At 35.3% G+C, this 280,483-nt stretch overlaps 29 protein-coding genes, 4 long non-coding RNA genes, 1 other non-coding gene and 3 pseudogenes across 58 annotated transcripts; 18 read left to right on the top strand and 19 right to left on the bottom strand.

The window, feature by feature from the left end:
• Positions 1 to 4,187: 4,187 nt before the first annotated feature.
• LOC100242743 (uncharacterized) lies at positions 4,188 to 7,499 on the bottom strand. The gene is made up of 7 exons (XM_002281215.5): positions 7,069 to 7,499; positions 6,418 to 6,463; positions 6,208 to 6,322; positions 5,984 to 6,051; positions 5,312 to 5,878; positions 5,098 to 5,202; positions 4,188 to 4,987 (listed from the first exon to the last, which is right to left on the bottom strand). Exons 1-7 carry the CDS (start codon positions 7,137 to 7,139, stop codon positions 4,625 to 4,627), a joined length of 1,335 nt encoding a protein of 444 aa, XP_002281251.1. The 5' UTR covers positions 7,140 to 7,499; the 3' UTR covers positions 4,188 to 4,624.
• Positions 7,500 to 16,296: 8,797 nt separating this feature from the next.
• Positions 16,297 to 20,496, top strand: LOC104881905 (uncharacterized). Its single transcript, XR_002029140.2, has 3 exons — positions 16,297 to 16,476; positions 17,684 to 17,850; positions 18,956 to 20,496. It is a non-coding gene; the product is annotated as an uncharacterized LOC104881905 (long non-coding RNA).
• Positions 20,497 to 24,241: 3,745 nt separating this feature from the next.
• LOC100251249 (protein DETOXIFICATION 56) lies at positions 24,242 to 27,135 on the bottom strand. Its single transcript, XM_002274834.5, has one exon. The coding sequence runs from the start codon at positions 26,490 to 26,492 to the stop codon at positions 25,038 to 25,040; it is 1,455 nt and encodes a 484-aa protein (XP_002274870.3). The 5' UTR covers positions 26,493 to 27,135; the 3' UTR covers positions 24,242 to 25,037.
• Positions 27,136 to 38,866: 11,731 nt separating this feature from the next.
• Positions 38,867 to 40,654, top strand: LOC100265031 (AT-hook motif nuclear-localized protein 26). The gene has a single exon (XM_002281260.5). It carries the CDS (start codon positions 39,466 to 39,468, stop codon positions 40,372 to 40,374), a length of 909 nt encoding a protein of 302 aa, XP_002281296.1. The 5' UTR covers positions 38,867 to 39,465; the 3' UTR covers positions 40,375 to 40,654.
• A 2,813-nt stretch (positions 40,655 to 43,467) lies between these two features.
• LOC100852786 (kinesin-like protein KIN-UA) lies at positions 43,468 to 63,305 on the bottom strand. Its single transcript, XM_059743322.1, has 19 exons — positions 62,899 to 63,305; positions 60,538 to 60,638; positions 60,306 to 60,428; positions 59,181 to 59,366; positions 58,753 to 58,974; positions 58,492 to 58,648; positions 57,653 to 57,802; positions 56,090 to 56,178; positions 54,457 to 54,660; positions 53,628 to 53,774; positions 49,320 to 49,454; positions 49,088 to 49,219; positions 47,426 to 47,564; positions 47,223 to 47,315; positions 45,150 to 45,275; positions 44,891 to 45,016; positions 44,486 to 44,629; positions 44,070 to 44,198; positions 43,468 to 43,991 (listed from the first exon to the last, which is right to left on the bottom strand). Exons 1-19 carry the CDS (start codon positions 63,086 to 63,088, stop codon positions 43,831 to 43,833), a joined length of 2,754 nt encoding a protein of 917 aa, XP_059599305.1. The 5' UTR covers positions 63,089 to 63,305; the 3' UTR covers positions 43,468 to 43,830.
• A 4,767-nt stretch (positions 63,306 to 68,072) lies between these two features.
• LOC100259845 (zinc finger A20 and AN1 domain-containing stress-associated protein 1) lies at positions 68,073 to 70,046 on the bottom strand. 3 transcript variants are annotated; one of them, XM_059743318.1, is made up of 2 exons: positions 69,486 to 70,046; positions 68,073 to 68,833 (listed from the first exon to the last, which is right to left on the bottom strand). In XM_059743318.1, exon 2 carries the CDS (start codon positions 68,808 to 68,810, stop codon positions 68,292 to 68,294), a length of 519 nt encoding a protein of 172 aa, XP_059599301.1. In that variant the 5' UTR covers positions 68,811 to 68,833; positions 69,486 to 70,046; the 3' UTR covers positions 68,073 to 68,291. The 3 variants fall into 3 exon arrangements, with proteins under 3 accessions (XP_059599301.1, XP_010661707.1, XP_010661702.1); XM_010663405.3 differs by having other exon boundaries at positions 68,073 to 68,826; positions 69,486 to 69,881; XM_010663400.3 differs by having other exon boundaries at positions 69,055 to 69,756.
• A 5,732-nt stretch (positions 70,047 to 75,778) lies between these two features.
• LOC100241009 (protein LITTLE ZIPPER 1) lies at positions 75,779 to 76,714 on the top strand. Of its 2 annotated transcripts, none has more exons than XM_010663373.3 (2): positions 75,779 to 76,225; positions 76,309 to 76,714. In XM_010663373.3, the coding sequence occupies exons 1-2, from the start codon at positions 76,146 to 76,148 to the stop codon at positions 76,529 to 76,531; spliced, it is 303 nt and encodes a 100-aa protein (XP_010661675.1). In that variant the 5' UTR covers positions 75,779 to 76,145; the 3' UTR covers positions 76,532 to 76,714. The 2 variants fall into 2 exon arrangements, with proteins under 2 accessions (XP_010661675.1, XP_002281385.1); XM_002281349.4 differs by having other exon boundaries at positions 75,788 to 76,225; positions 76,312 to 76,714.
• A 1,665-nt stretch (positions 76,715 to 78,379) lies between these two features.
• LOC100263268 (probable sodium/metabolite cotransporter BASS5, chloroplastic) lies at positions 78,380 to 90,685 on the bottom strand. 2 transcript variants are annotated; one of them, XM_059743312.1, is made up of 13 exons: positions 90,358 to 90,654; positions 90,184 to 90,231; positions 89,979 to 90,088; positions 89,698 to 89,852; positions 88,530 to 88,723; positions 88,197 to 88,449; positions 87,860 to 88,113; positions 87,697 to 87,779; positions 86,972 to 87,039; positions 84,548 to 84,626; positions 83,446 to 83,514; positions 78,919 to 79,096; positions 78,380 to 78,823 (listed from the first exon to the last, which is right to left on the bottom strand). In XM_059743312.1, the coding sequence occupies exons 1-12, from the start codon at positions 90,482 to 90,484 to the stop codon at positions 78,989 to 78,991; spliced, it is 1,548 nt and encodes a 515-aa protein (XP_059599295.1). In that variant the 5' UTR covers positions 90,485 to 90,654; the 3' UTR covers positions 78,380 to 78,823; positions 78,919 to 78,988. The 2 variants fall into 2 exon arrangements, with proteins under 2 accessions (XP_059599295.1, XP_059599294.1); XM_059743311.1 differs by lacking the exons at positions 78,380 to 78,823; positions 78,919 to 79,096; positions 83,446 to 83,514; positions 84,548 to 84,626 and having other exon boundaries at positions 86,387 to 87,039; positions 89,698 to 89,828; positions 90,358 to 90,685.
• An 8,886-nt stretch (positions 90,686 to 99,571) lies between these two features.
• LOC100258130 (uncharacterized) lies at positions 99,572 to 108,588 on the top strand. Its single transcript, XM_002274961.5, has 4 exons — positions 99,572 to 100,547; positions 103,538 to 103,774; positions 103,882 to 104,099; positions 107,996 to 108,588. Exons 1-4 carry the CDS (start codon positions 100,302 to 100,304, stop codon positions 108,174 to 108,176), a joined length of 882 nt encoding a protein of 293 aa, XP_002274997.2. The 5' UTR covers positions 99,572 to 100,301; the 3' UTR covers positions 108,177 to 108,588.
• Positions 108,589 to 111,041: 2,453 nt separating this feature from the next.
• LOC100253000 (probable LRR receptor-like serine/threonine-protein kinase At1g12460) lies at positions 111,042 to 114,801 on the top strand. The gene is made up of 2 exons (XM_059743310.1): positions 111,042 to 112,980; positions 113,074 to 114,801. The coding sequence occupies exons 1-2, from the start codon at positions 111,812 to 111,814 to the stop codon at positions 114,548 to 114,550; spliced, it is 2,646 nt and encodes an 881-aa protein (XP_059599293.1). The 5' UTR covers positions 111,042 to 111,811; the 3' UTR covers positions 114,551 to 114,801.
• Positions 114,802 to 115,744: 943 nt separating this feature from the next.
• Positions 115,745 to 118,435, bottom strand: LOC100244464 (probable aminotransferase ACS10). Its single transcript, XM_002281480.5, has 4 exons — positions 117,821 to 118,435; positions 117,587 to 117,727; positions 116,721 to 116,881; positions 115,745 to 116,626 (listed from the first exon to the last, which is right to left on the bottom strand). The coding sequence occupies exons 1-4, from the start codon at positions 118,262 to 118,264 to the stop codon at positions 115,771 to 115,773; spliced, it is 1,602 nt and encodes a 533-aa protein (XP_002281516.4). The 5' UTR covers positions 118,265 to 118,435; the 3' UTR covers positions 115,745 to 115,770.
• A 4,743-nt stretch (positions 118,436 to 123,178) lies between these two features.
• Positions 123,179 to 125,442, top strand: LOC109124262 (subtilisin-like protease 4; annotated as a pseudogene).
• A 2,973-nt stretch (positions 125,443 to 128,415) lies between these two features.
• LOC100242735 (protein TPX2) lies at positions 128,416 to 135,335 on the top strand. Its single transcript, XM_002275059.5, has 18 exons — positions 128,416 to 128,830; positions 129,213 to 129,368; positions 129,692 to 129,769; positions 130,287 to 130,440; positions 130,825 to 130,933; positions 131,496 to 131,546; positions 132,245 to 132,342; positions 132,448 to 132,523; positions 132,608 to 132,670; positions 132,803 to 132,886; positions 133,059 to 133,117; positions 133,824 to 133,902; positions 133,988 to 134,053; positions 134,137 to 134,199; positions 134,355 to 134,432; positions 134,521 to 134,565; positions 134,653 to 134,759; positions 134,861 to 135,335. The coding sequence occupies exons 1-18, from the start codon at positions 128,650 to 128,652 to the stop codon at positions 134,877 to 134,879; spliced, it is 1,566 nt and encodes a 521-aa protein (XP_002275095.2). The 5' UTR covers positions 128,416 to 128,649; the 3' UTR covers positions 134,880 to 135,335.
• Positions 135,336 to 138,426: 3,091 nt separating this feature from the next.
• Positions 138,427 to 139,521, bottom strand: LOC104881867 (uncharacterized). Its single transcript, XR_787779.3, has 2 exons — positions 139,228 to 139,521; positions 138,427 to 138,806 (listed from the first exon to the last, which is right to left on the bottom strand). It is a non-coding gene; the product is annotated as an uncharacterized LOC104881867 (long non-coding RNA).
• Positions 139,522 to 140,104: 583 nt separating this feature from the next.
• Positions 140,105 to 141,647, bottom strand: LOC100259839 (uncharacterized). Its single transcript, XR_787780.3, has 2 exons — positions 141,049 to 141,647; positions 140,105 to 140,595 (listed from the first exon to the last, which is right to left on the bottom strand). It is a non-coding gene; the product is annotated as an uncharacterized LOC100259839 (long non-coding RNA).
• Positions 141,648 to 143,877: 2,230 nt separating this feature from the next.
• On the top strand, positions 143,878 to 145,761 carry LOC109124261 (protein neprosin-like; annotated as a pseudogene).
• Positions 145,762 to 145,866: 105 nt separating this feature from the next.
• Positions 145,867 to 148,693, bottom strand: LOC100244459 (guard cell S-type anion channel SLAC1). The gene is made up of 3 exons (XM_002275179.3): positions 148,173 to 148,693; positions 146,811 to 147,616; positions 145,867 to 146,407 (listed from the first exon to the last, which is right to left on the bottom strand). Exons 1-3 carry the CDS (start codon positions 148,653 to 148,655, stop codon positions 146,035 to 146,037), a joined length of 1,662 nt encoding a protein of 553 aa, XP_002275215.1. The 5' UTR covers positions 148,656 to 148,693; the 3' UTR covers positions 145,867 to 146,034.
• A 2,066-nt stretch (positions 148,694 to 150,759) lies between these two features.
• Positions 150,760 to 151,304, top strand: LOC109124259 (blue copper protein 1a-like). The gene is made up of 2 exons (XM_019226224.1): positions 150,760 to 150,922; positions 151,003 to 151,304. The coding sequence occupies exons 1-2, from the start codon at positions 150,760 to 150,762 to the stop codon at positions 151,302 to 151,304; spliced, it is 465 nt and encodes a 154-aa protein (XP_019081769.1).
• Positions 151,305 to 154,165: 2,861 nt separating this feature from the next.
• On the bottom strand, positions 154,166 to 156,186 carry LOC100266779 (probable sugar phosphate/phosphate translocator At1g12500). The gene has a single exon (XM_002281587.4). The coding sequence runs from the start codon at positions 155,573 to 155,575 to the stop codon at positions 154,517 to 154,519; it is 1,059 nt and encodes a 352-aa protein (XP_002281623.1). The 5' UTR covers positions 155,576 to 156,186; the 3' UTR covers positions 154,166 to 154,516.
• Positions 156,187 to 157,410: 1,224 nt separating this feature from the next.
• LOC100261588 (growth-regulating factor 10) lies at positions 157,411 to 158,712 on the bottom strand. Its single transcript, XM_002281603.4, has 3 exons — positions 158,489 to 158,712; positions 158,151 to 158,390; positions 157,411 to 158,031 (listed from the first exon to the last, which is right to left on the bottom strand). Exons 1-3 carry the CDS (start codon positions 158,535 to 158,537, stop codon positions 157,685 to 157,687), a joined length of 636 nt encoding a protein of 211 aa, XP_002281639.1. The 5' UTR covers positions 158,538 to 158,712; the 3' UTR covers positions 157,411 to 157,684.
• Positions 158,713 to 161,862: 3,150 nt separating this feature from the next.
• LOC100256489 (uncharacterized) lies at positions 161,863 to 169,228 on the top strand. 4 transcript variants are annotated; one of them, XM_010663299.3, is made up of 7 exons: positions 161,971 to 162,148; positions 162,838 to 164,526; positions 164,678 to 164,828; positions 164,918 to 165,065; positions 165,155 to 165,400; positions 165,744 to 166,031; positions 168,485 to 169,228. In XM_010663299.3, exons 2-6 carry the CDS (start codon positions 162,861 to 162,863, stop codon positions 166,020 to 166,022), a joined length of 2,490 nt encoding a protein of 829 aa, XP_010661601.1. In that variant the 5' UTR covers positions 161,971 to 162,148; positions 162,838 to 162,860; the 3' UTR covers positions 166,023 to 166,031; positions 168,485 to 169,228. The 4 variants fall into 4 exon arrangements, with proteins under 4 accessions (XP_010661592.1, XP_010661601.1, XP_010661608.1 ...); XM_010663306.3 differs by lacking the exon at positions 168,485 to 169,228 and adding an exon at positions 166,280 to 166,608; XM_010663290.3 differs by lacking the exon at positions 168,485 to 169,228 and having other exon boundaries at positions 161,863 to 162,148; positions 165,744 to 166,249.
• On the bottom strand, positions 161,920 to 161,993 carry TRNAV-AAC (transfer RNA valine (anticodon AAC)). Its single transcript has one exon. It is a non-coding gene; the product is annotated as a tRNA-Val (tRNA).
• Positions 169,229 to 174,914: 5,686 nt separating the features above from the next.
• On the bottom strand, positions 174,915 to 176,849 carry LOC100251344 (geraniol 8-hydroxylase-like; annotated as a pseudogene).
• A 277-nt stretch (positions 176,850 to 177,126) lies between these two features.
• Positions 177,127 to 177,852, bottom strand: LOC109121852 (uncharacterized). The gene is made up of 2 exons (XR_002029127.2): positions 177,542 to 177,852; positions 177,127 to 177,431 (listed from the first exon to the last, which is right to left on the bottom strand). It is a non-coding gene; the product is annotated as an uncharacterized LOC109121852 (long non-coding RNA).
• Positions 177,853 to 178,832: 980 nt separating this feature from the next.
• GFH2 (ripening-related P-450 enzyme-like) lies at positions 178,833 to 181,662 on the bottom strand. Of its 4 annotated transcripts, none has more exons than XM_010659734.3 (4): positions 181,411 to 181,662; positions 181,112 to 181,300; positions 179,762 to 180,774; positions 178,833 to 179,607 (listed from the first exon to the last, which is right to left on the bottom strand). In XM_010659734.3, exons 3-4 carry the CDS (start codon positions 180,653 to 180,655, stop codon positions 179,002 to 179,004), a joined length of 1,500 nt encoding a protein of 499 aa, XP_010658036.1. In that variant the 5' UTR covers positions 180,656 to 180,774; positions 181,112 to 181,300; positions 181,411 to 181,662; the 3' UTR covers positions 178,833 to 179,001.
• A 2,120-nt stretch (positions 181,663 to 183,782) lies between these two features.
• Positions 183,783 to 186,026, bottom strand: LOC109124258 (geraniol 8-hydroxylase-like). Its single transcript, XM_019226219.1, has 4 exons — positions 186,013 to 186,026; positions 185,474 to 185,927; positions 185,261 to 185,320; positions 183,783 to 184,498 (listed from the first exon to the last, which is right to left on the bottom strand). The coding sequence occupies exons 1-4, from the start codon at positions 186,024 to 186,026 to the stop codon at positions 183,953 to 183,955; spliced, it is 1,074 nt and encodes a 357-aa protein (XP_019081764.1). The 3' UTR covers positions 183,783 to 183,952.
• A 4,934-nt stretch (positions 186,027 to 190,960) lies between these two features.
• On the top strand, positions 190,961 to 200,589 carry LOC100855232 (geraniol 8-hydroxylase). Of its 5 annotated transcripts, none has more exons than XM_010663319.3 (4): positions 190,961 to 191,351; positions 197,955 to 198,226; positions 198,694 to 199,681; positions 199,808 to 200,589. In XM_010663319.3, exons 3-4 carry the CDS (start codon positions 198,788 to 198,790, stop codon positions 200,411 to 200,413), a joined length of 1,500 nt encoding a protein of 499 aa, XP_010661621.1. In that variant the 5' UTR covers positions 190,961 to 191,351; positions 197,955 to 198,226; positions 198,694 to 198,787; the 3' UTR covers positions 200,414 to 200,589. The 5 variants fall into 5 exon arrangements, with proteins under 5 accessions (XP_010661621.1, XP_059599271.1, XP_010661630.1 ...); XM_059743288.1 differs by having other exon boundaries at positions 190,990 to 191,351; positions 198,072 to 198,226; positions 198,691 to 199,681; XM_010663328.3 differs by having other exon boundaries at positions 190,994 to 191,351; positions 198,691 to 199,681.
• Positions 200,590 to 210,309: 9,720 nt separating this feature from the next.
• Positions 210,310 to 215,022, top strand: LOC100241091 (nudix hydrolase 14, chloroplastic-like). Its single transcript, XM_059743280.1, has 8 exons — positions 210,310 to 210,412; positions 210,508 to 210,795; positions 211,717 to 211,822; positions 212,895 to 212,972; positions 213,255 to 213,347; positions 213,514 to 213,606; positions 213,802 to 213,900; positions 214,455 to 215,022. The coding sequence occupies exons 2-8, from the start codon at positions 210,578 to 210,580 to the stop codon at positions 214,686 to 214,688; spliced, it is 921 nt and encodes a 306-aa protein (XP_059599263.1). The 5' UTR covers positions 210,310 to 210,412; positions 210,508 to 210,577; the 3' UTR covers positions 214,689 to 215,022.
• A 685-nt stretch (positions 215,023 to 215,707) lies between these two features.
• On the bottom strand, positions 215,708 to 222,761 carry LOC100263358 (copper chaperone for superoxide dismutase, chloroplastic/cytosolic). Its single transcript, XM_002281814.5, has 6 exons — positions 222,441 to 222,761; positions 222,322 to 222,348; positions 220,473 to 220,545; positions 220,227 to 220,361; positions 217,433 to 217,656; positions 215,708 to 216,191 (listed from the first exon to the last, which is right to left on the bottom strand). Exons 1-6 carry the CDS (start codon positions 222,684 to 222,686, stop codon positions 215,928 to 215,930), a joined length of 969 nt encoding a protein of 322 aa, XP_002281850.1. The 5' UTR covers positions 222,687 to 222,761; the 3' UTR covers positions 215,708 to 215,927.
• A 1,038-nt stretch (positions 222,762 to 223,799) lies between these two features.
• LOC100263349 (subtilisin-like protease 4) lies at positions 223,800 to 226,013 on the top strand. Its single transcript, XM_019226213.1, has one exon. The coding sequence runs from the start codon at positions 223,800 to 223,802 to the stop codon at positions 226,011 to 226,013; it is 2,214 nt and encodes a 737-aa protein (XP_019081758.1).
• Positions 226,014 to 236,613: 10,600 nt separating this feature from the next.
• LOC100258212 (subtilisin-like protease) lies at positions 236,614 to 238,999 on the top strand. Its single transcript, XM_002275374.4, has one exon. It carries the CDS (start codon positions 236,646 to 236,648, stop codon positions 238,911 to 238,913), a length of 2,268 nt encoding a protein of 755 aa, XP_002275410.2. The 5' UTR covers positions 236,614 to 236,645; the 3' UTR covers positions 238,914 to 238,999.
• A 1,767-nt stretch (positions 239,000 to 240,766) lies between these two features.
• On the top strand, positions 240,767 to 243,056 carry LOC100253079 (subtilisin-like protease). The gene has a single exon (XM_002275393.4). It carries the CDS (start codon positions 240,767 to 240,769, stop codon positions 242,987 to 242,989), a length of 2,223 nt encoding a protein of 740 aa, XP_002275429.1. The 3' UTR covers positions 242,990 to 243,056.
• Positions 243,057 to 244,969: 1,913 nt separating this feature from the next.
• LOC100265102 (uncharacterized) lies at positions 244,970 to 256,706 on the bottom strand. Of its 4 annotated transcripts, none has more exons than XR_787765.3 (5): positions 256,346 to 256,665; positions 255,054 to 255,172; positions 252,604 to 253,281; positions 248,709 to 250,971; positions 244,970 to 247,788 (listed from the first exon to the last, which is right to left on the bottom strand). XR_787765.3 is itself a non-coding variant. In XM_002275459.5 (3 exons), exons 1-3 carry the CDS (start codon positions 256,454 to 256,456, stop codon positions 252,777 to 252,779), a joined length of 732 nt encoding a protein of 243 aa, XP_002275495.1. In that variant the 5' UTR covers positions 256,457 to 256,706; the 3' UTR covers positions 252,273 to 252,776. The 4 variants fall into 4 exon arrangements, 2 of the variants coding, with proteins under 2 accessions (XP_002275495.1, XP_010661520.1); XR_009467895.1 differs by lacking the exon at positions 244,970 to 247,788 and adding an exon at positions 247,881 to 248,637; XM_002275459.5 differs by lacking the exons at positions 244,970 to 247,788; positions 248,709 to 250,971 and having other exon boundaries at positions 252,273 to 253,281; positions 255,054 to 255,169; positions 256,346 to 256,706.
• Positions 245,140 to 247,458, top strand: LOC100242816 (subtilisin-like protease 4). Its single transcript, XM_019217396.2, has one exon. The coding sequence runs from the start codon at positions 245,140 to 245,142 to the stop codon at positions 247,456 to 247,458; it is 2,319 nt and encodes a 772-aa protein (XP_019072941.1).
• On the top strand, positions 248,365 to 250,856 carry LOC109121849 (subtilisin-like protease 4). The gene has a single exon (XM_019217401.2). It carries the CDS (start codon positions 248,565 to 248,567, stop codon positions 250,854 to 250,856), a length of 2,292 nt encoding a protein of 763 aa, XP_019072946.1. The 5' UTR covers positions 248,365 to 248,564.
• A 237-nt stretch (positions 256,707 to 256,943) lies between the features above and the next one.
• LOC100254803 (uncharacterized) lies at positions 256,944 to 272,172 on the bottom strand. 8 transcript variants are annotated; one of them, XM_010663183.3, is made up of 10 exons: positions 272,024 to 272,171; positions 270,093 to 270,198; positions 269,424 to 269,653; positions 269,032 to 269,283; positions 268,869 to 268,945; positions 268,398 to 268,782; positions 265,325 to 265,387; positions 265,140 to 265,196; positions 257,490 to 257,545; positions 256,944 to 257,401 (listed from the first exon to the last, which is right to left on the bottom strand). In XM_010663183.3, exons 2-10 carry the CDS (start codon positions 270,181 to 270,183, stop codon positions 257,335 to 257,337), a joined length of 1,278 nt encoding a protein of 425 aa, XP_010661485.1. In that variant the 5' UTR covers positions 270,184 to 270,198; positions 272,024 to 272,171; the 3' UTR covers positions 256,944 to 257,334. The 8 variants fall into 8 exon arrangements, 5 of the variants coding, with proteins under 5 accessions (XP_010661485.1, XP_019072956.1, XP_002275532.2 ...); XM_019217411.2 differs by lacking the exon at positions 269,424 to 269,653 and having other exon boundaries at positions 272,024 to 272,172; XM_002275496.5 differs by lacking the exon at positions 265,325 to 265,387 and having other exon boundaries at positions 272,024 to 272,169.
• A 3,775-nt stretch (positions 272,173 to 275,947) lies between these two features.
• Positions 275,948 to 276,664, top strand: LOC109124256 (transcription factor bHLH36). The gene is made up of 3 exons (XM_059741877.1): positions 275,948 to 276,100; positions 276,190 to 276,528; positions 276,614 to 276,664. The coding sequence occupies exons 1-3, from the start codon at positions 276,008 to 276,010 to the stop codon at positions 276,662 to 276,664; spliced, it is 483 nt and encodes a 160-aa protein (XP_059597860.1). The 5' UTR covers positions 275,948 to 276,007.
• The last annotated feature ends 3,819 nt before the right edge of the window (positions 276,665 to 280,483 follow it).

The following is a 280,483-nucleotide window of genomic DNA, read 5'->3' as shown; positions in this document are numbered from 1 at the left end:
CGCTTTTTGCGGATGGATAGGGTAGTGGGGCAGGTGGAGTTGCATCATTTTCACAAGGAGGAGTCATCTAGGCCCAAACATGACATAAGAGGGAATACAATGTGGCATATGACAACTAGGGTGATGCCGATTTTGTAGCATATATCATGCATGCTAACATTTTTTTTTTCTTTTTTAAAGAAATGGGTCCTTAGAATCTCCCTCCCAAAGTCCTCAGTGCATGACCAAACCACCTTTTGGAACCTTGTATTAAACAAATACCTTCCAGGTTGCCCCAGACTTCAACCATACATGAACGACACTGATGAAAAAAGTCAAATGCAGGCATCTAAGAGATTCTAGCAACAAGAAGAACAGGACTAACTGTTTGCAGCCAGAGCAGGCTTCTTAGTTTGGTCAAACTCTGGTCACTTTCATATCACATTAGAATCAACAAACTCTGGATTTCACCAGCTCTAATCCTAAGGGTGATATGCAACATATGATGGACGAGGTTTAACGTGAAAAACAATATTATTATTTCCAATTCTTACATTGTTTTCTTCCCCTTAATTTGTTCTTTTCTTGGCTTTTTCTTAGAAGAATGCTCACAAACAAGGGAAGTGATTTCTCTGTCAAATATGTATATATAAATTGGGGTTGTTCCAAAGTCCAGGGGACTTGCTGGCAGGGAGAATCTAAGGTGCTTGATGACAACAAGAAGAGAGGGGGAGAAAAAGGAAAGACAAGAAAATGGGGAGAGGATAAGATTAACATTGTTTCTAACTTTTTCACCACTCTCTTCAGATTATGAATTGCAGCATTGAAGTGTCTACTTGTATTTGGAGGCCACAATTAAGAATGTGGTTGATTGAGGCAGCAAAGCCAGAGATTGTAAGTAGGAGGGTTGGTGGGAGTCCACTTGGGGGTAGTGGTGGTGGGTGTTGGAACATTTAACAATTGGATGACAACTTGAAGAAAAACATTACAATAAAAAAAAAAAGCATACATGAGGGGGGCATCAACAGGCTTGAGGTGAGCTAGGGAACTGGATGCCATGAACTTTCCTGCTATCCCCATTCAGAAGAGAATCTCCATTTTAACACATGGAAAACTCAAACTGGTGTCAACAGGATTGAAATAGACTCTTGTTATAAGACACTATGCATAAATATTCTTAATAGCGCTTATCATATTAAAAACCGCAACCACCCAAATTCTGGGTTAAGTAAGAGGGTATTTCTAATCAAGATGATTTTGATGTCCACTCAAGAGGATGATATAAGATGCATACGTGTATATGCATGTGTATGCACCTTTTTTGGCCATTTAATAAGGAAAAAGGAGGCCACTGCAGAACCTTGTCCTAGACAAGTGGCATAGACACAGAATTAATTTGAGATGCATTGAGGGAATGATAACTTTATGCCACCAATAACAATTCGGTGTTTGTTGATAAAGGGCAGCATTATATGAGTTTTAACTAAAGTTGGGAGAGAATCTCCTTTACAGAAAGCCCTAGATTAGATAATTAGAGCGTGCTTTGTAAGAGATCCAAACCAATAGATACCTCCCATGCCTTCAAAAAGGCCCAAGTTTTAAAGCCATATGAACACAAGAAACAGAAAAGGCCACACACAAGCATAAAAGAGGTTCTGCAAACACAAAGAAACTGCCCATAGTAAACAAACAGGTGCCATTACTAAGCGGTAGTACTCTGCTTTGTCGGTTTCTTCATTCATACTCTTCAATTTTGTGCCAATCCGCGCCAAACAACAGGAGGATTAACTTACAATTTTCATTAAATATTACATTGTCTTTTTCGTATTAGTATGCAAATTCTCTTGGCTTATTTTGTGTCCTTGCTTGGTGGGTCAAGGGGATATATAATTTCCACTTGTTTTTTGAAAGGAAAAGTAAGTGATTGAGCTGGAGGGTTTGGCTGGAATGCTGGATCCTTATCATTGAATTATTTAACAAGGGAAAGCCCAACAACCACATTAGAACAAGCACAAAAGCCAGACTTGAGCTAGCAAAATCTAAGTACGGTTATGGTACCAGGCTTGTGAAGCTTAGCAGTTAGCACTAGCCAATCACACTAGCTTGGACCTTGAAGCCAAGTTTTTATTTTATTTTTTTCTTTAATGAATAAACAAAAGGGTAGGCAGAAGGCATGATGCATGTTGGTTCAAGGTTTTAATCCGAGGGGCATAAGCATCAAAGGCCATTATTTTTCAACTGTGTAATATGAATGCGAATGGGGGGAGATAAGGTTCATGAATGTAAACCCACCTTCCCCAATAATGGTGTAAATTAATTGGTGCCTAGCTATAAACTTTTCTATTATACTCAATCAATGTTGAATGGGTGAAAAAATCAAATCCAGAAGTGTGAAAACATAAGGGGTTGGGAGGCAACTTAGTGGGAAAGTGAGAGGAGGCATCTAGTTATAGATATGGATGTCTAGGTGGGGTGGGGGGGCTGAGGAAGGCAGGTCGCAGGCACAGTGATGAAGGGCCAGAGACAATGGGTTTGGGAACAGATGCTGAAAAGCAGAGGCCAGCATTATTCTCCACATAATTGATAATTGAGCACTGCACCAGTGGGTTTGGTTTGGAGTACATGCGGCTCTAGTCATTGGTCCTGATCAACTTGCATTGAACCCACAAAGCCACACTATTATTATCTTCTTTTTTCGACCCGTCAAATGGGGTTTGTTTGGGAGCTTGGTTGGTCTTTGATTAAACCCCATCGAAAGATGTGACTTGAGGTGTGGAATTTTCAAAAAGGTTATTGGGGAGAAAGAGCAAGGCTTTAACAATATGTTTGAGCCCCAAACATGTGCAGTTTCATTACTAATAACAAGAGTAACCAAACAAAGTGTCAAAAGACATGAAAAGCAGAGCCCCTAATGAGAGAAACAGCAACGGAGTCTCACAAAAAACCCACTGACTGCACGTGAACCACTCTCTTTGTTTCTGCCCTAAACCCCCAGCCTCCAGCTCAGAAACCCGTCTCACACGCCGCACTTGCCGCCACGTTACTCACTCCTCTTCTCACGCCTCCCATTTTGCCCCCACCACCTTCCTCCTCTCCCCGTCAACTTCGATATACCAATTTGACTTCCGTGGTTAAAAAGAAGATTCTGAACAGTGATTTTTCGTAAAATTAGAGACACTTAACAAGGATTTTTTATTTTTATTTATTTTTTGGTGATTGTATCATCATTCTAAAAAGAAGAACCAGGGGAAGCAAATTCACTTTAGGGGTGAATTGATGTCGGAGGGTGGAGTCATCTCTCCATATTTCTCTGTTTTTTGACTGCTTTTGTCAGAACTTTAATTTATTAACTAGTATTATTATATGGGGGCTTAGACTATCCCCTCCCTATCCCTATCCATTCATTCATTCTCCCACAAAATCCCAGCCACTAGCCTACAAAGTGGAAAATGAGAATCCAAACAAGATGCCGGAAGCAGGGGGAAAAAATTAATGGAAAATTCAAGTGACTATAGCCATGACATCTCGTGTTAGGCAAAATAGATGACATTCAACATTATTTTTTTAAGAATTTATATAAAGTATATCTAATTTGCAAGACTTACATGCTATTGGTGACCCCATTTCCTACTTGCAATTCAAAACATTTGAATTTCTCTTCTTTCAATTCATAGTTGTTATTTTTTTAAGAATTTATATAAAGTATATCTAATTTGCAAGACTTACATGCTATTGGTGACCCCATTTCCTACTTGCAATTCAAAACATTTGAATTTCTCTTCTTTCAATTCATAGTTTTAGTAATAATGGGTCCCAATTATATAAATTAGGTACAACAATCATCTAATTTGTGCGGACCATCCCTTCTGTATTTTGACTAGAATTTTTTTTTTCCTCTTTCCTTAAAGACTTAAGACCAGGACAGCTGCATGACCCCTCCTATGCTTTGACTATAATTTTTACTCTTCAAATAGGAAATTTTCAAGGTTGCTTTATTGGAAAGAATATGCAAACGGAATCCAATATAAGAGAAATACAACTGTTAGTTGGACAATGTTGAATGTTGTCACATTGGGTGAATTTTGAATGGTTGTTGCCCTAATAGAAGGTTCTTAAAAGCCTATTAATAGGTAATCGTGAAGTTGAATTAATTAAAGCAGCAATAAAATCAAAGAGACAAAAGAGAGAATGAGGAGGAGATACTGAGATTGTGGGGGCTAAAAATCAAGAACTAATACTTAGAGAGAAGTTTATATGTACAAATGTATGCTGTGTAAAACCATTTTCTTTCTTCTACCTACTCTTCTTTCTCTCCTGCCTGCCAGCAAACAACCAACCTGTATTCATAATCTCATGATCCTCCACCACCGACATCTTTCAACTTTTTCCTCTGTTTTCCCCTCCTCATTCAAATCTCTTTTAAAAACCATTTTAAAATGGTGGATTGGCCCTTTCCACCCCCATCTGCTGCATCTATCGGTTCAACCAACCAAACCCAACTATAATAACAACTACTATCACCAAACTTTTTTTTTTTGTTTTTTTTTCCTCCTTTTGTGTTAAATGTACAAAATCCCAACCCCGAAGCAAGGTATATGCCAGATGAGTGGGCAAATCTCCTACCAACTTGGCTCTGTGTCTGTCTCTAAGAATGTGATCTAATCAATCCCAAATTGTACAGATTCCTTCTAACTAGGCTCCCAAGGGATAACAGCACGGCCCCACCAACCCCAACTGTTGGCTCATCCCTTTCTGCTTCTTGATGATTGATCAATGGCAGTTCCTTCACTTTTAAATTACTCAATCCAATTTTCTGTCTTACAGCCTCGATGATCTTTGGATCTGCTGGGTTTCCCATTGCATCCGTTACGTAGAAAACATTCAGAGCAATCTCGGAAGTTGTGGATATCTCAGCTCTGGTCACATTAAGACCATTCTCTCGGAATGTTCGGGTCACATCAGCTAAAAGCCCCCTCCGATCCTCTGTGCATAATTCTAGCCTCACACCCTGTCATCACAAAAACAAGCCTTTGAGATTTGCAACCCCATGGAAACAGAATGGATGAATAATTGAATAATCCAATAATCCAAGTCAGTAATAGGGGAAAAGAAAAGTACCTCAGAAGCCCTTCTTTCAATGGCAGCTTGCAAGCATTGAATCACACGTTGCCTCTCAGCCTCTGAACTAATCGGGGATCCATCAGTGTGTCTGATATAGAACTCCTGTAGCCAAAATTAACAAATCAAGTCAACATAAATGAGATTACACTAGGAGGGTTCATGTAAAGAAAATAAATGCAAACAAATTTTTGTTTAGAAAAAAAAAAATTACCAAATATGCTTTATCCCCTGCGGTGTTAATGGTTGCATGAAAAACAACATACTGCATGTCTGTCAATGTACAAACAACATCAAACAGAAGCTTCCTTCGATCCTTGCACTGAACATTCACAACAGAATAACCCCTTTCCACCCAATTCTGGACAGTGACAGCCGGTGATTCAGAAGCAGACCTTATTATAGGCTCTCGTTCATAATCACGGTCTGCAAACATCATTTGATGCAGTCTTCTCTCAGTGTGAGTGACAGCAAGGGAAACCGAAGTTTTTGCGCTTCGAATATCATTATCTCCCTTCAGAACATTCCTTAACCGTCCTTCAATTCTATCAATCTTTTGAGAGTCCTCAATCGGGTTCCCTGAATCGCAGTCCTTCACATAAATGAGAGAAGCAATTCTTCCATTGTGAGTCCACATTTTGGACTCTACCACATTACATTCCAGGTCTGCCAGTACTGCAAACACCTCTGATAAAAGACCAAGGCGATCAGTCCCTGTTAGCTCCAATGCCGTCAGACCATTAAAACTGTTGGATCTTACATGATGAATGCAACCAAGAGACTGTACCATACAGAATTAAAGGTTGTCAGTTCAATTAGATAGGATTCAGTTCTATGGGTTTAAACTGTACAAACATTAATAATCAGATTTGAATTAAATTCTTACCTGTTCAATGTAGTTGATAACACTCTCATCCGTCAGTTTGTTTCCGTTTAGATCAGTCACATGGAAAACTGAATACAGATTAAGAAAACATATGTTAGGGAAGTTTCAGGAAAAATTTATGTTTACATTCAATTACTGAAACTTACTAACATGAGCTCGTTTCCAAGCGCATGTTAACAAGAGCACCCATGAAAACGGAGAGGGATACGCTCAATTTTTCTTACCGTCCATGAACCATCTTCCATCAGAGGAGATGTAAGCTTTCTTTATAGAGAGGTTCAGATCCGTGAGAACCTGTACGGCTTCCAAAAGTATTCCGTGTTTTCTAGCGCTATCCACCTGCATATTGCAACCAAGAAAGAGGGAGAGAATATTATTTCTCCGATTCTGCACGCAATTGATCTTTGCATTTTTGGGGTTTCGATGAGGCTTACCTTGACCAGAGTCGTCGTGGCGCAAACCGCATTATCAACCACGACCCTGCGGGGAAGTGAGAAGGCAAGTCAGCCAAAGACTTTTCGAAATAGAAATTTGAAACGGAGAAAGAATAAGGTGGGAATCCTTGAAAAGTATTGATAGAATGAGAATGACCTTCCCGAAAGAAGAGAATAGATCAAAAGAAGAGCAAGAAATTGTTGAAAAATCTAAATATTTTATTTGCTTCTTTTTTGAATATTTGGAAACTGTAGTTGAATTAAGAGGAAAATTTCCATAAATTAAATGCGATCTAAGATGTGAATGAACACCAAATCGGCACCGCCTTTATATTTTAAGAAAGAAATACTCGTAAAAAAAGGAAGAGGTCCGAGGACTGGGAACAAGGAGAAATATACCAAAACGGACCTTGCAAACCTAAAATTCATGCACCGAGAAAATGCTGGAAAATAAGAGAAAATTTAAAAGCTTAACCGAAAACAGGACAAGAGCCTGAAAACATGTTGGAAAACCGAAAACAGTTTTGAGAATCATATCTTCTGGTCTTTCCATGAGATTTGTCAGAAAGTCTCAAAAAAAAAAATCGTAAAATTTGCATCCGGACCAAAGGAAGAAACTCAATAAAAGTGGAAAAAGAGAGAGAGACTGACCTGGGAGTGTTCATACGGATGACAAGCTTTTCGTATTCATCCAAACACGGCCACTCCATCAATTCTGCCATGTTGCTCCTTTGAAATTTCTCCGCAGACAAACACAAAGAAGATTTCTAAAACGGATCCCCTTTATGGCACTCTGTATTTCCCCTGAAAATATCTCCAGGGACGAGATATACTAAGAACCAGAAGAGAAGGAGCAGCAATATAACGCCCTTGTGCGTCAGTACAGAGGGAGTATGCCAGCAAGCACCCTCGTCCTTCACTTTATTGCCTCTCCACCATCGACCAAATCGCCATTAACAGCCCTCACCAAACCACGCGTATCCGTTTCTCTCTCTAAAAGGGAGTCCCTGTTTTCTCTTTTTCTCTTGCCTAAAGCCCTCCTTGTTCTAAACACATTCCAACTCTTGGGCCATATATATATTTATTTATTTTGTTATTATTATTATTTTTTTTTAAATATTTTAATTTGGAAACCACGCCTGTACGCAAAGAGAGGGGGGTCACATGCCTCCGGCTGACCTACTCTCCAATTTCTATGTCTATACTCTCATTGGTCAACAACCAAACGACACGTGTCTTTCGATCGCGTCGGATGGAGGGTGGTAAGTTTTTCCAGCTAGGATGCCACATAGGCAATAGTGGTTTGTCCCTTGCGTGCTTTCGACTCAATGGAAAAGAGTATTAGGGCGGTGAGTGGGAGTGAAGAGTGAAAGATTCTTGATCCAACGAGAGGGGTCAATCCACTTGGCAGTTGATGTGGGACCCTCGTCTCTCCTCTCTCTCTCTCTCAAGATGGCTTGCCCTTCAAGTTGAGATCTGCCGACCGGCATTATGACGTCCACACGTGACAATACCGCTTGTATCGGCCTTTCCTCTGTCTTTGTTTCGGCCGCTTTCCTCCCTTTTGTATTGTTCTCTGTACGTACCATCGTTGATCCTGCTTATAACCAACTTTTTTTCATGCATAAGTGCATAATCTCCTCTTACTTTCCTCTAATTAATTACTTTTCTGGGTTAATTAGTGAAAGTTAATTATGTCCGCGTTCTAGGTTGTTTTTGTCTAGGGCAGGGCACTTGAAGGGTAACTTCGTCATTTTGGAACAAACGAAATGGTTTCAACGTGGTTTCATTTAATTGGTCGGCAACGCGCATGACTCACACCTAGTGGCGGAAGCATGCTTTCGGACTTATTATGTTTGCATTCTCTTTTTTTATTTATTTGAATAGTCGTTTCAATGGTTAAATTTTAAAAAGAGAAGTCGATGACACGTGTCAATCCTAGAATTCCTGTTATGAGTCCACAGGGATAGGGGACCCAGCGGTCTGACGATCACGTGCAGGCCGTCAGAAAACACGTTCTCTGATTGGCCGCTGTCTCCGCCACCGACGCTTCTTGCAATGTACGGCACGACCATCTGCCGTCTCAAGTGTAACCGCCCCTGCAACTCCCACACTCCGACACGATCAGAACTGAATTTGCCGCACGATCCCCCTCATCTCCCTTCAGATACCGACACGTGGCGAACGCCTATTAAATAGCCTCTCGACGTGCGCTGCAAAAGCATAAAGACGTGAGCCGTAACGGCCGTCATGTCTTAGCCGGGTCAGGTAAAACGACAGTTGTGACGGTTGAAACAGCACCTCGTTTGACCGTTCTATCGCTCGAATGTTTGGCGGGAAACCCCTCATCCTCGCGCCAAATCGGCCGGTGGGTCCGTGTCATCATCCGATATATCCACATCGATGATCTACCGTATTGAAAAAAAGAGAACACGGGTCCCACGTCGGTTTGACGTGGAAACTACGTCGGGGCGAATAATTCGAGAAACAATTGCAATGGCTTTTGGCGGTCGCGATGGGTCACGTACGAGGAGCGGGAAGGGGAGACTGGTTCGTGACACGTGGAAGACAGCTCAGACGTCTGTCACGCATCACTTTTCTTATTTTTATTTTTGAAAACCCCGCCTTTCTTCTTTCTATTTTTTTTTTTTACCCCTCTCTCCTTGCCATTCTTTTTGACCCGTTTAAGCTTTGGCGCCAAATTCAAAAAGGGAAAGGAAATCGTTTCACACCAGTCCAAGGACACCGAAACCGGGATTTTGGGTATGTGACATTCAATACAACGGCGCCGCACATCTCTCCGTGAGACACTGGGGGCATGTTTTCCTCCATCATCCATAAATAAACAAGTTTTCAACAAGGAAAGTAAATTAATTAGTCTGATCACAATCCCAGTTGATTTTAATTTCCAATTATTAGCTAATTAAATTATAATTAGCTATGTAAGAATCTCATGAAGGATCCCAAGATTAGCTACGCCCCTAAGATCTTGGCCGCCCATGACCGGGGGTTTTAGAATATTTGACGGAGGAATTGAATGGGTGATACTGTGGGAGGGTGTAATTGTAAACCTCAAAGTTAATAAGATGGAAGAGCATGAAAACGTAGGAATGAGGGAAGGTGTAGTGGGACATGCCTTGCCTTGCAAGTAGGGTTTCTAACTCCTTTATTTTAATGACAACAAAACCTGTCACTACCCACTGATGAAATTGACTTTTATGACTCAGACTCACTTCCCCAAATTCTTAATTTTATACCAAAATTCTCAATTTCTTCAATGCTGAGGGTACTGTTCCTCCCCTCATTTATTACCTTTCACGCTCTTCCCCCCGCCCCAAATGTACAGTCTTAGAGAATCAGGATGTGATGTTATTTAGGACGAATTGGCAGTGAACTGAGGACGGTGAGTCTGAAGAAGCCTCTCCAAATTTGACAAAAGGGGGAGGCTGCTTTTGGGAAAGACTGTTCTCGTGTGTGAACCCATTATCAACATCTGAAAGGAAAATGGAAGTTCCTCCCATTTCTCACATACAAATGGTATTATCATTGGGTCAAGGCCCCGTCTTCTGTACCCAAAAGAAAAACGTGAAGAAGAAACCCATAATTTCAATTAAATTTTGGCCCATGAAAGAATTCTGACAAGGAAAACCATCCATCAGTGAGTGAGAGGGAGCCCCACACCCATCAAAGCAATGGAAATTTGGTATATCGAACAACTGAACTTGACCCTGGTGCATGTTTATTTCGGGTTGATGGGGACTGTTTCATTATTCCCTCATCGCCTATCCTCAAGTGGATTTGCAGAGTTGACTCTTCATCTATCGTTGCGCTTGTAAGGTAGATTTCTTTATGGTCATGGACTCATGGCAGCTCTGTGTGTGGATTTTTTTATATTTTTTTTTTTACCCTCAGCTTCCTTCTTTTCAACAATTGGAAAGGCGTGTTTGGTTCCCCAGGTCTAATTTTAAAAATGAAGACCATAACTTTTGCGAAAAAATTTGGATATAACATGTATGTTTATCCATGAGTCCATATCTAAAAACATCTAGCCTTTCGTTATGCTTAACCATCTTAAAAATTAATTAGAAATTAATGTACATTTATACGATCCTTTATTCATATTTACAAATTATAAGTGGCTATAGATAAATAAATAAATAAAAATAAGTTGTCTACCTTCTTGTTAGAATGGGAATAGAAAATGTGGGTAATATAAATTTTAAATTCAAGGAAAGTTTTATGCAATCACATATTACAATCTTTTGCATTTTGCTTTTATTTTCGTTTCCTTCTCTCCATGTGAGATTTTATTAAATGTTATACACTTTCATATATAAAAACATTAAAGGTATATTTGGTAATTATTTTTAAAATAATTATGAAAAATAATTTTTTAAAATTTGTTTTTTGTCAAATGTATTTTTTTTTTTTAATAATAAAAAACAGTTTTTAAGAACAATTTCCAAACAAACCCTAAAATTTTCCGAGTTATACACAATGAAACATTATAATGTTAAATTTGAATGTAACAAACTTATTTTCTAATGAAGCGATACATAAATTACACCCTAGTCAAAGAGTCAATGTATTTGGCGAAATTTTAAATTTAAAATAATTTTACAACACTAAATCATGCAAGTGAAATTTGAGAAAAATAAAATCATTAAGGCATCTTATTTTATTGAGATAAAAAAATGGAATTAAAAAAAAAACTTTATAAATTAGTATGAATTCCCTATTTCACTTTAGCTTGATATATGTTCAAAATCCATGTGAATTTACAAATCAAAGAAAAGTTAACTTAAACTCGATTTGAGGGTAATTCTAGTTAAAGTGATTTTATTTATAATGCTTTTATTTTCAGTGTTTTAAAATACAACTCTTTAGTGTTTTTAATAATGTATAAATGATGAAGTACTTTCATAATATTTTTGATAATATATTATACAACAAAAAAAAAAGATTTTTTTTAAATCTATTAAAAATTTGTTTAATAGTAATTATACAAAGTATTTATAAACTTTTTAGAAAATTTTTATTAAAATAATTATTTTAAATATTATAAAATTTTAAAAAAAATTAGAATCACTATCAAATGACTTTTCATAATTAAGAGGTGGATGAGAAATCACTTCAAATGATTATTCAAATTATAAAAATGATTTAAAAATAAATAAATACCTAATTTATATATATAAAAATATCTTCAAGTATCAAAAATCACTTTTGTAGCTTCCTTTGAAGATCAATCCAAAGGAACTAGAAATCACAAAAGTCAAAGGGAATTTTGCAAAATAGGGTACTGATTAAGCATTCCTTATAGGGTGGCAACACTATGATTAGGTAACTAGGGACATGTTTTTACATTCTAAAAAGCAGTTGTGTAGCTTTGCTACATATGAAAGGACCCTTTCATCACCATCTTGCAGTAATTGAGGACTCCTTTTTTGATTTGTCTAACCCTTTTCAATTCTCAGACATTATCATAATTAAGTCAATAGTTTTTCTCTAATCATGCTATTACTAAAGTCAACTTCCATGCTTCTCCATATTAGTTTCTAAATTCAATCCAAATACGGCAAAGCCAAATTGCACATGTTTTCCTTGGTCTTTAGCTTTATTTATGCTTTTACACTTGAAGCTCCAACACTAGAGATATTTTTTTTTGATACTTTTAAGAATATAAGGATTAAATTTGTGTTTGATTCCTTAGAAATTTTGGAGTAAATGTTGTTTCAAGTAAAGTTTTAATGCAAATAATATTAGTTTAAGAACATAAAAATAAAATAATCATACACAATACACAAGATTTTAATGTGATTCGACTAGGGGTGACAATAGGATGAGTTTTTTCGAGTTCCAACCCCGTTTCGCTTCTAATGAAACATATTTCAATTTTAACTGAATGAGTTTGGGACGGGTTTGACAATTTTTTTAAAACCCGATGTAGATTCAGGTATTACCTTGTCCCGCCTCGCCTTGCCCCCTATTATATATAAATTAAATTTAACTTAATTTTTATTTTACTAATTTTTAATAAATAGATAATAATAAAAATATTTTTGAATAAAATAAGTTATAAAAATATAATAATTTAATTATTTATAAAATATATTTATTTAATGTAATTAAAAATTTTAAAAGTAATTTTTTTAAAAATTAAAAATTCAATTCTCATATCTGCCCTGATTATATATAAAATTAATTTAATTTAATTTAATTTTTATTTTACTATTTTTAATATATAGATAATAAAAAAATATTTTTTAATAAAATAAGTTATAAAAAGATATAATAATTTAATTATTAACAAAATATATTTATTTTAATGTAATTAAGAACTTTAAAAGTAATTTTAAAAAAATTCAAAAAAATTTAAACAGGGTGGGTATGAGAAATTACTCACACCAGTCCCTCCCCGTTTAATTTTTTAAATGGGACGAAGATGTGAAATATTTTGAATAAATGGACCATAGATAATAGTATAGAGAAAAAAATTAGTTACAATTATTGAGTTTTTGATACGTTTCATATTTTTTCATTCCTTATATTCATACCTTAAAAAAATGATCATGTATACTATACACGAGATTTCAACGTGATTCGATTAATTATATATGGATGAGAGAGAATTGTCCATTATACCATAGATAATATTATAAAGAAGGAAATTGGATACAATTATTGGGTTTTCGAAACATCTCATGTTTTCTCACTTCTTGTATCCTTCATATCTTGAACCATGAGCTCTCTTGCTTTATCATATCTCACTTTCTTCCTCACATCTATATCTACCTTGTATATTCTCTATAAGCTTATTTGAGACACATAAAATATGATATAAAAAATATAAAAATAAAATAAAATTTTAATTTAAAATTAATAAGTTATTTTTATATAACTTTTAAACTCATTTCACTTATTTTAAAATTTTAATATAAAAATACATCAGTTTTTAACAAATTATAATTCTAATTAATTTTTTTTCAAATTTTTCTATAAAATTTAATATATAAAAAAATTCTTTAATATTTTTTCTATTTTTTCTTTCTATTTTTAATATTTTCTTAAAATCAAACATAACATAATAGTTTGGTTCTAAAAAAAAGGCTAAAAGATGACTTAAAATAATTTTTAGATAATCGTTTAATAGGTAATATTTTGATTTGAATCTAAAAGCTATACGATTCTCTTTAAAAACGTTTCTAATTAAATACGGCAAAACAAAAACGCTACAAACTAAAAATATTTTAATGATTAAATAACAAAAGCTATCATTAACTTTTTTTTTTCTTTAAAAATGAAAATGATTAAAAAACTACCATTTCACTTCCTTTATTATTATTTTTACCATTTTATTTCTCAATAATAAAAAGAAAGGGGGAATGCCACCACCGTCACAATCATGACAACCATCTCAACCATGACTGCTAGCATGGTGAACCTCCCTTTCATTTTCACCTTTTTTTTTCCTTTCTTATTACAAAATGACCAATAAAGACGTTGACTTTTGTAGCACTCACTTCTTATTTTTTTTAATTTAAATTAATTACAGGCTTTAAAAGAAAATTGAAAAAAATTATTTTTCTTAATTTTTTTTCCATAAATTCTCAGTAACCAAACATAAAAGGGAAATAAAAAAGTCCCTGAGATCCCACATATGTTTGGTGGTGGAGACGCAGAGATTTTTCATGTCCCACCCCCACCTCCTTTCCATATTTTGAAGAGAAGTTTCACCCACCAAACCCACCATTCACTCCCCCACATAAGACCCCGGCAAATCCCATGTTCCTAATCTCTCAGTGGGGTGCCAACGGCCCACCACCTCTCTCTTTTATTACAAACAGTAAGAGGTCTCGTGAAAATGTCAAAGCTTTAGAATGCGTCTTGTGAAGAGATTGACACAATCATGGAGGAGTGTTTCCTAGTGTTGTTAAGGAATAATAATGAAGGATTTGAGCAGAAGGGCCAGGTGGTGCCCCCTCTTGTCACGTGGCTCAACATCATCCATGCTCCACACGGTTTTCTTCCCAAACAAGTTTCACTGGTTCGGTTAAGGTTATGAATGAGTTAAACTGATATCTGTATTGTATAAATATTCTTAATTTTATTAAAAATAATATTTGATTTTGAGGAGATAACGATTTTAAGTTTGATAAAAAGTGGGGTCAATTGCTTTATTTTGGTAACGTGAGTAGCCGGTTAGGTATGATTGCTTCATCTGGGTTTTGTTTGGAACTCATATGTTGTCTTCCTCGTAAAGGAAATGAAAAAGTGGGAGTTCATGCATTAAGGGATTGGTATGATAAGCTATCCATCTGTCCCATTTACATTGATAGCTTATTCAAAATTTTGGAACCAACCAATTTTGGGCTTTATGTATATGGGTCTGGCCCATTTTGAACGGGCCTGGATCCAGACTTCCAGGGATCTTCCTTCGTGAAGAAATTGGCCACTACAAAATTGGGCTTTGGCACAATCCACAATAAAAAGGAGATGATGCATGCTCAAAGCTTCAAAGCCATGTGGCTTTTAAGGATTTAAAAATGTGTGATTCAATTGATTTTTGAAAAAAAAAAAATTAATTGAATCAATATGATTGGTTTATGTTTAAATCAAAACCAAACCAACTTTTTACCAACCTTTTTAATGATGGAAAAAACTGGTTGGTTTAGTTCTATTTAAATGATTGATTAGAAAGAAGTTAATTTAGACATTTGATCCAATTAATTTTTAGAAGTAAAACCTATTTGAAGTTTAAAATATTTACCACAAAAGATAGTAAGTGTATTTAAAAATTTATTTAATTATAGTATAATAATAATGAATTATTTTAATATAATTAATAAAATATTAGGTTAAATATATTTTATCATCTCAATTTTTAGTATATTTTACGCTTTACCTTCTCATTTTCAAAATTTAACACTTTACTCTTTAAACCTATTAAGTAGTAAGGTGATGTTTGTTTTTTTTGACTAAATAAAAAAGTTAAAATTATTAACTTTTTTTATTTGGTTAAAAGAACATGTTGAATCAAGCGACTTGTTATTAATAAGATCGATTTAGTTACATTGGTTAATATCAACAAGTTACTTTTAATTGAATAAAAAAAAATAAGTTTTAGTTTTTTTTTATTTAGTAAAAAGACAAATATCAGCAAATACTTTGCTCTAAATACAAATTTTATTATAAAATTATAAAAATGATTTGCTCTTTTTAATATTTTGATTCGAACATTTGTTTGAATTTAAGTAAAACCAACTTTAAGGTGAGGTTTTTCAAATACTTTCTAAGTTTTGATTTATTTTTATTTTAAAAAGACACTCACACAACAATTTATAATTTTTGTATGTAATTATGAAGTATAATAACTTTGAATTTAAATAATATACATTTTTTTTATATTTATTTATTTTTCCGAATTTCTTATTGATTTTTTAACAAATCTGAAGTTCAAGTATGGTTTATTAACAAGTTTGAGAGGCAAAGTGATAATTTTTGAATGTGGGCAAATAAACAAAGATTAAGAAAATAATGGGCATTTTATCCCTAAAATATTTATAATTAAAAATATTAAAAAACTCATGGAACATCGAGTGATTATAAAAAATAAAAAAGGGAAGTTTTGAAATATAGATTTAGTTTAGTTTTTATTAGTTAGGAATTCAAAAGCGGATTATTTGATTAAAAGAGCCGTTAGAAACCCAATTTTAAAAATCTAACTTTTTTTTTTTTTTTTTTTTATCATATTTTAATTAAAATACGAATCTTTGTAATTAGAAACCCAATTACACCTTTTAACGAATTAATTCAAAAGCAAAGATATTTGATTTAAAAAAAAGAAAGAAAAAAATAGAACTGGTAAAAAGTTTTCAAAATTCAGAGACCCAACTTAAAACCGAAGTCATCGTCTTTGGCTCGGTCTCTCCGACAGCCACACCCATGGTTTGGCCCTTCTTACCAACAATTTCTCTCAAGGCCTCAAATCTCAAACAGCACAGGCCAAAGCTCCAGCTCTGTCACTGTTTCACTTTCTTCCACGACAAAATGCCCAAAGTGAGTGAAACGCCATCTATTCTGTGTTGTATTTCTCTGTTTAGCATTTTGGCACTTTGGGTTTGTTGGAACTGAGAGTTTATTGGGTTACTGAAAACAGATGGGCTGTGATTTCTCTGTTGAAATTATAATCTTACTTATAAGTCGAATTAGAATAATTTTAGGAATTTGATAAATATTAGGAATTGTTATTTATTTGGGTTTTCTTTGTTAATTAGGATTCTTAGTCTAATAGGAATTGGAGTTTAGTATAAGTATGATTAGTTTATTATAAATAGGTTCATTATTATGTTGAAAAGTAGAACGCAATAAATTTTTATTTTAACAAAATATTATCAAGACCCAATTGTGTGGTTCCGACATTCTCTTCATTGATTATTGGCTGGTGGTTCTAAGGAAAAACAACTCAAATTAAGGATAATTTAAATGAAACATTACAAAATAGTGCCATTTACTGTTGTTCTTCACTTTTCAAGAAGAAGGTAGGAACCGCTGAAATGTAGGACAAGAAGCAGCAGAGGGATGTTTCATGAAGTGATATGGCCAAAATCTTCATGGGACTCACACCAATAAACCATATTAAATAGTTATGTCATCTTGGTTATAACATTGGGTAATAAATATTAGAGCAAGATGTGAATCTTGTGCAAGTCCAATGAAGATATGGATCCATCTGATTACCAATCAAACAAGGTAAAAGGACCAAAAAAGGAAAAATGGTTTTGTCTGAGAGTGCTGAAATCTGCATTTCTCTGTTTCTGCTATTTTTTCTGAGTTGATCTTGGGCTCAATACTCCATTGGTGTGGGTGTAACTCCTGCAAGGGAATCCCTTTGCAAGGTCCAACTTCATGTTCATGCTGCACTAGCATGACGCCTCGAATAAAATGTCATTATTTCATTCTATCATGTTCGTTTCAGAACAAATAAGTACAGGAGAATCTTGGACCTTTGTGTGTAGAAATAATGGAAAGAAAAATGGTGAATCGAACTATGTAAATTTTCTTATTTAAACCATTCATACTAACTGGGTCCTGTAGTAATTTTCAGAATGTTTAGAGGCTTGTATTTATTTCCCATGAATAAATCTTAATCATTGGCAACTAAAAAATTTATTTCTCAGTTTTCCCTTTGGCACAGATGATTAGATAATTTTGTAGCAATTATGCATAGAATACCTTATTCAAATTTCTTCTCCTTTGTTTGCAGGAACTAGTCTCATTAGTTAAGAAATGAAATTCCAGGGTCTGGCTTTATAAAGAAACTGTCAAATTACATAGAAAAGTTGGTATGTGTCTTATAGTCCTGACCTTCCTCCAATGATGGCAACAGCTTGAAGGGCCATTGATAGGATGTTGATGGGAAACTAAAATCTGGTTAGTTCCTTGTGAATTTGGTTATCTGTAGTGCTTTTGATCAAACATGAAATATGTTAACAAATTTCTAAGAAACTTTGATGCTCCTTATGAAAATATTTTGAACATAAATGCAGTTTCACGAGTGCATATTTATTTGACAATGGCTAGATGAACACAACATGTAATATAATAGCTAGATTTGGAAAAGAAAAGAAAAAAGAATATATGATATCCTTCAACTGATCTGACACATCATTATGTTATAATTTATGCTGTTTGGTTCTCAATAAGCTAGTGGGAATGGGCTTAGTGAAAAGATTTTGTGCAGAGTCATATGCATTGTACAGTTGTTTTTTAACTTGTGTTGAAGACAGCTTGGAATAATATGATCCACATAAAATAGCTGCATAACCCAATTCCATCCATATTTAAGTTCATCATTTACCACTGGGATTGTTGAATTGGATACTCATATGTTAGAGTATGAGTGACCAAGAATCAAGTCATTTTATTAAGAATGGTGGTGTATGAATCAGAATATTTGATTTTGACCGCCATAAAGTCAAAAGCTTTTATTTTGGTTCCATCAGATATCAAATGCAGTTTCTCTCCTCGGGGTCTAAGATACATAATTTGGATGAGTTTCAAGGCAGCTATAGTTGAAAGATGAATTAGGTGTCAATCTATGACCGATTCCTAATGTTGGTATGAATTCTTTTTGAACTCATGCATTCTTGTAGAACTTTAGTTTCATGTATGAGAAAGTGTGTGGAATTTGTATGCCCATGTGATTTGAGTGGCGTCGATTATTTTAAATAGAGTTTGAAGGTGAAGATTATTTGCTTAAAATGGGATTATAGGGAAATGGGAGTCATAAGCACATCTAACAGTATGGGGTCAGGTTTCGATTTAATTGGAACTACACTAACAATTTCTTACAATCATTTGTGAGGAGGCTTAACTTTCCAATAATGATGTCTTTTACTCTAATGAATTTCTACCTTTTGTTGCTATATAGAAACAAAATCGATCCACTTAATTCCTTGGGGACGCCCTGTTGTTTCCCATATATACGCTTTCTTGATTGTAGTGTGTATTCATTAACTACTTCAATATTTGATAGATGGGAGTTCTACTTCGATGCCGATTACGCTCTTGATGCATTTCTTGTACCTGTTGAATACAATTCTTATTATTGGAGAGTTTTCTTCCATTTAAGCAGTATTCCTCCACTCTTTGAATTGCTGGATAGAGATGAATATAGTAAGAATTGATACTTCTTTCATTCAAATTGCTGTTCTTTGAATGCTTTGTAGTGAATTGTAGAAGAGAAATTGAAGAATAAAAGGTAGAAAATTCTTCTTCTTAATTAATTTTTTGTACATAGACTCGTACATATATATATATATATACAAAAATCCTAGGACCCAAATTCAGGACTTTCCTAACTCAATTACAATAAAATCCTTTTGATCACGAGATTGCCTAATTCTCTCTTCAGAATCACAACTTTCTTTATTTCATTCTTCCACACTCCCCCTCAAGTTGGTGGATAGATGTTTTTCATTCCCAGCTTGGATATGTTTGCTTGAAACTTTGTACTGCTTAAACCTTTTATGAGTGTATGTGCAAGTTGGTGGTCAGTAGATATATAAGGGGTATAGATCAATCCACTATCTAGTTTCTCTTTGATAAAATGTCTATCAATTTCTTTGTGTTTTGTTCGATCGTGTTGCACTGGATTATGTGTAATATTGATTGTAGATTTATTGTCATAGTAAAGTATCTTTGGCCCATCCCATTTGATCTTCAAATTTTCCAAAATAATCTTTAACCATAGTAGTTCATAAACTTCTTGGGCCATTGCTCGGAATTCTTCTTCTGCACTGAACCTTGCTACCAAACTTTGTTTCTTGCTTCTCCATATCACCAGATTCCCGCCAAGATAGGTGCAATATCCTGTAGTTGATTTTCTATCAACCACAGATCCAACATAATCTGCATCTGTGTATGCTTTAAGTGCTAGTCTTGAACTTTATTTAAATAGGATGCCCTTTCTTGGAAACCCCTTAAGGTATTGTAGTACTCGATTATCAGCTTGTAGATGGACCTTTTTTGGACTGTGCATGAACCGACTAATCACACTCACAACATATGCTATATCTAGTCTTGTGTGAGAGAGATAAATGAGTCTTCCTACTAGATGTTGATTTACCATAGTGTCTTTCTCAGCCTCTCCGAGCTTATGATTAAGATCTATTGGTGTGCTTGTTGGTTTATACGCCAACTTTCTTGTTTCTTTGAGAAAGTCTATTGCGTATTTCTATTGAGAAATAAAAATTCTTTGCTTAGAGTGTGTAATCTCAATTCCTAGGAAGTATTTCAACCTTCCTAACTCTTTGATTTCAAATTCCTTGGTCAAACATTGTCTCAAAGTCTGCTTCTCTAGTTCATCATTTCCTGTCATGATGATGTTGTCTACATATACCAAAAGAGTTGTAAGTTCCCTTGAATCTGAATGCTTGACGAATAATGTATGATCTCCTTGACTTTGTTTGTATCCTATGTTTTTCATTACATTTGCAAATCTTCCAAACCATACCCTTAGAGATTATTTTAGCATGTATAGAGATTTCTTCAGTTTACACACCTTTTTAGTGGCTAGGTCACTGCCAAATCTAGGAGGAATTTCCATGAAAATTTCCTTTTCCAAGTCTCCATGCAAAAATGCATTTTTGACGTCAAACTGTTGTAGATCCTAGTTGTAGTTAGCTGCCAATGATAACAAAATTCTTATAGCATTCATCTTTGTAATCGGGGCAAAGGTCTATAGATAATCCACACCATATGTCTGAGTGTATCCCTTAGCCACCAATCTCACCTTATACCTCTTTAATGATCCATCTGCTTCATATTTAATAGTATAAACCCATTTGCATCCCACTGGTTTTTTTCCTGCAAGCAAATCTACTAACTCCTAAGTTTGATTTTTCTCCAAGGCCTTTATTTCTGAATTCATGGTTTGTTTCCAATTTTCATTAGATAAAGCCTCAGAAAGAGTGGTAGGAATATGAATATTGTTCAAATTTGTAAGAAAACTCTCATAAGACCAAGATAACTTTTTGAATGACACAACATAAGAAAGTGGATACAAGGGATGTTTAGTACATTGCCTCATTCCTTTCCCGATGACAATAGGAAGTTCAGACCCAATTTGTAAGGGAAGAGGAGAAACTATTACCTCATTTCCAGAAACCGGTTCAGGTTCTTGGACTTGTATAAGTCTAGGGACTGTAGCTTTCTTACTTGAGTATACTTTGCCAGTCATTCGATTCTTAGCAGACTTAGTGGGTGACGAGTTAGGTTTAGGGACAGACTTAGGTTCAGGGATAGGATCTATGGGTGAGGGTACAGGTACTGGACCAGTGACTTTAAGGGGGGTCAATGGGAAAGAAATCAATGAAATAGGAATCCTGATCCTTGTTTTCCTTGAAGTTTTCCCCCTGAAGATAAGGAATAGGAAAATAAAACTCTCTTTCATTGGAGGTAACATTTGCTAAGACAAAAAAAATTTTGGATGGAGGATGGTAACACTTGTATCCCTTTTGAGTTGAGAAATATCCCACAAAAATACATTTGACTGCTCTTGGGTTCAATTTTCCCCTATTTGGACTGTGAGCATGCACGAAGCACACACATCCAAATATCTTAGGAATGAGATGGTTTGTGGGTCTCATATTAGGATAGAAGGATGAAGGTACTTCCATGGGACTTTTGAAATCGAGGACTCTAGAAGGTAATTGGTTTATGAGATGTGTGGCAGTGAGGACTACTTTCTCCCAACAAGATTCAAGCACATGATTTTGGAACAAAAAAGCTCGAGTTGTATCAAGTAGGTGACCATTTTTCCTCTTAACAACTCCATTTTGTTGAGGGGTGTTGATACATGATGATTCATGAATTATACCCTCATATTGAAAGTATGGAGTTAAGACTTGATTGAAATAGTCTATGGCATTATTGGACTGAAACTTCTTGATAGTGACACTGAATTGGTTTTTTACCATGTTATGAAAATTTGGAAGAATAAAACTCACATCAAATTTGTGTTTAAGTAAGAAAATCTAAGAGACCCTAGTGCAATCATCGATGAAAGACACGAACCAATGCACCCTAGATATATTAGGGACAAGGGAAGAGCCCCAAATATTACTATGAATTAAATGAAAAGGTTCTGAACTTCTTTTATTTTGATGAGAAATGGTGAACGCTTGTGTTTAACAAGTTCACATGCATCACAATGAAAACTCTCAATATCTAATTTACTAAATAGGGAAAGGAACAAAAATTTAAGAGTTTGAAATGATGGATATCCAAGACTACGATGATGAAACCAAAATTTTTCTTTATTTAAAAGATGATGCTTTGAAAGGAAAGATACAAATGACTTGCTTGTTGTCTCAAGGTAGTATAGCCCATTTCGTTCCTTAGTAACTCCAATCATATTCCCCAAGTCTTGGTCCTGAAATGCATAATAAATAGGGAAAAATGTCATAAAACAACCCAAATCTTGTGTAAGCTTTTGTATACAAACAAGATTAGTGGACAACTTTGGAACATGGAGCACATTTCTTTAAGTATAGGACTAATCTGGACATCTCCTATACCTGCAATAGTGGTTAAGGAACCATCTATTATGCCGATTTTCCTACTGCTTGGACAAGGGTTATAGTTTTTAAATTGGTGTAACGAATGAGTCATGTGATTTGTAGCGCCCAAATCTATAACCCATGATTTGAAAAAGGTTTCATCTGAGACTTTTAATCCAATGGAAATAGGAAACTTACCTGAAAGCGCCAATGAGCAGGTACCTGAAGGTTTCTCTAGAGTTCCCAACAGAGCTCTTATTTTTTCAATCTCTTCCTGATTGAATTCATCCTATTCCAATGATTTTTCATGATTTGGTTGAGCAACGAACAAGTTTTCTTGCCCATTATTCCTCTATTATCCTCCTTTGTAACCCTACTTTTTGCTAGATGTAGTTGGCTTACCATGAAGTTTCTAACATTTTTCCTGTGTATGTCTAGATTTCTGACAGTGAGTGCACCATAAGTTATCGTTGTTATCACGATTTGAAGCCTTTGACCGATCAGTCATTTTGTTATCAACAGTGCTAGCCTTTTGTTAGCAACCATAGCCGAGCCTTCCATATTCTGAGGTTCAAGCATGACACTTCTCTTGCTTTCTTTTGCTTGAATAATGGAGATAGTCTCATGCAAAGTTGAAAGCTCTTTGCTAAGTATTTGAACTTGAACTTGGTCAAACTTAGCATTGAGACCAACTAAGAAATCATAGACTTGATCCTTTTCAATGCAGTTCTTTAGGATTGCTGCATCCTCAGGGCATTTTGTCTCAATACAACAATAGTGATTAAGTTCTTGCTATAGGTTTTTCAACATATTGACATACTCCGTGACTGTCTTGTTTCCATGTTTAGTTGCTTTGGTCTTAGCTTTTATTTCGTACACCTGGGCTGCATCTAATGCCCTTGAGTTTGTCTGATGAACCGCATCCCAAATGTCTTTAGCAGTTGTCAAGAACATACAAGTGTTCCTTTAGAAAGGTACAAACAAGTTGTGACCATTTTAGATAATTCTTCTCATTGAGTTTGTATGTCTCTTGAATATTCTGCAATTCTCGTGTTATAAGTGCTAATCACTTCTTTAGGAGGATTGGTGAAGCTAGTAGTTTGTGATACCTCAGAATTTTTTTTTGTGTGAAAAGTATAAAAGAGTTCTTTTGGTTAAAAGAACTCACCAATTGGCATTAGAGACCCGAGTAGCTCCAACTGATGTCGACGTGGAACAGCGATGGCTACAGTGATGGCATTGGAGGTTCGACACTCTTGACGATGATGGAGGTATGTCAGAGATCAGGTATTCTTGATTTCCAATTATGTCTACAGTGCAAGGAACGCTTGTAGAAGGAAAGATCTTTGGTTGCAGCAACGGCGATGGTGTGATTCCTCTTGTGCGATGAGTTCTTGATGGCACCAGGGTGGGATTATGAGGGAAAGTGGAAGCCGACAGTGAGGAAGTGACAACGACGACAATGCAGTGCGACAATGATGGTGGCGAGAAGAAGACAACTTCGGCACATAGAGAAGACGACAGCAGCGGTGCATACTTACAGCAATGGCAACAGCAACAATGAGAACTTATGGCAATGGCAACAGCGAGGAAAGTGGATGGCAGCGTGAGGCAGCAGTGCGACCTTAGTGGCGCGACGGCAGGAAGTTCCCTTTTCCAACAACACAATGGTCATTTGCGATCCACTTTTGCAACAACCGAGAGATGGATATGACACCAGGGAGACAAAGATGGCAGTGCGAGGACAATGGTTGTTGTGTCAGTGTGAAGCTATGTTTGCAGCACAAAGAGGGACACCTTAGGGTCGACGATGAAGGTCGGCTACGATTTTCAACTCGGCAATGAAGGCCAAAAAGCTTCTCTTCCCAAATTTATGAGCCTAGAGCTTTGATACCATGTAGAAGAGAGATTGAAGAATAAAAGGTATAAAATTCTTCTTTTTAATTAATTTTCTGTACATAGACTCATACATACATATATACATGTATATACAAAAATCCTAGGACCTAAATTAGGGACTTCACTCAATTACAACAAAATCCCTTGATCACAGGATTGCCTAATTCTCTTTTCAAAATCACAACTTTCCTTATTTCATTCTTCAACATAAACAAAAACCGTTTGTGTTTGATTAATGGACATGCAAGTAAAATTAGAGAAGGTAAGACAAATCATTTGCTCCTTGGAATCTGGTCTAGAAAGGAAGATGCAGTGACTTCCAAGATAATAGCTGCCCATGGTTCAACCATGAGAAAGCCTAGGAGCTGGAGTTTCAAGTTCTGAACCTGGATTTTTTAGATGGTTAATAGCTCCAATTAACACATTCATTTTGGATACTGATGTGTTTTTTTAATCAGATGGATTGATTATGCTGTTCTAAGCTTTCTGATGAAATTTTTTCAGAATTTGACAGTACCAGGTCTGTCGAGCATGAATCATGAAGTTTATATACAATCTCTGTTCCTGTTTGATTTATGCAAGGTCTCCATATGAGTACATATCCTGTTTGTGGCATGCTGGCTTCAACAGTACTCAATTTCCCCTGAGAAATTATGTTCATGGATTTTCGAGGGTCTTCAAAATTCTGTGATTTTCATCTTCCTTGGCAATTTCCTGTTCCCTACAGGCAAGTATTTGTGCCTTGCCAGCTGCTTCAGCCCAATCAATCCTAAAAATGAACACCAACAACAAAGCCAAGCACACAACCACACCGACCAAGAGCCCTATTAGTAGTCCCCCAAGTCCAAGCCCTGCCTTGAAAGCGAAAACCATGCCCAAGGGCAGGGCCACCAAGTAGAACCCACCAAGATTGGCATACATTGCCAACGACATCCTAGCTGTTCCCCGGACTATTCCTCCACAAACTGCTAAAGGGAAGTTCACCACCTCCACCGGAGCCATTAGCAGCAGCATCTTCTTTACACCTCTGATAGTCCTTGCATCGTGGCTATATAAATACCCCCAAATACCTCTGGCAGAGACCATCATTGCGGCACCTATGCAACCCGAGGCGAAGCTCACCAGAAAGGAAATATATGCTGACTGATAAGCAAGGTCTGGTTGGTTTGCGCCAAGTTCATTCGAGACACGGGTGGATGCACATGTAGCAAGCGATTGCATGACAGAGTAGAGCAGGTAATCAAAGTTTAGCACTATGGCTAACTCCCCCACTGCCTGCTTGGCATTCGGGAGCCGCCCCGTGAGCAACACCAAAATCTCATAGCACCACCACTCAAGGCAGGTGGTGAGGCAACTTGGACCACATAGTTTTAGCATTTTGATCCAGTCGCCTACTCCTTGATCCCACCACCCTCCTTCCTTCCATCTTCTTTCCTTGCTACTCTCTATCCTCAACACATAAAATGCAAGCAGGATCACAATAAGGAGATCAGTTACCCAGCCTGCCATGGAAACTCCCTTCAGACCCTTGGCTCTGGAGAGTAAGATGTTGATAGGTGCATGAAAAGCCAGTGCAACAGACGTGCTGAACATTATAGGAAAGACCATGCTTTGTGCGCTCAAGTAGGTTTTCAGAGGACAAAGCAATGAAATGACGAACAAATCGGGCAGGAGATACAAGAGATAGGTCTTGGCAACCATAGAAATATCTTCTTGTTGGCCAAAATAAATGAGGATCTTGTCAACGTTGAGCCACAAGAAGGATATAGGCACTGCAGTAGTCAGCAATAAGATGGTTACCATGACAAGGGTCTTGTGTAGAAGCCTAACATTTTTAGCCCCACAAGCCTGACCACATATAGGTTCCATGGCACAACAGAGCCCATTCAACACAGAGTAGCCAGTCACATTTGCAAAGGTGAACCCGAGCACACCACCGGCCAACTGCAGCTCTCCAAGCTGGCCCAGAAACACAGTAGTGATGACACACTTGCCCAGCCAAGCCAAGTTCATGACCATGAGGGGAACCACAATTCCTCTCTGCTTCCTCAGCTCGGATAGCATCGTATGTGTAGGAGGGGGAGGTGAGGGCAGGTGAGGGAGCTTCTCCATCTGTGTTGCAAAATGGAATGGTGGGGTGGTCTCCAAGACTAGGAAAGATAAGAAATTTAGGTATTTAGATAGACATTGAACATGAAGAAGTGCATGGGTTTCGTGAAGGAGTTTGTCTGTAAAGGAGAACAGGAAAGCTGGCTTTTTGTAACCGCCAATTATGGAAGAGAGAGCTGGTGGTGGATTTTATAGTGGGTGATGAGAATGATATTACGCTAACACAGATTTCATTCCCCCCACGTTTCTCTGTTGAGGATATTAGCATTCAGTGGCATTTACGAAGTAGTATAGTTTAAAAGAGGAAATCACACACCTGAAAAACTCATCCATATCACCATTAACGAAGAAGCTTAAAGACGTAACCATCCACCTCTTGGCATTAATATGGGAAACTCCATTTACTTAAAACAGAGGGGAAAACATGTCTATGCATATTTTTCAATTATCTTTTTTTCTAACTAGTTATTTTATTTTAATGTTTTTCGCTTTAGAAAATGGGGTGTAGAGTGGTGAAATTAATTAATTTAGAATTTTGTTATGATTGTAGTGTAATACTATGACATATTATAATGCAGGCCATATTATAATATATAGAAAGGTGCTTTTTTGGTACAATACCGAAAAGGCTCCATCAATTGGGTAGTGCTAATATTTTCAAATTACATTATTTGTATTCTGAATTTCATTTGTTTGTATCTTAGCATTTTCAGGTGCTCAAATTTGGTATTTGATAGGTACGAAAAAGAGACGTAACTAACAACTCATAGGATGCCAATAAAATTCCCACCAAAGCCTAAATTAGCTTTGCTTTGTAAGATTCGGATTTGGTTAGGTAGATTTCAACTGGGTTAATTTTAAAAAACCTTGGCCGTATAATGGCTCCAAGGGGTAACATATGTGGAGAAAAGATTTAGAGGGATTTGTTGTTAAAAGGGAGTGGGCAATAATGCAGTGTGGTCCTCCATGGCGTCTCAAGCTATTAGGTGGCTGAATGGGGAGCAAAGGTACTCAGCTCTCAAAGTATTAAAAGAGCCATCATATCTGAGCTTTCACTTTCCTAATGTAAAGTCACTTATAATTTTATTTGTTTGCTTTAACTTTTCATTCATCATAGTAATATAGGATGAAAAAACAAACAAAGATTTTACAAATGGTATCAAAGTCAATCATCGACTCGAGCGTGGGGATTTATTTGGCTTTGTGAGGGGTGTTTGTTTGTTTGGTCCTGTAATCTCATGGGACATAATGAGGACATGATGTCACATGATAGGGGTGGGGATAAGGGAGAAAGTTCTTACCACTATATAAGTATGAGTTCCTCTTAATTATCTAGACACGTTTTAAAGTTGTGAAGACTTCTTTGGATCCAAAACGAATAATATCTACATGTTTGGGTGTGGGTCATTACAAATGGTATCAGAGTCGATCATTGACTTTGGATTGGGGGTTTGTTTTACCCTGCAGGGTATTTGTTTGTTTGGCCCCGCAATCCCATGGGACACAACGAAGACGTTTTGTCTGCATGGAGGGGTGTTTGTAATATCCCACATCGAATGGGGGAGAAAATTTTTGATACTATATAATTATGAGCTTCTCTTAACTATGTAAACACGTTTTAAAGCCGTGAGAGCCCTTTGGACCCAGAGCGATCAATATCTACATGGTTGGGAGTGGGTACTTACATAAGTATAAAATGAAATATGAAAAAGTTTACCATCAAGGGATCTCCACTTACAAATGTCAATATCAACCATTAACCTAGTGATGCCCATTTGATATTGTTTCTGAAATGAAAAAACCAACTGTAAAACAAAATGGTCTGTGATTTTTTGAGCTTAAGTTTTTAGGGAACTTGTGAATCGAAATAGTTGTTTGTGGACACCACATTTGGAGCCTTTTGGGCACCATAAAACACTGCTAGTACAGAAATATTAGGATTTAGGGGGACAGAGAGACTAAATGGTTATATGGGTTCATCATCATTCATTTTCCTTTCCCCCTTTTTTTATAATGGCCACTTTGTTTTCCACTTGTTCCCCATTGATAAAGCTTGCGTATCCGCCTCAATTCTAGTGACTGCTATCTAATTATTTGATGCCTTTATGATTTAGCATTGCCCCATGAACATCATGGTTGTCACACATATCACCAACTCCCTTAATCTACTGGGCACTTGTAGTGGAGTATGCCTTTATTTTGACTGAAGTTTTGGTCATCCTAGAGATTCTGCAGTTCATGATCTTTGCAAATGATGTAAGGTTAATCGGCAGGAATATAGAGCACTCAAAATGATGTTAAAGGATGAGGAAAAGATGATGGAATTTAATATAAAGTTCAACTTTGATAAGAATATACCCTCAGCAAATAAAGAAGAATGCACCTTATTTCTCTATATTTGAGAATCTGAGATAAAGGCAAGGCCAAACCAATTGAAAATAGAAAGCATTAAGTTATTGACGAGACTAATAGCAACGACAGAAGGTCTACAAACACAGTCGTTTGGTCACCAATAATTTTCAGAAAGCAATCTCCATCAATCACTCTGCACCCACATCACAGGCCTCTAGCTTTCTTATCATAGAAAAAGTTGGAGCATGATCGGTCTCGTTGGTTTCCTTTATACTTTCAAAGATGGCACGACTCTATGCATGATGCAGCAGTTGCATTCAATGGTGTTGAAGTTAGCCAGTGAGGTGCCACCAGTCCGTGAACTCAGGTTTCACTTTGTCCAGGTTAATGTCAAGCAGAAGAGTCTTCTTCCAAGAAAGGGTGCAACAATGAATGTGAATTTTCTATTGAATTATGAGTCAATAGGTTTGATTATTTGAAGACTTGAACCATAATCAGATTACAGAAAGATATGATGGATTGGGTCAAGCCAATTGTATTTGGGAGCCATAAGAGGCATAAAACAAAGCATTTTACATATTAAATTGTAAACAAGGACACTGTCTGACTGTGTAAGCACTGGCAGCACCGAGAGTAGCGCACTCCCCTCAGCAGCTTCTGGGGCAATCAAATGTGAGCTCTAACAATTAAGTACTGAAATTTTTTGGATTTGAAGCTGAGCACCAAGCCACAATTAACGCCATGATTACCAAACATCACACATTTGAAAAAATGCTGCTGAAGAAAATAGTGGTAAATATGAATATATTGATACTTAAATTTGATGGAGATGTATAAAAAAATATTGATCATATTTTGAAATAAAATATAAGTGGATGAAAATTGATAAAAACATCCAAAAAAGTTCAAAAAGTAATTAAAAAAACATATATTGAAGTTATTTTAATATATATATATATATATTTTGAAGGGTATAAGGCATTTTGAATATATTAAAGAATATAAAAGAAATGTTCATATATATATATATATATAAAGTATTTTTATTTAAAAATGTTAATAATTTTATTTATAAATATATATATATATATATATATATTTAATTACTATAATTAAATTTTATTTATTTACAATAAATTTATTTTAATTATTTTATAATATATATATACTAGTAAATTTTATTTTATGAACTAATATATATATATATGTACATCTTAAGAAACCAAAACCAACACAGCTTTACTAGCAAGTGACTTAAATTTCATGTAGAATGCCAGGTTCAAGTCCTGGTGGTGTGCTTTGGGTTTATAATTTCTAATGTCTGAAAGTGAATCCCACATCAGAAATGCGGAGCAAAATGAAGCTGTATTTAAGAAAGGATGCTCCCATCTGGTGCACTGTTGAGGTGCGGATTGGGCTTCAGCAAGGGTGCATGCGCCAAAATATCGCGGGAAATCGAAAAATCGGATGGCCAATATTCCGACATTTCCATCCTATATATGTGTATACTAGATACCTGTACCCAGGTCTGCAAAACACAAGAAAATGACTGTCTGCATCAGTCTCTCTCTCACTCCACACATGGCAGGGAGAGTACAGCCACCAAGTCTTTGGTCCTCTGTAGGGCCTTCTTACCTACGTATAAATCATTGTAAAATGAGAAGCTTCTAAAAACACAGCCACTCCACATACACTATTCTTATTGGAAGCTCCCAATCATCTTGGGTTCTGTTTCCTTTTTTATTCACTCTGCCATCCCAACTCTCCTAGTGTTTCTTTACCTAAGCCTGTTCAGACAAGTGGGTGGAAACTGTCTTCATCTTTCAAAGCCTCCAGAGATGTTAAAGGATGGAAAAAAGAAGAGAGCCCAGGATTATACCTACTAGTTTAATTTGGAGTTGTAATTGCTCATCGTTTGCTGCCATGGAAGGTCTAACCGGCTGATCAAGCAAGAGTTTAAGCTCATTGATACTACTGGTGATGGGAAAATTTACTAGAGCTCAGGGAAGTGTTCTGCTTGGGGTGTGACAAGTTGACAGCTAAAAAGGAACCAGAAAGAAAATAAGGACAGATTTGGATTGTAATAGTGATGGCTAATATTGAATTGAAGAGGTTCATGGGTGCTAGGGAGACAGTTTCATGGATTCTTATTATTGATTCAGGCTCAAATGCGCTCTTATCAGCTATGGAGCTGCAACTTGAATAATTAGTATGCCTCAGTTTCGATAATTAGGATGCTTCCCAAAATGAAATTTAAGGGCTATGTTGAGTAATTTGTGCAAGAATACCATTTAGAACCTTAGCAGGCCAAGGGGTGGCATGGATCTCAATCAGGTTATCAAATAGAACACAACCAGCAAGGCTTTTTTCTTCCCAAAATGAAAAATCTGTGTCCATCTGGAAAAATAAGGGGGAAACTACAGAAGCAGTCCTATAATGTTTATGCAACATAAGCCATACTCATATCTTAGGATTAAAATATGATGTTTGTGCGAAATGGCCTCAGCATAGATATGGAAAAAAACAAATAAAAAGAAAGAAACTTTTGGAAATAGTGGAGAGATTTCCTTTGTCCTTTCATAATTATATCGGATTGTAGTGGGATCAGAGGTGGACCTCTTTGCTTTGTCTGGATGATAAAGATGGGTGCTTGGTGACAATCAAACATGAAAGCTTGAGCTAGTCTTAGAAAACTCCAACAAGGCTATACAAATAATATATGGCATAAAAACAAGGAAATTTTGTACCATTCAGGGGTTTCTGTTTTTAGTTCCACTGAATTCTAAGTCATTGAATCCAGCCTGAGTTTCTTCCCTCATTGATGGCTTTTCATTGCCGCTAGATCTACCAAAAGGTCTGCACTAAAATTTTCACTATATGTCATCATAACATAGTGACCCTTAAATAGGGTTTGATTCCAATGATCAACACCTTGTCATATCTAGCCCACCATTTGAGGGTTAGGACAGTGAAATATCATGTTGGTTTCAGGACTTTTCCAAGAATGGATTTTCATATTACTATTTATAGTACAGCTTCCATGAAAATTTGTGAAATATTTAATCAACTGTACAAAGAAATAGGTTGAAATCATTCAAGCCCATTCTTGGTATCAAATGGGGCTGTGTCCAATCCTTTGATTCCAACAAATACAAAGCCACTAAGCCCTTTAAAAAAGCATCCATAATTCTAGTCTTAAAGATGATGACGACAAAGATGATGTGTTCTTGATGGATACAACTTGGTTAAAGCAATGTTCTCGGGCATGCCTCCAATAATTCAGCGAGATTCCGTGCAGAAAACATGTACTCCAGGCACAAAATATTGAGAAGACTACATATTTTTCTTCTTATAAGCTCCATAGACTAGTAGTCAGGTAGGAGAGGAGACCCAAGTAAAAAAAACCCTAGCAGAAGTTGAATTTATATCTACTCTATCCAACTAGCTACTTGCCTGCTGTTGAAGGACGGTTCAATATATTCTTGTGCCTAGAGATGATGATTCTCTTTTTTATATATATGCATAACTGAGACTTACCAACCAACTTGTACCATGCTCTTAGACTAAACAATCAGCATAGTGAAATGTAATAGGTAAGATTGGACTCCAATCAAAATGGGCTGGGCCTTGGGGCAGGCATTGTGGGACAAACCCAGGCTTTAGGCCAGGCCCAACAGACACCATTATCAGGTTCCACCTGGCTGTCTGTTAGCTTAGCTATAAGCCCATAACTTGTGATTAAGAATCTAAATTTGTATTGAATCCCCACATATGTTACTATAGAAGAACAAACAGTCTTGTCCTTGGACCTCGCACACAACAAACAACTCTTTCAGCATGTAGTACTATAATATAATTACCTATCTTTCATGTGATTACAACAATTACTTTTGTTTTTCCTTCCCATAGATTGCTATCTTGTTAAAATATTGATCAGATTCATGAAGAAATCAACATTTTTGAAGCTTGTTGAGTACGGTTAATAATTAAATGAAGGGCAGTTTGTATTTTAACACCATGCATATATAGACTCATATATATATATATATATATATATATATATATGTTATCTTCATAGTTTAGCCGGTCCGTACACCTTTGAAATACTTTAGGTTTATATTAAACTTTGAGCACCTTTGTCTAGTACTCCTTGCTAAGAACTATTAATAAAGCCCATTTCCGTTATTAGTTTCTTCTATTCAAATCATGAAGCAAATTCCTCATTGCATTGGAACTGCTTTATATATGGTTGCTACTTTTCAATAAGGAACTGAATTCTAGAGTTTTTAAGTTAAAAGTTGCATAAAAATATTCCTTATAACCCTAGGTTGCACTTTTAGCCAACAGTCATGTTTTCCAGGATCCCTTTTATTGGGATGAATGCAGTTTCTAATTCTATTAAATGATACTTCCATTTCTGCTGTGTATTAATACACATGTTTAATACAGATAAGAAAAATTAGCAGACAACGCAAACAAAGATCTAAAAGAAGTACAAGGGTTTCAAGTCATTGATTCAAGGTCAAATTCCATGATTATTAACCATGGGGCATAGCAGTGTGGGAGAAGACTTGTTGCAATGCTGGTGCATTGAGTACAGGTTTGATCAAGCACAGGGTGAAGCTATTACCAACGTGATTCCAAATCTGTCGCCATGGATCACATGGGGGCCTCAATTTTGTCGTTTCCTAAGTCTATAAGATAATCGCCATACTCTACGCATTAGAGTTAATTATTATAAACCCAGGTTTGAAAGCTTTGTGTTTGTCCTCCCTGGATCACAAGTAGATGATAAGATGTAACAGCCTTGAACCGGAAAGAAAGGGCTTGTGAGCAAGCAGAAACATGCAACATTGTGCCAGATTCGAGGAGATAGGTGCCTCTCACATGGGACTTATTTTAATTCTTTTTTCATTTCCCCCGCTTTCTACCGAATGGTTCCTCCATCCACCATATATTTGCTTTCTTAAATATAGTTGTTTATAGGAAGATGGTAAAGGATTGATTTGTTTAATCAAAGGACTTGATTAAGATAACATTCTAAAATATTATCAAGTCTCTGGAATCAAAGCTGTGACAGTTTCTAAGCTCTCACCTCTTTCATCATCATCTTCTACTGCTCTCTCTAGGCAAGAGCCTGCCTTTCTTGAAGACCCCCACACTTCCCATGCCCATGGACTAACATGGGGTATAATAGTTGGCTCTGATTTTAACTTCCCACAGCTAAGCCAAGACCATGAATTGTGTCCAAATGCACATGGGGATCAATTTTATCAGAGGGCTGATAATTCCTTACCCTGAAAACAGGCTGTCATGGTTACATCTTCCCATAGAGCCCGTGAACTTGACGCTAATACAACTCTAATACACGAAAGGCAGGCTTCTTGCAGAAAAAGGATCAAAATAAATCCATATATATCCATTATTGTGAACTTGAAAATCATGGTATTGGGAGCCCACTTGATTATTAAGATGACATTGAGGGCGTGGTTTATATAGAAGAACAAAATAAATACAAGGGCACAAGGGCTTCATATCCCCACCTATCCATATGGGATAGTGAAGAAAATAAAATAATGACAATGCTAACAGTACTTCAAAAAGAATTTCTAAAAAATAATAATAATAACAGATGGTTTTGTGTAGCCGTTTTGCTGCAGCACTTTTGTAACGGTAACCTAGTTATTCACATGAGTATGAGACATGTTCTCAGGAACTTTTCATGTCCATCAGGTCTATTCTCTTGTGGATGAGCCCCATGAAGTTCTTCTTCTTTCTTTTCTAGTTGAAATTAGGGTTCTTAAGCACATGACATGTGAAGTACTGTAGAATTCCTTTTAATTGATAACAGTACCGGCTTTAATCTATCAATAATTTCTAAAGAATCACATGTGATGCATATGTTCAATTCTTATCCAGCAAATACCTTGATCCTGTAAAACATGATGGATGACAAGACTTTATGTCCATCTCTACTAATCAATCAGCCCATTTTCAATCTAAATAATTTACGAATATGAACTCAGTTAATCTTATTTATTAATTATCTTTTTGAAACTCCAATAAGTTACATTAAGTTTTTGAAAATGGAAAGGGACACCCTTGGAGAAATGAAAGGATCAAGTTACTGACTTCCCATTATATTTATAATGTTCTGGATAATTAATGCAATCAGTAGCAGTATAAAATATGAAGCAGGTAAGCAAAACGACAGAGGTGTGAACAAAGCAATGGCTTAAACCTCTGTTGGGATGATGTTGACCCGGTGAGTTCTCCATTGACTGGTCTTTAACATGGCTGGGTTGTAGTTTTATGACTTTGTTTCTTCTTCATATTTTTTTTAGTGGTTGAGAAGAGAGCGCAGACCCATCCAACGAGAAAGACAAAAGAGTAGAGTGGCATCAACTTGAGATTAATTAATTAATTAATTAATTTCAGGGCCATATAACTACTTCAGATTCCTGTTCATCCATTCAACCACCTCTCTCTTGGATGGGTTTTCCTTTGTTAATGGTCAAGTCATCACTTCCCATTCAATAAAGGGAAACTGTTTTCGTACAGACCTGCATTCTTACAGGATCAACCTTTTTCATGGAAATTTAGGTTAGATTTTTTGGCATTAATGAGACAAAAAGAGGAAACATTTGAATACTGCTATACCCTTTCAAATGGTACCGTATTAATAATCTTTGTATCCTCAGAAAATGAGGGGGCCGGGATGCAAGGGAATTAACGAAGTACAAGTAAACATGGGAAAAAAAAAGAAGAAAAAAAGGCTAGTCACAGATCCATCATGAGAATCACAAAGGTGGTACCATGGAATCCTCCTAGTAAAAGAAAAAGAGAGGAAAATAGAAATCCTATGTAACTAGAAAAGGACATGGTGTGGCCAGAAATGGAAGATAATGATATAAGTAATAAGACTCCCCACATGGTGCAATTGAATTGGGTGTGTGGGACTGAATGCCATTATGAAGTGATTGAGGGATGGGGATAAGATTAAAAGAGAGGGGGAGGAGGGTTGAAGAAGTTGGAAGTTGGAAGTGAATGAGGATCTAAAAAAGGGGAAGCTGGGGGCCACAGCAATGAGGTTAGCAAAGAGGGGCATAAGAGAGAGCCCGACAAAGAGCATCTTTATTCATGGGTTTGCGCCCGAGGGTCATGCGACCTTTTCTGAGTTGTTACAGTGCCAAATGAATGGAAAAAGAATATTAAAAGAAAGAGAATCCCAAAGTTTTCAACTCTTTCTCACACTCTCAAGTCTCAACTCAACTCTGTTATTGAGAAAGCGAAGTGAGCCGTCTCCCACGGCGCTCGTGCTCTGCCCTGCTCTGGACACCTCCCTGTCAGCGCCACCCACGCGTCTTTACTCTCTCCCACCTCCACACCCTTGGTCTTCCAACACTCTGGATTATGCGGTCAAACCATGTCCACCTTCCACATTACACCCTCTTATCCTCTCTTCTATACATGTCTTGTTTCTCTTCTTTTCTCAAGGCATGTAGGGCTTCAAAATTTCAAATTTGCGTGCTTCCATCCATGGACATGTATCAACTTATTTTGTAAAAAATTATTAAATAAATAGGTTGACCTAATCAAGTGGACGAGCTCAACTTGATTAACCAAGGGATGGCCTCTTGCAAAGGTATATACATATACCTTTCCTTTCTTTTTATTTTTTTTCCATTTTTCACGAGTCTACTTGCAAGGTAACCATGTATATGTTCCTCTTACTTGGCATTCCACATAACATGGCCAATCCATCTAAATAAAGTTGGCCTAGAGTTGGCGCACGTAATCATCAATTCTTAAGTCTACTTCTCTATCCTTACAACTCATCCATTCTTCAAGTCAATGATCCATTCTCATTCTTTTTCTTCCCATGATGATTGAAAATACAACTAAGTTGTACACTTATAGATCTCCTCTGTCATGGTTAGGGTTGTCAGGCCCCCTTTTCTTTTCCTTTAATAATCTAAATGCATCTATTTCAAATTAAAAGGTTATTGATGTTGTGACATGTTAATGGAACACCGGCTACATTGCTTCCTTAGTTCAAGGAATTTAGTTCACAACTAGTATGTTTGATGTTTTTATCTATCTACAAATTTTCATCTATCTACATATTTTCATCAAAACTAATAGACACATAGATTACATTATCTATCCTAAATATGATACAATGATGAATGCAAGGTTTTGGGACCGATTATGTGGGATGATTGTAGATGAATTTCGATTCACAAACATGAATGATGGCAATGATTTATACAAGAATTATTATTGTTAACAACCGATTTCATGCTAAAAACACGAGAGTAGGGCGCCATGCCCAAGATTAATTTCTTGATGTTAGGATCAAGTTCATGATCTGCAATCTTAATAACATAACATTTTACCCCAAGGGTGGTTACTAGCATCAACAGTCAGATGTGCTCTCCACTAAAATTGCTTTTAAGCTCAACAAGAAGAGTTTTCCTACCAATTTGTCTAATTTTGTTAAAAAATATATTGACTTAAAAAAGAGTTTATAATGCATAAGTAAGATTTAATGTTTTCTTTCTAGAAAAGCCTTGCTTTAACTTGTGAAATGATCTGACTTAATTAGGATCAGATTTAACTTCAACTAATGCTAAAAATGAAAAAGTAGACATCAATGCTGGGCTAGGCTGTCCCATTATGGTGCATGTGATATGGTTCCAAAATGGCCATTGATAATTAACCTAATTTTGGCTTAATTAAGGCACAACCCAATCATTGTTGACAAGACATATGTTGCTCTCATCACATTTTTGGAAACGAAAGAGAAAGAAAAGACGGAAAAAAGAAAAATTCATGGCTTTAGGGTAGTTGATACCCACTAGCGAATGGTTCGTGGTCTTAAACTCACACATATATCTCAAGTAGTTTAAGAGATTTTAGCTTTTCTCCGGAGAATATTCATATATGGATATATTTTCATATTATTTTTGAAATAATATTTGTGTGGCCATTAATTGATACAAAGATAATGGAAGGCTCAATTCAGTGGGATTACACACATAAATAATTGGCCAGGAATAAATATTTCTTCCGTTGTTGTGGGGGGTAGGTGATGTGAAGCTAGGACAGCAGAGCCAAAAATTATGCAACAAAGCAAGAAAACCAGGAAATGAAGTTCACAGAATAGACCCCAAAGGAGCGGGGGAAGAGACACGTGTCGCATTTTCAAAGGCATATGGACCCCCAACGTTAACATCGATTGATGAATAGATAGAATTTCTTTTCAGACCCTACTACCCGTTGGTGCATGTGGATCATGGAAAATTGAACCGGACGGACCCAAATCTCTCTCTTTCTAGATCTCTCTCTGTGTGTGTCTCTCTCCTGTTATTACTTGACAGTTCAATTTAAATGTGCCAGCTACGGCTTCGTTTGGTTTGAAACTACAAAACTGCCACTGTGCTCCTCTGCAGTGATGATGATGGTTCCACGAAAGACCTCCACCCCACAAAAGCCATTTCTTCATAGCAAAAGTTCAAAACGTTGGAGCGCTAAAAAACATGCCCTAGAGAGTGAATACGATCTAGTCAGTTACGGACTTCCAGTTGAGAGTTCAGAGAACATTACAGCTGCGCATGAAGGTCAAGTGTATTGAGAACTACAATTGGGTGCGGTTGATTTGGAAGTTGGTATTTAATTAAGCATTTCTTGATCATAGGTTACTGAATGGTCAAGGATTTTGGTGGTGAATATCATGAAAGGAAAATAACCCATAAAAGAGGAGCAGTACTGCATGAGAGGGGTAAGTAAGAGATGGTTGTAAATGAAGATTTGCAGGAAAGAGAAACTCTTGAAAAGATCATGTAAAGTGGGTGTCAGTATCAAACCTTGTACATCAAGCAGCGGACGATGAGGAGGAAGAGGAAAGAATGGCTTGGGCTGAGAGGAGAATGGGGGGTTGAATGGGGAGAAAAGGACTTGGGGACTATGTAAAACTAATATTTAATAATAGTTTCTCAGGTTTATTTGAGAGAGAGAGAGAGAGAGAGAGAGAGAGAACATGGAGTGCTGGAGGAGACAAAAGAGAGAGATGGAGAGAGAAAGGTGGGGACCCATCCACCGCCCATACGCACGCAGTCTTACCGAAACCAAACCCATCACCGATCTATTTTCCTCCATCTAACCCTAACCCAACTCTCTAACCCTCCTCTCCGCAGCTCAGAAGAACCTATTCTCCCTTCTCTCTTCCCTCCCAAATCCTCAACCACAATACCATCGATTACTAACTAAAACCCTCCACTATCACCTTATATCCCACAATTTAGCATGTTTAATTCAGCTCAGAGTTTGGTGGGTGACACCAAAAACCCACTCCTTTTCTCCTCTCTCTTTTGAACCCCTATGCTTACAGTACTTTGATTTCATTAAACTAGGAAAGCAGCAAAGCAAGACCTTCAAATCCTACTGTTTTTCTCTTTTTTTCTTCCACTATCTGCCTTTTCTTTTTGAACCAATACGACCTTTACTCCTTTCTATTTCATTCCTTGGTCTCTCTCACTGTTCAGCTTCTGTGTATGTGAAGAGGTGAGAGGGTTAATTTTGATAGATAAAAAGAGAACAAGATTGAGAAGACAAGAGAAAAATGGATCCAGTAACAGCACATGGCCATTCTCTCCCACCTCCTTTCCATACTAGAGATCTCCATCTTCATCACCAGCAGCAGCATCAATTTCACCCTCAACAGCAGAATTCAGAAGATGAACAAAGCGGCAGCAGCGGCCTCAACCGAGGGCAGAAGCGAGATCGAGACGACAACAATGAGAATACAAACGGAGGCAGCGAGGGGAATGAAATGGTAGGACTCTCTGGGGATGGAGAGATCAGTAGAAGACCCCGGGGAAGACCCGCTGGATCCAAGAACAAGCCCAAGCCTCCGATCATCATTACTCGCGATAGCGCCAATGCTTTGCGCACCCATGTGATGGAGATTGCTGACGGGTGCGACATCGTGGAGAGCGTCGCCACCTTTGCCCGACGTCGTCAGAGAGGGGTTTGCATTATGAGTGGAACTGGCACTGTAACGAACGTTACTCTTCGGCAACCGGCCTCACCTGGTGCAATTGTCACCCTACACGGCCGTTTCGAGATCTTATCCTTATCCGGATCCTTTTTACCTCCTCCAGCTCCGCCTGCTGCCACGGGGTTGACCATTTACTTAGCTGGCGGCCAAGGGCAGGTGGTGGGTGGAAGCGTTGTGGGGCAACTACTGGCTTCGGGTCCAGTTGTGATTATGGCAGCGTCATTCAGCAACGCCGCCTATGAGCGGCTTCCCCTTGAAGAGGAAGACCCTGCTCTACCAATGCCAGGAGGTTCCCTAGGCTCTCCCGGAGGGGTTGGTCAGCATCAGCCACCACAGCAGCAACCGCAGCAGCCACAGCAACTTTTAGCAGATCCAAACGCACCTCTTTTTCATGGGTTACCACCCAACCTTCTCAACTCCATCCAATTACCAGCGGAGGCCTACTGGGCTACAGGCCGCCCTCCATACTAACACAACTCAATTCAAGGCCACACCTCTTAATTTACTTCCCCGCCTCTACTTTTGACTTACCAGGATGTCCTAGCAATATTTGTAGGTACAAGAATTTGGGTTGTTGAGCATTTCAGGTTTTTTCTTTTCCATTTTTTTTCCCTTTCTTTTTAGCTAGCTACTTCTTGTTTTGCATTTTATGATAAGATTATATGCCTGCATGTTGATGGAAAAACTGTGTAAATTCATGGATTGTTCGTGAGTTTGATTTTATGGGAATAACTGCTACCACAATTTGTTCCGTTGATTAAGGGCAGAAGAAAGAAGGTAGGAGAAGGGACAATAAAGACTCCAACAAAAGGAAAAACAACATAGAAGCACTAGAATAAGAATGACTGTCTTTCTCATCCATGTTTGATCTTTCAGCTCTAAGAATTTTCTCATGTGATATCTCTCCAATTGGAGAAACGCAACCATATATTAGTCTTCTGTTGTGTGCTCTAATCAGTTGAATCCACATTGGGTTATGAAAGTCCCCCACCTCACCAATTCATAGTCTCCCTCTCACACGCCCACATACCCGCACATATATATCAAACAAAACTTGATTTGTACTCCATTGTTTCTTTACATTCCCGTGTGTGTGTGTATATCTATAACCCACATTCATCTCTTTCTGTGAAATTCCTCTCTATATGTTGATATATCCTCAGCATCACAGAAATCTCAAGAAAGACATTGTGATCATATATGAGCAGCAGTGTTGTTGGTGTTGTAGTTCATCAGTTGATAAGCTGAGGAGATGAGAGGATGAGGGTTCACTAAAGGCAGCGACGGTTTCGATGGGAGGCAAGGAGGTGGCAAACTATTTACGAGAAGAAAAAGGGGTATGGGCTTAGAGTTTGCACATTTTTTTGGCTTTCTTTAGTGAGTTTAAGAGTCTTTTCCTGGAGACATGAATAATATGTGCCTTCTGGTTTACACGTGCACTGCTCTGAACAAGTTCCTTTTCGAGGCAAACAACACTTCCATAAAAAGGCAACAGCCAGGACAAAGTGGGATGAGCTTTATATTCTCTCTCTCTCTCTCTCCCTCTCTCAGAAGTCGGGATTCAGGAAATAGGGGATTGGTCAACTGTTCAAAGTTCAGGAAATATCGTTTGCTTTTCTCCATTACAGCTATTACTACTTCTCCACTCTTAGTAAAGCTGTATCCTATCCATTCTTCTATGGGGAAAACTTCATATATAGTCAACTTTTTTCAATTTTTTTTATTTTTATTTTTTGCTTTTCTTTTGCACCATCATTTCTCTTCTTTGTTGATCAATTCATTCTATGGGATAGGATTCTTGAAGCCAACTGTCTTATTCTACTAATGATAAGCTGGGATTTTCTTTTGTTTGGTAGGTTTACCATCCACCTCAACATTGCTGTTCTTGTCGAGATACATCTTCCTCTTCTTCTTCACTTAATGCATCAACAGTTTCCTAGTTTTTTCTCTTATTTATTTATTTATTTAAATTAGTGTTTCACTTAGGAATCTCCAATATCATCATTTCTCTTAGTTTCCTTTTTCCTGGCCCATCAAGAAAATAAAATATCAGCTCCAAGCTAGCTTTGGCACCCACTAATTCCCCCCTAATGATTGGTTTTTAGTCAGTCTCAAAAGTATGTAGACTAGCTTTCATGGTGCAAACTTCGTGCCCATATATAAGGCCTGTAAATATATATATATATAGACAGATAGAATGGGGCTCTCCACTTTCGAGATAATCATAATTTGGTTGTGGATAGTGGCATTTGGTTCTACACACTGAAGTTTTGTTGTGCCCCAGTTGATGGAGGTAGGCAGCAGTACTCTTGCTTCTTCCTCTTTCATTCACCTGTTTAACCCTCCCTTGCGAAGCCTTTATCGATCATCTCTCTCGCTTCATATGACTATATCTTATGTGCTCATCTTATCATATGATGCCGGTAATTGTCTTGCTGAATGATGCCTGTTATGATATTGCTTCTTAAAAATCCTCTAAGATGTACATCTTAGGTGCCAAATTTGTTTATATAGGAGTTTTACTTTTGAAGAAGTACTCAATGACATAACTAGGTAATGTTCGTTAGGGATCCAGATGAATTTGGGATGAAATATTATTATTATTACTATTTGTAATATGAATGTAGATTGGGTGCATGTGGGAGTCCATGGAGTTTGTTCTTTTGCTTTTTGGGCTTATGATAGGGACATTCTTTTCTTTGGAATATCAAATGTGAAGACTTGGGAAAAATGTGAAGAATCGTATACTGTTTTGAGTCAAATTTATTAGTCATGTTTGCAAAACAAACTCCTGTGTAGTGATAAAAATTTTATTTCTGGGTTTTCTTTTTGCCCAATTAGGCTTATGGGAACAATTGTCACTGCCTTAAAAAAGAAGGGAACAGAAAGGAATGGAAGGAATTTGGGTTTGTTGTGGAGCTGCCAGGAAATATCAATGTCAGGTATTTGTAATTTCAGAGTGAAGATTTGACCAGTGGGCTAGCTCTGGGGCTATGACAGCTCCAAGAAAGTCCACAAAATGCGCTCTTAGTTTCCAGAGAAAGTTGAATTTCATGGCCATATGGAGATTGCATAACAAGTGATGCATCATTAGATGTCCATAGACATCATTGGAATTCTGTTACGCAAAAAGGAAAGAAGTAAACAACTTCAATGAAAATCGAAAATAATTGGATGGGTGGGTCTATCATTATGTCTCTGATATTGAGGAGCCATGCAGAGAATGTGGGGCTGGAAAAGTGGCATCCCAGTAATGAAAAGGGACCAGCAGCATAGCACTTTCCTGCACGTGAAAAACTATGACATTTAAGCAGTTCCACCCATAAAACACAGAAGAAATTGCCCAAGCAAGGGATCCATATCCATTTCTGTGATTGCTGAGCCATTGGTATCATTGATCTTGCTTTCTGGGCGGTTCATACCACTCGGCATCTAAAAAAATTATTATCAATTACATCACAATCTTACCATGCAATATAGATGAGGAGATTCACATTGAATTTTGGAAATATGATGGAAAGTAAAAGATTTTAACAAACTACTCTGTAACATGAGTGTTCTATATACCACAACATTACATATTTATTTTATTTTTTTTCCTTTTTTTCTCTTCTTTTCATTTCATATACAAACTAATTTATACAATAGTTAGAAGCTTAGTTTGGAGTGGTCTCACTAAGGCGAACCTATCCATACAAGAAATGAAATTACATGGTAATAAATTGACTAACAGATAAGGGTCCATTTGTAATCAGCTAAAAATAAAGGCTACAAACACCAACCTACCCACCCACTCTTAACAAAACTTGAACAGGGGCACTGATGACAGCATTCCTGTTTGTTTGTCCCACACTAACTTGAGTTTAAAAGCTCCTTCTCCAATCTTCCACACTTGCATTCCAACCTCAAATATTCCACAAATATCCATCAACACTCTATACGGAGTCGCCTCAATTCAGTTTGGAAGGTGGGGCTAGAATTTAGTGTCCTATGCGCAAGAGTCCTTATGTCCTCGCGTGAACAGTCTCGTGAGATTCGGACCAACTCCCAGAGGGCACCTCCACTAATCATGTCCTTTGCATTCACTTCTGAAATGTGGAAATTCAAGCCTTCTCAGGGGGGATGCATGAAGAGATTTGCAGGTTTCCAAAGAAAGGTCAACTTACCATGTTGTGCTAAATGGCAGAGTGCAAGCTCAATATGGCGCCTGATTGGTGAGGCCTCATTGTTAGCATTTTGTACAATCCATGGAAGTGCACCATCTTCAATAAGTAGCGATCTTCCACTCTTGGTTCCTGATGCAGTAGGAGCAGAAATGCCATGTGTCAACACAAAACAATAAAAGGCAACAATTATTTTTTACATTTGAGAAGTTCTTTGGATTGCACTATAACTTAGAAATGACGGTGACTTCAGCATGCTCCATGAAAATAGACTTTCTAGAAAATTTAGAGTATTTTGTCAACATGGCATAAACACATCTAGGGGGTTCGAAAGTTATGCTTAAGAACCAAGATAGCAGTTCTGTTTGTGCCCTACAACAATTAAAGACTTCAGAAATGCCTCCTTCTAAGCATATTACCTTGACTTGATGCCCTGGACTCACATTTTGCAAAGTTTGCAATTCCACGAGCAACTTGTGCAAGAACATCAGGATGTCCACATCTGACCATTCCTAGCAATGCCTTAATACCACCTTCGCCTCTTAGCTTTATCTGTAACTTATCTGGACAATGCAATACAGTAGCAGTTAGAGCAGTAGGAATCATATCTAAATAGTTGGATTTTTATTTTCATTGGAACTACCATTCCCTTAGGAGCATTGGCTGTGTCTGCATCCCACAGCTACCCAATCATCTCCCTCAATGAGGTATGGCTTTACCAGTGTTCCCGGATGCAGAACCCAGTTTTGAAGAACTTATAATAATATAAGTGTACCCTTGGGCATCACAAAACACTTTCCATCAAAAGCCATCAGGCAGCTTACCATTGCCACATAGATTAGCAATAGCTCCAGCAACCATGCGCAGGGTTTGAGGATCCTCAGCATGGGTTGCAGTGATTGACAATAAACTAATGCCTCCTTGAGACATTATAAGCTCTTGGTTGGTTTCTGCATGGACAGATAAAATGGTTATACGTGAAAGGAAGGTAAAGTAAATGTCAAAAAACCCAATTCCAAAAGTATCAATAATATTAACCAAGTTTGTCAATATATTCTAGAAAGCAAGGGATTAATGATTTACCATTCATTGCAAGGTTCGCAATTGCACCTGCTGCAACTCTCTGTATAGTCTCATCCTCAGAGCTTCTAAGAAGCATCAGTAAGGATGAAAGACCACCAGCCTCTACAATCTTCTCTTGATTTGTTTCTGCAAATTAGAGGGGAAGTAAAAACCACTGCTAACAGATAATTAAGGATGGAAACTAGTAACAGCTATTGAAATGATCATCTTCAGCAAGAGAGAGTGGTCCATTGTAGCATGATCTCATAGGCCAAGTTGAGGATATAGAATAATAGCAATCACAACATTGCAAATAACTATATTTATAAAACCAGTAGTGATTTAATATACATAAATGTTCCAAGCAAGCTTGGTATTCTATGACTCTTGGGTTAACTTTCATGGGACCAGATGATCAAACCCACACATGACTACTCAAGCAATTTCCACATGGCTAACTCCAAGCTGCCATGTAGATGGGCTCCTCAAGAAATTTGGGATAAGAAACTAAACCTTCCTGTCAGTTTTAGCCAACCAAAGGTCACATCCTCTTTGCATTTCTTTCCTTTTTCTAATGAGGATATAATTCCTTCTTTTTACTAAATTTATTACCCTGTTCATTCCAACAAAACCTCCCTCTGTTACTTTTTCAGCGGCTTTCCTCGTACTAACTCACACCCATGCATTTGTTGTTTAGAATTCTCTAGACAATATTAAAAACAATCTCAAATGAAAATCCCTCATTTTATCACTTGCTATGAGCACAAGTTTTCTCTACCCTACATGTCCTTTTCCAATCCTTCTACTCATGTTAAATATCCTCATAGAAGCTACAACTATCACATGAAGATGTTATTTATTCATTGAAAAGCAGACAAATCAAAATTCATGCTGAGATTTAATGGTGTTGACTACAGTAATTCAAGACATCATTAGAGGCATAAATTAAACAAACTACATGCATAAATTCTAGGCCTTTTAGAAATTACAGAGAATTAGTAATAACTACACTATGGTGAACAATTAACCATCTTCCTAAATTTCTCCTAATAGATGAATAAGCAACATGGTAGTTCTGATGTATTTTTGTACCATCAACTTAACCATTATCCAACCTTGATCAGTAATCTCAATACTCAGTTTCATTAGCGTTTTTTCAGACTAATTTACTCCAGAATGGGATGGAATCATTTGTTTCAATAATTCCAAAGAAAGCCAGAGTTTTTAAAGGCTAATGGAGACAACAGACCCTATTTTGCATACCAAAAGTGATCCCAATGATTCATCCATATCCGAACACCAGTTATCTAATTTTCCCCAACTGCCCTTCCAATTTCAACCAAGCCCTCTACAATTCTAGTTCTGTCTTTACCATTTCCTCAGTCTAAGCATGATGAATGCCATCAAATGATACAAATTAAGGAGCCCCATCTTTAATTATGAAGAGTCGATTCCATCACAAACAATGAAAGAAGATACAACTCAATGTTGACCATGTAGAAGGAAAAATTCTCTCTGTGTTGTCCTCATATATTATCATTTAGCTTACCCCCTGTAAAACTTCCCTTCCAGTAGGGATTTTTTAAATCAATTTGTCCATCCTCCCCAAAAGCTGCTTCTTATCGCTACCTAGGAGTTTTGGGACCATAAGTACTGATCATAATAATAATCACCCATACTGGTTAAACTAACAAGATGTTGTCCAGTTCCTTGTTACTTTTTGGATAAGTATTGACCAGCCTTTTTAACACTAAATATCATTGATAATCATTATTTTCAATAATGATGATGATATGTGACATCAAGAATGATATAGAAATGAACATTACACCTTTCATTTGGATGATACAAAAGGCCATCCAGATATCCATTTTATAAATAATGTTGACAAGTAAGCAACTTTTTCAATCAACAGATCTCCATCTCCCCACGTCAAATGGAAAAGGGGAAACAAAAGAAGTAACCTTCAAATAGGAAGCATAGGAAGTATGTGAAGGCAGTCCGAAATATGCTTATCTCACAAAAGATAAAAGAATATTTTAAAGAATAAAACATGTTAATGGAAACAGAAGGCTATGAAAAGTCAGAAGGCACCTTCGGCGGCAAGATTTGCTACCACTTTTACAGCATGAATTCGCACATCAGCATCTTCAGCTTCAAGCAATGACAAGATCTTTTGCAATCCCACTGTCAGGACACTGGATCTTGTTAGGAAGAAACAAAGGAAAATAGGTAGCTATAATATTAAGTATATGCAGCCATTAACTGTAAAAATCCGACCAGGCATTTTATGGTACCTTGTTCGAAGAGTTTAGCTATCGAGGCCTTATCCCCATTTCCTGAATCACTAAGCTGTGAATGCCTAATTTGTGACACGAAAGAATCCAGATTTCCAAGAACTTTCCCAGATCCACCTCTGTCAAGTTGTCTGCTTGTCTATAAAGATAGATATGTGTTAATTCAAATTTATAATGCGTTCTGGAGCATGTCAGAAGTAACAGTCTCTGGGGCAGTTTGCTACTGAGAATTTCAATTTCCAAGGATAGCAACTCCAAACAAATCAAGAATTCCATCTTATAATTCCCAAGAAATAAGTTTCATGCCATCCAGATGCAGAAGGAATTTCAATTGTAAGTGCCAAGTAGATCAACATATATATTTTGGATGAGAAATAGGAGTATTTCGATATCTCAATTTGTTCAAACATGAATTGGCTTGAGTCTACAAGTATCCTTCGAATAATATTCCACTTCCAAAGGACTAATAGTTGGGAAACAGAAACTTATAGAGGCTTGCATTCACTCCAAAATTCCATTCTAGACCTCTTCATTATGTCATCATACCAGCCCACCAACTCTTATTGATATAACTGTTCCAAGTTTTATTCAAATGATCAAAATACATCGGTTTGATCACCCACATTCTAGCCAAACTAAAGTGTAGTTACTAAAATAAATTGTTTTTTTTTTATCACTACAAATTTCCCACAGTTTAAGGGGTGGATGCAAGGTATATATTGTGTTAGCAGAAGCTTCATTGATATGTGTTAGTAGAATAACATAAAATAAATAAATAAACATACACATAAAGGTACGCAAGGTTTTAACGTGGTATGCTTACATCCATAGATGATGAAAATATTTCACTTTACAATAGAGAAATTGCAAAAGAAAGAGAAAATAGATATAACTCTCATGTCTTGAAACGATCTCATGTTCTTGGCTCCTAGTATCTACACCCTAAACCATGAGTAGTGCTCCAACGAGTGTCTCCCACTTTTCTCACATCTCTACTTATTAGTTTTCCTTCATGACCTAGATGTTTGTAACACCTTTCCTTATTCTACAAAGAAACCTATTTTTACCAGGAAATACCAATATATAAAGTATTTATATAATATTCTTTATCAAAAGGAATATATGACAATAGGAATTTAAGAAATTTTCAACAGTATCTTCATGAGTCATGTTTCTAGAAATTTAGTCAACCAAAGAACTAACTTTGATAAATTCCAAGAAACTAAATTTCATGATCCATATTCTAGATTAACGAATATGACCTTACAGAAATTAGAGACCTTGGACCATTTAAGGTATGTTCTAAAGGGCTCATCACTAGAGAGTGAAGCATTTTCTTGACACAACATTTCCTTTGTGTTTCAACACAACATGAACTTGTTAACCTACTGTTTGTTTTCATAATTTTATCTTATGAGTAAATAAGTATCAGTCTAACCTAATCTTGCATTCAGAATTTTTTTTCCCCTTTGTTGCATGAATTTTTAAAAGCTCAACTATTTCCCCAAACAAGAAGATACCACTAGCAAATCATTCCCTTGAGAAACACCCAGAAGTATGAATCAAACTATAACACAACTTAGCCTATATATTGCATCAGCAGCAATCAGAAATACAAGTTGAAACCATAACAAACATACTTATAATCCACAACCTGCATACCTCATCAGCTTCAAAACTTAATTGAAACAACTGACTTTGCAGTATTGCAATTTCTTCTTCAAGTTTCTCTTTTTGGTGTGCCTCATCTTCCAGCATCTTGCGAAGTTTTAATATCTCAGAATTTCCTGCTGCCTATTATACCAAATGCAGAATCATGTATCACCAACCTAGTCACCAAAATTGTAAAACAGGAAACTAGATGACTCCAAAAGAAGAAATAGTGCATGACCACCTCAATCCTTTTCCACTGAACTACTTGGCTCTTAAGGTTATTGACTTCCTCTTCAGTAGCTGTTCTTAAAGAAGCCTCATTCTGAAGCAATTTTTTGAGCTCTGCTATTTCTTCAGCAGCAGATGCCACAGGAACCTACACACCACAAAGAAATTGATTGGGGATGTTACTCAGGCGATAGGTCAACAAGTAGCAGTCAGAGCATTTTTTTTTCTCTTTTTGGCAAGAAACATATTTTTAGATAAGGGAATGGAATAAAAGAATGAAAAAGACATTCTCCAAGGAAACAAAAAAAGAGGAAGAAAAACATACAATAGACCATCAAAGGCACCACTCTCCAGAGGGAGACAATGCCTACAAGGTAGTCTGGGCAAAGACCATTGGCAACAAAATTCTATGAAAGCAAACTGACATGCCTAGTTGATGGGGCTGAATATCCAAGATCTACTCAAGAAATGAAAGAAAGAAAATAAATAAGTCTCAAGTTACTTTATCAACAATGTTTAAATAATTTTGCATTTTTTTAGGTTCTTTAGGATCATAATTTGTTAGTAGTTAGTATTTGAGTTCTATTCAGAATTTAGGAAGTTTTAGAATCCTCCTTAAACGAAATGGCAAAAGTTTCAATTTTGAGTCATTAGAATCAAGAAGTTTTCTTTACTATAAATTCTTGTTACAAAAGTTTCTCTACAAAGCAAGTCTCTAATTCTTAAATGAAAATTTCTATTTTCTTTTAATTTCAATATTTAGAAAATTTACGAGTTTACCCCACCCCTCCCCCCCACGACAAGATAGGCAAGCAAGAATATCTATAAAAAGCGCCAATCAAAATGAGGGGATGGTGCCCTACATGCATAAGAGGTATACAAAGGGTTCCAAAACAACAAAAAAAAAAAGCCACATTAAACATACAATCAATCACACCCTCTCCCACTATCTAGCACTTAACCAATCAATAAATTGTAATAAGGATATAGGGTTATCCTAAATATACTGATAGGTCCATTGGAGTAGGGTACAAGGAAGGAACTCACTCCTTTAGCACATGATCTGATTATTGAATTCTTTCAAAGGATCTTCGATTTTGTTCTTGCCAAATTATTCAAAATGAGCGAAGAGATATTGTCCTCCAAATCTTCCTTCTATTTTTGCTCATGAAACTCCCGTGACATCCTTTTAGCAAATCTTTCACAGAAGGGAGAACCCAAGAGATGCCAAAGAGAGAAAACAAAAAATACCACAGACCCCTTGCCTTTCTGCAATGAATCAGCATATAGTTGGCCGATTCTTCAGAACTCTTATATAAACAATAATGATTTGCCAATACCTATCCTCTTCTCTTAAGCTGATCTAAGATCAAGATCCTTTCTCATGCCACCTCCCAAGCAGAGAAACCTATTTTTAATGGCAAACAAGAGCCCCACACTATTTTCAAGGGAAAATATACTTCTTCATCCAAAACCAATGTAGAATAGAATGAATTCACTAAGGAATTCTCACTCTTGATAACCATCCAAATCAACTTATTGTTGTCTTTGCTGCCCCCTTTAAGTCTCCTAAGTAACTCCTCAATGTTATCCAACTTCCAACCATGAAATTGTCTTACGAAGCCTAGGTTCCAAGCAACCTACTCGTTTACAACCTCCCAAACATCCACCACCCATGCCTCCTTATTAGCTGCAAAAAAGAAAAGAGAGACGAAGAAATCCTTTAAAGGAGTATCCCTATGCCAAACATCTTGCCAAAATTTGATTCTTCTTTCGTTACCTACCAAAAATCTTGTTCTACCCTTAAAGGCTCCCCAACCTCCTCTTGTTGCCTTTTATAAGCCAACAGCATGCCCCTCTCTCCTTACAAGAGAGCACTAGTGTCCCAATTCTTTTCCGAACCTTACCACTATGACTTATCTCTGAAGGGACTCCCTTTCTAAAGCAAATTTCCAACATCATTTGTCAAGCAAGACTTTATTGAGAGAGCCCAAAACCCTAATACCTAACCCTCCTTTTTTTATCTTTGCAAATGGATGACCAATTGACCAGGTAGGATTTTTCTTGAAGAGCTCTCCCCCCCGTACCTCACTAGAAATCCTAATAAGTTTTCCAATCTTAAAGCCATTGCCTTAGGAATGACAAAAAGAGACACAAAATAAATAAATAGGCAAGCTGCACAAAGTATTTTCAAGTAAAGTGAGTCTACCACCTCTTGCCAGGTATTGTCTTTTCCAAAGAACTAACCTTCTATTAAACCTCTCCTCAACCACATCCCACACAGTTGGAGACTTGAAAGTAGATGCCAAGGGTAAGCCTAAGTAAGTAGTTGAAACTTTCCCTCCCAATAACCAACAAAAAGGAAAGCTCCTCAACATTAGGGACATCTCCCACTAGAATTAATTCACTTTTGTCTAGACTAATTCTCAACCCTGAAGAAGCTTCAAACCAAAACAAAACCTAACTCATTTAAATGACCTAGTCTGAGAAATGCTTACAAAAGAGAAGTATATCATCAATGAATAAGAGGTGAAAAATCTCTACACCCTTTTTGCTTCTACCTCCCACCTTGAAGCTTGAAATGAAGTAACCCTCCCTGACCTTTCTCAAAAGATTTGAATACCTAGGGTATCCATCCCAACACAAATAGATAAGGAGACAACACCTTGTCTCAAAACCTAGAACTCCTAGAAGGTTAATTGATGTAAAATAGGATGAATGATTGATGATAAATAATATTAATTTTTTTTGCATACCTTGCAATTTTAATGGTGGGAATCTATTACTTTTCTTCTACACATCAAACTCCTAGAAGGCTTTACTAGGACTCCAATGTTTCTTATCCTTCTTCTTTATCTTTTCTTTTCCTATCCTTTATTTTATTCTTTTTCCTGATGTTATAATTTTATTCTTGTTCTCTATTCCTTAAATCCTAAAAGATTGAAACCCTAACCGACCTTGTAGATAATCATCCCAAGGTTGCCATAAATCACTAGTAAGGTTAATAATCTCCCCAATGAGGCAAAGTAACCTCTATGCAACATGAGAATGAAGCCCAACTCACCTAATGGTGCCCTTTGAATCCCCTCTTAAAACAAAATGGTAAATATCTCTAGAAGCCAACAAAATGATGTCTAATGGCAAGGTATATAAAACAATATAGGATCACTTACCAACAAGTTCTGAAAACTATAAAAGAATACCCTTAAAAATTTCTCTAAACAAGAAGCCCAAACGTAACAGATTTTACAAAATTTTCCAACTTAGAGCCTATTTCTTTGTTCTTTTTTTTTTTTTTTCATTTTTTAACGTAAACAACAAATTCATAGATATGAATTAATAATTATAATAAAAGATGAGAAATCCTTCCAAAATATATAAGATGCATTCTAGAAATTTGCGTGAGGTTATTGATTCAAGAATGCACTCTCAGAAAAGGAACTCTCTTATATTCGTAATGAACTCCAAACTTTCCATAAGAATTTAAGAATTTGATACTTTTCCAAGTTCTAAGAATGAAATATAAAATTTCTTTGACCCTGTTTTTTCTATTTGATGAAGACATTAGATAACTACCCGATGGCTACCATCATCATTGCCACCATAACCAAAAAGACACAAGCAATACCACACTACCTCTTTGTCACTCACATAAGCAAGACACCGCCAATACCAATCTCCCATAACCATCATGGTCACCACTAGCATTGTCATAACCACCTTTACTATCATCACCTACACCACTACCACCACCACCATTACCCTCACCAATGCCATTTCCATCATCATTGTCACCATTAACACTACCATTGGATCAAACAATATCAAATGGTTAATCTAGTTTTTAATAGGTAATCTAATAAACAAAAATATATTTCTATCTTCACTAAACATTGTTTTTGCTATGAATTTCATTATCGAGAAAGACAATGAATTTTGTTATACATACACTAATCACTAATCCCCTAGAATTCACTTTTTAACAAGATAATACCTTCAAGGAAAAGGGAACTATCTTAATTCATTTTAAGATTCATATTGTTTTCAATCACTACTTTATTTCTTGGAAATTTTTAAATATTCTACTTTTCTTCCACAAGCAAATCACAATGTAGAGGGATTATCCTTCAAGCTAGGTTTTTATGCTGCATTTCACATCCAACCACCAACCCGAAAAATGGTTCACAACCAATGCAAGTAGAAACTAGCAAATCCGGTAACACAAAGAGAAAGAGAGAGAGAGAGAGAGTAGAGAATGCCATGGTTTGTCCATTACAAACCATACTCTTTGACAAGATATATAATTCCAAAATATGATTACCACTCCATTAAGTGTCTTATCAAAGTTATCATCTTTGAGCCCAAATGTGGTTCTTTCACTGCCATGCTTCCGCTGATTCATCACCCATTGCTCCTCAAGCTTCTTTATTGATTGCATGTAGTCTTCCTGATATTTCAATCTTTCTTTCTGAAAAGGAACAAGATAATTTTAAGAAGCATTAAGTTAGCACCTAAAACTAACAAATGGCACTAAATCAAGCATGATCAATATGAATTGCTAAATTGAAGTTCTACGGTTGATAAAACCACTAGGCCAAGACCTATCTCTCAATTATAAAAAAATTCCAACTTCTAATAATAAGAATAAAAGCAAAAAACAAATATTGAAAGAAATTATGTACATTCCCACAAAAGCTACATTCGTGTGAAGGCCAAACAACATTCATACAATTAAACATGCAAGAATGGAAAACTAACCACCTTAGACTGAGGATTTCTAAAATAAATATAAGAACTAGGAGAAGTTATTGTACGTATTTTTATCATAAACAGTTTCTCGACAAGTAATCATGAAACATCCATGACAACCCTTAGAGCTACAGCATTTAGCTTAATAATTAAACAAATAGTACAGGTTCAACAAACAAAGCAGCTTGTGTCCAATTCAGCAGCTACTTGATAACAAAATCAAATATTTGTATCATTAGCTATTAGCCTATGAGCCTGCTCATTCACGAGTAAAGATAACTATTACATATATATGTAATGCATAAATATATGCATACTTGTGTGTGAGCTTAAAACAATGCTGATGTTCATATCAAAACAAAAAAAAAAAAAAAATGAAACTTTTATATGTATGCACTTACCTCCAACGCATCAGCATAGTTTCTTTCAGTTTCAGATATATGATTTTGTGTTTCTACAGTTATCCTTTCAACCTCATCTTCAAATGCTTTTTGCTGCCTTTCATGTTCCACAATGAGTTTGTCTAATTGAATCTCAAGCCTTCTAGACAAACTTTTATAATCAAACTCTTCCTTTATTTTCAACATATTCTCCACCTTCATAGCCTAGAGGAAAAAGTATTAGCAAAAAATATTAATTTCATGCATGAGCAAACTCCCCACAGAAAAAATATCCACTACATTGCATCATTAGAAATTAAAATTTCAAGTATACAACAGGAATGTCAAACCAAGAATGGAAATATCACCAAAAAATTGGCGATATTTCGAGGATATATCAGTGTCGGCAGAGCCCAACATGAAACATGCAGGAGATATTTCCACTGATGGAAATTTCGGAATTTATCAGGAAATTTTCTTGATTTTTCCCAATTTATAGGGATTTTCCCAATTTATCAGAATTTTTCCCGATTTTTTAAGCAGTCAAAGGGGCAAGGGGCGTGGTCAATGCATGCCAAGTTTTCTTTTCCTTTGATTTCAATTGAAAAATTGAATGGGCCAAAGGGGCTCTGTGATGTGGTAAAACCGTAAAAGCAAGCCAGGTGTTTTTTTTTTATTATTATTATTATCATATTTGTTATTTTGGGAAAAAGTAAATTGCAAGCTAGGCCTTAAACCTGGGTATAATATGTGGAAGAGGTTGCAGCTAACCAACTGGACAATCCATCTTTGTAACAACCTATATCCTATATTTAATATATAATATTTTTTTTTCTAAATTCTATATGAATTCATAAGAAATAAAATATTAAAATAAAATTTTAATAAATTAATTAATATTAATTTATCTTATTTTCAAATTCTATTTAATTTATTAATGAAAATGCAAAAATAATGAGTTAAATGCAAAATAAATTATAAAAATATATAAATAAAATTATAAATATTTTTAAACTGAAAAATACTTATCAAAAAAAATTATCTATGTATCACACAATAAATATAATATTAAATATATTTTCAAATTTTACATATTTTTTTTTTTTTGATCTTCATTTTCAAATTTTACATATTAGTGTTGAATATTGCAAATTATATCCAATATTATTTCCACTAAGATGAGATTCTCCATAGTGCCACAGAATCACGTCGATCTTCATTTTGTTGTTAAATGGAAATATGATAATGTAATATATATAAATTATTGACATACATCTAATGAAATTAAATACTTAATACAAATCAATATTGGACGTATGCTTAGAAAATTTATATTCTTTATTAGTGCATTGAATATCACAAACTATGTCACATATAAATAAAGTGTGTTATTGCTTCTTCTATCATTTTTTTGGAGTTTTTCATAATGTTTCTATTAGTTTTGATCAATTTTCTTTCACCGATATATCCGTAAAATATAATTGTCGATATATTTGTAAAAACCGATATTTTCATCCGTGTCAAAACACAAAGATATTATTGGGTTGCAACAACGGTATTAATAAAAAAAGCCATAAAATTGAATACATGACAAGGATTGCAACTATAGATAACTCTAAAAGGAAAAAAATTAGGCTATAAGTTTGGAACCTACCCTTTGTCCAAACATGATGGTGCTTGATGTCTCTCCACGATGACGTGGGGATGGACCAATAGTGACAACCAATGAAGTCCTTGCAGTGCCTGGAATAATGTAAAGGTTAAAATATTTTAAATGCTGCGTCAAAATAAACACAAGGATAAATCAGCACATCTATGTAAAATAGAAGATACAGCCAAGGATGAACTGACTGCTACCAAATAGAAAGAATTCTGAAATAGCATTGAAAATCTATGACAGAACCTTTCTGTCTGCTTGCTAGGAAATAGAACATGCCCCCTTAAAAATAATTGTTAGAACTTTGGCAAGATTTTCAGTGGTTCAAGACCCAGGCACTTTCCAGTAGATTCAATATGTAGGATATCAGCATGAACAGGCAAGCTGAGACCAGCCATTTTAAATTTCTCCAACTGCTTTGAAAAACTCTACTTCAAAAGGAATATACTCCAATTGCCTAAATCACCAAATAATCCCTTTTAAATGGGAGCCATTATTGACAGGGATAATTCCATCATTTTTAAGTCTTTTATGTGCTAAAAATGGTTCCTTGATAATTTCTCTCTTCCTATGGTACATGTAAAAAAATTCTGCAGTCAATCCCATTTTTGTCTCCATGTTTTCCTCTTCCTCTTCTTTAAAACAGCTATCTATTTTTTTAGCAGATGCAAATAGTCATCAGAGTGAAGGATCTTCAAAAGGAGAATACCATTTTAGAGTAAAAGGCCAAGGAAGAAAGTATTGTCCTTAATACTGATCAAGATACAAATTTTTCCTGAAGGCACTATATCATTTGGTAGGGATGGCATAAAACAAGATTTGAATCATTTTAAGGGCTGACTTGCAAATTAGAGTTGTTCTTTGGGGTAATTTGAAGATATTATTGTACTCATAAAACTCATATGAATATTATATGATTGGGTGAGTAAAATCATTACTTTAAAGGGGTTCAACTGCAAATTATATATTTAATTGAAGAAATTTCAGAAATAAATAAATAAATAGTGAGTAGGAGGAAGGGGTCCCTTGGGATTGCCAACCTCTCTCCATAGCCACTAACATTTTTGCACCAGTCCTCTATTATCCAGCCAATTATTGCATTTGGATACATGTAACAACGGGGCTCAAGTACTTAAGGGTCTATTTGATAACTATTTTCAAAAACAGTTTTCTATTTTTGAAAACAAAAAAGCATAGAAACATGTTTGACAATCAGAAAGCAAAAAACAATTTTCTGAGAAACCAGAAATAAAAGTTATTTTTAAAACATATTTTAAAAAATAGAAAACAGGTTAAGAATATTTTAAATTTCCTACCAGACTTTTGTTTCGCAAAATATCAAAGAACAATTTTCAAAAATTATTTTTAAAAACACTTCCCAAAGAGAGTATAAGACTCAAGACTTTCTCATCTGAGCTTTCGGAAGCTTCAGTGCTGAGATTCATCCAAATCAATAAATATGTTTAAATGAGAAAACCATGTCCAGGAAAGTTTGATAAAATTGAGTGAAGACCACACCAAAAGGAGAAATATCGCTTACCATATGCATGAACAACTCACCTCCAAATGAATCTCGAAGCAATCTTGTAAGTTTTGAATCACGAACCGGGACATGTGCACTATTCTCTGCCAGTGCATTAATACACTTTCCCAAAGCACTTAAAGAAAGATTAATAGACTTGGCTTCCTCTAATGTATGTCCCTCACTTCCTGCCAAATAACAAACAAATGGCAAACTCTGAAGTGTAATTGAGAAGCAAAGTACTAAAAATGGAACAGCTATAATAATATAACATTTAGAATTTTTGTTTTTCTTAAAAAATGGGTTTACTGATTTTACATACTTTGATTTGTCTCTTCTGCTTATTTGAAAGAACAAAAATGGAAGTGCCCAAAAAACAAAAAAAAAAATCCCAAAGCAAAGATCTCTTCCTCAAGATGCTATAACCAATGAACTCCGTAACTCAACTTCTCCATCCTCAACAGACATTCTACTGGACAAGAGATGCTAATTTTGTATGAACATGCTGAAATATGATTTAAAATTATTGTTACAGTTGAATACAATTCGCAAACAGAAATAAAATTTAGCAATTGAAAGAGCCAACTCTCTCATTCCCAAAGATTTAAGCTAGTGGGCTCATGAGCCCTAAACCTATTATTGCTAAAAGTGATTTTTTTGAAATTAACTATAAAAAAAACTGCAAACTTGGAGCTTTTGCTCCTCCAACTTAAACAGGACATTTCAAGCCATGGATTGAGATGGCACCAGCCAACCAAAACAGGAGGGTATCACTTTCAATTCAAAAAATATAAACATGATTTTACATATTCATGAAAGCTCAATCAGTCATCAGGGAAAAGAAATAATTCTCCTATCCATAAGTTATCATACACACCTGACTTATCAATACGCTCTGAACCTGCAAGATCTACCACAACCAACTTCCCTTTCCGAACAACAGGTGGCTTAAAAGTTTTAACCATGTGGGAACTGTTACAATTTTCACTTAAAAGAGCTGAATCCCTTCCCTTTACAGATTTCTTAACATGTACCTGCAGCAAAAGAGAAATCCATCAATGCTCCATTAGAATAAAACAACCAATCCAAATAAGTGCTCAAGAAAGAAAAGCATGAACATCAGCAGATAAGGATTCACCATCAAAATAGCATGACTACGAGATGATTCGGTATTCAATTTTGTGTTTGCAGCAAAGCGGTGAGCTTCCCCTAACCGTAGCAGTTCCACAAAACTCCGCTGGTCCCTGATTTCTACTAGGGTGGCCCCTGGTAGTGAAACATCTCCAGTTTTCGGGTCTTCCATGATAGATATGTTGTCATTAGTAGGATCAAGGAGGTCCTGAATGGTTTCCATATAAAGCTGAAGATATTTGTAAAGAACAAGAACGTCAGACAAATTATATCTGAAAAACGCCTTTATAGAATATATCAAAGATCCCTTACAAGATGAAATGAAATTGGCTTAACTGAAAAGTGAAAATTTCATAAACTAGCAACAATATACTAAACAAATAACAACAACAATAAATTAAGCATGAACTTAATATTATTTTTAAGGCTAACAACCTGCAAATAGGAGACTGAGACAGAATCAGTCTCTGGAGAAATTTCTGCTAAAATATCCTCCATTGCACGCACCATTATTCCACGCGCAGCAGTATCTTCCTCTCCAAGTCGCCCAAGTGTGTATGTTTTCCCAGTACCAGTCTGTCCATATGCCATGACTGTTCCATTGTAACCATCCAAAACACTCTGTAGAAGCAAACAACATATGAAAACCTGCTGTCTGAAGTTTAATTGCCATCAAAAGTATGACTTAGATGGCCTCCATCAAAAATAATGACAGATCACACTAGTATAAAATCATCCAACTCAAATAAAAAGGAAAATAAACATTTATATTTAATTTTCTTGGACATGGGAGTGAAAAAAAGGTGAAAACAGATGAAGGATTTCATGCATAAAATAATAATAATTATTATAATAAATATCCAATACAAGACATTAATAACAGAGGCAAGAAGTGGTCAATCAAAAGCAAAAGGAAAAAGGAAAAAAAAAATCAATTGAAATAATATCTTCTAATGATAATTTTCCCAAAGAATCAATCTATTTCATAATTTTGGTGTGAATAGGGTAGTGTAGCAAAGTGAAATGCAGTGATATACAGTGAGTTTGTTCTTTCAGCACTCCTTGCTCACCCCTCACCAACAGCAGGCCCCCTTCCACACTCACACATGCACCTCTCTGCGGCCTCCTCTTTTTTGCCTCTTCTTTTCTGTAATAAATACTTTTGATTTATTTTTGAAAATCAATATCCTAAACCATAAGAGATGATATTAACTATCTGCTAATTCTTTTAGTTTTCTTTTTTTAAGTTTGATATTCATTATTTTGTTATTCTGTTCGGAGTTGAAAGTTAACAAATTTGTCTTTTATTTTTTCCTTCTTCTATAGATGGTATTCCATATCAAAGCTGATCTTTCCAAGACTGATGCCATTCTGTTTGGCTGATAAAAAAAACTAAGAGCCATGGCTTCTAGGGCAATCATAGATCACAAATAGAAGAAACCAACATTATAAACTCGAAAAATTCAACTATCCATGCACCTGCTATGCCTTAAAATAACAGAACTGATGCAAATGACTACAGTATTTATGATAAAATTGACAACTTTGACAGCCATGCACCTCCACAACAGGTTTCGCAACAACTTCATATACACGTTTTTGTGATGCAAACTCTGTAAGCACTTCATCGAACTCATAGGTGTCTGAGTCCCAATTGTTCTTTCGAAGTTTTAACCTTTTAAGCTGAATGGAGCAAACAAACAATGAAAATGACAGAGAAACCATCAGTAAAATAAAAGGATATTGTATGCATGTATAGATTCTATAACAGGAAAAATAACATCAAGAACACCTCTGGCTGCAATTCTACACAATCAGCAAAATCAGCATCAGCCACCAACTCCTCTGCATTCCGCGGTCGCAATCTTACAGCCACTCGAACCCTCCCAGGAACTATATTTAGCATTCATAAAAGTTAAAAATACAGCATAAAAATACGAAAGCACACCATCAAAGCCTTTTAACAAAAGAAAAATGTTGGAAAAATTTCTTGGTGATTGTTATTGTTACATACTAGCTTGATCCCTTTCCTTAACAAAAACATGACTTCCAACAAACAGAAATTTACAGCTCCAGACAGGGAGGACAGGGATTCATATGTGTAATGTGTTTAATCCTGAAATTTCAGAGGATGGAGGAGACATGTCTGAACCATTGATGTGTCCATGTTTCTTTTCTGAACCTAGAACTGAAATTAAATGTAACTTTGCATATCCAGCAAGGGTACTTCATTCTTATTGAAGCATTCATGCAACAAAGAAGAAAGATTAATCATAAAAAAAAGAACATATATGGAATAAAAAAGACTATCAAAAAAGAACATATAGGGGATGAGAAACGCATTTCTCTATTCCATTATTAGACATGCTTATTGAGTATGTATCCAATTATAGGCATGACAGAGACATACCATGCCCATGTCATGTAATTTCCAATATAAATACTTCATCCATTTTGAAGTGGCCATGCAGCACCATACTAGTCGGTAAATCGTTGTTCAAAGGATCAATTTGTTATATTGATAGGCAAACAGAAACTTAGATTGAAGAGCCTCCAACAAAAAAAAGGGGGTGCAACCTTACTACACTGGGACTACAAGGGGATCAATTTATAATATTTGAAATACCCATTAATTATGGAATTGTTATACTCCCCAGATCAAGCAGAAAATCCTTTCAACTGGCTAGGTGTCTAAAGTAAAAGGAAATATTATATTGCCAGAACATTAAATTATCAAATTGGAGTTTGTCATATCCATTATATGCAACATCAATGGATGTGAGGAACACTAGAAAGCTTACTTTTTGAAATTTGAGAAGATACTTAATAATATGTACACATTGCTTATGCCACAGAAAGCATTACCATCAGAAAAACACATCTTAAAGTAATGCTAGCAGAGGCCATAGGAATAAGGTGTAGCAGCATTAATACTTACAATCAGTAGCAATATGAGTAGTAGGAGTAGCCATAGTAGTATGGCAAGATTAACCATTCTGCTTAAGCTAGAGCTCTCCTCATGAATAAAAAGGGAGGTTTAAAGGTTTCCTTCTTTTGTTGGTAAGCATATGCTTGTTCTGGAAGGACAGAGGCATCAAACTTGTTAAGCATTTATGAATCATGATCCTGTTGCTTCTTTACAATTTTTCCCAGTTTATGAGATTTCATCAGTGATGGTCATTGGTCAATAGATATTAAGAAAAGAACATAGATCTCTTTTGTTTCAAGTATTTATTCCATCTATTAAAATCGACTCCATGTATTGGCAAAATGGATATCGAAATAAGAAAGTGAGGAAGAGGTCTACCTACATGATTCTTCAGCACCATCCATGAATCATGATCATGCATGACAACTGTCTTAATGCCAGACTAAGAAAACCTTCTAGATGATGGCTCTTCAGACTTTTTACTGCCAATATTACACGAGTCCACCATTGTTGATCTTAATGTTATTACCAGAATACTGCACCTCTTCACGTTTTTATTAAGTTCTTTTTATTGAATCACAATCCACACCCATAAAATGACTTGGAATTTATTTCACGAAAGGCTAAGTCTCCATAAAGGAATCAGTTATTCTGCACTACCAAAATGGAAACAAGTCATCACACCAATAGAATGGCATTATTTATGAGAAAATTTCTTCCGATTCCTAATAGCATGCACAATAGAGAGGTCCTACCGTGAAGAATGGTCTACCTTTTTGCTCTCTTTCTACCATTTGAAATAAGTTTTATTACAAGTCTCAATAATTCACTTTATAATAGAAATCCCAAACGATCCTGTGTAACCTCCAATTCTTGGTGACAAATTTTTATCACACAAAATAAATAGAACACGAGTTAGCAAATCAGCAAATACTCCCTACTCCATTCCACAAAGTATCGATCTTGTCCACTTGGGCTTCCCTATATGAATTCTTTTGCGCCATTTATCAGATGACTTGATTTTAAAGGTGCCCATCACCTAATCAAATCCTTCACATAGCCCCTAGTTTCCCAAAATAGCTTTCCCATTACAAACATAACAAGCACCGATTTAACGTTTTTGTTCCAATCCAACCAAATTTAGAACACCAACTCACACTCCTCCACACCCACAACCCAATACCAACCACAACAAACCCACTTCAAAAGATAGAGAGAACTGACCTCCAGCATCGTCTTTTGCTCCACCGACAGAGCCGGTGCTGTTGCGGCGGAGCCCAGAAGAAGCGGGCGACGCTGGGGAAGGCTTGGACTTGAGAGAGGAAGACTTGGTGGCGGAACTGAGGGAGACCAGCCTATCCACCTTCATATTGCCCTTGTGAGTTCCATTTCTGTAACCACCCGAAGCCGCCATTTTCACATCCCAAGCCTCAAAGGGTCGCAGCCATTGAACTCCTGGAGTGAAATTTTCCGAGCAAATTTGAAAGAAAGAGCGAGAAAGTTTTGAAAGAAAGTGGAGTGAATCGTGTGAGATGCGAGCCAGAAAATTCCGCGTTTTAGAGAGAGAGAGAGAGATGGCCTGGTCATACCCCGGCGGGTCCCGAGTTCCTCACTTTCTTCTTAATTTTTCAGTCTCAATTACAAAACTACCCTTCACAGTTTGATATATTTTCAAAAACCAGCCTCGTGATCGTTTTAAATTTCACTCACCGACCGTATCCACGTTGTGTAACTCCCATAGTCCCATGGAAATGCGAATAGGCCAAATGACGAAACCACCCAATAATTATTAAAAATTTTATTAAACTAAAAAAAAAAAAAAACCTTCTAATTTTTAAAAAAATCCATGCAAACGGGCCCTTAACACAGAGGGGAAGCGCTGTGGAAATGGAAAATAAAGACAAATTAATAGAGAATAAAAAGAGAAAGATATTTGCTTAGAATTGTAGCCTTGTGGTTGGCATGGGGAAATTAAAGGAAGGCCGTCACTCTCCTCCTCAACTCTCCCACACTCAAAAGGAGACAGCGAAGAGACAAGACACCATGCCTGCAATTGAGACTTTCCACACTTCTTCTTTCCTACTCCATTACCATTACTCAATGCCCCTTTTCTTATAAATAACACTCAGCGTTTGACGTGATATGTGTCATCCCACCCTCTATTATGTGGCGGAAGAGTCCACTCTTACAGTCAACTTGCGCCACCTTTGAATTCTCAGCATTATCTTTACCCACTTTATACGACACCCCCACATGTAAAACATAAATTTTCCTTCTCATGTACAAGATCGCTATCTTATATAGTGTGATAGACATTACATGTTATTTATAGTTAAGATTTCGTTTAATAGTGATTTTAAGAAATATTTTTAATATTTAAAAATATATATTATTTAAGTATTAAAAATATTGAAAACGTTTTTAAAATTTTATTTTCAAATATACTCTTAAAATGATGAGAAATTTTGGAATTTTGATTACTATCTAAAAAATAAAAAAAAAGATTGATAAGAAAATACAACGTACGTAGAAAGCCCTTTATGGTCTTTTAGTCTCAACATAAGAAAAACAAAAACAGAAAAAACAAAACAAAAACTATCTGGTCGTCTAGTTATTGTTGGTGCATTTACAAAATTGACAACACCCCACTCACTCTTTTGTATGTTGTGTGGATCGTGGGGGGAGAATCCTCACAGGGCATTTGGGTAAATCATGAAACATAACAAGGGCTATTATTGCATATTGAAAATGACAAATTAGTTTGAAAATCTTCCCAAAAAAAAGAAAAGAAAAGTTATAAAGGAGTGGGATAGCTTTAGCACTTAAAAGGCTAAAGTGTATATCCTTGGAATCTGCCATATATTAATTTTCCTATGGGCGCGAAAAGGTAGTTACTAACATTTGAAATTATAACGTATTTTTGAATTTTGAGTAGAAAACTCCTAATTAGAAAATCATCCCATTTTGAAAGGTCATCATCTTATGCCATGTCCCACTGAAATTGACCCAATTGTGATTCAGACAAGGCAATCGAGGAAAAGAGAAAGTTTAATTTTGCTAAAGGTAAAGGCATGGGTGCACCCACAAGAAGGTACAAATGATCTGTATTTTTGGCAATACATTATTAAGTCTTTTCTATTAATAATTGGATGGTTGAGATCAATTTTTCTTATAAATAAAAAATTCTAATCACGTGATGGGACATGGGGGTGGCAACCCCATTAGAACCATTTGCATACAATGAATTATCAAGACATGAGAGGGTGAGCCCTAAGTCACATTTGAGAAGACAGTGACATGCAGATTTTGAGAGGGTGGAGGTTGCATCATAGACCCACCTACCAAAATTAATGTGGTTGCAATGAAGCAGATCGATTTTAACCCATGAACTCTCTTACCTTTCTAGTTGTTAACATGTCCTTGATCAGGGCCCCCCACCCATATTCAACGATTTTACTTAACCTTAACGAAGAAATATTGGATTAGAACAATCTTGTCGGAGAATCTAAAAAGTTGCTAATGTATATGATAATCACAAATCAATTATGTAGTTTCAAAATTACAACTTTAGCATTCTCTTTCTTAATACATTTGCTTTTGTTGGACATGCGATCATGTTACTTTATGCAATTAGAGATTATCATATTTTATTATAAGTTTTGGGGTGAATCAAAGCTCCGCAATGGAGGGTGGGTGTTATGGTAGATGGGATAAACCTTGTACATTTAGATAGTCTAGTCCTAGATCGACTAAAGATTGTGAAAACCGTGGAGGAATCTTTCAATTGCCATGCCACATCCAAAATGCAGTCACATAGGTGGACCTAAGTCATGATCACTGTTGGGTGGTTCAAGAAGACAGCCAGGGGGGGGCAGATAAGGGGCAATGTGAGTTCTTATATCATGAGTTTCATTGCACATTGCATAAAGTGAACCATTCATCATCTTTTTTTTAGAGTCCAAAAGGCATGTAGCCTTACAGAAAGTAGAGAAAGTGGCAAATTGGTTTGACAGGGATTTCCATCACCACTCCTGATTCATTACCTTTAGAGCTCATCCTCTCAAGCTTTGCAATTAACGGAGAGGACATGGTCTGATCCACCATGTCAGGCCTTATGGGTACCCTTTATTTTTCTTCTTGCCTTTTACTTTGTCCTGATTAAGACTCTTCATCTAAAGTTTCAAACCCTGTGGTCCTCAACATGGGTTCTCAAAGTCTTAGAGCACTTGTCATATAGCTCCCTTCTCTCCTTCTCTCCTGTTTATTCACATGAAGTGTAAGCAAGAAAATCAATGTTTTATACCTCACACCCAAGCCAAGATTCATAATGAATCCCACAGGACACTGCAGTGAAGATATTTATTAATGTTTTTCCCCTTTCATTGATCCACATGATATGTTGCAGAGAGTTTCCATCTTTGCTCATTTTCATTGATTCAATGAGTGGATTTTTGGGACAGGAGAATCAAAGCTGATAAGAGTTTTCTGATTGTTTTATATTCAAAGTATGGAAAGTATATTAGCAGTCATATTGGGGCCAAGCATACCTTCTGATACAGTAACTAAAAGGGGAAGGCAACCATGAGTCTTTGACAAGATTGTTCATTCCATTTTTTGACTTGTTACAAGGATGTAGTACATAAATGGACTGTTGCATAGACTCACTGCCAATTTTTTGATGCCTTCTTGGCCCTGAGTTTGAATTTCCAATGCTTATCCAACAAAATGAATGCAGGTAGCACCAGAGATGTACTAAATTTAGCAGGGTGGTCTCGGGTTTGAAGACCCAGTGAAGCCCAGGCCCAGAAGAAAGGGTAGGCTGAAAATGCCAATAATTGCCCTTTTTGTATGCCTTTTTTCCATGTCTCTCCAATCATTAAGCCTTAAGGCTCAGGCCTAAAACAACTCTTTCAAGTAAAGTCCTCACCTTTCGTAGTGGGATTGTTCCAAGAAATAAGAGCCCATGTAATTGTTTAAACCATCTTCTCACAGTCATTTCAATCCCACGCCAACCCTGGAGTTAAAAAAATTGACTTATTTGATTGATATGGGTTCATTCAAGTCCTGTTTGAGTTCCAGTCATTTTCAAATAAAAGAAGTTAGATGGTGTTTGGCATTGAATTAGTAAAGTTTCAAATATAAACGACAGACTACTTTTGGAGCAAACCAATAACAAGCCGATGTTGTTTTGAGAAGGTTACCTTTTGAAGGGGTGAAGGGTGAAAAAGAAAAGGCACCTTTGGTCGAACTAGAAGAACACAACCCCAATGTTCAAAAGGTATCTTCTGGGCAAGGTTCCAATTTCAAAAGTGGGGGGGCATTGCTAAATGAAGATTGATGAAAGCCAGCCAATTCCCAACTACCTCATTTCTCAAAATGAAATAGCTCATCATCAACCATTCCTTTTTTCCTTTTCTTTATTATCTCTTTCCAAAGTCCATGTGAAGAGCAGTTAGGTAAGAGCTGGATGTCGCATATCTTCTTTATTACGGGTGTATCTTAATTAAACAAGACACCCAATTGATGTGCCTTTAAACACGTGGATTTACCCTTGAAACTGGACAACAGATCCTCCAGTCAATTTTTGGATAACGGCGACAATAATCATCATTATATCATCACCATAATTTTTTTCTACAAAAACACAATGTAATCACTAATTGGCCAAAATTTTAATATTAAATTACAAGTTGGAAAATGTCAGCTGAAACTTCAGTGGTGAATTTAAATTAACTATTAAATATAATTAAAAAACATTATATTTTAAATTTGTATAAAACCTATTTAATTATTATATTAATTTTATTCATAAATAAGAATTGTTAATAAAAAGTTTCATATTAATTTTAAGTACTTTTCCTCGTGTCGTATAAATTTCAAATAAAATAATTGATTGAATATGCCTGAATTAAATTCAAAGAGTGGGGTTTAAGGTCATGGGCAGCCAAGCATCCCTACCCCACGATAAAATAACAATTACATGATAATTGTTCTTAATGAAAATCGCTTAAGAAGAACGACAAAAATCCCTTGGACTGCTTCGATCAAGCCCTGATAGAAAAGAAACTCTACCAGTAAACCAAGAACAGAACAAAGAAAGCCACCATGGGCTGCTGCTGTTATTAAATACATATATTCTTAAAACAAGATCTTGTAAGTTGAATCATATTAAAATTTGTAACTTTTCGTATTCATTTATTTATTATTTATTATTTATTTTTAAGAAAGAATGTTTCAGAAGCCATATTCTAAGAAAAAGGATGCAGATACTCATTAACCCTAAATACCAAGCTAGGTATGGATATTAGAATAGATGTGATAAAGTAGTTTAGCAGCAGAGCAGAAAAAGAGGGAAGAAAAAGTTTAAAAAGAATAAAGAAAAAAGGGCAAACTACAACTAATAACAATTCAATTAGCCACTTTATTATGGAAGCCACCCCCCTCCCCCCAACCACCACGTATTATCCATCCCTTTCACCCACAAACCACCATTAAGCAAGAACAGCACCATAACCACCAGCTTTCCCACAAAGCCCTAACCAAATAAAGGAACCCTAAAGAAGAAGAAGAAGAAGAAGAAGATGATGATTATAAAGAAGATACCAATCCAGGTGGTTTCACAGCCTGTCCAGTTTATCAGCCTTAACCACCGGATTAGCCTTGGCAATGGCGTCGCGCCCTGAGGCCTTGAAATCAAATGTGCACTCGTGCTTCTCTGGGTAACGATGAGCCCCGCAAAAGGTACTCCCGCACTTGCATCTGAACCCCGTCAACCCCACCTTCTTGTTGCAGCTCATGCACCTGTTAGGCACCTTTGGCTCAGATTTATCGCCACCGCCAACACCTACATTACCGAACGTAAAAGAACATGAAGAGGAGGAGGAAGAACCGCCCGCTGTATCCAAAAAGGAAAACGACGACGTTCGATTCTCCTGCAACAGTTTCGGGTTGAAAGACATATTCATGGCCGCTTTAGCAGAGGCCTGTTGCTCTTCTTTAATGCGCAAGTCCCTGTAGCACTTCGAGCAAAGGTTCATCGTTGCTGCGGCGCCGAAGAAACCACACCCGTTGGCGCAGAGTATGGGCTCAGATGGTTGAAAGCTTGTTTCATCGTTTGTTTTGTTCTCAGAACCCATCTTTCTCTCTCACAGTCTGGTTCCTTCAAAACCAAAAAGAAAGAAGACTAAGGGTTAGGGTTTTGAAATTTTCCCGGATGCGGTTGCTTTTTCTCTCGAAAGCCTAGTAGATTTTCTCGGGATAAATCTTAATATTGCGTTTTACGCAAAAGATCAGTAGAACCCGATAGTTATAGTTTTTTTGGTGGCGTGTTTGGTCAAAGGTTTAATAACTTGACTCCAAAAAATAGAATTTAACTCTTACTTGTAAAGCAATCCTCCTGAAAGACGCAATTATCATTCCCAAATCCCACTATGTTTCTATTGAGCAAAGGACAACATCGTCTTTTCACAAACACAAAACCCGACTGTTACATAACAGAAGGCCCGAAACCCGAATTCGAGTCAATTCGAGAAGAGTCCACACATCCCTTCCAGTACCCTAACACCGGACCGGCGATCCTGTGAGGATCAACGGCGCCGATGAATCCAATTCGAAATTCAAACGAGAAAAAACAAAAATGAAAAAAACTCAAAAAGATGAAGATCTGATCTTCGGTCGAGTTAAAACTTTCCATCATCATCAAGACCCCAAAGCCACAAGAAATTCCAAAAAGATTCTTCTACCCTTGTTTGATGAATCGTAAAATCAGAGAAAAGAACAGGAATCAACAATCAGAAATTAGGGTTCCATACCTTTTCTCTTTAACCGATTATCGAAACTCCCCCGAAACTCTCCCTATCTCAATCGATCGATTGATCGAATTACAGAATATTGCGATTTGACGAACAAGAAACAGAGATGACGAAAGGCTGAGAACGAAAAGCAGAAAAGCAGGAAAGCAGAAAGAAAATAAGAGAAACCCTAATTTAGCCTATAAAGAGAGATCATATCAGACGAATTCAGAAGATAGCTCCACCGCACCGCACCTCTGTTTATGTTGTTTCCACGGCACCCCTGGTTTTGTGAAGGCTTCCATTGGGTGCACGGTATTATTATAAAACTCCTAATCCTAGCTGTCCGATCTTACCTTATATTTCAGTGACGCCATTTTTTTATGATCGGACGGTGGACATCGATTGCCTTATGTCGTTGTGGTGGGTGGATTGTATTGTGGCGAAATTGTAAAATATTGAAAAGTGGCTTTCAGAAAAGGTCTGCCTTTGCCTCACGCTTGAGTAACACGCTTGTTACCGAGGAACGGCGAACCCGGTTCGGCATAAAAGGGAGGGCCGGTAGGACGGTTGACCCGGCTAGTGGTGGGATTAGTTCACCCAGGAGCCCACCATCCAAATCCCAGCTGGCAACAACGTCGTTGCTTTGCTTGCATGCGCACCCCAACCCCCCCAAATCCCCACGCGCGCTCTTGACACGCTCCACTGGTAGTAAAAACGGTGCCGTTTTCGTACAATCTTAAATATTTACATTTGCTCACGCCTAACGCATTTATGTGTCATATGAATCAATGTCATACATTGTTCTTAATAAGTAACGTTATCAAATAAGATGGAAAATGTTCTTTATTAAGCACTAAATTATGATATCATCTATGACATCATCCCGTGTGAGATTTTGGTAACGATTTAATTTTCTTATTGATATTAGAATTGATTAATAGGACCAGGATGGTGACATTGAACGACATTATGATAACATTGAGTGATCACGATGACTGATGATAACGATCGAGTAACGCGAGAAGCGCAAACGATGCTGAAGCGTGGAATTAACAGTCAAGTGGGAAAAAAAAAAAAAAAAAAGTTTAGAAGGATTATGAGGCCGGCATACAAGATTTGGGACCCACGGTGGAGAATGATAAATATGGAAGGTTCGAGCCGCCTGGTTTTGTTGAAGGGGAGCGGCTCATGGGCAGCCCAGTTGTGGTAGGGGTGTGACCGCTCTCTGAAAGCCCCTAGGATGCGAAGGCTCTTTTCCAAATTTGCAGACTTTTGGCTCACATGTCAGGAGTTGATCCCATCCGGCGGCAGTAGAATCCTAAGTTGGCCTTGTATCAGTTTTTGTTTGTAAAGCGTGGTTTAAGGATTTTCCCGAGATTCCCTTGGGAGATTCAACCATGGCCCAAGGCTTGAGCCTAAAGTTTTGTTTAGGGCCATTTGGGTCAAAAGGTTTGCTTGCGGCGAGGCCCATCTGTCCCCAAGCGCGACTTTACGTAGTTTCAGCATGGGTAAAATATTTCGTCACGCCCACGTTTCCAGTTCCATTAAATTGGGCCGGGCCCAAATCTGATATGAATGTTGTCCTAAGGTTCACAAAAGGAAACCAGCCTGAGCATGGTTTGGGCCCTGGCTTTCAAATGCACAATGCGATTGATCTCCCTGACCTTGAGCTATGGGGTCTGCGAAGATCTCCAATTAACAGATTTTATGCATATCACGAGTCGTTCCTTGATTCGAGAAAAAGAAGAAGAAGGAAGTTCATAAATATTTTTAAGGAAAAACTTTTTTGTTGAGGAAAAAACCTCATGGTAAGACAGGTATTTTTGCCATAAAAGTTTCCATTTAATATGGTAACACATAAAGTGGAAAGGAATTTTTATATTTGTATAATTTTTAAAAATATTTATAAAAAATAATAATTATAAAAATAATTTGGGATTTCTAATAATTAAAAATGTCTTCTATTGAAAAATTATCTCTATGTTTTTAATTATATATTTTCTTATAAAGAATATGATATAAAATATTTCTTATATTCATATTTTTTTATAGAATAAGAAAAATTATTAAGAATATCTTTATAAATATTTTAAATCATGAGAATAAAAAGTTATAAGATGAATCAATAGGCAAGCAGCTCATGGTTCAAGGTTAAATCCGGTATTTAAATTATTATTTTTTTTTAATCATTTACTACCATAGGTTTGAAAATAATTTTCCAGCAATCATATTTTAAAAATTAACAAATAAAATTTTGTTCAAAAGTTAAAAAAAAAATAGTTATAGATTAAAATAATATAGTTAATATTTATATTTTGTTCTTAGGATGGTTCAATAAAGTAAGTAATTGTTGACATTAATGTATCAAATTAAACACCAAAAATATTTAAAATATTGTGAATTTCTTTTAGAATTTATTAAAAATTTATAAACAAAAAATCAAAGAATTTTTTCAAAAAAAAAAAAAGCAAGAAATTTCATGAGAAATTTTTTAATAATTTTAGTAATTTATTTCTATAAAAAAAAATTTTTAAAATAATAATTTCAATATAGATAATTATGTAAATACAAACTCTATGTGAATCATTACAAAAAATTTTATCCATAAGAAACCCTTTCCAATAAGTAACGGTATGCTTAGTTCTTGGAAAGTATTAAGGAAAGAAAAAATTGTTTAAAAAAAAAAGTTTTTTCATATTTGATTTCACCATAATTTGTTTAAATATAATTAAAATTAGTTAAAAATTATATATTTTAAAATCATTTAATCTTTATATAATAGAGGAAGGTAAGTAAAATGAATTTGAAGAAATATATAAAAATAATTTATTGATTTTAAATCTATTTTTTATTTTTTTTTCCACTTTTCTTCTTTACTTTATTTTCTTCACATTTTCCCTTAAATTTTTCAGGAATCAAACATAATCTAATATATAAATTAATAGTTAAAATAAAAACAAGTTTTTATACATTTAAAAAAAAAATAGGTATTGGAAGTGTAATTTGGAAGATATTTGATATATGTAATATTTATTATTATTTAATTATTTAAGTTGAATTTAAGTTAAATTATTTGACTTGAAATTTTTTAATTGATTTTTATTTTTTAACGATAAAATTGTTTCATAAAATTAACTTACATTTTTAAATTATAAAATTAATACATTTAACTAATATTTATATTTATTAATGCTAAGGAATAAATTTATACATTAAATATTCATTTAAAAAAAATATTATAATCACATAAAATAACTATGAAATATTGATGATAAGATGTGAGTGGTAAATGCAAAGTATTGATACACAATAAATTTTCATCAGATGTAGTAGACAAATACGATAAAAGAGATTTAAGATTTAAAATAAGTTAATTATTTTAACTTAATATATAAATTTATTTTTAATTTTAAATTGTAATATTAAATTATGAACGTAAAACTTGTTAAATGGCTTGTAAATTGTAGTCGGCCCCTCTACAATAATCATCTGTTCAAGAAATTAAAAGATGGTTGAACTTATTAACTTACCATCTAAACTCTTTTTGGGATCCTTGGCCCATCTATATATGATGACTCACTAAAAAGACACACAAGTCCTTATGATCAAACACATCCCTTTATAATGATAGAAAAAGATTTCAAAGATCATTTTCTTTGAATGAAATGATTAAACTCAAATTTTTGTGACAATACATTATCAATCAAAAATATATTTTCTACATGAACTCCTTATTAAAATCAATGAACCCACGAGTCAAATACAATATACACTCAATAACAATTGTTAGTGCATAAGTCTTGAACTCAACCACCCTTATGATTGAGTCAAGTCCACCTCAATCCATGAAGATTGAAACTAATTTTTAGTTTAGAAGGGAAACCATGGACATATATATGAGGAATAATGTATGATACACACAAAAGTTTATAAAAAATATTTTGATAATAAAATAAAATGTCGACAGGCTTTGAACAGGTACAATCCGAACAAAAACACCATACATCCCATAATTTACGAGTTGAAAAATCTGAAATGGTTGATTGCATTACATTACAAATATGAAAAATGGGATGGTGATATAGTAGCGAAGATGATGATAATGGGAGGATAGGTGATGATACTAATGATGAGAGTGTGTACCAAAAAACTTCAAGTGCAATCAATTGCACTGCACCCAATTGGATGGATACGTGAATGGGATGGTGATGTGGGGAGTGGACCCATTCCTGGGATTAATGCATATAGTCGTCATGATTGGTGCATGTGAAGCTACGTCTAAATGGTGTACAATTCCAAGACCACCCCCCACCCCACCCCCATTAATCTCTCAACACTTGAAGGTGGGAGAAGACGATCAACAGAAAAAAGAGACTCATTTCAACGTTGACTACCATCCCCAGTACCTGCCCCCTTCTCTCATTCACTCACATGTATTCATATTTGGAAAATTGGATTGGAGTAGTAGCAGTAGTAAAAGGAGGAATAATAAGGGAAGCTTGTGCGTGGCTCGAGTGGCTTGAGTGGCTCTCCTCCTCTTTCATATTAATGCCGCTACATTTCTCGTCTATTCAAAATAGGCATGATTATTGTTAGAATTTTACGGCACACATGTTCACAGTGCTATATACGTATACTTTAACAAGTGGGTACACTCTCACATGCCTCACAAATTTGTTTGTGTTCAAGATTTTTCAACTTGTCTCTAAGCTCCATCAGGCTTCTATGAATCATTGTGTCTACATTTTATTTTTTGTTTTTTTTTAATATATAAGCATTTTCACACGATTAATATACGAGTTAGTCATTAACTTATTATGAATATTGTTTCTTAAGTCTTAAAATCACATAAATGGCATAATTATGATTTGGTATATACCCAGAGAGAATAATGTTTTTAATATGTTTTTCAACTGAATCAATCACAAAGACACAGTCGGATTTTGGTTTGTAGTGAACTGTGTCTCTCCTTTTTTTTTTTTTTTTTTAAGCACCTAGTGTTAATTTTTCTAGAACCCTATGATGGTGACTCTGGAATGAATTTTCACTGTGATCATTGACCATTGAAGAGTGGACGATCATGGGGTTCGATACTTCAATTCATAGATTGGGAGTAGGTAGGGGAGATGACAAAAGAGATAGGAGCAAGACCCTCTTGACTACCGTAGAGTTTGTGATTATGAGTTTAATTAATAGGGAGGTTGGTAGGAGAAGACTGATGCAGGGAAACAGTTGTTGAGAAGACTGAAAAATACATAGCTTTAGGTAACTAATCCAATGCATCAACCAAATTTTCATTTTTTTTTTCTTTAACTTTGACAATGATCCTTGGCATATGATATATAAATATGGAAAGGATATACTCAAATTGAGAAATACGACAAGGTGGTCTGTTTCATACGTAAGAGTTGTAAAGGAAAAAGGAAAACTGATGACATAAAGTAGGACAGACACACACATCATGGATGAACTTGTCTACACATGCATCCAGGCATATTACACACACATACATATCTGGTCATTGAGACCATCATCTGCCATCAAATGCAGAGAGAATTAAAGAAGATGAGCCGGGGTTTACAGGCCCTCAATACAACATTTGACTCTAAGATTTTTGTGTTCAAACCAAGTATAATGAGAAATGGATGAAAAGGTGGAGAGCAAGAGAGGCATGATAGTATGAAGATGCCAGCCCCCCCATTTCAAATGGACCACACAGCTAAAAGCTCAGAGAGATGGGCAACTTACTACAGTCATATGGGGTCCCCGGAGCCTCTATGATGTCATGAAGCTCAGTTGTTCGTTAAGCCCTTCCATGTGCTGCCATCCCCACGCGCCATCACTCACCTTCATCCTGCAAATTAAACGCCCTTTAATCTGTAGTTAACAACAAAGTGCCTGAAAATTCAAATTAATTAACTATTTGATATCCAATGATGGCTTTTCAGTGCCATATCTTTCAGATGAAAGTCTTTCAATTCAATTCTCAATGGTCCAAAGTATATAACAATACTATTACATCCGTGACTTGTGTCAAAATATGGATGACAGCAATGTGATGAGAGAGCACAGGATGAAGTAATGAGCATCGCGTGTATATGCCTAATGTGCTGACTAATTCCTCCTCATGACTTAAATGTTATAGAGCAGCGCGTGGGGCGGTTTGAAGGTTCAAATAGCAAGCAAAGAAGGGAAGTCATATAGTGGCGGCTGTTATTCGACAATGGCCAAAATAACCCCACTACACCGAAGGTAACTGGTCTCATATATTGCTTGCTGAAACACTAAATCTTGTTCCCCCACAGAAGCCTCCCCCCACTTTTTGTTGAATGAAAGCAAGAGAGGAAGCACAATAAGAAGATAGAGATAAATAGACCCATGACTTCCATCTTCTAAGGCTTTTAACTCATCCACCAACATGAGGGCTCTGCCCCCCTTTGTAATCATGAGTCCACCTGCCATCATTACCATGGAAAAAACTAGTCTCTACCTCTTTCTAAATTGCATGTATACCCACCAGTATATGTACGCTAGATCACTTATTAATATGAGATAGCAGAGATAGCAATCCACTACTCTCGTCTCTCAACTTCAACTCATTCATTTCAAGAACTCACTTCCTATTTCCTCCTCCTACTCTTTAACTATTCTTCATCTTTCAAAGGAAACCATAGAAGAATGTGTATGAGCACTGCAGAGTGGATCCCATCTCGACCTCGAACCAAGAGATCTAAGGTTCAAGTTCACAGGCTTACCAGGTACATATATATGTCTAGCTTGTGTTTTGTTTTGGTGTCTCCATGCAGTTGTGATTAGTTCTAATGCATGGAACCCATGTCAGCAGGAGGAGAAGATGTGAAGTACAGGTTGAGAAGGATATGGAACTGAAGAACTTGAAGCTGTATTTGGAGAATAGGAATATCATGGAAGAGAATGAGAAACTGAGGAAGAAGGCTACCCTTCTCCACCAAGAGAATCTAGCTTTGATGTCTGAGTTTCAGACCAAATTCCCTCATTTCAACCGCTTCTCCACCACCCTCTTTCTTGTTCTTAACAAACAGTGACATAAAAGAGAAGAAAACCAACCCTCCCTTTAAATCTCTCTCCCTAGGATCATATGTTACTCTTTATCTTCCATGATAAATGATAAAATTTTCATCTTATAATTAACTATATTTTCATTAGTCCTTGTATTCCTCGCTAGAGTTCTTGATTTCAGACAGTTGAAATGAAGTTTGTTTTAATTCTATCAGTGGGTTCATTGCATTTAATTCATCAGTGATGTCACAACTAACAAGCGGGTGGCCTCCACCTATCCATTTATAGGATATTACAGAGGAATATGTACACATATTACAGTATAATGCAATCTTGAGGATTAATATCAGATTAAGTACACAACATTGACTTTAAGATAAGAGTGTTTGAAGGGCAATTAATTTAGTAGGAGAGTACTGTTGATAGTCTTTTAGCGGTGACATACATACATGCAGATTGATACATCTAGAAAAACAAAAACATGTATTTCTAGATAACTCAGAGAAGCAATGACAGCCAAAACATGAGGGAATTGATTTTGACATATGCGTATATGTAAAGCTTGGTGTGGAAAGATAATACCAGTATTTAATGATTGAAATGTTGATTAGATCTATTCTTGGGTACTTAATCTTCTTCTTTCATACTATTTAGATGGTCACTGATTCCAGGCACGTGATCATGAATCCAGATCACTCTAGAGACAGGAGATGAAGAGAGATGTTATCTTTGATCACGAATCCAAATCACGTGTTCTTAAATTCAACGCTGCCGCCTTGAGTCCAGGTCACAGGAGAAGAACAGAGATGTTTGTCGTATTTGGGCTAAAAATAAAGCAGGAAGACTAGAAAACAGTTTAAAACTTGTTTTGGAGTGCGTTTGGTCGTGATTTTAGGAGGTATTTCTAGTCTTTCTAGCACTTGAAAATATTTATCATTTTAGTATTAAAAAGATCAAAAACACTTCTTAAAACTATTATCAAACGCACTCTTAGGCTTTGATCAATTTGTTGAATAATAAAATAAATTTTATGTTCTTATTTTCTAAAAATCAATTTTGCAAAACTGTTGCAAAAAAATATAACCAACCCACATCCTAAATCAAAACATTGATGTCTATTCACAGGAATTTATGCGAAAATCAATGCGTAGATGGCAAATTCAACAAGCATTATAAAAATGATAGGGGCCAATTTTAATATGGGGTATGGCATGAAGGGTTTAAAAGGTACAGAGAGGGTCAAAAGACTCAATAACTAACCTCTTAGCGTCATTATACCACTTGAATGTCGCTCAATATCAACCCTTTCGGCCATGAAAAGTATGGTAGCAACCATGAAGGGCGCTTCCAAATGGGCCAATGCTTTGACCTTCCTTCAAATGCCCATCTTTCATCACCTTGGATTCATATGAAAAATTAGATTAGAGAGTCCACTTTTGAGATTTCCAATATTAAACCATATCCCATCACCTACTTTTAGGACATTTAAATTAATAGAAATAAGAATAAAAATGGGTGACGAATTGATTTTGGTTTCATTCATGCATATAAATGGATGAAAAAATGAAATAAATTTTTCATTCTCATCATTCAGTCTCATTTGAGCAACAAATTGTAACTGAAACCCGCCAAAAGAAAACAAAATTAGAAATAGAAGATGTTCACGAGACTTAAGAGTTGCCCACAAATGTTGAATTCTATTCCTTTTTCTTTTCCCATTCATTAAAAGTGTTTTGACAACCTCGTCTCAAAATAGCCATTTGAAACATCCAGTGCAGAGTTGTCTTTCTCCCTCCTGTTCTTAGTTGATATTCCTTCTATGTCAAAATCCTCATGATGGCAGTTTATAGAAGACCGGCAACACAAGATTCACATCCTTAGAAGAAAGTAGAGGGATGTTTCATACCAAACGGGTTTGAACTTTGAACAGGTACAACCATTTCTTCTTAGTCATAAGAGGATTATAGTTTTACATGAGTTTCTAAAGAAGAGCAAGTAACAGGAGCCAGAAAGTCTACAGATGCGGCAAATATGATGATGAATCCAAAACTTTGAAAAGGAAATATTGCATATCGGTGCAACTAGAGAGGCTTAAGGTCAATCCGCGTTATTTGACAAAGCAGACACAGGACGGAGGAGTATTCCTTGCTTATAGATATAGCTCAGGCTTGCTGACTTTTGTCTGTCACCTTTGAACCATCCTCTAACAACCCTAAGACAGAAAAACAACCTCCTGTTCATACATGCAAGTGTTTCTAGAAAATCCTTCTGTCATCATAAACGAGGAAGCTTCCAGCTTGGTTCCCATCTCCTGTTTCCTGCAAGAGGTTAACTGCCATTAGTAATTTTACAATCCTCAGTCCTTTTATTATAAGACACACTAAGCTGTAGCAAAGAATAAGAATGGTTTTACCTGTCTGAAAGGCAGAAAACAGGGGAGGAGATCCATTCATACGTATATACAAAATGCGTATACAGAAGCTTTACAGATTCTTGGAACGTTCCTGTGATGACTGGTATATGCGGAATGCAGCAATACACATTGTGGCATTACCCAGAACCGTTAATGCTGCTTGAAGAGCCACCAATACCTATGACTCATAGAGAAATGCTAAGTCATTTCGGATGTTATCCAACTTAAAACCCAATTCTCTCAATAAAAGCTAAGATGAGAGGACAAAAACTTGGGATGACCTGTTGATCAGTCTGACGAGCTACAAGTCTAATCATGAAGTATTTATTTGTTGATGGAATTATGGCAATCTAAAAGAACGGATTAGAATGTACCGTCACTGTAACCTGAATCGAGGAGGTCCCAGAAAGAGCTAACACATGTACATAAACATGTGCATGTCTATCCACCTTAGGGAAAAAACTCATACCTATTGAGGGGAATCTCCATAGGAACTAGTCCCTCAGATTTCACTCATAGGGGATCCAGACACAGCCCCAGGGCTACGGTGAAAGATGTGATTGATAATCCTAGATAGAGAACACCATCACTGTAACCTGAATGGAATGGATTGAGGAGGTCCCAGAAAGTGCTAGCATTTGTACATAAGCATGTGCATGTCTATCCACCTCAGGAAAAAACTCACATCTATTGGCTAGGGTGGTCATTCCTGATCCAGCCTGCGGCGGTCTTAGTTCAAACCCATTCAAATATGGGTCAGTTGGATTAATCATGAGAAAATACAAACTATTCCCAAGTCATTATGAACAGTGAACTCCACCCCAATTAGAGAATGATGTTCCTTAAACGTAAATCAAACGAGACAGAACACATTTTCCATTGCATAACTGGAACCAACCTGACAGAGATTCCTTTGCCACCTATGAATTTTGTGAATCCATGTAATGAAACCACAACCATTTCTACATTAAAGCTATTGTTGCCCTTTATGACATTTGGACTCTTCAACTTTATCCAGCATAGCCATTTGGACACAACATAGGTATTAGTGTGGGGTCCTTGTCAAATAGTCTTATTTTGCTTTGAATATGGCCGTTTGAATTTACGTGATTTCTTTTTTTTCTTTCAACTTCCTTAACAGAGTTTTTTTTTTTTGTTTTTTTTTTTTTTTGTGATAGGTAAATTTTGTCCCCATTGGGACTTGAACCTAGAACCTCCCACAAACCCTTCCCATCCCTTTTACCACTTGAGCCAAGCCTCAAGGGCTCCTTAACAGAGAGTTATATTGAAGAAAGAGAGTTTAGTGAAAAGATAAAAGATAAGAAAGAAAAAAGGGGGAATTTTTATTAAAGATGTCTTTGCTATATTAAAAATAAGAAATAATACATTCTTGGTCCTGATTCCTAAGAAAGGTGGGGCTGAAAATATTGGGGATTTTAGACCTATTAGTCTCTTGGGGGGGTTGTATAAATTGTTGGCTAAAGTACTGGCTAATAGGCTGAAAAAAGTGATTGGGAAATTGGTCTCCCCTGCTCAAAATGCCTTTGTGATGGGTAGACAGATTCTTGATGCCTCCCTAATTGCAAATGAGGTGATAGACTCGTGGCAAAAAAGAAAAGAGAAGGGGGTCATTTGCAAATTGGACATTGAGAAAGCCTATGACAGCTTGAATTGGCAGTTCTTAATGAAAGTTCTTCAAAAAATGGGCTTTGGGCAAAAATGGTTGGGTTGGATGTGGAGTTGTATATCTACAGCAAGATTCTCTGTCTTAGTGAATGGGGTTCCTGCTGGTTTCTTTCCGAGTACTAAGGGGCTCCGCCAAGGAGATCCTCTATCTCCTTACCTCTTCGTCATGGGCATGGAAGTGTTGGGTATCCTTCTGAGGAGAGCTGTGGAAGGGGGTTTCCTATCAGGGTGTAGCATTCGGGAAGGCGGAGAGAGTGCTTTGAACATTTCTCATTTATTTTTTGCTGATGATACAATTATTTTCTGTGAGGCCAACAAAGAGCACCTGAGTCACTTAAGTTGGGTTCTCTTCTGGTTTGAAGCTGCTTCGGGGTTAAAGATTAATTTGAGCAAAAGTGAAATCATCCCGGTGGGTGAGGTGGATGATATTGAGGAGCTGGCAGCGGAGGTAGGGTGTCGTGTGGGATCTTTGCCATCCCAGTACTTGGGCCTACCTTTAGGGGCTCCTAATAGGGCCTCTTCGATGTGGGACGGGGTGGAAGAAAGAGTGAGGAGAAGACTCGCGTTATGGAAAAGGCAATACATCTCCAAAGGTGGGAGAATCACTCTGATTAAAAGCACCATGGCCAGCATACCCATTTACCAAATGTCTCTATTCCGGATGCCCAATATAGTTGTTAGAAGGCTAGAAAAATTACAAAGAGACTTCCTATGGGGAGGGGGAAATATGGAGAGGAAAGCACACTTGGTGAAATGGGAGATAGTGTGTGGGGACAAAGGGAGGGGTGGGCTGGGTTTGAGAAGGCTGGGCCTTATGAACAAAGCTTTGCTTGGTAAATGGATATGGAGATACGCATGTGAAAGAGAGAACCTATGGAAGCAGGTGATTTGGGCAAAGTATGGGCAAGAAGAATACGGGTGGAGGTCTAAAAAACCTAATGGGGCGTTTGGAGTAGGGGTGTGGAAGGAGATTATGAAGGAAAATGAATGGTGCTGGGACAGCCTAGAGCTTAGGGTGGGGAAGGGCAATAAGATCAGATTCTGGACTGATGTGTGGTGTGCGGGTACAGCGTTGTCTCAATCTTTCCCGCACCTCTTTGCCTTGGCGGTTGACAGGAATGCTACGGTGGAGGAGATGTGGGACCAGAATTCTGATCAAGGAGGTTGGAATCTAAGATTCTTGAGGAATTTTAATGACTGGGAGGTGGGCATGGTAGGAGATCTGCTCCTTAAGTTGAGAGGGCTTAGGCCGGCTTTGGAGGAAGATTCAATCTCTTGGAAGGGAGGAAAAAGCGGTAGATATAAAGTCAAGATGGCGTACAGTGGTTTAGTCAATCCCAGTGACATTGTTTTCCCGGAAAAAAGCATTTGGGTGAATAGTGTTCCTACCAAAGTCGCTTTCTTTGCGTGGGAGGCATCGTGGGAGAAGGTGTTAACGCTTGATAGACTCCAAAGAAGAGGATGGCATCTCCCGAATTGCTGTTTTTTGTGTGGTTGTGCAGAAGAATCTGTAAATCATATCCTTATTCACTGTACAGTGGTTAGAGCCCTTTGGGAATTAGTCCTTGGGCTTGTAGGTGTAAAGTGGGTCTTTCCAGAAACTGTAAAGGAGGTCCTATTGAGCTGGAGAGGTTCTTTTGTGGGGAAAAAAAGGAAAAAAATTTGGAAATCCATCCCGTTATGTATTTTTTGGACGGTTTGGAAAGAAAGGAATAGATTAGCCTTTAAGGGGGGTGAGCTACATATTCAGAAGTTAAAGAATTTTTTTGTTTGTAACTTGTGGGGCTGGTCTAGATTGGATATTGGAGAGGATTCTATATCCCTTCTAGGTTTTTTAGAGTGGCTAGCATCCACCTAGGGGGGGTGAGGTCTTCTTGGTCTCTTTTGTTTTTTTGTTGAGAGGTTATAGTCGCCTTGTATATCTCCTGTATACTGTGTGGCTATTGGCCTTTTTTGCTTAATATATTTCGATTTACGTATCAAAAAAAAAAAAAAAGATGTCTTTGCTATATTTTTGCTTTTAATTGATTCATATCTGATATTCTTTTTCTTTTATTGTGTCATATCTAAGCATCTATAGGTTCTTTTTAGTCAAGTCTCCTGTCTCCCAAAATTTGGAGGTATGAAGGATCAAACATCTAGACATACATCCACAACTGACATCCATACGCTAACCCATGCAACATAGGCTGCCCTGTTAGTTTGCAAGCTAAATGTGAAAACTTGGAAGTCTAGGGTAGAAAATAGGAAGCATGGATTTGACTTCTCTTCAACTGTATTAACCACACTGTTCAAAGCACATAGCTTCCACCAATCAACATGTGCCAACATCTGTATTAAGAGACTGCCAGTCGTTCAATAATAGTCAAATTTACTAAACATCCTCACTTTTTTTGCTTCCTCCTTGATAGAAAGTATAACCAACTCTTCTCTAATTTTTTTTGGTCCAATGTTTACTTACTAATTCTATTTTATTTTTATTTTTTTACTTCAGTAGGGTTTCTTTTTAATAGGAATTTTATGAGGTCAGGAAAATGATGATTTGTTAGTTGATATAAGACAATGACAATACATGTATCTTGAGTATTTATGTTTTCATTTCATCAAATGAGTCTCCTTCATATGCCATTCTCATATGTTTAGTAGTCTCAGTAATACTAAACTTCCTAATATATATGCTGATGAGGGAAATAAAAATAACAATGTTATGATTAATCAAATTTAATATTTAAATGTTTAAATGCCTATGCTAGCTAATTATCAAATTCAATATTAAAATGTTTAAATGCCCATTCATTTGTATTAACCAAATGCCCCTTCAAAGCATAGGAATTTTCTTACCTCAAGAGACTCAGAGTTATAAAAGAAATGCCATGTGCATGCACAGAATGCTCCACCAAGCAGGGGTACCTGAACCAAGCAATACAATTAGGCTAGGATAAAAGATAAGCTCTCATAATACCTGCATCCCTCTGTTCAAAAAGAATATAAGCATTAATGCTCTTATTCTCTTCTTCTACTGATTTTCCCCACTGTTATTCTTACTTTGAACCACAAGCTTCGTTTCCTTATATCTTTCAAACCTCCCAATTTCATAGGCCAAATAATACTCCCTCCTTTTTCCATAAACCCATCCAAACCTTAAATCGTTGTTAACAATTCAAGCAAAATATTCTTGTAACTCCAAAATTTTCAAGCCTTTAGTCTGTAATAGTCTTTCTTTCTTTCATCTATAAAGCCTAGTAACTTTTGTCCACCACTGATTCACTGAAAACGTTAAAATCACAAACCATCGTAAACTTAAAAAACTCAACTGTAAATGGCATTCTCTATGTGCTCATGTTGCCTTGTGCCATATTACTGCTCAAAAGAGAAAGAAGCTTGCATAAATAATAAATGAAGGAGCAACTTAAACTTCAAATGGGATCAAAATTATTTCACTGGCTTTTACATGTCGCTTGAAATGTGTATACTTTGTTTAAAGCAGGAATTAGAATGATTTTGTTCCATTATACAGCGATCATTTTTCAAGAACATTTACATACTTCACTGTAGCTTTTTAGATGCTTAATGTTTACTAATCACTACATTTTTTATTGATAATGACACCGATTCAGGGAAAATTTTTTTTTGAAGTTGTGCCTTAGCAAACCAAGAGGAACAATAAAGTTATAATATTTACCCTAATCCATGACCATGGGCACGTCTCAGAAGATGTACTTCAAGAAAATAAAAGAGGCTCTGTCGTGCATGATCATGTGGTGTCTTAGATAAGTCATCAATGAATATGTAATGGTTCTCACTAACACCTTGTGACAATCATTAACATAACATAGAATTTCATGGTGGAGATAACTTATCTCACAAACATCAATTAAGATCAGAGAAGCTACTAAAACCTGTAAATATAGTTAAAATTTCAAGTCTGAGAAGCATCACTCACCATACCCCAAGAGAGACCCTTCCAAGATTCAAATCCAGGTTGCTCCCCATATTTCCACACCAAAATCATAGCTATAATCCTTTTGAAAAGAAAACAATTTATCATTCAAACAATTAGGGGAAGTACAACGAGAAATTAGGGGAATTACAACGTCATTGATAATCATAAGTACACGAAAAAGAAAAAAAAATTAAATTAAAGCTCTTCATACTGTTTTTGTTTTCTTTCAAAGACCAAAAAGGACTTCCGTTTCCCTCATTTTGCTCAGCAACCAAACAAAAGGCAAGAAAATAACAAGAACAAAATTAGAGAGAATCTAATCACCATTCTACGACGCTGGAGACGTGAATGGCCCACGTGGGCAATGATAGAGCATTTGCGGGCTCACTGAATTGAAGAGGCGTAGTCAGCAATGGTAACTCTGCAGCAGAGGCGGGTCCCACTAGGGTTAGGGCAAGCCCCGCTCCGAATAGTGAAGCCATGACTTTCTGGTTCAGCAGGATTGGAGACATTGGAGGTTTCATAGACTGGGTCCGAAGAGAAGGCGATGTGCGGACCAATGAAGGTGAAGGGGACAAAATCCTTGGATAACATAACAAGGTTGCCGTTGACATTGTCGGGCTCTGAAGATGTCTTTCACCGAGTCACAGGGATTTCAAGCTGGGTGGAAGGGGCATTGTTTGAGAATTTTCTTATATGTTAAGGACATTTCTGTAAAAACAAATGAAAAAAAAGATACACATATACATAATATCCATATATTGATGAAGTAAAGCAAATTCATCAAGATAATGTTCAGTTCTAGAACCGAGCTCGATCTTGCCACGTGACGCCCTCAAATGATATGTGCATTGATCGTGCTTCAAGTGAAGGGCTACTCTCTTTAATCTGATCGGATTGGGCCCTTAGGTTTGGGCTTGATCAAGCCTCACAAATGTTGGGCTTCTGGGAGTCCTTTCAAAATAATTCTCAAAAAATTATTTTTGAGAATAACTTTTAAAAACAATTTTTAATACTTTTGAACTTGGAATTTTCTTGACATATATCCTATATTCCTGATTTAAAAAATAAATAAATTTGAGCAATAATGTTTTATTTTTCATCTATTTCTTTATTTGTATAATTATATTTTTTGAATAATGTCGGAAAGCAAGTGAAAATAGTTAAAATATATTATAAAAAATATCCTATTTTTATAACAATTTCATAAAAAAACTGTTTTTTAGCAATACAAAATTATCAAATATAACAAATTTTTAAAAAACTATTTTTTTTTATCAAAAAAAATTACTAAACATGCTCAAAAAACTGTTTTTTGTTATAAAAAAAAGGAAAAAAAATTATCAAAAATCAATTATGAAAACCAAATTTCCCTTTTTAAAAACAAAAAATATATATACATTTTTTAAATTCCTAAACATTGTTTTCAAAAAAATCCCTAAACAAACTTGAATTATTCCCTTTTTTTTTTTTTTTTTCCGTTGGAAGCCCCATCTTCGAGAAAGGCACTTGTTCTATCAACTGGATTTGTAACTCCAAGGAGGACATCTAAACTCCAAAATGACACTTTATGAACTTGTTTGAACTAACATAATAGGAAAGTTGTCTTCTGAAAATATAATTTTAATTTTAATCTCTTGTTATATTTAAAAAATATTTTCTGAACTTACAGTATTTTTTTTTTCCCAAAATCCCCAAAGACAGCAGCATCAATTACAAAAGTGCTTTCAAGTTGTAGCACAACTCTGAGAAATGTCCTAGCCACTTCACATTTCAAACCAAAAGACTAGAAGGAAAGGAAAAGGCTTTCAACCTCCAATTTCAAAGCACCTTAGCATGTGAATCAAGAGTTCTGTAAGCTTATTGACATTCAGAAAGAGTTCCTAGACAATAAATATCAATGCTTACATCAATGGAACCTCAACAGTGTGTCTTCCACTTCTAATCACAAGAGGAGCCACTGCTCCCCAATGTATCTTGGGAACAGAACATATAAAAAGGGATGAATGGGCAAAAAAGCAACGACTATACAAAATAGATGAAGGTCTGGATGTACCTTAAAAAGTGCAGAATAACCCATCCTTTCTCCCCACATCTTCTACACTGTCCATGAGATAAAACCAATTCCAAGGAGAGAATTCTTGAGCTCACGTGTCAGTGGCAATAACTTTTCTGAGAGAATGAGGTATTAGTATGATCTCTTTGTAAGTGGAAGTCACAACACTGTCCCTTCTATAAGGAAGATTGGCACAGCCGTTACCATTGCCTACAAATTTTCAAGACCATTCCAGATTCTTCATTCTTTTTATGAAGTTGCCAAGAACCATATTTCCCTCAAAATTTTCCTGATCACTGTGTAACCTCAGACAATGGATGAGAAAAACCACCCACTTATTAAAAGGAAAAATATATGTTGTTTCTCACGCTTCTGGTTCTTTTCTCTTAGCCCACACCATGACAAGTGCAAATCCCATCAAAGACATGATTACAACCTGAAAATCAGCGCAATAGTGGTTTTATTTTAGTACTTCCAATTTTATAAATAAGGTTGTGAAAAACCAGTTAACTTGATTTCATACAGACATGGAGAAAGAGGCCATATCATGTCCACTATTTTATTCACGTAATAGTAGTTGTAGTAGTAGTATGAGGTCAAATAATGAAGAAAGCTCTTACAATATCATATAATTTCATATGCTAATTTCGACAGTAAATTTATTTATTTCTGCCTTCTAAATCCAGGATGCTTTTCTGAAAATGAGTGACCTTATGCACATCGAAGAAAAATTGATACTCAACAAGCAATCCCAACTATTTGGAGTTGGCTACAAGATCCCTATTTATCATTGTGCTATGTTTGTGACCAAAACTTGACTTCCGTTATTTTTATTCCATAGCGGCCTATCATCATCCTTGTCTTGAACAATATCACTGCTGTTTTCAAACTACAAAGAAAAAACATTTTTCATAATTCAATCCAAGGTGTTGAGACTTCAGTGTCTCATTTTCAATAGGATATTATGAGCTTTCAGAAAGTCAACTTTAGAATATGAGGCTTGTTTTGCTTAGGATGTATGTGCATATTCATTTCCATTAGAAGGGGTGATTTTAAGGAGGACTTATTGGTATATGACACATTATAGACTTACAGAGATTGCTGGAGGCACTCCCACAAGTGAATCTTGGAAAAACCTATTTGCAAGTGCAAGAGCCAGAAGACTACTTTGCATCCCTGGAAAAGGGCAGCAACTCAATTAGTTCTCATACATATTTTTCAGATATTATATTGATGACATGGGAGAAGTATGTAACCTGTCTCAAATGATAGTGTCCTTTGGAGTGCTTTTACATCAGGTGCCTCATGGAAAACAAGGCCAGAGAGGCCATAACCAGCGACAAAAGCCGTGAAGTGAAATGCAATAATGAGCATTGAAACAGTTACACCGAAAGGGGACAAAACAGATTCTACATTAATAGCAAGCGGTGATCCAACACAACAAGCTGTCACAAGTACTGATAGTGGAGGCAGAAATGGCCGAATAGCATTACAAATTCGGGGAAGGAACCTGTGGAAACAAACAATATCAGACAGTTAGAACTTCTCATTGAGATTTCATGCCAAAAAGATTATCTGAAATTGGGACACCACCTATTTAAAAGCAAGCCTGCAGCAATGGGTGCAACTACAATCTGCGAAATACTGGACACCATTCCTTTTACATCAACAGGCAATCTCTTTCCAATAAGCAACAGTGACAGAATTGGTGTGACAAAAACTGCCGTTGCTGTGGATAATGATGTCATAACTATGCTTAGAGGGGCCATTGGCGGGTCTGTTAGAAAAGTAGCATAATTTGAGAGCTGGGCTCCACTAACACAAGAAGTCAACATGATTCCAGCACCTGATTCAAGGATCCCCAGGGTGAATAAATGGTTTAAGATTCCTTTTTGGTGTATAAAAGGTAAAAACTACACTCCTTACCTATAGCAGTTGGGAGACCAAAAATTGTTACTGCAATTGTACCAAACAAATATCCCAGGAGAGGCTTCACAACAAATTGGCCAACATAACCAGCAAATATAGCCATTGGTCTATTGAATGCTTCAAGAAAATCCTTTTCACTTGAATTAACCCCAACTGCAAACATTAGAAATCCTAATGCAGGAGCATAATACCTGGAAATGATTCAAATACAGGTATTAAGAGCATATGATTGGTACAAAAGTTCAGTTTATTCTATTCCCATACAGGAATTTAGTCTCACATGAACCAAGTCAACTGACCATGTAATAGTGGGAGATCAAATTTAAAATCATTTCTCATTAGATGCACCAAAGTTCTTCACATGGTAATGCAATCTAATATATCTTTTCCATGCTCCAGAGATAAAACATAAAAGCACTTACCCACTTTCCCAAATTGTAGTTTAAACATAGCAAAATGAGCATCCCTCACAACCCAAAAAAGGGAATGATTAGTGGGAGATCAAATTTACATGGTAATGCAATCTAATATATCTTTCCCGTGCTCCCAAGATAAAACATAAAAGCACCTACCCTCTTTCCCAAATTGTAGTTTAAACATAACAAAATGAGCATCCCTCACAAGGGATTGGCTAGTGGAAGATCAAATTTAAAATCATCTCTCATTAGATGCACCAAAGTTCCTCACCTGGTAATGCAGTCTAATATATCTTTTCCATGCTCCAGATATAAAACATAAAAGCACCTACCCTCTTTCCCCAATTGTAGTTTAAACATAGCAAAATGAGCATCCCTCACAACCCCAAAAAGGGATTGATTAGTCTTGGCTTTTTCTATGTTCAGGATCATATAGACAATCAAATATCCAATGTCCAACACAGCTCAAGCAAAAACATACATGTCTAATAAGCAGGCATTTTAAAGCTCGCATTCTGCGGATCCCGTTATGCTTAACATTTGAAATGATTCTTTGCTTCTTATCATAGCATTTGGGATATTTACCTCGTTGAAAATGTAGGATTCTATGTGTGATCATCTTTATGATTTCTTAAGGTCATGTTGAAATTCTCAACTATCATTTTACGGCCATGACCCCATTTTTGTGTGTGCATTTGAGCATGAGGCCTCCACCGGAGGGAATGGATATGTAAGGAATATTTAACAACCTGGTTGTGAACCAAGTAAAAGAAGGTGGATAGATAAGTGCCACCAATGTACTAGCAAGCACCACATGAGGCAGAATCCCGTTGGCTCCCTTCAAGATATCAGTAATAGAAGCTTTCTTCTGCCCTCGCATCTGCAACAAATTTGGAAGGAACCACTATCATGTGGCCCTAAAATTTGCCTAATTTAATAAATGAACATATAATACTTAATTGAAAAACTGAAATTCCACCACCCTCCTTGAAACCCAACTGTAAATCTCGCAGAGAAGCAAAGCAATAACCTGTGATGGTTCTTCGGGTTCGTAACTCGGATCCTGATCCGGTTCCAACGATTCGGATAACTTCTTGGAAACACATCTGGCCAGTGAAAACCTTGTGCTCGCAACTGTTACTGGAAAATTTTAACAAACGAAATTCATTAATTGAAACAATGAAAGAAATCAAATTGCATTTTGAAATCAAAAGAGTAAATGACGACAAACATACATGATAAATTCAAATCCGTACGAATCGGAAACCCTACAATATAGCGATCTGCAAAACAAATAGAGCGGCAGTGTCTTAGCAGCTAAGCTCAACATGATTACGGAAGCAGTGAAAGCAGCTATTTTTGCTTTTGAAAACAAGAAAAGTATTTCTGAAATAGGAAAGGAGCAGGACCTGGGGACAAGGAAGAGAATTTTGGCGGCAAAAGAAGCGGCTGATATCGGGTGGCATTGGAGGAATGAGGGACGCATGGCCGTTGGATCTGAAACCGGGTCGGATGCATATGGGTACCAAGGATCATCGTTGAGGAAGTGTACGGATTTCTCAGATGAAGTCAAAACTGAAGGCAGTTTGAGTTCTAAAGGAGCTCTGAAGATATCAAATAAAAAGAGGGGAGAGAAAGCATCAGAAATATTTAAGGGAAAATTATCATAGAGTGTGTTGGGTGTGATAATTCCGTGAACATATTTACGAATTCTTGCACCCTTTCAATTTCCCAATTCTACTATTTTCCTAATATTCCCACCTAACTTTATGTTTTTAGGTATTATTATTATTATTTGTTAAAAAAATTAGACTAATACGACATAAGATAATTATCCTAAGGGGTGAATAGAGTGATGATCTTTTTTTGTAAATTTAAATTATAAAAATGAAAAAAACAAAATTATATGCAAATATATAATATAACAATATTAAGATAATTGCATATAAAGTAAAAGAGTAAGGAAAAGAGAATACAAACACAATATTTTTATAGTAGTTTGACGTAACTCGGCTTACATTCACTTTCCTCTAACATCAATTCCAAGCTTGAGGTTCTACTATTTTAACGCTTTCAAACCAAGTCTTCAAGTAATACAATTGGATTATAATTCTAATCCATCTTTTTAGAGTTTTGGTTTCAAGAACCCTTTACAATCATTAAGAGATGCCCCATGAACAATAAAATCCCTAAGTGATATCACACACTTAGATTTTTCTTCTCAAATATTTACAAATGAAGATAGGAAACATTTTCACAAAATCTTAGTATAAAACTTTAGGCTCAAATGTAGAAGAAAAAATAGGATTGAAAAGTACACTAATGATATGCAAGTTTTACAACAATTGTACACTAAAAAACACTCTTCCAATACTCAAATATATTGAAGAAGGGTTTAGGAAGGTTAAAGTCTTGAAACAATGAAGATTGTAGTTTTTTTATAAAGGAAAACGACCAAACTAGCCATTGGGGGTTCGATCGGTCAAGTTAGGGGTTTAACGGGTGACTACCTATTAGCATTTAATTATTAGCAAGTGATAGTTAGATCTCGATTGCCCCTTGACTTGACCTCGATCGGTTGAATAAGCGTTCTGGAAGAGAGAGAAGATTTTTGCACCCCTCGACCAATTGAGCTATGGGTTGACCGATTCCTCAATCAGTTCAACCGATTGAGCTGTGTTTGGCTCAACAACCATCATTTTCAACTTAAAACCTTTTAAACAAGTTTGGAAAACATTTGACACAAAGTTTTAGTTGAAAACATGAAATCATCCAATTTTAAAGGATTTTAAAACAAAATTACTTTTGGAAATTTTAGTGCATAAATTAATAATGTAATGCATGAAATACTTAGGTGGTGTTTGTCTTTTTTGCTTTTTGTTTAAAGTAATTTATTTTCAAAATTTAGGTAGTTTGTTTTTCTATTTTTTCATGACTTGTTATAAACTTTTTACTAAATAAAAAAAACCAAAATATATAACTTTTTCTAAATAGAAAAAAACATATTGGTTTTTCTTTACTTTTTAATACTTAATAGAAATAAAATACTATAAAAACAAACAATTTAATATTTAACACTATTAAGTATTAAGGTTCTATTTAGAATTAAGTAAAAAAAACAAACATCACCTTAATGTACCAACAATTTTACAAAGAGATCCTATAAAATTTAAGTCTTGAAAAAAACATTTTTCCTTGATGCCTTCTTCTTTTTATTGATTTATCTTTGACTTGATTTTGTTTTTATAATTGTCACTTTAAAAATCTTCTTACATTAACATTTGAAATATAATCATTAATTCCAAATTTTGTTTTATTATCATCAAAATCAAGATTAATCAAACATTGGTTTCACATTATTATTATTATTAAATATTAATATTAATATTAACCAAACTTTGGTTTCACATTATTATTATTATTATTAAATATTAGTATTACTCTTAATATTATTAGTATGATTTTAGTATTTTAAATTATTCACAATTTTAATATTATATTAAAAATAATATTATTATATTTTTATATTACTAATAAAAAATCTCTATAAGATAATTTCTATTTTTTTATTTCTTAAGACTTGTAAACTTTTTTTAAAAATTATTTTTTATTTTTTGTCTTTTGCTTTATATGCTACATTAAGACTAATTAAATTATTTATTATTATTATTATTAAGACCTCATTAAATTTTATGATATTAGTTTTATATTATTAATTTTATTATTAATATTTTTAATAAACTAATATTATATCTATGACAAAAATACATCGATCTTAGTAATATAGTAGAATAAAACAATATTTCTAATGCTATTAGATTTGTTACAAAATTTAGATTCAGCATTTATGCATTGAAGTTATAACATAAACATACTAAAAGTACAATACATGTCTTAATTTATTACAAAATTTATGTATCGAACTTATAAGATAAATATACTAAAAGTAATATGCCTTAATTTCGTTGTTTAATAGTTATAAAAATATTTTTTAATTATAATATTTTCTTATATATTTGTAAAACTAATAATGAATTTATTAAATCTATTTAATAAAAATACAAAAACAAATATTTTTATTGTAATATATCTTTAATAGTTGTATTAAAAAATTAAACATTTTAAAATTTATAAAATCTATATAATAAATAATATGATAACTTTATTTTTTAATTATTGGAATGAAACAATAATTTGTAAAATTATTATTATTATTATTATTTTGGATAAATTATTTTTAATATTTTTAAAATAATAATTATTGAAGTAATAATTTATAATTAATTATTATATTATTTATATGTATTATTATTAATATTATTCTTATTTGATAGATTATTTATAATAATAATAATAATAATAATGATTAGAAAACAAAAATATGTGAATTATAATTATAACACTTATATATTGAACTTACAATATAAGTATACCAAAAAGAACAATACATTATAGAATGTCTTTATTTCTTTTTTAACAATTATAAAAACAATTTTTTATTATAATAATTTCTTAATAGTTATATTATAAAGTTAAAAATTCAAAAATTTTGAAATCTATTTAATAAAAATATAAAGAAAAAAGTATTGTAATATTTTCTTATCAAATATTTATAATAAAAAACAGAATAACTTTATTTTTTAAGTATTGAAAATAATTTATGATTAATCATTATATTATTTATATGTATTAATTTTAATATTATATTCTTATTTGATAAGTTATTGAGGAGGAGGAGGAGGATGATGATGATGATAATAATAATAATAATAATAATAATAATAATAATAATAATAATAATTAGAAAAAAAAAGAATGGAAAAAATACAAAATAGAAAAAAGACAAAGTAGGGATATGTTTAACTTTAAAATGAAAAGTGTGAGGGTATATTTGACTTTTTATATTCCGAGGCATTTTAAATAATTATCAAAGTAAATGACCATACATAGTTATTATCACACCTAATCGACCCTACACGGTAATTCTCCCATAGTTAAATATACCATCATATTTTCGCTTTAAAGTCAAAACATATTCTTAAAACTATTTGTTTTTAATTTTTTTTTATTAAATGAGTTTATTACACTTTACCCTCTCAACCTATTGTGTGTTTTGCACATTAGCCCTTCAAGTTCAAAATTGAGTGATGTATACTTTTTCCTTTATAATTGCATGTAACGTGCATTTTTTGAGAGACAACGTTATTTTTTTCGATAAAAAGGCATGTGCTCTCCATGTAACCAAGAGTAAGAGGGTTTTTTTTTTTTTTTAAAAAAAAAAAAAAGCCTGACCAGTCAACCCTTCTCTTCATTTTTCTTCTTCTCTCTTCATTCTCTCTCTCCTCCTATTTCCATTGTGGTAGGTATAGATAAACATTTGGATATCTCTTTTTCACCCGTCAGAAGATACTCGTCGAGTAAAAGTTTTGGTTTTGCATAATAGTGAGATGTAGGTCTCCCATGGCGGTGACACCCATAAAGAAAAAACTTCAATTTTGATGATATTTATGCTAGAATTTTTAGATTCTTGATTTGAGTTTTTTCAAAAAGATTGATTATTTTGGATCTTTGATTGTGAATCGGAGGTAATCATACCGAATTAAAGTGTTTTTTTTATATCATTCTTTTAATTCTATCTTTTGGGGGGTTTGAGGCTTCGACATTGAAGTTTTTCAACTTCTTATTGCCATAAATCTGATGTTGTTGAATTGTGGAAGTTGTTAATTCGAATAAAATGAAATTTGGGTTTGGAATTTAGGTTTTTTGTTATGATGAACGGAGCCTATTTCTCAATACTTACTATAGTTGAGGTTTAAAACCTGAAATTTCAAATGATGTAGTCATCCCAAATGACTTTTTCATCTCATCGAAGATAGGATTGAGGATTGGGGGGAAAAGGAAAGAGTGAAGAGAGAAGAAAAAAAAGAATGAAGGAAGATGAGGGTTGGTTAGGGTTTTTTTTTTTAAATAAAAATAAAATTAACTCTTATGTCCTTAGTCATGTGGAGAACACATGTCTTTTCATAAAAAAAAATAACGTTGTCTCCCAAAAAATGTAAAATAAAAAAAAACGTTGTCTCTCAAAAAATGTACATTACATGCAATAATAAGGGATAAGAGTATATTGCTCGATTTTGAACTCAATAGGATAATGTGTAAAACACGCTATAGGTTGGCGATGTAAAGTGTAATAAACCCTTATTAAATAGATTTCATAAATTCATTACTAGTTTTATAAATATAATTATTAAGAGAATATTATAATAAAAAATTTATTTTTATAACTATTAAAAAGTTATTGTGCTTTTAATGCATTTATATTATAAGTTCAATACATAAATGTACAATAAAAAATTGTTTTTATAACTATTAAAAAATCATTGTACTTTTAATGTAACTTCAATACATAAATGTTTTATACCTACTTTTTGCAACAAATCTCGTAACATTAGAAACGTTGTTTTATTATCCTATATTAGTAAGATAAATCTATTTTTGTCATGCCTATAAGTCTATAACTTGAATATAATATTAGTTCTATTAAAAATATTAATGGTAGAATTAATAATATAAAACTAATATCATAAATATCAATGAGGTGTTGATAATAATAATAATGATAATGATAATGATAATAATAATATAATTAGTTTTAACGTAGCATATAAAACATAAAAGGCAAAAAAAGATAATTTTTTAATAAAGTTTGCAAGCCTTAAGAATTAAAAAAAATAGAAATTGTCTTCTAGGTTTTCTTTGCAATAATAAAAATAAACATATAATAATATTAAAAATATAAATAATCAGGTTAATAATAATCATAAAAAAATAGATAATGTTAATAATAATATGAATAATTCAAAATGCTAATATTATAAATAATAATATTAAAAATAATATCAATATTTATTAATAAAATAATAATGTCTAAAAACGTACCAGAGAAAAAAAATTTAAAAAGTAGTGTTAGATGGGAATAAGAGGAAAAGATAAAAATAAAAATAAAAAATAAAAATAAAAGGTAAAATTGGGATTTTGAAAGGTCAACTTTTTCAATGATTTCCTTAGAACAAAAATTTATAAACATGGAAAAATGATCACATGTGACCCACTTTTTTTTTTTTTTATGACTTTTTCAATATTTTAAAAATAAATAAAAATGAAAGAAACCTCTAAATTCTTATTTTAGTCAAATGTTTTTGCAAATACGAGTATGATCACATTCATTTTAATCAAGTATTTCTTTTAAAATTTACTCCTACGAATCATGTATGACTTAATAAATTTTAAGAAATTGTATCAATCATATTTATTTTGCATTTAAGTCGCACTTCTTTAGTTTAATATAGCTTGTCTTTTGGAAAAAAAAATATATTTAGAAGTTATATTTTTAACGTCTTTTTACAAAATTGATTTTGTTGATTTGCAATTAACCCATATTAGAACTTTTGACTTAAAAGATCATATTGAAATGTATAAAACAATGCTTAAAAAATCTTTTTTTGATAGTGTTATAATTGACTTAGGCTTGATTCTAAGTTCCTAAAGTGAATCTTATTAATCTTTTCTTATCATTATCCTTTTACTTAAGAAACTCATCATAATATATTTCTATCTTAACAATTTTAAAGACTTCAAGGTTAGGTAAGGTTAAATATGACAAGGTCTTAACTTAGGCTTTAATAGTCCTAACAATTTTGGTGTATTCGTCATTCTAAGGTATTAAGTCTTTCTTAAGTCTCTTTCTTAATGGTGCACACATTGACTTGTCTCCTTAAAAAATTTTTGAAACATAATTAAGACTTCCTATTTTGAATTTCATCTAGAAACTTATCAGCAATTTGGATTGATCTTTAAATATGAGTTATAGTCCCTTGGTGGATGCGATGTACTAAAACCTAACTTTGGTTTGAAAAAAATTAATTTTAGAACCTAATAAACTTAAACTATTTTCTTTAATAATCTAATGAATTTATTAATATATTTTATTGTAAAAAAATTTATATTAATTAAGAATTTGAGACACTTTCCAACAATTTTCATCTTGAAGCAAATTCCTTTAAGTCAAATTTCCATCTCTCCATGATATATTATTTTTGTATCACATCCCCACAAGAAAACATTCGACTTTACCTTTAATTAAAATTCATTTTGTCTTCATCGTGTGTATTCTATAATATTTTGTTATTCTATAAATCTTTAACTCAAACTTTAATATCAATTTTGTTGTGCTAGCAAAAGTTTTAGGTTATGTTTGGTTCCCGGAAAATACTAAGGAAAGAAAAAAATTGCAAAGGAAAATAATTTTTTCATATTTGGTTGTCCTATGAAAAATATCAAAGAAAATTAATTATAATTAAAACTAATTAAAAACTTATGTACTTTTAAATTATTTAATCTTTATATTGATGAGTTAAAATAAATAAAATGAGTTTGAAGAAACAAAAAAATAATTTATTAACTTTTAATCTATTTTTTATTTTCTTTCATTTTTTATTTCCTTCCACTTTTCCTTTGTATTTTCTTTCCCTTGCATTTTCCTTCAATTTTTTTTGGGAACCAAACAAGGCCTTTATGTAAACAAAATTAGTTTAAGAACCAAAGATAAAACAATTCACACAAACAATTCACACCAATGAGATATTTAATCCATCTTAATGGGCCATTGAAAGGCTTACAGTTAATTACAAGGTGTTCTTCATTCTAGTTTTGCTTATTTTTTAATATAGATGGCAGAGCAACTCCATGGACATTTAGATTCCTCTATTAGTTTCTTATTAAAGAGGTTTTGAACTTACAATATTTTAATGATTCATTTGATTTGGTCTTGTCTTAATAGAAATGTCATTTTCCTTGAATTATGGATTATAAGGTAATTTTACTTCATGCTTATTCCTATACTATAATGTATTAGGAATTTTTAAAAAGATTTCTTTAATTAATTTTTTTCCTAAACCTTTCGATGGTTTCTTGAGTTTTCTTAAATTTTAACTGGTCTTCATTCCCTTTATAACTAACTTTATAAACCAAAAAGTTAATATGGTTTAGAATGCGTTTCATAGTGATCTTAGGAAGTGTTTTTAGATTTTTTTACACTTGAAATTTTTATTTTTCAAGTATTAGAAAACCTAAAAACACTTCCTACAATTGCTATCAAACACACACTTAAATACATAAATAAGTAATTGAAATTCAAATTTACCTAGCATCAAAACACTGTTATCATTGTTTAGAAAAAGTGAAAAAAAGGAGATTAATTCAAATATTAAAAAAAAAGAGATTAATTCAAAAATCAATTATATGATCCTCATTTAATTCGAGTTTATGCCTATTTCTAAATGAAATCTGAATTACAAATATTAAAATCATCAAATTATAAAGGAGGCACTAACCCAAACTTTCGGAATTTCAATTACAATATTTTTCCTCATTGTCACAAAACAGGATACTTCTTCAAAATATTTGTCTTTTTTATAAAAACAAAATCTTGTTTTGTAATTATTTAAGGTTTCAATTCAATCCTCATTATCATTTATGTGAAAAACATGAGACTTCTTTAAAATATATATATATATTTTTATAAATATAATATTATGTTATCTAATTATTTTTACAAAAATAATAAGCTTATCAAATATGTTAAAATATTCAATCATACAACCCCAATAATAAATTATGTACAAAATTCTATAAGCTTCCATGTCCTTGGAGCATTCGATCAAGTTTCTTTTGTCTTTGGTGTAATCTAATTCACCATCTTCTATTTTCTTAATTTTTATAATAATTATGATATATAGTTAAAAAAAAAGACAAAATATAATAATTAAATACGTTTAGTTATTATGATTTTTTAATCATCATTATTATAATAATTTCCATGCTTGCTTCCATACATATCTCCATAGATTCATGTGTAATAAAATGATGATCCAATTCCCTAAAAATGAGACCAATACATGGAAAATCATTAGAAATGAATCTTTGTTGTATCAATTTTTATATTCTAATTATGATAGATGGTAAAAAAATGACAAAATATAATGAACATGCTTTGATTGTATAAATTATTTCATCATCAATCACTATGTGTTGTATCAAAGGGTTATGGGTTAAGGAGACCATGATATTTGTAAGAATTAATGTTTGTAAAATCGAAATTGACTAATTAATATTTATTGTTACTAAAAACACCTTAAATTTGTTTTAAAATATTATCGGGTTTTAAAACAAATTATGAAAAAATTATTTTTTTATCGAAAGTTTATTAAATACGTTTTATTTTTTATATTTTAGAAAATGGTTTCCAAACCCACTTGATATTTGTCTTTCTTTCATCTTTTCCATGGGGAATTATTCATGAACCTAGCCAGCCGGAATCCTACAAAGAAATTGTCCTGGTCCGAAAGTCGACAGGGACCGTCAAAGTTAGGCCCATCTCCGGATCAGCCGGAGTTTTCCCACCAGGTTTCCATTCTTAGAGAATCAGCCCAGCCTGGTCCAGGTGCACACGTCCTTATCCAACTTTAGCTTAATTGAGAGCCCAATTCAATGGTGGGTCCACCCCAGTGTCCCCACCGCCCTAACTTCCATTACATCTCCTCCCAAAATCCCCCGAGTCGGCTTCTCTTTGAACTTTTGTGCCCGTTGGCTGAGCCCATTTGAACCATTACTGAGCTGTGAGGTTGGTGGTAGCTTTATAATCGTGGGTGACAGCTTTTATCCCTACACGTGTCAGCATCTCATTCCACAGTCCCACGATATACCCACCACCCTGTCGGTGAATCGACGACGCAGCAGACTGTTTTTAGAAAGTAAATGTGATGACACCGTTTTGCACTTTTGCAAAACATAATATGCATATATGCATTGATATTGTATTAGAATAGAATAATACTGTTTAAGATTCTTTAACGGAAGTGTGAAGGCTTCCAGCAATCGTAACTGTGAAGTCACGACAAAGCCTAGTGACGCTAACTCAGCAGTTCCGTTATTCCACGTCACTCAAAAAAAGAAAAGGGAAGGGATGGCATGACAAAACGACGCCGTTGCGGTCTATGGCAATTTCATAATTTAATAGGTTGTGTCTCTCAAGTCTCACCCCGCTGATTCTCACATCTTCCAGTCCTCTTTGCTTCGCATCCGTGCCTAATCATAATTGGGGAACCGGTTTCTCTTCAATTATTCCCCAATTATTCGCTCCGGGTCGTCGTCTAGGGCTTGAATCTCCTAGATTATGTGCGGGTCATGAACTATTGCTGTTCCTCTTCTAGGGTTTCAATCCTTGTGATTCTCTACGGTTCATGAATCATTGTCGTTGAGATTCTACGGATTCTGGTGGTTCTAGGGTTTCTCGATGACTTTTGAGGGTGGTGATGACGACGGAGGCGTGGTGCCGGAGCTGACGCTGAGAATGGGGGATTACGTGAAGCTGAGGCAACCGGCGGAATGCGAGGAGGAGGGATTTGGGGATGTGGAACCTTCTACGCCTAGAAGAAGAGGGTTAATATGGTGGTGGGCTAAGGTTGCTTTATTGTGCGTCGTTTTGGGGGTTTTGGCTGGTGTTTTTCTCAAATGGGTCGGACCCTTCTTCATGGATAAGGTGAAATTTGTGGCAATTTTACATTTCATTAGAAAAATAACTGATTTTTATACACGTGAATGGATTATTTGTTCTTTAATCTGCATCTACTAGGCATCTGAGGAAGAGTCGAGAGTTTGAATTTGAGCATTATCTCTGTCAGTTGTTGATGTCATCTTTTTATGTTTTGTTTTGTTTTAGCCTCATAATGTGTGTAACTAAGGGTAGTATTGTTTGATTGTTTGTCTACTTGAGATACCTGAAATATCTTAAAGAGTAATTCTGCTTTAAACGTGCTGAATTTTTCTGAATATACCCTGAAATAGGACCTATACTAGGCAATGGAGACGCTTGATCTTAATTAGGTTGCCAAGTTTTGATTGGCACATGCCATGTCTAGTGACAGTCTTGGGAGTTGCGCATGACCAAAGGGTAAAGTCTCAAATTCTTGAAGCTTCCATGGGAACTTGATTTCAATTATTTCTCCATCTCCCCTGTGAGGGTCCACGCATGAGCAAAATCCCATGAAACATGATTTTTGAACAGATACTTGCAAAATTCAGATATTTTGGATCTTTAGTTGTTGTATCCATGCCTGAAGCGTTTGGAACTGCACTCTCAGTGGAGCTGATGCTCTTTCTGTCCAGGTTTCAGTTGGCACATTGAGAAGTTTGGTTGAAATTGAGATTTTGGTTAAACGGTGACTTAACCAATTTTCAGTTTGATTGCCACTTCTTTAGAATGACAAGAGAACCCTAAGAGTGCAATAGGATTGCTTTGTGCTTTGCATTCACAGCCTTCAGGTTTGAGAAACTGAAGAAAACAAATTCACTTTATGTGGAGATCACTTCAATATACCATCCTCACCTCATTTCTATCAAAGAACAAAATATACCATCCTCACCCTATAATTTGTTTTTCTTTTCTCTACTCTTCGCTAAGAATAAGGAAGTACTATCAATGAAATGTGCAGAAAATTACCTTACCATAAGGTTGCATCTTCTTTGCTATTTCTGATGGGATTTTAACCAGAACTAGAATATGGTCCACTAGAAAAAGGTTCATTTTGTTCTCTTGTGACCATTAGTTCGAAGCTCATTTCTTCACACCTCTTTGATTTGCAGAAGATGTATCAAATTGGTTCCTATTAGCTGGCTGGAATGCACAATCTCTGAGCTCTTAGCATTTTTAGAAGTTCCCAAGGGATTTATGATACAATGAGCATGGTGGACCTTCTTCCAGCTAACCGTTCCTTGTGAGATTTATATGTTGCTGAATTTGAATTATTGAAGGCATACCCATTTGTATTTGGAAGGAAATGACCCCATTCACCTTCAACTTGAAAATAAATATTTCAGCTGCCCTCATCAGACTTAGCCAGTTAAAGAAAGAAGACAGGATTAGAATGTAACCCATTCTCATAGGGCTGTAAAGCCACTATTGGGGAGAGGTTTTTGAGAGAGATACAAGTGAAGCAGATTGTTTGATCGACTATGCTAGGTAGTATGAAGAATCTCTCTCTCAGTGCATCTTGTTCATGTTTTTTCCACCATCTTTTTGCTTAAGATCTATGACCAACCTTTCACCTTGTTGGAAAAAGTGAGAGGAAATAACAATTCTTATGCCGAATACCAATGAGCAGCTTATCAACCACCAAATGCACTTATTTTGGCGATGTCATGGTCAATTAAGAGGATGACCCAATTACCTCAAAAGAAAAATATTGCTCCCAAGAAAGAATTGAGATCAAAGAAAAGGACCACCCGCTCAGCCAAGAGCAAGGTCTTTTAGTAAAGTGCTTCATAAAGAGACTGGAAGGTGAAAGGTACTTAAACAATATTAGAATTGGAGGAGATCTTCTGTACCATGTAAGTGGCTTGGAGGAAAAATCATGTTTGTCTGACTAGATGATTTACAAGTCCTGTCCTTTTTTCTTTTCTTTTTTCTCTTTACCCCTCTTCTAGCAATGGGGATGTGTCCTTATTGGAATCTTCATGCCATCCCTTTTGAACTCAGCCTCCTTGTTGAAACAAGGCAAAGTTCCTTCCATTGGTAATTCCTCCTCTATTTTTATTTGTGATACTTCCTCTATTTTTGTTTGCAATACCTCCCCTATCTCCAAAAGAACCTTCTCTGCCAACTGAGAACCAACAACCAGATGGAGGTGTTAAATTGTTTTAGTTCCTAGAAGCCCTTGGGAACAACTACATTGTTGTTGGATTATTGAACCCCTCATTCCTCTTCCTTCCTCTATTAAGGCTCAAGCCTTTTCCTCTCAGTTCGATTTATCATTCCTAAAATAGAAGCAGAACCGTTTGTTTGGTGGATAGCCTTGCCCCTTATGGAGTAAATATTCAAATCTCCAAGAAGATTTTTTGCTGCAACTGGAAATTCCTCTGGTGGCTGGTGGCCCCCAACCAATGATGCCATCAAGATGCACAATTCCACACAGGGCTTTCTTCTCTTATAGCAGTATTGACAATGTGATCCATGCAGTAAATTTCTGGATTATAACAGACCATAACTATGTTGTACGGTACCTTCGGGATTTTTTTTCTGTGGTGAAGCATTTATAATGCTGGTGAACAAGCTCAAATGTGCAGTACACTTTTGAATCCAAGAAACAGTGAGTATCATGTTGAATATGTCTGATGTCCTTAGACTTGTTCACTTGTCACGAATTAATGTAATTGCTTTTCAATGTTTAAGCTGAGATTTGAAATACTGTTGCTGATGCATGATTTAACTTATCCAACCTTGTACATGTTTGTTAGAAATATTAGAGTTTAAGTATATTGCTGTCAACACTTATCAGAAATCTTAAATACAGAGCATGGGCAATTAATGTTTACAATGGCTTCTTAACCAACTTTAGCATCAGTTTCCTGTAGGTTGAGACTACAAAATATTTAAGCCAATAACATACGCTATAAAAATGGTTAGATATACCAATTCATGCTTGCATATTCTCCTTTTCTTCTTTTCCTTTGACCAATTGTAGTATTTTGCAGGAGCTTATGCCTATCATAAACTGGGAGACAACAACATTCAGCACTCCTGTACTGGCACTTGTTATATTCGGTTCTGTGGCTTTATTCCCAACACTACTTTTGCCCTCTACACCTTCCATGTGGGTGGCTGGGATGACTTTTGGTTATGGTCTTGGGTTCCTACTAATTATAGCGGGGGTGGCTGTGGGTGTATCACTTCCATATATTATTGGTTCCCTCTTCCATCATAAAATCCAAGTGTGTACCTTTTGCGTTTCTTAAAAATTTTCTCCATCTCTAATTTCATGCAAGGGTTTCCTTTCCTTGAGCTCAGTCAACTTGAATGCTTCTTGATTCTTGTGCAGGGATGGTTAGAAAAATATCCAAAGAAAGCTTCCATTATAAGACTGGCTGGTGAAGGAAATTGGTTTCATCAGTTCCGAGCTGTCACATTAATTAGGGTTTCACCATTCCCTTATATTTTATTCAATTACTGTTCTGTGGCAACAAATGTTAAGTATGGTCCTTACATCATGGGGTCGTTGATTGGAGTTGTGCCAGAAATTTTTGTTGCAATATATACGTATGAACTCTCTCTCCTTTTCTCAAATTCGTGTTAAATTATTTGATTTTATATACCTGTGTTTGTGTGTGTATAATGTATGTATTATGTATTTAAACACATATGCCTTGTGTATCTGCACTTAGGAATCATGATGTGCTCTAGGATATCATTGTAATTTGTCTATATTTTCTTGAATGTGAGCTGCACCATGTTTAACATGAGAAGTGCCCATGTTTATTGAATTGCATTGGCATTTTAAGAATAGTATGTGTTTTAAAGGCGATATATGGTCCAAATCCAGTTTTGGTGATATGTGCATTGTGTTAAATTTAATTGACTAAGGTGTATGCTCTAGGTTCTGTGTAAAATAGTTTCTCTAGCTGTGTCAATTTGGACTTGTTTCTGTGCCCACAGATATTTGAAAAGGTGGCTTATTTTCTCTTATTTTGCTAGGCTTGGAATTACTTCAATTATTAGCAAGTAGAGAGCATGGTGACAAATATCATATTTCTGTCTTCCCAAAACGAAATAAATTGATGGAATTCAAGGCTTGAAAGCCATTCATTGTCATTGCTTGCTCAAGTTATGCCTTGTTTGATAAATGCTAAGAAACTTCCAGTTAGATGATGTTTAACTTAGGTTTGATCTTCACTTCTTGAAAATACATTGGAGTTAGATATAAGGAAGAGATTTTGTAATGTTACATAATCCTTTTAGTGATTCCTCACATTTGCCTCTCCTAGAGTTGGCAAAAATTCTGCATAAATGATTTTCCATTGCAGTTGCTGAATTTAAAATTGGGATTTCTAATCCATTAACAAGTTTGCTAGGTTGGATGGATGATGATGGGGAAAATGGAGAGGTGAAGAATGGAAAAGAAGAGTAGGGCCTGAGTTTACTGAATCTCTCTATACAGAGAGAAATCAACATTGGAGGGAGAAGGTTTGTGGTCTTTTCCTTGATTTGGCCTCAATTTTGAGGATACAAAGGAAAATTCTGCTCCATCCTTCATATTTATGCAATTCCTGTGGTCTCACATAGAAGGTTTTCAAAGGCAATTTTTAGGTGTGCCGAAGCACGCCTCAAGTCAAGGCATGGCAAAAATGCCTTGAGGCGTTGAAGAAAAAAGTTGAAGTCCAGCAAGGCGTATGCCTTTTGCAGCGAGGCATGGCAAAGGTGCGCTTTGGCCATGCCTCTTACGCCTTTGGATTGAGGTGTATTCTTTTGTGGGTTTGTATGGGTGTAATCAACGTTGTCTTTGTCCTAGGTACGCCTCTACCTTTTCTCCTTTCTCCTTTCTTCTTTTTTTCGAGTCCACGCCTTCTCTGCCACCACCAGTTTTTTGTTTTTCTTTTTCCATCCTTTATTTTATTTTATTCTTTGGGAAAGCTGAGATATTTTTTGTTTTCATCTTTTATTTTCGTTTTATTGGGTTATTTATTTATTTATTTATTGTTTTTAGGTTGAATTGGGACCACTTCCTAATTCCAATGTGCCTCCACTTTTTCCACTTCCTCACTTTTCATATTCCTTTTTTTCCCAAATGGAAAATTGTAAAATTATATAAATAATTAGGTATTTATATTTATATTAAATTCATAATAATTGGCTATGCTAATATTTAATTTTGAAAATTTTATTATTGAAAATTTATTCTTTATGTTCTAAAATAATTATATAATTTATTTAAATTTTTTTTTATATATTTTGTATAATTGAAATTTTAGTTTTTATATTTTATTTTAATTTTTTATATATTTTCCGATATTTTTAAATATTTATTAATTACAAAAATTAGGGTATCAAAAGGCTTATGCTTCCATGCTTCGAGGCTTATGCCTTTTCTCACGGGAACAAAAACGCCTTGTCTTATTCTTTCACGTTTAAAAACTCTCTCACATAAAGATGCAAAGTGTATATTGAGCTTAGACCTACTCTTAGTTCAAGCTGTGGATCCCGTGTGTGCCCATCCATGTCTTATTGCCATTAACACAACAAACTCTAACCTTTAACAACTCAAATCAATAAGGACTGTGTGTGTGTGTGTCTCTCTCTCTCTCTCTCTCTCACACACACACACACACACACACACAAAATAAGTAGGACCTGATATATGGCGATTTTGACTCTTTTGTTAACTTATCTAATTTATTTTATTTATGGTTGGTTTGCTGCATTTTGCTTGTAATTCTTTAAGGGCTTCTGATAAGGGCATGTGATGCAACCCCTTCCCTTGTTCTCACTCATTTGGTCATATTAATAGGAGGTCAATGTCAACAAACCACTGGAGTATTGGGTCCATGGGAGATTAGTCAAGTTAACCATTTCTTGTAATAATCTTTTCAGAATATCTTGTCTGAATCAACCTCAATGTTTTGTCATCTTCGCCATGAGACCTGTGAGCTCCTATAAGAGGTTGATAAGTCATTGCCTATCAGAAAAAAAAAACATTTTGATTAGTCATCAAAATGGTATGAAAAAAAAAAAGAAATGCTACGGCATTTATTACAAAAGAGGCAAATACGGCATAAACATTGATGTTAACTCTAGAAAAGAGGTGCATGCCATGTGTATGGATTCACCATTGATAGGAAATATTTATCTAGAAGGATTATGACCTTTTTCTTTCATTTATTAAATATTTCTCCGATAGACTGGTCTTATGATGATCCATCACTAGGCATGAGGGATGAAATTTTATAAGATGCTAGAGTATTATAGTTTTTCAGAAAGGGAAGTTTTGTTCTCTAATGACCAAGACTAACTGGAAAGAGGAAAAAAAACCCTCTAACAATGAACTTTCAGACTTTATGGAGTGTTTGGTCAGGGATTAGGATCATGAGATCCCCAGCATCCATTATCCTTATGAGATCCAGGGCTACAAACATATGAGACTGCTAAGGATATTGGATAACAGCAACTTTGAAATTTGTCAATACTCTGGCAGAACCTTGAAAAATGTTTTTTTCCAAAGATTGAGTTTATGGTTTATTCTATTCAAACTAATGCCACAACTGAATAAAAATTACAGGTTGCTATTGTTTATTCGGAGTAGTTCCTGTAATCAGTCCATCATAAAAAGCATTCCTTTAGCCACCCCTTGAATATCAAACACTGGTTTCTACTAGTTCTCTGACACCCTTAATTCACCATGTTTAACAATTTTGTTATATTAACCTGTTTTACCTTCTTTGCTCACTGTTGTATCTTATTAAATGGATTGGATATGGTCCCTGGGCCTGACTCATTTCATTGCTTGGGCTAATTATACCTTGATTGGTTCATATCTTAAGCTATTGTATTCTCATCTGCTGTAAAATGGATGGTTTCATAGGTTTTGTTGCTGAGATATATTCTTCTCCACATTGTTTGTGCTCTAGCTATAAAGAACCAATTGGTGGTTGCTTTACCACATAGCTGTTTATGTTGTCAATGAATTGGATATGGTCCCTGGGCCTGATTCATTTCATTGCTTGGGCTAATTATGCCTTGATTGGTTCACATCATTAGCTATTGTATTCTCATCTGCTGTAAAATGGATGGTTTCTTAGGTTTTGTTGCTGAGATATATTCTTCTCCACAGTGTTTGTGCTTTAGCTATAAAGAACCAATTGTTGGTTGCTTTACCACGTAGCTGTTTATGTTGTCAATGAATTGGAGCTTTGTTTCATTCCAATAATACTATATTATACATCTCATTTCTGTGGTACAGTTACCAATATGTTGGATAGATAACTGCAGTTGCTTTCACGTTTGCCTCTTTTTCTTCTCATAGATAACATGAAAAAAAATGCATTTTTTTTCCTCTTCACAATGTATCCATCATAAATGCTGATCAAGGGAAATGGTCCATAGGTTATATACATGATCTTTGATTTTCTGTTGAACTCATGGGTGGTTCTGTTTTATTGCAGAGGGATCCTGATAAGAGCTCTGGCTGATGCATCACACGAACAGCACTCCCTTTCTGCCTCACAGGTTATCCTGAATGTAGTTGGTTTTTGTGCAACTGTGGCTACAACAATATTTTTCACGGTTTATTCAAAAAGGCAGCTCAAGGCATTACAGAAGGAAGAAGAGCTGTTACTGGAGTAAGCTTTTTCTTCTGTCTGGGTTTTGGGAAAATTATCTGTCAGCAAAGCCAGGTCAGAGCTTCATCTCTGAAGACCATCCATGGCTGGATGAGGTTTTATTTTCTACACTTCATCCATGGGCAATTGATGTACAGTGAGATGGTGCTATTTAAACACTGTTTGGAAGGGAGGAAGGAAGAATCAAGACCCACAACAGCTAACATGATTGACATTTATTAAACCAGCAGATTCTTTTAAAGTAAAAAAGGATGTCTTCTTTGTTGTCTTAGTCTACTCCCCGTTTGTCTCTCCCTCTCATAGAGAGAACTGTTGTTTGTATAGGATGGAAACTTCTTTGGAAGGTTAAATTGGAACCTAGCAAAATTCTTGAACTGTGAATCAATACAACATTGCCGTTCCTGTCTTGTCGATAATGCTTGCATTTCTGCGTTATATTTTGTCCAACAAAATGCTATTATTCAATAACCTAATGCTTTCCTAAACTAAAAAAAAAATAAAAAATAAAAAATAAAAGAAAGATGATGTGAAGTTTATATAGAATCCTAGAGACCATATGGGCATATTTCCTTTTTCATCTTGTTGTGTCACTTGTCTCTGTTTTCCAACCTTGTGAGATGGGATGGCCTTTTCCGTATGGCTAGAGGGGGCTTTTCATTAAATCAAAAGAAGAGTCAAATCCCAACCATACGAGGCCTTTTATCTGTTCCCTTTCTCTTTCCCTTTTCCCTTTCTACTTCCATCTATCTAATAACGCGTGAAGGGGCTTGAGGGTTGAGAGGCTTTAAATGATGTTTTCTTTTTCCACACGCTTAATTTGTACATCCGCCTCCTCTCTCTTTCTTTCTTCACTCTTCCATACACATATATAGAAAGAATGTGTTTGTGTTGGGTCAATGGTTAATCATCACATATTCACATCATCCCCACCTCATTGACACTTGAGACTTGATACTAGGCAATTCCATCCACAAAAAGGAAGGCTTTTAGAGAAAGGGTGTTGGTGGGGGGGTGGGGCTCCCTATCAATTATCATTAGGTTCCCCATACTTTTTCTTCATCCTTCTAGTAAGAATTTTTAGTAAAAAGACCTGAAAGCACGACCACTCACGCATATGCTAACACATCTCTCACTATACAACTCTCTCACATCACTCAAACCTCAATCCAATCAAATTATGAAACTTGAGTACCACATGCATGGATGACACAATCTTTTTGCGTCAAATTGTACTGCCTTTATCTCGACATCCCATTATAGGTATTAGAGTGACACACTCCAAAAACTTATACCAATGCATGGTTTTTTTTTCTTCAATTCCATTCAATCCTCTTGACCTCATAGCTCATGGTATAGGTAGTGTTGCATCAAAAAAGGGGATTATTGTGCAAACGGATTAAATAAATCCAGTATAAAGTTGGATATTGATAATATACGAAGTACACAAATCGAATTCGATCATCCACTTTTTCAAATCATCTAAGGATTTTGGAAGGGTGGGAACACCGGGGTGCTTAGGTTTGAAGAAAAATGATGAATGAGAGTGGTCTTCAGCAAGTACATACAAAAAGGCCAAAGCAATAAATAATCTATATATATAAATTCCATATTTTATAGTGGGAAAGGAAAGCAGGCCATTCATGATACAGCTCATGTCACATAATTCCCACGCCAACTACAGCAGTGACATACCTGTGCCACGTGTCTAAACTCCCAAACAGTTGTTTTTTTTTTCTTTTTAAAAAAATCATGAAAATTTGGAAGATCTGAAGTTTATTATTAATTTTAAGGTACCTGGTAGTTCAATGATTCCTCTTGTTTTTAACTTACTTAAGACCTTAATTTATTTGTTTTATTTGTACTATTGTACCATGCATTAATTTCAGTTCACAAAATTTTAAGGTATTATCTTAAATATATAAAAATATAAATATTTTAATTTTAATTTTTTTATATTCATTCCAGCTATTAATTTCTTCGAATGAAAACAAAAGTTTACTAAATATTAATATTATTTAAAAAGAAAGAGGAAAATGAGAGGTTCCGATTGGAGACAAAAACAAAAGAGTGCGGGCAAAGATTCTGCAACTCCGTGACGTCCACCAACACTACTATTAAAATGTGCGCTCTCACATCCCACTCTCTCTCGGAGTTCGTGTCGTCACCATCTGTTCACAGTGCAAAATGTGGTCACGGGACTGGAGAGTGATGTGTAGGGCGAAGCGAGGGCGCGTGTCAAAAGCTACAGTTAAGCAGGGAGCCGTATTAAAGTGCTTCGCAGCTGTCAGGTGTAAAAGTTTTGAGTGACGTTGATCCGTGGGAGACAAAAGATCAAAAGGCCAATGTGTCCCTGTGGGGCCCACTACCCTATCTCAAACCCCACCAAAACTTGACTTTTTCTTCCATTGAACCTTTTTTATACATTGCTCATGGAAATTGAGTTGATTTTAGAAAGTGGTTAGTTAAATTTTAAAAATATTTTTGAAAATTTTAAAAATTATTTATAATATTAAAAAATCTATTTTAATGTTTTCTAAAAAATATGTTTTTTTTAAAAACACTATAACTAAAAAAGTTTGTTTCATACTAATTTTAAGAAACGATTTTAATATTGAAATTTTTTATTATATTAAAAGGATTAAAAATATTTTTTAAAATCATTTAAAATTTTATAAAATATATTCTTATTTTCGTAAAAAATGAAAATATAAATTTCATATAAATAATTTTGGTCATACGTAAAATAAAAACTAAAGGTCAAAAAAAGTGTGCCAGGTGAACCATGCACTTTTTTCTCTGCCACATGATTTCTGAAGTGAATTATGGAAACGCATTAATTTGTTTTCTTTGTTCCGCCAAAACACTTTTTCTATTTTTGTTTTCATTTTCATTTTTATTAGTGGGCAACGTCTCTTCAGAATATTAATTAGAAAAATAAAGGAATGGGTGCCCTATCAAAGTCAGCGTCCCAACAGACAGAAGAAACTTCAATGCAAAAAAGCTCGTCAATGCCCAAATTTGACGACGAGTCTGACTATCTCCATCCCCTTTCTCTTCTCTTCCAACGCTGTTGCCGTGGGAGTGTTGGTGGTGGTGGTGGGCGGCGTTAGTGGTTGAGGGAGAATAAATGCTGGGGCTGAGGGCCTACACGGTGGTGGTGGTGCGATAAGAGGAGTGATGGATGCTTGATGCTTCCCTTTGTGCTCATTCAATTTTGAGGAGAAACTAGAAAGGGAGAGGCACGTGGGTTCTTCTTCAGCTGGTGGCAACTGTTGAGGGGTGGGCTTTAAAAGCAGTTATTAAATTGCCTTACCTGCTTTCTCAGCTATTCCGCATTTCTTACTGCCTTTTCCTCACTCCATTTCGGGCTCTCCACCTTGGAATCTAGGGTTTTTGGTCCAGCCCCATTGTGGCTGGAGTTGGAATATGTTGTTTGTCGTTGGGTTGAGGGATCCCAGAAGGCATTTACTGTGACTCAATGTGGTTTCGTTTTCATAGAGCAAGGTGGTGGCAGTGATAAAATGTTGGTTTTGGGTTGCGATCGCGATGTGATTTTTCTCGCAATTGAAGCTAATGCAGACTCTGGCGTCCCAAAACGAGTAGACCCATAATGGCAAACGGCTAGACTCATTGACCAGCATGAGAAGACTCCGGCGATCTCTTCTTCGTGTTGTTCTTATTCTTCTGTTCTCTTATTTTCTGGCGCCAATCGGAGTTTCTCCAGCGACTGAGAAGGAGATCTTGCTTGAATTCAAAAGCAACGTTTCCGGTGATCCCGGCAATGCATTGGGTTCATGGGATCAGAGCAAGGACCCTTGCCTGGATTACAGGGGTGTTACCTGCAATTCTGAGGGGAAAGTGGAAAAGATCGTTTTGTGGAACACTAGTCTCTTCGGAGTGTTGTCGCCGAGTTTAGCTGGGTTGAAATCCTTAAGGATCTTGTCACTGTTCGGTAATCGATTCACTGGGAATATCCCACAAGAATATGCTGAACTGGGAACACTCTGGAAAATCAATTTGAGTACCAATGCGCTTTCCGGGTCGATTCCAGAGTTCATTGGCGATTTACAGAACATTCGGCTACTAGATTTGGCGAGAAATGGTTACACCGGTGAAATTCCGGCAGCTTTGTTCAAGAATTGTTACAAAACCAAGTTCATTTCGCTATCCCGGAATAGTCTTTCGGGCTTCATTCCCGCGTCCATTGCCAATTGCTCGAAACTTGAAGGCTTTGATTTCTCTTTCAATAATCTCAGTGGTGTATTGCCTCCTGCAATTTGTGATGTACAGAGATTAGCATACTTGTCTGTGAGAAGCAATGTGTTAACAGGGAGTGTTCGAGAGCTGATTGCGGAGTGCCAGAGCTTGGAGCTTTTGGATCTTGGTAGCAATATGTTTACTGGATTGGTTCCATTTGGGGTTCTTGGTTTGACAAATATTAGTTATTTTAATGTATCAAATAATGGGTTTCAAGGGGAGATCCCTGAGAGCATAACCTGCAGTGGAGGACTAGCAGTTTTGGATGCTTCAAGAAATGATTTGGATGGGGGGATCCCTTTGAGCATTGCTAGTTGTGGGAGTCTTAGGGTTTTGGACTTGGGGTTTAACAGGCTTAATGGGAGTATCCCGGATAAGATTGGGGATCTGAGGATGCTTACATTCATCAGGTTGGGCAATAACTCCATAGGTGGGACAATCCCGGTGGGTTTTGGAAGAATTGAGCTGCTTCTGGTTCTAGATTTGCACAATCTCAACCTTGTTGGTGAAATTCCAGGCGATATCAGCAATTGCGTGTATCTTCGCGTTCTGTGAGTCCAATTACCATTTTGAAATATTCTACATTTTACTTCAACATTGCTTTGGATTTGATCTCAAACAAATGTTCTGAAATGCTGCTGCAGGGATCTTTCTGGTAATGCTTTAGGGGGAGATATTCCTGAGACTATTTACAACATGACAAACCTGGAAATACTTGATCTGCATCGGAACCAGCTCAATGGAAGCATCCCGGCAACTTTGGGAAGCCTGTCAAAACTTCAGATTCTTGATCTATCCCAGAATTCACTTTCTGGTTCAATCCCACCTTCCCTTGAAAATTTAACGATGTTAACTTATTTTAATATCTCCTACAACAGCCTCTCTGGGGCTATTCCTCCTATGCCAAAGATCCAGGGTTTTGGCTCCACTGCGTTTTTCCATAATCCAGGGCTTTGTGGTGATCCTCTGGAGTCATGCACAGGAAATGGAACTGCTTCGGCTTCAAGGAAAACCAAACTGCTTACAGTCCCGGCCATTGTTGCAATAGTTGCTGCTGCAGTGATTCTTACTGGGGTTTGTGTGATTTCCATCATGAATATCAGGGCTCGTAGGAGGAGGAAAGACCATGAGACAGTGGTGGAAAGCACCCCACTAGGTTCATCGGAATCAAATGTCATCATTGGCAAGCTGGTTCTCTTCAGCAAAAGTCTGCCCTCGAAGTATGAAGACTGGGAGGCAGGCACCAAAGCTTTGCTGGACAAGGACTCCCTCATTGGTGGTGGGTCGATAGGAACAGTATACAAAACTACTTTTGAAGGTGGAATCTCAATTGCAGTGAAGAAGCTTGAGTTCCTGGGCAGGATCAGAAGCCAAGATGAATTTGAGCATGAAATTGGGCGATTAGGAAACCTTCAACACCCCAATCTGGTTGCTTTTCAAGGTTATTACTGGTCTTCAACAATGCAATTAATTCTATCTGAATTTGTTCCAAATGGGAATCTGTATGATAATCTACACGGCCTCAATTATCCAGGCACCAGTACCGGTGTTGGCAATAGTGAATTGTACTGGTCTAGAAGGTTTCAGATCGCTCTTGGAACAGCAAGAGCTCTAGCTTATCTCCACCATGACTGTAGGCCTCCAATTCTTCATCTCAACATAAAATCCTCTAACATACTGTTAGATGAGAAGTATGAGGCCAAGCTATCAGATTATGGGTTGGGGAAATTACTTCCCATATTGGATAATTATGGTTTAACCAAATTCCACAATGCGGTTGGGTATGTTGCACCAGAGTTGGCTCAAAGTTTCCGATTGAGCGAAAAATGTGATGTTTATAGCTTTGGGATAATACTATTGGAGCTGGTTACTGGGAGGAATCCAGTGGAGAGTTCAGCAGCAAATGAGGTGGTGGTTTTGTGTGAATATGTTAGGGGGTTATTGGAGAGTGGGACTGCTTCAAATTGCTTTGACACAAATTTGAGGGGGTTTTCAGAGAATGAGCTGATTCAAGTTATGAAGTTAGGGCTGATTTGTACATCCGAGACTCCTTTGAGGAGACCGAGCATGGCTGAAGTTATTCAGGTTCTCGAGTCCATCCGATCTGGATCGGAATCATAGCAATAAAAGTGAAAAAGAGGGTTAATTTGATTACCTCAGAGGGGCCAAACAAATGGTAGTAGTCTAGCTGGAAAGGAATTCGGGTTAGTCACTGAGAAGAAAAAAAAAAAGAGGAAAAATTCTTTTGGATTCTTTTGTGGTTACTATTATCAATTGTTGACATTTGTATTTTTTTTTTTTGCAATAAAATCATTCATTTCTTGTAACCCATTTGCTATCAAATAAGAACTATCATATTGGTTTCTGGTTAATCTAGGAAAGGATAAGCAGGACCCTGATTCAATATCTGGGAAGCCCTTCGCTTCAGCTCCCTTGATTGATAGGTGAATGCTGCAGTACAGCAAGGAGACTTTTTGCCAGCTCACAAACTTACCAAGCTCAATATAGTGCAATTCAAGCAACAATAATCAGAATGACTAGTCCCTGAGAGAGAAGCTTGCTTTCCCCCACCCCCATTTCTCTTCTTTTGAATGTCAGGTAATCATAGTGGTGTGCTGTGAAGTGGAGTCTCTCCAAGGTTATTGTTCAGCTCTGCCCTTTGCTAATTTATCCATAAAGATGCAGACTGTTGCAACCAAACATTTTTCGAGGAAAAATGATAAAGGAAGAGAGGTACAAGAATTATACATCCCTTGGCCAATCCAATCATTGCTGCTTTTGGATGAGTTGGGCTGACAGTCTAGATGCAAAAATTAAAGAAAAAGAGTCATTTATTTAAGCGTACCTAACCTAGGTGAAAGTATCATCTCTACTAGATTGCCCAAGAAACTTGGAAGAAAAAGCAATCTACTTAAGGAGTTAATGTGGAATCAAGAGGCCCATACTGGTAAAATGGTTGACCCTTAAACTGCTTAAAAAATGTCCTGATCGAACCATCTCAAGGAACTAAAGAAAAAAAAATATGAAGGGGAAAAACAAAACAATTGCAGAGGAACATGACTACTACTTTTTATTGTATCCGAATAACAACCAAATCCCAATGAAAACGAGATGTTATTCTGCAATTCAATCAATCAGCTAATAGGCTAGGTTAATAAAGTAGATAATTATACTAAACCATGGAACCATAGCTTGGTTTAATTAGGATACCTAAACTCTTGCTTTGATCTTTCCATACTAGGCTCCTAGCGAGTCCAAAATGCAACAAGGGCTTTTCCTAATTCCTACTACCTGCAGGTGATTTGAGTATCCAGATTGGAATGTAATAAACCAATAGTATTTCATCTGGGGGATATACAGGTTTCAGAAACTTTCCGAATTCGTTCCATCACTACAGGAATATCCTTTTCAGTCAATGTAGTAAAACAACAGCGGAACCATCCAGGTTCAATACAGTGACAAGAAGATCCTGGAGTTACATTTATCTTTGCTATATTCAACAATTTGTTCCATAGCTCGAGCTCCCCTTTCTCACTGTAAGAGCGGATTAATCCCCTCATGTCAGCCCAACAGTAGAAGCCCCCACTGCTCCGCATGCACTCAATTCCTAATTGTTTCAACCCTGCCACGAATTTAGTATACATTCTTTGAAGCCTCTCTCTGTTGGTCTGAATGAACTTTTGTATGAATCTTATATCTGAAAGCATGGAGATAACCAAACACTGGGTTGGAGCTGAAATGGAAGAAAACCTTGAGAGTTTCTTAGCAGCAGCCAGAACATTTTCATTAGACGAATATATAACCCCCACTTTAAAACGTGGAAGACAGAGGTCTTTTGACAGCCCATACACTATGTGAACTCTGTCCCTGTCCAAGTCTTCCGAATCAATAATTTCAGCCATGCTCACAAACTCTTCGCTTCCATGAGTGGACCCAGCAAATATTTCATTTGAAATTATATGGATGTTCTTCTCTCGAGCAAAGTCTACAAGGCTGTAAATTGTTTCTCGATTAAGCAGATTGCCAACAGGATTTGAGGGGTTGGAAATTACAATCCCACGAACTTTTAAACCACGTTTCTTTCCCTGGTCGAATGCTAAGTCAAGAGCACTTATACTTAGATTGAAATTGTCAGCACTGCGACAGGGAACAGGAATTATCTCCACCCCAGTTCTCCATTTTAAATCCCTATCAAAACTGCCATGGTTTATTCTTAAATCAGTTTCCTAAACTGACATATTTAGTGAGAAAAATAAGATTTAGAAATTTTATGAGGTTGAATATGTATTACCTGGGATAGTATGGTGTGGGAACAAGAAATGCATTTCCAGTATCTGCTAGGCAGAAACTGAGGATCTCAATTGCAGGGGCTGCACCAGCTGTTAAGACTATCTGTGATGGGTTAAAGGATATTGATCGTTCCATGACTTGAGACATGAATCCTGCCACAGCCTGCAGTACCAGGGTAGAAGAATGCAGTAATTAAAAGATACCCAACTAGTGCTCCTTTTATGCAGAAGATAAAAACCTTCACAGTTGACAGAAGTGGAGCAATAAAGCCAAAGAAACCGCAGCATCCATGAAACACTTGAGTATAATTTTTTGGTCAGAGAGACGAGATAAATGAGGATGACCCAAACCAAGAAATAGTACTATACCTTTGAATTAGCCTTCTAAGTGTCGTTTGCTTTCATGGAAGTGTAAACTAGCAAAAATGTACATTTGCAAACAAAATTGAAGAATATATCTGCAATTCAATTTCGAACTCAAAGACACATAAGGCTCTAAGGCATGTGCAGCTAGTCCATACGAACCAAAATAAAATCCAAAATTGTTGGAAACATTTTGATCCTGTGGTATCTGCAATGTTCATCCTAGCTACTGTTATCAAAAGCTTTGTGAATGGGTTGGCCAGTTTAAGCCTTAATCAAAATCTACCCTACAATCACTCTCAGACACAAGATGGCCTTAATAGTATACTATTGAACTTAATCCAGACCCATATGCTTTCATTAATCCAAACCCTTACAAGGCAAAAAGATTCAAATGAAAAATTTTAGATTACAGGGGATTATAATCATAATATAAAACAGTACGGACCAGAAAACCAACCATTCAATTCACTAAAAAAACAACAGAAAGAGTTCTGTGAATTACCACTTTCAACTCCACTAATCCATCTGACGCCTGATAATTTGCAATCCCGCCCATACTCAATGGCCCACTACTTCCACCTCCACTCAATATCCAATCCTTTGCATTCTCTGCAAGCCAGTCTCGAGCCAAGTCCAATGACAACTACATCCATTAAAAAAAAGAAACAACAATCAGTAACACCAAAAAAACATCAATAGAAGCAATCCATTCAACCCATAACCAAACAAAGCTCACCTTGTTTTCAGCCAAACCAAGCTGAATAACCCCCTCTGGATTACTCAATTCATCATAGGGATCCTCTGAAACCCTCTTCAGCCCAACATAGAAAGGCGAATCACTGGACTTCACAATCGAATTTGCCCGCGTTGACACACAAGCCGGCGCGCTCGAACCCCTTGCAGGCAGATGGGTCCGAGACAGGGACCTATTTAACTCAGAGACCTCCGTCAGCTTCTGGGGCGGGGGCGTGGGCTCGGAACGATGTCGTTTGAAGTAGAGCTGCAAGAGGTAAAAGAGAGCGCAGGGAATTACTGAACCCAACACAAGTCCCCCTCTCCCCTGAACCACCCCTTGTAAAGGAACTATCACTCTCATCTCTGTCCTTCCTCTGCCGCCGCCACCTCCTGTAGTGGTGGGTCCAGAATCTTCGTCAGGTTCGGAGGGCCGACTTCGGGTCATTGCGGTGGAAGCAGAGGAGTCATGGAAATGAGGTGGATTGCGTTTGCCAGAGCAGGGTGACAGGGTGGCAGCGGCGCGCTGGCGATGCCTTATGGGGGAGAGTGTGACGGGGCTTTGATTCTGCGGCCTTCCTGCCTCTGGGAGGAGATGGATGTCGTCGTTGGATTTTTTTCCTTTTTTTAATTTTTAATTTAATTTAATTGGGAATTTTTACAAGTTTACTGAAAATCAACCCTTTACAATATTAATTTGGTTAGAATTATCCAAAATGATGGAGAAGGCATGTTTTTGTAACCCCCAACAGTTAATGAAATTCAAATATTTTATAAAATATAATTTAAAATTAAAATTAATTTAATAACATAAAATTTTAATATAATTTTAATTATTTAAATAGACTAATGTTAATACAAGTATTTTAACTAACTACAAAAAATTGTCACCACAATTTTTTTTAATGAAATTTTAGGAATTAAATTTTATATAAAGTGACAATTTTTTTAATGAAATTTTAGGAATTAAATTTTATATAAAATATTTTATAAATAAATATGTTTAATAAAATTGGTTTTTAATTTTTTAAAATAAATAAATCATAAATATATTAAAGGAATTTAAGGTAATAATCTAGAAAATTTAATAAATATTATTATAATTTAATAATTTTTAATATAGGGTTGTGTGAATAAAATTTATTTTTTTTGAAATTAACATATCAATTATAAAATAATAAAACTTGATTAACTACCTTTAAGAATATAAATATAAATAAAATTTAGGATTAATAATATTAAAATAAAAACTAAATATTAAAATAAAAAACTATTGGTTTCTACTCAAAATTCATCATTCTTTTAATTCTTTTTTCTTTTGTAATAATTTTTTTATCTATTCTAAACAATTCTTAAATTTAAAAGTGATATTTAATTGAGTTGTAATTGAAAAAAATTGTTTTACATCTTTTCAATTTTTTTTTCTTGTAAAACAAATATTTTATTTTTCCTCCTGAGATGTAATATGATAGGTGTATTTTTAAAAAAATATTTTATACCACTTTAAATTGAATATCACCCATGTCATATTAACAACTAAAATATATATTACATAAGAGATTTTAATGTGATTCAATTATTAATTATTCTTACATTAAAATATACCGAAATTCAAGAATCCACTAATAAAATAAAAGGATGAAAAGTTATGATAGTGAAGGTTCATCTTTTACTTAATGTCTTGGTAATTATGGTTATACATCTTTTTATCTCTTGAACGAAATCCTCAATCATAAAAGGATTTAATAAATACGAGAAAAGCAAATTCATCATTTAATAAATAAAAAAATTGTCTCAAATTGCTAAGCTCCTAAACCCTATAAACTGATTGGATAGCTCCACCTGCAGCACCCTTTGCATGTAATGTACATAATTTTTACACTACAAACCAGAAGTTGGGAATACGTACCCATCCCATGTCAACCACAAGCAAAGCAGCAACTAAATATCTTAAAAGGCACAGAGGGTCCTCCTTGCCTCCTCCACAAACTCCTCAGTCCTGCTCTCCTTCTAGCCATTCTATTCTCAAGCTTTTAGCCACCCAGGGCCATAGCATCTCCCTTCGATTCACACCTTTCCTTATTTGTTTATCATTCATACCTCTTTTATTTTTTATTTTTTCCTTCTATTCCCTTCTTGATCACAAATAATGTTGATTCAAGGCCTCCTCGTACATGGTCTCTTTGCCTTGATCATAGAGAGCATACGAAGACTTTCATTAGTTCTGTATTAGATTTCCAATCATATTCATTAATTTTTTTATATTGTTATAATGTATAGAAAATAGTTTTAAAAAAATAAATCTTCAAATCACATAGAAGTGTTCTTTGTTATTATTTTTATATTCCTTTTGTCTTGATGGTAATAATAGACTCACTTGTCTTATATACAACGGTAATATGTGTGGACTTTCCAAGATGGTCATGGTGATGTTTGTAGGCTTTTCTGCTAAGTTTCAAATTGGGAAACGGAGTCTTATTAGTGTGATTATACTAACAGCAAGTGATGACTCAAGGAGATACCCTTTAGTAGGTGGTACTGAAGGATGCCTTCTTTTTTGGTGTGTGGTTGAGATGAGATGCGTCATTTGAAGAGTACCCTCATGACATGTACCTAAATTTAGTGTCACCACCTATGATTTTCTTATGTTAAAATTTTGATAAGAACACATGTGTATAGGAGTTTTAATTTGTACTTTGAAATTTAATATGCTCCACGGCATCATGAGTACTAGGATTCTGAACAGAACTTAAAGAAAAACAAAAATTAATGTCATTAGATATTGTAGATATAAATACATCAAAATTGAATTTCTCATACTCACTTGATGGACAACTAGCGGCTATCATTTGATATTATCCCACTACATGATGACAAGCCGACAATAACACTAGGTTTTCCATCTTTAAATCAAGCAAGAGGAAAGAAATTTTGTAATCTTCTAATGCATTGCATTGCATGTAGTTAATTTCCAGGCTCAATCTCAGTGGAAAGGAGACTTTTGTGTGATGGATACAGATGAGATAGAGTAAAAGCTTCACCATGTACAGCCGATGTGGATGTTTGCGGCCCGAGTGCAAAGTTGGGTTGCGTGTCTTCTAGCAAAGTGGGCCTGAATCCAGACAACTGGGGGTGTTTGGTTGGTCACTGTACGACTCTTAAAGATTGTCTTCTTCCTTCATATTATTCCAATATTCCTGTACTGTTTATTTTGTTATTGGCATATTGCATGTATGTATATGATACTACTGATTCATGTTGCTTGGTTGGTCACCGTTGGACTCTTAAAGATTGTCTTCTTCCTTCATATCACTCCAATATTGCTTTACTGTTTATTTTGTCATTGCATGCATGTATATGATACTACTGATTAATGTTGCCTAGCTGATTTAATTTTTATGAAGCCTCTCTTCATCCACAACCACAACTAGTCAACAAACATTTGCCACAGAAAAATAAAATATCAGACTCACTACCACTTCTTTTTGGTGCTGATTAAAGAAGAGACTGGTTCATGTTCAAAAATACTTTCTAAAATATCAGCCATCCAATTTCAGTACCTCACCATCCACCATCTATGTTATTAGGCCACATTGTAACTCATGTGACAGATGCCAGCAGTTGAGTTGATGTTTAGGGTATGGGCCTGCTGGCCTGTCTGAGAATACCTACATTTGAGCCCTTTGGGCCACCAATGACCAAGTGAACCCAAAAGCTCTTCATCTTGGAGATGACATGTAGGATTATTTGGTAAGTGTTTTTAAACAGAGTTATCTATTTTTTCAGAATAAAAAAAGAAAAGAAAATATGCTTAATAATAAAAAAAACAGAAAATTGTTTTATGTTCTTAAAAGCAAAAAAAGAAAAAGAAAAAGAAAAAAAAGAGTATTTTAAAAAATATATTCTAATTGTTTTCGCTTGTTTTTTAAAGATTGTTTTAAAAAATAATTATACAAATATGAAAAATAATTAAAAATAAAGCACTACATCTAAAAGTTCTTTCTAAAACATTTTTAAAAATATAAAAAATTGATTAAAAATATTATAGATTCTGAAATAGACTTTTATCCGAACAATTTCAGAAATATTTTCAAAAATACCTTTTAAACTCAATAATATTACTCATCTTCCCTCAATTGGACCATATTCTTAACTCCTCTCCTTACATGACTATCCTATCTTACTATATAATATAGCATATTAATAATGAAGTGAATGACATTTATATCTATGCATCCTTGATGTCCACTCTATGAATTTGCCCTCTCATAAAATCAAATGAAGTTGATATGGACAAAAAGAAAAAAACAATAATAACAAGAAGTATATTTTCCTTGTTTAAATGAAATTATTAAATTTACTAACAAATAAAACATTAATTCAATCAATTTTCTTATTCTCATCACTAACCATCTTCACCAATTATTATCTCCATAATCAATATAATAAATGATGAAAAAAGAAGAAGATATTTTACCCCTTAACTTGGGACATATTTTATATTTTTCCTTTTCACATCCAAAACGCAACATTTTATCCTCCAAATTTGTTAAAAGAGTAATGCTTTGTCTCAAATTACAAATCCTTCCATAAATTGAGGAGTTGAGTCAACTGTTCAATCAAATGGTATCGAGCATGTTTCCAATCTCTCTCAAGAAACAAATTGGGGAGAGTTAGAATTCTAACTTTGTGTTAGGATCTATGAGTCAAGGGATTCTAGAGATATAGTAATATAGAGAAAACAAAATTGTTTCAAACACCGACAAAACCAAAAGCGCCCCTTCTTTCTAAGAGAGGAGGAGTGGTTATTCACATTTCATTTGATGGTCAGAAACGAATTAAAAGCTAAACATTGGTACTTCTAAAGATAAAATAGATTACTCTTTGATTTAAACTTTAATTCGAATTTAAGTAAAACTAACTTTGAATTGATATTTTTTAAAATGGTATTTATCAAACTCTTTCAAAATATGAAGATCACCCGTTCTAAGTTTTTAATTTTAGAGAGATATTTGTATGATAATTTGTGATTTTCAAACTTGACAATAAGGTGTGGTAACTTCAAACTTGATAAGTAATGTTTTTTTTGTATTTCAACATGCTTATTTTTTTATTTAATAATTTGTTTGTTGACTTTTTAACAAGTTTAGAGGATTAATTTATCACGGGGGAGATCGAAGTATAAAACAATCACGCCCAAAGTTTATTTAACAGAAAAAAAACCGACCTCAGACACTGTTAGCATATTTGCTCTCCCACTCTCTGTATCCATGGTTGATGTAATAATCCCAGCACATTAACATTCTTTTTAACCCTTCTAATGAGGTTTATGGAGAGAAGAGGGTTTGGATTGTCTCCTATCATGGTGTTTGTCTTCCTTCTCTCTCTTATCTTCGTGTCTAAATTCTCTTATGAGTCAGAGATCATGAGGAAATAGCAACCAAGCAAAGCCAGTTACAGACCTATATCGTCCATATAAAAGAGCCGGAAGGTGGACCAGATTTTTCTAAGTCAGAAGATCTAGAGACTTGGTACAAGTCATTTTTGCCCGCTACCTCCACAACCTCAAACTCACAACAACGCTTGGTATATTCATACCGGAATGTGCTTACTGGGTTCGCAGCGAAATTGACACAGGAGGAAGTTAAAGCCATGGAAGAGAAGGATGGGTTTGTTCTGGCCTGGCCAGAAAAGGCATACCATTTTCAAATAACTCACAGTCCTGCTTTCCTGGGTTTGCACCAAAATTCAGGCTTCTGGAATGGATCTAACTATGGTAAGGGCGTCATTATTGCAGTAGTAGACTCTGGAATATCTTCTCACCACCCTTCATTTAGCGACGAAGGAATGCCACCTCCACCTGCTAAATGGAAAGGAAAGTGTGCATTCAATGGGACGATCTGCAACAACAAGATCATTAGTGCAACCAATTTTGTAGAGTCCCTGCCACCCACAGAAGATTTTATCCATGGCACCCCTGTAGCAAGCATTGCCGCTGGAAATTTTGTGGAAGACGCCGGGGATTTGTTTGGGAACGCCAAGGGTACTGCTGCCGGCATGGCACCTCATGCCCACTTGGCGATTTATAAGGCATGTGGTGAATTAGGTTGCACCTGCAGCGCCATATTAGCTGCAATTGATGCTGCCATTGAGGATGGTGTTGATGTGCTTTCCATTTCCCTTGCTGCAGATCATTCTGATCCTTTCTATGTAGATGAAATAACCATAGGTGCATTTGCTGCAACCCGAAAAGGAATTTTTGTGAGCACTCCTGCTGGGAACGAAGGTCCCAAAAGTCCTTCCTTATCAAATGGGGCACCATGGGTGCTTACAGTGGGAGCAAGCACCATAGACAGAAGCATCAGGACTACAGCCAAGCTTGGAAACGGGGATATTTTGATGGGGAATCATTTTTCCAGCTGAGTGATTTTCCATCAAAATTATTACCTCTTGTATATGCAGGTGCCAATGGCAATGTGTCATCAGCATTCTGCAACAAAGGATCATTGAAAGACATGGACGTTAGAGGAAAGGTAGTTGTTTGTGACACAGAAGATGGGGCAATATACGTCTCTGATAAAGAAGAAGAAGTGAAAAATGCCGGCGGTGTTGCCATCATTCTTCCAAATAACAAATATCGCGGCTTCAGTACGAGCGAAATTAATGCTGATATTCTTCCTGCAACACATTTGAGCTACTCATCAGGTTTGAAGATCAAGGCTTATATAAATTCAACAACAAAGCCTACAGCTACAATTGAATTTAAAGGAACCATCATTGGAATCTCGTCTGCTCCTGAAGTGGCTCACTTTTCTTCCAGAGGACCTAGCTTGACCAGTCCGGGTATTTTAAAACCAGATATTATCGGCCCCGGAGCAAATATTCTTGCTGCATGGCCTGCAAATCGCATGAACAGTAGCTCATTTAACATAGTTTCAGGCACATCTCTATCATGCCCCCATCTCAGCGGCGTCGCAGCTTTGCTAAAAAGCACTCATCCTGAATGGTCACCTGCTGCCATTAAGTCCGCAATCATGACTACTGCAGATGAGGTAAACCATGAAAACAAACCCATTATGGATCAAACACATCAGCCTGCTGACATTTTCGCTGTGGGTGCCGGACATGTGAACCCATCAAGAGCAAACGATCCTGGACTCATTTACGACATCCAACCAGAAGATTACATACACTATCTCTGTGGTTTGGGTTACAGTGACTCTCAGGTAGGAATTGTTGTGAATCGGAGGGTGAACTGCTCTGAAGAATCAACCATCCCAGAAGCACAACTGAATTATCCTTCGTCTTCTATTGCTCTGGGGTCTAGTACTACTACTCAGGAGTTCACCAGAACAGCCACAAATGTTGGTGCAGTTGATTCAACTTACATAATCGAAATTTTTGCACCACCAGGAGTCAATGTGAGTGTGAAACCAGACAAGCTTGACTTCACCAGGCTGAACCAGAAGAAGACATATGCAGTTATGTTCAGCAAAATAAGGGCCAAGGGGAAAAATAGAAAGCCACATGCACAAGGGTTTTTAAGATGGGTTTCTGCTAAACATTCTGTCAGAAGCCCCATATCTGTTAAGTTTGAATGATCAAGCAGGGGTAATTAGTACATGAATAATGGAGGTCATATTGCTTATTGTGAAACGTATGATTTGTGTTTATATTTTTGTGAATAGCTAAATGGAAAATAAAATTGACCAAACTGATGGTATGCATTTTTATCAGCAGCTGGGTTTTGAGTCCATTTTTATCAGCTGCTTTTTTATGCCTCTTATATTAATAATGTTATCAATATAAACCCTAACAATGGTAATACCATCAATATATTTTTTAACAACTAAAGATGAATCAGTTATGTCTCTTTGAAATCTATAATTAACTTTGCATATGAGGCATGAGATGATCATTGCTTGAGTTCATAAGTGGCCGGCTCTATTAATCATGACTAAATTAGATTTTCTATCGACCCTTAATGATTTATTAATGGAAGACTCATGCATTTCTTCTAAATCTCTATACAATAAAAGATTTTAGCATGAAACAAATCAAGATTAATAGCCAATGATAAAAGGATACAATATATATATATTTGCAATGGTTGATTGATTTTGGAAGTATTATTTAAGAAGATAAGAGTAAGATCGTGACTTATTAATCTAAATAACTCTAAAGAGGAAAAGATGTGACATGATAATTAAACAAAAAAACTCATTCATTTAGGTTAGTCGATAACGAATTATTATTGATTGATGTTGAACAATATTAGAAGAATCCTTGAACATCCATGATTTTATGGATGCCTTTGAGATTTTAGGTAAATTTTTTGAGAAACACAATTGGTATTTGTCAATCCAGCCAACCTAAATGGAACCTAAAAACCCATCATATTAATCATAAATTATCCCTAAATTAAACCTGAAATTTAATTACCTTAACCACAATTAAAGTATTATTATTCTTAAGAAATAATCCTTTGTAGGAAATGAGGAGCTGCTCTGAAAATATTAGTGGTCTCAAACTCAAAGCCTAAATTTTTGAAACAAGTGGAAGTTGCTCCCTTTCCCAAGAATTTGAACTCCGAGAGTGGAGTACGTAGCTCAAATAACAGGTAAAAAATCGTCAATCAACAATGACTTGACCCCTTCCCTGCCTTCCTTTAACAGGGGGTTCAGTCTTCCATACTTCCTTTGCCAGGCTCATTTCCCTCATGAAAAGGGGTGTTGGAAGCCTCTCCCTCAACTTCTGTTCTTTTTGTTTCTGTGATTTTTATTTTTTGAAATTATTTTGGAAGCCCCATGTCTGAAAATAAGAAGTGAGTGGAGCAATAAAGCTGCACTTCTGGAAATGACAATGAACTCCTTTGGGATTGAAGAATTAAGTGGTAAATACTAAAAACTAATAAAAAAAACATTAAATTTTTCCAAAATAAAGGAATCCAATGTGGAATCCAAAGACCAGACTGAAAAATGAAATAAATGAACATTTATATGTTGAGGTACCTTGTTTGGAAGCCCTGAAAATTTCAGGTCCCATGCAGGCAAAAGTCAAAAATGCCCCAAATGACAGAAGAGAAGTATGCCACATGCCACTGCTCCAGTGCTCCCTCTTTTCTATACCTTAGAAGACTTTCTTCTACCCAATTCGCATTTATGAATGGATTTAAACCTGCCTCCCCTTTTTCTTTGTTGGGATCCCAATCTCAGATTCTCCGCATTTCTTGTAAAAACACCATAAACCCTAATGCATTTAAGCTTCCCACTTTGTGAAAGAGAAAAAAACAAATGAAAAAGTTTTGCCCTTTTTTAGCCTTGAAATTGATCCATGTATAGATGTGGACTCGTCGATGTGCCCATGAAATTGACCCAAGGCCATTTTTGGCATTCAATTGCTTTGAAGTCCTCACTTTGGCTTGTCTTGTACCTCCTCCTAATCAATGAGATGAAAACCCTTCAACCATTCTGAAATCATAATGGGAAAAATGTGTCTTTTTCTTTTTTGAAAAAAAGTTTAAAAATATTTTTTCAAGGGAATGTTAAAATAATTCAAAATTTGTGTAGTTTTAAGTGAAAAATACTATGTGATTAGTCAAAGATAATATCTATATAATTAAAAGATAATATTTGGATGGTCAAAGTTATTATTTTGATAAAAAAATACATAAAATCTTAATTATTATAAGCAAATATATTAAATTTAGATTTTATAATTTGGGTTTTTATTTTTTATTTGTGTTTTTAAATGTATTTTTTTTTATAAAAATTGATGCACATATAATAAAGAATTAATTAATCCACCAAGCTAACTCAATTGATTAAGGTGAATATTGAGAAGTGTGGTTTAAATAAGTGATAATTTTGAATTTAAATCGTACCATTAATAATATCTTAAATTTACCTAATATTAATTATTGCAGGGCGATCAATACCCTTAAATTTATCCTGTGCTAGTTGTTATCGGACATGCAACACTTTGATATTTGAGTCTCGAGTTTTAAGGCCTTGATCAAGAAAGATTGCTCGGTTATAAAAAAAAATATTAATTTTCATTAAATAAGAATTTATGAGTTTGACCTTGCAACAAATTTTAAAATTGGATACATTTCAAATTTAAATATAAAAAATGTACTCTATGATTACGTGGAAATTATTAAATTATATGCACGCTTTAATAACGGGATTAAATATGAAATTGTTTCTGAAATTAATACAAAATATTCTGAACAGATGTTTGTGATTTTCTTAATTTCCCATTTTATCCTTCCGTGTTGTCTCGTTTGAATTTGCTGGTGCTGTGGAGCGGGGCCCCTGCCGGCCTCGTTCTTTTCCACTTTATGGCCTGACAAACGAATAAAACCGTTAGGGGCAATCTCGCAATTTTGCAGAGCGACAAGGGCAAAACCCGAAATCCGCCGAAATTTCAGCCTCCGACAGAATTTCGCAACCCGAAACAGAGCCCAAACCCCGATAACCCTGTTCCTCGAGTAAAAGACAAAGAAATTATATAATGTTTTCCGAAGTTGACGATCTCATCCCTCACCGCTACATTTAAATTTCAAAGCCTGTAGGAGCCCTAGCCTGCCAGAATGCCAAAAAATAGGGGCATATTCGGAATAAAATTTTCAACAGCCCTATCCTCCCATTGCATTAATCGGTCGGACCCACGAATTCAAAAAAATTTTGGATCGTTAAACCCTGCGAGAAATCCAGTTCCCATTTTCAGGATTTTAAGGAGGGTTTTGAGAATCAGATTCAGAGAAGCAGAGAGAGAGAGAGCGGCGGCATAAATTAATGTGCTTCTCTTCTGTCTGAAACGGCGTCGCACATGGGAGATATGGATGAAGAAATGGTAGATGAGATTGCAGAGCCGTTTGTGGCGGTGGAAATCGATCTCGATTACGAGTTCGACGCTGTGCGCTACTTTGATTTTAGTCGTGACGAGTCGCCGGCGGAGGCGCGTCAGGCCGAGCTTTGGTTTGAGTCCGCAAAGAGTTATCCTCCTTCTCGTAAGTGTCTCAAAACTAAAACCCTAGAGTTTCTTCAAATTTGTTTGTAAGCTTTGACTTTTTTATATATATTTTGGTATGTATTTGTTGTTTGATTGATTTGTAAAACTTTTTTTTTTTTTTTTCACTCATTGTTTTTGAATTCCTAATTGTTTCTGTTAGTTAGAGTTAATGGAAATACAAAGTTTTGATTCAGTGAATATGGTCACCGGGAAAATGTGAAACAAAGGCTCATGAAATCTTAAAGAACTGGTTGATGGAACATTTTGTGGTGTCCTTTGTGAATTTTCTAGATTTGCTCCTGTTTTTCTCTTTCTTTCTATAAACTCTGATGACTAATGGGGTTATATTCCCTTTTCTTGGGTCATCTTCTCTGTTTCAGCTTTTGTAGCAAAGTTGGTTTTGAGGGAGGATATCCTCTTGGGAAATGTTAACACCTCTCCAAAATCAAAAGACATGGAGATCGCGGTGGTACCTGACAGTGACTCTGCTGTTGCCCTGGGCCAAGAGATTTTTACAACGGATGCAAATAACAGAGGTATAATTTAACATGGTTTAAACATCATTAAACCCTTTTTTTGGGACTTCATTTCTCTAGTAGTATATTCTACAATATTGGTAATGTGGCCTTTTCTTAATATGTGCAAGTTTGTTTCTTGAACTTTCTCTCCCTCTCTTGAATTGAATTACAGATTTTTAATTTTAAGAATCTTTGTTATGCTATGGTTTTGAATGCATCCATGATGATGTTGACTTGAATGAATAGGATTTATTTGAGTTGCATGCTTGGTGCAGACCGATGTTTAGGGAGACGTACTCAATGCTTATATATTGACAATATTTTGTAATTTTTTCTTCTAGACTGTGGTGGAACGATCACCAATTTACAGAGTGGCTACCTACAAAATGTCCATAGTCAAGCACAAGAATCAATCTCAGGTATTTCAGTTAGTTACCTTGATGAAAGTAAGAACTGAGGCTTTCTGCATAGATGGTGGTTTTTTTCCAAGGGTTTAGAAAATGTATCAGCAATTTATAATTATTCCTTGAAGTGAACCATGCTTTATTTTCTTGAACATTAAATTTTCAATGGTAATTTTGTTCTTATCATTGTGCCCTTGAGGCCTAGCTCAAGTGGTAAAGGGATGGGATGGGGATGGTTTGTGGGAGGTTCCAGGTTCAAGTCCCAATGGGGACAAAATTTACCTATAAAAAAAAAAGAAAAAAAGAATTAAAAATGTTCTTCTTGTTGTTGTTGTTACTATAACTCGCAGTTCATTCCATCCAATCTAGAGTTTGAACTGCTTGTATTTTATCAAATCTCTGCACCGTATTTTTCTTTCATTGAAAGAGATTTACTCACTAACTATTTGCACTTCCCATGGTTCAATGGTGTTGAATGATTATGTTCTGATTCTCTAATATTTTTACATGCCTATTTCATTGTTCATTGTAGGATTGATATTTTACAATCACATGTTGAATGATAATCCAAAAGCTAAAACTAAGTCTACTGTCAAGTCCGTTCTGCCAAGAAGCTCAACTTTGATGAAACCGACAGCAAGTCAGCTGGCGAAGCAGAACCGACCCCATCAAGTTGGTAGTTTCAGGTGATTATTAGACAGGTTTATTTTTCCTAGTTGGCTTACTATTGTGCCATCATTTCTTCTGAGAGTGATGTGTAAGAAATCTTAGTCTAATGGTGATGGATAAAATCTCAACATTTTCTTTTATCCCTTTTGTTATGCAATTTCTTCAAGGCAGTAGTTTGAGTTCCTTCTCTTGAATTACAATTTTTTTTTTTCTGAAACAGTGTTTATTAACTTTATTATATTGAAGTATTTTTCTGAAAAAATGAGTGATCTTGACCTTCTATTCCTTAATTCCGAAGGGGGTATATATGTGGCAAAATATGGGAACCCAATATCACTGGGATTTTATTTTTTTTGCTGGCCCTTTTGTTTTTCTAATTACTTAATACTGCCAATTGTTAGATTCCAGACGCTATTGGCTCAAAATAATGAGAGAGGCTGCATTAATTCTTCTGGGGTTGAAAGTCAAGCTGCCAAGAGGCAGAAACTAGAGGGAGGCCACTTGTTTAAGGTCCTTAATTTGTTATTCCCTGTTCTTGTTCCTTTAATTTGCTTATATTTTGGTGAACTTGTACAGAAGTTTTATATATTGAATATGTTGAATTCTTTAATGAGCTTCTCCTAAGAAACTTGTTTAATTGATGGAATACTCCTGTCTACAATGTTTCACCTGCTAATTATGAATTACTATATAAATACATGCTATTCAATTTTTCCTAACATTTTGCAGTTCAGTTTGACCACATTATTGGTTTATTAGCTCTCTTCTATATGAGAACAACATAGATATACTATCTAACCATTTTCTTGGTGGGTACTTCTTGGACCCTAATCTTAATGTGTTGGTTTCGGGTAAGTTGGGTAGTCAGGCAACTAGGTGGTGGCTATTGAAATTTCATACTTCCAATTTAGAGGCGCACAAATACAAGCAGAACATATAAGTTGATTGGTGCTAGTAATTAGAAGAATAAATTATTTTAAAGTCTCATGATTATTGTTTAGAAATCCCCTTTTGAAGAACAGCTTATATAAAAGGAATCCACTCAAGTGTATCTATATGCTCTGTCTAACAGGTAGCTGATACAAAGGAACAAACAAATTTGGTTCATAAGGTGCCTAAGAAGGTATGTTAGCTAATGCAGGATGCCTGGACTTGCCTTCAATTTATATTTCATTTTTCTCCTATGCATTTGATTGTTCATCCCTCGCATAGTACTTAATAGTTTTTGCTCCATTTCCTTTCATTTTTATAATAATTATATTTCATACTTTTTTATCAAGATCCAAATGATGCTCACAAAATGTTGCATCCATAAAATGTATAGACTTATTGTTGCATCTCTAGACCTAGAAAAATATCAAAATTGTATCTGAAAACAAAAACTGATAATTTTATACTCTTCAATCCAAAATTTTCTGTTTCTTTCCCACCGTGCTTTGATTAGAAGAATTAGATTGTTCCACCTATTCAAGAATAGATTTATTTTCTTTTTCTTTTTTCTTTTTAATTAATTTTAAATTTATTTATTTTTTAATTTTGGCTATTGAGGCACATTTGATAGGACCTTTTTGGTCCATAAGTTGCAATATTTGGGAAGAAGTATAACTTTGGGTTTGTAGATACGATTTTCTCACCATTTGGATTTGTTTGATGCATAAATTCATAAAGTGGTTTCCCTGTCAATCGTTAGAAGAGTGGATTTTTAGAGGTGGGTTGGGGTTTGAAGGCTGTCGTGGTGCAGGGATATTCATGTTGTGGGATTTTATGCAGGAACTTACATTTTAGCATGATAAGGTTTTCAATACTTGATGCTTTTTGCAGGATGCCACCATTGATGGAAACTCCATGCAGGCTAGGCTGAAGCTTACTATTCCAAGAGAGCCAAATCTTGAGACAGCATACAGGACACAAAGAATGAGGTGAACTTTTGACAGATTGATGTTACTATTCTGACCATATCTTGAGACAGAAAACATAGGTTGCCTAACAGGTTGCAGGGCACAAATTCTATGTTCCAATTGCAGGTCTAAGCATCATACAGAAGTAGACCAAGTGGCATTGAATGTGCATAGATTCAAAGCACGCCCATTAAACAGAAAAGTTTGTATTTGCATTCAAGAAAATGTGCTTCTTTATAAATCTTCTGTTTCCTTTCCTCTTGATATTTATACTTCTGAGTTGCAGATTCTTGAGGCTCCTTCATTACCACTACCAAAAAAGAGCACTCCACGCTTGCCAGAGTTTCAAGTGAGCCCTAACAATCTTTCTTGTCCACTGACGAAAATCTCTCTTTTGTACAAGTATAGATGATGGCTTTTGGGAAACAGGTGTCTTGCATACTGTTCACGCATCTGATTACACTTCCACATTGCTTCTCAGGAATTTCACCTGAAGACTTCGGAGAGGGCTAGGCAACACACAACTGGTTCATCTTCCTCACTTCATTGCAATGACCCTGATAAGGTTATTCATTAACTTTTTCTTTTTTAATTTTATTTAGATTACCACATGAAGTGGTAGATCAATTGTTAATCTGTGACACTGATATTCAGGACTATGATTTTACCCTATTTTACTATATTTGGTTTTTCTTTTATGCTATCATTTCTAGGGAACTGAACTTCTGTCATTGCAGGGCTTGCAGAAACCTAGTACTAACTCTGTTCCAGAAAATGGGAACAAAGATTTGAGAAGGTGACTATCTGAGGACCATTTTTCCAACTTCAAATTCAAACATGTAGACATAGTCTATCTGTGATGGTTTTGTTTCCTTTGTCGGTCTTTTGTATTTCTCTGTTTTCCTGTGGTACTTCTATTAGTTGTTCTCCAAATTTGTTTACTGGTAATCTGTTGCTTCTCATCTTTTTTTCTTTCCATACAAGCTGCAAAATTTCTTATTCAGGCTCAGCCATTCAGGTGCTTGACTAGGTTTATTTCTAGGCATGTGTAATTGGATCAAGAAACAAAATCCATCTACACAAAAATTTAGTTTTACTTCTTTGGCAAAAAGTTTCATGATTGATGTCTTCAGAGTAGGCTCTTATTAATTATTAGGTTTTGGTGATCAATAGAAGCCTTGTTAGAGCAGTTATCAATAGAAACCTAGTCAACCATTCAGATGCTTGACTAGGTTTATTTCTAGGCATGTGTAATTGGATCAAGAAACAAAATCCATCTACACAAAAATTTAGTTTTACTTCTTTGGCAAAAAGTTTCATGATTGATGTCTTCAGAGTAGGCTCTTATTAATTATTAGGTTTTGGTGATCAATAGAAGCCTTGTTAGAGCAGTTATTAAAGTCCAATCTATTACTTCGGAATCCAATCTCAATTTACATTTGATATTGTCTTCAGAGTACTATTTTCATTCAATAATAGTGGTTACTTTGGAAATTCTTCAGACCAAACACCACAGATGCTCCAAAGCAGGATGCATGTGAAACAGTGCGCACCTTTAAAGCTCGTCCTCTTAATAAGAAGGTAAGAAATTGTTAATATAGATCATATTGTTGCAATTACAATATTTGAAATTACCGATGTGGAGCTATTTCATGTCTGTATACAGATATTTTCAAGCAAAGGAGATATTGGTGTTTTCCGTAATAGCAAGCGGGAAACTACTGTGCCATTGGTAATAACTGGTTGTACCATTTCTACTTGCTAATATTTGTTAGCTACTGTCTTGAATAATATCATGTTTTAACTTCACTACAGGAATTTAATTTCCAGACAGAGAAGAGGGCTCAGCATAATCCACCAATAGAACTTTTCAATAAGGTAAACCTTAAACAAATATATTTTAGTTCTACTGTAATAATTTTCTTTCCCCTGTTTCCAAAATCTACAGTTGAATATAGGCAAAAAGTTTCTTGCTTTGTCACTATAAGGTTGTCCACAACTCACCCTCTTCCACCCATTTGGCTGAATGACAGCTTTCCCTGACATCTGAACTTCAACAGAAAAATGATTCTCAGTTCAAAGTGCCTCAACCTACCTGTGTATCTACAAAGGTTCTTCTCATCTATTGAATGATGTCTTTTGCTATGCATTCTGATATTTCTCAAGTACTTTATTGAATTATTTGTTGTATGGCATAAGGGCTCAAAAGAGAATAGATTGGGTTTTTCCCAACCGGAAAATGAGGTAAGCATGTCATCTTTTATGAAGAACCAATTGTATGCAAATTTATGTTATTATTATTATTCCATTGAAGAGGCTTTCCACCTGTAGATAGCATATCTGGTGAAAGACAAACTGCCCCAGTCCAGGGGAGTTCAGATTCAATGTGGAAGCAATGGAGGCATCAACGAAATCAATACTAAATCTGGGATAAGCAGGTAGTGTAAGCCTAAACAGGATTATTCTTTTTGTTCGACATTCTACATTCAGGACATAGGATTGATCTTTTCTTCGGAACTCAACCATGAAATTGCTGCAGGAGTTTGGGCATCCGCTGACTGTAAAAAGAGAGCTAATCGTCTAAAATGGTGGTCTGCTTTAGTCATCAGAGTTTAGATTTTTTCTGATAGCTGGAAGACTGATGAATAAATACTCTTATTATTGATGGTGGCATGATAATTCAGAAATGCCAAGCTTCTGTATACAAGATCCATTGAAGCCTACATCTTACCTTAAAAATCTTTCCTTTTTATTTTTTCTCGATGGTTGGGGTCTTGAGGGTTTGGTGGGCGGGTGGAAGACTGATCTTCTGACAGGAGTTAGACTGACTTGTTTCATGTTTCTCAAGATTTGTGAGTCTCAGTTAATTCCCCAATAAAAATGTGAGTGCCAGTGTTGTACAGCCTCGAGGCCTCTTCCCTTCAAAACCATCTTCCCACCATCTTGTAGCATCAACAACACATGTAATGGTTACATCTAAGAAATGTATACAAAAACATTTACATTTCCATGAAGCTCTCTCCCTTAGTGACATTTCAATTGAAATTTCTATGCATTATTTCCTGCATTTGATTCTTGGCCAGTTTGCTGCACACATGAGCTGAAATTGCCATGTAAGCACTCAGCTGAATTACTAGCCACTTTGCTACAAACTAAAATTTATTAATAGCTAAGTATAAATGAAGGGTCCTACTACAGTATCTACAAAATGATAGGATCAATCACAATGTGTTATATACGTATTTTATTTTCCATAAACATGGAGACTGAAAATAATGCAGGACATTGTACTTTATTTCATATTGTCTTTGGTAGCTAGATAAAATATAAGTTTTTATCAAACTACAATATGACTATATCACTTTATTCTGTGTAGAACAACATGGGTTGTAAAAAAAAATATGATTTCATATTTAATTGGAAGACTACATCCTTTGTAGTCTTTGTGTTTATGGAAAATATCTTAACATTTTGTGATATTGGACAACTAATCTTCACTTCATGCTCTCTACAATATTGAGCCTTGGCCTTATCTTCCTTGCCGATCGAATTTCTTCAGTTCAATGCATCCCAAGTCTCTTTCTGAATTTTTCCCTCTCAACATTCTCTAGAAATTTTTTCAGGCAATGCACTCCTTTGAATTTTTCTCTCAAGACACTGTTTTTATCCCCAAAATATTCCCTACCTTTTACATTCCACAGCCTCCTTTTGTTTCCACCCGTAATTTCCTCTTATTTAAATTGTTTTTAAGGATATTTGACTTTTTTTTAAAATATATTTTTTCTACAATTTCATTTTTATTTTTTGTAATTTTGACAAATTTTTAATATTTTTCTACCATTTCAATTTTGTTTTTTTTTTTTCATTTCTTTTCTTCTATTTTGTTATCGTTTTTACTATTATTCACTTTATTATTTATAATTTAATATTTTAATATTAATATAAGTAATATTTTCATTATTTTTAATAATAATAACAATTTGTGATAATGATGATAACAAAATATTAATATAAATACTATTAGTATATTTTTAATAATAAGTAATATTTTTCAATAATGCATCAAATTTTCTCCTTTTCTATAACACACCAAGCAACCCTAAACCATATAGACTGCTTCACATAATTCATTTTGAAAACTTATATTTATATTTATATTTATATTTTTAATATATAGAAATAAAAATGCAAGTCTTAATATTTATAAAAAAATAGGTTTTTTTTTTTTTTTTTTTTGAAGATAAACTTAAAAATGGAAGAAAAAAAATTATCCTTTTGACTTAAAATTTTAGTTTTTATCTATCAATTGATTTGTAAAGACTTAATAAATTAATAGGAAAATTAAAATCTTTCAATTGACTTTTAAGATATAATTTAAAATTAATTGAAACATAATTTCTATTTTCGTCTTATTTAAATTATTAAGAAAATAATATATTCTTTTGTTAGAGTAAAATTTAATTTTTTATTAGTTAATTCATGTAGATGTAAAATTTAAATTTAAAATTGTATAAAAAAAATTTAAGACAATAATTAATGTGACATGTTTTCCAAATAGAAAATGAGAATAATTAAGTGCATTCACTAAACTCTGTGTATTCACCATTTTTTTTTAAACAAAATCAAATATACATATGATCCATCTAAAACCTTAATCTTATTTCTTTTTAATTTTCACTTTTCTTTCTTTTCCTTCCTTCCCTTCCCTTCTCTTCCTTCGGCTTCTTAAATAAATAAATAAAAAAATAAAAATTTGAAGATCAAGACAATGAGAAGGGAAACAAGGGAAAACAAGAGAGAAAAAGAATCTAAGGAGATAATTGTTTAAATAATTCTTTCGAAGCTAATAATTTCTTAAATAATTTTTAAAAAATGTTAAAAAAAATAATTTAAATTTAAATCGTTTAAAGCAAATAATGAAAAGCCTCTAAGTTAAAAGATTGAAGCAATTTCGATGCAAACCATATAGTCACCTTAACAAAGACCTACTAAATGAAGGGTACATAAATAAGCATATATCAAGAACTAGCATTAGCTTAAAATTCAAATTCACAATGATAAATTTTATTTCAAATAAATAAATTTTTATTTTTATTTTTATTTTCACTTTCAAAAAAGTGTATAAGACATTTGAAGAAAATGTATTAAGAAGTAATGTCTAGGGAAATTCAAATTTATGGATTTGATTTTAAATGAGTTCATATGTTCTATTCTTTTTTAAAAAAAAAAATAATAATAAGAACATCAAAAGAAAATTTTCCCATTTACAAATACAAAAGATAATCGTTTAATTTCTTAGCGACGATTTTCATATGCTAAAGTTTTTGGAAATAATTTAATGAACATTGACTTTCCATTTAAATAGTTTTTTTTTTCTTTTTTTGTTCACAAAAAGTCTTTATAAAAGACAATTTTTAGATTTATTTTTATTAAAATATTTGTTATATTAAAAAACTGGGACGTACTTAGGATTAATTCCCATGAGCAAGCCCTATGTAGAATTAATTCTCTTATTAATCCTAAATAACATTGGATTTGTCCCTAGACTAATCCTATTGACCAGCTCTAAATTAATGAATCTCTTATTTGCAGAACTACCATCGAATCCCCATGGCATGCTAGAACTTCATAGTCATGGAGAACTCATTTTCCTTTTCTACTTGTTTTTTTTTTTTTTTCTTATTAAGGATTTGTCATTAGAATGATCATCTTACATAGTTCAGGATTTGTGTTTTCAGGAAGAAAGAATGGGAAAAAGGGAAGAACCATGAATGCTGAGGCAGTAGAAGGCAGCCATGGGTGCTGAGTCGACAGTGATATCACCCATTGAGCAAGATTATATGACCAGTTACTTAACTAAGCATATACATAACACAAATGTATTAAATTTTATAGAAAAAACAAATTGCAGCATATAGCCCTGAATCAGTCCAAAAATCAAAATATTTTTGTTTTGAATTAAACCTAGTTCCTACCTATTTCCTTAATATATATGAGATAAGCATGCATTTATTTCGCTGAAAAGCAAAGCGTACGTGCATATAGACAAGACTCCCAGTAAAAGGTCGAGAAATGCCAAGTCACAAGCAAGTAAAGACAAGAAGGTGAATTATAACGCTAGTCTTTATTCAAAAAGTTACCCTAATTACCAGGCTTATTACAAGGCTTTTTTTCTGGAAAAAAGGAAAAACTTCATGCTTGCTAGATGGATACACAGTCGCCCTTGCATGTCCACATGACCTCCTCTCTAAACGAGAAAAGGGTCATCTTCTCCAGTTCTATACCGAAAACCCCGAATTCCAGATGCATCAAGGTACCTCAGTAGTGGAGCTCTTGCTATATCAATTGGCCTTAGTGTTGCAGATCGAACGCAAATTCCGCACCAAAATAGACTGTATGCCATCATGGCGAGAAGTATCGCTGCAACGAATGCGATGCACAGTATATTTGTGGCTTCCCCGTGATCAACCATGGTTGGAAACACCCTGATGGAAACCGCTACACACAGGAATTAATTCCTAATAATAGAAATATCATAAAAGTACTCGTTATGATAATAAATATAGTTCATATACAAAGAGATATGCCCATTAATTTGACGAAATCTGAGGTCCTCTTATTTATATTTAAAATTAAATGAAATGAAACTCAAAAAAAAAAAAAAAAAAAATTCAAATTCACAAAACTGCAGGTGTTGATCCCCAGATTTTGGTATCCATGGATTTCTGAAGGGCAATTCACAGGCCAAAGCTGGCTCAAGATGAACCGTAACATTCAACTTCATGTTTTGAAGGACTGACAGAAAATAGAGAAAGGGCAAGGAGAAGCTTACATAAAAACAAGCTACCATACATCACACAAGAGAGAAGAAGAAGAAAATGAAGATGATATAAGGTTTGTACTTACTCAATCCTGTACTCCAAACAAGTTTACAGCGATGTTGATGACTGAATTTCGTGCTTCCTGAACTCCCAACTCCACCTAAGAAATGGAGCGATGTCACAATATCTGTTTTTCTGAGAAAAATGGTCTATGCTTGAGTGATATGAGAGCTGGAAGTGGAGGGTGAGAGTGAAGAGGGTTTGAGTGAATGTCCAAAGTTGTAACACATGTCTTGCTTTCTCGCACGTAATTCTGTAGAAGTGATTTTATTTTTATCATTTTTCACTGGGAGAGTACTCAACCCACTGGAAACTGAAATATTTCGGTGGCATTTTCATGTCGGATGTAATTAATTTCCGCACCTGCTGCTCAGACCAGGTGATTCTCTCGAGTCTCACCTGCTCTTTTCTTTTTTCCTTTTCTCTTTTATTTTTGTCACAGTCTGCATGTCGGTTAAGTAGCAATAAATGCGTAGGGAAAAGAATCATGGCTCTCCTATTTTGAAATTTAAAATTCCCGGAAATTGAATTCTCACTGTATGGTATTTATACCCATTTGCATGCAGCAGTTTCTTTGTTGATGAATTGTGTAGTCCATTTTGGTACCCAACAGATTGAATTGTGGCAGACTGCACTGGTCATGACCATTAAAGATGATATATTGCTCTCATTTTCATTTGTATGAGTACATAACAAAAGGGACCCATGAATTTAATTTTATTTAAGAGTATCTAAATGTTGCCATGTTAGCATTTAGAGTCCAAATCACCTCAGTATTACTGCACAGGTGACAGTAGTTTTGCTTGTTGCCCAGGATGCAGTCCATTGCGTTGTTGTGTTTTGGAATTCTACAACTGTATTTCATTATTCAGAACCTAACAGTTATATTGAAGAAATTGAAATTAAAAGAACCCACCACACAGTAAAAAGGTTTAGAAAAGCCATCCACAAGCAGCCAAAAACAGCCCGGTAAAAAGGCCATACACTACAAGCCCTTAACATATCTGGCGCACATTTTGCCAGTAAAAGGTTCGGAAAAGCTGGATCAAAGCAGCTAAAGACAGCCCAGATCTCAATATTATAACGCTGGAAACAAGGGTTTTTTTCTCCCCAGAAATTATGCTAAATGCATAATTTTATTGATGTTCATACAACAAACCCTAAACGAGAAAGGGGTCTTCGGTCCCAGCTCGAAAACGAAAGGGGCGAATGGTAGCCACACCAAGATACCTGAGTAGGGGAGTTCTTGCTGATAAGGCCGGTCTTGGTATAGGAGACGGAAGGCAAACTGCGCACCATATTAGAGTGAATCCCATTACTGCAACTAGTATGGCTGCAGCTATTAGGAAGCAAAATATGTTGACCACTTCTGCATCAAGCACGGCTGGAACGCCTGAATCAGAAAGAATCATGTAAAGGAATTGAGTTCCCAGAGTAGCTATAAGATTTTAAAAAATGAAAATGAAGAAAACCCCGACAAAAATACTGTTCAGACATATTAAAGACGCCTATTCATGTTTCACCATTATTCACTGAGTCTCTCTTTTAGGTTTTCAAACATGTTAGCATGAAAAATTGTTTCTCTAAAAGAGGGCACTGAAACTATAGAATAAGGGTTTTCTTTGGGTTGAAGAAGACTCAAAGACCAACAAGGAGATGAACAGTTCAAAAAGGAAAAAAAAAAAAAAAAGAGCATAATTTCCAGTTCAAATAGAGAAAGGGCATGAGAGGAGAACCATTCATGGAGAAAAAAATATGAAGAAGCAAGCCAGTAAAAACATGTCACAGTGGCGTGGAGAGAAGAAGAAGAAGATAATGATAATGATAAATAGAAGACAAACTCAACTCTCAACTCCAAAGAATCTCCTCATAGTGGAGACTGTTGATGATGGCGGTGCTTCTTGCAACCCTCTCTGGAGAGTAGAAACTGAACAACCCTGAAAAAAAGTCTCAGTACTATGTAGTGGAGTGATGGCGGAAGTGGAAGTGGAAGTGGGAGTTAAATTTTGTAAGGTGCAAACTCGACAGAAGCTCTTTTGCAAGTGACTTCAGTTTCCGTATAAATTTCATGTCCTATGTCAATTAATTCTCCCACCTTCCGCCCAGATAAAGGTGGCCCCTCGCCTCTTGTTTTTCTAATCCTTTTTCTTCCATTCTTTGTCACGATTCTCTGAGTCGGTTGGTGAACAATTAATGCTGAGAGAGGAATATTTGAAGGTTTTTGGATGAAGTTGTACGTACAGCTGAAGTCAAGCACTACCCATTTGGTCAATTGTGGGGATTTTTTTCATTCGACTGCCCATGATATTTTTCTTATCCACCCGTCATTTCAATCTATTTTTCATTTCAAGCACCACCCTGCACTATTTCCCAAACAGGCGCAAGTTTTTCTTTTACAAAAACCAACTCTCCGTCAAATTCTAGTTGGGCATTATCCAAGTCCTGTGGACTCCATTGTTAAGCCTAGTGTTCAAATGGGGAATTAGAATACAAAATTTGAAAAATAAAATTAAATGTCGCTATACAAGTTAGCAAGCCAGCACATAGAGGTGAGGGGCCAAGTCTAAATATAGCAAATGACATTTATGATATTGAGCTTAGGGTGGTTAAGACTAATTCACTTAATGGCCGGCCATGGGTAATAGAGATTTGGAGAAATTTATTTATTTTGATATTAGTTTAATTGGATATGTGTTGTTATATTCGTAATTGGATTTTTGAATTTCGTATGAAAAAGGTAATTTTTTGTTAAGACCTTTTGTTAACTTAATTAATTGCTACTTCAAATAAGTTTTATGTCAAGCCTTAAAGCTTCTATGTTTTAGCCTTGGGGTTATGACAAATTCAAAAGTCAATGTTAAAGACATCAGACTTGTCAAAATCTCATCCAAATTTCAATCCATAGGATAAATTGCAATCAAATTCTTAGTGCTGACACAGAGAGAGCACAAGTATGGCAAAAACTCTCGCACAATGAGGAAATTATACAGCATTTGAGAATGCACGTATTAATTGGAAACTAACCAAGTTTTGGATATATAGTACCTGAACTTATCAGTGCCACAGTCGTAAATGGAGGCGAGCCTTGCCACTTGAATTTTTCATCAGACGGAGACTCGCAGGTGCCTCAGATGCAGCAATCAATGTTTCCATTTTATCTTCGACTCTCCCTGAACCTTCACCGGAGACGTCCTTGTATTCATCTCCATCGTCAGCATGGTCATCATCATCATCATTATGGGCGTCAGAAAGATATATAACACGACCAATTCCTAAACCAAGTGGAATACAATCATGAAATTGAGTAGAGAAAGCTTCACCAAAATTCAACTAGTCTGAGCCAAGAACTTGCATTTCTCCATGATCACCAACACTGAAACTCATTGATTATTCTCTTGTAATTTTGATTAGATATAGCAACTCATTGATTACTTGGAGACGAAGTCATGCATTAGTGGGAGAAGTAGGGCCCATGGGCACCATGATATTCATTAATTGATGAGTGAAGAAAAGGGTTGGTATGTCCACAAGCTAACCTTCAACCCATCACTCCCAAGTGTACATGCATTGACTAGAGAGACACGGCTCATCATGTTGCCTATTTTTTGCATCATTATGCATCAAGTTCAGGTCGATTAGAATCGTCTGTGGGTTAAATTCATTTTAACTTGTTTAATAAATAGATATATTTTTTGGATCAATTTACATAATATGATTTTGATTTGAACCGATTCATTTAATAATCATATTGGATTAACTTAATTATAATTTCAAACTATTTAACACATATTTAACTAATTTTAAATTTGCTTTTAACTCATATATCAATCAAGTTATAAAAATATGTCTTACTAGAACATTAATCAAATAATTTTATATAAGACTTAACTCTTCGTAATTATTAAATAAGGGGACTTGATTATTAAATTAATTAAATAGACATATGACATGTTATTTGTTTAATAATTATGATTTTTTGAGTTTATATTTTTAAATTATTTATTATTTATGTCGTGATTGGGTTGACTTATTTAATAGAATGTTTATTCTTTGACACGGTACAAATATGATTTACGTACCAATAGGAATTGTCACCCACAAAATTTTGGTCATTAGCACATGTAATAATAATGTAAAAAATTAGTTCTTTGATTAATAAACTAGCTTTATGGTTTTGAAACCTATGCCACTAAGCTAGATTTTTAGTTCATTGATATTAGTTGTTTCTAGAAACACTTATAACACCTTGGATGAATCACTTTAATACGTTCCATTTCCACTTATATATATCTTTTCACAAATAATAATAATAATAAGAAATCCTTTATTTTTATTTTATGTTATTACAATAATTTGTGGATTAAAGCTTCTAGTCATACACCACAATATTAAATATAAGCATTGCATGTATTTCAAAATTGAAGTGTTTTAAAGTTAAGGTTTTATGTTAATTAATTATTAATTTCTTTTGTTTTAATATGGCTCCTCATATTAATTAATTTTTGGCCTTGCCTGGGAACTCCATCTCCATTGACTTTATTTTTCTTTATCTGTCGTTCATGCATGCCTGCTTTTGGATAGAGCCGTATTAAATGCATGCTTATCTCAAATCAAAGGTAAAACAGATGTATCTCCATCTTAAATTATATCTAACCAGCATTAATGGAGCATAGGCAAGTTAAACACACACTGGGTTTTCATGCTTGTTCCGCTTTGGTAGCCAGGATGAGTCTCAAGGTGACCATTTTAGTTGCTTCTGCTCTGATTCTAGTAGGGCAAAGTGGAGGAGAAGAAGCAAAGGCTTTTAGAGATGAAGACTTGGAATTGGAACGGCAACTCAAGCTCCTGAACAAACCACCCGTCAAGAGTATTTAGGTTTTGTTTTTCAAATTAAATTTTAATTTTTTCTTGCAAAAATTTATTTCTTAATTTTTAGCGTCATAAATAAACTTGACCATCAATTGTAGCATGTATTTTCACAGACCCAGGATGGCAGTACTGTTGATTGTATTGATATCAACAAGCAACTCGCATTTGATCACCCATTGCTTCAAAATCATACCATTCAGGTGCCTCTAATCTCTTCTTAATTAATTTCTTCAAGAGTTATTCTCAGCTCGTTTACAAGTCATCTTCTATATAGTCAAGGCGGCACTTCTTAATGTTATGTTTGGCTGCTAAATGTGTGTGCAGATGGAGCCTAGTTCTCTCCCAAAGGGTATGAAACCTGCAAGTGATTTGCCCATCGAACCTGTGAAATTTGAAACAGTTCAATGCCCCCATGGGACGGTACCCGTTCGAAGGACTCGAAAGAAAGATCTGATAGCCGCAAAAACATTATCAACATCATATGGAGCTCCATCCAACGAGGGAGGATACCATGTGAGTAAAATTAATGTTTTATTTGTATCAATGAACCACCGGTTACTAATACTGTGTGAATTACATAAAGCCCAACATTTTCTGTTATCCAGTTCTCAACTGTTAAGACCTTCAGAGACCGGCCTACCAACTTCTATGGAGCCAGATCGTTTATAGAGATTTGGAAACCGAACGTTTCTGCTGACCAATTCAGTTCATCAGAAATGCAGATTCAGACCGTCTGAACAGCATACAGCTAGGAATATTTGTTAGTATTAATCTTTGTTCCTCTTTCAATTCACAGTTGTGAAGGCTACCAAGTACCAACACAATGTATAAATCATGTATTGTCAAGGAATATTGATAGGTTTCCGCTGATAAATAGTCTGCTCGTCTTCTGTAGGTTATCCCATCGTTGTACTCCGACGACAAACCGCGGTTAACTAGTTCTTGGACTGTAAGTTTCAAAACATTATATGCTTTAACACAATGCATTTGATCAACATATTAGTAACAAGCTCAGCATTAACCAACAGGCGGATGGTCATCAAAAAACTGGTTGCTTCAATCTTCTCTGCCCTGGTTTCGTACAAATTACTCGACAATATTATATGGGCATGCCCTTTACTCGCATTTCTGGTTATGGTGGATCCATTTATTACGTAAATTCTCTAGTTTTCAAGGTAAGGTCTAATTTACTGGTAAATTTGTTTCTTTGCTTTGCTTTTTCTTTTCAATATTTTTACTCCAAGCTTTATGTGGTTTCTCAATGGAAGGATCCTGCTAGTGGAAATTGGTGGTTCATAGTACGCAACTCTGAAGGGGTTGTGAATTTTGGGTATTGGCCGGGATCACTATTCAATAATTTGGCGGATCATGCAACAGAATTAGAGTTCGGTGGACAGGTTTATAGCCCTCCAAATCAGCCTTCCCCACAAATGGGCAGCGGACATTTCTATCCTAAAAACGCTTTTAAAACTGCTTCCGTAAGCAATATTGCATTTGTGGATGGATCAAATGTATTAACAGAACCCGAAAATATATCGATGGTACTGACTCCCAACAAGCCAAATTGCTATTATGCAAATTACTGTGAATTTTGGGATGATGTGTTCAGATATAATACCATGTTTGGTGGACCTGGAGGTCCTAATTGTATTGAGTACTGATAAAGCAAACAACTTCTTGTTATGAACAATATGGAAATGTCATCAGCCCTCTTTTCTTCTCATCAAGTTTGGCGCAATGCTTTTCCTTCAAAGGAATGCCATCTTTATCGGCTCGTAAACAACTGATGCTGGGATTAAATTAATAGAACAAACTGCTAGATTTATTCATCATTCCCTGGAATTGATTATCTACAAGAAGTCTGCATTCTGATGTTGCTACAAATGTGAAAGAATTGTAGGTTGACAGCAAGGAACTGTATTAATGAGACAGGATGGTAATAGGGTTGTATATAGTATGGGTCTCAGTGCTCTGCTTCCTTCTGCTCATCCAAACCCTTGTCTGCAGAATTAATTTTGGTCATGGCTGAAACAAAGGACAAAGGAGACTGCTTAGTCCAACGCCTTATATCGTAGGCCTTTTTAAACGGTTTCTTATCCCTGCCATGTTTTCTTTTTGTAATGGCAATCGCGAGGTCATTGGGGAACAAGGTGTGCCAAACAAAGGCATGTAGAAGTGTAGAGACGAACAACACTGAGACCATTGTTGATGACATGAATGAAAGAAATACTGCAAGGCCCTTGCTTAGAACTGAAGGGACCTGCTCTGCATACTTTATGGTTGCCACTGATACTGTTGTCATGGGGAAGGTGTAAGACCACCATGCCACTGAAAACCTGCAAACATGTTGGTCATGTTAAAATGGGCAAGAAAAAATTTCAGGACATGGGCAATCGTCTCAGTGGAATTAGCTTGTAAATATCGCAAGTCAAGAATGATGAAATTCAGTTATATTACTACAAATTATCCAAGATCAATGGATGCAACATTGAAATATATTTTTGATTAATTCCAAGGGCACTAATTAAGCCAATTGACACTGAATCCACACTAATGAAAATTTTGCCTACTCTCTGAAGAGCCAGATCCAAGCCCAAATTATTGAATGCTTTAGGTTACAAGACTCCTAAACAATAATCACTCTGTTGTAAATGTAGGACTTTTTCAAATTGGTATGGTAAACTAGGCCACTGAATTAAGACTTTTGAGGGCTATAGATTTACTAGAGGAAAATCTTACCTAAAGCCCCTGAAGAAGTTGATCCGAACAACCAGTGATATATAGAGAAACAATGCAATGAAGTAGCAAGTCCTCGACAACCCATCAAAGTCACCATATATAGTTTCCCAAGCAATGCTTGCAGCCGACGGCGCTGCAATAAACATGGAATACACAGGGTGAAGCTCCTTAGGCAATGCTTCACTGGTAGGCAACCTCTGATACAATGTGACAAACACCACGAGATAATGCGCAAAGCCAACTGCCCACAAGAACTTAGCAGCTTCCTGCCATCCCACCTTGGATGCTAAAATGGCCCCCACAAAGTTTCCAACTACTGAGAGATGAGAAGATGGATTGGCTACCTTACAGAGACGTCTCTTTCCCCCAGAAAGCCATTGACCATAGATTTTAAGTTCAAGAAAGAAATAAGGTGCCATGAAGATACACCAAATGGCAGGGTGAAGGGTTTTAGGAGCAAGAATGGATGGAAGGCTGAGGGCTAGGAACATGCAGACAACCCAGGGGGCAAAGAAGAAGTTGACTCGGACGGGATGAAAGTATTCTCTTTTGACAGCTTCAAAGTAGAACACACACTTGAGGATGTAGATGAAGGAGACAGAGAGAAGAACTGCTAGGGCTAGAAACCAGAGAGCAAGGTTGATGAAGGGGGTAACATGGAGGAATTTGGTAGCTGGACTTGTTGCAAGGGCACGCCATAGGACGGCTTGGCTGCTAAGGCCTAGACAGATACCGAAGCAACCAATTGGGAATCTAAGTAGGAAGGGCCATTGCTCATCTTTTGGGAGGAGAATGTCTTCAGATTCCTGCACAAAAAATAAAATAAAATAAAATAAATTAAAAAATAAAAATTAGGGCACATGAATGTTGATTAAGGCAAACAGAAGATCTTCACTCACCCCCCAGATCCTCCTAAATTTTAACATGATCTAGTAAACATGAGCATCTGAGACAGATTGGGTTTCCTCTATATTTACTACTTATCTATCCAATTCTTATAATGAAACAAATACCAAAGAAAAAAAAAGAATAAAAGTAGAATGATATCAGCTTCTATGGTTTGGTCAACGTGATGAAAATGAGAAGAAGCCTATAAGATTTTTAGAGACTCATTTTTATACCAAAAAGTGAGAAAAGTTGCAGAAAAAGAAGGTGTCTTGATTACTGTTTCTGAGATCTGAAAAGTCTTATTACTAACCTCTAACACTTATGCATGAATTAGCCATGAAACTAGTACTACTCACATTTTCATATTCAACAACCCAACAAATCATCATTGCAACAAGCAATGGCGCCATGGAAGACAATCCGGAGAGAAATGAAACATTTTACAAGTAGAGTATGCAAAGATCAGTATATTACCTTGACTTGGTCTAGTTCAGGCCCTCTAAGAGCAGCAAAGTATCTCCCCGCAGGAACAGAGTCATCAACTCCCGAACCATCATTTTTCTGAAAATCCAACTCACTCTCCCTTCTCAAAGGTAATGAGGAATTCTGCTTAGTGAGAGCGGACTTTGTCATGAAGATACTGAAGTCTCCTTTTCTTCCATCCCCACCAACTCGGTTAGTAGCACCAAAACCTCCAAAGCTTCTTCCACTTCTCCTGAGAACACGCCTCTCATCTTTGGCTTTAGACTCTCTATTAAGCACTGAAAACCCAGTCTCTAACGAGACCTGCCTGCTGAAATTCCTTTGGGATCTCTTCATGTCCCGAAACTTATTGGGCCTTTTTGGTGGCTTCTCCCCTTTATCCGCCATTGTTCCTTCCTTTTCTTCAGGGAGGACTTCATGGATATCTACAAAATGAGTCTCAAGAGAGCTTGGAGAAGTCGGTCTTCTGTCCATGTTTGCTTCTTCAAAGGCTCAACAAACTAAACCCAAGTTCAGAGTCCTTCAGCTTGTCCTCGTCCTTGGTTTTTTTTCTACCCTATATATGATATTTTTACATGGTGTATGCGTGTGAATAAAGGGTCACGAGAAGAGGGAGAACAAGCTGTACTTGTTTAGGTGGTGGTGGTTGTTTGGTTGAAGAAATGGGAGCCAATACTTTCTATAGAAAGGGTGGGTCTTTCATCTTTCGAGGGACATGCATCTCGTGAGAGCAAATAAAAAATATTTGTGGCTTAGGGGCTTCCTAGTATTAGGAACTGAGTGATCAGCTTGGAAGAAGATGAGAGCTTTCAGCATTTAATTTCACGAGTTCAGAAGGGAGGAACTCAAATGTTAAGACAGGGTTACATGTAACCATGTAAGCAACAAAGCGAGTATCAATACATGTCAACTTGTAGTCATGTTTGTTTGGCCAAAAGAAAGTCTCGGGTCACTTTTTTATCACACTAATTATCTGAAATAGGCCATTCATCCTTCAGTAAAGAACACTACTTGTCGAAAGAAATTGCAAGGCCCTTATTTAAGCAATTTAATAAAACCATCAAATTTTCTACTAGCTATATGCATATAAAATTGGCAATGAGTGATTAGGTTAAAAGACTAACATAATCGTTAAGCTCTTCCACACATTATAGGCCTCAGATTAGTCGAATCCTAGGATTTCATGTAACTTTAGGCCATAATCGTTAAGCTACTACTTTGACTTGAATGGTTTTAATTTTTTTAGAGGCTTTTTTTATTTTTTTTCACACTTCTCCCAATAAATATACCTCCTATTGGGATTGGGGTAGCTTTATTTTTTTGGACTTAAACATGAAGTCAATAAATTGAAGGAAGAAAACAAAACTCTTAACACTATTTTAAACTACTATTGATATAGACTTGATATTTATTTAAGCGAATAAGGTGTATCAAATTTATTTGGACTTAATTCTAACAATAGCAATTATAAGTAAGTGGAAAAATAGAGATATTATGTTATCCCATATTGCTATTGCATAATAAATTTAGTTGAATGTGAAAGTTTCAGGTTATGTTTAATTTAAAAAAAAATTAAGAGAAAATACGAAGGATAGGTAATGGAGGAGAAAAGTAAAAGAAAAGAAAAAAATAAAAATAAAAATTAGATCTAAATTTAATAAATTATTTTTATATACTATTTCAAATTCACTTATTTATTTTAACTTTTTTATATTAAAAATTAAATAATTTAAAAATACATAAGTTTCTAATTAAATTTATTTATATTTGATTTTTTTTCACTATTATCCACATTAAAATCAAATATAAGAAAATCATTTTCCTTTTTTTTTTTTTTTTTTTTCCTTTTTGTAGTACTTTTTCATAATCCAAACATAGGCCAAAAAAACATCACTATTTAAATCATTTCTAATTATTCATGGGAGGAAAATTTTAAGGCTGTTTTCTTATAAATATAGTTAAAAAAAAAAAACCAAACATTGATGTCCTTGTTGATGCCATATATTAGCAGAGTCTACTGCTAGATGATATATGTTGGTTGATCCTATTGCCGCTTTTGAATGCTGATAACGAATACAATTATGGATCAATAATTATAAATTTTTTTAATAGCAATATTGTTTTAATCTTTTAAAAAAGTATAGGAGAAGAGGGGAAGAGGGGAGAGACATCAATTTGTTTTCATTCCTTCACAAATTAGACCAAGCCACATATTCTTCGGAGAGTTCAAGTCCTTCAAAATCCAACTGCCGCCCAATTAAGATCCAACTTCAAACTGATTACAAATCCAACCGACAAATTCGATTTAACAAGTCTGATTATAATTGCCTAGAGCTCAACCTCGCCTGAGAATTGAGAGATGACCAAATCAACAGGCCATAGAAATAACTACAAAAATTGATAGCAATTGAACTGGGCATGCCCGGCCGTCCCAAGGTGGTGGGATTCCAGTGTCTTTTTCTGTGTATCATTGCACGATCACTTGGCCTATAAATGGGCACCTCATCAACTGTGTGGCACGAGCACTTGAATTAAACCCATCTCAGGTATAGAGTCTGTGGATTCGATAAAATCACTAATGGCCTCTACCAAAGCCTTCATCATCATTGCCATGGCCACAGTTTTTCTTCCTTCCATTCTGGGAAAGGAGTTCATCGTTGGAGATAGCACTGGTTGGACAACCAACTTCGATTACCAGGCTTGGGCTCAGGATAAGCACTTCCAAGTTGGTGACAAGCTTGGTAAATAAGCTTCTCTAAACACTTCTACTACGTTGCTTTAATATATTCACTACTGTATCTTATTCAAAATCCTGGTGCAGTTTTTAATTACAAGAAGGGAGCTCACAATGTGTTCGAAGTCAATGGAACTGCCTTCCAGCAGTGCTCAATCCCACCTGCAAATGAGGCTCTTACCACTGGAAATGATGTGATTACCCTTGCCACCCCAGGAAATAAATGGTACATTTGCGGTGTTGCCAAACACTGTGCCTTAGGAAACATGAAGCTCCCCATAACTGTGCAACCTCAATTGGGATCTTTGTCACCTTTGCCCTCACCTTCACCGGCTCCTGCCCCCTCAGCCCCGGTTTACTGCAGCCGCAAATACAAGCACTGCCTCTAGATATCACGGAGGGATGCTTCGATAGTCATGATTTAGTGTTGGATGAAGTGATGCAAACATTTTTCTTACATCTTCTTGGTTTGAACTTAGAAGTGCCTTGTTTGGTTTTGCCAACTTGTGGTTTGTAGTTTATGTTCTTAATGAATCTGAATTTTGTACTGTTCTGGATTTGGTCATTAATGGGTAATGTTGCGTTTAAAAGATTCATACATATTAAGTTTCTAGATGGTGAATATTAAGAATAGACTACTCTAAATAGGATCTTATCTCACCATGAGCTGATCATCAAATCACAACGTATAACACAATTAAAATTTCTAATAAACATATTAAACAAATTTTGTAGCTTAATGTTTTTCCATTATTTTAACATGCTCACCAGCATTGCCGGAGTTAAAATGAGCTTGGCATAAACATTTGGCACGCTGCACGCCCATAGGCGACGGTGCCGCCCCTAGCTGGCCAGTTTCCTCATCCCAAACTCTATAAATAGAACCCATTTCAGCCCGTTGGAATAAGCATGCCAGTAACCACCTAAGGTGAACTAAGCAGGCGAAGAAGACTTCTACATCTGATAAATATTTCCAATGGCCTGTAAGCAAGCGTTGATTATGTAGCCATTGTTGCAGTTCATGCTCCTTGTGCTTTGGCAAATGAACTCATTGTGGGGGACAAAAAATAGTTGGATTGATTTTGATTATCAGGCTTTGGCTGAGGGGAAAGAAAGATTTCCGAGTCGGAGAAAACTCCGTTGGTTCACTACTAAAAAATCTACCAAACATTTATAAACTAAGCATTGTCTTTTGTCAGGCCCCAAAATAGTGTTGAATTTTATTAGAAATATTTTGAAATCCAAAGTACTCAAATACTTGCGGACCTAATCAAATTTTTATGGTGCAGTTTTTAACTACCCAAAGGGAGCCCACAATGGGGCCAGAGTAATGGAACTGCCTTCCAACAGGCTGTGGTGCCCGCAGATACTGAAGCTCTAACAACCGGCAATGATGTAAATACACTTGCTACGGCAGGAAAAAATGGCATACTTGCGTAGTTGGTGAGCACTGTGAGGCCGGAAACCAGAAACTTGCCGTAACTGTTCTCCCTCAGTTGGTGTCTCCAGCAGCTTCACCTTCGGATGGTGATGATGCTCCCAGTCCCAACCCAACCCCAAATCAGCAGCTTCATCGTAGGTATTTTGTATTCTGGCCATGATCATGGTCTAAAAGTATTGCAGTCTTCATCATATATATTCTTTGATTTTATTTCTTCTCTTTTACGGAATGTTATTATTATGATGTGTGTATGGAAGGTTTTGTATGCTCAAGATATTATGAACAAATCTACCCTTTGGTCAAAGATGAGATCCAACAGCAACCCAAATCCTGATCGGCCAAGAGTAACTACTTAACTCTTCAACTAGCATATTAATTGAAGGCAAGTTAATCTGACAAAGAAATCTCAACTAACTCCAAATATTAAGCAAGTGGCATGTCTACAGGTCCCCACCACTGCTGATAATGCAACCCATGAATGGCAAATTGCCTGGGCTACTCTCACAAAATTAGAACAAATGCAGAATAGGAAAGAAAATGCCGTATTGATTGTAAGATTCAGTGAGACACCTGAACCAAAATTTGGGACTCTCAATCTATAGCCTAGCCAGATGAGGGTTCCTTTACACAAATAGCTGGTTGGATAAACAGATGAAAATTTTTCTGTCACTTCAACTAGCCAACAAATTCACCTAAAATTAAAAAGATAATTATTAGTTATAGCATCAATACTAAAATGATGAGAAAGATTTAAATTTCTGGAACTTCAAAAGATAATCTCAACATGAACCAGAGAATGAATCTCTACATCTCCAAAAGCCCATCAAAGACTCTCCTACATCTTGAACATGTTTTTTCTAACTAGTGCAAGAGCCCCACTTGCCTCTAATTCCATGAAGTTTGACCCACCGACAAAGTGATCAAGTCTAGCAAAGCTCAAACCTTTACCACGTGGAGCAATAGCCAATGTTTAATATATGTTCTACAAGCTGTCATAAACTTTCATTTTAATAATTGTGCTTCCATAGTCATCCGACTTCAATTCTACGTCAAAAAGAGATCAAACAAGAGAAGTGTTTGTTCAGCAAAAACTGAATCTAAGACACCAAGCAACATGAATTTTGAGTAACATGGTTCGGATTCACTTCCTGGGAGTCTATGAAATTATCTAGATCTCCTAAATCCATGTCCATTGACATAAACTTCTGGTTGAGTGAACCATAAAAATTAACCACATTTTAGAACATGTTGAGAAGCATATGGGAACCATGACATACCGAAAGTAATATCATCTTGCAATAATTAAGCAGAAGCTCAGTTCCTATCAATCCATTCATGACCAGCCAAGTTGCCCAGAAAAGAAAATTGGAATCTTATGGCCATTCTTGTCAAAACTTAACACATGGCTTCTTTCTTTCTCGTAGATCCCTTAAAATCTTGATGCTAATTGGTGACCGAGATATTTCTTAGGGGTGGGGTGCGTATGGATTTCCCTCCTCATATGGCAGATAAGTGTATCAGATGACTTCCTCATCATTTTGTAAATATACCTAAAGATGGACGACAACAATGTCTAGACAAATGCTATGTAAAACAGAAGTAAGCCACTCAACCTCCATAAAACATCCAAATAGGTCCCGATTTCGTTCTCAACTCGATGGCCTCTAAAACGGGGAAAGAGCACATTCAGCATACAGTGAGAGAACAACAAACAAGCCAAAGAGCTCTATACCAAAAATGGATACAGACCCAAAATGGATGCAGAGAAAGCGCCAAAAAATCTCTAGATAAAAGAATGAGACGGCATAATAACAGAAAATAAAAATGTTTAACAAAATGAAGTGGAGTGTTCTTGTGTGTTCTAAGTTCAGCAAACAATACATAAGATTGCATGCAGGGGAAAGTGAGAGAATTTTATTCTCTTGAACTACCCCATTGAAGAACAAATTGAAGAAAACTGAAAAGAAAAGAAAAGAGCATAACCCTTTACTTTTACTGCATCATCCTATACAATCGAATCGAATCCCTCATTCTTCCTATCCAAATTTCCCTTCTTTCTTTTCTTCCCCTTGCAACAAAGCCTAATTAGAATTCAAAAGCAAAAGCGATGAATAAAGTAAAAGACAGAGCCGCACCCGTGTATGGAATCAATTTTCATTGTCAATGAGTTGTAACTTTGGATCTCTTCTTCGCCTCGCTGTAAAGCACCACCCCCATTATTGTAACAGCAAAGCCAGTCATTCCCATCACCGTCACCGGATTCCGGAAAATCAACACCGACACAACTGCTGCTACCGCCGCTTTGGCATTCCCCAGCACCTGCAGTGTCAATGCACTGGTGTGCTTTGTGACCAAAAAGTTGGTCAAGTTCACCAAATACGCCACCGTCGCATTCCCAATCAACAAAAATATGATAAAGGAATCCCCCCTGGCTTTCTCCACCGTGAAAGCGGCCACATTTCCCTCTATGTAAAGAGTAAACGGGAGTAGAATCAAAGCCGCCATTGGAGCCATATACAGTAGCAAATTCATTGAGTGGAGCTTCTCAGCCTCTGATGTCAACAATATCCCCTGAACCACTGATTTCAGAGCACGCCCAGCAGTGGATCCGATGCAAATCAAAAACCCAAACAGATGGAACAACGGCTCACTGTTACTCGCCAAAACGATGCCGAACACCACCGGCAACAGTGCCAAATACACCTCACCAGTCTCCTTCTTGCAAGTAATCAAGAAGGCGAAAATTGCGGTGAAGAACGGCGTCGTTGCTCCAATGGCCTGATTGAATGACACCGGAAGGTATCTCAGAGAGGTATTGCCGCAGACAACGGAGAAGCAGAAGATGGCGCTGAGGGCGAAGATCTTGAGGAACTGACGGCGAGACAGAATGTGCTGGAGGGGTACAAGCTCAAGCCAGTTGATGGCGGCGTAGCTGTATCCAGCGCACGATAGCATGTGGAGCATGGTCAGGAAGATTGGGTAGCGGTAGCCATAGAAGCTCAGGAGATACTTGTTGAGGAGGAGGACGCCGATGTTTGACAAATACCAAGACGCAATTATCAGAGCCGTCAACACATTCGGCGACAGGAACGATCCAATGGCGTTTCCGCTATTCCGCACGCCTCCCGGCGGCGTCGCCGGAATGTCCACCACTTGCTCCGTCGTCTCCAGCCTCGGATTGCTCCCCCTCCTCGTCGTCCATGTCTGCGCCTCCACCATCGCCTCTCCTCCTAAGGGGCAAAACTGGCACAGCACCTCACTTTCTCTCTCGACCTTTATTTTCGCTTCTTCCCCCTTAAAAACCCGAGAGAGAGAGTAACAGGCTAACAGCGTGCTCAGATCTGATAGGTGGGAGGGGAAAGACTGGGAAGAAGATGACGACGGCGTTGATAAGATGTGCTGAGGTGTACAACAATGGGTGCGACGTGATCTAATCCAACGGCAGATATTTAGATTTGTGAGGAGAGGACACGAACTGGGCCGTCGGATGAGAAAGAAATGGGTATGGGAATATTAAAAAAAAAAAACATAATGAGATTCCTCGTGACGCGGGCTTAATGTAGTCAAGTGTCGGTATTGGATCGTATGTGGTGACTGTGGTCTGACTAGATTTTCTTTTTTATTTTCCTTCTTTTTCTGAAATCCAATAATTTAAAAAAATTTCCGGTTGGAACTGCACACGTGCGAGTTGTCACGTGTAGCATTCAATCTCATTGTCCAATAAGAACTAAGAACTAAGAACCCACATTCACATTCCCTGAATTGTAGGCAGTGATCACCGGGTTCCGGATCCATAACCCGGGAACCCATTTTAACCCTACTCTTTTCTTCAAAATTTTCCAAAAATTTTAGAAATATGATATGCTAGATTTGAGATCATTTTTTCCCCTAATTTGTAGCTTTAATGGAATATTATATACCCCAAATTTTGACATTTTTTAACATTATTTTGACTTATGTAAGAAAAAATAATAAAAAAAAGAAATTATCATAAACGAGACCTAGAGGGATTTGCCTTCATGACCTGATTTGGAGGGTTTCTGTGTATTTATTTGGATATCCAATTTTTAAGGCCAAAACCAGATTTGGGCCTTCCTAACAAGCAAGCCCAAGATGGGTTCGGCGGGCTTCTACCCACAGTTGGGCCCTGCCTCATTCATGGATCCATCCATTTAGCTTAGACCGGCGGTTTGTCTGGTTTGATCCCTTCCGGACTTCACTAGGCCAAGAATTTACTTCGCTCGACGGGAAAAGAGCCTCCAATGTAACGGAGCATTTGAAATTATGAATAAAAATGAGAAAGGCAACTAAATTATTCATAATATCTCATAAAAGAAGTAAATTAACTTTTTAATAATAAAAGCCAGTTTTAATTTCCATGATAATCAGTTTTTTTTTTTACTCTTATTACCGTTTTTAATAAATAGCATATAAAGACACTAATAAATGGAAATTTAAATAAATTCCAATTTTCATTCTCTCTTCTCATATTCCAAACATATTATTAATAAATTTTGCAATTATAATTCAATCGGAAACATAATGAAAGAAGGATACCAATCTTCAATGAACTTTGACTTATATTTTGTTGGGTTGGCAAATATCCAACTCATCTCATTTTTTTTGGAGCGTGTTTTGTAGTGATTTTAAAAGGCTTTCTAGTATTTCTAACACTTAAAGAGTACATTTGATGGTAATTTTAGTCTTTTTTTTTTTTAATATTTATTTTTTTAAATATTAAAAATATTAGAAACACTATCTTAAAATTATTATAAAATACATTTTAAATTTTTTTATCATTTAAATATTAAAAAATCTAAAAATGTTTTCAAAAATTACTATGAAACACACTTTCACTTGCATTAAAAATATAATTGAGCAACTACTATATCGCAACAAAAAGTAATCTTAATAGACTTTCACCAGCACAAGGCTAAGTGAAGCGTTTCTTTTTTTCACCATGTGTGAATTTAATTTTACGTTGCAGCTAGGATTTGATTAGATAGTTGGAATATATGTCCATTTTAAGTAAAGAAAAAAGAGGCAGACACAAATTGAACCATAAAGTAACAAACATGTAGATCTACTTGGTTTGAAAATGTCCTGATTTCGAAGCTAAAGGTGATTCATGGTGGGTGGAGCCCATGGCCATGATTTCCAGTCCTCCACCGGACCACACCCACAAACAACAACAATGTCTCTCCTGTTTGAAACAACCCCTCAACCAACCATTCTCAAAACCCTTGTTGGCCCCAGACACAGACGCAGCACAGAACACTAAGATTTTCTGAGAAAAATTTATGGAAAATTCCTTACATCCAAACTCCACTAAGAGGGTTCAGTTTTCTGAGCACCCAGTTGAAGAACACTCTTGGGGGAGATGTCATTTGTGGTGCTGCTCACTGGGAGTGAAATTGAGAGATTTGTGTTTGAGGTGACAGCATCTCTGACTGTGTTATTAAGAGCAGAAGTAGCTGTCCTAGCGCCAAGTTGGGAAGCTTCCACATGCTTTCTTGAACGCTGACGGCCTCTGTGCATGTGCCGCTCACAGTACTTCTGATCCGGGACTGCTTCTTTGCTACACCTCCATTTCTTCCCATCCGTTCTTCTACATCTCCCTGGCTCTGGATCCATGCTGTTTTTATAGTCCAAATACAAAGGACTCAAACCCAGAACTGAGAACACCAAAACAAACACACCAACCCCAAATCAAATCTCTCCTAAATTGGCACTAAAAACTGGACAGCAAATGAAACCCATAAACAAAAACCAAAGAGCAGTTCCAGGCACTTACAGCCAGGGTGGTGTTGATACGCCCCAGCAGTGAGACCCACGAGAGAGCAAGCTACACTCTTCCATATCGGATAAACTAGATGATAAGGCACTGGAAGCCCCGCTTCCATGTATTTGTAGATGAGAGCCTGGTGCTCCAGTTCCTGCAACTGGAGAAACGTGAACCCACAGGACTTTGTGCAGCCAAGCATATCCCCAGATCCACGTCCAAGTTCAAGACCCAACCCAATTGGAGGTGACCCTGAAACAAAAACCGAAAACTGAGACATCAAAATTCAAAATTCAAAAAGTTTAAATAAATAAAACCCCAACAAACAAACAGAATGAGAGTACCAGAACCTGAAAGGCGGGCAATCTTGGAAGGTGGGTTATGGGAGTCCATCATCATAAGTGGGCATCAAAACTCGAAGAAAGTAATAGTAGTGGCACTGCAAGTTCAGGAACACAAAGGGGCTAAATTGAGGCAAAATGGGGATGATGGGTGCCCTTGGAAACAGCTTAAAAGCTCCCCCCAAAAAAATGCAGTGAAGGAAGACAATGGAGTACTGGGCAGTGCCACGTACTCGTTGTCTTCTCTCTCTCTTGTCTTTAAAAGTTGGCCTGCAAGTCTCCTGACATGTCAGATTTTTGCATGGAAAAACGCGTCACGGTTCTGCTCTGAGCCCTGGACCCCACTGTCCGCATTAGACTCTGGGTCCCACTTTCTTTGTAGCTCAGCCACCTAGTGGGCTTGCAGTCAGCCTTCTGGATTCTGGTCCCACTCGCATGCGTGGCGCGTGTATTGAAGGCACTGCGGAGAGTACGATGGGAGAGCGACTGAGGTGGGTACACTGAATTGGGGAAAACGCCCAAAAACTGAACGTGACGGAGAAAGATCACCTACTTCAGCTTCCCGTTCTCTTCCTCCACGTGAACACGTGCTCTCTTTTATTTTTTAATATTTAATTAATGAAACAGTCTAAGCAAATGGGGGGTGGGATGGGCAAAATTAAGAGGAGGGAGGCAGATTAATTTCAATGTAAGGTACAGGGGGACAACCGTTGATTGAGCCTTGTCTCCCTTGAGATCAACCATATGAAGCTCTCAAGCCCAAGGAACCTGAGGGATTCCCATCAATGTTAATGTCACAATCAACTTTGTTCTACTATGACCGTACATGAGTTGGAGCAGTGGATGTTAAGGTTAATATACAATCTCTTAGAATCTACTTTCTAACAACCTAAATTTAATTCATTAAAACAATGTACATTTCCACTTATTTGTCAATTGTGTAAATTTTTTTGGAAGCTAGTATTTTTGATACCAAGTCAACTGAAATGTTGATACTAGGTCAATTGAAGGTAACGTCTCCCTTAGTTGTGACCGTGGGAGCTTCTTCCTAACAATCGGAGACTAGGTCGACTTCTTTCCTGCACAAAGGATGTCTAGACAAGTTGTTCGAATACGCCCTCTAAAACTCAAGTTAGGCACAAAATGGGCACAAACCTTGAAAAATGAGAGTAATTGGGGTAGCCCTCTGGTCTTGCACACCTAGGTTCTGTTTCAGAAGAGTTTGTATAGTGCTAAAGGGGGAAAGTATTGTAGTGTGGGTTGGCACCTTGATTAAACCGTAATGATGATTGTTCAGTAAGTGACATGACACTCATTGCAGTTCAAGGTGACTGGTAACTCCGTTTTATGGTGCATCATGATGCGGTTTGCCGTCATTTCAACCCGTTGAAAGTATGGGACAAGGTGTGACGGTTCACTAATGTAGACGTAAGGATGAGAGAAGGTCTCATCATTCACTCCTATGTCATATGGTTGTCATTTCATGTATCAAGAAGGATTTGGGGGTTGGCAGAAAGATGTTGTCCGCTCAGTGAACCCACACAGTCCAGATAGAACACTCCTGGATAGTTCAACGGTTGTCCAAACAGTATTAGAGTGAGTAACACGCGGACCGACACGGGTAATGTCATGTGGACAGACGCGTGGAGGTACACGTGGAGGATGATCACTACAGGTACTGCCATATGGACAGACGCGTAGAGGTACACGAGACGGAGGGTCCCCAGAAGTATAAATTGTATTCCCCAATTCAAACTCATCTTTTAAATACAACTTTTTCAATCAACAATACTCCATTGATTAAATATCACATACTTTTGTTTACTAATAACAAAATGACTTTGTAAAATTTTACAAAATTCCAACAAAATACATTTTAAACTTTCTGTTAAAGAGTGTAATATACATTGTTAATTCTAAAATTTGTAAGATTAAATTTTTTAAAAATTGATAATTTGACGTGATATCAAAGTTTTATTTGGTGGGAGATTATAGGTTTATTTGACAATTATTTTCGATTTTTTTTTTGTTTTCAAGAACAGAACACATAGTGTTTTAAAAATATATATATTTTAGTTATTTTCTAAAAATTATTTTAAAAAATAATTACACAAAGATGTAGGGTAATTAAAAATAAAACAATAGATATAAAAATATATTTTTAAAATTTATTTAAAATAAGTTAAAAATATTTTAGGTTTTTAAATAAACTTTTATTTTATAAAATACTAAAGAGCTTGTTTGGCGGAGTTTTTAAAAACAATTTTTTATTTTTAAAAATAGAAAACAGTTTTTAAAAATTCATAAGATTGTTTGGTGATTGTTTTTTGTTTCTAGATTTTAAAAACAAAGTGAAATAAAAAAACTTTTAAAGAACAAGTAAAAGTTGTTTTCATCAGTTTTTAAAAACAATAGAAAAACTCATACACTCTATTATTTATCTTCTACACAAAATTATTATTGTTTTTTTTTTTTTTTTGCTAGGCAAATTAATTCCAAATTAAACAAGACTTAATACGATAGATTTGTTAACAAGTTTATTAATTTTTAAAAATAATTTAAAACTTAAATAATAAACTCATTAATATCAAAAATTTATTAATGTAATAAAATATTTTTTTTCTAACATGTAATACTAAAAATATAATTTATGATTTTATTATAATACTACTATTTATGTTTTACTAAAAACTATATTTTTTTTAATTTATTTATAATTAAAAAATTATTTTCATTTTCAATAAGACTTCAATTAAATTTAATTAATTAATATTATATGAATTGAATTTAAAACATTTTTACATAATCAAAATAATAAAAAAACAATTTATGAACAAGTCTATTTGTTTTTTATTTTTAAAATCCTTTTATAATAATAACAACTTACCAAATATCCTTAATTTTATAAAACATTAAAAACACTTTTTTTATTCATTAACTTTAGAAAAGTTTCTAAAAAAAAGCATAAGAAATATCAAACAAATTTTTTTTTAAAAAACTAATTAAAGTACTTAATTGACTTGTATTAAAAATGAATATTCAAATTATTTTTATGTTATAGAAATTTTTGTTTCACTACAACAAAAAATATTGTTTCATAATTAAAAAAAATTATTTATCTTTAACTTGTACATTTAATTTTTATTTTTTAATAGGATTTAGCTTGAATTTGATTTCATATTATTATAAATTAATTTTATAAATTTTTTATAAAATAAAAGGAATACATTATATATAAAAACAATACAAAGTCTCTTATTTTTTATTTTAAAAAATTATTTTTTAAAACATCTTGTCAAACACTAATTTTTAAAAATTATAAAAAATTGTTTTTTGTTCTTTATTTCAAAAACAAATTTTATCAAAGTCTTATGTTTTTGGGCAACATCTCCGGTTTGGATTGAAAAATATTTTGGGGATCGAAAAATTATGCAAAATAATGGCGTCGCCCGGACTTGAACCGGAGACCTTCAGTGTGTTAGACTGACGTGATAACCAACTACACCACGACACCTTTGGTTGAGAGGATCAACTCCAAATTTCAAAGAGAAACACAAGCTAAAACCCAACTCCCATCTCCAGCCCAAGACGATCAAACCAGTGCACGATAGAAGGGGAACTGAGAAACTCGAAAACACTGCACACGCATTTTTCTTTTTCCTTTTTTCGGTAAGTTTTCTAACTTCCTGCCCTTTTCTCCTCTGTTTTTATTTTCCTGAAAATTTCCAGAATTTTGAATAATTTCAGATAACATGAAAAATACTACAATATTCTAGCAAAAACCTAGCTTTCTTGTTGCATTCATTTTAAAATTCAATCATTTTTCTGTGGGAGAGTTTCTATTATGTTCCGTTTGTTTCTCTGGATTTTTTTAAAAAATTTTATGCATATTTCGAGGGAATATTAAAAGCTTAAACTCCCCCAACTTGCTTCAGGTTGCATTTTCCAATGGCTTGAATGGAGCTTTGGAGAACAAAACTATTTCTAGCAACCTTTACTCGAGTGTTAATCTTTTCGAACATGTTGTGGGCGTAACTTGTTCTTCAAATCCTTCTCATTTAGCTATGTGGTATTCGGATTTTGAAGAAGCTCTGGACAAACGCACCTTCTAGTACATTTCTGATTATAGATTTCAATGCTCCAGAATGGCAGAAGAGTGAAATATTCTAAATTTGGGATTTGGATGTAACTATTTGTTGGTTGAATTTACAAGTTCGTGTGTTTGTTTGACATAAATGTTAGGTCTTGTGCACATTGGTGTAGAATCATATTTAGTAATAGGATTCAAAATTGGGTGTTTTATATTGAATCATTCTGTGTTTTATTTGTGGGTTTGTATTGTGAAATTTTCTCTGCAGTTATACCGTTGGGAAATGATAAGATGGCAAAACAAGCTCAAACCCCTTTTCTTGAAGAGTGGCTGAGGAGCCATAGTGGTAGTGGCAGCAGCATCAGCATCAGCTCTGGACGCCCTTCCTCTGTGTCTGCCCGTGCCATTATTCAGGCGTGGACGGAGCTGAGGGATTCTCTTCAATACCAATCATTTCACCCCAATCACTTCCAATCTCTGAGAACCCTTTTTGATTCCCAATCCTCCCTGTATGTTGCAGACCCGCAAGCAAGGCTTCTTCTCTCCATTCTTTCTTCTTCAAACCTCTCTCTTCCTCATGAATCATACCCTTTCTTTCTCAGACTCCTTTATATATGGGTCAGGAAATCAACCAAGCCTTCCTCAGTGCTTGTTGATTCTGCTGTCGAAGTTGTTGCAAGGCTTTTCTCCATCCAATTTGATACTAGAAAGAGTTCTTCCTTATTCTCCCAAGGCATTCTCCTTTTGGGTGCCTTTTCTGTTGTACCAGTTGCATCTGAACACTCCAAAACAGTCTGCTTAGAGTTGCTCTGTAGGCTTTTGGAAGAAGAATATCAGTTAATTGGATCATCTGAAGAACTTATTCCTGATATTCTTGGAGGGATTGGCTATGCGCTATCCTCTTCTGGGAACGCTCATTTTGCCCAAATTTTGAATTCTTTGCTGGGAATTTGGGGTAAGGAAGGTGGTCCCCATGGCAATGTTTCTCATGGGCTCATCATTTTGCATTTGATTGAATGGGTTCTATCTAGTTTCATCAATTCATGTTCTTTGGACAAAATTAATGTTTTTTCCAAAGAGTTTCTAGAGATTTCAAAGGCAAGCTACCTTCCATTTGCTGTGGTCATGGCTGCAGCTGGAGTACTGAGGGCTGCTAGTAAAACTATACCGAGTGGTGTAGGGCTGGATACTGTTTCGAGTCTAAGGACTTCTGCAGAGGATAGAATTGAAGCAGTGGCAAGAGATTTAATATCTAAAACAGGAGGTTTTACTAATTTGGTTAATGATCCAGAAGTTGGTTTTCTCCTACAGTGTGTTTCATTAGCTTTGGTTCGAAGTGGTCCAGTTTCTTGTCGAGCCTCTCTTCTCACATGCCTTGCTTCAGCATTGTTGACTGAAATCTTTCCCTTACAAAAGTTCTATACAAAAATTCTCAATCACCCATATGACAATTTGGCAGGACTGATGGTTAATGAAGTCAAAGAACACCTAGGCAGTGTCCCCTTCAAGGAAGCTGGGGCCATAACAGGGGTTTTCTGCAACCAGTATGTCTCAGTAGATGAAGAGAACAAGGGTGTTGTGGAGAATCTTATATGGGCCTATTGTCAGAATATTTACTTGGGGCACCGGCAGGTTGCTTTGATGCTTCGAGGCAGGGAAGCTGAGTTGCTTGGGGATTTGGAGAAAATCACCGAATCTGCTTTTCTTATGGTTGTAGTTTTTGCATTGGCTGTCACAAAGCACAGGTTAAATTCAAAATTCGCAAGGGAAAATCAGATGGAAATTTCAATAAGAATACTGGTTTCATTCTCTTGTGTGGAGTATTTCCGGCGTATGCGTTTACCAGAATATATGGACACAATTCGAGGGGTTGTTGTGAGTGTTCAGGATTATGAGTCTGCCTGTGTGTCTTTTGTGGAATCAATGCCTTCTTATGCTGACTTGACAAATCAAAAAGGTATATATAAATATTTAATAACCACCATTATGAATTTTGTTGTTAAGTTCTAGAATTAAGGATGTTAAGTCCTGTAGTGAGTTGTTCTCTTTTTAATCTTAATGACATTCTAACTTTTTTTCTGGGTAAAATCTCAATTCTTGTCTTACAGGCTTTTCCTACTTGCAGAAAATGGAATATCAATGGTACAAGGATGAAGTGCAGACTGCTCGCATATTGTTTTATCTACGGGTTATTCCAACTTGTGTTGAACGTTTGCCCGACCTCACATTTCGAAAGATTGTAGCTCCAATTATGTTCTTGTATCCTTTATTAAATACCTATGGTTTTTGAGAAGCTCATCTTTTAGAGTGTGATGTTAATAATGGTTCCTTATTACAAATGTGATTAGATACATGGGACATCCAAATGGAAAAGTTGCACGAGCCTCACATTCAATGTTTGTGGCATTCATATCTTCTGGGAAGGATGCTAATCATGATGAAAGAGTGTTATTGAAGGAGCAACTGGTTTTTTATTATATACAAAGATCTCTAGAGGTATATAAAGCTCCTGAAGGCCATAATAGTCAAGCTTGATGTTTATCATTGAAAATAGGTACTGAATTTGTTCTTTGATATGAATGTAGGGCTATCCTGACATTACTCCTTTTGATGGTATGGCTTCTGGAGTTGCAGCCTTGGTTCGGCATCTCCCTGCAGGAAGTTCGGCTATATTTTACACTATCCATACTCTTATCGAAAAAGCTAATAATCTCTGCAGAGAAGTTTTGACTCAGGAGGTTGATCTGTGGAAGAATTGGCAAGGAGAGTCCCAGCCTTGTAAGAAAATGCTAGAGTTGCTTTTACGGCTCATTTCCCTGGTAGATGTACAAGTAAGAAGAAATTATTAGTTGTTTTTGGCCTTTTTTTATTTTATTTAATAAATCCCACTCACTTTTCTCTATTTGAAAAGTTTGTGCACTCATCTAGTTTGGATGTATGCTACTTCTTATATGAATGCCACTGTATACTTAAGAATTATTAAGAAGATAGTTGCATTTAAATTTGACCTATGTGCCCCACAATATTGTGATGTTCAGAACAGAATTTTTGAGGAGTTCTACCTCTTAGTATGATGACTTTGGTCTTTGAGCTTAAACAATGTTATCTTCTTTGCCCCTCTTGGCATGATGACTTTGGCCTTTGAACTTTATTCATGTTATCTTCTTTGCTCAGGTATTGCCAAACTTGTTGAAGTTGTTAGCTCAGCTGATCGTCCAATTGCCAAAAGATGGCCAGAACATGGTTCTTAATGAGATATATTCACAGGTTGCAGAATCTGATGATGTTACTCGAAAACCCACATTAGTTTCATGGGTGCAGTCATTATCTTACCTTTGTGCTCAAGCAACTAGTGGAAGTGCATACTCCAAAAGCCTGGAAAGTGAAGAAAATTCTGCTTCTGCATTGAGTATGGGACCATTAAGCTGGAATAGAATCAGTGCACGGCTCTAGGACATTGAGGTGCAATTTTCAGATAATCCTCCTTTTTTATGGATTTTGTTGTAAAATTGTTCAGCTCGGTTTCTGTATCACCTAAGGCTGACATAATTTAGTGTGAATGATACATAGAAATAACCTGTTGCAATGGATATACACCTATGTTTCCTTATCTCAATAATGCAATAAACTGTAAAGGATGATATAGTTCTATTCATTTATGCTACTGGCTCTGCTTTTTATGTTCTGTGGCTCTTCTTTTAATGTTCCAGCCAAATGCTGATTACAACTCCGAATAGTTCTGTGATCTGAACTTCTGCGGGTAAATTTATTGGTTAAATTAGGTGGTATTCATACCACATACAAGAAGTGTCTGAACTGGCTCCTCCTCTAGACCCTTTCTGCTTCAATATACACGTGTCAGATATGGGTTTCAGATTGTCATCCTCTTATTTTATCCAGAGATCATTTTAACATACAGGAAAAGATTGAGTATTGTCAGAAATAAGATGTTAAATCAGGTACAATTTTGTATTCTCTCCATGTATATGGATGGTTTGCTATTCTTTTTAATACATTAATTAAGTTTTATGCAGTTCTTAATAGTGAGTAATGGAGAGGTTGGGATTCAAACCTAAATTGTGTATCTGATTGTTGTGGAGAGCTCAGGATTTGGATGTAGCAAAAAAGGAATCGCATGGCCAGTTGCTTCTTTGGTCCAGGTGCTACCCAACACAACAACACATTTTACTAGTGTAGGATGGTCTTCAAGTCTTGAAGGGCTATCTTGCCAAGAAAGGTGGAGAGATATGTGTTAGAAATAAGGTAGAGGTTTAGAAAGATAGTAAAGGAGATAATCTAGGCCATTGTCGGATTTCCCTCATTGGTTTGCCATAGAATTTTCAGAGTAAAAGTTAAATGGATGAATCATAGGTGCCTTGGATGTATTCTTTTGTTTGTTTTTGGATGGGCATTGGATCTCAACATCCATAGTGATTTCCAACTGTAACTCTGGAGCTCTTAGGCTGTGGATTTCAATTGACCGGGCACACAGGGTCTTGTGAGTGTTGCATACATCCAAATAAAATATTTAAGGATTTTATACCATTATTAGGTAACTAGGACTTATAAGTTCATCTTCAACCATGAGCACAGTGCACAGAGCTAGAAAAATTCATTCCATCTAGCTGCTGTCTTGTGATTCATCAGAGCTATGTTTATTCTGTTAAGTATGTATAATGTGATCAGTTCACATAAGAAGACACATTTTATGATGAATGAAATTATTGTTACCCCTTGTTGCTGGTTTCTATCAGAGATAGAATGGTTGTCATGAAATTAGCTGTTTATGGCATGAAATGGATAGCATAGGTTAAAAAAAAATGGTGGAAGTTGCTCTTTGTTATGTCCATCATGTCTCTTGGGGCCTACAAAGTTTTAACTGCCAATATATATGACCTTCATGATAATCTCAAGGAGAAAAAGGATTTCCAGCAGAAGCTGCTGAATTTTTCTGGAAACCAAAAACTGCAACTGAAGACTAGGATTTCTTGTTATGTTCTGCTGGTCTAAATGATCAATTGACTGCTCGAGTTATATGTGTATCACTATAGTGCTTAAGTGCTTGGGTTTGTGAGGGAATATGAGACACACCATAGGTTTATTTTTTAGGCTGAACTCATCATCGATGTACACTTGCTAGTAGCAACTAGTAGATTTTTTTTTTTTTTTGGTTTCAAATGAAATTTGATCTGTGGAGACTATATTTTTTCCCACCGTTTAAAATTTTAGGAAAGTGCCTTTTCAGAAGAAGACCTGTTGTAGGAGCTCTAGAAAATTCTCAGGCAAAGATCAAACCGCGACTGAGTGCTTTACATTATTTATATTTTGTTCTGTTTTTCTAGGTTGGAAAAGCAGTCATCCTAAATGAATCCTGCGACTACTCACACCCAGCTCAGACCCTTACAATTTTTGTCGACAACATTGATTCACTCATTTCGATAATTCACATATATTTTATTACAATGATTCAACTTTGCTTGGTAATCAGCAAATTAGCCAGATATGATCAAATTTGAAATGTACATGTTTGTTTCCCAGATTTGTGATAAGCTCCTGGGAATCTTTTGCTGTCTTAAAATCTTATTTATTGATCTTAGAATCACATGCTATTATTAGGTCCATCCAACTAGCAGACCCGTATCAACCAAGTGCCATGTCATTGACCACCATTACCTAATGCTATCCATGCTTATAGTTTATGGTATAAGCAGGAATCTTAGAGGGTGTTTGTTTTTTTAGTTTTTTTCCGAAAGCAATTTATTTTTAAACTTTAGGTTGTTTGTTTTTTAAAATTTTTCATGACTTATTACTTAATTTTTAAATTTTTTGGCTGAAAATAAAAAGGCACATTTTGAAGCCCCTCAAAATACAACTGTGACACCCCGAACCCTGACTCTCACCCTGTCTCTGTGTAGCTTGCTTGCCCATTGGTTCCACAACCATTACCAACATCCAGCTTTCTTGAGGTAATTTCTTCCCCATTTTATCTCTATTTAGGTTTCTCAAGGTGTAAATTTCTCATTCATTCTCCCTCTTTCTCTATAAAATTTGTGAACTCATTTTGGTAGGGCTTTGTATGATCTATGGTTTATTATGTTATTAGGATCTTGTGGATTGCTTGATTGTTGTGATTTGTTTGGTTATTAAGATTTTGTGGTTTGTTTGATTATTGGAACCTAAAGGAAAATAGAAGAAAAATGGGGTTTAGGGTTGCAAGTCTTTTTCTAAAAAATGTTTTGGCATTATAAGATATCTAATTCTTACACTCAATTGGTTTGTACTAAAACCACCAGTGTTTGATTTTCTGGTGATTTTTTTAAAGTTCTGCAATGTTTACAAAGTTGGGTACTTCAAATTTCAGTGGTTACTCTTAATTCTTGAGTGGGGTTTCTGTAAATTGTTGATTTTAGGAAGATGTCTGCTTGTTTGGCTAGTATTTCTGAGCTTTGTTATTTGTACAGAGGTTTCAATAGCAGTTCCCATAGACCGTAGAGTAGAGTTGCAATTTGGATATCATTATCTTTTAGGGACAAAACCTCCTAGCAAGGATTTATTTGTACCATATACATCTTCTTGCTAGTACTTCACCCTCAAAGCTGACCTTAATTCTCATTTGTTGGTTTGATATTTTAATATTTTATTTTTTGTTTCCTTGCCAATCACGATCTACTCATGGTCAACTCCTTTTGCCTTTCCTTGTTGATTTCCCTTGAAATAGTTTAGTAAACTTTCATTAATTTATCAGTTTGCAGCTGCCCAAGATTTCTTTTTGAATTGGGGAGTTGAAAATGTTGCTTGGATTCTAAAAGGTTTTTGGAAAAAATAAATTTTGCAATTTGTTATGCTGAATTTAGAAAATCAGTTTGGATTTGGTGTTTATATTCAAATCTGAATTAGGTGGGAGTAGATATGTTGGTTTGCGGATTTTATAAACTTAAATTTTTTGAGCCGAAAAGATTCAATCCTAGTGAAGATATGCATGGAGTATAATGTAAAAATATACCCAACCAACAAAATGATATGCTAGGTTTGATACTCATTTTGTAAGAAGAAATATCAAATATGTCCAATACAAGATGTGTTCATCTCACTTGTTTTTTTAGTTTAAAAAATGGTTTTTTAAAATAGCTATCAACCTCTGTCCTGGTGTTGCTGTAGTTTCTTCCACAAATTGCATAAAACAAATGCAAAATCCCAATGGATGAGAAGCATAGTGGAACACATTGGTGAGCCAACCTTTATCTGCAACTCTAATACAATTATTTCCTCTCTCACTAGGTGGTCTTCCCCACTTCCAAGGCCTTTTTACTATCAACAACAGGATAATAAATTAGTCATGGTAGCATTAAAGAACTGATTCCCCATGAGAAACCACAATTATATGCTTTAGCACGATGCTAAATTTGGGTTGATCACGACTTAATCCGTTGAACAAAGGAACAAAATAGAAGCTTAATTTTTTAGATCTTTGCTATGTCCTCTTCCTTGTTTAGAGTAGAATACTATTCGTCAGAGATCATGAGAGTAACATAAATTCCTAGACACAAAATGAGCTTTTCAAGCACATCCTTGCTAAAATGGTTAGTGTGGTTTAGATTATGGTTATATTACATTGACATTCTTATGGCATATTGATTCAGATCCATTCATATGACATATTTGGTCATGTTATAAGTCCTTGGATTTTTTTAGTACTTAATTAAAGTGCCCCATACCTGTATAGTGCCCCTACCATGTTCGGATTGCATGGTGATCATGAACAATTTTCATAAATATAAAACATAAATCCTCCTGTTGTTATGGAGGATGGCTTTTATTTCATGCACCCTTTATTTCTTTTATAGTTCAATGGAATAGTTGTTTCTTGTAAAGGGAAAAAATAGTATTGTTTTGCTATTGCCTACTCTTTTTTCTGGACTCATGCTTGGTAAGGATTTTTATATTTGCTTTTATTCAAGTTGTTGAGTTTGTTGATGTTTGTTCATTGTCATAGGACTTCTAATGTTCACCATTTGCTGGATTGTAGGTAGGTTTTATGAAACACTGATTAGAAGTTCTCTAATAATTACAAATAGAAGGAAAAAAAAAATATGATAATTAAAATTGCATGATTGGTTGAAAAACATATATTTATCAAATAAATAAACAGCAGAGTTGTGGTGCTTCAAACCATGTTAACAAGAAAGGGGAACTTATTTTTATTTTTTATTTTTGTCTTTATATTGCAATATCATAAATCATTCATGCTTGGATTTTTACTTATCCCTTCATATTTTTCAATTTGTACCTTTACTTGGATTACTTGGTACCTTTATGTCTCTTTTGTATTTTTTCTCTCTATACTTCTAATCATTGTTTCATACTTGATACAACTGATTCATTCTTTAATACTACTAGTTGAATCTAGTTTTCAAATACCATTAGATATTTTTATTTTTTGAAAAATGAAAATTAATCATCAATGTTGATTGGTTTTTTGTATAGTAATGAATCAAAATGTTGAAACTAGTAAGGCAAATTGGGCTGACCCCACCCAAAGAAAACACTTTATTGATCTTTGTCTTCAAGAGGCAAATAAAGGCTTTAGATCAGGTAGAGGTATGTTGTTGTTGGATGGGAATGAGCGACTCATGATTCAAGAGTCTTGATAGAAACTATCCATAACCTACAACATAATTTTCTAATGCCCATCAGGTAAATATTTTATTTTCATTTTATTTAATATGATTTTGTATTTATTCATAATAATAATCAACTCATTTTTTTTTTCAGAAAAAAATATTATTTGATAGATGCAGCACACACACACACTCAAGGTTTTATGACACCATATCTTACGCTATTGGTTGAGTGATTTTCGTAGTGGTGGTAAAGTTGTAGGAAAAGAGGAGATATTCAACCAATGTCATGCAAGATTTAAAAATGTTATTGACTGTGCTTTTAGTGTTGTTAAGGTGTGTTTCCCAATATTGAAGAGAATGACACCTTATTCGGTTACTACTCAAATAAAAATTGTCATGACATGCTTCTCTATTCACAATTTTCTTCGACAAATCTTAGTTGTGGATATATATTTTTTTTAATATGACAATGAAGTGGAATTGAAAAGTGATAATACAAATCAAAATCAGAACTCAACTACATGCATTTTTTTTACAGCATCTGATCAAGAATTCATGCAACAATTTGTAGACCAAATTGCAAATGAACCCTTTCATTTATTGAATTAGTTTGTCATTTTTTGATTTTACTATTGTAAGAAATGTGATGTTTAGATATTAATATAAAATGTGATGTCTTTGGATATTTGAAAATATGTACTTGAATTGTTATATATTTTCTTTAATTTGATTAAGGTTTTATTGATACATTATTTTTTAAGATTATTAAGTTTTAATATTTGTTTTAATTATATATAAAAAATAAACATATCAATTATTTTTTGCAAGGATGATAATGATAAATTATTTATTATAATAATTTTATTATTTTGAACCTTTTAGAAATATGTTAAATTAAATTATTATTTTTTTAATATATAAAGATATTAAGATATTGGTTTTTAAAATCTAAAAAGTAAATAGCTTAATACTTAATAAAAATAAAATATTAAAAAAAATTGAATATTTAGCACTATTAATTACTATTTAGTATTAAGTTAAATATAAATTTTATTTAAAATTAAGTCAAAAGAAAAACAAACACATAGGACTACCTTCTTGGCCACCGATGCACAAGAGCTACAATTTTACACATGAATAGGAGCAGCGTACAGTGGCTGAGCCTTCTGTAAGGTGATGCCAAACTTTTCTTTCATTTTCATGTTCTCTGGCGACTGGCGTGACTCCATCTTCAAGCTTCCAATCAAAAGAGTGAATGAGTGAACCCAACATCAAGTGAATCATCCGAGTCGCTAATGGCAAAGAAAATAATCAAAAGGGTGTTTGAAAACTGCTAAACGGTTTGGAGAAGTAATCACTTCCTTTCCAAAACTAAATTAACACATAAAATACCAAAGAAGGATGCTGCGGTAGCCAACACTACTGGCTTTAAATCCCACACCAATTGCTTAAGCTTGTAACGTCCGACTTCTTGCCTACGATTTCCAAGATTTTGACTTTTGTGAACCTGTGGACACCACGTGAGGTCTCAAGTTTCTAAGGTATCGTATGCAACTTATTGAAGCGGATATAATCTCAAAACGAACTGTCCGTATTCCTATGAACAAGAGCAATGGTCCGTCTTTTTATGAACACGGGGCAAATCATCTCCTCATGAACACAAACAATGGTCCGTGTTCTTATCAATACGAACATTGATCCGTGTTCTTATGAACACGAACAGATAGCTATAATCAGTAATTTAATTAATTAACAATTTATATATGTAAATGATACTTTATTTTTATACATTTAAATTTTTTCCTCGTGACATTTTGCTTCTTCCTAATTTTTTCTTTCATTTTAATAAAATATTATAAATGTAATTTTCAATCGGTCCCCTTATATTAAATAAAATATATTTTAATCTTTTAAAAATAAAAAAGTAAAAAATTAATCATGATATTGTTAAATAGACCCTATTTCCTCTCTCAATAGTGGACTCATTAAAAAAAGAAAAGATAGGAAAAATAAAAAGATGAGATGGGAGGTGAAGCCTCAAGGCCCAGTGAATATTGTAGCCCACATCGTCAACTTTGATGCAGCACTAGATGAAGCAACGACCAACTTTGATGGCTTCTGTCAGCCCCTTAGCCATTTGATTCAGTCCCGGAGAAATAGGCCTCATGGGTAGGCCTTGCACCCATGAGAGCCTAAGCGAAAAGCAAGGAAAGCCTGGAGGTTTGGTGGTTCAAACCCCGGAGCTAAATATCGGGGATGCGTCAGACAACCTGAGAAGATTTGGGAGTATCTTGTCGAGTGTATCTTGCATGAAAGATGATTGACAGTTAAGGAGACTTGGTCGTCAGTATTGTCGGAGTTTGCTTTTTGATTGTGGGTGGAAATGGATCCGGCGAATCACGAGTATCTAACGAGCCAAGCTATCCGGGGAATCTGAATCGTTGGCCACGAATGTTCTCCGGATAAGCGTTACCGAAGGATCCGGACATGTCTGCCCGGGGAAGTTAAATCATCCTCCTCTCCCATCCGGCGTGAGATATCCGGAGAAGGTGGAACGTCGGCCGGACAGAATTCTGGATGTGAGATACCTGGAGAAGGTGGAACGTCGACCGGACATAATTCCAGATGTGAGATATCCGAGTGAAATGAGTGAAAATTTCCGTCCGGGTGGAATGAGAGATGCCACATGTTGCAAGTGGCCGTCTGCGTGTCCAAGGGAGAGGGAGCCACACGACACTTTTTAGGGAGGATCCCACAGTGGGTGGTTGTGCAAGCAGTTCAGGGCCGTTGCATAATTTAAAAGGGCTCTTGCAGCCTTGAGATGTTGGGGGGGGGGGGGGGGGGGGGGAAGGAGGAAAGTAGTCTCTGAATGATTGGGATGTAAGCATTGCTCTATGCCTCGCCATTTACATTTATAGTGATTAAGAGTGTGGGCAGGAATACGATGAAACCCAGTTGCTTCCAAGAGTGACTCCATTTTGTGGACCCAGCATGCAATGGTGGTGGAGGCTCAGATTCCTCCATGGCCATGCACTTGTTTAGAAAACCAACGAAATGATATAAACATGAGAAAGAAAAATGAGGAAGAAAACAATAATGGCCGTTCAAATCAGGTTAATGGTTGGTAGCAGGTCAGTTTACATTATTGAAAAGTTTTAAACGCTCATGCCTTGTGCTTTTTAACATTTTCAACGTGGAGATGATAGAATCTGAGTAATCATGATCAAATTTTCCTACTCTCTGGACATCATTTTTGTTTTTCATTTACCTAAAGCGTTTGTAAACCCACTGGCCTTTCGGGTCAAAGCACAAACCAGCCCGCATCTGAGCCCGCCCAGTTCGATCCTTTAGGGCCGAGCTTGGGTTGATTTTTTAAGGCCACTACCAACCCATGGCTGGACCAAGTGAGACCGAAGGATTAAAATAAAAAAATTATAAATATTATGCTTGAGATGGGAAAATTCCAGAAATAGTGTACAATCATAAGACTACTTTTATATTATTTTTATTTTCATATGTAATTATGTATATCAATTGACTGTTTTACCCCAAACCGAGGCTTAACTTGGGGTGGGCCGAGTCTTTGTCCAACCGATCCTAATAGAAGCTCTGAAAGTGAAGAGAGTAGAAAATTTCTTCTAATTAGAGAGCACGGAATTTGTTTTTTTCATTCGCATTCTCCATACGAGGAACAAATATTTATGAATGAAGATCGACTCTTCAATTGATAAATGTAAAGATAACCTCTGCTGCTATTCATGGAAGCATGCATATTTGATAGATTTACTTGTTTATTTAACACTATGACAGAACTGGACTGACATGTCTAGGTTATGACAACACAGCTTAAAACCCAGCAGAGCACCCAAAGAAACAGGAGATTACTTCAGCACACAAGATTAACAACTTCAAACCCGTACAGGTAGAGCTTGCAGGGGCTGAGCCTTTTGTAAACTAATGCCATATCTTTCTTCCATGTTCATGTTCTCCGGTGTCACCCCATCCTGAAGTTTCCAATCATAGGAGTGAATGAGCGAGGCCAGCATCAAGTGAACCATCCGGATTGCCAATGGCAGCCCAGGACGGATTCTCCTGCCAGCACCAAACGGAATCAGCTCAAAATTCTGGCCCTTCACGTCCATATGTCCAACCCCAAGAACCTCTCTGGCACAAATGAGTTGGGGTTCTCCCATGTGTTCGGGTCTCGACCTATAGCCCATGCGTTCACCAGCACCTGTGCATTCTTTGGGACTGTGAACCCTTCTATATCTGTGTCCTCTTCAACTCTGCGTGGGAGTAAAAATGGAACTGCTGGGTGCAATCGGAAGGTTTCTTTCACCACCGCTTGCACGTAAGGGAGTCGAGTGATGTCTGATTCTTTAACCTGTTTGTCTTGGCCGATGGTTTGCAGGAGTTCCATTCGGGATTTCAAAAGTTTTTCAGGGTTGTGTAGCAGCTCTGCTATTGCCCATTCCAATGTTCTCGAAGTTGTGTCAGTCCCCGCAACAAATAAGTCCTGTAACATAATCTCTGGGTGCCTTAATAGACCTGAATATAATGTTTATTTGGCCAACTGCTATTTGAATCATTAAAAACCAAACCAAATTCATAGCGGGAATATGAAGCAAGGAAGAAGAAAGAAATTTTAAATGGAGATAGAAGATACTAACCAATAACAAATGTTCCATATGACTTCTTTCAATCTCATTGCTGTTATCTTCACTTATGTTGAGAAGAACGTCTAACACATCACTGCTAGCTATTGAACCTTGAATTTTTCTTAGCTGTAACCGTTGCTTGATCATTCTATCAAAGATCTCAATCATCCTTCCAAAATAAACTGTCAAACGACGCCTTATACCTTGTGGATCAATCCGTCTGAGCACCGGAAAATAATCTACCAAGTTGGGTTTCCCAGCTTCCTCCATCACACCACGCACCAACTCTTTAAACTCTTGTGCAGTCTCAGAAATTGGATCAACAAGATCCACAGAAAATATGGCGTTGGATAACAAGTTGAGACTAGTTCTAAAAGCTTCTCGGCCTATATCTACAGGACCACCAGCTTGGCAGCTCTGTTCAACATTCGCAAGAAGCTCTTGCACTTTCTGGTGGCGGAGATGGGTGTTAGAGTCTAGTTTTTGAGAAGTGAATAAGTGCGAATTGCATGTCCTTCGAAGGGCTCTCCAAGTTGTTGAAACAGGTAGCCAGGCCATCGACAGTTGGTTGTGTTTTGCGGCTCGGATGGCATCAGGGATTGATCGGTTGCAGAAGGAGAGATCCTGCTTTTGGAGGACTTCTTTGGCCATGGGGGCAGAAGAGATGACTATTGTGGTTACATAGCCAAGTTTGAGAGTCATAATTGGGCCGTAAGTTTTTGCAAGGTTGGCGAGGGACTCATGGGGCCTGTTACCCAGGTTTAAGAGGTTTCCTATTATGGGAAGCGGAACTGGTCCCGGAGGAAGTTTGTAAGCAGTATGTTTGCTTCCTCTTCTGGCTGAAAACATGATGTAAATTGAAGTCCAAGCAGCAAGAAAACACAGCAGACAACTCAACAACTCCATATCTCTCTTCCTCTTTCGCTGTGGTCCCCAACAAGCAGTATCTCTCAACTTTTACGTTTTGATTTCTTGACTTCTATATACCAACGGGCAAGAATTTTCTTTGTTACTACGAACACATACCTGTTAAAACCCCGAAAAAAAAAGAAAAAGAGAAACCCAATTTATATTCGGATTGAGTTATTTAACTAATCAGTTGTTTATCAATGCTTTCATAAGATTAATTAAGAAGATTCATTTTTCATTTTCTATGTATCTTTTGCACAACTGATCATTTGAAAACAAAGAAATACCCATTAATTAAGTAAAATTCTACTTTCTCTCTTACTATCTACTAATTAACTTGACCGGTGATCATTGCTATTAGTGCTGGTATTATCAGTTCATACTAGTCAATTTTCCATTGCATCTTCTCAAGTGACAGAAACAACCATATACGCGAGTGATAGAAGATAAAAAGGCCTTGCATTGTACCCATTAGAAAGCAATACTCATTTTCTTTTACCACTGGCAATTCCCACTTGAAAGAGAAAGATATTTTGTAAATTGTAACCCAAAACGAAACCGTGGTTGGTGTGCAAACGAACCTAGGTCCGAGTCCTTTTGTTCCTCCATTCCAACTCCGAGTGAACCGTCTCCATCTCCAGCAGAATCACCCAAAAATCTACGAGGGAAAGAACCTGAAAATGCCACTAAATGATCAGCAGAAGAGCATTCGAATAGAGTGGAAGGAAATTAAAGGTATCCAAATAGCGGACCAAGCCCGACGAGTTCATTCTAAAGTTCTCACCTGTCACCTCGATCCCAAGGACGTGCTCAATAACAAGCAAGATGAAGACCCAATACGCAAAAGTAAATGATCAAACAATAACACAAAGCAGGAAGCAACAACTCCCTTTCTAAAACCAAATTATATAGGAAAAAAAAAATAGAGAAAGATAAAGTACCGGATACCGCCGAGACCAGCAGAGGGGCATCCGATCCCAGCCCCATTGCTGAAACTTATATAATAATTTTTTTTTCTGTCTTCCAAAAGTGGGCGGCTCAAACGTTTTAATCGCCTTACTGTTAAATCGGTTGATTCAATGAATTTTGTATCAAAGTTTCATGTCTAAAGTCTAACTATCACGTGATTTTGCTTTGTTAAACAGAAAAAAGGAAAACATCTCCGACTAATTTGATTGCTTTTTGAGAAAATAATGAAATCTTTTGAATGAATTTATTACTGGAGACGTGTTAGACTTTATTTGGTTGGAGCAAGCCGTACAGAGCAAGAAAATTTTGGGAACAGTATATGATATATGTCAGAGAAAGAAGAAAATATTTTGGGAAGAATAGAAGCGAGCTAGCCGTTGGATGCCAGAGAAAGAAGAATTTTTTCGGGAAATGGATTCTCACTTGAATTCAAGTGAAACATGTGCAAAACGACAACTATCTTTAATTCATAATTTCAAAATATTTATTATGTTATATATGTTTAGTTATTATTTATCTTTAATTAAAATAATAAAATTTTTATTATTTTCTCAACAAAAATATTTTCTATTTGAAATTAAACATTTAAAATTAAAATAAAATTGAATTTTTATTTGATTAGAAAATTACTAAAGAGCCTCTCTCTCCTCCCTCCACTTGGCAGCCTCAAGTCTCTAACTCTCTGTTCAACCGATCCTAATAGAAGCTCTCAAAGTTACGAGATAAGAGAGTTTCTTTGTTAGAGAGTATGGAATTTGCTTTGGGTTATGTGATTAAAAGTGTTAAAAATTCGAAGTTTGAAATTAACGATGCGTTTTTTTTTATATCTCATTTTAACTAAAATGTCTTGATATTTTATAGTAAAAATAATATTTTGTTTGAAAATTTATAAATAATAAAAAATATTTATATAAAAAATAAGTTACTTTAAAAAAAATAAAAAATAAAAATAAAATGATCATATCCGCAATTTAAAAATTATTTCATCTCTTTTGATCAAATATTTCATTTGTCCTTTCATTGACATCGGGCGTTCTCTGTGTTGGAACAAATATTTATGAACGTTGATTGACACTTCAATTGAAAAATACAAAGATAACCTATGCTGCTATGCATGGATGCATGCATATTTGATAGCCATTTAAGTGGAAATTAGAAAGACTTCCGAGTTTATTTAACACTATGACAGAACTGGACTGACATTTCTAGTTAATGATAACACAGCAGAGCACACCAAGAATCAGCACATTACTTCAGCACACAAAATCAACAACTTCAAACCCGTACAGGTAGAGCTTGCAGGGGCTGAGCCTTTTGTAAACTAATGCCATATCTTTCTTCCATGTTCATGTTTTCCGGTGTCACCCCATCTTCAAGTTTCCAATCATAGGAGTGAATGAGCGAGGCCAGCATCAAGTGAACCATCCGGATTGCCAATGGCAGCCCAGGACAGATTCTCCTGCCAGCACCAAACGGAATCAGCTCAAAATTCTGGCCCTTCACGTCCATGTCCAACCCCAAGAACCTCTCTGGCACAAATGAGTTGGGGTTCTCCCATGTGTTCGGGTCTCGACCTATAGCCCATGCGTTCACCAGCACCTGTGCGTTCTTTGGGACTGCGAACCCATCTATATCTGCGTCCCCTTCAACTCTGCGTGGGAGTAAAAATGGAACTGCTGGGTGCAATCGGAAGGTCTCTTTCACCACTGCTTGCAAGTATGGGAGTCGACTGATGTCTGATTCTTTTACCTGTTTGTCTTGGCCGATGGTTTGCAGGAGTTCCATTCGGGCTTTCAAAAGTGTTTCAGGGTTGTGTAGCAGCTCTGCCATTGCCCATTCCAATGTGCTCGAAGTTGTGTCAGTCCCCGCAGCAAATAAGTCCTGTAACATAGTCTCTGGATGTCTTAATAGGCCTGAATATAATGTTTATTTGGCCAACTGCTATTTGAATCATTAAAAACCAAACCAAATTCATAGCGGGAATATGAAGCAAGGAAGAAGAAAGAAATTTTAAATGGAGATAGAAGATACTAACCAATAACAAATGTTCCATATGACTTCTTTCAATCTCACTGCTGTTATCTTCACTGATGTTGAGAAGAACGTCTAACACATCACTGCTAGCTATTGAACCTTGATTTTTTCTTAGCTGTAACCGTTGCTTGATCATTCTATCAAAGATCTCAATCATCCTTCCAAAATAAATTGTCAAACGACGCCTTATACTTTGTGGATCAATCCGTCTGAGCACCGGAAAATAATCTACCAAGTTGGGTTTCCCAGCTTCCTCCATCACACCACGCACCAACTCTTTAAACTCTTGTGCAGTCTCAGAAATTGGATCAACAAGATCCACAGAAAATATGGTGTTGGATAACAAGTTGAGACTAGTTCTAAAAGCTTCTTGGCCTATATCTACAGGACCACCAGCTTGGCAGCTCTGTTCAACATTCGCAAGAAGCTCTTGCACTTTCTGGTGGCGGAGATGGGTGTTAGAGTCTAGTTTTTGAGGAGTGAATAAGTGCGAATTGCATGTCCTTCGAAGGGCTCTCCAAGTTGTTGAAACAGGTAGCCAGGCCATCGACAGTTGGTTGTGTTTTGCGGCTCGGATGGCATCAGGGATGGATCGGTTGCAGAAGGAGAGATCCTGCTTTTGGAGGACTTCTTTGGCCATGGGGGCAGAAGAGATGACTATTGTGGTTACATAGCCAAGTTTGAGAGTCATAATTGGGCCGTAAGTTTTTGCAAGATTGGCGAGGGACTCATGGGGTCTGTTACCCAGGTTTAAGAGGCTTCCTATTATGGGAAGCGGAACTGGTCCTGGAGGAAGTTTGTGAGCAGCATGCTTTCTTCCTCTTCTGGCTGAAAACATGATGTAAATTGAAGTCCAAGCAGCAAGAAAACACAGCAGACAACTCAACAACTCCATGTCTCTCTTCCTCTTTCTCTCTGGTTCCCAACAAGCAGTATCTCTCAACCTTTACGTTTTGATTTCTCAGCCTCTATATACCAACGGGCAGGAATTTCTTTGTTACTATGAATACACACCTGTTAAAACCGGGAAAAAAAAAATGGAGAAACCCAATTTATTTTCAAATGGAGTTATTTAAGTAATCAGTTACTTATCAATGTTTTCATAAAATTAATAAAGAAGATTCTTTTTTCATTTTTTATGTATCTTTTGCACAATTCATTTTCAAAACAAAGAAATACCCATAATTAATTAAGGAATATTCTACTTTCCTACTATCTATCAACTTTTGACCGGTGCCAATTGCTAGAAGTGCTGATATTATCAGTTCAGACAAGTCAATTTTCCATCGCATCTTATCAAGTGATAGAAGAAACAACAATATACGACAGTGATATTTTGTAAGAGAAATACCATTTTCTTTTACCACTTGCGATGCCCACTTGAGAGAGATATTTTGCAAACGAAAACGAAACCGTGGTTGGTGTGCAAACGAACCTAGGTCCGAGTCCTTTTGCTCCTCCATTCCAACTCTGGGCGAGCCGTCTCCATATTCATCTCCATCTCCAGCAGAATCACCCAAAAATCCACGAGGGAAAGAACCTGAAAATGCCCCTAAATGTTCAACAGAAGAGCTTCAAAATAGAGTGGAAGGAAATTAAAGGTATCCAAACGGCGGACCAAGCCCTACTAGGTCATTCTAACGCTTTCACCTGTCACCTCCAAAGGACGCGCGAGCTTAATAACCCGCAAGATGAAGACCCAATACTCAAAGTAAATGATCAAAGAAAAGAAAAATGAAGGAAGCCAAACAACGACTCGCTTTCCAAAACCAAATTGTGCCCAAGAAGACCAAGTCTCACTTTCTTTTGCTAGTCTACTTTGGAGATAGCCGCCTATATGCCCACTACAACACGAAGACATTATAGTCCCCCTATCCTGCACTTCATATAATATCTTTTTTGTCGTCTAAAAGAGGGCGTCTCAATCGATCCTTTTAAATTTTTAATTGTCTATACTGTAAAATCGGTTGATTCAGTGAATTTTGTATAAAAGTTTCATGTCCAAAGTCTAACTATTGCTCGACTTTCCTTTCTTTAAACAGAAAAAAGCAAAACATCTCCTACTAATTTGACTCTTTTTAAAAAAAAAAACAAAAAGAAAAATATTTTGAATGATAGTAACTTAAACGTTACGCATGTATTTGTTTCCATAGATGATGTGTTGATTTATTGTCTTTTTTTTTGTCTTTCATGCTGTACTTATTAGTGGAGACGTGCTAGACTTTGTGTGGTTCTTTGCTATCTTTGATGGATGAATGTATGGATTTTAGTCATTCACTCATTGCTAACGCGAGCAAGCCGAACAGTGCCAGAGAACAAAGAAAAAAAAAAAATTCCCACCTGCAAGGATTTGAACCGGAGATCAGGAGATGACATGGGTACCCCTCAGCTACACACTTTTTAATGGCTAATATAGCAAATAAAAAAAAATATTATTTTCTAAAAAACTTTATAATATTAAATAAAAACCATATAATATTTTTAAAATTAGAAATTTATTTAAAATTAAACAAATGAATTTTTTTTTCTTTTTTTTTTTCAATATATTCACATTTAAATATTAATATACATATTTCATTTAATAAAATTTAAAATATTAATACTTTTATACTTATACATGATTTATTTTGATAATATAAAATATTAAAAATAAATATTATTCATTTTTAATTTATTTATATATATATTTAAAAATTTTATAATTATTTTTAATTTTAATAATATATAAATTATAAATTTATTATATTACTGGATCAACTGTAGTTCGAATATTAAATCGTGGACTAATAATTTTTTCAGTTATGATTAGTTTAGTTTTTACTATTTTTTTATATTTTAATCCGTAATTTAAAAATATTCATTATGTTATATATGTTTAGATATTATTTATATTTAATTAAAATATATAAAATTTTAATGATTTTCTAAAAAAAAATTCTTTTTTCTTTTTCAAAATTTTGTGTCAAAACTTAGTTTTTTTCAATAATTTTTGTAGTTAACACACTACACTCCAATTGGCACTAAAGTTTTTTACTTTTAATTTATATTATTTTATTTTTATTTTTTAAATATATTTATCACTTTAATTTTTTATTTTAAAAATTTACAGAAAAAATTCCATTCACTTCCACTTCCATTTTGAAAATTTTAAGCCAAATACCGACCCATGGCTGGGCCAAGTGAGACCAGAGGATTAAAATGAAAAATTATAAATATTATACTTGATATACGGGAAAAATACTAGACATGGATTGAAAATTTGATATACAAACCATCAAACCTACTTTTATATTATTTTTATTTTCAAATGTCTTAGCCCTAACCGAGGCTTAACTTAGGGTGGCCCGAGCCTACCAGCCCATCCATGAATGGTTGAAGTCTAGTATGACCCATTTGTATGTCATAAGAGAATGAGTCAATTATAATTTATAATACTGCAAATTCTACTATTAATTGGTTTAATTTTTTAGTTTAAAAATAGAATTCAACACATCAAACATTATTTGATTTAAAGTTTATTAACATAAAGCGAAATTTCGAAAAAATATAATTGTGTGTTTTTCAACCTTAATAAATGTTGATAGTAATTGAGTTGATTTTTGAGCTTCATGCTGCTTGTTTTAAAATTTCTTAGATTCATTGTGAACCCTGGCTGACATGGGTTCACTTTTTGGTTTTTATTTTTTGATATTTGGTTTTGATTTGAAAATAATTATTTAAAATTGATTTTTTATTTGATTTGAAAATTACTAGAGAGCCTCTCTCTCCTCCCTCCACTTGGGCAGCCTCAAGTCTCTGTTAACAAAAAAGAAAAAAAGAAAAAAAAACCAAAGGTTCAACCTTCTGTCCAACCGATCATAATAGAAGCTCTGAAAGTGAAGAGATATGAGAGTAGATGGAGAGTTTCTTTTTAGAGAGCACGGAATTTGTTTTTTCATTGGCATTCTCCATACGAGGAACAAACATTTATGAACGAAGATTGACACTTCAATTGAAAAATATAAAGATAACCTCTGCTGCTATGAATGGAAGCATGCATATTTGATAGCCATTTAGATTGGAAATTTGAAAGATTTACTTGTTTATTTAACACGAACTGGACTGACATGTCTAGTTAATGACAACACAGCCTGAAACCCAGGAGAGCACTGAAAGAATCAGGACATTACTTCAGCACACAAGATCAACAACTTCAAACCCGTACAGGTAGAGCTTGCAGGGGCTGAGCCTTCTGTAAGGAAAGTCCAAAACTTTCTTCCATGTTCATGTTTTCCGGTGTCACCCCATCTTCAAGTTTCCAATCATAGGAGTGAATGAGCGAGGCCAGCATCAAGTGAACCATCCGGATTGCCAATGGCAGCCCAGGACAGATTCTCCTGCCAGCACCAAACGGAATCAGCTCAAAATTCTGGCCCTTCACGTCCATGTCCAACCCCAAGAACCTCTCTGGCACAAATGAGTTGGGGTTCTCCCATGTGTTCGGGTCTCGACCTATAGCCCATGCGTTCACCAGCACCTGTGCGTTCTTTGGGACTGTGAACCCTTGTATATCTGTGTCCTCTTCAACTCTGCGTGGGAGTAAAAATGGAACTGCTGGGTGCAATCGGAAGGTTTCTTTCACCACCGCTTGCACGTAAGGGAGTCGAGTGATGTCTGATTCTTTAACCTGTTTGTCTTGGCCGATGGTTTGCAGGAGTTCCATTCGGGCTTTCAAAAGTTTTTCAGGGTTGTATAGCAGCTCTGCTGTTGATACCTCGCGCTCCTGGTGTTCCACGTAGTTGTCAAATGGATGGATGCGCGACCTCAACCAAAATAGGTTCTTGATTCAGTCGTTGTACCTGCAAAAAGGGCATCCGGATGCACCCTCCGATGGTTTTGTTAGCCATGGTTTGGGAGAGAGATAAATCAGTTGGCCTTTTATTAGGTATACTCAGTTTACCTTCCTCTTTGTGTGAAGGTTGATATATATAGTTTCAGGAGCACTGTTCTTCTCATTAATGGTGGGGAGATATTTTATGTTGTCATGATGACATTAGATGGCAGCATGACCATCATCACCCTACGGGCGGCTGACAGGGATCGTGGCAGGTGATGCGGCTGTCAGAGATCGTGGGAAGTGATCATGTGGAATGATCGTAGGAAGTGACTTGTTGTCACTTCATCCTGTCCTCTCACCCTGCAGGTGGCGGAACGTGAGCCATGACAGGCTGTTGTGGTAACGTGTGAGACTTGCTTACTTCAGTCAATAATTCGGACCATTGTATCCGGATTGCATATGTTGATCATCCGGATGTATTGTGTAAGCCGTCCGGATGATACGTTTATAAATGTCGTTTAATCTTCCTTGAGGTAGTTCGGAAAAGCGTGTCATGTGTGCTTTATAGGAAGATCCGGATAAGGGTGATTCGGATGACAATTAGTGTCATGTATCACTGTAAGATGCGTGTCACGTGTCACTGCAAAATGCGTGCCACATGTTCTCGGAGGGAGGGGTCCCCACATCTGCCATTGCCCATTCCAATGTGCTCGAAGTTGTGTCAGTCCCCGCAACAAATAAGTCCTGTAACATAGTCTCTGAGTGCCTTAATAGGCCTGAATATAGTGTTTATTTGGCCAACTGCTATTTGAATCATTAAAAACCAAACCAAATTCATAGCGGAATATGGAGCAAGGAAGAAGAAAGAAAATTTTGATAGATATAGAAGATACTAACCAATAACAAATGTTCCATATGACTTCTTTCAATCTCATTGCTGTTATCTTCACTGATGTTGAGAAGAATGTCTAACACATCACTGCTAGCTATTGAACCTTGCATTTTTCTTAACCGTAACCGTCGCTTGATCATTCTATCAAAGATCTCAATCATCCTTCCAAAATAAATTGTCAAACCACGCCTTATACCTTGTGGATCAATCTGTCTGAGCACTGGAAAATAATCTACCAAGTTGGGTTTCCCAGCTTCCTCCATCACACCACGCACCAACTCTTTAAACTCTTGTGCAGTCTCAGAAATTGGATCAACAAGATCCACAGAAAATATGGCGTTGGATAACAAGTTGAGACTAGTTCTAAAAGCTTCTCGGCCTATATCTACAGGACCACCAGCTTGGCATCTCTGTTCAACATTCGCAAGAAGCTCTTGCACTTTCTGTTCAACATAGTCTCTGTTCAACAAGTTGATAAGACCATTTGAATATAATAGATCTTTTCCTTCTACTTTAGATTTATAGTTGAATTTGCAGTTATTACTTTAGAGTCGTCATTATTGACATTTTCTTTGTTATCGCTTTTTTATCATGATTTTATTGTATTTTGCATATTCTGACAACTTTAATCATTGAGATTTTCCAAAAGCCTATGTTATGGTTGAAATAAGAAGATGGTCTAGTAATGTTTTGGTCAACTTGGTTATAAAGTTTTCTTCTTCAAAAGTTATAATAAGCTTTGGAAGTATTATAAATTCTAAAGGTTGATTTTTCCAAATGAACATGATTTTTGTTTTACTAATAAGATAAAATAATTTATTTTTGATTGGTCTAAGTTCATATATTTGAAAGGGTTTATATCTATTATAAAATTCAAAAAAATCATTAGGATGAGTCATTTCCCATTTTGGTCTTTGTTATAGAATTAATGGTTCTTTTTCATGTTTTACATATACATGATGGTAGGTGGGTACCACTAATTTTTTAATTTGAAATAAAGGTGATATCAAAAGACGTTACATTATATTAGAATTTTTATTTTCATTGAAATATTTATGACACAATTTTTAGTATAAATAACATCACATTCTATTCATATAATCCACAAGGACATGAAAGTATTGTTTATGGTTTGCTTTCTTTATCTAATTTAATTTACCAAAATCCACTTTTACAATCTAACTAAAAAAAATATTTACAACCTTGAATAAAATTAATTGAAGAGTCTTTATTTGGTATTTTATAAGCATCATCATTATTTAATATTTTATAATTAATTATTACCTTAGTTTTTACTTGTTTTTCTTCATTATAATTTTTAACTAAAAAGACTAATGATTTATGAGAATTAAAACATTGTCTAATGAGATTATTTTGTAATAATTCTTCTATTTGGGTTTTAAACTCTTTTGTGTCAATGAGATTAGATGTTATGTCTATTGTTTTTATTCTCGAATATGGGTTTTTGATTGGTATTTTAAAAATTGTTTTAATTCCAGTCTAATATTCTTTAGGGTTTTCACCAATGATTTTCATATTTTCTATATGAGATAAAAGTGTTTTTTTTTTCTTTTTAATTTAGTTGTTGTAAATAACTTTTTATTATACTATCTTCTTGTTTTTCCATTTTATTGATTTGATGAGAGATTAAATTATAAGATTTGGTCAATGTATTTTCTATATTTGTATAAACAATTATTGTGGTTTAGGATTAAAATTAACTTGGTTATTTTGTATCATTATGTTTTCAAATAAAGAATGAATAAAATTCAATCCTAAAATAAAATGATATAAACTTACTATAGTTACAAGATAGGTTTTATGGCAATACTAAGATTATATTATCAATTATAATTAGTATATTCAATATATACTTAGTTATCGTTAGTTTTTCTTGGTTATAGAATTAATTCTTCTGGTTAAGTTAATGTTTATTGGTCTTTTTGAGGTATTAAGGTTTTAAATTAAATATTTTTACTAACTCCAATATATAACATAACATCTATTTTTAATTCTAAGGTTTTTAGTTTAATCGTTGTTAGAAATATAATAGACTTAACTTATTTTTCATATAATCTGTTCTTTTATTTGTATGGTTGTATCTACAAGATTTATTAGTTCTTCTATTTTTTTGAGTTTGAATCATTTTTGTTAATTCCTTCATAGGGGCGTTCTTCTTTGTTATTATCTCTAAATCTTTCCAAAAAGTATAAGGGTTTATTTCACTTTGTTAAAGTTGTATAAGGTTTTTTAAAATTAAAGGAGTTTTCTTAGGTTAATTTTTTTTTTCTATAACCAGATAAATTTCATCATCTTCAGTTTCACTATCATAATCATCTAAATTTTACGTAGTTAAATTTCCATTTTCAAAATCTAATTCACTAATAAGTTCTTCCTCACTATTTATTTGGTATTCTTTTATTATGTTATTTTTTACTTAAAATTTTCTACTTTGTTCTGTTGGTAGTTTTTTAATTTCAATATATTTTGGTCTTATCTAATCTTCTTGGTCACACGAATAACATTTATATTTTCTTTTTCTCTCTTTGTTTATTTTTCTTTTTAGTTTAAAACTTTCTATGTTTTTTTATATCTTATTGGAAATATTGTTTTTTTTGTAATAAGTTTTTAACTTTCTTCTAAAAAATTTATTGTTTTTCTTGGTTTTTTGTAAAGTTATATTCTCTACATCTTATATCTAAATTTTTTCTTATATGCAATTCTCTACAAAGTTATTGATTTATATCTTATTTCTTATATGCATTCTTTTTCAAATCATTTTTTTTTTTTTACAAATGCTATTTTAGATCATATAGAATGAGAGTTTTTATATTCAACGGTTAAAAATTCATTCCATAATCTATGTCTTAGAGGTACTCCTTGTATTTTTAATATATATTTGTTTAAATATTCATGTATTTTATCTACTCTATCAAGAATAGTATATTTCCTAAATTTTTATTCATATTATTTTATATAAGACATATTACATAATTTCAAATGTTCTAATTTATGGAAATATATCACGGGTTCATTTACATCATCTTGAGTTGTTCATAAAAAGTATAATTTTATTAAATTTATAAGCATGAGTACACTAAAATTAGTTCTAACTTCCATATTAATTGTTCTAGAATCGTTTCCATTTTTTCTTCAATTTTTGGTTGAATAATAAATTAATAAATTAATTTATTGTCTCTATATCTATGAGGGTTTTTTTTTTTTTTTTTTTTATCATATTGGTTTTATAAAGTAGTTTAACTATATGTGTAATTTTTACACATTATGCCAACAAAATTTTCATGGTCTATTTGTTTTATTAATAATGTTGGATCACTACATTCTTCTTGCATGTATTATGTTAATTAGTTCTAAATTTTTATATAAGTTTTCTATTGTTCCTATATTTAACAAAAAAAAAAAAAATGTCTTCAATTGTGGTTATATTTGGTTCTTGAAAGTACTAAGAAAAAAATATATTAAAGAAAATGATTTTCTTATATTTGATTTTACTATGAAAAATATGAAAGAAAATCAAATATAATAAAAATTAATAAGAAATTTAAATATTTTTAAATTATTTAATCTTTACATAAAAAAAGTTAAATAAGTGAAATGAGTTTAAGATAGAATATAAAAATAACTTATTGATATTAAATTTATTTTTTATTTCTTATTTACTTTTTTTTTCTTTCTATTTTTCTTCGTATTTTCTTTCAAACTTTCTACCAACCAAACATAGCCTTATGGATTCTATCTCACTATCCGACTCTTTCTCAATATTTATAATTTTGTAATTTTCAAAAATGATGTTAGCCCTCTCATCTTTGTTTTTATATAATTTATGTTTATAAAGGTTGCTACTAAATTATCAAATTCCATGTACATTTTAAGACTAAATTGTAGTAGATTTTATGATATTAAAATGTTTTTTACAATCAAAGATTTTAGTCTTAAACCTTGTGCTATAACCTATTTTTCTTTGGAAGTGACATATTTAGGAAGACTTTGTCTAGTCAAAAAGGGACTCTTTACCCACCGGTGTTTTAAAATTTTGATTTTAATATTTCATTTTCTACAAAAAGTTTGGTCTCTTTACAAAAAGTTGTCTTTACCTTTTTATGTCATCTCCTCAACTTTGAGGTCCAGAGTTCTCCTCTAATAAGTACAGTATGCAAGACAAAATAAAAAATAAATTAATTAATTAACACACCACCATCTATGAAAACAAATACAACATGTATACTGTTTAACTTAATATTAATTCAAAATATATTTTTTTTTTCAAAAGGCAATCAAATTAGTTGTAGATTTTTTATTTTTTTATTTTTTGAAGAAAGCAAAATTCATTGAATCAACCTATTTAACGGTATAAACAATTAAAATGATTTAGGGCCCTCTTTGAGAAGAGTAAGAAATTATAGGGTAAATTATGTAAAGGTGCATTACTTATAAAATATAGAATATTTAAGAACTTTTAAAAAATGATCTAATAAACAAGCATCTATTAGAAGTTCACAATTGTCATTTATTCCTTTATCCTTCTTACATAGATTAACCCATTTGTTTTTTTTTTTTTTTTTTTTTTAAACCTTGAAATGACAAGCCAAAAGATGTCATTTGCTTTTAAGGTTGACATGTTTTTTTTTTTTCTTCATTTTACCTATAAAATAATCAATATTTTTTAAAGTTTCATTTTTGTTCACTCTTGCACTTTTTCATGGTTATTAATTTTAATTATTTAGAAGCACTTTAAACATATAATAATAATAATATATGACAAATACTTAATGAGATAAAATTAATGTACAAAGAGTTTTAGAATATAATATTTTATATATTATATTAAATAAAATATTTATTTATTTGATATATCTTATTATAGATTAAATAAAAATACATTTATCATATTATTTTATTGTTTCTTTCTTTTTTTAATTTTAAATTTTCATGTGAAATTGAAAATCAATTATCATGAATTCTTTTTTTTTTACTTTTTGCTTACAATTCTTACTTGAATGTAGTTTTCACTTTTTTTTTTTCTTTTTAGTTAAAATGTTTAATATTTTTATTTTAAAAAGATAAAAACTTATTATGGTTCTAACATTTTACTTTATTAAAATTCTAAAATTTTTATTTATATAAAATAAAATAAAATATATTTTTCATAAAAAATTGTATTTAATCATTTATGTTAAATTTCTTTTAAATTTATTAAAAATAAAAAAAATTATAATGAAGTTGCGCATTAATAAACATAGCTTTCGAAAAAGAAAATGCTACTCTGTAGACCCCCATTTGGGGCTCTCTTTTGTATCTCTGCAGGTTACTCTCTTTGACAGGTGTTGGGCTCTTAAGATGACAAGTGGAGGGCTCTCTAGGAGCCAAATGTTGCCTCCTGGTTGGTTGTTGTGGAATCAGTGGAGTTGATGGACAATCAGAATGTGACACCTGGAGATGAATATTCGGGAGAGGTACGTTTCTGTTATGGAGGAGCGTAGCTGCAGAGAGGAGCGTATAAGAGAGTAGGGGTTTGGAGCTAGGGGCAGAAAACTAGAGGAGCGTATGAGAGAGGGGAAGGTGCTTTTGAGGGCGGCAGGGATATTTTGAGGGGAGAGGAAGAAACAGACGAGGGTGAGAGAGAGGTATTCCGGTGGCTGGCTAGCTTGTGAGGCAAGTGAGGAGAAAGAGAGGGGGAAAGGAGTAAGCTGCGTGAGGCAAGTTTTGCTGAGGGTTATTTTTGTGAGAGGAAAGAGTTTGAGGGTAAGGAAGGAACCATAGTATGGAGCAGAGATCTTCGAGAGGGATTATGAGCTGAGCGCTTACCGGAGACAGAGCAGGGAGTTGCAACCCAAGACACCTGGTTGAAGAAGAGGCTTTCAGGTATGGTTGTTATGGCTTTCCTGTGCACTTTCATTTTTCATTCTCTTATGTCTCATGCTCTGTGATTGCTACTCTGTTTGTTGGGTTGCTGTGCTTTGATGTTTATTAGTTTAATATTTGAAGAGTTTGCTGCGTTTTTAATGTCTTACCCCCAGCAAAATTCTTCCATCTTAACCCACTGATTGTTAAACTCATGGATAAATAATGAAATGGGTTTAACATATTCGTTAAAAATGCTCCCTGCTCTGTTCCTATTTCTATTCCCTTGTTCCTCTGTTTTCCCTTGAAAGAGACTATCAGGCTTTAAGACTGTGAATCTGGGAAGGTTGGTTGATGGAGAATGATGATGGTACGAAGAGGAGATTGACAGCTATGAAATCAGTTTTTTGGGAAGCACCCAAAGTTTCGCCAGGGGCTATTGATTTTTGTTTTGATGGGAACCTGTATGGCAATTGGTGATGGAATTCTCACTCCTGCAATATCAGTTCTTTCAGCAGTTTCGGGTGTTCAACTGAAAATCACAGAGCTCCATGAGAATCATATTGTTCTAATCTCGGGTGTCGTGTTAGTGGTGCTTTTCTCTCTTCAGCACTATGGAACACAGAGTTGCCTTCATGTTTGCTCCAATTGTCACAGCATGGCTTCTGTGCATTAGTGACATTGGGATATATAGCATATTGAGGTGGAATCCGCATATATTTTGTGCCCTTTCTCCAACTTACATGTTAAAGTTCCTTAAAAGCACAGGCATTGAAGGATGGATATCATTAGGAGGAGTGGTTCTCTCAATCACAGGTGTGGAGATGATGTTTGCTGATTTGGGACCAATAACTGAAGAATCATCCAGAGAGTTTTGGAAACTTAGATATTGAAGCCCTTGATGTTTCAGAGCAGACTTTCAATGATCCTAGTCATGAAGAAAACTCAGTGCAGTCTTCACATGATATCCAAGTTATGAAATCTGGCGATGAGCAGTTGGAAAACTCTCTTCCCAAAGAAGAGTCTCTGCCGATACTGAAAGCTAGGGAATCTGGGCTTGCATACATTCTTGGGCATTCTCATGCAAAGGCGAAGAAATTCTCTTCCATTGTTAAGCAAGTTGCTATCGATATTGTGTATGCTTTTCTAAGCAGGAACTGCAGAGGCCCTGATGTTGTTCTGAACGTGCCTCATACTTCTTTGCTAGAAGTCGGTATGATTTATTATGTCTAACTTGAACAAACTGCACGAGCAGAATCGCTTGCTAGGCTAACTGTAACAAGGACGCACCAAAGAAGATGACACAGGGAAACTGGGAAGGAAGCTCCTAGCAGTTCCATCAAGACCAAAGGATTGCGATCCACATGTCATTGCTTAGAGTATCAGTTCTGCGTTGGTTAAGTTGTGTTACAGTAGTCCAGTTTCCATCTATCCTTATATCGATATAAGTCGCATCCCGGTTTTTGTGCAGCAGACGCTCTCTGGCATTAGTATCACTCTCAATAATGCCCCCGCTGGTGTGAAAGATGCAAGTGAGAAGAGGATATTGGTTGACATACTGATCTGGGTGACGGATGATCCGGCTTTGGCTGATCATTTGCTGATTTTTGATGATAGAATTTTTTTTATACTCTCCATCAGTCGCGAATGAGGGAATGGAGAAATATATTGAAAGAGAAGTTAGTTGATGCTAACATCTTCGAGGAAGGTCAGAATAATTTGCTGAAACGCTTGAGGAAGAGGAAGATGAATATGATAAGAGTGTTTGTTGGCAAGGTTGGCTGGGTAAAGGAAGATGGGATGTCACATGCACATACGTCAGAGCTGATGCTTTATGCCTACAATGAGAGGGCAAGCTGGTCCTATTGAAGAGTTTGAAAGGGTATTAAGGTACTTGAAGATGGCACTCCAAAAATCTTCAGTCATGTATCCCATACCTGTCTGACAGTCCCATCAAATCTTACCATGTCATGAGCGTATAAATGCCTATTCTCGTCCACTGGTTCCATGTGGGGTTTGGGTTTTGGCGTTTCAAATGGATTTGTGATGCATGAATTTGAAGAGTTACTAGCAAGACTGTTGGGAGGTGCATCGTCCGTGTTGACGTTCCGGGATGTAAGTGCATGGGGAGCTGCCGGAGGGTGGCACAGGGCCTCTTTGGAGGGACTGAATTTTGATTACAGATGAAGCATATTCCTCTATTAATGGCCTTATTGCCACAAGCTGTTGGATATTGTCTGAGATGGTAAAAAGAAGAACATCTATTTCAGATGAACTATATATATTGTTTCTCAAGGAGTTCCAAGCTTTCGGACTTCTTGACCACCTTCTACTTCTCAGGAGATGATCTCAAGTGGTGACAATGTCCAAGATTTGAAACCTATAGTGAGTGGTATATCACAGACCATTATGTCCTGTGGTTCCTGCTGCAGCAAATGTAAGCATTCTGAACAACCTCTCTCAAGCACGGCAAGTGACGTATTCTATAGCCCTAAGTGGGGGAACTTCTATAGGACTTCTGTCAATGGGTGGGACTTCCATGGCTATGCATATGCCAAATATGATATCCAACGAAATGGCATCATCTGTGCCTACCACTCAAGCTGTGTTCTCATTTGGGCAGTCAGCTGTCTCATCAATAACTGGACCTGGAACACTAGCAGGCACTGCACAGGTTGCACAAAACTCAGCTTTTGGTTCGTTCACTTCAGCAACTTCTAATATGTCGGTAAACTCAAACCTTGGCATTTCTCAAGCATTGAGTAATCTTCAAGGAGGTGTTGGTATGGGCCCAACAGTACCTGGGATGAGCCAAGGAATCTTCCTGGAGGATAAATGGTATTTCGTGAACATGTTAAGAACGCTGTTCCATCATCATGGGATCCTGCTGCCTTGGCAAGGTTTATTGAAACATTTGGCACCAATATTATAGTTGGTGTGAAGATGAGCGGGAAGGATGTAATATATGTTAGACAGCAGCATGCTTCGCCTCTTCAACCTGCTGATGTACAGAAAAGTTGTGAAAGAGTTTTGATCATTGACAAAGAGGACACTGCCATCCAGGGCACCCATAATAGCATTCAGCATTCTCGCAGAGAAGCAATAGATGAGCTGGTCGAGAAGGAAACTGGTGCAGCATATGATTATTATGAATATAGTATCAATCTTTCAAGGAATCCTAGCTTGGGAATTGTTAGACCTAGTGAACAAAGACATGACAATGGAGATGAAACAAATGGGCAGAGAAGGAGCAATCGACTGAAGGTGTCAAACAGAGAGAGTCCTAACCATGCATGAGTATACCAAGTTCATCAACTGAAAGTCATCCTCCATATTATCCACGCCAATCCTTCATGCTACCCTCTTGCTTATTAAGTTGCCTTCCAGATGAGAATACCTCAAAAGACCCTATTTTCCTCACGTTGTAACTGAGTCCTTCACTTTCTCTCTCTAAAACCCTCGTGCTATCTCTAAGACTTTCTCTCGCTAAAACTCTCCATTCCATGAAATTCTAGTTTTTTAAACTCCCTAGCCATATACTGTCTCGTCACCAGTCTCGCTCCTAAGGTTCAGATCACTTGGCACAACATCCGTCAGATCGGTAGTAGGCTGAACTGGGGCAGCAACCATACTGCTAAAGACATCAGATTCGGGGTTGAGGTTCGAGCCTTAATGCTACAGTCAAGAATATTTGTGCAAGCCTTGTGAAACTGGTTGCAAATACCATTAATAATGTAGCAAGAGATGGTACCGTTTGTGCTACAGTCCTTACCCGAGCAATGTTTACTGAATGGTGCAAATCGGTAGCTGCTGGAATGAATGCTAAGGGATCTCGAACAAGGATATCATGGAACGCTTCTGACCTCATCTACCAGCTTTGACAGCCACTTCCACCAGTACCTGTGAAATATTCTGAAGCTCTGGGCTTTGGCTATACTGTTCTAAACAGTAGTCATCTGTATCTATTTGGGGGAGAGGATCCATTGAAGGAATCTCTGAGATGGATCAGTTTCTATAGTGCTCGAATGAATAAAGGGTTTAAAGGCGAATGCACAAGAAGGCAGAGGACCCTCCATTCAGCTGAAATCTATGATCCTAACAGGAATGGATGGAACAAGAATTGAGAGATCCTTTAACCTGTCGGAATGCTGATATAGAAGGACCCTAGTTTCATGGAGCATTTTCCTGAAGAAAACTCTAGAGTTGACGTCAGCTTCAATCAAATATCAAAATTCTGGAAGAAGCAAAGATTGGGATCAGTCTTCTCCTGTGTTGACATGTGCATCACATAATTTGTTTGACGATTTTGATAGAAGCTTTAAACCTGTAGGGCCCATGCAGTTCTAGATAGTATTGCGTAAAGAAGATATTTTCTCCTTGGCCAACCATACTTAATAGAGAATGATTTGATTGAAGATGAGATTGCTACCTTTTTATGGTGCTATGGGTTCAGCTGAGTACAGTATGATTGATTTTCTTGAAGGCAATTGGCAATGGGCTGATTCCACTTCCAAAGTTGATGATTGAGGCAGTGATCCTGCAAAAGTAGATTCATATGACAAGGATGATGCAGATTGAGATGGTCAATATTCAAGTGGGAGGAAATTGAGGTTTGAAAATAAGGAAATGCATGTTGAAGCAAGAGAAAGGAAATCATTAGGGAGTAGCATGAAACCTTTTGGGCATGGATCTGGGCACTATGGTTGGATACCTTCAGATGTCGCTTTAGTCAGTTCTGTCACTTCTGTGTTTAGCAAAGTGGCTTCAACAAGCTCATGGAATGCTGCCAACATCTTCTCTGTCCCCATCTCCGTGGTTATTATTGTTCATCTCCTTCCACTTATGCATGGAGTGGATGGTCACCTCTAGCATGGCCACTTTTTGAGTCATGTCCCCCCTTCAAATTCTTTCCCTTTGACTTCAAAATAAGAATTTCTTAACCCCGTTTTCAAAGGATTTTCCAACTTCTATTTTTTTTTAGATACCAACATCCCATTTTTAATAAAATTTGTTCACCATTTTCCTTCTAGCGAGCCACTTTCGAATTTTCTTTGATTTTCAAAATATTTTAAAATAAGTGTGAATTTATTTTTCGTAATTCTTGATGATAGAATTTACGAAATTGATTCACTCAAAAATAGATTGGGCTATGGTGGGGGCCCGACATTAAATAAATTTCCTTTAAAATAAAAATGGAATTGAATGAAATCTCATGCATGATATTGATACTTCTTTATATGATTTGGTGACATGAGTGACATATTTTGTATTCATTACTTTGCACTAACCCTCTCTCTTGATAGCGCATGATGGCTTGTTGCCTAGGTACGCACCCACTCTCACTCTGGTCATTATTTATGCATGTTCTGATTCTCATATGTGCATGATTAGTTCCGGATATTAATTGACTTTCTCATTAATTATCATGTCAATTTTATTTTATTAGTAGAGACCCGACTTTAGGGACTTAGAGGGATGCTACGGTCTTTATCGTACCTTCCCGATAAATAACTTGATCTCCAAACCCGATTTAGTTTTTCATAGACCACATTTTTCAAAATAAAGAGTCACACTTAGGGTTTTTTTTTCTTATTTTGTTTACCTTTTAAAAATAAAACAAAAATAAGTGGCGACTCCAAGTCATTTTCTAATAAATAAAATCATTTTTGAAATAAAATTGAACTCGTTATTGAGTGGAAAACGCATGAACTAAAATGCGGAGTCCATATACTCTTTTGTAAAAAAAAGTAATATTGCAATATATTAAAAGTACCATGAAAGTGTGTTAAAAGTAACACACTTTATTGTTACTTTTTTTCATTAAAAAAATGGTACTTTTTTCATAAAAGAGTAATACATTTTTCATAAAGGAACGATACTTTTTTTTTTTTAATGATACACAATGTCAATATACAAAAAATTTAATTTTTAATAAAATTAATATAACCAATTCAATATAATTTTTTTTTATAAAAAATATAAATAAAAAATTTAAAATTTTAATAAAGCAAAATGTTAGAATTACAACCAAATTTTCATCTTCTTTAATTAAAAATATTAAACGTTGGAAAATTTTATGTTCTAAATCTTAAAATTTGTTTATCATGTATTTACTTTTATATTAAATTTATTATTATTAATTATTTATTATATATTATTATTTTATGTTTTAAAATGTCCATAAATAATTAAAATTAATAAATATAAAAATATGAAATATTAAAAAAAATTGAAATTGAAAAGATTTCATCAAGCTAACATATTTTAAAAAACAAAAGCAAAAAGAAGATGGATATACTAAAGAGGAGGGGAAAAATAAAAATGAAAAAACATTAAGGTGATTGTCATGTGTCAAAGTTATATTTTTTTAAAATAATAATAGTAATGATATCTCATTTGTCTTATCAAAATAATAATAAAATGAAAGGTAAAAAAAAATTTGGTAGTTGGCGGGAGGTAAGAGAAGAGGACTTAAGGGTAAGTTTGGAATATTGATTAATTCGACTATTTGAGTGTATGTATTGAGAATTGTTTTCGTCAAAATTCTAAAAAATTAAATTTTTTTTTAAATGGTGTATCATTAGATTCATTACAACATGACTCCCAAAATTATATGTGGTGCAGGTCAGGGCCTATCAATTCTTTGTCTAAACTTTCCTGTATACCATCGGCCACGACACGGTAGCTAGGCCTCCACCTCACTTATCTTTTATCTTTTTCATTTTTTTTTTTCTTATAAAGGACAAGTGGATTGCTGTGGAGACGTGGGAGGCTAGCTCTTGGTACACCAGCAAACGAAGCGAGACTTGATATTTCTTGGCCACAATTTTGCCACCATAAGTTTCAGCAATGGGGCTCTGATTGGATGCCACCGCTGCCGGTCGCGTCTGTATCTGGTACTGTATCGTTCTCTATTTTTTTCCTATTTAATTTGGTTTTGGAAAGGGAGGTGCTTGTTGCTTCCTCCTCCATTGTGTTATTCTTTGATCATAGACTGAGTATTGGGTCTTCATCTTGCTGGTTATTGAGCATGTCCTCTGGAGGTGACGGGTGAAAGCTTTAGAATGGCCCCGTGGGACTTGGTCCGTCAGTTGGATACGTTTAATTTCCTTCTACTATTTGAAAGCTCTTCTGTTGATCACTTAGGGCATTTCCTGGTTCTTTTCCCGTGGATTTTGGGTGGATATATATATATATATATATATATATATATATATATATATATTTTGAAAATGAGTTATGCAAAATATACATAACAAAAAATCTTCTTAATTAATTCTTTGAAAACATTGATAAATAATGAGTTGAATGACTCCATCTGAATAAACTGGGTTTCTGATGATTATGTTGGGGGTTTCAGCAGGTGTTCGTCCTTGCCCGTTGGTACTTGAGAAGTTAAGAAATCAAACTGAAAAGTTGAGAGATACTGCTCGTCGGGGAGAGAGAGAGGGAGCGAAATGGAGATGTTGAGCTGTCTGCTGTGTTTTCTCGTCGCTTGGACTTCAATTTACATCATGTTTTCAGTTAGAAGAGGAAGCCAACATACTGCTTACAAACTTCCTCCGGGACCAGTTCCACTTCCCATAATAGGAAACCTCTTAAACCTGGGTAACAGACCCCATGAGTCCCTAGCCGAACTTGCAAAAACTTACGGCCCAATAATGACTCTTAAACTTGGCTATGTAACCACAATAGTCATCTCTTCTGCACCCATGGCCAAAGAGGTCCTCCAAAAGCAGGACCTCTCCTTCTGCAACCGCTTCGTCCCTGATGCCATCCGAGCCACAAACCACAACCAACTGTCAATGGCCTGGATGCCTGTTTCAACAACTTGGAGAGTCCTTCGAAAGATATGCAATTCGCACTTATTCACAACACAAAAACTAGACTCTAACACCCATCTCCGCCACCACAAAGTGCAAGAACTTCTTGCGAAAGTTGAAGAGAGCCGCCAAGCCGGTGATGCTGTGTATATAGGCCGTGAAGCTTTTAGAACTAGTCTCAACTTGTTATCTAACACCATATTTTCTGTGGATCTTGTGGATCCAATTTCTGAGACTGTACTAGAGTTTCAGGAGTTGGTGCGTTGTATAATAGAGGAAATTGAGAGACCCAACTTGGTAGATTATTTTCCGGTGCTCAGAAAGATTGATCCACAAGGTATAAGGCGTCGTTTGACAATTTATTTTGGTAAGATGATTGGGATATTTGATAGAATGATCAAGCAACGGTTACAGTTAAGAAAAATGCAAGGTTCAATAGCTACCAGTGACGTGTTAGATACTCTTCTCAACATCAGCGAGGATAACAGCAATGAGATTGAAAGAAATCATATGGAACATTTGTTATTGGTTAGTATCTTCTATCTCCATCTTAATTTGATATGAATTTGGTCTGGTTTTTAATGATTCAAATAGAAGTTGGGCAAATAAACACTATATTCAAGCCTATTAACGCACCCAGAGACTATGTTACAGGACTTATTTGTTGCGGGGACTGACACAACTTCGAGCACCTTGGAATGGGCAATGGCAGAGCTGCTACACAACCCTGAAAAACTTTTAAAAGCCCGAGTGGAGCTCCTGCAAACCATCGGCAAAGACAAACAGGTAAAAGAATCAGACATCACTCGACTCCCTTTCTTGCAAGCGGTCGTGAAAGAAACTTTCCGATTGCACCCAGTAGTTCCATTTTTAATCCCACACAGAGTTGAAGAGGACACAGATATAGATGGGCTTACAGTCCCAAAGAACGCACAGGTGCTGGTGAACGCATGGGCTATAGGTCGAGACCCGAACATATGGGAGAACCCCAACTCCTTTGTACCCGAGAGATTCTTGGAGTTGGACATGGACGTGAAGGGCCAGAATTTTGAGTTGATTCCGTTTGGTGCTGGCAGGAGAATCTGTCCTGGGTTGCCATTGGCAACCCGGATGGTTCACTTGATGCTGGCTTCACTCATTCACTCCTGTGATTGGAAACTTGAAGATGGGATGACACCGGAAAACATGAACATGGAAGACAGGTTTGGCATTACCTTACAGAAGGCTCAGCCCCTGAAAGCTATACCGATACGTGTGTGAAGTTGTTGCTCTTGTGTGCCGAAGTAATGTGCTGATTCTTGGGGTGCTTTGCTGTGTTTCAAGCTCTGTTGTCATTAACTAGACGTGTCGGTCCAGTTCTGTCATATTGATAGATAAACTCTAAAATCTTTCTAATTTCCAATTTAAATGGCTATCAAGTATCATGCTTTCATGCATAGCAGCATATGTTATCTTTATATTTTTCAATTGAAGTGTCAGTCTTAGTTCTTAACTATTTGTGTCTCATAGGAATTATGGATGAATAACAGCACCTAGAGATGGTGAAAAAGTGTGAGATCATACCTTATGAAATCACTCCCTTAATTTTTTTTCAATGGTTTTGATCTTCTTTATCAATCCCACCACCAAGCAAGTAAAGTACAAGTAATATGGGATGCCCTAACACTCTTTCAAAAGATGGTTAATACAATTCACACATAAATGAGCGAACACTCCTCAACTAAGATTTGTAAGACATTTCATCTACTAAAAAAAACCTACTTTTCGGTTATCCATTAACATCAATAACAAATAAGAGATTGTTTTATAATTTTCCAAAGCTTAAAAGATCTTATTCCAGCTCAATTCCTCAATCAATTGACATAATAAATCGATGAATAAGTTAAGATAAACTAATGAAAAGATAAAATAGAGGTAAAGAGACAATAACACCAAAATTTAATGTGGAAAACCTCTTAAGAGTACTATACTTGAGTTCATATCATGTTTGGTCCTGGCCTTTTCTTGAATTCACATAAGAAAAAAATTTAGGTTTTACCCTAAAGATGAATATGAAAATAGGGATGAAACCTTCACTAGATCAACCCATTTTAAAAGAAATTTTCTCACTTAAAAGATGATATCAACTCAAAACCCATAAAATTTTCTTTCAAATCAAACACCCCTAAAATATATAAGTAAAGTTTAAGGGAAGTCGCTTAACTCTCATAGCCGTTAAACCCTCTTCTCTCTTCTAGAAATTGGATTTGAAGAGCACGAAAACAAGCTACTAACAAATGAAAATCACTTCAAATTAAAGACATATATAGTTGCTTTATTGAATTGTGTTTGATGCCTAAATAAAGTCAAATAATAGTCTATTTTCAAATCCTAGCAAAGAATGTATATGTGGGAATTTTAAACTAGTCAAAAGATAATCCATGATAAATTTTTGATTCAGTACTAAGGTTTTAAACTCCTTTATATAGTTCAATTTTGCTTAGAAAAAATGAAGGATTTATTTAATAAGTGTATTCAAAAACAATTTTTCGTTCTTCAAACTAAAATAATAGAAAAAACATGTTTTACAATTAGAAAACAAAAAACAACATATTATTCTTAAAAATAAAAAATATGATGTTTTTAGAAAATAGCTTTTAATTTTTTCCAATTATATTCACTTGTTTTCTAATAATTGTTTTAAAAAATGGTTATATAAATATAAAAAATAATTAAAATTAAAACACTACATAGAAAAATTATATTTAAAATTTTAAAAAAATTAAAAACATTTTAGATTTTCAAAGGGATTTGTTTTATCAAACATTAAAGAATAGTTTTTAAAAATAGTTACCTGATAAGATGGAGGCATTGTCATTGGGAAGGAGTATCATTGAGTAGTAAGGTTCTTATCAATTAGTATGGTGTAAACTTAGGTGGTGTTTGTTTTTTGACCGAATAGAAAAAATTAAAATATTTAGTTTTTTCTATTAAGTTAAAAATACTTTGTTATATTAACTCGCATAATTAAAGTGAACTTGTTATCAATAAGTTTAATTTAGTTATGTTGGTTGATGATAATAAGTTACTTTTAATTGAATGAAAAAAATCAAATATTTTAACATTTTCTATTTAACCAAAAAATGAACACCACCTCACCTACAAACCATCGACATTATTTGAAGAGCCACGACATCGTAGCAAGGCATCCACCTTACCTTTCTTATCTTTTAGTCGATCACTTTCTCTTTATGTAAAGGACAAGTGGATTGCTGTTGGACATATCCGAGGCTAGTTCCAAGTATATAGACTACCAAAACAAGTAAGACTTGATCTCCTTGGGCACAATTTTGCCACGCTAAGTTTCAGCAACGGGACAAGGATTGGAAGCGACCACTGCTGGACGTCGCAGTTGTATCTTTCTCTATTTTGTTCCTCTTTAATTTGGTTTTGGAATAGGAGTTGTTGCTTGCTCCTTCGATCAGACTTTTGAGGATTGGATCTTCATCTTTCTGATTATTGTGCATGTCCTCTGGAGGTGACAGGTGGAAGCTTTAGAATGACCTCGTTGTGGGGGCTTTCCTCCACGTGTCTGATAAGCCAAGAATAGAGGAGAACAGAGGAGTTGGTTCTGATGTCACGAGATGAAGCCCACTTGTTGTTAGATTTATTGTTATTGAGTTGTTATTTTTTACCAGCTGTCATAATAGCCTGTCTCCATCTATTTTGAACACTATATATATATTAAATCTCTCTCTCTTGTTACTTTAACAATAGAGAGCAGAGTTTTCAGCTTCAGCTTTTCTATCTTGGTATCAGAGCTAACATTCAAGGTTTCTCACTTTCTCTCTGTTTCTCTCGATCCAAACATGGCCTCTACTCCGACACAGTCTTCTTCTTCCTCTGGTTCGATTGGATCTGGACAAAGCTCAACAATGGCGTCCATTCCTTCCTATCAGATGCTTAATCACACTCTGCCTATGAAACTTGATCGGACGAATTACATCCTATGGAGATCTCAGATTGATAATGTCATTTTTGCTAATGGCTTTGAGGATTTCATTGATGGAACCTCTATCTGTCCGGAGAAAGATCTGAGTCCAGGAGTGATGAATCCAGCTTTTGTTGCTTGGAGGAGACAAGATCGAACAATCCTTAGTTGGATCTACTCGTCGCTCACACCAGGTATCATGGCACAGATCATAGGCCATAATACTTCTCACTCTGCTTGGAATGCCTTGGAAAGTATTTTTTCATCTTCTTCAAGAGCTAGGATAATGCAACTCAGACTCGAATTACAATCCACAAAGAAAGGATCAATGTCGATGATAGACTACATAATGAAGATCAAAGGAGCTGCTGATAATCTAGCTGCTATTGGAGAATCTGTCTCAGAACAAGATCAGGTTATGAATCTTCTTGGAGGTCTTGGATCCGATTATAATGCTGTTGTTACTGCTATCAACATTAGAGATGATAAGATCTCTCTTGAAGCTATACATAGTATGCTATTAGCCTTTGAGCATCGTCTTGAGCAACAAAGCTCGATTGAACAAATGTCTGCCAATTATGCCTCTTCCTCTAATAACAGAGGTGGTGGAAGGAAGTTTAATGGAGGTCGTGGACAAGGCTACTCTCCAAATAACAATAATTACACCTATAGAGGTCGTGGACGTGGAGGTAGAAATGGACAAGGTGGAAGGCAAAATTCCAGTCCAAGTGAGAAACCTCAGTGTCAGTTATGTGGTAAGTTTGGCCACACTGCTCAGATCTGTTATCACAGGTTTGATATCTCTTTTCAATGAGGTCAGACTACTATTTCTCATTCTTTGAATAATGGGAATCAAAACAATATACCTGCTATGGTTGCTTCTGCTTCTAATAATCCTGCAGATGAGAGTTGGTATTTGGATTCTGGAGCAAGTCACCATCTGACTCAGAATTTGGGGAATCTCACCAGTACTTCACCATACACGGGAACAGATAGAGTCACTATTGGTAATGGTAAGCATCTCTCCATCTCCAATATTGGCTCTAAACAACTTCATTCTCATACACATTCTTTTCGACTCAAGAAAGTGTTTCATGTTCCCTTTATCTCAGCTAATTTGATTAGTGTGGCTAAGTTCTGCTCAGAAAATAATGCCTTGATTGAGTTTCATTCTAATGCTTTCTTTGTGAAGGATCTACACACGAAGATGGTTCTTGCTCAAGGCAAGCTTGAAAATGGCCTTTACAAGTTTCCTGTGTTCAGCAATCTGAAACCTTATAGTAGTATTAATAATGCTTCTGTTTTCCATTCCCAATTCTCTAGTACTGTTGAAAATAAAGCAGAGTTATGGCACAATAGACTAGGCCATGCTAGTTTTGACATTGTTTCAAAAGTCATGAATACTTGTAATGTTGCTTCTGGGAAATATAAATCCTTTGTTTGTTCTGATTGTCAGTTAGCTAAAAGTCATAGACTACCCACTCAGCTCTCAAATTTTCATGCATCTAAACCTTTAGAACTTGTTTATACTGATATTTGGGGACCTGCCTCAATTAAATCTACATCTGGAGCGAGATATTTCATTCTTTTTGTAGATGATTATTCCAGGTATACTTGGTTTTATTCATTACAAACAAAGGATCAGGCCCTTCCCATCTTTAAGCGATTCAAGCTTCAAATGGAGAATCAGTTTGACACCAAAATTAAGTGCTTACAGTCTGATAATGGTGGAGAATTTCGATCTTTTACGTCTTTTCTTCAAGCAGTTGGTATTGCCCATCGATTTTCCTGTCCATACAACTCAACTCAAAATGGTAGAGTTGAGCGGAAGCACCGACACGTAGTTGAAACTGGGTTGGCTTTGTTATCTCATGCTTCCTTGCCAATGAAGTACTGGCACTATGCTTTTCAGACAACAACTTTTCTTATCAATCGAATGCCAAGCAAAGTTCTCGAGTATGACTCTCCTTACTTCACTCTTTTTAGAAGGCATCCTGACTATAAATCTTTTCGTGTATTTGGCTGCCTTTGTTATCCTTTCATTCGGCCATACAACACTCATAAATTGCAGTACAGATCTGTCCAATGTCTTTTTCTTGGCTATAGTTTGAATCACAAGGGGTTTTTATGTCTTGATTATGCAACTGGAAGAGTCTATATTACTCCCCACGTGGTCTTTGATGAATCAACTTTCCCACTTGCTCAGTCCAAGTCTTCCAGTTCGTCTAATGACACTTCAGCAGAAGGCTCTACCCCTGCCCTTATAACTCCTCCTTCTTTTCCATGTCTTCTCCTAGATTCAAAAATCAGTCATGCTTCCATAGATTCTCATTCTCTATCCACAAGTGAAAGTCCTATTCCTACAACCTCTTCTTCACCTCTGGACACATCTAGTTCTTCTCCTGCTATAGATTTATCACCTAAATCTGTTCCAGAACCTTAAATCACTACTCTTGCTCCACGAATGACAACAAGGTCCATGCGTGGTATAACCAAGAAAAAGACCATTCTTGATCTCTCTGCCATAAAGGTTTCAGAACCATCTACTCTCAAACAAGCCTTCAAAGATCCAAATTGGACTAAAGCTATGGAAATGGAGATTGCTGCTCTTCATAGAAACCATACTTGGGATCTTGTTGAACAACCACCCAATGTCAATGTGATTGGCTGTAAGTGGGTGTATAAACTGAAACATAAGCCAGATGGGAGTATAGAGAGGTATAAAGCTAGGCTTGTGGCAAAAGGATATAATCAGACTCATGGTTTGGACTATTTTGAGACGTTTAGTCCAGTAGTTAAGGCTGCCACTATTCGCATCATACTTACTGTTGCTCTCAGTTTTAAGTGGGAAATTCGACAGCTTGATGTTCACAATGCCTTCCTCAATGGTGAGCTAGAAGAACAAGTCTATATGTCTCAACCTCCTGGATACTTTGACACTCAATTCCCGAATAGAGTGTGCAGATTGAAGAAGGCTTTATATGGCTTAAAACAAGCCCCACGTGCTTGGTTTCAAAGACTCAGCTCTGCTCTTCTTCAGTGGGGATTCAGCATGTCTCGGACTGATAGTTCTATGTTTCTGCACTTTGGAAAGGCCACTACTTTGATAGTTCTTGTCTATGTTGATGATATCCTTGTAACGGGCAGCTCCTCCACACAGATTTCGTCTCTCATAGCTAAACTTGATTCAGTTTTTGCCTTACGAGATTTGGGTCAACTCTCATTCTTTCTCGGTATAGAGGTTTCTTACAATGAAGGTTCTATGACTTTGAGCCAAACCAAATACATTTCAGATCTTCTTCATAGAACTGAACTGTTTGATACCAAACCGGCAAACACACCTGGTGCTGTTGGGAAGAACTTGTCTAAATTTGATGGAGATCCTATGGCAGATGTTACCCATTATCGAAGTGTAGTAGGGGCACTTCAGTATGTTACCTTGACAAGACCTGATATAGCCTTTGCTGTCAATAAGGCATGCCAATTTATGCAACAACCAACCACAACTCACTGGCTCTCAGTCAAACGAATACTTCGGTATCTAAGAGGAACAATGCAAGATGGGCTCCTGTTCAGTCCTTCAAGTAACTTGACAATAGAGGGATTCACAGATGCAGATTGGGGTGCTCACCTTGATGATAGGCACAGCTCAAGTGGATATCTAGTTTATCTAAGAGGTAACTTAGTCTCTTGGTCCTCTACCAAACAAAAAGTGGTGTCTCGCAGTAGTGCCGAGTCTGAGTATCGTGGTCTTGTTTTCGCTACTGCTGAGATTGTTTGGATGCAAGCCTTACTGCAAGAGCTATGTGTGCCAATACCTGCTATACCTCTACTTTGGTATGATAATATCAGTGCTTACCATATGGCAAAGAACCCTGTGTTTCATGCTAGAACTAAACACATAGAAATAGACCTTCATTTTATACGAGATCAAGTCATGAGAGGAAAGATACAACTACAATTTGTTCCCACTGAAGAGCAGCCAGCAGATTTATTGACTAAGCATCTCACAAGTTCAAGGTTCTTGTCCCTCAAATCTCAGCTTTGTATAGCTCCAAGACCCTTTCACTTGAGGGGGGATGATAAGCCAAGAACAGAGGAGAACAGAGGAGTTGGTTCTGATGTCACGAGATGAAGCCCACTTGTTGTTAGATTTATTGTTATTGAGTTGTTATTTTTTACCAGCTGTCATAACAGCCTGTCTCCATCTATTTTGAACACTATATATATATTAAATCTTTCTCTCTTGTTACTTTAACAATAGAGAGCAGAGTTTTCAGCTTCAGCTTTTCTATCTGTGTCCTTCCCATCGGCTGGACACCAACGCTCGTGGGGGGTTGATCAACCATTTGGATACTCTGTTTGGAAGCTCTTCTGCTGGTCATTGAGGGCATTTTCTGGTTCTTTCCCTCATCCATTTTTGGGTAGTTCATATTTTTGCTCAAATAAAACATGAAATAAACTTTATTTAATTATCCTTATTATTGAATAAAAAAAATTAAAATACATTTCTTAAGTAAAAACTTTAATCGCATCATTGTAATAATTTTTTCTTCTACCAACATCAAACACAAAAGTAAACTTATTTCATTGAATACAAATAAAACCTTACCTCTTCCATCATTCAATTTTTCTACCAACAACCATTTTCCTAAAGTCATCTTTCCCACACACATTTTTTTTAAATAACATTTTTTAACTAATAATATATTTTTATAATAATAAATTTATTTAAAATATACCTATTATAAAATTTATTTATTTTATGTAATAAATTCAATATGTAAAAATAATTGTTAATCATGGTGAATTTATTATTTTTAAATTATAATATTATAATATTATTTTTAAATTATAATATTATAATATTATTTTTAAATAATAATATTTATAAAAATATAAATTATATTGATAACGCATTTATGTGAAGTCATATTAAAATAATAACTTTTTGATATAAAGATTAAATAATTTGAAAATATATAAATTTTTAATTAATCTTAATTATATATTATTTTCTGAAAGACAATCAAATGTAAGAAAATCATTTTTCTTAATATTTTTTCTCTTTCCTTAGTACTTTTCCGAAAATCAAACATAACCTAAGTAACTAAAATCCGTTTAACCTATAGTTTGCTACTAAAATATTATATCTAATGTGTTATTAGATTTGTCCAAACACAAAATCTCTATGATCAAATTGATGGAGTAATGCTCACCAAATTTTGATACTAACTTGTATCATATTTTAATGTTAATTAGTTGATTCCATTGATTGTCATGTGTATTGTTGCTATAATCCATCATGTATTTTTTAACCTAGTCATTGCTCTTACCACCCTTTACAACCCTTCACAAGAAATAGGTACAAATCCCCTTTCTATAAGTACATTTCGACAACATGCTTAAGGCTCCTACAATCTTCAATTGTATGATTGCGCATCCTATGATAAACATTGTACTTGGTTTCCCTCTTCGTTTGATCTTCGATCAATTGAGATTGTCATTGAAAGTCCCACAACTTACATAGTTTTCAAAAAACTTGGGCATATGATACGAGCGCCAGCTTGGTTGAATGTGAGAGCCATCAATTGTAGGACTCTTCTCAATAGTACGATAATTTAAAAAAATTATTTTTAAATTATTATAGTAGAAGAAGATATTACAAATATATGGTAGTTTTTACCACCTATGAGAGAGGGTGAACGGATAATTTTTTTTTAAAACCAAAATCGATTTTTCAAAAGACAATTTTATTTCCATAAAAATTCAAAAGGGAAATCATCTCTTGAAGAGACGATTTCCCATTAAAAAAAATTAATATTTTTTTTAATATTTATTACAAATTATAAATAAATAAATAAAAACCTCAAGGGAAATCGTCTCTTGAAGAGACGAGTTTCCATAAAAAAAAAATATTTTTTTAAAAAAATCCCAAATTAAAATAAAAAAAAAATCCTCAAGGGAATTCCTATGAAAAAAAATTAATATTTTTTTTTAAAAAAAATCCCAAATTTAAAAAAAAAATCCTCAAGGGAACTCGTCTCTTCAAGAAACGAGTTCCCATGAAAATATATATATATATATATAAATCCCAAATTTAAAAAAATAATAAAATAAAAAATAAAAAAAATAAAGAGACGAGTTCCCATGAAAAAAAATATTTTTTTAAAAAAAATCTCAAATTAAAAAAAAAATTCCTTAAGGGACATCTCTCTTGAAGAGACGAGTTCCCATGAAAAAAATATTTTTTTAAAAAAATGAATCCCAAATTTTTTTTAAAAAAAATCCTCAAGAGAGATGAGTTCCATGAAAAAAAAAGTTTTTTTTTTTAAATCCCAAATTAAAAAAAAAAAAAAGAAAGGAAATCGTCTCTTCAAAGATGAAGAGACGATTTCCCATTAAAAAAAATCCTAAATTATAAATAAAATAAAATTTGGAAAATCGTCTCTTGAAGACGATTTTCCTTGAGGATTTTTTTTTTATATTTATAATTTGGGATTTTTTTTAAAAAAAAATATTAATTTTTTTTAATGGGAAATCGGCTTCAAGAGACGATTTCCTTGGAGGATTTTTTTTTTTTTTTTTATAATTTTTCATGAGAAATCGTCTCTTTAAGAGACGATTTCCCTTGAGGAATTCTTTTTTTTCTTTAATTTGGGATTTTAAAAAAAATATTAATTTTTTTTCATGGGAACTCGAGGATTTATTTTATTTTATTTTTATTTTTTAATTTGAGATTTTTTTTCATAGGAACTCATCTCTTCAAGAGACGATTTCCCTTGGGATTTTTATTTTTATTTTTATGATTTGTAATAAATATTAAAAAAATATTAATTTTTTTTAATGGGAAATCATCAATCGTCTTTTGAAAAGATGATTTTGGTTAAAAAAAAAAAATTTAAACTATCATATATTTATAATAACTTCTTCTACTATAATAATTTAAAAATAATTTTTTAAATCATCGTACTATTGATAAAAGTCCATCAATTGCATGCATCACGGTCATTAAATGATCTACGGTCCCGCACATTGTGGTAAGTTTTAAATTTTGGAAAAACAATTCCACGGGGATTTCAGGGTGGAGGAAATATGGTGTGAACGAGACAAGCTCAACCCTTGAATGATCTTATTCACCGTCTCTTTGGGGAGTCTTCCTTTTCATGGAATCCACCGTAAACCTTTTGAAACCCAGCCTTCCAACCGAACCGAATAGCAATCCGTCGACTGGACCAACGAAGTCGTTGGAATTGACTTTACACAAGTCTGTTCTTTCAACCTCTGAGGTGGCTGGGCCTAATTGGTTGTGTCTACGTCAAGTGTTAAATTAATTTATTAATTTATGAAACAGTTATCACTAAATAATTTATTATGTGTGCAGGCACGGCTCAGAGAGAGGACGACGTCGTTCTAAATCAAATCGCCGAGCCCAAAAGCACCCTGCACTCGAAATGGCCCTTCTGCGTCACCCTTCCAGGTGTTGGCTCAGAGATTGGAGAAAGTACGCACTTTCCTCTTCCCCAATTCTACTTCAAAATCATCGACGAACTTTCTGCCCGAAGATGTCGTCGGACTCGTCTTCTCTCACTTACTCCATCACGTTGCCCAATCAACTCGCCGATCCCGTTACTGTTGATGCAGCCCCTGGAATTTCTGCTTCCGAGTTCAGGCGAGTCTCACTTTTCTGTTAGGTTTCTGAGAAATCGAAGGAAAAAATTATAGATTTATTTATTTTCTATAGTTTCTGAGGAAACAAACACCACTCTACATTTTAAAGGATTTTATTGTGGAAGAAGGCTATATCATTGGGACCGTTCTTGGCCTGTTTTCATGTCTTTCAAGTGAAAATGTATTGTATTGCAGCTCAATAAATAGATCTAGTTTAGTTTGTTGATGCTAAGGGGAAAATTTTCAGTTTTTCCATAAGTGGTGGAAATGGTAAATTCCGTTTTGGTTTCTGAAACAGCTTGAGGGGAAAAATGGTGTTTGATGCTTGAAAGGGTTCTTAAAAGCAGTTTTTTGATCGTAGAAAACACTTCGGCAAACCTATGATAGAAACAGGTTTTTTGGAACAAATTTCAGTTGTTTTCAATTATTATTGTAGAGCGTTCTCAGCCATAATTGAAAATATGGAGAATATTTGGGAACTTTTGCATTGGACATAAGTAGACGGTGCTTTCATTGAGAATAAGCTGAGAAAACTATTTTAGAATTGTTTTTCAAGAACTCTTCTCAAAGACTGCTTTTTGACAATTGTTTGCAAACATGCCCTAAGTTTTATTTCTCCATGGTATCTTAGGAAAAACACTATTTTAGAGATTAAGAAATTTGTCCTAGAAGAAGGCGATATTGTTGGCATGTTATGATTAAAGCTCTTACATCAACACTGGTTTTAATTTCTTGGAACGAGAATCTAGTCCATTGTAGATTGGTAAATAGATCTAGGTTAGTTGATTGCTGCAAATAAGAAACTTTGCTATTGTGCAAAGGCAGATATTGTTTTGTTTTTATCAAGTTAGTGGCTGTTAGGAGGGAATTTTTGGAATTGCTCTACAATTTGGGTTGTTTGAGATTGTGCTTGGTGTGGCAGGAAAGCTATTGATTCCTCGTTGTTCAAGCAATGGCTGAAGAATATGCAGAGTGAAGCTGGGGTATTGTCTAATGGAGCTATGTCTTTGGAACGTGTGCTTATTCAGGTAACTTTTCCCTGAAATTGTTTGCACAGCTTTCTAATTTGTGACTTGGAATCATTCCAGTTATCTAATGCAATTCCTGAACAGTTAATGTACTTTATGATCAGTTGAGATCCTTTTTTCTTCTTTTGAGTATCAGGTATTTACCGCTTGTGGTTATTGTTTCTAGGTAGCATAGAGAAAACAGAACTATATCCAAACATCAACCATTTGCAGAGAGCAAGTGTATAACATGTATACCTGAGGGGGGAACACCTATCCTAGATGCTAAATATATATTTTTTTGATTAGTAAGAAAGTCCTAGATGCTAAATATTCTCCTGTGTCCTTCCCTCTAAGGTTTGGGTAGCTTCTTTGTAGCAACTCTTGGAGTCTCTTTTTCAATCCCCCACAATTTCCTGTATCCTTATGCAAAACAGTATTTTAATCATGACTCTTGGGTCATGGATTTCTGGCTTGGTTGTTTCCCCACTATCCCCAGGTTTTGAGCTTTAATCATGACTCAGATACAACCTGCCATTCTAGGGCATCATTGGGGTGCCTTTTTTACTGAACTTACCTCCAATAGTATTTGAATTTGCTTGGTTTCTTTTTTGATGACCAGAAGGCTCACATTAGGATAGTTAAATTTATCTTTGCCTTGGTGTCATAATTTTTTTCAGTCTCTGGTAATATTGTGCTGTCCATAACCTGAAATTTGGAGGGAGGTGTTTATGTAATGTTCAAATAATGCATACTCTTTTAGCTATAGGTAACTTGGTGGGGTTAAACTGGTGTAATTTTTTCTAGAATCAACATTATCTATAAATTTGTAATTAAGGTCAACAACTTGATGGATAATAGAGACAAGCAGTCACCCTCTGATTAAAAGTTCAACCAAAACCTTTCTTTTTTTCTTTTCTTTCCTTATAGATATATGTTTGTTTTTAGAGGTTAAGAAACGGATTGGCTAAACTTAATATTGTCTAATAAATTTGGTAAATAAGATCTGCATATTTCATAAGCTCCTTTAGTTAAACGAGTGTTTTTCCCCCTTGATTTATACAATTTCAAGTTGACATCTGGTTGGTAACAGGGAGTGGATATGTTTGGAAACCGCATTGGATTTCTCAAGTTCAAAGCAGATATTCTTGATAAGGAGACGGGGAAAAAGGTATTGATTAACATCTCCAGTGTTTTGCTTCTGGGTTTAGATTTATCTCAATCTGCACCATTCAGTTAGAGCACAGGCTTTCTACTTCTGGATAGTTGTGTTTTTCCTTCTTTTTTTTACTTTCTCTAATATTTAATAGTCTTCTTGATTTTGTAATGTCCATTTCTGAATTTGATTTCAATGAAATTACATATACGTGTTTTATTTTCTCTACCTTGAAAAGTATATACCCCATTATCATATCATTCTTCATGTAGTAGACATGGATTAAAACCTTCTTAGGTTCCTGGCATTGTGTTTGCAAGAGGACCAGCTGTAGCTGTGCTGATCCTTTTGGACTCAGAGGGCGAAATTTACACTGTTCTTACAGAACAGGTAGGTTTTTCATGTTCATCAGTGTTCTTTATGATGCACTACTTCAATTTCCTGAACAATTAATCAATTGTTATCTTAGAAATTAAAAAAAAAAAGGAGAGAGAAATAACTATTTAAATGCTTTTATTTTCTTCCAAACTCTGACAAACACTCATGCATGTGTAAGGTTAGGGTCCCTGTTGGGAAGCGTATCTTGGAATTGCCAGCTGGAATGTTGGAAAATGACAGAGGTGATTTTATTGGCACAGCAGCTCGTGAGGTATCTCTCTCTACAAGCATAAATGTAGAAATTTTTATCTTCACTGCCACATATAAATCTGCCTGCAGCTTTGCATCATTATTGTACAGAATTTGAAACCATGGTTTATTTTTATTGTGTTTGTTCTTTTTGGGGGAGTTAGGTTAGGACCCCAAGTTCAGAACGTTTTCAAACTTTATCTTTTGAGTATGACAGGTAGAAGAGGAGACTGGTATACACTTAAATCTACAAGACATGGTTGACCTCACGGCCTTCTTGGACCCATCAACTGGATGCAGACTTTTTCCTTCACCGGTTTGTATATCCTTATCCCTTGTTCTGTTTGTTTAATTGAGATTTAGAATGTAGGTGATCTCCCATGCATGGTGTTAAAATTGGGATTTAGCAATTATTTGGTTCCAGGATTGACTAGAAATTGAAATTCTTCTAAATATTTAGTGGAAGACAGGATTATCAGAGTAACATGATACTTGATACATTCTCTTTTTTAAGGTCACTGTAATTGCAAGAGTTGTGAAGGTTTAAGAATCATCATCATCCAGTACAAGATTTAGTGAATGAGAAGGCACAACCTGCAGAGTTGTGAAACTTTGTACAGTTTCAGTCATGCAAAATTGCACAAATTAGAGTCTTTTGTGCTCTGTTGCTCTGACAGGTGATGGGTGGACCAAAAAACACACACACACAAACTGTTGCATGTCAAGGAAAACATAAGGAACAAATGCTTGCTTTATGATAATTTGAATAAACCAACTACCATTTATAACACCTTGATGGACCATATTTTCTGTTTTTCATTGTTCAGTTTTATTAGTGAAATATCAATTTTGTTGTTTTATCATGGTTAGGGTGGGTGCGATGAGGAAATTAGCCTGTTTCTATACAAAGGAAGTGTAAGCAAAGAGACTATCACACAGCTGCAAGGAAAAAAAACAGGTCTTCGAGAACGTGGTGAGCTGATTAAGGTGCATGTAGTTCCCTATGAGAAATTGTGGCGTGTCACAGCTGATGCCAAGACTCTGTCAGCAATTGCCCTGTATGAGATGGCCAAGAAAGAAGGGTTATTGCCTCCAGCAGGCTAATGTTCTGCCTTATCTAATCAATGAATTCTTACGCTCAAGTGGGGTCCATCATCAAATGGGTGGCCCATTTATGCTGTGAGCGAATTTTTCTGCTGTATAAAGTTGGTTTGATCAGTTGCTTACCCTTACGTTGGAGCGTATAAAGAGTCTGAGCTTTACTTGCCATTGTGGTCTTTGTTTCTAGGTGTAACTCATTTGGTAAGCAACCTAAATCAGGGCTTTACATCAGGCTAAATCAGGACATTATCTATCCCTACTTGTATCAGTTGTTTGTAATGTTTTCAGAACTAGATTGATTGATCATTGAATTAGAAAAATTATTGGTTCATAGTTCGTCGATTGGACCAGCCAACGAACCAGTATTATAAATATATCTTATTAAAATTTTAAAAATTAAACAAAAAATTAAAAAATAATTATAAATTATAATCAACAAAGAAAGAAAAACATAAAAAATAAAATTTTAAAAATAAAAATCAAACCTCTTTGTCGGTGGAGTTGAGGCGCCCACACGGTTGGGTGGGCTTTGCTGGGTTGGTGTAGCTAGGGGCTTTGCACTGGGAAGGTGGGGCTGCAACAGCAGCACTTTCGGGGGTAGGGAGCAACGTCTGAGCAGTGGATGCTCCGTGCCAGTGACAGTGGGGGACTCTAGCTAGGGCAGGCAGCCGTACGAGGGTTGCTCTAAGGGAGGGAGGGAAAATGAGATTTTATAGTCATCAAAACCACGTTGTTTTGATGCTGGGAATAAAATAAAATAACCAGCTGATTCGTCCGATTCTGATTCAACCTCTTTCTGGTCCAATTGACCGGATTGGACCAAACCGTGATGAGCCGGTCCGCTCCGGTTTTTAAAACCATGGTTGTCTGCCCGTTGCCTAAAGAGTTATTTATCTTCAACGACCTGAAGTCAGTCATATTGTCTTGACAACTGTACAAATACATGGCGACTTTCTTAAACCCACTCCAGTTAGGAACTGTGGGGAGCTGCTAGCAATCTGTCATCACCTTTGAAAATAAACTTAATCAAATTGTACTTTAGCTTTATTTCCAAACTAAGATTGGAAAGATACCCAAGTTCCTAAAATTTCCAAAAATGCCACAAGAGCTGTATCTGTTTTATTATCCTTTTGTGTTTCTTATTTTGAACTTGTGATATTGTAATAGTTACATGATCATAATACTCACAATCCTTATACAGGGTGGACAAGCAGCCAACAACCTGTAGGGTTAAGTGAACCATCAAACCTTGCTGGCGACAAAATCTGAGTTAGTTGATTCCCATATGGTGGTTCCATCACACAGGCAAATCTTTTTGTAGTTCTCACCAACCCCAGCACTTCTAGCAATCACTGCAGCTGCAACACCTGGATTTGATTTATCTTCAGTTCCATATACCACTACAGCCCGTCCAATTAGAACACCAACCCGCAGGTTCTGCTTGACACCCAAGAAGAAGGCTTCACCATTCTCATCCACATCCAGTGTTCCCAGGTCACCAAGAGGCTAAAAAAAATAAAAAAAGTTAAAATTTGACTACTTAGGAATGACTATATTATCACCAAAAAATGCTTACACATATTTGTAAAAATTGCAAAATTGATGAAAGAAATGAAGTTCAATAAAAAGTGAAAAGACCGATTTGTAATCTTTTGTAAGATAACTTGCACAAAATAAGTAAAATGCTTCGTGTAGTTTGGTAATGATAATTCCACAGGAGTACGAGGAAAGATGTATTTATGTAACCAAACTTCAGCCATTTTTCTTTGGATTTTTGGAATAAAAATGGTTATTGCAGGAGAAAACTTTCATTCACTTATTCTATAAGATCATGCTCAAATCCAGAAGGAGGGGATAGGAATCTACCAATCTTCATTGCTTATTCATACTACATTGGGAGGGGAAGTGGACAGAAAAACTGGGCAATCTGTGGTGTGATTAAGTGCTTTCAAATTTCAGGTATTAAGAGCAGTCCAGACATGAGTGCTTAAGCCAACATGATACAAGCCAGTCTAAATATATCAAAAGGAAATTATATAAGCATGTTTTCCAGTAGGCACTATTCCGTGAGCATTACTCATTGCTCTACTTCCAAGATATGTTTTTCACATCCATACAAAAAATGGAAATGAGATGATAGTGATAAACACTAATGTTTCTAGGGTCAAGTAATCTATGGAGCAACCAATCATTCATATCTACTAGCAACTCTGTGTTCTCAACAACTTGAGGCAATATTATAGCCCTGGACACTTCAATATACTCTCCCAATAGGTATTGTTGAATGTGAAATTACCTGCCAAAGGATGTAGCTATCCTATGAATCACCAAAACACACCCAAAAGGATCACCTTAAATAATTAATTTCCATATGAAGATGGATAAGGGGAGCAGGGGATCAGGAGATGGCAATAGGTGTTGGGTCATGGTCTTTGACCATGACTAAGGACAAGGCTGTCTTTGTGATTTCAACTATCATTGATTACTTGCAGGCTGAAAGCACAGAGAGGGAAGGAAAATGAAGGAGTTGGGGGAGAGTCAAGACCAAAGGCAAGGTTGTCTGTGTTCCTCCATTTCAACTATCATTCATTACTTGCAGGTTGAAAACTGTGCTTTCCATGCATAATGGCCATCAACTAATGATTAGAAAAAGGAGATACTGGTTGTAAGTTGCAACTATCAACAAATTTGAGATAAAACTGTAGAAACATAAAAAATTTGGATAAAAGGCATAAGTCAGAGCAAACCTCCTCATCCGTTCCTTTGTTTGTTGGATTGAACACTTTACCAGTGCTTGCTGCACCTCTTGTGAGATCACCAAATTCATTTATAGACCACCCATGTTTCCCTGAAGACAACCCACTAAAGCTGGCTTCAATCCTAGCCAATTCCATATTCACTTGAGCCAAGCGAACCACACCGAAAATATCTGGACCTTTGAATTCAGCAACAGCAGCAGAAACCAAAAAATCTACAGAACGATAGCAAGGGGTCAATGAATTGCGAACTCTGATTATTTTTGTAAGAGAACTGAAAGCCATCAAACACAGAAGTGAATGAACTATATTGATTGACCAAGTGCAAGTTCATGCTGGATGCATGATCTGAGATTTTTTTCTTTTTTGATAAATAAGAGAATGCCTTAAAAAGCACAACTAGTGCACGAGAGTACACAAGACATATACAATGAAAGCCAAGAGGTAAAACAAAAAAACAAGAGGGGAAATAAAAACTACTCCCTCTTTCAACAAAAACCCAACCAATCTACAAAACCAATTGGAGGCATAGTGCCTCCATCTATATACACCATAATCCACGAAGATAGATTATTAAGGAAAGTGCTTTTGAGTCTTTGATTTGACATCTCCTCATTGTCAAAGAATTTTCAGTTTCTTTCCTTCTAAATAGTCCAGAAAATACATAAGAAAGCAGCTCTCCAAACCTCCTTTCACCTTCTACCTATGAAAAAGCCATGCTATCTTAGGAGAGTCTCCCTAACTGAGGAAATAACCCAAGGAATACCAAATGAAGAAAACACCAACTGCCATAAAATCCTAGCCTTATCACAATGAAGAAGAATGCGATCAATGGATTCTACCTCCTCTATACACAAAGCACACCTATTGACTAAAAACAAACCTCTTCTTTAAGGCTGGTCCAAAGTCAACATGTTACCCCAATAAGTCTCTCAAGTGAAAAAGCTCACCTTCAAAGGGATTCGGGAGTTCCAAATTATCCCTAATGGGATAGGGATAACACAATCTGTCTCCAAAAGAGAATAACGTGCCTTATAGAGAACTTCCCTTTGTTGTCACCCTTCCAAACTACTTTATCCTCTTCATCCCTATTCATTGACTATCCCAGGAGTTTAAATAGGAAACGCTCCATGACATCCAACTCTTAATCATTCAAATTCCTTGCAAAATAGAAGTTCCAATCTTCTCCTTCCCTCCTCTGCGCCCATAAATCTGTTGCCTACACTTCTTTTGATCCGATTAAGGCAAACAAGGATCAAAATATATCCGTCAAGGTAGCCCAGTTGGTTAGGGCGAACATTGGGAAGTGTGGTCCCACTAAGTAGCACATGGTCCTGGGTTCGATTTCTACCACTGATGATACCCTAAATTTACCCGATGATGATTGTTGTGGGACGGTCAGCACCCCAAGGTTTGGGTCCCCATGGAAAGTCTTAAGAGTTTGGTCATTGAAGGTTCCTCGGTTATCAAAAATAAATAAATAAAATAAAAAAAAAAAAAAATCAGAATATCACACTTAAAGGCTCCTCACTACATTTATATTTCCAAAACTTCACTCTGCTCCCATTACCCATTGCAAAGGAGACTTTTGAGTTAAAGAGATCCCACTATTTTCTTATAGTTTTCCATAACCAAACCTCATTACAGTCTCTCATCTCATATGAATGCCACCCCACTTCTTCCTCCCCATATTTCCTCCTTATGACCTTCTTCCAAAGAGTTTCCCTTTTGCATGATCTAAGATTTTCTAACATCACATAAAGGACCCTCACTCTTTTTAGGACTTATAAAAGCAGGTAGACATATTCATGCTGAAATAAAAGAGAAGCCCTTATTGACAAAAGCAAACAAGTTGTAGCTGCTCTAGTGCATGCTCATGGCAAGTGTAAAAACACCAAAATACATAAATGTAGTAACAACCAGTTATCAGGATTTTTAAGCAAAAAAGAACTTACCGAAATGTAGAACTAAATGATGATTGAAGGAAAAATGAATGTCCTTAACATGAATTCTAGGTTTAATTTGAATGCACAAAATCAGCAAAAGATGGTTGAAAAGCACAGTTTTTTGAAGGATGGCAAAGCACTGAAATTCAAATTTGATTATGGCTTCAGAGACACTTGCCATCTTAGAATGAGTTTGAATTTTCTTTTGCTGTCTTTAGTCATTATACATTCAGTCTACCGCAAAGCACTGAAATTGAGTTTTAGCATCCTAAACACAGTAGGTGAACCAATAATATCATGCTATGGTTACTATTGTCATGGAAGTTGAGGTGGGAATATATTTCCTTCTTCACCATCCTAAGATGTAAACTTCCTTCAGGATAACCTTTCTCAAACCCTGGCTACATGTAAAAGGCCGGAAATTTTTAGTTTGGAAAAACTAAAGGAATTGGAGTTAAAAAAAAGAAGAAAAAATTAATAACTCACAACCCTTTTTAACTCAATGTTAAGATGTCAAAATTCTACTCAAGCTTGAACTAAAAGGTTACTCTGTCTATATCTTTTTTTTTTTTTTTTTTTTGATAGGTAGAGAAAAGTCGTATATTAAGTATAGAGGAGACACCAAAAACAGTGCCCTCAGAGGTTGCTCTGTCTCTATCTAATCATAGCTTTAAAAATTTAGTGTGTCATAGCAATAGAGCAAGTAACATTCTCCCAAAATGAGGTTGAATATCCACATGTCATGCCTTTGCTCAAGAAAAATTAACAAAGAAATTATAAATCAATAAGACTACAGAAGCTAATTTGCATAACAATAGCCCAAGTGATAGTTCAAGAACCTTCAGGGATCCCTTGGCCAATTAATCGGGCATTTCGTCCAGTCTGTTCCAAAGCATCAGCCATGGTCTTCACAGGTGAAGAACCGAGAACCCTGACTACTTGATTGCTCAAGTCAACCTCAACATTCTTAACTCCTGAGGGGGAAAAAAGGAAAGAAACAATAAGGAAAATGACTACAGTATGATAAATGAACCATTTAGAAATATTTGATATTTGGACAATCACTCACTAGAACTATCACCTACCACTGATGGTTTGCAACTTATTCTTTACGGCATTAACACAGCCTTCACACTTCATATCCACCATAAACTCTGTCTGTTATCATACCAATACCAAAAGTTCAGAATATCATCCTCATCAGAGGTACCTAATTTACATCATTAAAACTCAAGAAGAATTTGATAGTTAGGCAATAAATAATTCTAGTAAATGATTTAAAATCAGCTGAGCTCAGCAAGATTAAATCCACATAAGCATCAATCATTAAGGAATTGCAAAATAAATGAATAATCAGATACAAAAACATCAAAATTTACAAGTCAAGATGTTACTAGTGATGAAGATACATGCCTGCACCCAAACCCATGTAACATGGGATTTTGGAAATCTTAAAAGATGGGGAAAAAAAAAACCCAAAGAAGAGAGAGACTTAAGTATGCAATCATCCTCAGTGCTCCAAATAAAACTATGGTGCAGGTCTTCTAATACTTTCAAATGTTGAGTCAATGTTGATTTTCGCAACTCCCAAAGCACTAGCCAAGAAAGTAAGCAGGTCACTGCTGAAACATAGATTGCTTTCATGAACTGTTCACTATGGAGACTACATCCTCAGAACCTGGTCTCTATTTCCTGAAAACGTCATTATGGGATCTCCAAGTGACCAATCAATCGTCACTATACTACTTTATCTTGTCCTTATTTATCTGAGCTTTGTACTCCTAAAACCATTTCCTCTCTTAGAGTGGAAAGCTATCTTTCTGCAGCTAAGACTTCACAACTTCCATTTGATTGCTCTATGTTAGGAAAAATTTGTTGAACTCACTTCAACTCAAATCCCATCCACATTGGGCGCTGAAAGATCAGCTGAAATATCAAATCCTGAGTCCACCTTCATTATACAGTGAACACTATGGCCAATATAGCCTTTCACGAATTCCCTTCCAAACCCATACACCACTTGACAGGTTTGAGAGGAGGGAGTAGTCCATACAATAGTAATGAACACCAAAATAACTTCCCAAACACCAAACCTGAGGTCAACAGACTGGTTCACAATCCTCCACCCAAGTTTTGGGATAACAAAGAAATGCATATCAACTGCTTCCTAATCTCAACTACCCTTAAGTTATCCTTTCCAAATGTTCTCACATGCTGTAAGATATAAAACCTCAGTGCAGAATTTTTACCCACCAAATAATTCTTTTGAGCTTAATCAATCTAGAGCATGGCCATTTTGGAACAACAAAATAATGTTCATTATTATTTTTTTCCTTTTTGTCCCTATTGGGACTTGAACCTAGAACCTCCCATAAACCCACTAACCATTTACCACGTGAGCCAGGCCTCAAGGGCACAAAAATAATGTTCATTATTGACTCACTAAAATATGATCTTCCAACTTGTTTTAAGAAAATAGATGTTGGTGCACATTCCTGGTATCTAAATAGAGTTATCTACCAATAAACTTCAGAAATACAATAGATAGACAAAGCACCATTACCAGATATATTTGGTTACTAGTTCAATAAGCTGAACTAAAATGGATGAGAAAGCAAACGATATAACTCTAGCAAATGTCATTCCTTAGATATATAATTCAGAAATCTAAAAACAGGAAATCACTGAAAATCAAGGTAATTCAGAAATCAAGGTCCTCCTCTGATTCTATTTTTGCAATAGTTTTCATTTTCCAATAAAAACATGCTAAATGACAACACCGCACAGGAAAAGGCAAACTGCTACAATTTGCAATGGGCTCAACAATTACCAACTACAATGACTCGAAAAATACAGCAGCTTCCACAAAATAATTTCAAAATAAGCCATATGAATCAACTACCAATTCAAGACTCAGCAGAGTACCAAACTCACCAGGAGCTCCGGCAAAACGACATCGTTCTGCAAGTCAAACGAAGGAATTTCAACAGAGGAAAATAAAAATGAGACATGAAAAAAGAAAAAAGGGAAAACCCCATGAAATGAAACTGTACCTGGGAGGAGGAAGTGTGGTTGGTCGAAGAAGCGTCCATCCGGAGGGCGGAGGGAGGGTGAGTAGCAGTTCCGACAAGGCGTGGGCGATGCGGTTGAGAGAGGAACGACAGATTTAGGGTCTTGGAGACCTGAGACGAAGACGATGAAGAAGAGGAAGATGGAGAGAATGATGCGTAGGCATACGCAACTGGCAGAGCAGTGACTGCTACCGCGGTTGTGACCGTCGCGACTGCCCTTACGAGCATCTTTTTTCTACTCTTTCCTTTTTTTCATTCCATTTTTTTTTTCTCGTTTTTCAGGTGACCTCACACTAGTCTCTGGAAGAATCCATCCCTCTCTGGGCCTAAACTAGGCTCCTGATTTGGGCTTGGTCTTGGGCTTGGGCTTCTGTTTGCTTAAAAATATTACAAATTGATTTTATTTTAAAAAATAAATTGTTTCAGGAACAAACCCTTAAAAAAAAAATTGTTTTCGATTAATAATATACTAAAAATGTTTTTTTAAAACTATTTTATTACTAAAAATAAAAAACTATTTTAAAATCATTTCCTTCCCAATATTGACTATTTTTTTCCTTAATTAAAATCCATTCTTTATGACAATAACGTGTATTTATATATGATCTAAAAGTTTTCAAAATATTTTCTATGTTTTTATTGGTGTATTAAAATACTAAAAAAATATTTTAAATTTGTTATAAAAATAACTTATTTTAAAAACCAATTTTGGAAAAATTGTTTTTAGAATTTAAAAATTATTTTCTTTTTAAACAATAAAAAAAACGTTTTCCTTCTTAAAACAGAAGATTATTTCCAACAACATTTTCTCACAAAACCCAAATTTCTTTATTTCAATAAAATTTTTCATTCAATATATATTTAGACATTCTTCATATAATCAATAGAGGGCATGGGGATAAATTTGTCAAATTTAATTTGGTTTGACTTTTTCCTTTTTCTTGAGTCCAACCCAAATTAAAAATTAATTACAAATTAACACATCGGTTATTTTTATTAGCTAATTAATTGAACTCATTAATAAAAAAATAAAATGGCAAAACCCATGCTATTAGTGAAACTTGCGTTATTAATTGAACAGTTACTTTATTTTCCACCGAATATGTGTGGATTAGAAAGGTAATTAAAAGCTTAATAAGATTCAGTTGCTAATTCATATCTCTGTAACCATTTGTTCTTTTCTAATTATATTAAAAAATAATCCATTTCAGATGTTTGAAGAACTATTCTGTGAATGGGCTTCCTTTACAAATTGGCATAGGCCAATGTAGCGACAAAAAGCGTTAGCCCTTTGATTATTCTATGTGCATGGAGAAGTGGGGGTGGGGAGTTTTGCAAATCATGGGAGTTCTCTTCCTTTTCGCTCTCTTTTTCATGTCTAAATCCTCCCCTGCAATTGCTTGTGATCAGGGAGGAGAAAGTAGGCTAAAAACCTATATTGTCCATTTGAAGGAGCCGGAGGGTGGAGTTTTTGCAGAATCGGAGAATCTGGAGGGCTGGTACAAGTCATTTTTGCCGGCGCGTATCGCAAGCTCAAAACAGCAAGAACGCATGGTTTATTCGTATCGGAATGTGCTCACCGGTTTTGCAGCCAGGTTGACGGAGGAAGAAGCTAAAGAAATGGAAGCCAAGGAAGGGTTTGTTTCGGCCAGGCCGGAAAAGATATACCATTTGCATACAACGCATAGTCCTAGTTTCTTGGGTTTGCACAAGAGATCTGGGCTATGGAAAGGATCTAACTTGGGGAAGGGGGTTATAATTGGAGTGATGGACTCGGGAATACTTCCGAGCCATCCTTCATTTGGGGACGAAGGAATGCCACCCCCACCTGCTAAATGGACTGGGTTGTGTGAATTCAACAAGTCCGGCGGCTGCAGTAACAAGGTCATTGGTGCAAGAAATTTTGAAAGCGGGAGTAAAGGAATGCCACCATTTGATGAAGGGGGCCACGGCAGCCACACGGCAAGCATTGCTGCTGGAAATTTTGTGAAACACGCCAATGTTCTTGGGAATGCCAAGGGCACCGCCGCTGGCGTTGCGCCTGGTGCTCACTTAGCGATTTATAAAATATGCACCGACGAGGGCTGTGCCGGAGCTGATATATTAGCTGCATTTGATGCTGCCATTGCCGATGGTGTTGATGTGCTTTCCGTTTCCGTAGGTCAAAAATCTACTCCTTTCTATGACGACGCAATTGCCGTCGGTGCTTTTGCGGCAATTCGAAAGGGGATTTTGGTGAGCTGTTCTGCTGGGAATTATGGTCCAACCAGTGCTTCGGTTGGCAATGCCGCACCATGGATTCTTACTGTGGGTGCGAGCACCATTGACAGAAGCATAAGGGCTTCTGTGAAGCTTGGGAACGGGGAGAAATTTGATGGGGAATCACTTTTCCAGCCTAGCGATTATCCTCCAGAATTTTTCCCTCTTGTATACTCACCTTATTTTTGCAGTGCAGGAACAGTGAACGTGGCTGACGTTGAAGGAAAGGTAGTTCTTTGTGACTCAGATGGGAAAACAAGCATAACAGACAAAGGGCGAGTCGTGAAACAAGCTGGTGGTGTTGCCATGATTGTAGCCAATAGCGATCTTGCTGGCTCAACTACGATTGCATTGGAGCACGTTCTTCCGGCATCCCACGTGAGCTATTCTGCAGGTTTGAGTATCAAAGCCTATATAAGTTCAACATCACACCCTACAGCTTCAATCGCATTTGAGGGGACTATCATTGGAGAGCCATCAGCTCCGGAGGTTATTTTCTTCTCTGCAAGAGGACCAAGCTTGGCAACCCCCGGGATTTTGAAACCGGACATTATTGGTCCTGGAATGAACATTCTAGCAGCATGGCCTACTCCTTTACACAACAACAGCCCCTCAAAATTGACATTCAACCTGTTATCCGGTACATCGATGTCCTGCCCCCATCTCAGCGGTGTCGCAGCTTTGATCAAAAGCTCTCATCCTGACTGGTCACCCGCTGCAATCAAGTCTGCAATCATGACTACTGCAGATATACTGAACCTTAAAGATTCGCCCATTTTAGATCAAACCGAACATCCTGCTAGTATCTTTGCTATTGGTGCTGGCCATGTCAACCCATTAAGGGCAAATGACCCGGGACTCATTTATGACATTCAACCCGATGACTACATACCCTACTTATGCGGTTTAGGTTACAATGACACGCAAGTAGGACTTATTACGCTGCGCACTGTGAGATGCTCCGAGGAGTCAAGCATACCTGAAGCACAACTCAACTATCCTTCATTTTCTATTGCACTGAGATCTAAGGCCCGAAGGTTTCAGAGGACAGTCACAAATGTAGGCAAGCCAACGTCATCTTACACCGTTCACATTGCCGCACCACCAGGAGTTGATGTCACTGTGAAGCCACATAAGCTCCATTTCACCAAAAGGAACCAGAAGAAGACATATACGGTGACCTTTAAGAGGAGTAGCTCCGGGGTTATCACAGGCGAGCAATATGCTCAAGGGTTCCTAAAATGGGTTTCTGCTACACACTCTGCTAGAAGCCCCATAGCTGTTAAGTTTGAATGAGGAATAGGTCGACCCATATACTGTAGCAAGTTAGCAACCAATCAAGGAGGGAATTTAATTCGTTCTTGCAACTAACAAGTCCTTAATGTACGGAGGTGATGAATGTGCAACATAGACTGTCTGATTCATGGATACATTGTTAAGAATACTAAATGTTCCAGCTGATTGTATAACTTTTTATTTCCCAAATTTTAACTTTCATAGTAGAACTATAAGAACCTATCAATGCATTCTATATTTTGTTAAGAATACTCCATGCTTTAATTTGTGATCATATGTCATATACCCTCTATCTTCATTTACGTAGATAATTATTTAATAGCATAAGGTACCTCCGTTAGAGTGATGAGATAACTATATATATTCCCTTGAGTAATCCTGAAGTTAATGATTAAGTTTAACTTATAATCATGGTAATTTAATTAATTTAGAATTGGATATTTATCTTAAGGAATATCGTAGAAAAAAATAACTCAAAAAATTTAAGATAGAATTCTATTGATGAATAACAAAAGTTCACTTGAACTATGGATATCGATTTATAAGGAACATTGTGCAATGTTACTATATGCTATGGATAAGGCAATTGATGTTTAATTAATTTAATTTAATTTTCATGAAATGTCGAAATGTAATTAATCCTTTTTAGTGGAGTAAAAATTAATTCTACGAGAGTTGGTAATTCTATTATCCTAGTAGTCCGTACTCAACCTACATATTTTGCATTAATTTATTTTATCGAGCAGTTGGGGTGCACCATATGGTTTTGGGTGTATCAAAAAAGTTAAGCCTAAGGTTAGGTTCACCAAGGGTAAGGTCATCAATTTACCCTAGTCCATATAAAGCAATTTTCAATTTTGTGTTTTCTTAAAGTTATGTTTGGTTCCCAAAAAATACTAAGGAAAGAAAAAAAATGTAAAGAAAAATGATTTTTTTATGTTTGGTTATCCTATAAAAAATATCAAAGAAAATCAAATATGATTAAAACTAATTAAAAACTTATGTATTTTTAAATTATTTAATCTTTATATTGATAAGTTAAAATAAATAAAATGAGTTTGAAGTAACAAAAAAAATAATTTATCAACTTTTAATCTATTTTTTTATTTTCTTTCACTTTTTCTTTTCCTCTGTTTTTCCTTTGTATTTTCTTTCTCTTGCATTTTCCTTTAAATTTTTTGAGAACCAAACATAGCCTAAAGAAAACTCGATTTTTAAGTGCATCCCATCAGTGAGAAAAAGTAGTGCTTTAGAAACCAATGATTTATGGGTTGCATGATATACTTGCATTTTGTTGCACATGTATACTATTTTTTTATCTAGCACACCTCATGAATGACAAACAAGATATCGGAATGAGAGCTTCTACTAAAAGTCTTTCATTGGTTTTTAGGGAAATGCCAACATAAAAAACATGTACTCCATTAATCAAAACATGATAATTTTAAGAGATCAAAATATTGCCTTGTTGATGACATGTTGAAATGGTAATTTTATAAGCCTTCAGCTAATAGTTCCCCTGATTTATTATTTTAATATGACCTCCATTTATCAATATTATTGATATCATAAAAGGTTCAATATGGTTAGTAACACTTTTTCCTCCTTATTCATATTACATTGGATGCCGGAGATTGATTGAAATAAGGGACAAGTATGGTATAAATAGATAATACTAGAAGATACCACCCAATTGTATTATATTTTTAATGATATTAAGAGCTTATTTGGTCATATGATTCTAAGAAACGTTTATGACATTTTTCACTTGAAAATTTTTATTATTCAAGTGTTAAAAAAAAATTAAAATATTTTTTAAAATTATTATCAAACATACTCTAAATCGTCATCATACTTCCTAATAACTAGCTTATTGATTTGAAGAAAATATATAGAAACAAACAACTTAATATTTCTCCAATAATGACATATGAATAACCTATTGTACACATCAAAATTTGTCCAAATTTTATTTTTACGTTGATTTTGAGTTCAATTTTATTCTTAGATTTTAAATCTCAATTATATGTGATATTTTTGACCCACTCATCATTTATTTTTATTTTCTTCATTTTCTTTTTTCTTTCTTTTATCTCATCTCTCATCTCTCTTCCTACCCTCCCCAACCACCCCACCCACATTTTCTCTCTCTCCTCTCACACCCCCGTTCCTATGGCCATACCCTTATCTTCTCTTTTTTTTTTTCCCATTTTTTTCTTCATCTTCTTCCCCAATTTCCAAGGTGGTCAACTCTCCCATCTTCTATCTTCATTTTTGTTTCCCTTCCCTCCAACTCCCACACACGGCGACCCATTTTCTCTTCCAATTTTTTTTTCTCCTCCCCACCATGGAAGAAAATATCGGTAATCACGGATATATCGGTACTTCGATTTTATAAATATATCGGATATATCGGAGATATATCGGCGGATATTTTGGAAAAAAATATCGGTAGACTTAAAATTGTTAAAAACTCATGGAAATGTAAGAAAAACCTCATAATAATATAATTAGAAGTATAATTGACATTTTAAAGTTGTTTTATTGAAAAATTTGATATATATATATATATATATATATATATATATATATGATATAATTTGCGATATTAGATGTAATTACATCATGTCGATCTATAAGAAATGTTAATTTTGTAATTGTTCTCATTATAAAGTCACATAAAATATTTCATTTTATTAAATATCAATAATTTGTACACATTAAATTCATTAAATAAACATATTTCATATTCAAAATATATTATTTCATGTTAATTAAATTAATTAAATAATTTATCTAAGTTAACTAGTTTAATTTAATTCTAAATGTGAAAATAAATCACAAATAATCATCTAAAATAAACGTATCAATTTATAATTAAATAATCAAATTAACCTAAGTTAATTCAATAAAAATATAAAAATTAATTACAATTGAATGTAAAAATAGCATTAAATCATCCATATTGCAAACATACTAATTAATTGAAAATACATGAATTAATTACAATTGCAAACAAAATTAATTATAATTTAAAACAAATATACCTTAAAATAATTAAATAATTGAGCAACCTTAATAAAAATTGGAGTAATGAGAGAGCAAATGAAGAATGAAAGCAAAAATGGATGAAATAGATGAAATTTGGGTTATTTATAGAAGAAATTTGGGCCAAAATAGCCGTTGGAACATTAATTTACTGTTGAAAATCAATTTTAGCCGTTGGATAAAAAACTAGGAGCAATCGAGCCGTTGGATCGCCATATTACCATTGGAATCACATCTAGGCCGTCGGATCAACACGGGCGTGATCTGGGCCGTCAAATCACGTTGCATGAAGGAGGGGAAATATCACCAAAAAATCAGCGATATATCTCCGATATATCACCGATTTTTTGCCACAGAGGCAATTTTTTGAAAAAATCTCCGATATATCTCCCCGAACCGATATATCGCCGATATTTTGGTGATATTTACAGAAATATCTCCTCTCCGATTTTTCTCCATGAAATATCGTGTCGACCCCTCCTGATACACGATATATCGGCGATATATCCCGATATTTTCCTCCATGCTCCCCACAACCCTTCTCTCTACACCATCATTTTCCAGAGACTCCCACTCTCGTTCCCCATCTTCATGCATTCTTTTTTTGCTCTTCATTTTTCTTTCCTTTTCCCCTCCCTACACTCCATGGCCACTATCGGCTAGCCACCATCCTCAGCTGTCTGCCAATCCCTGCCTACTAGCAATCTAACCATCCATAGTTCTTAAAAAAAAAAAAGGTAAATTTCATTTTTACTTTATTTTATTTTCATTTTTTTATCTTTATTTTTTTTATTTTAGTTTGCATAGTAATTGATTTGGATTTTGGCCTATTGCTTATTGATTATTTATTTGGACTTATTGGATTGGACTTGAGACATTATTTTCTTTGATCATGTGTATTATTAATGTGTACTTGTTAATTGATATGAATTTTAGGCCCACAATGTGGGTGAAATTTGATGGATGACTTGAATATTTGATATGAGTTTGGCCAATTTGAACTATTTAATTTGGACATGGGACAATTATGGTATATATTAAATTAGACTTAAATTATGAGATATTAAATTTTGGCCTAATGAAATTTATTTTAATTTATCATGTTTTGGGTTTGATTAATTGAGTTTATATTTTGGTTATTAATTTGAAAATTTTGGATTAGTGTTTATAGCATGTGAGATATTTTTGTTGGGTTATATTTGCTAATTTGTGCCAATTTTGATTGATAAAATTTATCGGACTAATTTGAAATTTGAATTTAAGTTTGAATATTTGTTTGAGATTTTGTACATATTTGGATATTTACATTTGAGCTATTTTGTTTTTACATGAGTCTATTCTGCAATTTCATTGGTTGAATACGAATTTATGACATATAGAGCACGAAATTTCATGGAAGAAAGTAAGACAGAAAAAGCTATAGGAAGACATTGAGCTTATCGTAAGCTTGTTTAATACAAGTTTTATTTCCCACTACTATTTAATTTTATTTTTATTGATTTTTATAAATATTTGTTTGTATATATTTAATTGTTGTGTACAAAATTGAACATCGAACAAACTATAAATTTTGTTTAAATAAGAGGAACAATTCAATAAATATGTTTTAATAAAATAATAGTTTTAAAATATTCTTCTTAATAAAAGAAAGTTTTTTTTATTAATAGAAAAATTCAAAAAAAAAAATTTAATAGAATTTGAAATTTTTTTAAATAATAATTGTCTAAAAATTTCTTTGTTTAATAAAAATTGTGCAAAATTTGTTTTGTAAATAAAGTTGTCCCAAAAATTAATTTTTAACTTAATTAAAATGGGTTTAAAAGTATTTTTTTAAAAATAGTGGATTTAAATCTTTTTTTCTTTTTAATTAAAATTCCTTTGGCAAAAAAATTTATAGTTTTTTTAATAATTTGTATAAGTCACTTTTTATAAATGAAAATAAATTGAAATACTTTTGTAAATAAAATTGTAAAAATTCTTTCTTTTATAGTAAAAGCAAGTAAAAATAATTTTTGTACCCAAATTGAAATTTTGTAATAAATTCTTTTGATACAATAAGAGTAAATAACTTTATTTTGAAAATTGAATACAAATGAAATTGAGAAAATAAATTGACTTTTTTTTTGTAAATAAATAAATTGAAATTATTAATGCAAAATCATTTTTAATAAAATCCTTTGAAATTTCTTGAAAACTATTTTTTTTTAATATCATTTTTTATAATTAGTTCAATAAATCAATTTGCATAATTCTATTATCATTTGTTTTGTACATTCTTCTAATTTTATTTTATCATTATTTTTGTGTATATTGTTTCATTCTTTTAATCTTGGTATCCATGATCAATTAATTATCACAATTTTCTCAATTCGTTTAGTAGAAATTGTATATATATGGGCTTAGAGGAGTGTTACGGCTCACCACCGTACATTCCCAATAGGTAACCTGACCTCCGGACCTAGATTCTATTTTTCACTGACCTGTTTTTCCTTCGAGCGTCACACTTAGGGTTTTTATTTCTTATTTTGTTTTTTCCTTTAAAAATAAAGCAAAAATAAGTGACGACTTCAATTCTATTTCTAAAAATTAATTTTTCACAAATAAATAAAAAGTGAGTCTCACCGTCAAGTAAGAACAAATAAATAAAAAGCGAGTCTCACTGTGAGGATGCATGTCAAAAACGCAGTTCCACACTTATATTAGTCTTACTACTAAAAAAATGCATAACATTAACACATCTTACCTTATACTACATTTAATAGCTAATTTATTGATTTAAAGGAAACATATGAAAACAAACAATTGAATATGGAAACAATTGAAATTTCCTCCAATAATTCAACCTTACCTTTTAAAACAATTATAAGAAGTAAGTGCATATAAATGAGATAATAAAGACATTCTAGGGGAAAAAAAAAGGGCACATTATAGGTATAACCTTTTAATTTTTTTTAAAAAAATATAATATAAAATTACCGGCTCTCATAGAACTAATTTGACATAATTTTATAACTAATTCCACTAAAAAAAGTAATTACATTCCATGAAAATTAAATTAAATTAATTAAACGTTAGTTTGCTTTATCCATAGCCTACCATACCATTGTCAATGTTCCTCATGAACTTAAAACCAAACAAAACTTTATGAATTTTATTTTTTGAAAGTAATTTTCATTTTTTTTAATCAAACACATCATAGAAAAAATAGAAAATGGAAAGTGTTTTGAGAAAGGAAAACTTTTAACTTTCACAAAACGATTAACATGTATTTTCCTTTTAATTATGACTATATTGATTTGATTCCAATTACGTAAAAGATTTTTACGTACCATTTATTATACATGCCATTTTTAACAAATAAGCTTACTATATGTCTCATTTTCCATATTCAATATTCCCATGTAGGATGTATATTCCATATTCAATATTCCCATGTATTATGTATATATATCCATTTTGATAGAAATATTCTATGTCTACCATATATATACATATGATTGTGTGACACCATAAACTTAACCCCTTGTGTTCTAACTTCTTAATGAATATAATAAATTTAAAAAGGAAATTAAAAATGATTACATTAAGATTATTAATTAGGTGGGTAGTTACCTATCATCTCTTTCTTATAAAATATTTTGACTTTCCATTATTTTTCTTAAAATTATCATACTCTTTATATTCTATTTTAATCTCTCTTACGTTACCCTTTTGATCACAATTGAGAATAAGTAAACCATGTTCAAGGTCATTATCAAATAAGGCAAAGCTTATCTTTTGGGGTAAGTAACCCTATTTAATAAGGCAGAACCTATATATTGGTTGGCGGTCAGGCTTACACAAAGCAGTCGTGCTCTTTCTTCAAAATTTATGGAGAACAAGGGGTGTAGGGTTTCCCTAATCATGGAAGTTTTCTTCCTTGTCGCTCTCTTTTTCCTGTGTGAGATCTCTGGTAGTGTCGCTTTTCAACAGATAGCCGCAGAAAATAGCTAAATTATCCTTCATTTTTGTCTTTAGCTAAATTCTCGTACCCACTCCGTACCCTTTTTTTTTTAATTTTAATTTTTTTTAAAATTACTTTTAAAATTTTTAATTACATTAAAATAAATATAATTTATAAATAATTAAATTATTATATTTTTTATAACTTATATTAAAATAAATATATTAAAAGAATTAAAAATAATCTTAGTAAAAAATTTGATAAATATTATTATAATTTTAAATATGATTCTTTATTTCAAACTTATATTATTCCTCATATATATTAAATAATTTTTAAACACCTTATAAAATATTAATATTATTTGTTTGCTCTAACTTATAAATTAGGTATCATCAAATATTATATTTTTTCAAATTTATAAAAAATATAATAAATACTTTTTAAATACCTCATAAAATATTGTTATTATCATTTTCTAACTTACAAATTAGACACATGGTGTTTATTATTTCAAAAATAATATAAACACTCACATGCATATATATATATATATATATATATATATATATATATATATATATATATATATATATATAAAATAATAATAAAGACAATATTTTTAATACTAATTTATCAACCTTTCAATAATTTTAAAAGTGTAAATAGGGTAATTGGCCGAATTAAAGTCTTCAAAATATTCAAAATTTCTCCATTCCAAAATTACCTAATTTCTCTCCATACTAATCCTAAATATTTTTTAATAAAGATTTAAATATTTAAAATCATTAAAATAAATATTTTCTTATTAAAGCTATTTTTTCAAAGTAATAAGATAAAAATCATGAAATCTTCAAAACTATAATTACAACAAATATTTTTAATTTTAAAACTAATTTCATAATTTAAATTAATGATTTAAAAAAATAAAAATGTTATAAAAATAATTTTGTTTATTTTTAATTCCATTTGAATATGATTTTTTTTAATATCTATTGATAACAATGAAATTATGTTTATAAAGGCAAAATAATAAAAATATATATTTCATTTAGTATACTTATAATGAACAATTTAAACATGATTGATTTTTATTTACTTCTAAAATGTAAAAGATAAAAATAAATGTAAAAGATAATTTTTATTTATTTAAATTTTTTTTTTGAAATTATTTTCCAAAATAGTCTTTGAATCATTACTATAATTTTTGTCTATTTATAATTTAAAAATAAAAAATAACGTTAATTTTTCAATTATTTATAAAAGAGTTTAAAAAAATAATGAAAAATTCAAAAATGGTTAAATAAGAAAGAATAGTGGCAAGTAGTAGAATAAAGACAAAATGAGTTAAGTGGAAATTTTTGTCAATTACTATCTCATATCCTTATCATCAATTATGGGTGGTTGGAGGACCTTATCTTAATTATATGGGTTGAAAACACAATTGTCCCAAAGAAATATATAGGAACAAACAATTGAATATGGAAACAATTGAATATTCCTCAAATAATGCAATCTTACCTTTTTGTTCCAATAAATGGCAATTTTTATTTTTATTTTCTTATTCTTTTTAAAGAAAATCTTCCATTTCTAAAACTCTCCTAAAACAGTTCAAACTTTCCAAAATCCTTATAAAATATTCCTGACACCTTCCAATTTTCCCTAATCTTAGGAAAAAAAAGTATGTTAATTTGGAGCATAAGGAAATTTTCATATTTTATTAATTTTCATTTTATATAAATATATGAAAACAAACAATTGAATATGGAAACAATGGAATATTCTTCCAATCTTACATTTTGTTCCAATAAATGACAATTTTTTTAGAACTCTCCAAAAACTGTTCAAACTTTCCAAAATCCTTTTAGAATCTTCTTTTTCTCATTTATATATAGGATACTTTCCATTTTTCCCTACTCTTACTTAAAAAAAAGTATGTTAATTTGGAGCATAAGGAAATTTTCATATTTTATTCATTTTCATTTTATATATATAATTCTGACATCCCATGTCATGTGCATCCAAGAGGAGCTAATTAAAGGTAAAATGAATAACATTACTAATTTTTTTAAGAAAGTATAACAGTATAAAGAGATACGTAAAAACATAATGGAATTTAATGGAATGAATACATTTAAGAAGGAAAATTTAATGAGATGGAAAAATTGATTTTTACGTTTGAATTTTATTTATATTTATTGTTTAATTTTTTTTTTCATAATTGAAATAAAAGTTAACAGCATAATGTTTTGAAATTTGTAAAACATGGATGATATTTGAATATAATTTTTAATTAATAAATTGATCAAATAAGAAAGAATAGTAAGAATTAAAATTAAATACAAAGAATAAAATTGTTTTAATTAAATTATGATAATTTTTTTAAAGATAAATTGGGAATAAATATATAAATAAGTGAAGAATTTACTAAATCGATTAGTTATAAAATATTATTATTTTTAATTAAATTATGAATTTTTTTTAAAAGAAAAACATTATTTAAATCAAATTTTTAGGTAAAAAGTAATACTCTATTTTTTAATTGAGAAATTTCGGTAATAATATTTACCTTTCATATTAAATTTATTTTAATTCAATTATAATAAGTTTTTTAAAAGGTAAACATTATCTAAATTGATTTTTAAAGTGTTCATGACAAAAGAGAAATATAATTCAAATTAATTAAATAAAACAATTATATGACGGAAGTGCATATAAATGAGATGATAAATATTCTATGGAAAAAAAAGTCGGCAAACATTATAAATATAATCTTTTAAATTTAAAAAAAATTAACATAAAATTACCGGCTCTCAAAGAACTAATTTTACATAATTTTATAATTAATTCCACTATAAAAAGTAATTACATTCCATAAAAATTAAATTAAATTAATTAAACTTAGTTTGCTTTATCCATAGCGTACTGAACCATTGTCAGTGTTCCTCATGAACTTAAAACCAAACAAGACTTTATGAATTTTATTTTTTGAAACTAATTTTCATTTTTTTAATCAAAAACATCAAAGAAAAAATAGAAAATGGAAAGTGTTTTGAGAAAGGAAAACTTTTAACTTTCACAAAATGGTGCCACGTGTTTCTATATTAACATGTATTTTCCTTTTAATTATCACTATTTTGATTTGATTCCAATTACGCAAAATATTTTTATGTACCATTTATTATACTGCCATTTTTAACAAATAGGCTTACTAAATGTCTCATTTTCCATATTCAATATTTAACTTTCACAAAATGATACAACATGTTTCTATATTAACATGTATTTTCCTTTTAATTATCAATAAATAGAATAAATTTAAAAAGGAAATTAAAAATTATTAATTAGGTAGGTAGTTACCAATCATCTCTTTCTTAGAAAATATTTTGACTTTGCAATTTTTATTTTTTTTCATTATCATACTCTTTATATTCTATTTTAATCTCTCTTATGTTACCCTTTTGATCACGATTGAGAATGTAAACCATGTTTAAATAAGGCAGGGTCTATATAGTGTTCATAATCAAATAAGGCAAAGCTTATATTTTTGGGGTAAGTAACCCTATTTAAAGAAGGCAGAGTCTATATATTGGGGGGCGGTCAGGCTTACACAAAGCAGTCGTGCTCTTTCTTCAAAATTTATGGAGAACAAGGGGTGTAGAGTTTCCCTAATCATGGAATTTTTCTTCCTTTTCGCTCTCTTTTTCATGTGTGAGATCTCCGGTAGCGTCGCTTTTCAACAGATAGCGGCAGAAAAGAGCATGTTAAAGACTTATATTGTCCACGTAAATGACCCCGTGGGTAAATTTTCTGCACAATCGGAGGCTTTGGAGAGCTGGTACCAGTCCTTTTTGCCGGCCAGCACTGAATCCGAAAATCAACAGCAGCGTTTGCTTTATTCATATCGGCATGTGATTAGTGGGTTTGCAGCGAGATTGACGGAGGAGGAGGTTAAAGCAATGGAAAAGAAGGATGGGTTTGTTTCGGCCACGCCAGAAAAAATTTACCATTTGCATACAACTCGCACCCCTGGTTTCTTGGGATTGCACAATAGGTCGGGGTTCTGGAAAGGATCCAACTTCGGTGAAGGGGTCATTATTGGAATATTGGACACAGGAGTATATCCACAACACCCTTCATTTAGTGACGAAGGAATGCCGCTCCCACCTGCTAAATGGACGGGAACCTGTGAATTCAACGGGACGGCCTGCAACAACAAGCTCATCGGTGCCAGGAATTTTGACAGTCTGACCCCGAAACAGCTACCTATTGATGAAGAGGGCCATGGCACCCACACGGCAAGCACTGCCGCGGGAAATTATGTGAAGCACGCCAATATGTATGGGAATGCCAAAGGCACTGCTGCTGGTATTGCACCTCGTGCTCATGTGGCAGTATATAAAGTATGTGGTTTATTGGGCTGCGGCGGAAGTGATATTTTAGCCGCATATGACGCTGCCATTGAAGACGGTGTTGATGTGCTTTCTCTCTCCCTCGGTGGAGAGTCTTCTCCTTTCTACGATGACCCGGTTGCTCTGGGTGCCTTTGCTGCAATTAGGAAGGGAATTTTTGTTAGCTGTTCTGCTGGGAATAGTGGGCCAGCCCATTTTACACTCTCAAATGAGGCACCATGGATTCTCACCGTAGCTGCAAGCACCCTGGATAGAAGCATAACCGCGACAGCAAAGCTTGGAAACACGGAGGAATTTGATGGGGAATCGCTTTACCAGCCAAGAAATTTTTCTTCCAAACTATTGCCTCTTGTATATGCCGGGGCGAATGGTAACCAAACATCTGCTTATTGTGCGCCGGGATCCTTGAAAAACCTTGATGTCAAAGGAAAGGTAGTTGTTTGTGATAGAGGTGGAGATATAGGCAGAACTGAAAAAGGGGTGGAAGTGAAGAATGCTGGTGGTGCTGCCATGATCCTGGCCAATAGCATTAATGATAGCTTCAGTACATTTGCCGACCCTCACGTTCTTCCTGCAACACATGTGAGTTACGCAGCGGGTTTGAAGATCAAAGCTTACACGAAATCAACATCAAACCCTTCAGCTACAATCCTATTCAAGGGTACAAATGTCGGAGTCACATCTGCTCCTCAAATCACGTCCTTTTCCTCAAGAGGACCCAGCATTGCATCCCCGGGCATTTTGAAACCCGACATTACCGGACCTGGTGTGAGCATTCTAGCAGCATGGCCGGCCCCTCTCTTGAACGTCACTGGCTCAAAAAGCACATTCAACATGATTTCTGGCACATCAATGTCGTGCCCTCATCTTAGCGGTGTCGCAGCTTTGCTCAAAAGCGCCCATCCTAACTGGTCACCTGCTGCCATTAAGTCTGCAATCTTGACTACTGCTGATACACTAAATTTGAAAGACGAGCCCATTTTAGATGATAAACATATGCCTGCCGACCTATTTGCAATCGGTGCTGGTCATGTCAATCCATCAAAAGCAAATGATCCCGGACTCATTTACGACATCGAACCTTATGATTACATACCCTACTTGTGCGGTTTGGGTTACACTAATGCTCAGGTAGAAGCTATTGTATTGCGCAAGGTGAACTGCTCTAAGGAATCAAGTATACCTGAGGCAGAGCTAAATTATCCTTCATTTTCAATTGCTTTGGGCTCCAAGGATTTGAAATTTAAGAGGGTTGTCACGAATGTAGGCAAGCCTCACTCGTCTTACGCTGTGAGTATCAATGCACCAGAAGGAGTCGATGTGGTGGTTAAGCCTACTAAGATCCATTTCAACAAAGTGTACCAGAAGAAATCGTACACAGTCATCTTTAGGAGTATAGGCGGGGTTGATTCTAGGAACCGATATGCGCAAGGATTTCTCAAATGGGTCTCTGCCACACACTCTGCCAAAAGTCCAATATCTGTTACGTTTGAATGAAGAATAGGTGCCTGTAGTTGTATATAGGAATTGATTTGTGGAGGGATTTTAATTCATGCAACCAACAAGCATTTAAATAATGAAGGTCATGTCTATGCAATGTGGAATATTGTCGGTTATGAACACATTGTTAAGCATAGTTGAATGGCAAGCCAAATTATTCCAACTGATGGCACTAACATTTTCAACAGCTTCACTGGTTTGGTTCATTTCAGTATTTAGATTAGCAAAAAATATTTATATTAAATTTAATTCGGATTATACAAGCCGGTCGATTCGAGTCATACCCATCTAATTTCAACTTTGATATAAATATATAAAAAAGATTTTAAAAGATATTGTAGAATGGGTTCAATCAAATCCAATTTTACCCAAATCAATTTTGATACATACTATATATGTAAATGCAACCCTTCCCATATTTGTATAGAAAATTAAGATTTTAAAAGCAACCCAATTCCTTGGAAAACTCTCAAATGCACAGTTTCTTTGAACATCCAAAGATCTTAGAACTAATCAATCAAACAGTGATAACCTTAAAAGATATGATACGCTCTATATATTTATATATAAATTTTCTCATGATCATCAATAAAGATGGGAAATACATAAGAATGTTATTCAAGAAACTCAAAATAAAAATAAAGGCATTATGATAAATTTGAAAGTAATTTTAAAAAGACTAGAAACACTTGTTACAATTATTACTAAATGTACTCTTAGTATTATTGATAAATGTGATTTTAGCTGTCATAAAAAAAAATTATGAACAAAATCTTATTAATTATTTATTATGAATAGTATGTTATAGCTAAATGTGACATTTTTTTTTATAAACAAAGTATTTATGGTAAAATTTTATAAAAAATAGTTATTTCTATAAATTATTCGTTACCATTTAATGTAGCCTTTTGTCATCAATAAAAGTTTAATTCATTCCAAAAGGTTATGAAACTTATTTGCCAAATGTAACAATTTGTCATAAGTACAAAAAAATTTCATCTCTAATATATATAATATTTTTTTCCATGAAAATCATATTTGAGCTAAAAATCTTCTTTTTCCCAAATTATATCAATGCCTAAATTTATGGTAGCAAATGTGAAATTTGTTAGAATGTCCATTTAGTCCTCTCTCCCATTTTAGGTTATGTTTGGTTTTCAAAAAAATTAAGGGAAAATATAAGAGAAAGAAAATAAAAAGGAAAAAGTAGAATAAATAAAAAAGTAAAGAAAAATAAAAAAAATTAATTCAAAGTTCATAAAAAAAAAATTTATATTTTTCTTCAAATTTATTTTACTTTTTTTTTATTATATAAAATTAAAATAATTTTAAAATCTATCTTTTTTAAACTAATTTTAATTATTTTTATAATAAAATCAAATATAAGAAAATCATTTTTTTTAACATTTTTTTCTTTTCTTAATATTTTTCAGAACAAACACAACCTTAGGGTTTGGAAATAAGGGTGCTACAGCAGAGAAGGGTTGAGGTTGTTTGGCGGTGGGATAGTTTGTTGAGAAAGTTTGTTAGGTACAGACGTTTAATTCTCATTTTATGATGTAAATCATATCGTGGAGGGTCTTATTTCTATATGGTGTTAATTTGGATATGAATATTTGTTGAGGATGTTTTTGGTCGGTAGTTTTCAGTTGTAGGCGTTGAGGGTGTGCTGTCCTATTCTAGATTTATTCAAAAATAAATTTTCATGAGTTATTTATAGTTGATTTTTGTTTAGATTCCAAGTCAGGACTTTGCATTTCTGAGCCTCCCGCCTCCCCCCCATCCATATATAAATTGAGGTTCGCAGTCTTTAAGGATTTGTAGCTAGGTTGAAAGGACAATAACCAATCATGGGGATCGTCTTTCTACTTGCTTTCATTTGTATGTCCGGATTCTCTCCTGCAATAGCGGATAAAACGCAGTTCAAAACCTATGTTATCCATGTCAAGCACCCAAATAATGAAGAAGTTGCAGAAGCACAAAATCTAGAAAGCTGGTACAAGTCTTTTATGCCGACTAGCATGACCGCAGACTCAGACCAGCAACCTCGCATTGTTCATTCATATCAGCATGTGATGACTGGGTTCGCAGCCAGACTAACCGAAGATGAAGTGAATGCCATGAAAGAGAAGGATGGGTTTGTTTCAGCCCGGCCGGAAAAGATATTTCACTTGCATACAACTCATACTCCTGGTTTTTTGGGTTTGCATAAGGGGTCAGGGTTCTGGAAAGGATCCAACCTTGGAAAGGGTGTCATTATCGGAGTATTGGACACAGGAGTATTACCAGACCATGTTTCATTTAGCGATGCGGGAATGCCACCTCCACCTGCGAAATGGAAAGGGAAGTGTGAATTCAAAGGGACGTCCTGCAATAACAAGCTCATTGGTGCTAGAAATTTTGACAGCGAGAGTACAGGGACGCCACCTTCTGATGAGGAGGGCCATGGAACCCACACGGCAAGCACTGCTGCTGGAAATTTTGTGAAACACGCCAGCGTATTTGGTAACGCCAAGGGCACCGCTGTTGGCATGGCACCTCATGCTCACTTGGCAATTTATAAGGTCTGTTCAGAAAGTGGTTGTGCTGGAAGTGACATATTAGCTGCGCTTGACGCGGCCATTGAGGATGGTGTCGACGTGCTCTCCCTCTCCCTTGGTGGACAATCTTTTCCTTTCCATGAAGACCCCATTGCCCTTGGTGCCTTTGCTGCAACTCGAAAGGGAATTTTTGTTAGCTGTTCTGCTGGGAATGAGGGTCCAACCAATTCTACATTATCAAATGAGGCCCCATGGATTCTTACCGTGGCTGCAAGCACCATGGATAGAAGCATAAAGGCTATGGTTAAGCTTGGAAACGGGAAAAATTTTGATGGGGAATCACTGTTCCAGCCAAGAGATTTTCCTTCAGAACAATTGCCTCTTGTATATGCAGGTGCCGGAAGTAACGCTTCATCTGCGTTTTGCGGGGAAGGATCATTGAAAGACCTTGATGTTAAAGGAAAGGTAGTTGTTTGTGACAGAGGTGGGGGCATTTCCAGAATTGACAAAGGGAAAGAAGTGAAGAATGCCGGTGGAGCAGCCATGATTCTTACAAATGGCAAGCCTGACGGGTTCAGTACATTGGCCGACCCTCACAGTCTTCCTGCAGCACATGTGGGTTACTCGGCGGGTTTAAGTATCAAAGCTTACATAAATTCATCAAACAAACCTACAGCTACTCTCCTATTCAAAGGAACGATAATTGGAAAGTCCGCAGCCCCTGAAATCACTTCCTTCTCGTCCAGAGGACCTAGCTTGGCAAGCCCTGGTATTTTGAAGCCTGACATAACCGGCCCTGGTGTGAGCGTTCTAGCAGCCTGGCCCAGCTCTGTAGACAACAGGACTGACTCAAAAGTGGCATTTAACATGATTTCTGGCACATCAATGTCGTGCCCCCATCTTAGCGGCATTGCAGCTTTGTTGAAAAGCTCTCATCCTGAATGGTCACCTGCTGCCATTAAGTCTGCAATCATGACTACTGCAGATGTATTGAATCTTAAAGGCGACCCCATTTTAGATGAAACACATGAGCCTGCCGATGTCTTTGCCGTAGGTGCCGGGCATGTCAACCCTTCAAGAGCAAATGATCCTGGACTCATTTACGACATCCAGCCAAATGATTACATACCCTACTTATGTGGCTTGGGTTACAATGACACTCAAGTAAGAGCTATTATCCGACACAAAGTGCAGTGCTCCAAGGAGTCAAGCATACCCGAGGCACAGCTAAATTATCCTTCATTTTCTGTTGCAATGGGGTCTAGTGCTTTGAAACTTCAGAGGACGGTTACAAATGTGGGCGAGGCTAAAGCATCTTACATCGTCAAGATTTCTGCACCTCAGGGAGTGGATGTGAGTGTCAAGCCTCGTAAGCTCGACTTCACCCAAACTAACCAGAAGAAGACATATACAGTGACCTTTGAGAGAAAAGATGATGGGAAGACCGGCAGCAAGCCATTTGCTCAAGGGTTTCTGGAATGGGTCTCTGCAAAACACTCAGTCCGAAGCCCAATTTCTGTGAAGTTTGAATGAAGAATAGGGGCTTCAAGTTGTAGCAACATTCTAATTCTTGCAACAGATCATAAGCGTGACATCCCACATTGGGTCGGGGTATTATATAAGTACGGACTTCTCTTAATTTTGTAAATACGTAAGAACCTTTCAAACCTAGAGCGGATAATATTAACACGAATGTAAGTCGTTACAATAAATACTTGAATAAAGGAAGTCACATACTGTGTAGTAGCGTTAATTAATTTATAGACTGTCAAGAATAGTTGAATGGCAAATAAATTATATTATTCTTCCAATTGATCATGGTATCACCTGAAAAGCTTAATTGGTTTGGTTCATGCGAACTTACAATCCTAATTCCTTAATCACGTACAAGAATGAATCAGAAATCTCTGGTCGTTCTACTGAAAGGTAAGGCAGGTTCCTTTCACTATGGGTCCTGTTTACCGTGATGCTATGAAGGGTTATGCATTACACTACATGCCTGTGAAGTACAATGTACACGGAAATTGCACGTTAAGGCTAGTTGAGGAGGGACACGGGCCAGGAATTCTAACTGTCAAGTTTAGTATGTTGTCTATAACTACCAGATGAATTAAATTTTCAAAATTTCATAGCAAAACTCACCAATCCTCATAGAAAAGAAATTCATTTTCCAAAAATGAATTTAAATATTAACTAAATAAGAATTTCATAGTTATCTTTTTACTTTTTCTCAATCTTTGATATGACAAGTTTTATGCATTATTTAATTTTTATAAAATTCTAAACTAGAAAATTGGAAAATAATTAAATATTGTTTAAACAAGGGTGAGTGGAATTAACCCTATAACACAAATCAAAATCAGTTAAATATGCATAAAAAAAACATCATGAAATAATCCAAAATTATTTAAAAAGAACTTTGAAAACAATTATTTTCTAATTTGAAAAAAAAAACTTATAATTTTATTTATATAAAAATTATTTTATAAAAAAATTTATCTTATTTGATGCATTGAACACTCTTGTGCCTAGATTTCATGCATTTTTTGGTTTCCCTATAGTAATTATTTTATTATCAATTTATAATTTTAAAAATCTTTTTACATTTCTTTTCTCTTAAAAGATAAAAGATAAAAAAATTTAACATCTTAATTTTGCTTCATCAAAATTTAAAAAAATAAATAAATTTATATTTTGTTAATTGGGCAAACAATTGATTTATTTATTATTTTAAAAAAAGTCTACTGTTTTTTTTAACCAGCCCCGCTTCCCAACTTTTTTTAATTTTATAATATTTTTAATGATTTTTAAAATTATTTTATAGTATGTGGTTAACTCGACCTAGGTATTTGATGATTTCTTTTGATCTTTTTATTTTTTTATATATTTTTTATGCTTTTCTTAACTTTTTAAAATATTTATGTTAAAAAAAAATTGGTAAAGCCATCCTTAATTTTTTGAAAATATTTATTTTATAAAAAAAATTATAGAATTATTTAATATGATCATTATTAAATTATTATAAATCCAATCTGGGGAAATTGTTACGCTTTTTATTTTTTGTAACCTTAATTAATTATGGAATTTGAGGAGTCAGCAAAGCCGGCCAGCTGATAATTCAATGGAACCGAGGGGATTTATGTCTCTTTTCTTCTGGCGGCAGACAGATGGGAATAAGATGCAATCACTTGTTTTTGTAATTCTATTGCTTCAATGCATGCAACTTAATCCTTCTACTCTAATTTTATTTTTGTCAAACCTGTTCAAGGTTGTTGTATTTTCAAGGCACCAAGCTTATTATTAAGGCTTTCAGGCCTTCGAAGCTTCAGAGAATATCATGATAAATTAAGCTCCTGATGAGCAGGCTGTGGAGGGACAGTGGTGGCTGGATTAGGTGTGCGTATGAGCAGCTGGGATGTGAACACATCTTAATAAACATAAGGGTTTCCGCCATTTTGTTCTTTTGCTGACTGATAAAACTAGGACTGAAGAAGCGGACATTGCCAAGAAACCTGCATGCCATCCAGCTAAACGCATTAAGACATGACAATTAGCCTGGTCGATTACACCAACGCACACAAACTCTCTCTCTCTCTCTCTCTCTATGCATGTGTGCTATATATGTATTGATCAGGTCGGATTATTAACACAAAGAAAGAGGGTTCTCGACTTCTTCTACCATTATGGGGAACAAGGGGTGTCAACTGCTCCCAATCATGGTGGCTGTCTTCCTTCTCAGTCTTAGTTTCATGTGTGGTTTCTCTTCTGCAGTTGCTGATCAGGAAACAGAATTGATGAATGAGCTAAGTGAAGCAATACTGGAGGAAGATGTTGCTATTGAGGAAAGTGATCACTTGCAAACCTACATTGTCCATGTTAAGAGGACACACCGCAGAGTCTTCACTAAATCAGATGGTCTGGAGAGCTGGTATGAGTCATTTTTGCCAGTTGCCACTGCAAGCTCGAACAGGAAGCAACGCATAGTTTATTCCTATAGAAATGTGCTTAATGGCTTTGCAGCGAAATTAACAGCTCAAGAAGTTAAAGCCATGGAAGAGAAGGATGGGTTTGTTTCAGCTCGACCGCAAAGAATATTGCCCTTGCATACAACTCATAGCCCTAGTTTCTTGGGGTTGCACCAAGAGTTAGGTTTCTGGAAAGGATCAAACTACGGCAAGGGGGTTATTATTGGAGTTCTGGACACAGGACTATTCCCTGACCATCCTTCATTTAGCGATGAAGGACTACCACCTCCACCAGCTAAATGGAAAGGAAAGTGTGACTTCAATTGGACGTCCTGCAATAACAAAATCATCGGAGCAAGAAATTTTGATAGCGGAGCAGAGGCTGTTCCACCCATTGATGAAGAAGGCCACGGCACCCACACCGCAAGCACAGCTGCAGGGAATTTTGTGCCAAACGCGGATGCGCTCGGGAATGCCAATGGCACGGCTGTTGGCATGGCACCGTTTGCTCACTTGGCAATTTATAAAGTATGTTCCGAATTTGGTTGCGCGGACACTGACATATTAGCAGCACTTGACACTGCCATAGAGGATGGTGTTGATGTACTTTCCCTCTCCCTGGGTGGAGGCTCTGCTCCCTTTTTCGCAGATTCAATTGCACTAGGTGCTTTTTCTGCTATTCAAAAAGGGATATTTGTAAGCTGTTCCGCTGGTAATTCAGGCCCACTCAATGGATCTTTATCAAACGAGGCACCCTGGATACTTACCGTGGGTGCAAGCACCATAGACAGAAAGATAATGGCTACAGCGACGCTTGGAAATGGGGAAGAATTTGATGGCGAATCGCTTTTCCAGCCAAGTGATTTCCCTTCAACATTACTACCTCTCGTGTACGCGGGCGCAAATGGTAATGCCTCGTCCGCCTTATGCGCTCCAGAATCATTGAAAGATGTAGATGTGGCAGGAAAGGTAGTGGTGTGTGATAGAGGTGGGGGCATAGGACGAATTGCCAAAGGGCAAGAAGTGAAGGATGCTGGTGGTGCTGCCATGATTCTTACCAATGACGAACTCAATGGATTCAGCACCTTAGTCGACGCTCATGTTCTTCCTGCAACACATGTGAGTTATGCAGCGGGTTTGAAGATTAAATCTTACATAAAATCAGATTCGGCACCTACCGCTACAATCGTTTTCAAAGGAACCATCATCGGAGTCCCTACGGCTCCCGAAGTTACTTCATTTTCTTCGAGAGGACCAAGCTTGGAAAGCCCTGGTATCTTGAAACCAGACATTATAGGCCCTGGTGTGAGCATTCTAGCAGCATGGCCCTTCCCGCTGGAGAACGATACAACCTCTAAACCGACATTTAACGTGATCTCAGGCACATCAATGTCGTGCCCCCATCTCAGCGGCATTGCGGCTTTGATCAAAAGTGCCCATCCTGACTGGTCTCCTGCTGCCATTAAGTCTGCAATCATCACTACTGCCGATCTTCACAACCTTGAAAATAAGCCCATCATTGACGAAACATTTCAACCCGCTGACTTGTTCGCCACCGGTGCCGGCCATGTGAACCCATCAGCAGCAAATGATCCAGGCCTCATTTACGACCTGGAACCAGATGATTACATACCCTACTTGTGTGGTTTGGGCTACACTGATGAGGAGGTAGGGTTGATTGTGAACCGAACGCTGAAGTGCTCTGAAGAATCATCCATACCTGAGGCACAATTAAATTATCCTTCATTTTCCATTGCATTGGGGCCTAGTTCTGGGACGTACTCAAGGACGGTCACAAACGTGGGTGCGGCCAATTCATCTTACAGTGTTCAGATTTTGGCACCATCTGGAGTTGAAGTGAGTGTGAACCCTGATAAACTCGAGTTCACGGAGGTGAACCAGAAGATAACATATATGGTGAGCTTTAGCAGGACAAGCGCGGGGGGTGAGGGTGGCAAGCCATTTGCGCAAGGATTTCTGAAATGGGTGTCTGATAGTCATTCTGTCCGAAGCCCAATATCTGTTATGTTTGAATGAGGAGCGGGTGATGAAGGATGCAACAACCGAGGATGTGAGAATTGAATTCTTGCATCCAACAAATACTCACATTCTAGATTTCGAACAATTAAGTGAGAAGCAAAATTATTTTACCTTGTCCAGATTGGAATTCATTTATCACCTCATAATTCACGAATTCGTCTACCATGTCCGATAAATCAGTGAGCTGGATTTGGTTCCCATTGCAAACTGAAGCTCGGCTCCATTTGAATCCCTCCAAGATCAATGAATCATTTGAGAGGGTAGGGGGAGGCCATAGTTTTCTCATGCATGCTGCTAAATGGCGGCGGAAGTCAATATATTCCTTCCCTAAATCAAATAATTCAGTTATATTTGGTTAAAGAAAAAAAGAAGGTTAAAAAAATAAATATCTCATAATTATATTATAAAAAAAACAATAAATAAATAAATATAATTAAAATTAATTAAAATATATTATCTGACATCTATGACTCAATACAGATTTGATGGATTAGGAATCACATAATACAGCAAAGGAGCCAACTATTTCTCGAAGTAGATCCCCACATTACGTCCAAATATAAATATCAAGTGCAATTACAAGATAGGATGACACATCTTATATACAAAATATTTAAGAACAAACCTTCCATGTTCCAATATCAGTTTGTATTATAGTCTATATAATGGAAATTCAAACGGGGAAACACTCTTGGAATTATTGTCTCCTACCTGTTTAACGTTTCTAGCATAATAACTGGAATGAGATTTCTAAAATAACCCTCCCATTTCCCAGCAATGTAGTGAAACTTGATGCAAACGATTGTAACTGGACAAATGTGGCAAGACAAGTTAGACCAAGTCCTCTAAACAAACACTGGCCACAATCCTCAGTTGCCGTCCTTAACAGTTATGGAATCTATTGAAGCTATTGTAAACATTATACTCCAAATAGGAAAGCTAATGTAGGCATTATACTCCAAATAGGAAAGCCAACGTACACTTAACCCACGCTGAGAAACTCTTATGAATATGCCGGCCATTTCTCTCTCCCTCTTCCGTATATATGTACACGAAACAACCCGTTAAAGAAACACAGATCACTGCATCTCTCCACTCCACTTATGAAGAGTGGGTTGCCATTAAAGATGGCCATTTTCCGTTTCCTCACTATAGTTTTTATCCTTTACTTCTCTCCTGAGATTGCTCAGGGAAGTCAATTTTCATCCTCAATTGAAACAACTGAGAAGAGCATGTTGCAAACTTACATTGTCCACGTTAAGCAGCTGGAAAGGAGCACCACTGCCCAACAAGAGAATCTAGAGAGTTGGCATCGGTCATTTTTGCCAGTGGCCACTGCCACTTCAGACAACCAGGAACGCCTGGTTTATTCATACAAAAATGTGATCAGTGGTTTTGCAGCCAGACTGACGGAGGAAGAAGTGAGAGCTATGGAAAATATGGACGGGTTCATCTCAGCAAGTCCAGAAAAGATGTTGCCTCTACTAACAACGCATTCACCCGATTTCCTAGGGTTGCACCAGGAAATGGGATTCTGGAAAGAATCAAATTTCGGAAAGGGGGTGATCATTGGAGTATTGGACTCTGGAGTGTTGCCTAGCCATCCTTCATTTAGCGGTGAAGGAATTCCACCTCCACCAGCTAAATGGAAAGGAAGCTGTGAGTTCATGGCATCAGAATGTAACAACAAACTAATTGGTGCAAGGTCTTTCAATGTCGGGGCCAAGGCCACAAAGGGAGTGACAGCTGAGCCACCACTTGATGATGATGGGCATGGTACCCATACGGCAAGCACAGCTGCTGGCGCATTTGTGAAGAATGCTGATGTGCTTGGAAATGCCAAGGGCACGGCAGTTGGGATGGCACCTTACGCTCACTTGGCAATATACAAGGTGTGCTTTGGACCAGATTGCCCAGAAAGTGATGTAATAGCTGGACTTGATGCTGCTGTTGAAGATGGTGTTGACGTGATCTCAATCTCTTTAGGTGATCCTGCAGTTCCATTTTTCCAGGACAATATAGCGGTGGGCTCATTTGCAGCAATGCAAAAGGGAATTTTTGTGAGCTGTTCAGCTGGGAATTCTGGCCCTTTCAACACCACTCTATCTAACGAAGCCCCATGGATTCTCACTGTTGGAGCCAGTTCCATTGATAGAACCATCAAAGCTGCTGCAAAACTTGGAAATGGGGAACAATTTGATGGTGAAACCCTTTTCCAGCCCAGTGACTTCCCAGCCACACAATTGCCTCTCGTTTATGCTGGAATGAATGGTAAACCAGAGTCTGCAGTATGTGGAGAGGGATCCTTGAAAAATATTGATGTCAAGGGGAAGGTAGTGTTGTGTGACAGAGGTGGGGGAATAGCCAGAATTGACAAAGGGACGGAAGTGAAAAATGCTGGTGGTGCTGCCATGATTCTCGTGAACCAAGAAAGTGATGGCTTCAGCACCTTAGCTGATGCCCATGTACTTCCTGCAACACATGTGAGCTATGCTGCAGGACTGAAGATTAAAGCCTATATAAACTCAACCGCAACACCAACAGCAGCAATCTTGTTTAAAGGAACCGTAATTGGCAACCCATTGTCTCCCGCTATTACTTCCTTCTCTTCCAGAGGCCCCAGCTTTGCAAGTCCAGGAATTCTGAAACCGGATATTATTGGGCCTGGGGTGAGCATCCTAGCTGCATGGCCCTTCCCTCTTGACAATAACATAAATTCAAAATCCACATTCAACATAATCTCTGGCACATCAATGTCCTGCCCTCATCTTAGTGGCATTGCAGCTTTGCTCAAGAGCTCTCATCCGGATTGGTCACCAGCTGCCATTAAATCTGCCATAATGACTACCGCTGATCTACTAAACGTTGGGGGAAAACCCATTGTCGATGAAAGACTTCTTCCTGCAGACATATTTGCTACTGGCGCAGGTCATGTTAACCCATCAAGAGCCAATGATCCAGGCTTGGTTTATGATATCGAACCTGATGACTATATACCTTATTTATGTGGCCTGGGCTACACAGATACTGAAGTTGGGATCCTTGCACATCGATCCATCAAATGCTCAGAAGAATCCAGCATTCCTGAAGGAGAGCTAAACTACCCTTCATTTTCTGTTGCACTGGGACCACCTCAGACTTTCACGCGGACTGTGACAAATGTTGGTGAGGCCTATTCATCTTACACCGTAACGGCGATTGTACCACAAGGAGTTGATGTGAGTGTCAATCCTGATAAGCTTTACTTCTCAAAGGTGAACCAGAAGCTGACGTATTCAGTGACATTCAGCCACAATAGCTCCAGCGGGAAAAGCAGCAAATTTGCTCAAGGATATCTCAAATGGGTTTCTGGAAAACACTCTGTTGGGAGTCCAATCTCCATTATGTTCAAGTGAGGAGTGGATTAATGAGAATGCAGAAGACGAGCAGAAATCCTTGCTTACATGATCAGTTAATCTGCGATGCCTCCTTTATCTCATTATCTTCATTTACAGACCGAATTGTCTGAACCTGATTATCAGGAGAATCTAAACTGTTGCTTTCAAGTAAACAGAATGAAGAATGGAGAGAACTTCTCAATACATTAGTTACCAGAGATGAGTAAATTGATTAATAGAAAGAAAAATTAAGAAATCATTAATAGAGATCTAAAAATAAAAATTACCAGGCAAAAGCATAGAAAGAAATAAGCCAAAGAGACAAAGGGAGATGGAGAAAACGAAGGACTGAACCATGAGGTAAGATGGCTCACTTAAAAACACAAAGATCGTTACATGACATCATCGACCTCCTGCAAAATGATACCCAAGCATCACCTGAACTATTCCCTATCTGCTGAATCTTAAACTTGCATGAACTACAAGATAGTTTTCTACATTATAGGAACAGCAGGGCATGGATCCACCATGTTACAATTTCACTGTCCATCCATCATTGACCATGGTAAATACCACAAGTGCACAGCAGTAATTTAGTAGTCCCAGTGGAAGAAGACAGATAGTTCAGACGACTCCCTTTACAACAAAATGACTCCGTAGTTCTTACGTCTAGATTCACATGTTCAAAAACCACCCATTGAAGACTTGGAAGAGAAGTAGAAAGAAAGTTTCCAAAAAGATCCAACCCATAATTTCGGACACAAATGAGGAAATCATTTCCTCTTGGAATTGTTAATTAAGATCTGAATAGATGTTTATTTCACCAAGAGTAGTTTAATAAACTTATGTAATTTTCAAAATTATTATCAGAATTCATTGAGAGTTTGACAGCCTTTCTCCGAAGTGTGATTACTTAGGAAACCAAAACACAATTCCCTAGGAACCTGGGTGTTATTGCCTAGAATTTCCTTTTTTTCAGCCACCAGTAACACATTTACCTTATCATTCTTTTTTGGATAGGCAACCCATTCAACATATCATCCTAGTAAAGAAGATTCTGAAGTGCATGGAATTCAACAAACTTGCATCGAGAGGATGCCTGCTTGTAACAGAAGGAAGTTGTGCCAGAGTAGCTTCAATGCATCTTTGTATTTAATGATCTAGCATGCTACAAACAGATTTTCTCCTTTATATAAATCAATCATATAGTCCCAAAAGATAAATGACAAAAACAAAATTGAATAGAAACAGCTTTGTTAAATTAAAGATTAGGCTGGAAGTATACAAGTTTAATAGATTGTTATTAAACATTAAGGAATCTTTTCCAGATAAAAAATATTATGGGCATATTGCTCAATAAAGTTGAATAGAAAAAAACATCCTGCAAGTAAGATAAGCGTTATTGGGTCAATATGACCAAAGCTTTACCAATAAATCTCAAATTATGGTAACTCATGTTGAAAAGCTTCCTCATTCAAACCTCCGCATTACTTAGTAGCATAAGTTACAGATGAGACTAGACATTTTAACATTTCTAACTTCATAGATTAAGGGAGAAAAAAGGGTTTCCACATCGTACAACAGCTCCCATGGATTTTATAATCACACAAATAAACCTTGATTAAAAAATTTTGGTAACAACTGTACCACAGCCTAACATGATTCTCATCCTCTCACAACTCAGGTTAAACCATATGAAAAATCAGGTATGAATGGATCTCAGAGCATAAAAAACGAATATCAATAATATTTTCAAGCTTCTAACCTTCAATGATGGGGTATATAGAGACCCTTGCTAGTTGCAAAGATTCAGTATGAACTTCTAGGATGAACAAGGAAATGTGGTGGCAGTAATTATATGGATGAATCCTTCATTCTAGAGCCTTTAACAAATGCACCGGTGCATGATAGCAGTGACAAAACAAACTGCAAGACAACTCAACCAAATCCTGGAGGCACATCAGGGTCCTCATCGCTACCATCACATGGCTGACTGTTCTCCATGGCTGCAGAAAATCCAGGTGGCACACCATGATCAACATCATGTGGCTCCAACACTTCCAGTGGGTGGTTGGACCCTTCCTTGTGTTCTTCAGTGGGTCCCCTTTCAGAAGGCATAGGCTGCTGCTGCTCCCCTTTTTGCTCCCCATGGCTGTTGCTCTGATGAGTGTTACTCATAGAGAAACCTGGTGGTTCATTCAGCTCATTATCAGACATTGGATCATTGATTTCACTGGCTGGGGCTTTCTGGAAACTGTTATTGCCAGTTCCATTTTGAAATTGTGCTAAGATATTGGGAGACGAAGAATTGCCCTCTTCATTCCCTTTCGGATTCACTAATTTATTGTAGACAGATTGTACTGTTTTGGTAATTTCACTTTTTCCATCATCTGATCTGATTATTTCCCACAGTCTATCAGATATGTGGTTCATTGCCTCTGTTCTAGGGATCACAAACACAATAATTAGAAATGAAGCTTACATGCATGACAAGTTCCAGTTGTTGATAAAGGAACAAGTTGAACTGCATAATATGAAAAAAAAAAAAAAAAATTCAGAGTTGCATATATTAGGGGAGAGACAGATTGTTGATCAATCATCATTAAACACATTCACATGATTTCATCACCATAACTCAATAATAACAACCAAATGAACAAACTTTCAAAACTTGGTCAATTTTGATAGAGAAATTTAGAAGGAAAATTACAATGCTAACAAAACTAAATTCAATTAAATAATTAAATTGTCCAAAATTCCGAAAATTACAGTTAAAAATGCACTACTGGACACACCCATTTTCTTTCCGGTTTCACAATTGGCCCAAATAATCTCAAGTTCTATATTTATTCTTTTTAGAATTTGTCTCAGATTCACACTTGCCACAATCTCTGAATAGAGACTTTTCTAAAAAATAAAATAAATAAATAATAGAAAACTTGGGAGGTTTTCTACTATTGTTTAGTTTCTATTTCATTAGAATTCCCTTTTGACCTTTTCCTATAGAATTCTTAACTCGAATGAGTTTACAATACATACATACATGAAGCCAGGTATTGAAGGAAAATACCTAGTGATAGGCCATGCTTGGAACTGTTCTTGAAAAAAAATTTCTCTTCTTTTGAACAAAAACAGTTTACTAACTCAGAAAACATGTTTCACAATCTTATAACAAAAAACAGTTTTTTGTGAATTTCTTTTGAAAATAAGTTGGTTTTTTAGACCAAATTTGAGGTGTTTGCAATCGCTTTTGGAATAATATTATAAGTAACAATTGAAAATATGGAGAATACTTTAGGAGCTTTTATACTGTTTATAAGTGTACAGTACCTTTATGAAGAATAAGTCAAGAAAACTATTTTTCAAATTTGAGCTCTCAAATAAATTTTGTTGCTGAAAACATAATTGCTTTGAAGGACCGTTCTCAAAACCTATTTTTTTAGAACTGTTTTTTCTCAAAACCTATTTTTTTAGAACTGTTTTCAAAAACATTGTTAAACAGGCTCTATCCCTGGTTGGAAACTATTCTTGAAAGCAATATTCTTTCCTTTAGAACATAAGAGAGTTTTCTAACTCCGAAAACACATTTGACAAACTTTTGACATAAAACAGTTTTTGAGATTTTTCATCTGAAAACAAGTTGTTTTCTAGAACAAATTTAAGGTATCTTCAACTTGTACATTAGTGTAGAGTAGCTTCATGGAAAATAAGTTGAGAAAACTGGTTTTCATATATGAGTTCCCAAACAGAATTTTCCTCCTAAAACCACTTAAGATTTGTTTTTAAGTCTCAAGAATTTTTTTTGAGAATTGCTTTCGAAAATGTTGTCAAATAGAACCATAATTATAGGGAGTATCCAGCAAGGTAAGGACACGTAGGTTTGTTTTGCATCTTGGGTTTGATATTGTAAGTGAGGATACTGGTTTAACATCTTACACTAGCCATGGTTTGCCAAATGTTCAATTATTTATTTGCTTATGTTTGATCACTTAATTGGCACCTTGGTCTGGTTACCAGAGGCAAACCACAGGAGCCACAATCACAAGATTCAGGGATGCCAAACATAACTAAGTAACTGGGTCGGTGCAGGGCACATGGAAATATTCCTTAGTAAAAGCATACCCATTTATATAAAAGGCTGGGCATGAAAAATTATAAATACACCAAAAACATCCCCAGCGAAACAAACAAAAATTCTAGGAAAAAAAAACTTACTGGATCTCTTTGTAAATGGCATCACAAAATTGCCTGGGTTTCAGATTTTCATTGCCTGCATGATTAAGTGCTTCTGACTGCTTCACCATTGAAATAATGCTGTTACGCAACTCTTCCTGCTGTAAATCATGGCATTGCATTGCTCAGAATAATTGGCTTGTGTATTTGGAAACCAAAAAAAAAAAAAAGATGCAGGGCCTACTACTCACCCATAAGAAGGAAATTTATGAATGAATCAAATTAGAGTCAGATGCATTTTAAGTTTATTTTATTAGAAAACACTCTTTTGAGAAGCATTGAAGAAGATAAGAGAATGGGAGAGAGAAGATATATATCCAACTACAAAGACAACTCCTAAGTTAGAAACCTATTCTTATTCTACTTTTTTCCTGGCTCAAATTTTTAATAAATAATTTCAAAGAAAAAATCAAGAAAAAGAAAAGCTTTGCTAGGGAGGGGCTGAAATTACAACTCACAAATCAAAGGATGGGAAACATGGACAACTTAAAAACCAACTTTAAGTTGTGTTTTATATAATTAAAACTAATAATAATAAGAGCCCTATAAATTTTATTGTGCACAAAACGTATAAAGTGTTACAATGGTTTGCATACCTCCAGCTAAGTTTTTTTTAATTCAATTTTGAAGAAAGGTCTCTAAAATGAACAGATTGCATTAAAAAATCTTGCTTCAGACTGTCCTTTCAAATCCAAAGATTGAATTTTTATCAGCAATGATGGATTAAAACAAATGGACAAGAATTTAACCATCTACATTGAGAGATAACTCCTTTTATGCTCTATTTTCCCAAATGACAAAAAGTTGCAGGTCTCTATTACACAGCAATGCATACAAGAACAATACTTCTAAAGAGATTTAAAAACCCATAAACTTATCTACTGCGAGGTAACAAGATGGAGCCCAAAGCCCACACCTTTTTCAGTCGATTCCAGGAAGGCACAAAGAATGATGCATGAAAATCTCAAATCGAAGCACAGCACTGCTACACTTAGTGTATTTCAAGTGAATCAGTAAAAATTGCAACAAAAATCTAATTGGGTTGATGCATTGGACCTTGAATCCCCAAATCCATACCCATTCTCCCAAAATCAAAATAGGAGTTATTTGAAATTCATGCAATCAAACCCTAAACGTTTCGATATTGAATCGACGAAACAACAAAAGCAACAACTTAATTAGTAAAGCAAGATTAGAGGAAAAAAGAAAACATATGAAAGAGAGGCCCAGAAAAGAGAATTGAAGAAAGAATAAGATGGGGAAAGGGGGTTTACTTTGTCCTTGAGCTTGCGAATGATCATGAGACGGAGTCTATCAAAGTCGCCATCGTCCTTGAGCTTTTGAACAACGTCTTCCTTTCTGATATTGCCTTGGCTTCCCATCATCCAATCAGAGCATATTAGGGTTAGGGTCTCTTCGTCGACGCTTAGGACTCGTATGGTTTGGGTGTGTCTATGGTGTATGGACGGCTGCTCAGGATTCTTTTATTTTTGTTGAATAACACGGAAAATTTTAAATAAACTATTCTTCAGGGTCCGCTTCGCTATCTTATCCCATAATCCGCCACCAATCAGACCATTTAGTCCTTGTGATTTTATACCTTCATTGAATTTCATTCTTTGTTACACTCAATTTTCAATTGGATTAATATATATTCCTTGGTTTTTATATTTCATGATGGGTCCATATGTCATCTCTTAATTGCTCGGAATGACGATTATTTGTAACAGAAAAATATTCTTCAATACTTTGTTACATTGTTATCAAGAACACGGTATGGTAGCCATATTCTTGTGAATACAACCGCCTGATTCTCTTGAGATTCATATCCATCTCAATTAGCACTTTGTTCAGAAATTAAGAGAAAGAAACTGGATAATTTTTACATCTTCATATTCTATCAACTGTAATTGGTTTCTATGCGCATACAATTTCTAGGCATTCAAATGGCCTAACTCTGGCTCCGTTACTTTATATGAAGTTTTATCTTCTCATCCCTAGAGTCCAAAAGGAAAGAAAAAGATGGGTCGGGTTGGGGCGGTGTTACCCATTCAATTTCTGTACAAGTTGGTTCCCACCCCAAAACAAGTTTTCTTCTTCTGTGAAGAAATCATAAAAATCATAGCATAAAGATTTATACAACACAAAAGTAATAAGAATCCTGATTCTACAGATCACAACAAAGTAACTTCTCCGAAATTTGCCCCAGTATCCTACTAATCCATCTCCAACACAGAAGCAAGCCTGGTCTGCTGAAATGCAGTCATTTGGAGGATGAATGATGAGTCCTTTTCCGTGAGTGGCACCGATCGGCAACAGGACGGGAGTAACTGTATAAACATTTATATGTTCCTCAAGTTAAATAATTGGACCTTTGACACTATGTTTCAAGCATTCAACAACAAACTTGAGACTTACGAATCACTGTGCTCTTTATTTGTTGATTCCTGTATTTTCCGCAATGGTCCAGCTGCCTGTCAAGAATTATTTTTAACATGGCTCAGTTTGGGGCCATACATTTCACATAGAAACTAAATGTGGCAAAAATCTAAAATATGTAAAACCAAGCTTTGGCCTAGACTCACCTGGACAGTCATGAGAAAGCTTGCTTGGGACTTTTACTATTTTGCCAAACGAATTATTTTTGAAGGGGAAAAACTGTTGGAGCATGTTTGGTGCATAGGAACAAGAATGGGAGTAGGAATAGGAATAGAGGTAAATCATAATATAATGTGAAAGAGAGAAATCAAAACCCTTGTCAGAGCAGGTTTTAGTTTCAATGACAATGATTTTTTATTCCTATTCCTATTTCTAATAAGTAATCCAAATGTGATAATGAATGGGAAAGTGGAATGAATTTCCAATTCCCTATTTCAGCGTACTAAACGCACCCTTGTTGTCAAATATAGGCCTACATCCTTTCCAAAGTTGGATCATTAAATATACCACCAGTTTCCAGGACATAAAAGTGATCTTATAGGACCCCAGACATTGCTCATGGTTTTTTTGTAATTTCACCTGAACAGTTCCACACTTGCATTCTGGAACCATTGGTTAATCGATCCTCCATAGTCCTGCAGTTGGTTTGTAGAGGATATGCTCCATGTTCTACCTCCATCTTTTGTATACAGATTCTTAATCTACTATCTAAGGACCCTGCAGTTGGTTTGTAGAGGATATGCTCCATGTTCTATCTAAATCTTTTGTATACAGATTCTTAATCTACTATCTAAGGTCCTGTGGTTGGAACTGTGGTTGGGCCTACGGGATGCGATTCCCATCCCATAATATCTTCTTGAGCTTGTGTAATAAAATGGTCAAAGATTTTTCTCTTTTTCTTTTCACAATCATACCAAGCACCCACCACAATACCACCACCCCACCTCCGCGGTTAGTTGATGAGCAAGCCAACCAAGCACTTCAATATTTTAACAATTGATTTTCTAACCCCCAGTACATTGGCCATATCTGAACATTTCCCTCTCCCCTATCTCTACCATTCATAGATATATTTGCTTGGATGCACAAAAAACCATTTAAAACAAAAGGAAAATCAAAAATAGAAAAAATAAATACATCAATAAAGGAGAGAGAAGAAACACCAGTTTTCTAGTAAAGGATTTGGTTGAACAGTCCACAATGATGAATCATGTAATCCAGATGCAGCAATTAAATATAATATGTTAACAGAGTTTTCAGCTTCACCCAGCATACTGTATCAATGCAACACAGCATCAGCGTATAACATGTGGCTCAACAAGACATCAGCATGTTGACATTGTGGGTCAACATGCAAGTGTTATAAAGAAATTGTTGGATGGGATCAACTCCAATGAAATGAAGGGAGGAGGCAGATGTTGGTTTGCAGTGGATTCAAAATCTTTTGAAATCTCTGTAGAGGTGATTGGGGAGAGATGTAGGGGAATCATTGTGGAAAGGAGTAGAGGCTTTACTTCGTGGGTCAGGTTTGGAAGTCTCAGCTTGTGCTGCTTGCTGGAAGGGGTGGAGGCTTGCTGTAGGGGTGTTTTTGTGCAGGGTCTGGTCAAAAGGTGGGAAGATGGAGGAAGGAGGTTTAAGTTGGAAAGTCGAGCAAATGAGGCAGGTAGGTTCTTATTGTGTTCCGTGGTTGACCTGGAATCAAAGAGATATTGCTTAGTGTTTCCAGAAGGAAAAGGTATTTTGGGAGGATGGGTTTTGTTGGCTGAAAAGCTTCGCTCCCTTGGTGTTATGTCTCGGGATGAGCCTAGGGGAAATGCTGTTTCCTATGGGACAGGGAGTACAGTTGGGGAATCTAAAGGAAAAGCCCAAAAATCCTATGTCGATGTGGTGAAATCAAGAGAGAAAAAGGTAGGGGAAACACTATGGTTACAGTTGGGGGAGAAAGACATCTCAAGTGAGAGGAAGTTAATGGACCGATGTCTGGTTGGCAGATGGGGACATACTCCACTGTTGGATCCAGATATGTATGCTCTTGAAAGTTGGGGGAGAACCTGTTGGAATATTAAAGGAGGAATGAAGTTCACGAGGATAGGGGGCCCTCTCTTGCTGATCGAGTTTGAGAATAAAGATGAGGCAGACAAGGTGCTTTTAAGAGGAAACAGATGGTTCAAGGAATCATCTCTGCATTTGGACAGGTGGGACCCAAAAGTGGGGTGTTCTCAAAATGGCGAGAGAGCCGAGAGTGTTTGGGTGAGAGTCGTAGGATTGCCGATGCATTTTTGGAGTCAGGAAGCTTTCAGAAAGATAGGGGACTGTTGCGGGGGGTTCGTCGAAGTGGATGTAAATACTGCTAATCTTAAGGAACTAAGGTGGGCCAGAATATCAGTGAGATATGCAGGTGTAGAGTGGCCGAGTACCATGCAAGTAGTAGTGGGATCTCTTTGTTACGCTCTCCAGCTATGGTGGGAGGTGAAACCAGGCTTGTCGGAAGTGGTTCCGGCGATAAGAAAAGAAAAGGGCAAGGAGCGGGAGGTTAGGGATGACGGAGAAGGAGATACACACGCTGGATTCAAAAGGGTGAGAGAAAAGACGTATGGGGAACCTGCAAAAGTGGCTGAGAAGTACAAAGTAGGTGAAGGAAGCTACAGCAAGAAAGCTCAGCCCTCTGGTACTGTGCCAGGAGCAGCATCAGAGTCTGACGGGTCAACAGGAGACCGATCTTCAGCTTGGGGGAAGAGTTCTTGCTCTAGGCCTGGAGAAAATCTACCACTGGGCCGGCAAGGTGAATCGGGCTGGGAAAGAGAGCCCGCTGTGAAGGGCCAAGGGATTAAAAAATCAGAGGAAATGGGCCGGCCCAATTTGAAGCTTTCTAAAGGCTAGGTGGGGGAGGGACGACCCATTTTGAAGATTGCAAAAGGGGTTAGGGCTCCCGATGGGCGTCGCAGTGGTGGCGGAGAGCAAGAGGAGGATTTGTTTGGGTCCAAGCTGGGATCGCCTCGTCCGGCCGTCAATCTCTCAGAAATCACTAATGAGGCGTTATTGGAGGAGGTCTCCAGGTATTCCGATCAAACCTCTTCTCCTTTCTTGTCTCTGGGGAAACGAGATATCTCTCTCTTTTCTACTCCTTCTGGGTGGGACGGGGAAGGTGCTGTCATGGCTAGGGCTTCCGACCGGGGAACAATTTTAGATGACGAAGGGGGAGCAGTCATGGACCCGCTACGGATGATTTTGGCGGATGGAAGGGAGGTTGAGGTTTCGAACTTGGTGGGTAGAGAGCCTAGGAATACCGAGGTGGTATCAGTAGGGGTTTTGGAAAGAGTCTCCCATGAGGACAAGGAGAAGAGGGGCAAGGAGGGGGATCTGTGTTGGCAGTCTAGTAGCCTGGCTAAATTTAGCCGCTATCTAGGAATGCCGACGGAGGGATTTGAAGGGGAAATATTGCTCTTGCTCAAAAGAATGAAAGAGAGGAAAATTCAAAAAGGTAATTTGGATGGTAGAAAAAGGAGAAAATTAGAGACGTCAAAATTCGAAAGAGAATTGAGAAAATTGGAATGGACTGTAAACTATATTGGAGGTGGAGGAGGAGGAGAAGGAGGGGGAAGCACGAGTAGGTCTAAATGAAGCTCCGAATGCTCACTTGGAATGTAAGAGGGGCTAATAATTGCGACAAAAGGAAGGTAATCAAAGCCTTGATTAGGAAAAATAGGGTGGACTTGGTTTGCCTACAGGAAACCAAGATTCAGGAAATGTCTACGGGCATTGTTCGTAGCTTAGGAGTGGGCAGGTTCCTTGAATGGGGAGCTGTAGATTCAAGGGGTGCAGCCGGAGGAATAGTGGTGATATGGGACAACAGGATGTTGGAGTTGGTTGACATGCAAAAAGGATTGTTCTCTATTTCGTGCACTTTTAAGAGCTGCGAGGATGGTTTTATATGGACGTTTATAGGGGTTTATGGGCCAACTTTAAGGAGGGAGAGGGAGAGTTTTTGGGAAGAGCTGGGGGCCATTAAGGGGCTTTGGAATGGGTCGTGGTGCGTTGCAGGGGACTTTAATGCCATTCTGAGACCGGAAGAGTGCAACAGAGGAGGGAGATTGAACTCAATTATGAGAAGGTTCGCAGAAGTGATAGAAGAGATGGAGTTAAAGGATCTGCCCATGGTGGGGGGCCCTTTTACTTGGACTGGATGAACGGATAACCAGTCTTTTTCAAGGTTGGATCGCTTTTTGGTTAATGAGGAGTGGGATAGCCATTTTGGAGATGCGAGGCAGTTTCTCCTTCCAAGACCCGTGTCCGATCACTTTCCGATTCTTATGGACGGTGGGGGTCTGAGAAGAGGCCCTATCCCGTTTAGATTCGAGAATATGTGGTAGAAAGCGGAAGGCATAAAGGATCTATTGAAGCAATGGTGGGAGGAAGGCAACTTCAGTGGATCCGCAAGTTTTATCTTGGCTGAAAAATTAAAATTTATGAAGGCTAAGTTGAAGGAGTGGAACAGAAACAGTTTTGGAAGGGTTGAATATAGAAAGAATACGGCTTTGGAGCAGATGGAGTATTGGGATGCAAAGGAGAAAACCAGCAGGCTGTCATTGGAAGAGCTGGAAGCCAGAAACGAAGCGAAGGAAGAATATAAAAAATGGGTCTTACTTGAAGAAATCACGTGGAGGCAAAAATCCAGGGAAGTGTGGCTGAAAGAGGGAGATAGAAATACCGGTTTTTTCCACAAAATGGCCAACGCACATAAGAGGAGGAATAATGTGGACAGAATTAAGATTAACGGAGAGTGGCTTACGGAGGAGAATGATATTAGGGAAGGGATTGCCAATGCTTTTAAGACGTTGTTGTCTAACCCGGGGGAATGGAGGCCTTCTGTATCTGGGCTACAGTTTGAGATGTTAGAGCCTTTGGACACTAGTGCATTGGAGTCTCCTTTTATGGAAGAGGAGGTATTTGACGCCCTAGTGGGCTGTAATGGGGATAAAGCCCCGGGGCCAAATGGATTCTCTATGGCCTTTTGGCTTTTTGCTTGGGATTTCGTGAAGGCTGATGTGATGAGCTTCTTTAAGGAGTTTTACGAAAATGGCAAATTTGTCAAAAGCCTAAATGCAACATTTATGGTCTTAATTCCAAAAAAAGCAGGAGCTGAAGCTCTAGGGGATTATAGGCCTATAAGCTTGGTGGGAAGCTTGTACAAGTGGCTGGCCAAGGTATTAGCCAATAGGCTAAAAAAAGTGGTTGGAAAGGTGGTCTCCAAAGCTCAAGGGGCGTTTGTGGAAGGTAGACAAATACTAGATGCAGTGTTGATAGCCAATGAAGCCATTGATTCGACCCTTAAGAATAATGAGAGCAGCATTTTGTGCAAACTAGATATAGAGAAGGCGTATGATAAAGTGGACTGAAATTTTATTCTCACAATCATGAAGAAAATAGGTTTTGGGGAGAAATGGATTAGGTGGAGTCGGTGGTGCATATCCACTGCAAGTTTCTCAATGATGATCAATGGAACCCCTACGGGCTTCTTTCAAAGCTCCAGGGGTTTGAGGCAGGGCGATCCCCTTTCCCCCTACCTCTTTGTCATTGCTATGGAGGTCTTTAGTGTTTTCATTAAAAGGGCAGTAGAGGGAGATTTTTTATCTGGTTGTAGGGTAAAAGGTCAGAGCGAAGAAGGGGTCCTAATTTCCCACTTGTTGTTTGCTGATGATACACTGGTGTTTTGTAAACCTTCACAAGATCAGTTGACTTACCTCAGTTGGCTTCTCATGTGGTTTGAGGCTGCTTCAGGATTGAGGATAAACTTGGAAAAAAGTGAATTAATTCCAATAGGGAGGGTGGAGAGTATGGATGATCTTGCTGGGGAGTTTGGTTGTAGTTTGGGTAGTCTTCCAACCACCTATTTGGGGATGCCCCTGGGTGCTCCTTTTAAGTCAGTCACAGTTTGGGATGGTGTGGAAGAGCGCTTTCGAAGAAGGTTATCTATGTGGAAGAGACAATACTTGTCCAAGGGAGGAAGGGTGACTCTCATTCGTAGTACATTATCAAATTTACCCATCTATTTAATGTCATTGTTGTGCTTACCAAGCTCAGTTAGACGGAGATTAGAGAAAATCCAAAGGGATTTCCTTTGGGGTGGGGGCAATCTGGAACATAAGCCTCACTTAGTAAGATAGGAGTTGGTGTGTTTAAGCAAGGCGAAAGGAGGCTTGGGGGTCAAAAGCCTTTCCCTCCTTAACAAGACTCTTCTTGCTAAGTGGAATTGGCGTTTCGCAAATGAGAGAGAGGCTTTGTGGAATCAAGTGATTAGAGGGAAGTATGGAGAAGCTAGAAGGGGATGGTGCTTGCGGGAAGTGAGAGAGGCTCATGGTTTGGGTTTGTGGAAAGGAATTAGGGCGGATTGGAAGTTGGTGAGTGATAGGATGGCTTTCATAGTTGGTAATGGGAGAAGGGTGAGCTTCTGGAGGGATAGATGGTGTGGGGAGTCTCCTCTGTGTATGACCTTTCCCTCTCTTTTTGCTTTGACGGTTGAGAAGGAAGCGTGGGTGGCAGATATATGGGATCCCTTGGCTGAGGGGGGATGGGGGGGTTGGAACCCCTGTTTTTAAGAGCGTTCAATGACTGGGAGGTTGAGGAGGCGGAAAGATTTATGGAGAGGATTCAGAGTAAAAGAGTTATTGAGGATGTGGAGGATACAATATCCTTGACTGAAACCAAGAGCGGTAAATTCTCAGTTAAGTCTCTATACATAGCTCTTGAAGCGGGTGGTTCATCTTTGTTTCCTTCAAGCTTTATTTGGAATGCGAATGTGCAGCCCAAGATTAGTTTCTTCGCATGGGAGCCCACGTGGGGCAAAGCCTTAACTTTGGATCTAGTCCAGAAAAGAGAATGGGCCTTGGCGAATAGATGTTTTATGTGTCTTGAGAAAGAGGAGACCATAAACCACCTTCTTCTTCATTGTTCCAGGACGAGGGCGCTATGGGATCTTCTCTTTGCTTTATTTGGGGTGTCTTGGGTTTTGCCTTTTTCAGTTAGAGAGACCCTTCTAAGTTGGAATGGTTTTTTCATGGGCAAAAATCGCAAGAAGGTGTGGAGAGCTGCTCCTCTTCATATTTTTTGGACGGTTTGGAAGGAGAGGAATTGATTGGCTTTCAAGGATGAATCGGTGTCAATTCAAAGATTGAAACACTCTTTTATTCTTACTTTATGGGCTGAGGCTAAGTTGTTCATAGACGATTACCCTCTAACTATAGCTAATTTTATTGATTGGTTGGGTTCTAAGTAGGCTTGTGGCAATCGGTTTTTTGTTTTTTGGCCTATGATGGCGGGTGTATAGGTTTTGTATACTTAGAGTCGCTATTTTAGCGTCTCTCTCCTTTTTTTTAATGAAATTCATTTACTTATCAAAAAAAATAAAAATAAAAAATGCAAGTGTTATGGGTATGGGATCCTTGTCCTATTTTATTTTGCTAGCATTAGTATATTTAGAGATGAAGAGTGAAAGCAAATGGTTTTCTCTATAGAGGATTTTTGACTAATCAAGCTCTTGTATCCTAAAATTTGAAAGTGTGGCCCCCATATATTATATAACATGATACACACAAATAAACAAGTAGGATAAGGTTAAAGATGTATACTAACAGGTTGGGATAACTTTTTGTTGCTTCTGCTATGAGCCTCTAGGTATTCTTCATATGACTGCAACAATAAATCAAAAGGAAAGCCATTTATCAGAAAAGAAAAGAAAAACAGGCAAAAGGTATCACTGTTATTTTCAAATGAAAGGGGAAGAAGGGGGAGTAAAAAAGAGAAAATGAGGCCATTACTTTCTTACAATATTGAGATTCAAGAATGAAACCACAGATCAATGAAAGCTTCCCTTGACAGAACTTTCATGAAACAACAAATATACAAATTAAGAATGCAAGAAATATGATTATAATTTTTTTTTTTTTTTTTTTTACTTTTTTTGATAGGCAAACAAGAATATATATATATATATATATATATATATATATATATATATATATTAATAAAGAAAGCATCTAAAAAAGGTGCATCAAGAAATATGATTATAATTGAAAGGGGAGGAGGGGGGAGGAAAAAAGAAAAAACGAGGCCATTCCTTTCTCACAATATTGAGATTCAAGAATGAAACCACAGATCAATGAGAGCTTCCCTTGACAAAACTTTCATGCAACAACAAATATACATAAGCATGTAAGAAATATGATTATAATATTTTTTGATAGGCAAACAAGAATATATATTAATAAAGAAAGCGTCTAAAAGAAAAGCATCAAGGTACACATTATGTACACAGTTACCACCAAAGAGGCAAGCAAAAAGGAATAAGGAAAACAAAAAATAACCTCCCCCTCCTTACTTCAAACTCAACCAATCTACAAAGCCTATCATTGACATAGAATGATTGCCTATGTACACTCTAACCCAATCCAAGAAGATACACATAATTGCTTGATCCGACTCTTACACCTTCAAAAGACTCCTATTTCTTCCTTCCATAACAGCCAAAATGTGCAAAGGAAGCAACCCTCCAAACTTTCTTCCTCTTCTTCCCCACAAACGGATCATGTCAACTTAAAAAATTGTCTTTCACAAAGGAGAGCATCACTCAGCCTACTCCAAAAAAAGAAAAAAACCAATTGCCATAGGATTTTCGCAATGGAGAAGTGAAGCAAATTATCAACTGACTCTTCACCCCCTTTATATATGTTATATTCGAAATACTCTAGCCCCTCCTTCTAAACTGATCAAGAATTAAAATTCTTCCCCAAATAGATTTCAAGTAAAGAAACTCACCTTTGTTGACATCCAAAGGTTTCATACTATGCTTATGGGAAAAGGCTCACTTCTTTCCTAGGGTCAGGATGCGCAGAAGGATTTGACAAAGGACTTGCAGGTCTTAGTTTTCTTCCAACCAAATTTTTCATCCTCGTCCCTTCTAACTAAGATTGATTGCAGTCTCCAAAAAAAGACATTCACTTCTTTTGATTCCCAATCGTGGAACCGTCTATGACACAAAGGACTCCACCAACCCCCCTCCCTAATCTGTTCCCACATTCTACTATCCAAGAGTCTTTATCAACAACTATAGAAAATAACACCAAAACAAGACTTTTCCAAAGAATTTTCACCGCACCATCTGTCTTTGAAGAATTTATCTTTCTGCCATTACCCACAATGAAGCAAGTTATACTTTTGAAGACTACCCACCTGTTTCCGATAGCCTTCCACAAACCGCACCCCACCCACAATCATTCTTCACTGCCCTCGAGCACCAACACCCATTCTTCAATTCTACTAGATTCTTTTGTTCTCTTTTACCTGGGAAATACTTTGGTTTAATTGATTTACTTTCTTTTGTTGCCACTAACAAGAGGGTAAGCATATGGTGAGAAAACCAAGTAAATTTGAAATCCTTAACATAATTATGTTAATTACCAAGGGACAGTAGAACTGATTCAATACCTAGTCAGTTACATATTAACATGTAATATTTCCTTGCACCTGCCAAACACATAATCGCATCCAACGCCCACATTCAAACCCATGTGATATAGGAAAAAACCAAGTGCATAAGAAGAATTTGAATTAATAAGCAAAATTCTTGGCTAGATGGGAAAAAATGCACTCAATTAATTGAAACAAAAAGGAGGCTGAAAATGTTCTGCCCCCCACAAACACAACCAAATCCAATCCCCAACCACCAAAAACTCAAATAGATAAATTTACCCATATAAGTTTCTCAAGGCTAGATGTCCAATGACCTAACAAGATTTTAGACCAATTCTTTTTCATTTTTGTTTTTTTGATAGGTAAAAGGATATTGTATTAAAATATATATATATATATACACGATGTATATAAAATAACAAAAACCAGATGGGGCGAATACACAAAAATAAGCAACCACACCCCACGGAGAACTAATCCAATCCACCAAATCCACAAGATTTTAGCCCAATTCATCAACTGTAGTTATTCATTCCTGTCACGTACTCCATAACTGGCCAAGTAACTCATCTTGGAAACTTCGTCAACCGTCACATAGTTTGGCAACAACTTTCATCCAAAACCCAAGATGGCATTTACATTTCTCATCTGGCCACGTCACCTGAAGAAAGAAATCACAAGGCTTACGAGGAATTTAACCCTACCTGCAGTGAACATGAGGTAACCAGATAGAAGACAAGAAGATATAATAGAGCTTAAGCTCAAACGTTGATGTCCCATAGAGAAGTAATATTTTGGATTGAAGTTACCATCTAACCCATTAATAAAGTTTCCAGGGGTTGGTACCAACAATGTAGACTTGCATCCCACCTTCTGCTTGTGTGGCTCAGTTTTAGTTTGGAAACCAAACACCACCACCCCGCCAACAGGCAAAACACCACCACCACCACCCAATAAAACATAAATAAATAAGAAAATAATATCAACTTTATGAGTTGTGTAATTTTCATTAAACTGTTTAAAAAACTTATTGACAACATCAATAACCCATGATATCTAAAGAAACAAAACTCCAAGGAACGAAAAGCTTCCACAGCAAAACAGGTCCATGGCTAATTATGATACTAGAAAAATAGATAAATATAGAGTGAGAAGCAGTCCAAATTAATTATCGGATATAAATGACTACAAGATAATATTTTGAGCACAACAACACTTACCTTCAAATACCATATATCTTTTCTAAAGTGCATGGATTTAATGCATAACAACCATCAATAATCCAATTTATCATTGATATAAAATGTCCAATTATTTTTCTACACAGCACAACTTAGATTCACTCCTTTCCTTATTAATGAGAAAGCAGTGGATATATTTTGCATTGGTTAGAACATAGAAGCTAAGATAGGATGTCAATACCATTTCAAGAATATCATCCTCAGTCAGTGTACTTGCAAGAGGGCTTCTCTCAGCTGACATATTCCAAACATCAAAACCAGAAGACATATCATGATCCACTTGTACACTAGTGAAGTTACCACTAATCCGAGGATGTTTCACCCTTGTAACTTTCGATGGCCCAGAAGAGATAGGCAAATTTTCAGGAAGAAATGGTCCGGTTGATCTCTGGTGTGCTAAATGGAATCTATTTGCTTCAGCTTTATGTTGGTAGAGCAAGGAAGGATAAAGCATGGATGTCCATGTCATATGCATCGAAGACAGGTTATACTCTTCACCTGGTAAAGAACATGAAGGCTCCATAAAAGGCCTTCTTGGAGGAAGATCATCACCAGAAAAGTCATTCCTGCATAAACTCAGATCGATTGACATGGCTGTTAAATCTGGATTTGACAGTTTCCATAACCCTACAACTTTAAGAATAAACCATACTTTCTTAGATTGTCACCCACATCAGTCTTTCCATCAAGGAGCTCACAAAGAGCTTCTCCAATTTCTTGAGATAACTCCTGGAATAACCACAATCATATTCAAACCTTATAGTCCTCTACAAGAGCAAATGCAAGAAAGAAAGAACACTAAAATTAAATTAAACCTGGCAGTCCCTACTGATCTTGACAGGTTTGTAGTCATTCAGTGGATTCTTGAGATGCAGCGTTTTTTGGAAAGGCAAATCATGTAATCGCAGCCATTTGACCTTAAAACTGCGTCCCCAAGGATTATTTCCACCACTTCCTTGACTCCATACATTGTCCCGTCTCCATCCAACAGAAGACATCATTTGGGCATACCCTTGGAAGAAACCACTCATGTTGACACTGAATATTAGAATCACTTTACCAGAATTCTGCAAGAAATGCACAAGAAACCACTCATGTTGACACAAAATATTGGAATTACTCACAAGAATTCTGCAAGCACACACATCTTTATAAAGCATGAAGATTGAGAAAACAGTACAGGACTCTATACTAAGAGGTATCTTACATGAAAAGCTTCTTCCAAAATTGGTTCATTCATGACTTGAGTAGCCCAAATTCCTTTCTCCATCGATAATTGGATATTATGATGGTTCAAACTCTTAATGATGAAATATCTTGTACTATACAATTTACCCTTTTTATTTGCACTTGAATTTAGCATTCCAGTGTGAGAATGCCGCTGTTCTTCTGGCCCAGATGGATAGCCATCCTCATTTGCTTTGTAGCTTGAGCTTTCTAACAAGACAATTCCATATTATTCATATTACTACATACTTTATGAGAAAAATTCAATAAGAACATATTATTGCTTTATTTCGAGAAGTTAGAATAAACAAATGAACAAGCATAAAACATTAATCCCTACTGGTTTCAAATATTATATAAAAGTCCAACTTTTGGGTTTCTTTCCTACTTGATAAAATAAAAGAAGCAAGAGATAGATAAATAAGAAAACATAGAGAAATATGCTTATTAGGGTTGCCTCTCTTGTTCTGATAGATTAGACACTTTTTATAGCTAGAAATTCCAGAATCTCCTTAAGCCTATAATGCTCTCAAAAAAATGGGACAGCTTGTACTCTCAATACAGCATATTGTCAACATAAAAACCTACTTAACTACAAAAGAATGATAATCATCTAGAAAACTAAAATAAATTTCACATGGTTTACTACCTGGATCATCAAAATTCCCCATATCATGTTTCCAATCAGTCACTGATGAATCAACTACAGATGCATTTTCCTTTGCAGTATCGGAAGACATATCCTTTTGAACCTCCTATGTCACAATCATAGCAGAGGAAAGCAAGTGTAAAACAAAGATACAAACCATTGCAGCACAAATCTAGTGCAGATAAAGAAACATGGAAAAAAGAAAGAAACTAGTATAATTATAGAACTGAAATGGATCATCTGCAATTTCAAGCACTATTACCAAATGCCAAAGAACAATTGCCAGAACCAAAAGATAAAGAAGCAACACCGAGAATGAAAAATAGGTTAAAGCAAAATAGTAAGAGCAGGATTTCACTTTTTATAACTTAATAGCCAAGTTTCAGTATCATATGTGAACATTGAAAGTTCTTTCTGGACTGCCAACTCACATTTATTATAGCCTATATTAGTAAATTGAGAGCCACTTAACAGTGCTTGTATTAATGCTACCACAAGGGTATCCAACAGAAACATTACATATGTTTGCAAATGTTGTAGAAGCATTGAATTCCTTATAGAAAACATGGAGTCTAGAAGCAGGAGCAAGTCCATACTCTATTGTTGAACCTTATTATGGCAAAAGTTAAGCCTCGAACAAAGAGTGTGGCTACTAGCAAGCCAGCAATTTAAAGGTAACATTTATGATTTTATTCTTCAATTACAGGTCAAAAACACACATCTCTTCTGCATCATGAACTTAGGTGCCAAGCGAAAAAATATTTTTCTGGAATTACATCATGCACCTTACATCTCTCATGCCATATCAAAAAGATACCAAAGCATACACTAAAGTGTTGAATCAGTGTGATACAACTTAGCTGGTTTGATATTTGGATGACAGCAATTACCTATACACAGAATATCTTACTGTCAAAATATCACTGGAGAATGCAAGACAGCCTCAGATTGATACAGTTTCTAGAACCAAGTAGGAATGTATCATAATTTCCATTTTCGGCAACAATTCCTCCATTCTTTCAAGTAACAACATTTTCATTTGTAGATAGAAAGTTCAGAGACTTGAAAAGCAGAATTTACAACATCTATAGCGTATTGATTACACTGTGTCAGTCTAGGTCGTTAGCATTGATTGCAAATCAAAATTGAATACGGTAAAGCACTCAACCCTAACCCAACCAGTCACCAAGTATTTATATTTCCCGTGAAGTGGGATAAGCTTTGTTTATAAGGCTCCCCCACACACCATTTGACCGCTTAAAAAAAAAAAGGTTCTTGTCAGTAAGTAGAGGTGAGATCTTAAAATGAAAAAAAAAAACATAAAACAAAAATTCAGAAGGATATTTTAGAATTTAGAATATTTTTTTAAAAGCATTTTATTTACAGAAAATGCCCCCAAGACCTTCACCAGAAAATACATTATACCAAGAAATGGGCCCAAGGAAAAAAAACCAAAGCGGACAGAAGAACCACTTCCACTGATTTCTAACCAACTCCTCTAACTTTGTTAATCCAGCTTCTCATCCACAAACCTGTACATCTTTCACAAACACACCATTGAACCGACTTTTGTTGTATGGACCATTCAACTCAAACCACAAACCATCACAACCGACTCCAAATCTAGGCCCCCCATTGATCACTCAACGTTCAAAATTAAAAAGCCCACGTTTGGCTGCCAAGAACATATAGGGAAAATACAGAACCGAAAGTTCCGAACCTTTGAATTAAACTCAGCTGGCTAGAGACTTCCACTGTCTCCATTCACAAAACAACAAGCAAATTCCATTTCCTCCTATTTTCCAATGTTTTCTCAGTAACCAAGCATAACATTAAAAAAACAAAACAATGAGAAACCAAGGCGAATTTAACAACTATAATTAGAGAAGAGTAAGATCCCATGAAATTGAAATGAGAATGAAAGCAAATACCTCTAGAGAGAGGAAGACAAAGAAGAAGAGGGTGAGAGTGGTGATGGCGATAATCTTCTGGAAGACTGGAACCACTCCCGAGCCCTAGCTTTTGTTTTCCGCTTCACGAGTCCCAGCTTCCTAAAAGTACTTCTATATTAGATTCTGCACATTTCACAACTGTTTCTGGCCCTTTTTTTTTTTTTTTTTTTTTCCTTCTTTTTTTCATTTTTAAGGTTTTTCGATTAAACGCTTATATGAATTTCTATTATAATTTTCAAGGTTAATTTCATCATTCACCAACATTCCTCGTGCTTTTTAGTTTTTATTGATTTGAAATTTCATCAAGTATTTTTCCCGAGTTTCTGACTAAATATACTTAATTTCTATTAATTAAAAATATTATCAAATACATTTCATCTTTTTTTCATTTGTTATTTTCATTCATCTCCATTCTAATTTAAAATAAAAAAAATATTTAAAGAAATTTCAAATTAATAAAAGATAATTATATTTAGTTAAAACCGTAAATAAAATGAATAAAATTAATCCTTAATTTTACTAATATAATTTTTCTATATTTTCCATGATTTCGATGTAACTTATATTCTCATATATTTTTGTTAAAAATGGGTAAATTATTTGTTAATTGCTCTCATTAATAAAATAAAAATAAATATAATACTTGAAAGGTTAAATATATAAAAATGAAATATTAATTCTCATTAGAAATTAATCTCTTTCTCTTTTCTCCCACTTTCTTATTAAGTTTTTTTAAAAAGTTCAAAAAATATTAAAAATAAAAATATAAAAATAAAATATTAATTCTAGTTACAAATTAATCTTTTTTTTTTCTCTATATCTACCCCTCTATTATATCATACTCGACTCTTTGGTTACATGTTCTTAAATGATCAAAAAGCAAAAAAAAAAAAAAAAACGAAATGGAATATGAATAAACATGAAAAATTTTACAACTCAAATGTTATGTTTGGTTCCTTAAAAAAAAGTGAAAAAATATGAAAAAGTGCATAAAAAATATATAAAGGAAAATTAAAAATAAGTAAATTATTTTTATATACTACTTTAAAGTAAAAATTAAATAATTTAAAAATATATTAATTTTTAACTAATTTTAATTATATTTATTTATCATAAATTTATTATCCTAATTTTATCTCTCTAATAAATTTTAAGGTTTAATCTTTGCCATTTTTTTTTAAATTTTCTTGAATTTATTTTCTTAACTTCATTTCTCCGTATAATTTTGAAGGTTTAATTAATTTACTTTCTATTATTTGTTTTCCAATTTACCTTCTTTAAATTCTTTCATTGTTGTTTTACTAATTTCTTCAAACAAGTTTTGAATTGATTCTTTATATATATCATTTACATCAATAAAAATAATTTTTTTCTATCATCTAAAAAATATTATATATATAATCAATGTCTAGAATTTACTTATTTTTAAATAATAACAAGGGTGCTGTTAATTACTTGAATTTTTTTTTCCCCCTACCTAAACCTCCTAGCTCTTGTTGGATAAGTGGATCAATTTTATTATTTTCACATATAAAAATAAAAATGTTTTGAAAAAACATAAACCAAATATATAAAGTATGTTTGGTAAATGTTTTAAAAAATAATTGTGAAAAATAATTTTTAAAAATTATTCTTTGATTTTTATAAAATAAAATTTTGTTTGGAAACGTAAAATTTTTTAACATGTTTACAATGTTTTTAAAATATATTTAAATATATTTCAAAAATAATTTTTATATGTAATATTTTATTTTTAATCATTTTACATCCTTATATAATTATCTCTTAAAATAATTATAAGAAAACAAATGAAAATAATAAAAAATAATTAAAATATAGTATTTGAAAATATTTTATTTTTAAGACGGGAAAATAGAAAATAGTTTTTAATTTTTAAACATATTTTTTACTTTTTTATTTGAATAACATAAAACTGTTGTAAAAAGGAATCCCCAAACAGTCCCGTATTCATACAATGCTTTCAGTTTGTTCATGGTCATGTGACAACTAAGAAGTGAGAAGTGACACAACCCATCATAAATATATCAGAAGTTAACTTGTCTAATGACTCTAATGTACAGATGATTTGTCTCCGTTATTAAGTGGAAGTGGTAGTACTCCATTGTCTCTTACCATAATCATAACTTGCATGGGCATATTTAATTTTATCCAAAGCCATATTTATATAGTTGAGAGTCAAATTTTTTGCTTTTTTTGGGCTAATTTTTATTTTAAAGTTTATGATTTTTTAAAAGAATAATATACAAATTATGAAAATAATGTTTCTTGTATAAGCTATATAAGAAGATTAGAAAATAAAATAAATAGGGAAATTTTTTTTGCTCCTCAAACTATTATCAAATAGGTGCCGAAATTGAAAATTTAAGCTCTTAAAAATAAATGACTAAGAGTCTATTTAGAAATTATTATAGAAAGTGTTTTTAATTTAAAAAGTGTTTTGGAAAAAATATTAGGTGTTTGATAAAATTCAGAAAACATTTTTAAAACATTGAAAAATTATTTGTAAAGTTAAAAAATCACTTATAATATTTTATAGAGAAACATTTTATAAGTAATTATCCTAAAAACACTGAAAAAAATATTTTTAATAAAAACACTTTGAATATAAATACTTTCAAACGCATTCTAAACTTATCTTATTGAATGATAATAAAAAAATGGAAATAAAATATGAAGAAATACTGATTTTTCAATTTTCTAATAAAAGGATTGTATAATTTTAGAGTGAATTTGATAGTATTTTTACTTGAAATATTTTATCTAAAAGTATTTTTTGGATAAATCATCTATCAAATGTTTTTTTTTTTTTTTTAGAAAACACTATAAATGATTTTTTTAATAATATAAATGATTTTTCAAAATTTTAAAAGTGTTTTTTTAAATTTACTAAATATCTAATTTTTTTAAAGAACACTCGCTAAAAACGCTTTCTAAAATCATTGTAAAGGACTATTAATCTCACCTTATTAAGGTAACATGAAGCAATGGAAATGGATTCAGCCCTAAAGAATAAGAAATCAGAGATATAAATAAGAAAACGAAAATAATCCATAAATTGTCTCTTGAACTAGCTAAATTATTAATAATTAATTCAAAAGTTAAATTTATAAACCATAACAACACTTAAAATATAATACATAAATATAAAGCCTTATATTTTTATAATTAATTCTAAAAATATAAACTTTTAGATAATCAATTAATAATATTTTATTATTTATTAATAGAGTAATAGTTAAACATAAAGCCTTATTAAAAATAACATTTTACTTGTTATAGAGTGAAGTTAAAATTGAGATAATAATTTCAACCGAGATAATTTAGTGCATCATTGGATATATTTTCTATATTTTTTTGTTTTTAAAAATATAAAGTCTTCTATAAAATACGAGAATTCCTGTATAAAAAGTAGCTACATACTTTATACATTTGAAAATACTTCTAAAATTTGTAATGTCAAAGAAGTAAAAAATGTTCACTTTCACATATTTTTAAAATTTTAAGAAGAATTTTTAAGGGTTGTTTGGGAATTGTATTTTAAAATAGTTTTTTGGTTTTTTTTTTTAAATATATATATATATATATATATATATAAAATATATTTAAAAATTTTCTATTTTTTGTTTTTAAGAACAACAAACAAAGCATTTTTAGAGAATATTTTTTAGTTGTTTTGTATTATTTTCACTTATTTTTTTAGGATTATTTTAAGAAATTTCCTAAACTCACGGTCCCTTAATTAGGTTTGCTTGATGTACTATATATTTACATGGATGAATATCAATTAGGGTTAAGCTTCGACCTTTAATCACACTTTACACATTCACTACTTGTATAGATACCGCTCATCTCCCCAGGAAGCGTAATTACAGTCGGCAGCGCAAGTCGTCGGCCTTCGTCGGTGACAGGGATGATTACCGTAGTGATAAGAAGAAGAGGAAGATGATGCATAGATATGTGGAACGACAAAGAAGGCAAGAGATGGCTGTGCTTTATGCATCACTCCGATCACTGGTCCCCAATGAATATCTGAAGGTATCTGTTAGACTTTTTCTCTTTTCTTATCTCCTTGCAGTTTCTTTCGTCATGTCTTTGTTTCCACCTATTTGTGTTGATGGTTTCAGGTAACGCGATCAGTACCCGATCACATATACGAGACAGTGAATTACATTAGGCATTTACAGGATAAGATCCAAGAGCTGAGTGACAAGAGAGACTGCCTAAAAAAATTGTCCAATACTTCAAACAATGTCGCCCCAGATTGCCCGACAAGCTGCCTGGAATGCTCGTGTGTGACAGTGGAGCCATGCTGGGCCGGAGTGGAGGTTCTGGTTAGTACTGGCTTCACTCAAGGGCTCCCGCTTTCGAGGGTGCTCAGTGTTCTAACTAGTGAAGATCTGAGCATTGTTAGCTGCAGCTCCACTAAAGTGAATGGAATGTTGCTTCACAGTACTGAGTCTGAGGTACAGTTTACCAATTCCTGGAGTTCATTATCTTTGTTGTTTCATTCCAACCATAGTCCCATCTCATTTTCTAGTCTACCCTCAGGTGAATGATGGCGCAGGAGCATCGATTTATCTGAGCTACAGCAGAAATTAGCCGACTTAAAAGTCAAGACTTCAAGCAAGATTTTGAAATGGTGATGTGGATTGGGTGGTGGGGCTTGGTTTGCTGCGTAAGGAAAATCCGATGTCTGCGTTCTTGACTAGACTTTTAACCGGCCGATTGATGCCTGAAAATGTTGATAATTTGTCAGAGATAACAGCCATTGATTCTTCTTGTACATAGGAAAAATATGTTTGAATTGCTGGAACAATGGAGGAGGAATCCTCATTTCATGCATGTACATTATTCCATTTTTCTCCTATGTTATGGTCGATTGAGTTAGCTTGGATCCAAGACTGCCTTAGTTTTAATCTCTTCCTCCATACAGGTCAAAAAATGGAAAACATACCCTTTCTGGGATTATATAACCGATTAGGATTGGGTTGCCTTGACAGACGAATACAATTTGAAATGAGGTAAAAAGCAACACTTTCAAATGTTTGAAAGGTTTTTATTATAAAAATGAAGGACCCTCTTTCTAAATGTTTTCTTAAACTTGCTTTTAAAAACTTTCTTTTTTCATTTAATTTAAAATTAATTTTTAAAAACAAGTTTAGAAAACATGGTCAACGGGTTCATGTTTTTATTTTATTTTTATAAACTAGTGAAAACAACTCATATGTATTCTTTAAAAATTGTTTTCCTTTTCACTTTGTTTTTAAAAATTGTTTTTGGATAATAATGGTCAAATAAAATTATAAATTTTTAAAAGAAACTTTTAATTTTTAAAAATAGAAATTTGTTTTTAAATTATACGAGCAAATAGGTTCTAAGGACCTATTTAATCATGTTTTCTTAAACTTGTTTTTAAAAAACAATTTTTAAAAACCATCCATGATACCATCCATGATACAATTTTCAAAAATTTAAAACAATTTTTAAAAACAAGTTTCAAAAAACATGGTCAAACGGATCTATATTTTTCTGTTATTTTTAAAAACTAGTAAAAGCAACCCTTACTTGTTCTTTAAAAATTATTCTCTATTTCACTTTATTTTTAAAATATAACAACCAAACAATGTTAAAAAATTTTAGAAATAGTTTTTTGTTTTTAAAAATAGAAAATTGTTTTTAAATCATATGACCAAATAGACTCTAAATCTTTTACAAATTTTTTTAAATCACTTTTAAAAATGTTGAAAATCATTTGAAGTAATTGTTACACAATCACTTGGAATGTGATTTTTCCAAAAATTATCTTTTAATTATATAATACATTCTCAAAAATGTTATCAAAGCAATTTTTTTAATTTATATTCAAATACTAAATAATTCTATTTATAAGCGAATTTAACAGAAGTACTACCAACCAAAGTGTGAAAGATAAAAACTTTTAACTAGAATCACTTCCAAACATATTCATATACTTTTATAATTTATCATGTATTTTAAAATAGGTATTTCTAGGTAATCAACCTAATATGACACAATCTTAAGATATTTGTAATTTACTTTTTTTTTTTTTACAATTTAGATATAAGAGATAAATTCTTTGAAAGTAAAATTTTATTATAAATATGTTTAATACTTTGAAACTATATTTTAAAAGTACTTAAATTTTATTATATATATATATATAAAAAAAGTTTTGTTTCAAAACACTATTAAATTTAGTAATACATTAATTATAATTAATGATAAAGTAACTATTTGGTAAACCAACTTAATAAATTAAGTCACTTAATAATTTAATTTAAGTTGTTAAGTAAATTAAGTATATTTGATCAAATAATTTAATGGTATGACTTAAAATTAAAAACAACTTTAAATATTAAGTAAAAATAATTAATTTATTTTTAAGTCTGCATCTTCAGTTTACATTTTTATCCTCATTTGCCCTAATTACCTCAATAATCTCCTTTGTTACTTCACAACCTCCACTATTATTCAACCTCATTTCCCTAATTATAATTTATAAAGATAGGAATGTCATGATAATTCAAAATATGTTTTAAGTTAATTTTATCAAACAATCTTAATACTTAGGGGATGTTTAGTAAAACTTAATGCTTATTACATAATAACTTAAGTTAACTTCAAATTTAATTATACTTAAGTTGTTAAGTTAAAACTTATTACTTAATTTCTACTTTAAGTATTAAAGTTATTTAATAAAATTAACTTAAAATTTATTTTAAATCATCAAATTTAACATATTTATCCTTATAAATTATAATTAGTACATATGAAGTTGAGTAATAATGAAAGTTATAGAGTAATAAAAGAGATTGTGGAAGCAATTAGAGCAAATGAGAATAAAATGGTAAAATAAAAATATGGATTTAAGAATAAATTAATTGTTTTAATGTATTATTTGAAGTAAATTTTTACTTTAAGTTATAATATTAAGTTATTTTACTAAACATACTTAATTTATTTAATGATTTAAATTAAATTATTAAGTCACTTTAAATTATTATGTTGATTTATCAAATACCCATTCAAAGTAAAAATAATTAACAAATTTTAAGTTAAAAATTTAAGTATGATTTAATTTGAAGTTAACTTGAAATCATTAAATAATAAATATTAAGTTTTATCAAATACTCCTAATTCTCTAAAAATATTTAATTATGAAGAAGATTTAATATTAAAAAGTAGAATAGAAAAGTCTTTACCCTAAAAGTACTTTAGAATTATTTTTAATATTTCATATATTTTCTTTCTTGTTTCTCTTTTATCAATTTACTACTTTATATTCATTGGGATAAATATATTAAATAAGTAATATTATTCTTTCCACCATGCTTGGCTTATTCAGCAAATATCGATTAAGTGCTAAAATGTTTATAGTTGATTTTTATGTTTTTAAAAATATATTTCATGTGTAATGTGTAATGTTTAATTTTTAATCATTTTTCATATTTATATAATATTTAAAAAAAAATTCTTCATAAGACAATTGAAAATGACTGAACTTAACTAAAAGATTTTCTCTAAAAATACCATTTTTTCTAATTTTAATAATACAAAACTATTTTAAAAACAATTATCAAACAAAGCTTTAGGGTTTTTGCTTTGCAACATCAGAGGAACCAAAGAATTTTTACATGAGGGCATTCCTGGCATTAAATAAAAGGCTATGATATCAAGTAATTAAATCAACCTATTAGGGTGCTCTGTTACTTGACTGATTAGTGTACTTTTTTGGGTATCTTAACAAACCAATAGAGATGTCTATGTAATTTTCCATAAAAAAGGGAAATTGATGGGAGGTTAGTGTACTTGACTAATTAATTTATTTTTTCTTTTTCTAGAAAATTTGAATGCCGCTTGTGATTAAGGTTACATCATTAAAATAGGGTTGACAATTTTGATAATGAAAAAGGTTTTTACAACGCCTCTATGAACTTTGAAAAATATTACAAATATCTTTTATACAAATACAATATCTTTATAATGTCTAATAAGATTATAAGACCAATAGATAAATACTGCATCAAACAAACCCCCATATCAGGATCGAGACCTAATCGTATAAATATTATTCATTTTAAATTTATATAATATCAGTAACTTTATCTCATATTTAATATGAGACATCATAAATCTCATTTATGTAAATACAATTTTCTCATTTGATTTAAGTTTGAAAATAATATGAATTTTATAATCAAATGTAATGAAGGATTATATTTCAATTTGATTGCTTAATTTATCCCACATATTTAACTTATTTGTTTAATTGTGTCAAAATGACATGGTAATATCCAATCCATTATATGCTTAATCTCTATAAATTTATTAATTTAATATATTTTATATAAAAATTATAAAATTTAAAGATTTTTTTTTAAATTAGAAATATCATAT

This window comes from Vitis vinifera, chromosome 2 (genome assembly GCF_030704535.1).
Source record: "Vitis vinifera cultivar Pinot Noir 40024 chromosome 2, ASM3070453v1".
In the NCBI taxonomy this organism is placed as follows: domain Eukaryota; kingdom Viridiplantae; phylum Streptophyta; class Magnoliopsida; order Vitales; family Vitaceae; genus Vitis; species Vitis vinifera.
This window is presented reverse-complemented; position numbering and strand designations above follow the sequence as displayed.

What these genes read in the sequence shown, in the direction of transcription:
- LOC100242743 (XM_002281215.5), bottom strand. Translation starts at nt 7,139, where the DNA reads ATGGCAGAATTGATGGAGTGGCCGTGTTTGGATGAATACGAAAAGCTT. An exon ending in TGGAAGATGGTTCATGGACG is followed by an intron (nt 6,052 to 6,207) that starts GTAAGAAAAATT and finishes ATCTGTATTCAG; the next exon opens with TTTTCCATGTGACTGATCTA. An exon ending in TTATCAACTACATTGAACAG is followed by an intron (nt 5,879 to 5,983) that starts GTAAGAATTTAA and finishes TGTATGGTACAG; the next exon opens with TCTCTTGGTTGCATTCATCA.
- LOC100251249 (XM_002274834.5), bottom strand. Translation starts at nt 26,492, where the DNA reads ATGGAGAAGCTCCCTCACCTGCCCTCACCTCCCCCTCCTACACATACG.
- LOC100265031 (XM_002281260.5), top strand. Translation starts at nt 39,466, where the DNA reads ATGGATCCAGTAACAGCACATGGCCATTCTCTCCCACCTCCTTTCCAT.
- LOC100852786 (XM_059743322.1), bottom strand. Translation starts at nt 63,088, where the DNA reads ATGGCGGCTTCGGGTGGTTACAGAAATGGAACTCACAAGGGCAATATG. An exon ending in AGAGCGTATTGATAAGTCAG is followed by an intron (nt 57,803 to 58,491) that starts GTGTGTATGATA and finishes GTTATTTGGCAG; the next exon opens with GAAGTGAGGGACATACATTA. An exon ending in GTCCAGGGCATCAAGTCAAG is followed by an intron (nt 44,199 to 44,485) that starts GTAATATGCTTA and finishes CTACTGCATCAG; the next exon opens with GAACCAAGAGTGGAAGATCG.
- LOC100259845 (XM_059743318.1), bottom strand. Translation starts at nt 68,810, where the DNA reads ATGGGTTCTGAGAACAAAACAAACGATGAAACAAGCTTTCAACCATCT.
- LOC100241009 (XM_010663373.3), top strand. Translation starts at nt 76,146, where the DNA reads ATGTGTATGAGCACTGCAGAGTGGATCCCATCTCGACCTCGAACCAAG. An exon ending in CAAGTTCACAGGCTTACCAG is followed by an intron (nt 76,226 to 76,308) that starts GTACATATATAT and finishes AACCCATGTCAG; the next exon opens with CAGGAGGAGAAGATGTGAAG.
- LOC100263268 (XM_059743312.1), bottom strand. Translation starts at nt 90,484, where the DNA reads ATGATCCTTGGTACCCATATGCATCCGACCCGGTTTCAGATCCAACGG. An exon ending in AAGAGAAAAGAACCAGAAGC is followed by an intron (nt 84,627 to 86,971) that starts GTGAGAAACAAC and finishes TCTTTTCAAAAG; the next exon opens with GATTATAGCTATGATTTTGG. An exon ending in ATAACTCTGAGTCTCTTGAG is followed by an intron (nt 79,097 to 83,445) that starts GTAAGAAAATTC and finishes TATGAGTCATAG; the next exon opens with GTATTGGTGGCTCTTCAAGC.
- LOC100258130 (XM_002274961.5), top strand. Translation starts at nt 100,302, where the DNA reads ATGACTTTTGAGGGTGGTGATGACGACGGAGGCGTGGTGCCGGAGCTG. An exon ending in TCTTCCATCATAAAATCCAA is followed by an intron (nt 103,775 to 103,881) that starts GTGTGTACCTTT and finishes ATTCTTGTGCAG; the next exon opens with GGATGGTTAGAAAAATATCC. An exon ending in ATTTTTGTTGCAATATATAC is followed by an intron (nt 104,100 to 107,995) that starts GTATGAACTCTC and finishes GTTTTATTGCAG; the next exon opens with AGGGATCCTGATAAGAGCTC.
- LOC100253000 (XM_059743310.1), top strand. Translation starts at nt 111,812, where the DNA reads ATGAGAAGACTCCGGCGATCTCTTCTTCGTGTTGTTCTTATTCTTCTG. An exon ending in TGCGTGTATCTTCGCGTTCT is followed by an intron (nt 112,981 to 113,073) that starts GTGAGTCCAATT and finishes ATGCTGCTGCAG; the next exon opens with GGATCTTTCTGGTAATGCTT.
- LOC100244464 (XM_002281480.5), bottom strand. Translation starts at nt 118,264, where the DNA reads ATGACCCGAAGTCGGCCCTCCGAACCTGACGAAGATTCTGGACCCACC. An exon ending in TTGGTTTGGCTGAAAACAAG is followed by an intron (nt 117,728 to 117,820) that starts GTGAGCTTTGTT and finishes TAATGGATGTAG; the next exon opens with TTGTCATTGGACTTGGCTCG. An exon ending in GATTAGTGGAGTTGAAAGTG is followed by an intron (nt 116,882 to 117,586) that starts GTAATTCACAGA and finishes CTGGTACTGCAG; the next exon opens with GCTGTGGCAGGATTCATGTC.
- LOC100242735 (XM_002275059.5), top strand. Translation starts at nt 128,650, where the DNA reads ATGGGAGATATGGATGAAGAAATGGTAGATGAGATTGCAGAGCCGTTT. An exon ending in AAAGAGTTATCCTCCTTCTC is followed by an intron (nt 128,831 to 129,212) that starts GTAAGTGTCTCA and finishes TCTCTGTTTCAG; the next exon opens with CTTTTGTAGCAAAGTTGGTT. An exon ending in CTACCTGTGTATCTACAAAG is followed by an intron (nt 134,433 to 134,520) that starts GTTCTTCTCATC and finishes GTATGGCATAAG; the next exon opens with GGCTCAAAAGAGAATAGATT.
- LOC100244459 (XM_002275179.3), bottom strand. Translation starts at nt 148,655, where the DNA reads ATGGACAGAAGACCGACTTCTCCAAGCTCTCTTGAGACTCATTTTGTA. An exon ending in CTGAACTAGACCAAGTCAAG is followed by an intron (nt 147,617 to 148,172) that starts GTAATATACTGA and finishes TTTTTTGTGCAG; the next exon opens with GAATCTGAAGACATTCTCCT. An exon ending in AACTTCTTCAGGGGCTTTAG is followed by an intron (nt 146,408 to 146,810) that starts GTAAGATTTTCC and finishes ACATGTTTGCAG; the next exon opens with GTTTTCAGTGGCATGGTGGT.
- LOC109124259 (XM_019226224.1), top strand. Translation starts at nt 150,760, where the DNA reads ATGGCCTCTACCAAAGCCTTCATCATCATTGCCATGGCCACAGTTTTT. An exon ending in CCAAGTTGGTGACAAGCTTG is followed by an intron (nt 150,923 to 151,002) that starts GTAAATAAGCTT and finishes ATCCTGGTGCAG; the next exon opens with TTTTTAATTACAAGAAGGGA.
- LOC100266779 (XM_002281587.4), bottom strand. Translation starts at nt 155,575, where the DNA reads ATGGTGGAGGCGCAGACATGGACGACGAGGAGGGGGAGCAATCCGAGG.
- LOC100261588 (XM_002281603.4), bottom strand. Translation starts at nt 158,537, where the DNA reads ATGATGATGGACTCCCATAACCCACCTTCCAAGATTGCCCGCCTTTCA. An exon ending in CAAGATTGCCCGCCTTTCAG is followed by an intron (nt 158,391 to 158,488) that starts GTTCTGGTACTC and finishes TTTTTGTTTCAG; the next exon opens with GGTCACCTCCAATTGGGTTG. An exon ending in GTATCAACACCACCCTGGCT is followed by an intron (nt 158,032 to 158,150) that starts GTAAGTGCCTGG and finishes TGGTGTTCTCAG; the next exon opens with TTCTGGGTTTGAGTCCTTTG.
- LOC100256489 (XM_010663299.3), top strand. Translation starts at nt 162,861, where the DNA reads ATGGCAAAACAAGCTCAAACCCCTTTTCTTGAAGAGTGGCTGAGGAGC. An exon ending in TGACTTGACAAATCAAAAAG is followed by an intron (nt 164,527 to 164,677) that starts GTATATATAAAT and finishes CTTGTCTTACAG; the next exon opens with GCTTTTCCTACTTGCAGAAA. An exon ending in ATATACAAAGATCTCTAGAG is followed by an intron (nt 165,066 to 165,154) that starts GTATATAAAGCT and finishes ATATGAATGTAG; the next exon opens with GGCTATCCTGACATTACTCC.
- GFH2 (XM_010659734.3), bottom strand. Translation starts at nt 180,655, where the DNA reads ATGGAGTTGTTGAGTTGTCTGCTGTGTTTTCTTGCTGCTTGGACTTCA. An exon ending in ATATGGAACATTTGTTATTG is followed by an intron (nt 179,608 to 179,761) that starts GTTAGTATCTTC and finishes ACTATGTTACAG; the next exon opens with GACTTATTTGCTGCGGGGAC.
- LOC109124258 (XM_019226219.1), bottom strand. An exon ending in ATATGGAACATTTGTTATTG is followed by an intron (nt 185,321 to 185,473) that starts GTTAGTATCTTC and finishes ACTATGTTACAG; the next exon opens with GACTTATTTGTTGCGGGGAC. An exon ending in TGGAATGGGCAATGGCAGAT is followed by an intron (nt 184,499 to 185,260) that starts GTGGGGACCCCT and finishes TCAACAGCAGAG; the next exon opens with CTGCTATACAACCCTGAAAA.
- LOC100855232 (XM_010663319.3), top strand. Translation starts at nt 198,788, where the DNA reads ATGGAGATGTTGAGCTGTCTGCTGTGTTTTCTCGTCGCTTGGACTTCA. An exon ending in ATATGGAACATTTGTTATTG is followed by an intron (nt 199,682 to 199,807) that starts GTTAGTATCTTC and finishes ACTATGTTACAG; the next exon opens with GACTTATTTGTTGCGGGGAC.
- LOC100241091 (XM_059743280.1), top strand. Translation starts at nt 210,578, where the DNA reads ATGGCCCTTCTGCGTCACCCTTCCAGGTGTTGGCTCAGAGATTGGAGA. An exon ending in TGGAACGTGTGCTTATTCAG is followed by an intron (nt 211,823 to 212,894) that starts GTAACTTTTCCC and finishes GGTTGGTAACAG; the next exon opens with GGAGTGGATATGTTTGGAAA. An exon ending in ACACTGTTCTTACAGAACAG is followed by an intron (nt 213,348 to 213,513) that starts GTAGGTTTTTCA and finishes TGCATGTGTAAG; the next exon opens with GTTAGGGTCCCTGTTGGGAA.
- LOC100263358 (XM_002281814.5), bottom strand. Translation starts at nt 222,686, where the DNA reads ATGCTCGTAAGGGCAGTCGCGACGGTCACAACCGCGGTAGCAGTCACT. An exon ending in TAAGTTGCAAACCATCAGTG is followed by an intron (nt 220,362 to 220,472) that starts GTAGGTGATAGT and finishes TTTCCCCCTCAG; the next exon opens with GAGTTAAGAATGTTGAGGTT. An exon ending in ACAAAGGAACGGATGAGGAG is followed by an intron (nt 216,192 to 217,432) that starts GTTTGCTCTGAC and finishes TATTTTTTTTAG; the next exon opens with CCTCTTGGTGACCTGGGAAC.
- LOC100263349 (XM_019226213.1), top strand. Translation starts at nt 223,800, where the DNA reads ATGGGAGTTCTCTTCCTTTTCGCTCTCTTTTTCATGTCTAAATCCTCC.
- LOC100258212 (XM_002275374.4), top strand. Translation starts at nt 236,646, where the DNA reads ATGGAGAACAAGGGGTGTAGAGTTTCCCTAATCATGGAATTTTTCTTC.
- LOC100253079 (XM_002275393.4), top strand. Translation starts at nt 240,767, where the DNA reads ATGGGGATCGTCTTTCTACTTGCTTTCATTTGTATGTCCGGATTCTCT.
- LOC100242816 (XM_019217396.2), top strand. Translation starts at nt 245,140, where the DNA reads ATGGGGAACAAGGGGTGTCAACTGCTCCCAATCATGGTGGCTGTCTTC.
- LOC109121849 (XM_019217401.2), top strand. Translation starts at nt 248,565, where the DNA reads ATGAAGAGTGGGTTGCCATTAAAGATGGCCATTTTCCGTTTCCTCACT.
- LOC100265102 (XM_010663218.3), bottom strand. Translation starts at nt 256,456, where the DNA reads ATGATGGGAAGCCAAGGCAATATCAGAAAGGAAGACGTTGTTCAAAAG. An exon ending in TTCGCAAGCTCAAGGACAAA is followed by an intron (nt 255,173 to 256,345) that starts GTAAACCCCCTT and finishes CATGATTTACAG; the next exon opens with CAGGAAGAGTTGCGTAACAG. An exon ending in GCCATTTACAAAGAGATCCA is followed by an intron (nt 253,282 to 255,053) that starts GTAAGTTTTTTT and finishes TGTGATCCCTAG; the next exon opens with AACAGAGGCAATGAACCACA.
- LOC100254803 (XM_010663183.3), bottom strand. Translation starts at nt 270,183, where the DNA reads ATGTCTTCCGATACTGCAAAGGAAAATGCATCTGTAGTTGATTCATCA. An exon ending in GTGGGTGACAATCTAAGAAA is followed by an intron (nt 268,783 to 268,868) that starts GTATGGTTTATT and finishes GAGTTTATGCAG; the next exon opens with GAATGACTTTTCTGGTGATG. An exon ending in AATAAAGAGCACAGTGATTC is followed by an intron (nt 257,402 to 257,489) that starts GTAAGTCTCAAG and finishes ATGTTTATACAG; the next exon opens with TTACTCCCGTCCTGTTGCCG.
- LOC109124256 (XM_059741877.1), top strand. Translation starts at nt 276,008, where the DNA reads ATGATGCATAGATATGTGGAACGACAAAGAAGGCAAGAGATGGCTGTG. An exon ending in TCCCCAATGAATATCTGAAG is followed by an intron (nt 276,101 to 276,189) that starts GTATCTGTTAGA and finishes TGATGGTTTCAG; the next exon opens with GTAACGCGATCAGTACCCGA. An exon ending in TTCACAGTACTGAGTCTGAG is followed by an intron (nt 276,529 to 276,613) that starts GTACAGTTTACC and finishes GTCTACCCTCAG; the next exon opens with GTGAATGATGGCGCAGGAGC.